The sequence below is a fragment of the Giraffa tippelskirchi genome, chromosome 10 (assembly GCF_054371585.1).
Source record: "Giraffa tippelskirchi isolate mGirTip1 chromosome 10, T2T-mGirTip1v1.2.pri, whole genome shotgun sequence".
Classification (NCBI taxonomy): domain Eukaryota; kingdom Metazoa; phylum Chordata; class Mammalia; order Artiodactyla; family Giraffidae; genus Giraffa; species Giraffa tippelskirchi.
The window spans coordinates 132,659,540-132,937,234 of NC_137284.1; the positions used below are offsets into that span (position 1 = coordinate 132,659,540).

Genomic DNA, 277,695 nt, shown 5'->3' on the forward strand with positions numbered 1-277,695 from the left:
ATTAAGTGAGAAAACACCCATACTCTTCTCTTTTCCCGAAATATTATTACACATCTTAAGTCAAAGGAGATGCATCTATATACAATTTCAAGGTTTGCATCTTGAGAATGTATTTATACTCAAGTTGTCTTTCCTCAGTAAAAGAACAGATAGTCTTCTGTAAGAGTGCTGTGAAAGTACACTACCCACATGCTCTTTTAAAAGGTTTTTGAAGGTTTGTTCCAGTCATATCACACCAAAATGCAGATCTTAAAATGTAGACAATGTAACTAGAAAAAGACTTTGCACTGAGACTATTGCTGGCAAAAATAATAGCATAACTATTCAGGCAGCTAGATGGATAATACACAGAGAGCAATAAACAGACAGTAATAAGAAATCATAGAGAATGTAAAGCATTGACAGAATGACAGAAGTGACATCAGATATCACTTTTATGGCCCTTTCACTCTATTTCTTACTGACCTCAAAAGGTCTGCATAGGAAACCCAGACAATACATTGTTATTCCTATCAATACACCCCTTCTCAATACTACCAGGCTCACCATTGCAAACTCACTGAAAGACCAACCTGGTAAGTCTAATTCATACTTTTATCCATGTGCCCCATAGATATCACCAGGATTAACTATACCATGTCTTATTTTCCGATACACTTTAGCTACCACATGAAACCCACGCTTCCCAGATTATCATATTATTAGAAAAGGAATACATGAGCAGACAAACACTGACCTTAGAAGTTCCAAGGGAAGTTCAACCCCGCCATTCCCATCCTACCTAGTGGTTCTCAACTCCATCAGATCCAAAGTCCTGCTCCTATAACAAATATTTTGTAGTGCTTGCTTTACTCTCCTGAAATGAAATTTATAGGCGATATAAGCTACATGCACACATAATTAAAAACAATCATACTGGGGTAATATAAGGGGAAAAAAAGGCCAATTATTTGCAATATAGTATACGTGTGCTGTTAGTGTTCAGGCACAGTAATGCTAGAGGACATGATGAAGGGTTAGAAGCTCACCATGATGAATAGAATCATCAGAATGTGATGACTGCAAGAGAAGACTGAGACTGAAGTGTCTTACTGCAGCTCATAAATAGAGCAGCAGTGTGGTTAGTGATGTGATTTTTCTGAAATGTTGAATAATGGCTGCTAAACTTCCAAACAAAAGATACTACAATCTTCCTTCAATTTAAATGGTAGTTTCCAATCCTAGAAAATTTACCATTAATTACATTTCTACTTTAAATACAAAGGTAGAAAACCTTTGTATTTATATTCAAAATAGAGATAATGGGTACAAGTATAGGTATGACTGAGTCTCTGCACTGTTCATCTGAAGTTATCAAAACATTATTAATTGGCTCTAATCCAATACAAAATAAAAACTTTTTTTTAAATGGAGATAAACTAGGTGGTCACAATTAAGAGAAGGTTTTTCCTCTATATTAAACTTCAGTAGGATATTACAAGTTTGTATGTTGGTGTGTGATAAAGAAGTTTTTTGTGGGACTGTACTCTTCATTGAAAGTACAAAAAAGTTCTTCATGACCCAGACAATCATGATGGTGTGATCACTCACCTAGAGCCAGACATCCTGGAATGTGAAGTCAAGTGGGCCTCAGGAAGCATCACTACGAACAAAGCTAGTGGAGGTGATGGAATTCCAGTTGAGCTATTTCAAATCCTGAAAGATGATGCTATGGAAGTGCTGCACTCAATATGCCAGCAAATTTGGAAAACTCAGCAGTGGCCACAGGACTGGAAAATGTCGGTTTTCATCCCAATCCCAAAGAAAGGCAATGCCAAAGAATGCTCAAACTACCACACAATTGCACTCATCTCACACACTAGTAAAGTAATGCTCAAAATTCTCCAAGCCAGGCTTCAGCAATATGTGAACCATGAACTTCCAGATGTTCAAGCTGGTTTTAGAAAAGGCAGAGGAACCAGAAATCAAACTGCCAACATCTGATGGATCATCGAAAAAGCAAGAGAGTGCCAGAAAAATATCTATTTCTGCTTTATTAATTATGCCAAAGCCTTTGACTGTGTGGATCACAATAAACTGTGGAAAATCCTGAAAGAGATGGGCATACCAGACCACCTGACCTGCCTCTTGAGAAACCTGTGTGCAGGTCAGGAAGCAACAGTTAGAACTGGACATGGAACAACAGACTGGTTCCAAATAGGAAAAGGAGTACGTCAAGGCTGTATATTGTCACCCTGCTTATTTAACTTCTATGCAGAGTACATCATGAGAAACGCTGGACTGGATGAAGAACAAGCTGGAATGAAGATTGCCGGGAGAAATATCAATAACCTCAGATATGCAGATGACACCACCCTTATGGCAGAAAGTGAAGAAGAACTAAAGAGCCTCTTGATGAAAGTGAGAGAGGAGAGTGAAAAAGTTGGCTTAAAGCTCAACATTCAGAAAACTAAGATCATGGCATCTGGTCCCATCACTTCATGGCAGGTAGAAGACTCTTGAGAGTCCCTTGGACTGCAAGGAGATCCAACTCCATCCTAAAGGAGATCAGTCCTGGGTGTTCATTGAAAGGACTGATGTTTAAGCTGAAACTCCAATAGTTTGGCCACCTCATGCGAAGAGCTGACTCATTGGAAAAGACCCTGATGCTGTGAAAGATTGAGGGCAGGAGGAGAAGGGGATGACAGAGGATGAGATGGCTGGATGGCATCACCGACTCAATGGACATGGGTTTGGGTAGACTCAGGGAGTTGGTGATGGACAGGGAGGCCTGGCGTGCTGCGGTTCATGGGGTCGCAAAGAGTCGGACACCACTGAGTGACTGAACTGAACTGATCTGAACTTAACACTTCTTTGCAGGATATCAAGCGATTTTAGCACTCTTCCATTAATTGGCTTCCCCTGTGGCTCAGCTGGTAAAGAATCTGCCCGCAAATCGGGAGTCCTGGGTTCTATCCCTGGGTTGGGAAGATTCCCTGGAGAAGGAAAAGGCTACCCACTCCCGTATTCTGGCCTGGAGAATTCCATGGACTATATAGTCCAGGGGGTCGCAAAGAGTCGGAGACGACTGAGCAACTTTCACTTTCACATTAATTGTAAGTGGTACCACTCCAGTCATGGTGACAATTAAAAATAATACCCACAAATTTCCGAATATCCCCTAGGGGGCGGTACTGCCCTTGCTGAGAAACTGTTCAACTAAGATTAGTCTGAGTACTGAGCGACTAACATATACACCTAGCAAAGACTATTGGACGCTTTTGTTGCTCTTCTTTAGGGCTTCCCTTTTTGTTTAATGTAAACTCTAACTCTGTCTTTATCTGCAAGTACATGCAAACGTATCAATGCTAATGGAAAGCAGTTTGAGATATTCCCAGAAAAAAACAAAAAAAATCTGAAATATTTGTGCTCCAAATTTTATTAAGTTTAAACTCAATTTTCAGAATTAATTCTGTGTTTTGAAGTTGAAAAAGACTTCTACATTAAAAATGATTACCCTTAAATTCGCTAAAAGCTGAGTATCATCAAAAATTTCAACTGTTAGAATAGAATTTGTTTTTAACATTTTAAAGGGAAAGAAACATTATTTTTCTGGTAAATATGGTATCTTTAGTTTATAATACTAAATCATTATGAGTATATGAATTTTAAATTATATAAAATAATAGAACAATTCTTTGATAATACAAAAGATGCCCTAATTCTACGAGCAGGTAAAAAAATGTTAGTGTTTGTAACATAATATGGAAAGTAAGTGCTAAATGAAGTGAGTAATCAGAATGGGATAAAATTCATTGGAGAGACATTTTTGTGTAAGACATTCTAAAACTAAACTAGTAAATATAAATGTTAGAAAAGATAGGATTGTATTTGAAAATAGCTCATGGAATGTGAAAAGACATAAAAGCAGAAAATCGCTAATGAGGTAACAAGTTGTAGAATGAAACAATTCTTTGATTACTAACAATCTAAAAGGTGGAATTCAATTATATCTTCTTTTAAAAAGGTTGATTTTTCCTTTACTTGATATTTTTCTTTTTTTTTTACCTGGGCATCAAAAAAGTAGTCTTGACCATATCAACTAGACATTTTTTTTAGCAATTTGACTGCTCAACTGAAGGCATTTACCATCACTTCATGGCAAATAGATGGGGAAACAATGGAAACAGTGAGAGACTTTCTTTTCTTGGGCTCCAAAATCACTGCAGATGTTGACTGCAGCCATGAAATTAAAAGACGCTTGCCTCTTGGAAGAAAGGCTATGACCAACTTAGACCGTATATTAAAAAGCAGAGACATTACTTTGCCAACAAAGATCCATCTATTTGAAGCTACGGTTTTTTCAGTAGTCATGTATGGATGTGAGAGATGGACTATAAAAAAAGCTGAACACCGAAGAATTGATGCTTTTGAACTGTGGTGTTAGAGAAGACTCTTGAGAGTCCCTTGGACTGCAAGGAGATCAAACCAGTCAATCCTAAAGGAAATCAGTCCTGAATATTCATTGGAAGGACTGATCCTGAAGGTGAAACTCCAATACTTTGGCCACCTGATGTGAAGAACTGACTTATTGGAAAAGACCTTGATGCTGGGAAAAATTGAAGGCAGGAGGAGGAGATGACAGAGGATGAGATGATTGTATGGCGTCACTGACTCAATGGACATGAGTTTGAGCAGGCTCCGAGAGTTGGTGATGAACAGGGAAGCTTGGTGTGCTGCAGTCCATGGGGTCGCAAAGCTGGACACGACTGAGTGACTGAACTGAACTGACTGGACTGTAGCCTGCCAGGCTCCTCTGTCCATGGGGATTCTCTATGCAAGAATACTGGAGTGGGTTGCCATGCCCTCCTCCAGGGGATCTTCACAACCAAGGCTTTGAACCCAGGTCTTCTGCACTGCAGGTGAATTCTTTACTGTCTGAGCTGCCAGGGAAGCCCAAGAATGCTGGAGTACATAGCCTATCCCTTCTCCAGGGAATTTCCCAACCCAGGAATTGAACCAAGGTCTCTTGTATTACAGGTGGATTCTTTACACCTGAGCTACCAGGAAAGCCCGTGGCAACATTTCAAACATGTTTATCCCTCTAGGGATTTTTTGAGGAATAACAGAGATTATCTGATTACTGAAGGACAATTCAGGACACTATTCTGGACCACAGTAAAACTGTGTTTGCCTCCAGAAACATCAATGATTCAATTTTGAAGTCTTGAACAAATAACAAACACTTTAACAATTACAATTACTGGAATTCAGATTATGGGCTTTGCATATTTATGTTTCTACTAATTTAATTTTAATGTCCAGTTATTCACTCTCTGTATTTCAGTTCTCAAATAAAGCAAATGTTTGGTTATACTAATACATATATATATATCAGTTCAGTTCAGTCGCTCAGTTGTGTCCGACTCTTTGCGACTCCATGAATTGCAGCACACCAGGCCTCTCTGTCCATCACCAACTCCTGTATATATGTGTGGTGTATGTGTATGTATATATGTACATATCCGTATGTGTACATACATGTGTATGACACTCATATATACACATTATATATGTGTATGTATCACATATAATAAATGTGTGTCAAATTTAGTACAAAAATAATTATACCTATATATTGGGTTAATAAAGCATCTGCTTCTCAAATTGTAAACTTTCTTTTAAAATACTTCTAATTGCTCACTAGTGTGGAATAGTGTAAATCAAAGGAATACAAAGGAAGAAGCTACTTTATTAAAACACTAGTAATGCCCCAACTTCAAATAAATTATACCAATTCATGCAAAGCATGGAAAAGCTTTCTAGAATTATAAGCAAAATAAAAAAGGTGGCAAAATGTCAAATTTAAAATAACCTTGTCAATCCAAGGACAAAATGAATTATCTCAATTATCCCAGCATGTTTGGTGGTCTGGTCTTTGTCTGGGCCCCCTGCTTTCCCCATCCTTGTCACCTGGGCTTCTCACATTCATACCCATAACCCTGTCATTGACTATGTTATTGTTTAAGAGCACTGTGATTTCTAAAAGGATGTGTGTGGAGGTCATGTTTAAACCTTTGTCAGTTGCTATTATAATTACAGTGATTGTTATCTAGTGAAAGCTTTTTTGGCAGATTTCCACCAGAAGGCTAAAACTTGCATCCAAGTTTATTTTCATTAAGCTATTGGGGTTTGCCATTCTATTTTAAAAGAGATTTAAAAAACTAATGTTAGCATTATTGAATTCCAACACTATCAAAAAGGGTTTCTGAATTTATTTAAAAATCAGTTAACTGATTATTTTAAAATTGTCACAAACCAGGACATGTCAGGATACATTTAATAGGAGGCTTCCTGTGTGCTGTTTTCAGTCTTGCATGAATTCTATGTTCCTTAACAGCACCTGAATACAGGTGCCAGAGAGCTGGCAAGCCGGCTTTCGGGGATAATAGAAATTCATGTATCTCATTCATATGGAAATTCCATATGGTGAACAGCAGCCATTTACAAGTCTCCTCCTTTCTGATATGTAAAGTAACGTTACAACCCCCTCTCTAGAGAATAATTCTAACCTCCGGCTTTCTAAATGACTTGTGAGACTTTTGATTCCTATCTCTGCTAAAAAGGGCTATCTGGTAAGAGAGTATATATATATGCCCACAATATGTTGAATAAAGGCCTTTGTTCCACCGAACACTGGTCCTCGTGTCTTTCCTCATTTTCTCTCTCTCTCTCTCTCTGTCTCTCTCTCTCTTGCTCACTCTCTTCTTTTCAGGCTGCTTCCATGGAGCACAGGTGTCCACCGTGTCTACTTATTTGCCTGGGCTTTCAAGACCTCTTCGAGAGGGCGCCCTGAGCCTACGTAGACGGTGCTAGCTCTTTGTCCTAGAGTTATATTGGCATACTGTGTAAACCAGGGAATATCAGCCTCTTTTTTTCCTTCTTTTCTTATCGCTCGACTCTGTACCCCCAAGTTCTGGTCCATTAAAGGACCACAACAAGGACATTAAACCATATATGGTGTATGTTTATGATGTTGGTTAATAAAGGTATATATGTAAAAATATAGTATTTTTATGATTTAAACTTTTTATGAAAAAAGAAATTTATAAAATAATGAACTAAAAAATTATGAGCTATTAGTTTTTTTCAAAATCATTTTGTACCTTGCGATTAGTAAGTATTATGCCTATGGTTATGCCTCCATGCACTGTTGTTCACTTGCTCAGTCATGTCCGACTCTTTGCGACCCCATGGACTGCAGCATGCCAGCCTTCCCTGTCCTTCACCATCTCTAGGAGTTTACTCAAACTCATGTCCATTGAGTCAGCGATGGCATTGGACCATCTCATCCTCTGTTGTCCCCTTCTCCTCCTGCCTTCAATCTTTCTGAGCATTAAGGTCTTTTCCAATGAGTCAACTCTTCGCATCAAGTAGCCAAAGTATTGGAGCTTCAGCTCCAGCATCAGTCCTTCCAGTGAACATTCAGGGTTGATTTCCTTTAGAATTGACTGGTTTGATCTCCTTGCTGTCCAAGGAACTCTCAAGAGTCTTCTCCAACACTACAGTTTGAAGGCATCAGTTCTTCGACCCTCAGCCATTTTTATTGTCCAGCTCTCACATTCGTACATGACTACTGGAAAAACCATAGCTTTGACTATATGGACTTTGGTCGGCAAAGCAATGTCTCTGCTTTTTAATGTGCTGTCTAGGTTTCTCATTGCTTTTCTTCCAAGGAGCAAGCACCTTTTAATTTCATGGCTGCAGTCACTGTCCACAGTGATTTTGGAGTCCAATAAAATAAAATCTGTCACTCCATTCATAGGTAGTTCCAATAGGAGAATAATTCCTTTGGTAAATTTTGCTTTTGTTTACTATTAACTATATATAAGAGAAAGTTAATGGATTTATAAGACAGCTATTTAGTAATCAGAATTTTAAATGGTATGCTATCATATTTTGAAAATATAGAAAAGTGGCTCATTATCTGAGAATTTTGGTTAGTCCATTTTATTCTGTATTTGCTTATATATACTGAAAGGAGAGAGAAAGGAGATTAAAATAGCACCACCATTATGAAAATTAAAGTCCTGCCCACTCTTATTCTTCATGGTTTCCCAGCTGGCTCAGTGGTAAAGAATCTGCCTGCTAATGCAGGAGACACAAGTTCAATTCCTGGGTCCTGAAGATCACCTTGGAGAAGGAAATGGCAACCCACTCCAGTATTCTTGCCTGAAAAATCCCATGGACAGAGGAGCCTGGTGGGTGACGGTCCACAAGATCAAAGAGTTGGATAAGGCTGAGCATGCATGCACAAGATCATTCAAAGATAAGCTTTTATCAGAATCATCTGCTAAGTAAAAGCTCAACACTTAACTTCTTTTAGATAAAGAAATGCATGAAAGTAAAACACAGATAAAGATCCCAGACTGAAGGCTACCCCATGACAAGATAATACTTGGAAATTAAAAATGCAAAGTTCTTCTTTTTGCATTTCTGAGTTCATGTATGCTTTCCAAATTGCTTGTTTGTGTGACTTTTAGCCTTTTAAAATATAGCCATCCCTTGGTATCCTCTGGGATTATATCCAGGAAAACCAAGAATACCAAAGTTTGCAGATACACAAGTCCCTAATATTAGAAGGGGTAGTACAGCCCATCCTCTGTGTCTGCAGGTTCTGATTCCCCAACCAACCAGGATCAAAATGCAGAACCCACAAATATAGACAGCCAATTTTAGAAAAATATTTTATATTCACTAGCACTTGACAAGTTATAATGCATATTCACAAACATTTCCATTCAAATACAAGACAATCTTTATATCATGCATTTCTTAAAATGTTATCTAATTTAAATTCAACCCAATGGCATCAATTGAAAAAAAAAGATGTTTGTTTTTCCTTCATATCTTTTCATCATTGAACAAGAACTAGCTCTTTACTACTGAGCAAATATTTAAGATTCACTGAAGTGGGAACACCTGAACATGAAGATATTAATCATCTATAAATGTATCTGTTAATGCCAGTTTATTTATCTATTAAAAGATAATTGCAGCATAATAAATATTTTAAGAATTTATTTTAGCAAAAAAATCCATTACAAAAGGACAATATAAAACAAGAAATTGAAAGGGGCACACTTTGCCCAGAGGATCCAGTGGAAAGTTATATGGCCCCCCCTCAATATCCCATGGGCGTTGATTCCAGGATCTCCACAGAAACCAGAATCCAGGGATGATCATGTTCCTTATTTGAGGTGATCATCAGTATATGTGGGTTCTGCATCCACGGATATGAAGAGATGAATTTATATTAGTTTTCAAGTCATGGTCTTAAGAAAAAGATCCTTTGAAACAATGCATTTGGGGGAAGAATTTTAATCATCCTTTAAATTAGCTCTTCTAAAAAATTTGTGGCAACTTCTTCATAATTTTTTAGAAAATCTTCTAAGTGTGATTTTTTTCATAGATAAATATTGATTGGAATAGTCTAAAACACAGATTCCATATCACTTCATTTATTTTTTAAAATGTTAGTTTTGTCTACCTCCTTTTCCCAGTGTCAGACAATTTGATCAAATTTACACCTATTTTGCCATTAAAAAGAGGATTTGATATGTATTTGATAAACTAGTTAAATGCCAAATCATTTTGACATGATTGTCATCACATCCTAGAATCTTTATGCTTTAAATGTACACTGATAAATAGATTGACAAATAGAAAATAACATTGGAAGAATCATAAGTTAATTCTTTGCTTGTAATAATGTAAGCAAAGATAAAGGAAAGAAATGCTAATACTATAGGTCAAAGAAGCAGAGAGAATGGAAGGGAAAGGGGAGAAAAATCTGCTGTGTTTCAGTATGCCATTGTTTCTTAAAAAAGAACAATGGAACACTGACCTCAAATGGCTTAATTAATCTCCAGTCACAGCTTCTACTATTGCCCTGGGTTAAAGCTGACATTTGATGACAATGTAGGATATTTGTCTCCTGGGAATCTATTGTTTGGCTTGGCCTTACGTTTGTTGTTATAGTTACAAACCTTAAGGAATGCTGGTTCTCAGAGAATCTCAAATTGGAGTAAGAATGGAACTATATGTTCTAGACCACAGAGCATTTCTATATGTATGTAATCCTAATATAACGTTAATAATCCTCATATAATTTTTTTATGTAGGAAAGACACCTCATTTCAGACAAAGATGATCATACCATCAATATTAAATATCAAGAGAAAAACAGCCATAGTTTTTAAAGTAAAATTTATGTAACAGATGGATGATTCTAACTCCAAACTAATGGAGATATATATATATTTTTAAATGAACTAGTACCTATTATGCTGGCTTATATAGTAAAGAATCTGCCTGCAATGCAGGAGACATGGGTTTGATCCCTAGGTTGGGAAAATCCTCCAGAGAAAGGAATGGTTACCCACTCCAGTATTCTTGCCTGGATAATTTCATGGACAGAGGAGTCTAATGGGCTAGAGCTCATGGGGTTGCAAAGAGTCAGACATGACTGAGCAGCTAACACTTTTCCACCTATTTTAGGTTTGTATTTTGCTCTAAAACTTTAGGTATAATATCTAAATGCTTGCTCTTGCTGAATGAATATGGTTCAGTAAAATCAACCAGTTGCTGGTGATAGAGATGGAAAAGAAATTTAAGTTTTGCCAATTAAAGAAAAGGAAAAGAATTTGAACCAAAATAGGATCCTATAAATAGTAAACTTGGCATGTTTTGTGTTTCTATAACATGGAATGACCATAAAGTTAAATGCCTTGAAAACTTGAACTGAGAACAGTAGCATTTACATTTTTTCACAGAAGGGGCATAAAAAATTTTCCACATTGTATATATGCATGTATAAATCTCAGTGCAAAAACACATCTTCCATTGATATTAAAATAAGATGAAGACAAATCAAAATAATTTGTCAATTAGGAATGTTGCTTAAGTGTTTAACAATTTTCCTTTCTAACTATAAGTCATGTCATTGAATACAAGCTATGCCAACTACGTTGTGGACAAAGGATATTAAAAGATATTTCTATTCATATAGTCAGCACCTGTTGGTACCTAGAAAATGATAGACATGTAGTAAATACTTAAAATTGTTTATTGATGGATGAACATGAATTTATAAGGAAACTGCTCAATAACAAATGACCTGAAATTTAAAAAAAACTATTTTCACTAGAGATATTCTTACAAATATACAACTTTAAGAGACAATTGAATAATATTCAGTGTTAAGACATAATAATAAAATTGTAAGTGAAGACTTATAAGGGGAAGAGAATAAATATTCGCCTTTTTCATTTTACCTAATCATTATTTTTTAATGTACATACAAAGGTATCAATTCTAGAAAGTGAGTCAGTAGGAATTGTGAGCTTAAGGGTACAAGGGGCTAATGGTGCCCATGCCACCCTAGGAAGTATAATTCTAACAAAAATTGCTGAAGACAAAAGAAGCATGCATTTCCAAGTGAAGGATGGAGAGCTGAACTGGAAATTGTGCACATCAGCTCCTAAGTAGAGAATGTGATCAAGACCTAATGAAAAGAGACACACACTACAGACAGCCCGCAATTTTGTTTGTTGAAAATATTCCTCTGTTGATATGAGGTGTAAGGAACTGCATTCATTGAACAAGGAAAAGAAAATGACCTCTTAGAGAGTCAGAGGTTTTGTATTGGACCCCACGACACTGATGAGAGAGAGTATGAGTGTCAGACTGCTGAGTGCGGGGGGGGAGGGGACTTCCCTAGCACTGCGGTGAGGGTATCTAGACCACCATAACCTCTTGGGTGAGTGGCAGCCTCTCTGACAACAGGGTGGTTGGTTCAAGAGAAGGACAAACCTCCCCAGTGCTGGCTACAACTCCATCGGTAATCTCAAATTCTTGGTCTCTCTGAGTAGATAAGAAAAATAGCAAAATATGAACTTTTTCTTAAAGAGAAAATTTAAGGATTTTCTTATAAGCAAAATGGGGGAAAAAAGAAATGAAAAAGCTCACTTTATGATTTCATTAGTGTTATGGGCTGAATGGTGTCCCCTCCCTGCCAAATTCATATGCTAAAACTCTAAAGCTGCAGTTCCTCAGGATATGACTGTTTTGGAGATGAATTCTTTCAGAGGTGATTAAGTAAAATGAGGTCCTAAGAGTGGATCCTAATCCAATCTGACTGGTGTCCTTTATAAGAAAAGGAAATTTGGACTCAGAGAGACATGAAGCACACTCATACACAGAAGAAAGATCATGTGAGAACACAAAAGGTGCCGTCTGCACAGCAAGGAGAGAGGCCTGAGAAGAAAGCAAAGCTGCTGACACCTTGATCTTGAACTTCCAGCCTCCAGAATTGTGAGAAAATGAATTTCTGTCATTTAAGCCAATTGATGTGTGGCATTTTCTTACCAAAGAAAACTAATCAAACTAATCACATGGACCACAGCCTTGTCTAACTCAATGAAACTATGAGCCATGCCATGTAGGGCCACCCAAGACGGAGAGGTCATGGTGGAGAGTTCTGACAAAACATGGTCCACTGGAGAAGGGAATGGCAAACCACTTCAGTATTATCACCCGGAGAACCCCGTGAACAGTATGAAAAGGCAAAAAGATAGGACACTGAAAGATGAACTCCCCAGGTCGGTAGGTGCCCAATATGCTACTAGAGAAGAGTAGAGAAATAACTCTAGAAAGAATGGAGAGACGGAGCCAAAGAGAAAACAACGCCCAGTAGTGGATGTGATTGGTGATAGAAGTAAAGTCCAGTGTTGTAAAGAACAATACTGCCTAGGAACTTGGAACGTTAGGTCCATGAATCAAGGTAAACTGGAAGTTGTCAAACGAGATGGCAAGAGTGAACATCGACACTTAAGGAATCAGTGAACTAAAATGGACTAGAATGGATGAATTTAACTCAGATGACCATTATATCTATTACTGTGGGCAAGAATCCCTTAGAATAAATGGGATAGCCCTCATAGTCAACAAAAGAGTCCAAAATGCAATACTTGGGTGCAGTCTCAAAAGGACAGAATGATCTCTGTTTGTTTCCAAGGCAACCCATTCAATATCACAGTAATCCAAGTCTATTCCCCAACCAGAAATGCTGAAGAAGCTGAAGTTGAACAGTTCTATGAAGGCCTACAAGACCTTCTAGAAGTAACACCCCAGATAGATGTCCTTTTCATTGTAGGGGACTGGAATGCAAAAGCAGGAACTCAAGAGAAAACTGGAGTAACAGGCAAATTTGGCCTTGGAGTACAAAATGAATCAGGAGAAAGGCTAACAGAGTTTTGCCAAGAGAACGCACTGGTCATAGCAAACAGCCTCTTCCAACAACACAAGAGAAAACTCTACACATGGACATCACCAGATGGTCAATACTGAAATCAGATTGATTATAGTCTTTGCAGCTATATGGAGAAGCTCTATATAGTCAGCAAAAACAAGACTGGGACCTGACTGTAGCTCAGATCCTGAACTTCTTATTGCCAAATTCAGACTTAAACTGAAGAAAGTACGGAAAATAACTAGACCATCCAGGTATGACCTAAATCAAATCCCTTATGATTATACAGTGGAAGTGACAAATATATTCAAGGGATTAGATGTGATAAACAGAGTGCCTGAAGAACTATGGACGGAGGTTTGTGACATTGTACAGGAGGCAGTGATCGAGACCATTCCCAAGAAAAAGAAATGCAGAAAGGCAAAATTGTTGTCTGAGGATGCCTTACAAATAGCTGAGAAAAGAAGAGAAGTGAAAGGCAAAGGAGAAATGGAAAGATATACCCATCTGAATGTAGAGTTCTGAAGAATAGCAAGGAGAAATAAGAAAGCCTTCCTCAGTGATCAATGCAAAGAAATAGAAAATAATCGAATGGGAAAGACTAGAGATCTCTTCAAGACAATCAGGGATACCAAGGGAACGTTTCATGCAAAGATGGGCACAATAAAGGACAGAAATAGTGTGGACTTAACAGAAGCAGAAGATAATAAGAAGAGGTGGCGGCAAGAATACACAGAAGAACTGTACAAAAAAGATCTTCATGACCCAGATAATCACGATTGTGTGATCACTCACCTAGAGTCAGGCAGTCTGGTCAAGTGGGCCTTAGAAAGCATCACTACGAACAAAGCTAGTGAAGGTGACGGAATGCCAGTTGAGCTATTTCAAATCTTAAAAGACAATGCTATAAATGTGCTGCACTCAATATGTCAGCAAATTTGGAAAACTCAGCAGTGGCTATAGGACTGGAAAAGGTCAGTTTTCATTCCAGTCTCAAAGAAAGGCAATGCCAAATAATGTTCAAACTACCGCAAAATTGCACTCATCTCACTTGCTAGCAAAGTAATGCCCAAAATTTTACAAGCCAGGCTTCAACTGAAAATGAACCGTGAACTTCCAGATGTTCAAACTGGATTTAGAAAAGGCAGAGGAGCCAGAGATCAAATTGCCAACATCCGTTGGAACATAGAAAAAGCAAGAGAGTTCCAGAAAAATATCTACCTCTGCTTCATTGGCTATGTCCAACTTTTGACTAGTGGATCACAACAAACTGTGGAAAATTCTTAAAGAGATGGGAATAGCAGACCACCTTATCTGCCTCCTGAGAAATCTGTATGCAGGTCAAGAAGCAACAGTTAGAATTGGACATGGAACAAAGACTGGTTCCAAATCAGGAAAGGAGTACATCAAGGCTGTATATTGCCACTCTGTTTATTTAACTTCTATGCAGAATACATCATGCTAAATGCTGGATTGCATGAAGCACAGGCTGGAATTACAATTGCCAGGAGAAATACCAATAACCTCGGATACACAGTTGACACCACCCTTATGGCAAAAAGTGAAGAGGAACTTTCTTGATGAAAGTAAAAGAGGAGAGTGGAAAAAGTTGGCTTAAAGCTCAACATTCAGAAAAGTAATCTCATGGGATCCAGTGCCATCATTTCATGGCAAATAGACAGGGAAACAATGGAAACAGTGGCAAACTTTATTTTGGGGGGTTCCAAAATCACTGCAGATGGTGACTGCAGCCATGAAATTAAAAGACACTTGTTCTTTGGAAGAACAGCTATGACCAACCTAGACAGCATATTAAAAAGTAGAGACATTACTTTGCTGACAAAGGTCCATCTAGTCAAAGCTATGGTTTTTCTAGTAGTCATGTATGGATGGGGAGTTGGACTATAAAGAAAGCTGAGGTCCAAACAATTGATGCTTTTGAACTGTGGTGTTGGGGAAGACTCTTGAGAGTCCCTTGGACTCCAAGGAAATCAGACAAGTCCATCCTAAAGGAAATCATTCCCGAATATTCATTGGAAGGACTGATGCTGAAGCTGAAACTCCAATACTTTGGCCACCTGCTGGGAAGAACTGACTCATTGGAAAAGACCCTGATGCTGGGAAAGATTGAAGGCAGAAAGAGAAGGGGACAACAGAGGATGAGATGGTTGGATGTCATCACCGACTCGACGGACATGAGTTTGAGCAAGGTCCGAGAACTGGTGATGGACATGGAAGCCTGGCGTGCTGCAGTCCATGGAGTTGCAGAGTCAGACACAACTGAGCGAATGAACTGAACTAAGCTTAATCTGTTTTCCATCTCTACAACAGTAGTGCTTTAAGAATGGCATATAAATATAATAGAATCAAATATCATCTAAGCTTTTCAGATCTTCTCTTCCTCCAATATAATTCTCTTGAAATCCATCCAAGTTCTTATGTGCCGTAATAGACCATTCCTTTTTACTGTTGAGTAATATGCCACGATATGGATGCATCACATTTTATTTAACCCTTCACTACCGAAGGGCACTTGAGTTGTTTCCAGTTTGGAGCTATTTTGAATAAGCTGCTACTAACATTAATGTACGTGTTTCCATGCAGATATGTAAGTTTTCATTTCTCTGGGAAAAATGCCCAAGGGTGTGATTGCTGAATCATATGGTAAATATTTTAACATTCTTAAGTGCTATACTGTTTTCCAGAGTGACTGCACCACTTTATGTGCCCGCCAGCAATATGTGAGAAGTCCAGTTTATCTACAATAGAAAGCAGCTAATGTACATGCCATATAAAAATTTCCAGAACACCAAAATATAGTTATCTGCTTTTATTTTATGAGGTTCACATACCTTGTACACCCAAACTCAATAGAGTGCTGGTAAGCTAGCTCTTTGGAATTTAAGAGAAAAGAAAGTTCTCAATTTATAGCAATTTCTTCTTTGCAAATGATCTATTCCTGGTTGCTTTTAAACAACATGTGACTTCACTGAGAGCAAAGTCTGGAAGACCTGCATACAAGTGGTCCTCATAAGTTGGCACAACCCATTCCAGCATACTTCTACACAGAAACACATGAGCACACACACACACAGGCGCACACACACACACACATGCGCGCACACACACACACACACACACACACCAGACTTACTCCTTCGTGAACATAGATAGAAAATTAAATAAAATGGTGGTATGAGTTTAATAACATGATGACATAATCAAATGCAAAGACAGATATAAAATTAAAAGTATGTTAGAGTACAGTTTTAGGAAAAAAGCATATATCAATTTATAAATATATTTATAGAATCAAACGAGTTGAAAACTAAACTGCAAAATGTTAATAGTTTTATCTCTGCATAGTTGAATAATGAATGATTTTAGAGATTTCATGATTGCATTTTCTCAGTATTCCAATTTTTCTTAATGAACTTGTTTTCTTAATCAGAAATAAATAATGTATTTTATTATATTTAAAAGTCTAGAATCTGAGGGGTCAAAATTATCAATGAACATAGAACAAAGCAAAACACAGATAAGTGACAATGTCACATAATAGAGAACAAAATGAGCTCAGAAAAGGTGATGTTGATTTTAAATGGAAACTAAACAAGATTATGGAGTGAATCAGATGCCTCTGGGAGAAAATAAATTTGAGCATGACTTTCCCTTTCTTCCTATCTGAGGAAAATTCTCAAAGAGATTCCACATGTGCCTATGTTTTTGTCTATGTCAGAGAAGGGAAGAGAGATGGGTTTTGAGAGACAGTGGTTAAAAAAAAAAACTAAGCCAGATAATTCTGAATTTGAATACTCTTCTTTACTATCTATGCTATTTGGGGCAAATCACCCTCTTGAAGCCTCAGTTTCTTCCTCTACCATCAGGTTAATATTCCTGCTTCATTAAATAGTCAAATAACAAAATTATTTTTCAAAGAAGACTTCCCTTCTGTTATCTCATTTTAGTTGAAATTATAAGCCACCAAAATTCCAACACAAGTTTTTATAACCATAACATTGAAAATTATTGGGCTAGGAAATGCTTCACTTTGAAGAGATAGATAGGATTTCAATTTTATGACTCACATTGTAGGAAAAGAGATTATATAATGTTTAAAAGTTGTGTATTATAGGAAAAGAGATTATATAATGTTTAAAAGTTGTGTATTATATTTTTAAAAACCAGTAACAAAAGGTAAATTTTTACTTTGTATGTAATCTGCTCATTTGTTCACTCACTCAACAGTTATCTATAAAGTACAGGCTTAGTGAAAATCAGCCATTAGAAAGTCACTAGAAAATATAAGATTAATGACACCTGGGGACAAAAAGTTTTCAATAACTTCAACAGATGGCATCATGCACATTTCCGAGCAGTGCAGGTGGCAATGGCTGGCCCTGCTCTCTCTGTGTCGATTCCCTCTGTGATAATGTGATATCTGCAGGCCCAACCAGCAAGTGCCTGAAGTTAAGACAAGTGCTTATTCAGTCTGATAATAAAACAGAATGTGTAAAGTGTACAATGAATATTCAAATTTATACTCATCTATTTCAGAACTACTCAATCTCTGAGTTAACATGGTAAGGGCCATACTCATCATGTCTTCCTTCCTGATTCTCTTTTCTCTAAAAGAGATAAGTGGTATTTTGTTTTCTTGCAATACTTTCCCCACCAGTTACCCATGACCACTGTATGAGTCAGCTCAGGCTGCTGTAACAAAATACTATAGATCAGGTGCCTCAAACCAGGCATTTATTAATATGTTGCACTGTTCTGGATCCATAGAAGTCCAAGAGTCGAAATCTCCAGGGAATGAAGAGGAATTGCCCACTGGCATCTAAACAGTTGCGGTGAGGAGGGTAAGGATAATATAGTAAGAAGTATGAGTTTTAAATATGATGGCATTTCCAGGAAGAGGGAGTCACTGTCTCTAGATGGAAATGAAAAGCGAGAAAGCCCGGTAAAATGTGTGAGAGAGATAGACAGCCATGATTCGAAAAGTCTCTAGAGGAATGCATTATCATCAGGGGAGGGCCAGATTCCAATTCAGGAAAGAGGATGAAAGCTAACTTGTAAAGAGTTGATAGAGGTTATAAAGAACTTTTCTCATGATTGAGTGTGGCTTCCAGAGGTTACCCTCCAGAATGGATTTCAAGAGTTGGGATGGAATGGGCGATGGGTTCAGAATAAGGGCTATCCTGGGCTGAATGAACATGGATTTCTGGGTCTTAAGAGACAAGTCAGAAAGTCTCAGCCTTCTCTCTTAGGCTTGTAAAGGTAACACAAGTAAACAGAGATAAGCAGTGTCATGAGATCCTCTTGATGATCAAGGAGCTAGACAGGAATATAAAGACTACCAATGCAGGGGAAGGATAAGAATCTTGCCATGAGTATGTGGAGCCATCAAAAAAGATGAGTAGGTCGGAAGTGTGGCAAAATTACTAGGAAATTGTAGAAATCAGAGGAAATGCATTTCGGCTGGAAATTATTGGCATTGACTTAAAAACGTGATCAGTAAAGGGATAGTTCTGCTGTAACCTTTTAAAAACAGTAATATGATACCAACATTAATACTACTAAAATATAGGTGATTATAATTGTGAGTGTAATACACTGTAAGTGTAAAGTGCTCAGCCACTTCAGTTGTATCCAACTCTTTGCGACTCAATGAACTGTAGCCCACCAGACTCCTCTGTCCGTGGGATTATCCAGGTAAGAATACTGGAGTGGGTTGCCATGTTCTCCTCCAGAGAATCTTCCAACCCAGGGATTGAACCCGATTCCTGCCTCTCCTGCGTTGCAGGTGGATTCTTTACCCACTGACTCTGAAATTAATACGTATAGTAAAATCATCTAACTATAATTTCCCTATTGGAAAATATATAGAGAAATATGACAAACTTACATATACTACCACTGAAATTAATAAATGTTAACAGTATACATCATTTATTTCAGGTCATTTTTAAGAAAGAAAACTCAATGATACTCCAATGTACATTTTGCCAGACTCATTCCTCTTCCTTCTTGTCTAAGGTGAACACCATCATCAATTTTATTTATTCTTTATACGTATGTTCTGTTTACATTTTAACATAGATATATGCCCATGAAAGCATGTAATATTTTATGAGTTCTAAAAGTTAACATAAATTTTTTTGTATAATTAACAAATCGTGTTATCTTTACCTGCCAGTTTGGAACTAGTTCCCTTTCATTTAGTATTAATATTATACTGATCTATTCCCTCACATAAATATACCACAATTTATTTATCTATTCATCTGTTGATAACATTTTGGTTGCTCTAATTTTTAAAATTTTAACAGTATCACAATGAATATTTGTGAATATGTTTCCTTGAATACATGTGGGAAAGTTTCTCAAGGGTGTATACTTTAAAAAGGTCTTCCCTAGTGGCTCAGTGGTAAAGAATCTGCCTGTCAATGCAGGAGACATGGATTTGATACATGGGTTGGGAAGATCCCCTGGAGAAGGAAATGGCAACCCATCCCAGTATTCTTGTCTGGGAAATTCCATGGACAGAGGAGACTGGGGGCTATAGTCCATGAGGTCGCAGAGTTGGACACGACTTAGTGAGTGAACAACAACAACATACTTAGAAAAGGAATTGATGAGTTGAGGCTCTGGGTATTTTCAACCTTTCTACCTATTACAAAATAATTCTTCAAACAAAGATTATACCAATTTCCACTCTAACCAGCAGGGCTGAAGAATATCAATTTATACATATCTTTTCTTACCTTTAGAATTGTCAGACTAACATATTTCTTAATTTTATAGGTGACATAATATATCTCACTTTTATAATCTGAATTTCCCAGACAATCAGTGAAGTTGGACATCTGATCATCTTCTTTTTGACCATTCTTGGGTCCTTCTTTGTCAATTTCTTGTCACACACAATATATTAATACATAAACAATATACATATATATATGTGTGTGTGTCAAGTTTTTAGTATCTAGTTTTATCCTTTATGGTGTCATTTGGAAGATTTTCAATGTGATATAATTGAATTGATCAAAGTTTTGACTTAAAATCTTTGCTTTTCCATCTGATTTGCTTAAAGTTACTAGTCAAATATCTTAATATTTAATATCATCCATGGAAATAGCTCACACTATTATTTCATGAGAAGAGCTTGCTCAGTAAGGAACATAGAGTCATCAAAGTTGTATGAGCAGACTTGGTATGAACATTTTCTAGATAGAATACTATAAACCCTATGAAAAATATGTTACTGCTTACAAAATCCTGAAAAGCAGACAGGCCTGTAAATGCTGAAAGGAATAAGTATTTCCTATTGCTTTGCCTTGCACATGTTTTATGTATAGGATAAGTTGGATTTATGAGCTTTAAAGTCATTAAAGGAAATGTTTGGAGCAGATACAGACAACAAAATCAATAGCGTCTAGATAGACTGGGATGATATGAACAGATTTATTGTCTTGACCTTTCACTCCAAATGCCCTGTCTTATTTTGTTGTAATAAAAGTTAAACACATATATAAAACAACAGAGAATGTATAATTCTGATGTGACAGCATTACTGAAATCTCAGGGTTTGTATATAATCTGTGATCTCAGTACTATTTTTAGCTTTTTAAAAAATATTTCTGTTCCTAGATTAAGGTCATTTCATGATTTCCACTGCCCCATTGACTTGAGGACTCAGTACAACCATCTGCTCTATTTTTACAGTATCAGTGAAATTATTTTTTAACTTAGGAGCAGGTTAAGTTGAATTTGGGTGTCTTAGAACTAGTTGAACTTGTCTGAGGTCTATGTATGGAGGGATTTGTTAAAAGGCAGGCCAATGCTAAAAAGAAGTTTTCCAATGCCTATGATTTGTTTTCAATGAACACACATAACTCTGTTCTTTCCAAAATTATTTCTGCTAAATACACAACATATCAATGGCCTACCAACATCTCTACTTGCGTTTTGAATAAGATTCTCAAAGTACATGTTTCTAAAACTGAGTCCTGACTCTTCCTTCCACACCTAACACCTGCAACTCCCAGAATCTTTCCTGTTGCAGGTATAATAACTCCATTCTCTTAGTTGTCCAGGCCAAATGTGGCATCATTCTTTACCTTATTTCTTTGTTATGCCACTCCATTTACAAGAAAAATTCCATCAGGTCCACCATTCAATATTTAGAACCAAATACTTTTCACCACCTTTGCTGGTACCATCCCAGTCCAAGAAACCATCAGATAACTAATAAATGACTGTCATTTCCTAACTACACTTGGAGTCAGCAATGTTTTTGGAGGTGAGAACTTGGACCAATACTGAACGGGATTGCTACAGTGTTTGGATGTCATGTCTGTTTCACAGTCAGAAGAGTTCACCGATCAAGGAAGCAACATAAGTGTGATGGTTAGTTTTATGTGTCAGCCAGATGGAGGTTTTTGGTTAAACATTATTCTGGATGTGTTTCTGAGAGTTTTTTGGATGAGATTAACATTTGAATCAGTAGACTGAATTAAGCAGAGTACTCTCTCTAAGGTGGATGGCCCTTGCCCAATCAGTTGAAGGCCTGAATAAAGCAAAAAGTTGAAAGAGGGAGAATTTGCTTTCTCTGCCTGACTGGAACATTGCTTTTCTCCTTCCTTTGGACTTGGATTCAAAGTAGAACTTTTATCATTGACTCTCCAGGTTCCCAGTCCTTTAGACTTGGGCTGGAATTATACCATTGGCTCTCTTACATCTCCAGCCTGCTGACTGCAGATCTTGGGACTTCTCAGCCTCCATAACTACATGATCCAATTCTTCATAATAAATCACTCCCTCTCTCATTCTCTCTCTCATATTTCTGTTCAATGGTTCAACATAAGAAAAAGATTCCTTAGAATTAGAATATTTCCAAAAAGGGGGATATTTAACGAGGTCATGAGCAACTTGTAACTGAAAGTTTTCAACTTAAAACAGGCTGCCCCTCTGTTTTAGAGGGATGTGATATGGCATCACCGACTCAATGGACATGAGTTTGAGTAAGCTCTGGGAATTGGTGATGGACAGGGAAGCCTAGCACGCTGCAGTCCATGGGATCGCAAAGAGTCGGACATGACTGGGTGACTGAACTGAGCTGAAATGGTATGGTAAATGGGAGCATGTATACATCTAATGGGTAGGTGAAAAGAAGGAGATAATAAATTTACCCTTTCTTTCTTCTGAAAAAGTACTGAAAATAAAACACCCAAATAAGAAAAAGAAACAGCATAGTATCAAGCACAGAGCAGATGGGCAATAAATCTTTGTAAAATTAATAAATTAACAATTGTAATATGTTATAATGCTCAAAGGATCATGGAGACGTTGTTTTCTCCAACATCGATGAAGGATTTAGTTATTCAGGCTTACATGATTCTTTATTTGGAGATTACAAATTCTTCCCATACATTTTGGGAACTAAATTATTTTAACTTTTTGCTATACTTCATGCAAATAATAGCCTGATGAGTCCCAAAATTCTAGCACTGTATTGACGGTGTCACTGTGTGATCTATAAAGTAGACATTAATATACTTAAACAAAATACACTAGAATAGCAATGTATTTTTGCGCAATAAAATACCCCATGGAACTCACTACTTTGTTTTTGACATTTTCTAGAGAATTTCACATAACAGCTGATGGAATCCAATAAGCTAGACACATTAGGGATTGTCCATTGTTCCTTCAAAATAGATGTAGTATAAATAATCATTTTGTTTTTGCATACCTCTGTCTATATAGTGTTTCAAAGTCTTAAAATAATACAGTTGAAACTTATTCTCTGAACACTTTTTATTAAAAAGGGTTAAAAAATTCCTTGAGATTATATATTATTTAATATTAAGTTTCAGGAACTTCTCTATAGCTCAGATGGTAAAGAATCTGCCTGCAATGCAGGAGACCCAGATTTGATCCCAGGGTCAGGAAGGTCCCTTGGAGAAGGAAATGGCAATCCACTCCAGCATTCTTGCCTGGGGAATTCCATGGACAGAGGAGCTTAACAGACTACAGTCCATGGGATCTCAAAGAGTAGGACACCACTAAGTGACTAACACACACAATATTAAGTGTCAGTACAGAGGTGGGTGGGACAGAGGTCCAAGAGGGAGGGGACGTGTGTTTACATATAGCTGATTCACTTCTTTGTAGAACAGAAACTAGCACTTTGTAAAGCAACTATAACCTAATAAAAATGATAAAAATCAGTTTCTTCTTTGTATTAGTCTTTATATATAAGTAGGTCGAATGATCATTTGGAATACAAAAATGGGTTCGAACTATCTGCTATAAACTACCTCTATGGCTTCACAACCAAATGTTTGAGCCTTTCCAAGCCCTGTTTAACTTAATGCCATAGAGACAGTCCAATAATTCATTTTATCCAAAGTACTGCTGATGCCTTTCTATGACTATTCTCTTGTAATGAACAAGTGATGTTGCATCTTTTTTGAACTGCAGCTAGCTTTGCCTCTTTTCACATCTTTAGTTTCCATAAATTTCAGAATACCATATAGCTTTTCAGTTGAAACAAATTAAAATCAACCTTATTTGAAAAATTTTACACTTGTTGAAAGAATTATAGTAGCATGCAGTATTGTTAATAATTAGCAGTGATTCCTATCAACTGGCAATTTTGTTTTATGGTTAGATAGCACTCTCACATCCATCTATCCTTTTCAAATTTATCCAATTCAACTCAACAAGCCCCCTGAACGAACTTTTTGCCGAGTTTCTCCCAAGAGCATATACAAGACTGAGAGTACTAGAAACTTCATTGGACATTAAAAGATTGTCAAGGATCATCTTTACTTTTAGACTTTGACAATCTTAATCAAGTCTAAAGAAACACATTGAAGATGCACAGTGTCTTAGGGCTAGCTCATCTCACTTGAAATTTTATTGATAAAGAAATTAAGGACAGTCTTAAGTCATTCCAGTTACCATTAATCTTTTTCAGAGAAGCATCCCGGTTAGTAACTGAGCTATCAAGAATTAAAAAAAAAAAAAAAAGAAAGACCTTCCTGCTACCTTTTCCTTTGCTATCTTGTACTGTGTTTCTAGGGAAATAGGAAAAAAATCCAAAAATTAGTGAAGTGGAACAGACACACAGTAATGTCATGTCAACATTTATTTATGGCCTGCCAGTTACGATGGATAAAATAAAAAGTCTAGAGGATTTTAAAAGCAGTACTTGCAAGGAATTCCAGGGCAGCTGGTACATCTCACTTGTCACACTGGAAATGGAGAAAGTGCAATATATATCTGTAATTATTTGCTTGGGTTCACCACCCATTTTCCCAGATCCTACATTAATCATTTTATTTCTACTCGTCTGACATGGCATTCCAACTTCAGTACAGAAAACTCTCTATTTTTATTAATCTCTTATATTTCATGATTTCTACAACCTTATTTGTTTTAAGAGATGCTATTCACTTTAAGTATAACAAGCTCTACTTAATGACTGACATATGTTGTAAAGGTCTATGGTACTATTTAGCTATTTGGAATTTGGAATGAATTTACCCATAAGGCTGTGCTATGAATGCATGTTAAATGTTTATGGCTAATGGTGAAATTGCATCTATTGTTCATGCACCAAAACTGTAGTTCCAGAGGTAACATTTCTTTGTGTAAATAATCATTTATAATTTTGCTCCCATAGAGAGAGGACATTCCCAGGCAGCTATCCAACTATCTATTCATTGATTCATTTAAAAAATATTGTACCAGTGATGGTAAGTGTCAGATGCTGGAGATTTAATAGTGTAAGAAATACTATTTCTGTTCTTCAAAAGCACAGGTGACACAGAGTACTAGGCAAAAGAGGACATTGGGTTAACACCCCCTTCACTGCAGTTTGATGCAGGTCAACAGACAGAAAGTTCAGTGCAGGGGATATTCCAATCAGTAATTCAGGAGAAATATGATGTTGACAGAGGAGATAAAAATCAGTGAAAATGGTTTCAAGAGATATTAAGGGTGGAAAGAGTCCAAGATGAAACCCAAGATGTTGCAACTCTAGTCCAGTTACATTTTCACAAGAGAAATAACCCTTTTATAAGAGTAAGTACCTGAGTCCAAGACAGCCAATTCTCTTGTCAGAGTGACCATTGAAAGTGAATTTTTCCTTGGTGCTACTAAATTTTTACTAAAGATTTACTAATCCCTTAATTACTAGTTCTATTAATTTATGTAACCAAATAGTAAAATGATGATGAGATGTATCCCTCATGGAACTGAGTTATCAGGTTGCGATCACTGAATTAGTTATAATGTATTATCTTTTCTCTGATGTAAGACAACTTATATTCTTCATCTGCCCAAGGTGTTCAAAATCATCTGTAGTTATTAACTGTTCACACAATGAGGTAGCACAGCTCAGCCAATGTTGCAATAAGCATCTTCCCCGCCCCCACCCGAACTTCAGAAAACCAAATTTTTCAGTATTTTGTGCAATGAAAGAACTTGATACTTAGGAAGATCTCACTGCCATGTGTTTTTATACACTGTTTCCTCCTAATAGTTTACTACAAGAAACTAAACTGTACATGTGACGTTTCATACTAAATTATATTAGCCTATTTAGTTAATAAGTTTTCAAATAAATGGTTCATGATTGTCCTGGTTACAAAATTCACTTATCTTTTGAGAATTTTTGGCAGACTAGAGTAGCTTGGGAAATAAATACCTATCCATTTTATTATATTCACATTTACAGAGATTCACTAGCAAAAGCAAACTTTCATATAAGATTGAGTTTTACTTTTTTTTTTTTAACTATTGCTTTACTTTCATGTAAGATGCGGCATGTGCTATATGTTGGGCATTTATCCAACATTCTTTCCAGTAAAGCTGAATCTCAGGGCAAATTCCATAGCTTCATGGAATGGAATGGGATTTTTATTTAATATTCCAAATGCCTCAATCAGTTTCACTCTGAGTGTTACTCTTTTGGCAGTATATTTCTATCTTTATTTTCAGAATCTGAATTATTTTCAGTCTCCTGCATAGTTGACACATAATTTGATCAAACACACAATTCCTTTACTTCCTAGTACATTTCATCTCTCCAATGTCAATCCAATCTTAGTAGCTCTTTGGAATATGTTTTTGTTTATTTTCACACTTTTCCTTTGGTTAAGTGCTTTGTCAGTCAGAAAATGATTCACTGAAATTGTTTATCCAATGCAGTGTAATTTGACATAGTACTGTATGTTTCTAACACTTATCTTTTTATTAATATTGTTCCCTTGTTACTTTATCATTCACATTTCCATGACAGTTCTCTAAAAGAAAACCACTTTTCCTGCGTTTAGTATCGTTTTTTACAACCATTGTCAATTTTAATTAGTGCATAAGATTCTGAGGGAGAAACTTATCTTTGTTAAGAATGATAAAAACCAAATGAACTGATTTTCTTGAATTCTAGGGATTAAAAAAGAGAAGTTTGGAAAAATTACTGTTCATCTTCTTTTTTAAAGAAAAGATGTATTTTGAATAATGAAACTTTTTATGTAGTGGGTCCATTAAAAGCACTTATAGCTATTGCTTTTTAACAGCAATACAACAACAATAACAACAACAAACATTTTAATTGTCTGAAATTCCTGAGTTTAGAAGGAGGGATGGTTTAAATCTGGTTAGGAACTTATATGACAATTAGGAAGTGAGCCATCAATGTTAACAGAGCTTTCCCCTGACCCCTGGTGCTGTTTACTGCCTAAATTTAAATAAGCATGCCTGTCTATTGTGATCTCATATAATACAGAGAAAAAAACACCAAGTCTAAATAAGGATTTAATTTATGTACAATTACATTTGTCAATCCATGTTTACCATATCTCACATCAAAGATATTATCTTCCTAGTACTAAAGGTAACTTGATCAGGGAGTCCATCACGGTCATTATTAGGTCAAGGAGCACAATTTTTTTTTTTACTTTTTATCTTTTACTTTTTAAATTTTAATGTTATATTGAACTCTAGTTGATTTACAATATTGTGTTAGTTTCCAGTGTACAACAAAGTGATTCAGTTATACATATATCTATTCTTTTTCAAATTGTTTACCCATTTAGGTTATTAGAGAATTTTGTTCAGAGTTCCTTGTGCTATATATTAATAGTAGGTTTTTTATTGGGGTATAGTTGATTTGCAATGTTGTGTTAGTTTCTGCTATACAACAAAGTGAATCAGCTGTATGTGTACATATATCTCCTCCCTCTTGGACCTCTTTTCTACCCCCTTCCCACCCACCTAGGTCACCACAGAGAACCCAGCTGAAGGAAAGGCAATTTTTATGATCTGTATAGTTTGCGAGCACGTTGTTTCCTTCAGTCGTGTCCGACTCTTTGTGGCCCCATTGACTTTAGTTCATCAGACTCCTCCATCCCTGGGATTCTCCAGGCAAGAGTACTGGAGTGGGTCGCCATATTCTCCTCCAGGGGATCTTCCCAACCCAGGGACCAAATCTGTGGCTCCTGAGCCTCCTGCATTGCGGGCAGATTCTTTACTACTGAGCCACCAGGAAAGCACCTTGTAGAGCTTACATGACTACCTAAAACTAGTAAGAAGCCCATTTTATATTAAAGGCTGTTTTCCTCTTTATAAAGGAAAGCCAGTAACAATTTAATTACAGAGATCAATCAGATCTTCTGCACCTAGGATGGTATGCAAGTATAATGATGACATGAAGCTAGCACTAAACCTAGAATAAGAGGTTTTGAATTTGAATCTCTGCTTCACCATGTAGTAACTATATGACATGAGACAATATAACTAACTTTTGAAATCATTGTTTTTCATCAATCAAGAAAAATGATAGCCCTTTCAATTACAAAGAATGTGAAAAATATAAGACAATGTTTATGAAAAGTCTATACACTTCCACAATAATATTATATTTATTCTACTAACCTCCCTCAAGATCATCCCTCAAGCAGATTTTTCCTAGTATGTTTACCTCATACAATTCAAACACTAGTCTTGGTTTCCCTGGTCTCTTTGAAACTGGAGAATGGTTATTCACCAATATTAATAAGTTGGAACCCTCAAAGATCTGCCTTGATCGGCAGATCAAGTATCATCTACATACTTACAAACTGTATGTATACTCCATATTCATAGGCAATTCCATTCCAACCACCCCATTCCCACCTTGTTCCTATGCAGACTAAATACTTCAGGCTGACAATGTAGTGGAATCTACCACTGGGTTTAGAGACAGGTATTCCTTTTCAATGACATAAACATGATATCCCCAGTATATATTTTTTAAACAGCAGCTAGTTCTGAAGTGTTTAACCCTTATGATAAATCAAAGTCTCTGCTATTTGGAGAAAATAGTCTGCTACTGGAATAGTGAACTTGATTTTGACCAGATGAGATTTCCCCCAAGGGACTGATGTGAGCTCTAATCTGAAATCTAATTTTTAACTTTTATCTCTACTTCACCTCCTTCTTCTTAATTTTTCTTATTGCCCATTGCATCAGCATATCTATAAGTAGAAAAAAAGTTTATTAAATTTATTTATCACATGGTCCATAGCAGCAGTGATTATATTAAACTATTTAGCAACTGCTTTAGCGTGAGCATTGTCCAATCAAATAGGACACTGACAACAAGTTCCTGTATATAGAAATAATACAACTAAATGGCAGCAATGCTTACCAGTAACCCTAACAAAAGTGTGTCAGTGGAAGAAGTTGTAAGAAATACATACAACTATAAAAACAATTACACCAATTACTTTTTTCAGTATAGGCATAAGCCACTTAAAAACTGCTACTGGTCTTATCTCAAATTATATGAACAGGAATTCTCAGAGGTGTATGTTTTAGACAAGGTTTTCATATATTTTCTAACAGGATTTTACATTATGTAAAACAGATAAAAGTGCAGCTGCTGTGGTTAAAGCAGAAGTAGGAACTTCCGGTACTTTCTCAGAGATAGCTCCAGGGAATACCAAGATTGTACCTAATATAACAATTTGAAAGTCTCAAAACCTGGGGACACTTTCAACCCCTAAAATCTCAAATCTGTATTTATTTCTTTCAATAGAAAAATAAGCAACAACATTTGTGAAAAATGTTTTTCGATACTTGAAGCAGAAATTTTAACATGTAAATGTGTTGATTAAAGTGGCCTTTCTGGTACAATTCTTCAAAATCCAAAAATCATGAAATTTTAATACATTACAATTTGCTATGTATATATAAATGAAATGAAATATTAGTGGCTCAGTCATGTCCAACTTGTTGAGAGCCCATGGATTGTATGTAGCCCACCAGGCTCTGCAGTCCATGGGATTCTCCAGGCAAGAATACTGGAGTAAGGTGCCATTCCCCTCTCCAGGGGATTTTCCCAACCCAGGGATCAAAGCTGGGTCTCCCACATTGCAGTTAGGTTGTTTACCATCTGAGCCACCAGGGAAGCTCAGATATATAAATATATATATGACACAATCAAATAAAGCATTCTATTTTGGTCTCCAGCAGATCCAAAGTTAAAGAAACATAAGCCTTGAACTCAAGGAACTTAATTATTCTAGTAGATTAAAGGAAATCAATAACTAATCAAGGCATACTATCTTCCTTGATTTCTTAGTTAGAGTACCCCATTATTGTCGTCTTCTGCCAATATTTATATGAATTTTGTTCTTCACTGAGATAATTATGCCAAGGAAAAGGCTATACGTGCCTCTATAACTTTAGGGAAAAAAATCTTTCTGAAGGTGCCCATCCGATCATAAGCCTCCCTCACAGCAGGTACCACTTGAGTTGTTTGTGCCTGAGCTCTTATCATGGATTCCATAGAGAAAGAAAACCCACTCATTAGCACAGGAGAGAGAATAAGAGACCTTAGCATATCACCCACAGATGTCAGCTCTTAAGAACCTCTCTGAAATTTTTATGCTTTATGTTAAATTTATAATCGCACTGAAAAACAAAGTTTCTGTCAGTTTTTGTTGGCAAGACCGTTCTTAGAAAGCCATTTTGTGACTTTTTATTGTTGTTGTTAAATTCTACCTTACAGATGCTTGTCTCTGGGGAGACTGTAGCAATGTTAGTGTATGAAAACTGTGTTTTTTTTTCTCTTTGCTTCAGTCTATATGGATCTAGTCACAGCACACAAGCGTTTAACTGGGAACATTTTCCACGCAATTTAACCATAGGCCTTTACTGTTTAGTTTCTTAGCATATTAATATAGGTTTGCTGTCAGACTATATAAGGAATAGTTTTTTTTGCATATGTCCATAGGTAATGGAGTAAGGTGGGCTTATACTTGGCAAAGACTGAAATAGGACAGGATGATAAATCTGTCTGCAGCTGGCCCATCTTTTATAGCAAGGTGTTACAGTTCAGTCTACCCTCTAATTCCCCTGGCTATGGGCAATTTGCAAGTATTAAATGGTCCTTATCATTTCCTATAATTAGGGTGTTGCCACATGATTGAGGAAATATTTTTTGAAGTAACATATGGCTAATTAATGCCTTATTGGTAAGTTTCACCTAGATAATAAAGAACTGAAAGACTTGAATTATGTGTCATTGGTTGAATTTACTCCATTTTGACTATACTTTGTAAGTTTAAGTTCTTGCACGTCTTAATTTTTCAGCTTATATGTCTATACTGCATATAAGTATGATCTAAATGGAATGAATGTCCAAACATATATCTGACTATAGAAATTCCAGAGGGATAATAATCCTATAACATTATTCAAAGAAATAGAATAACCTTCCCTAGATATCAAATAAAAGCTATAAAATATTAAGAATCAATATGTACATCTTGCTTATTAAAATGAACATAAATCTTAGAAAGGCAATTTTGTATTTTTTACATGAAATTGGTAACATGTCAATGTGAATGCTGGAGAAAATAAATCACACCATAACTAATATGATGAATGTGCACAAGATCTCATTTTTTCCAAACAGATACCATGAGTTGTCCTACAAGTCTTCCAGAGTATTAATGAAGTAAATTGTAGACATGGGCAATAGACTTTGCTCAGTGAATGGAATATGGTCTTCGAGTCACCACTGATGATCACACAAAGCAGAACTCGAACCCATGGTACCATCATGGAAAGAGGAAAACAGTTTGTTTCTAAATGTGGTATGTGGGAGACTTTTGAGAATGCTTTTGCATGACCACCACTACATGTGGATATAACAACGTTCATCAAACCCAAAATTTGCTGGATTGTCCAAGAAAGTTCATTTCAGTTTGGTCACCATTTTACCAAAAAAATGTCAGCAGATCACACTATAGTCAATTCCTATGTATATATCTACTATCCTTATAATTATTCAAATAGTTGCCTGTGTCTATATAATGCAATAAAATAATAGATGTGAAAACTTTTCAGTCACTCACTAAGAGTCAATTCAACCAGCAAAGCCAAACCCCTTTAAAACAATAATTTATCTTATCACAGAACAGAAAATTCATCTCAAAGATTTATAGTTTTTTCCAAAAGGTTTTTTTTTTTTTTTTGACTAGTATAACTTTCCTCTATGTGGAAAGTACAGTTTATTCATTCAAGGACATTACTTACTATGCAGAGAATATTTTCTATAACATGGGAACACAATAGCCTTTATAAAGAACACAGAGAAGCAAGGCTTTAAGAATAATACCCCCAGAGCTTTGACAAATATGCTTTTCATAATAAATATCCTACCTGTAATATAAAAAAGGAAAAATTTGAGGGTTTTATATATATCTGTTTTTTTTTTTAAGAGCGAGACTTGGCTTAAAGTCTCACTTGCTTTCATTTTTACACACAAAAAGATCTCTAAAAGGAAGTAAAGTGGGGCTCTGGGACCAGGCAGGCTGCCCCATGTAGACCCTGGTGCTACAACCTTGACCTCAGCCCTGCAGTGGCTTCCTCCCTTCCTGCCTCGTAGGTTCAATGAGCTCAACAGCTGTTTCAGACTCTTTTGGAAACCATCCATCTGGCCTCTGTCATTCGACAGGAGCTGATACACTTCACGTATCCAGTAGATCTGCTATATAAAGAAAATCAAGTGCACCAGGAACAAGAGTTCCAAAATCAGCAAAACTCAACTCCCAGATGAGCAACTCTTAGACAGTTCCTGAATTGTTTCCTTTATTTCACTTCTCCATTGTGGACCTTCAATTCCTACTTTTACACTTGGGCAATTTTAATATCAGTTTTTCAGGTCAACTTAGCATTCTACACAAGTCTTCCACTGTGAGATTTTAAATATCTGTATACATAATTCAAATACTCAAATCTGTTCAATCATTTCTCTTCTCTCTTCCATCTTAAGACTGAAGCTAAGAATTCATCAAACACATACCCTTGAGACATTGCCCATTGTTGATGCCTGTTCATCCTCTGTACTCATCCTATGCTACATCCAACAATCTTAGCACCAAAATATTTTAGAAACTGTAAGAGCAGAATTCTAATCCTTTCATTCTAGGCATTTAGACTCCTAATAAGCTATTCTTTCACAAAAAAAGCAGTTCTTGCTTATATATATATATATATATATTTTTTTTTTTTTTTTCTGGAGTCACTCATTTTCTTTTCAGCATTCTCAGGATTCCTAGGTCTGAGGAACCTGTAACTTGGTGCTTCTGGTTTCTATCATTATTTGGATCTCGTTTTTAAAAACAGTTTTATTTTTAAAAATTTTAGTGGATCTTCTTCAGTACAAGCTTCTCTCTGCTTTTCAATTAACCCACAGCCCTCATAATCCCAACAGCTTCTCCTGTCTTACACTCCCTAGACTGTTGGGTATTACTCAGAAAACTTTGGATCTAAGTTATTGTCTATTTTCACTTGTTTTAATTTTATTAATCCCTTTTAAATTTGATTAATTAAATTTCTTCTTATTAGGCTACTTTTCAGAACTGGGGAAGGACTTGGGATTAAAATGTATGCCAGAGCTGGATATAGCACTGGGGAGTGACTCGGGGCAAGGATGACTGCCTTCTGCACCATCCAGGTGTTGGATTAGTGAGATTGAAGTATCTCTTAATTAAAATTAGGCGCATTTCCACATCTGAGAGCTTCCTTGATGTCTCAGTGGTAAAGAATCTGCCTGCAATGCAGGAGACTTGTGAGACATGGGTTTGATCCCTGGGTCGAGAAGATAGCCTGGAAAAGGAAATGGCAACCCATTCCAGTATCCTTGCCTGGGAAATCCCACGGACAGAGGAGCCTGGTGGGATACAGACCATGAGGTTGCAAGAGTTGGACACGACTTAACGACTAAACCACCCCCACCACATCTTAGAACAGTCTCACCCACCCATGGAATTCAAATGACCCTACCTGGAAACAAAAGAAAGGGCAAGGGTCAGGAAATGGAGACAAGCCTGACCTATATAATACTAAGTATGTCAAGGGTTTGGGTAAATATGACTTATTATACCTAAAATATTATCAAGTGTGACTATACAAAAGAATCTTGATGAATCAAAGAAATATTCTTAAACAAAACAATCTTAAAACTGTTTTGAAAAAAATCTTTGTCATTCTTCCATTTCCCAAATGGAAAGGAGAAAACAGTAGAGGCCTCATTTGGAATAATGAGTCTTACCCTCCTTCACAAAGGAGGACATAGGGAAGAGAGCTTTCTTTGAAATCACTGTTCTAGAATGTGGATTTTACATTTATTTACTTTTGGTGATGCAAACAGATCAGAATACAATTGCCATTGAAAAGGTAGTTTGTTATACTCACAGATCCCAACAGAAGGGGATGCTGACCTAAAACAAATAGACCGTCAGGTCTTTCCCCAGAAAAAAATGGGTTTATTTGGGATCAGCAGAGAACTGCAGTTCAGGGCCTGCAACTACAGCAAGCCATGTGCAAATCTCTACACAGCAAGGAGAATGCTTTATAGGAAGGAAAAGGGAGTTGGGAGGGCTCTAGTAAACAGAGTCCATGGTATTTCTTTGCTTTTTTTTAAAATTGGAGTATGGTTGCTTTACAATGTTGTGTTAGTTTCTGCTGTACAAAGATGTGAATCAGCCACATACATATGCATATATCCCCTCCTCCTTGGGCCTCCCCTGCACCATCCCACCCCTCTAGGTCACCACAGAGCACTGAGCTGAGTTCCCTGCGCTATGCACCAGGTTCCCACTAGCTATGTTTTACACGTGGCAGTGCACGTTTGTCAGCACCGGTCTCTCAGTTCATCCTCCGCGCTTCCCCACCCCAGTGTTCACAAGTCCATTCTCTCCATCTGTGTCTCTATTCCTGCCCTACAAATACGTTCATCTGTACCAGTTGTCTGTATTCCACATATATGTGTTAATATACTTTGTTTTCTTTGGCTGAGTCATTTCCAGAAAAGCAGTCTTTGTTCTTGCTGTCTTTGTAGGGCATGAGGGCTCCCCCTTCTGGTCTCCCAACTCCACTTAATTGAGTTTTCTGTTTATTAATTGTTGTACAGAGGCATGGTGCTCCATGGAGGCGGGGGAGAGTGGCACATGAGGAAACATCAAGGTTAATCAAGAGGCAGAGAAAGTGAGCAGAAAATGTGGACAAGAGCCTTCACCGTGGTTTTTGTGGGAAAGTGTGGCAAGGCAAGGTGATAAGGTTTAGGATTGGCTAACTTGAAGCATTTCAATAGGTTTGGGGACACAGAGCTATTCCTAGTGGTCTGGAACCTGGTCCAAGAGTCAATAGGGAAGGGGGACAGTGGTCCAAAGTGTAAGAGGTAGATGAAGGAGGTTGTTTGGGGTACTGGCACAGAATTGGTTGGTTTGCATCTTAACCGCACAGTAGCAGGCAAGTCTTTTTCTATCTGTAGGAATAGCTAGTCCTTGCAGGGGTGGTCTCTCCAGAGTCAGCGAGGCTCCAAGATGACAAAGCATCAAAAATACAGAATGAAAAGACATGATGAATACAATCAGCCATGGATCCCACTCACCCATATTTTCCTGAAATCACTTCTGAGCCAGGAGCTTGCTCTGCTAATACAATCTTGAGTAGAAGATCTCCTCCTGTTTCTTCTTGTTTTGATTAAAATTTCTTCAAACTGGACCTTGAGCTTGTGGTATTGAGGGGTGGGATCCTGTTTACCATTTTTTGCATCCTTCTCCATTCTCTAAGCAAGCAAACAGACAGATTTTCTATTATAAAACATGTTGTTATTTTTTGAACAGTGGGAATAGAAGGAAACAAAATAATAAATAAAGCCAAGTTACAAGTTCACCAGAAACCTTTACAACATTTTTTATAATCATCATTGCTGGACTCTATTGGGTTAAGGCAAGAAATAGACTTGACCTTTCTCAGCAGCTTTTCCTGAGAAACATTTCTTGATGTTTTTTTCCACGTATTAGCCCTGTTTAATTCTCTAAATTTCATTTTATCCCAGGGTGATCATTCCAGATTTTCTCCTTCATATCCACCTTGTTGGGTCTATCGAAGTCTCTTTAGGAAGTGAGATAAAGGCAAGCTTTCACTACTTGGGGATAGAATTGCCTTCATAAACAACTCACAGATGTGTATTTGTAGTCCAGAAGTATCAGTGAATTCATCTCCCACCTCAGTGTCTTACATGCCACAGGGAAATTCTTAGAACTTGAGAACCCATGCCTTGTCTTTCAATGTAGATGAATATGACTTATTTCCAAGTCAGAGAACTTTTTATGAACCATTTCTGGCAAGAGCTGTGGCTTCAAAGGACCAACCAGAGCTCCTGAAATCATTCTATGAACTGTAGATAGGGTCTGGAGATATTCCTGAGGGTAATGCAAGAACATGATCCCCCTGGCAGGGAAGCAGAAAAGCCTTCTTAGGGCTAACACATGAATTAGAGTTCAGGGATGTTTCTAGTAGGTAATGGAAGTTAACCAACTGTCGAATAGACTGGGAGCTCTAAGTCCTAAGGAATGGTCAAAAGGACATTGTCTGAAAGCTTAAGATCAAGAAGACATTAATTCAGCAGACATTAATTAAACATGTCTTATTTATCTTCATATCCTCAGTATTCAGACAATGGCTGATGTGTCCTGACATGACCAGGTTTAATGAAAATACATTGGAATCACAGGGGAGAGTGCTAAGCAAACTGAAGTATTTCAAAAACATTAAATCCCAGCCAGGCTCTTGCTGGTAATTTTTCTTGCTGTACTTATATGAAGCTTCAAAATGAAGCTTTTAGTGACATGACCAAAACAGAAGGGTCATGACTAGGGATCTGGGACTAAGGTTAGATATTGAATAACCTGAAGAAACGACTCAACAGAATATTTCTCCTGAAGAGGGCAAGGCCATTGCTAGGGACAGGACTGTTGTCCCCACAGAATCCTTTTCCTAAAGTTTTCTTGATTAGACATTTCAAAATATATCACTTGTATAATTAACAGACGCCTAAGAACGGAGAAGGAAATGTCAACCCACTCCAGTATTCTTGCCTGGAAAATTCCATGGGCAGAGGAGCCTGGTGGGCTACAGTCCATAGAGTTACAAAGAGTTGGGCACCACTTAGTGACTAAATACTTCCCTGGTAGCTCAGCTGGTAAAGAATCTGCCTTCAATGCAGCAGACCTGGTTCAATTTCCAGGTTGGGAAATTCCCCTGGAGAGGGGAGAGGCTACCCACACCAGTATTCTTGGGCTTCCATGGTGGGTCAGCTGGTAAAGAATCTGCCTGAAATGCAGGAGACCTGGGTTTGATCCTTGGGTTGGGAAGATATTCTGGAGAAGAGAACGGCTACCCACTCCAGTATTCTGGCCTGGAGAATTCCATGGACTGTACGGTCCACGGGGTCGCAAAGAGTCGGACACGACTGATCGACTTTCACTTAGTGACTAAACAAGAGTCAGTAAAGGAGCCACAAGTGGTTGACTATTTTAAGTAAACCGTCGTTTCCCTGTGTTAGAGAATCATGAATATTTTTTCATTCCACTGTGTCATTTGTTGTGTAGATGTTTGAAAAGGGAGGAGTGAGAGAGCTGTGAAAGTGTTGGGATGGGGTTTAGAAATACAGAACTCATACAAAACAACAATAATCCTTCAGACCTCAGCTCAAACCCTATAGTTTCTAGGTTTACTTCTTAAATTCTTAGGACATTCTGTATGCTCTGAAATACAAGAGAATATGTTCTACTTGTAAAACATTGTTCATTTCGTAATTATCTATTTGGGTCCATGACAGAGTTCTGTTCTGTTTGGCACAAGGGTCTCTCCTCTTCCCACATCCACTCCCCACACAAACACATGCACAGTCCCGCCATCACAAAACATACTGCTGCTTTGCTATCATCTGCTCTCCTCCCCTGCCCCCAACACACCCTACATTCTTCCCACAACTCCCTGAATTGTAGGCAATCACCTAGTGGAGAAAGCAATGCTGACCGATTGTTACGACTGCCTAGACTTTCTATGAAAGATGCAATTTTCTGCCACTTTTTGTTGCGAAATTAATCATTTGGCTAACTCAAATGATTTTTTTTTAAACAACAATTAATTAGGCATATCCTGCACTTCCCTGCTGGACTCAACTCTATCTCATTCTTATTTTGTATTCTCTTGGTGAAAAAGAAGAAAAACTTGTGCTGCCTTTATGCAGAAATAGCTTTTTTTTAAGATTACATCATCAAGTCTGCCTTGTGTGTTTTTTTAACTAATTTTATTGGAGTACAGTTGATTTGCAGTGTTGTGTTAGCTTCTACTGTACAACAAGTGAATCAGTTATACACACACATAAATCCACTCTTTTTTAGTTTCTATTCCCATAGAGGTCATTACAGAGTACTGAATAGAGTTCCCTGTGCTCTAGAGTAGGCCTTACTTTTTTAGTTTTAAGGTTAGAACTCAAATTGCTAACACTAATATGGCAAGACAGAAATAATCTCCTGACTTTTACTAACTGCATGTAGAAAGCAAAACCAAGGTGAGATTCCACAGCAAGGTGACTCTAGGCAGTCAGAGGTCAGTATCTGTGAATATGTATGTAGGAGAGAGACAGTGGAAACAGTATTAATTCTTCTCTGGAATGTTTGTCTGGTTAGACATATGGACTCTGAAACCAGCTTGACTGGGTTTAAATAGCAGTTCGGTCATTTCCTATGGGACTTTGTGTTGCTGCTGCTGCTGCTGCTGCTAAGTCGCTTCAGTCGTGTCTGACTCTGTGCGACCCCATAGACGGCAGCCCACCAGGCTCCCCCGTCCCTAGGATTCTCCAGGCAAGAACACTGGAGTGGGTTGCCATTTCCTTCTCCAATGCATGAAAGTGAAAAGTGAAAGTGAAGTCGCTCAGTCGTGTCCGATTCCTAGCGACCCCATGGACTGCAGCCCACCAGGCTCCTCCGTCCATGGGATTTTCCAGGCAAGAGCACTGGAGTGGGGTGCCATTGCCTTCTCCGGGACTTTGTGTTAAACAAGGACAAAACGGTAACTGCCTCCTAAGGCTGGTTAGGACTAAATGAGTTAGGACCTGGAAAGCACTTAGAGCAGTGCCTGACAAATGGCAAGCATTCAATAAATGGTAAACATTGTCACCAGTACACTCATCAGAGGAATGCTACATTGAACTGAAAGTACACCCATCAGAGGAATGCTACATTGAACTGAAACTGCATCTTTTTCAAAGGTAGTTACTGGTAGGTGTTCAGTCACTCAGTCGTGTCTGACTCTTAGCAACTCTGTGGACTGTAGCCCACCAGGCACTTCGTGGGGATTATCCTGGCGAGAATACTGGAGTGGGCTGCCATTTCCTCCGCCAGTTTTCAAAGGTAAACTGACATTCCCCCATAGTTTGCAGTGTGTGAATTATAAAGAATGAAGAAACTGAGATTAAAACTAAGAGTTACTAAAGGGAGTGTTTCTCTAAACTATTGGAAAGGTCTGGCAATGGAGGGCAGGTTTTTTAGATGGGCTCAGCAAATTCCTCAACCACCCAAACTTCAGCTTATCTGAGTTTACACATCACTAGATGGCAGTGTAAAATGTCTAATAATCTCTAAATAAATTAAATCTGTCAGGCATCCAAATATCTGAAGAATCACATGAAAAATGCTGAAACATTTTATCATTAATGTCTCCAAGTGATTAATAGTAAATCCATTTAGAGAAAGAGAAGTAGTAACTATTTAAAGACAAAATATATTTACAAGTTTTAAATATACATATACACACATATATATGCATATTAGAAAGTACAAATGTGATTAGGAAAAATGATTTTAGTGTTTAAATTCAGTCTGTGGTTTACTATATTTGGATAATAGAATTCCACTAGCATTACACATGACTTATGAATTCAAAAATAACTTTTTAGTTGCAGCCCTTGAAATGTGTGGGTGGGGTGAGGCTGATGAAAGGATCCTATGAGGAGACTAATGACAAGTCTCACACTCTTCATAAAGAATATCACAAATTAATTATATAAAGTAGGCTCCTGCAAACATGACAACAATCCAGGAGGAGGAAGAATGCAAGCTTTATTCCCAGCAATGTACAGCATGAAAATAGAAAGCATTCAGACTTAGGAGAACATATACACTGTGACCAAATTGATATTGATCAAGTCTTGAGGGAAAATGACTCCTGAGGTTTTACTAAGATATTTCCACACTCAAATATAGCCATATAACTAGGATAATTTGGCATCATGTGCTCAGCCGTAGGGCTCCAGACTTAAATAGAAAATGATTATTTTGATATTGATAAACTTCCTCTGGGAGTTTGGATCTCTTTCGCTTGCTGATGGTCAGCTCTCCTGTTACTTTATCCCAAACCGGAAAGTAAGGTTACAGCAGGAGCTGGAAACTCTTATTGCCTGTCTCCACCACCACCAGAAATGTTTATAACAGGGGAATCCAACATCATGACATGACATGACTTGCATCCTTCACTTTTTAATTACCAAAGAGAGATGAGGATAGGGTTTTAGCATTACTTTCTTCTCTGAGTTTCTAGGTGCTGATGGGGAAAAACAGAGCTGTGAAAGTTGTTAGCAGTGGAAAAGGATCTGTGGTAGAATGTCCTCCTCTGGGATTTCTCTGATGTTTTTTCTTAATCAGACTGGGCCATGGGTTGGGGGGAGGAAGGCCACAAAATAAACTGTCACATTCATCACATCATATCAAATGCATAAACTGCCAACACACTTTATCATTGTTGAATCAACAAACCTTGATTTGTTGTTCAGTCACTCAGTCGTGTCCAACTCTTTGTGACCCCATAGACTATAGCATACCATGCTTCCCTGTACTTCACCATCTCCTGGAGTTTGCTCAAATTCACGTCCATTGAGTTGATGATATCATCTAGCCGTCTCAACCTCTGCTCTTCTCCTGCCCTCAATATTTCCCAGCATCAGGGTCTTTTCCAATGAGTTGACTCTTCCCATCAGGTGGCCAAATTATTGGAGCTTCAGCTTCAGCATCAGTCCTTCCAACGAATATCCAGGGTTGACTTCCTTTAGGATTGACTGGTTTGATCTCCTTCCAGTCCAAGGGACTCTCAAGAGTCTTCTCCAACACTATAGTTCAAAAGCATCAATTCTTTGGTGCTCAGCCTTCTTAAGGGTCCAATTCTCACATCTCTACACGACTACCAGAAAAACCACAGCTTTGACTATATAGACATTTGTTGGAAAAGTGATGTCTCTGCTTTTTAATACGTGGTCAAGCTTTGTCATAGCTTTTCTTCTAAGGTGCACATGTCTTTTACTTTCATGGCTCCAGTCACTGTCTGGAGTGATTTTGGAGCCCAAGAAAATAAAATCTGTCACTGCTTCCACTATTTCTCCTTCTATTTGCCATGAAATGATGGGACCAGGTGCTATGATCTTAGTTTTTTGAATGTTGAATTTTAACTCAGTTTCTTCACTCTCCTCTTTCACTTTCATCAAGAAGCTCTTTATTTCTTTTTCACTATCTGCCATAGGGTGGTGCCATCTGCATATCTGAAGTTGTTGATATATTTCTCTCGGCAATCTTGATTCCAGTTTGTGATTCATTCAGCCTGGCATTTCACTTGATGTACTCTGCATGTAAGTTAAATAATCAGGGTGACAATATATAGCCTTGACATACTCCTTTCCCAAGTTTGAACCAGTCTGTTATTCCGTGTCCAATGGGAACGTTGGGATATTCTAATTCCAAGGTCAAATGTGCTCTGACAGTGCCTGGAAAGCTTGCCAATACCACACAAGGTAGATTTGTGTGGAGGAAAACCTATGGAGTTTTCTGCAGTAATTACCCCCATGTATAGTGTTACTGCCTTCCTGGTAGACGCAGTGGTAAAAACTCCACCTGCCAATGCAGGAGACCTGTGTTCATATTGTGGGTCAGGAAGATCCCCTCTGGAAGGAAATGGCAACCCACTCCAGTATTCTTGCCTGGGAAATCCTATGCACAGAGTAGCATTGCAGGCTACAGTCCATGAGATCGCAAAAGAGTCAGATGTGACTTAGTGACTAAATAACAACACAAGTTCACTTGTAACCCATAAACATATATTTAAACACACGCGCGCACACACTGTGTATATCTGCATTACAAATCAAAAAATAATGCAAACTGAATTACCGAGCCAGAGTTTACTGACTGGATAACACTCATCTGACAAGTTCATAGCTAATCTAAAACCCTAAAACCAACTGTTAATAATTCAATTGATTGTTTTTAATTATGCTCTTTATTTCAATTTAAAAAATTCTAATTGTCAACTGGGAAACACTTTCACAGATAAACCCCTTAGAATGTTAAGACTTCTAAGCAACTATTTCAGATCTCAAATTCTGTACTTGGAAACAAGATACCCTCAGCTTCTCAGTCTGCAAACAATGGATAGCTCTAATCCATCAGAGCTCATGTCTCCACTTTCTTAGGCCTAATCAGTCACAGTGCTATGTGTCTATGGCCTAGCACTGTTTTTCAAATTGTGTTTTTTAGCTTTGCTATCATAACTTTGGTGCTATACAAGTGCTTTTCAAGAAGTCATTATCCTCTTTTCCAGATCTGATTGTTTATAACATCTGACTATCATTGATGTAGCAAACATTCCATTAGCTTGCATGCTACTTGAAAGGGGGATCAGATCTTATTCAGCTTTGAATGTTTTACAACAATACATCAGTTCTTTGCAGATAATAGGTTATTTAGTGGCTGCTATTATTGAATAGATCATTTTGATAAAGCATGGAAACATTGCTTTTATTGCAGTTCTATCCATTGCCGTAAACCCCAAATGAGCATAAGAAGCAACAATTCTGGTCTCTGCCAACAGGAGAAGAGACTAAAATATTTAACTGAATTAGGATTTTTTAAGACTTTTAAACTATTAACCATTCTTTACATCTTTCTTCTTACTCTCTTTGGATCAGTGGTTCTTAACATTAGTTGCATATTATAATTATTTGGGGAAAATTTGAGGGGTTTTAATACCCAGGTGATTCAAATTAATTAAATAAGAATTTTGGAGAATGGTACTCAATTATCAGTAATTTTTAAAACGCTTTAAGTGATTCTAATACATATATTACAATACTCAGTTGATGTCAAGGTCATCGGTTTAGACAAAAGTGAAGAGTAACTTGACAGTCATTCTTCCCCTATCTTTCTTCCTTATATCTTGAAACAAACATCAACCCTTCCATAACTTGAGAGGGTTAGAATAGTATTTGTTTTGATTGACGCTGAACATAAGCCTCTAAGTTTCCTAAAATTAAAATGTGGTCTTGGCCACTGGTGGCCATTGCCCAAATATGGAGAACACTTAGTACCATAATTTCACACAAAAACTTTACAATTTTTCAGCAGATTGTGTTTCAAATTAATTAAACCTTTATCAGCATATGGAAGTTACAAGTTACAGATGCCTTTTCCTTTTGGCTCCTTTTTTTATTCATTCTGTTCACACATATTCTTGATGTGAGAGGTATTAATTTACAATGGTTCTTCATAATTCATCATTATTCAGTTATCATTATCTTGGGCTTTAATTACAGCATTCACATGTTTATTTGAATTTAACAATATAATACAAAATAGTTCTTTCAAACAGGATAAAAGATGTTGCTAAAAATGATAACAGTATCTCCTCTAGGTCAAATGAATTCCCTTGCTGCTGGTACATGTTTCAAACGAGAAATCAGTGTACATTAGAGATACAAATTATTCATCCTGTGGTTGTTCTTACTCTGTTTTCATCTAAATCAGCACATTTATGACATTCTTCTTCACTGGAAACCTCGACATTAGTCAGAATGTTGCAAATCATTTTTTTTTTTTAAGAAGCTAAAATGCTTCTGACTCCATGACAAAGCAATTTTTTAAAAATTATAAGCTAACTTGTAGTACATGTTTATGCTACCCCTCTCTCCTAGTTTCTCTTGGGTGCTATTTTTGTGTATCTCTTGGAAATGAGAATTGATTAAAGACAAAAAATGATTTTGCTTGGCTGTGATCTGATTGAGGGAGTCAGTTCTGAGTAATCCAGTATAGTATCACCTGAAAATACAACTAAGAATAGTTGTTTTTAATTTCAGGATAAATACCTTAATGACATTCTTCTAATAGAGGCATTGCTTATAACTTGTAATAGGGCATTAATTTTAGAGCAAAGGTGCTAAATACAGGCAGACAGCAGACAGTATACTTAGATACTTATTCACTTATTTATTTCATGAGTATTTGTTAAGCAGCTACATTATTCCAGGTACTTTCTCCTAAAGTTACAAGCTTGAAAATTATAGTCTCTGCTCCAAGTTTATGAAACACTACAAGATACTATGTCCTGGTGAAAGCTCACCAAACTGAGATATGGGAAAGGATTTCTTTGGTAAAAGTGTCTGTATACAATCATTTTTGTTACTTTGATCTTATGCATATACAATGCTTGGAAACAGAGTGGAGGCCTCATGTATCATTGCTTTACATGTATAGGGAAATGTTATCATCAGATTGTTTTGAATGTGATAAAGATATTGCTTTAAAAAAACATAAAAAAGGCTTTTGCGTGACTCTGATGATAGAGTCTTCATATAGTTCCTTTCTGGAATTTCATCAGTGTCAACAACACTGTTTTAATATAAGAAAAAATTGTATTTTTTTCTATACAGCACATCAGTGGTTATAGTGAAAATATAGAATATTACTTTCTAAAGTAGTCTGGGAACATAATTCAGAGCAATGATTCAGAAGAAACTTCAAAACAACTACTGTAGACACGGTTTGTAGGGATAACAACACTGATGTAGATGCTTCATGGAGAAAGTCATGCTTGTTATCATAGAGAAGAAATGAAGATCTAGGGGATATAGAGACAGTCAATAAATGTTTACCGATAATACAGTTTTACTTGATTCTGCATAGCTCAGGAAAGCTCATCTTCTAAACTAGAAGCCAAATTTGGATGTTACTCACTTGAAAGAGTTAAGTCATGTGGTCTCTGTATCTGCTCCCCCACAGGAACGATGAGACCTTCCATTTCTCTGTGATTGAAGGAGCCCCTGCAGGCTTTAGTGACACCTTGTACATCATATAATGTTGGCCCACTATGTCCAGATGCAAAATCAACAAGGGGTCTTCAGATGAGCCAAGACCACACACATGCCATTGGTTGCCAAAGAATCTATGTGTCAAGTTGTCAAACTTTTCTGGGTTAGAATCTGGTAGGACATCATTCTGTGAATGACTTGAAGATGCAAGTTGAACATTGAACTTCTGATCCACTCCTAACCATTTAGCGAGATGATGGACCAGGGGAATAAAAACAATCACACTAACACAGTGAAGAACATATGCCAGGCCCTCCTCCAAGCACTTTCTATATCTTAACTCATTTAATCTTTAACACAATCCGGTGATGTTGGTACTATTATTATATTTATTTTATAGATTAGGACATTGAGACAAGGAAAGCCCTCACTTATGGAAGACTTGCCTATGTTTCCTAGCTAGTAAGTGGGGAAACAAGGAAGTAAACCTAGGCGGTCTGCCTCCAGGGCGTGTGTGGTTGACCACGACACAACAAAATACTGCGAACAGCATCTGCTTCAAGCTTAAAAATAAACTGTTTACAATGGTGGTTTCAGAGAGTAAGGAACAAACTTAGTCGAACAAAAGTATTGGGAAGAGGTGAGAAAAAGACAACGAATTAACAAATAAATTCTCAAGCCTGGGGGCGGGAAATAATTTAAACTCTAAAATAAAGATGATAGAATCCTAGTAAAAAGATGATACATAATTTCTTTTAAAAGGTTCGTTGACCTTTTTTAAGAATTTTAAGATACAGAGTATCACAAAAATCAATGATATGGCATTATACCTTCATAAATTTAGGAATTACTTTATATTTGGGAAATACATATTAATTTCCTCACTATTTCTTTAAAAGTTAGTACATCTTAAAGTGGATGAGGAGACAAGTTTGGAGCAAAGAGTGAGAGCTTGACTCATGGAACTTCACTCAGGATTTGTGTGCACATACGCCTGTGGAAATTTCCTGCTCTCTTTACTACTGCCTGAACTTTATAAACCAGAGGAAGAAATCAGACTCGCAAATTGTCTTTCTTCATTTGGTGACCTTTTGTTGTGGCTAGATAATAGCATTTAACTTCTTTATAATTCAGACTCTCCCTATGTTAAGTAAGGTCAAAGGATCATTTTGCACCTTCTTACAGACAAATGCACACACACACACACACAAAACTGATGTTCTGAAATATATATTTTGAGATTTTTGAAAGAAAGATAGGAAACCCATGAGAGCATCATGATTACTGAGAGATCTTAGAATAATTTAGATTTGGGGAATTATTTAAATAATTTTAATCTCTAAGTTTGATTTGCTATATGTTGACATTATTCAATGTATGGCATAATAGAAACTGACATTACAAAATACGATGATTTCCAACCCTTCTGCATGAATTAACCTTTGGGGACTATTACCACTCTTGGTGATCTGGTTCTGATTCTCCAGGGCATTTGTCCTCTATTCATGCAGCAGAACCTTTCAACAGAAACACAAGCCATTTCCTTCAAAGTGGACCTATTTCTAATACCTTGCTTAGTCCAGATGTGCTAGTGAGGACTTTTAAGAAAGCCATGATGTGACTTTTAATCCATCCTCCTCAAAAGGAAAGCTCCTGACAAAACTCCTGCTACATATTGTACACCAGGCCTGAGTGAAACAAAACGAACTTCACCCAACTTGCATCCCTTCAGGTGATAAATGGAGGTGAAAGCCATGGCTAGGCAGGAAGACAGTCTTTCTCCCCAGATGGGGATCACAGCCCTGCAAGTCCTGTCAGGGTGATTGGGACTCTACTCCTTGAGTAAAGGGAGAGAGAACTAAGATCAGAATATTCTAGGATGGAAGCTATTGATTTAGGAGATACTGTGAGGTATGGGGAGAATGGATTTATTTAGAACATTCAGACTTGGATAAAGTCAGTAAGCAAGGCAAGTCTTCTAGGAACTTTCCTAGGTGTCCAGTGATTATGACTCTGTGCTTGCACTGCATGGGGCACAGTTTTGATCCCTGGTCAGGGAACTAAGATCTCCTCCATATGCAGTAAAAAAAAAAAAAAAAAGTCTTATAGTGATTTTATTTACTCTGTATTCCTCTTTCTAACTCTTTCTGTTTAACCTCCCATCCTGGCCAGTATTTTATACTGAACCCATTCATACCCAAAGGCATGAGCTACTGCAAAGTCCCATGCAGGCTTGTTTGTTTTTTAATCTGCTATGATCTGAGTTTAATTTTTTTCCTGAAGCTTTTGGTTGCAATTATCTTCATCTTATACTATTTTGCTATTTTATGCAGTCATTTAATCAACTCATGAAGTTTATACTTTTTTAGTAGATCTCTTCCTCTCCCTCCTTCTCTTCTTTTCCCTTTTCTCCTTCCCCCTTCCCTCTCTCCCTCTCTTCCTTCCACTTCCTTCTCCTCTTCCTCCTCCTTTGTTTTCTGAATCAAATGCCCTTTTGAACAAGTGAATTAAACTAAATATCCTTATCTGTCTGAATGCTTTTCTGAAACTTTTGCATCATACACATCACACACGTTATAACTTCAACATAAAAAACAAAGAGTGTTTCTAAGAAGTTAAGACTCAATACTTTTTTGTGGACCATATAAGTCACTATAATTTCATAACCTTAGCTAAATAACATTCTTGAAAAGGACAGCTTTGATTATTTTTAATTTTGTGTATTCTTTTAAAACACTGCTTGACTGGAGTTGGAGAAGACACAATCAGGGCTGAGATAGCATAGTACAGGCAGTGAAAGCAAGGGTTTTGAAGTAGAAAGCCCCAAGTGTGGATCCCTACTTCTTCATGGAGAGCTTATGTGACCTTTGGTGGATTACCTAACTTCTCTAATCATCTGGTTCCTTATCTGCAAGCTGTGGATAACAGTTTCTACTCGATGGGATTATTATGCTGGTTAAATAATGCGGGTAATTTTTTTTTGCAAATTGTCCAGCATGTAGCAATAAATTTTAGTTCCTGTTTGTTGCATTCCCTTTTTTGTCTTTTCTTCTATTTTAGTTACCAAAAACAACAAAAATTAAAATAGTTCTTGGGTTCCTGTATATTGGAGTAGAGACAATAGGAATAAACTACCAAGCTTATTGAAAGATTTAAAACTTGATGAGTCCCTTGATGATATTTAAACGCTGGATGAAGACAGAAGAGGTGCTAGTGGTAAAGAACAGGCCTGCCAATGAGACATAAGAGACTTGGGTTGGATCCCTGGGTCAGGAATATCTCCTGGTGAGGGGCATGGCAACCCACTCCAGTATTCTTGCCATGGAGAATTCCATGGGCAGAGGAGCCTGGCGGGCTACAGTCCATGGGTCCCAAAGAGTTGGACACGACTGAGCGACAAACATTTTCACTTTCACAAGTATAGAAAAGAAATGTAAGGACAAACTCTACTGCTGCTAAGTCACTTCAGTCGTGTCCGACTCTGTGCGACCCCATAGACGGCAGCCCACCAGGCTCCCCCGTCCCTGGGATTCTCCAGGCAAGAACACTGGAGTGGGTTGCCATTTCCTTCTCCAATGCACGAAAGTGAAAAGTGAAAGGAAAGTCGCTCAGTCGTGTCTGACTCCTAGCGACCCCATGGATTGCAGCCAACCAGGCTCCTCCGTCCATGGGATTTTCCAGGCAAGAGTACTGGAGTGGGGTGCCATCGCCCTCTCTAGACTCTACAGGGGTCTAGAAATCATTAACTATTATAAGAATAAATGCATAAAAAAAAGAATAGGGAGTAAAATGCACAATCATTTTATAAGAAATATTATAAAGAAGGCAAATTAAAAATATAAAAGATTGAAAAAATATGACCATGTAAGAGTGTGTATAAACACATAATTTTAAGGAAGAGCAGAAATGATATAAGTAGAGAGGGAGAGGATTAAGAAAATGAAGGAATGACTACTTAACAATGCTATATGAACTATTCGTTTTTCATTTATAAGTATAGCCTAGATAACCTTATACACTGAAAAATAGTGCATTTTTTCATGTGGATTTCCGTTTCAAAAGTTCATCACACCTTCATATCATCTGTTAGTTTATATATATTACAGGCTTCTCCCTGATGTTCTCACTACAGCTGAGTAACTAGTGCTGCCACAGACCCTCACTTTCACTCTTCTGGCTTCCTTGCCGTTCTGTGAATCTGTTGTACTTGACAGAACACGTATGCCTTTGCTAAAGGTACTTTCACACAGAATTCCTTCCTTCCATTTAATATTTATATCTAGGTCAACTATATCTTCTCTGGGACGTCCTTTTTAAAAAAGTATAATTATGTACTTTACTGGTTAGAATATGTTATATTCCTGATATCTATTTTTATGCTTATCTACTTTCTTTAATTGAATTTTAGGCTTTTAAGGAAAAGATCTTATTTGCTGCTTCAGTTGTATCTTTTACAGTAATTAAATGAGAAACGGCTCCATAAATTGTTGCTTGACCAGTATTTCCAAGTTCCTAACATCTCCAATTTAGCACTAGCTTTTTCATCATGTACACAGGTAATTCTACTCAGATAGCATTTACAAACACAAAATATAACCAATACTATGAAATATAACCAATATTATTCAGCCTGGCATGCTGCAGTCCATGGGGTTGCAAAGAGTCAGACATGACTGAGTGACTGAACTGAACTGAACAACATATTTTTGTTTGCATTAAAAAATAATTTCTTTTAGAAAGCTTTTCGTTTAATTTTGGCATTCTCCCTCATATGTCTTATGTTAATGCAAAATATAATGTTTCCTTTCCAAACATAAAGATATCCTTTTGCTCAGCTAATTAGGTCCTCTCAATAATCCTTTGAGACTTATGATCCATGTCAAGAGTTAAAGAATATTTTGTTCTCATTTATTCTACCAGGATCTCCTTCATTAGTTTAATTTTGGATGCACTCTTGTAGTGAAGCTGTTTGATCTTTGGTCATGATTCATTACACAGCTCTTCTGAAATCCACCCTGCTTCATCTTATGAGGGCTATCCCAAACCTTACATATTTTTCAAGATTCATTTCAAATGCTACTTACTTCATGATACCATAAACAATTCATTTTTCTCTCTTAAATGCTTCATTACTCTGATTTCTCCTGCACCATTGGGCATCACCAGAGAAGGAAATGACAACCCACTCCAATACTGTTGCCTGGAAAATTCCATGGGTGGAGGAGCCTGGTAGGCTGCAGTCCATGGGGTTGCAAAGACTAGGATATGACTGAGCGACTTCACTTTCTTTCTTTCTATAGTTCCTTTTGGAGAGGGAAATGGCAACCCACTCCAGTGTTCTTGCCTGGAGAATCCCATGAATGGAGGGGCCTGGTGGGTTACAGTCTATGGGGTTGCAAAGAGTCAGACATGACTAAGCAACTAACACACACACACACACACACACACACACACACACACACACACACACAGACATTGGACCTTACATATTGCTTTTTATTCATTCAAAGTCATTCAGCACCTTTCACTTCCTGGGAATTCTATTCTGCCAGAGAGACACAGAGAAGAATAAGACAGGACCTCTGGCCTCCAGGATGTTACAAACGAGTAGGGGAAACAAAAAAGTATGTGGAAGGTTTGGTAAGGATGCATGTGTGTGCTCAGTTCCTAAATCTAGAATGGATTGCCATTTCCTTTTCCAGGAAATCTTGCTGACCCAGGGATTGAATCTGTGTCTCATGAATTGGCAGGTAGGTTCTTTACAGTTGAGCCACCAGGGAGGAACTTGGTAATGATACTAATTACAAAATAGTAAAGGAAACCAGCAGAGGGAAACTTTTTCAGCACTTGGGCCCTAGAAGTCTACCCAACAAGTTGACATTTAAGCCATCTTTAAAAATGATTGTGGAGTTGGAGAAGGTGAGTACCAGTACTTCAGAAAACATGGAATGCTGAGTGTTAACTGGATAGAACATAAAGTACAGAGAATTGCATACACTTTGAAGGATTTTTTGTTGTTTTCAATTTTAGAGTATGTGCTGATAATAGAAAGAAATATGACTGAAACAGACAGAACCATTTAGAGGGTTTTGTGTGCCAGCAACAGAGTTGAACATTCTCTGTGGGTATGTGTGTGCTCAGTCACTTCAGTTGTGTCCACCTCTTTGGGATCCCATGGACCACCAGGCTCCTCTGTCTATGAGATTTTCCTGACAAGAATACTGGAGTGGGTTGCCATGGTCTCCTCCAGGGGATCTTCCTGACCCAAAGATCAAACCTGCACGTCCTGAATTTGCTGCATTGCAGGTGGATTCTTTACCACTGAGCCATCAGGGAAGCCCCACTCTCTGTGGGTAGTGAGGATTATTGAGTTGTTTTATTTTTTCAGCAGAGAAATGATCTGGTCAGAATTGAATTCTGAATAAATTGCGACTGATATTTTGCAGAGAGTGGTCTGAGGACACAGTACTGTAGACAGAAAGACTGATGAGGAGGTGGCTGCAGGAGCCCTGTGAGGGAGCAGTGTTGTCCAGATTATGGCTTTGGTAGCTGTAAGGGAGGGAACGAGTCAAGAGATATGGAGGACTTAGAGTCTGAAGGACATGTTGATTTACCATACTAGAGGCAGAAAGTGAGGAGGAAATCAAGGATGACTTCCAGGTTTTAAGATTTATCGTAGGTCTTCAATTTGCTAGACAAACACACATGATGGCAGGGGGTGAGGAGGAATGGCAGAAGAGAGAGAGGATGAAACAGAGACTGTCAACCACAGGATGCTCAGGAGAGTGAATGACAGAAGTGCAGAAGAGTAATGCAGAGGTCAGTTCACCAATGAGAGACTTCCTGTTCCCAGACTTTGGAGAAAGGCCCTTGATGTGATCACATGGTCAAAAGTTTGGTTTGCAAAAGTGAAATATTCTAACTGTAGTGGAGAAGGCAATGGCAACACACTCCAGTACTCTTGCCTGGAAAATCCCATGGATGGAGGAGCCTGGTGGGCTACAGTCCATGGGGTCGCTAAGAGTCAGACACAACTGAGCGACTTCACTTTCACTTTTCACTTTCATGCATTGGAGAAGGAAATGGCAACCCACTCCAGTGTTCTTGCCTGGAGAATCCCAGGGAAGGGGGAGCCTGGTGGGCTGCCATCTATGGGGTCGCACAGAGTCAGACACGACTGAAGCGACTTAGCCGCTGCAGCAGCAGTGGATTTAAATTATAGCTACTTTCAACTCTCACTTTCCCTTCATCATATGTCTGCTTTGGTTGAGTGATATTGAAGTAATAGGTACAGAAATGTGAAGTTCATGTAGGAATACGTTTAATGTGAGTTTACTGGGATGTATTTGTACAGGTTATAGTTATTGCTGTGGATAATGGAGTTATAGGCTTCCTGGTGCAGTGATGGGTTCCAGGAACACTCCCTTCACACACAGTAGACCCATGTATCCTCCTGACATAATGACATTGGCAATAAATTACCTTGCTAAGTCAGGGTCTTCAGTTTACAATGTATTTCAGATGAGTCATTGTGCAAGAAGACTAACAGCCTATGCACAAAAGAAAATTGACAGAGGTTTTCCCAAAATGGAAAACAAGCCTGCATTATGCATATATTAACAACATGGATTATGAAGCTGGAAGAAACTTTCCTAAATTATCAGAATTAAAGAAAACAAATTTGTACCGAATTTGTCACAGGAAACACTATTCTATTATATTTACAGAAAACGCAGTTACAAAATCACTGAATTAGGAACAAATAATCAGAATATGCAGCTGTAAATGTAGAAAAGATAAATATCAAAAATTTATTAAGCATTTAGTTATTAAAAGTTTCTTTAATGTATTTTGTGATGTAGTTTTAGATAGCTTTTTAAACCTGGTAACTTGTTGTGATTTCTCATCTAAAGAATACTAAATCTGGATCTGCTTTTAAGATTATTAAAATTGATCAAGGGTCTCTGAAATGAAGGTGATAGACTAGTGTCAACAGGAAATTGAAGAAGCTCAGAGGTTTGGTTACATTTATGGTAAAGAGGAAGTCTGACATCCAGACTTTCAAATCTTAATTGGACATTGGCCATCAGAAAAAGGTATTTTATAGAAATTATGAGAAGATAGAACGGAATTGCTGAAGCCCTGGGCCACAAAGAATTACATATCTGTTTGCTTGTGTACGTTTTCATGGCTGGTCTGTATATTTCCAAGAAGAGGATATTATCTCTTTTCGTCTGTTTACTGTACCTCAGTTCAGTTGCTCAGTCATGTTTGGCTCTTTGCAAACCCATGGACTGCAGCACACCAGGCTTCCCTGTCCATCACCAACCAATCTCATCCTCTGTTGTCCCCATCTCCTCCTGCCTTAAATCTTTCCCAGCATCAGAGTCTTCCGATGAGTCAGTTCTTCATATCAAGTGGCCAAAGTATTGGAGCTTTAGCTTCAGCATCAGTACTTCCAATGAATACTAGGGATTGATTTCCTTTAGGATGGACTGGTTGGATCTCCTTGCAGCCCAAGGGACTCTCAAGAGTCCTCTCCAACACTGCAGTTCAAAAACATCAGTTCATCGACACTCAGATTTCTTTATGGTCCAACTCTCACGTCCATTCTTGACTACGGAAAAACCATAGCTTTGACTAGATGGACTTTTGTTGGCAAAGTAATGTCTCTGCTTTTTAATATGCTATCTAGGTTGGTCATAGCTTTTCTTCCAAGGAACAAGCATCTTTTATTTCATGGCTGTAGTCACTATTCACTGTACCTAACCCAGAGCAATATGCAAAGTAACATGTTTCTGTTTCAAAGACGTTTTATTTCATAGTTAGAATTTCATTGCCTCCATGTAAACATTTCATTGTGCCATTTTTCTTTGTATATCATTTAACGATTGACACATTTTCCTTCTGAGCACAAAATTCATGTTTGATCTTTCTTCCTGCTTTTTTATTTACTGCTTTTAATTGCTATTTTATAATGTTACTTTTCATTTTTTAATAGTTACTTTGTTTTCCTGAATTTGACCTCATACTGTATTTAACATGGCAGCACCATTACACGTGGAGTTTCTTATTTTAATTTTTTGAGCCATAACTGAGAACTTGGCACAGAAGAAACTAGAGAGAGAGGTCTAGGTCCTGTTCTTGGGGCTTTAGCCCTCATCACACTGTGTTTACTGTGCTGAAGTGTAGTCTGGGCCTCTTGCCAGGAATTGTCACCTGTGCTGCCTAATACCAGGCCAGGTATGGTTTCCTTCATCCCCAAGAGCAGATGGAGCTCTGTCTATCTTGTAACCTCACTGCAAATAACACTTTCCTCTTTCTTCAACTTTTATTTTCTCACTAGCAGTTCATTATGGGAGGGTCCATATAATTAAATAGGTAAAGGTCAGAAAAAAAATCACACTGAACTAGAAGGGATTAGAGAGGCACTTCTGAATGAAAACAGGCCTGAGATGTTTTCTGGAGTAAGTACAGGAAAGGTTATTTGGATTTTGGCCTAAGAATGGTGAAGTCTGCTTACTCAGAATGATAGCAAGGCTGAAGGTAGAAAAGGACCCCATTACAGTGTACAATTAGCTTGAAATTTAATTTTTGTCTTTAAATGAAGAACCCCTAAGATTTGGGGGAGGACTTGCATTCATTTTTATAGTATAACATAACATGCTTAGAATTACTATATGATAGAACAAAGCTTAGGGAGCATTTAATAATAATTTAGTAAGAGCCAGATCTCTGTTATTATGCTGTGTTTGCACATACTGTTTAATTGAATTGATTAATCACTATTTGGGGTGGAGCCAATAAAAGATTAATTGCCCATTTCCCTCGTTTTTTAAACTCTTGGTAAGTATTTGATTGGCTCAATGGGTAAAGAATCTGCCTGTAATGCTGGAGACACAGGAGATGTGTCAATCCTTGGGTTGGGAAGATAACATGAAGGAGGAAATGACAACAAACTCCAGTATTTTTGCCTGGAAAACCCCATGAGCAGAGGAGTCTGGGGGGCTACAGTCCAAAGGGTCACTAAGAGCTGGACACGACTGAGCACGAGCACAGAAGTATTTCATTGTATCAGATGCTTTGCAAATAGTAAAACTGTGAGAAACACTCTCAAATACCCTGATGCTTTATCTCACTGGTAAGTGGGCTTTCATAAATTGAGAGGGATAATTTCTTTCTCTTATTACACTCGTCTGTGAGGATCATATATCATCAATTTTCTAATGGAAATAATTTATCTAAGGAAGAAGCATAAATACTACAGTCTGAAAAGTAAATAACATTGGACTATCTTTGAAAGCCCAAGTTCACTGCAAATAGCCATTGCTAGTTTTTTAATAAACTCTGCTTTGTCCTCTTTGTATAGAAAATTCTGCCTCAAAAACAAAAATTTAATAGGGAGAAAAACTGAAATTCTTATGATGTCAGTTAAGTCCATGGGCTGAAATATTAATAGGATTATAAGATTTTAAAAACTGCAGTAAGTAAAATCTTAAAATTGTCATTATTATCTGACTTACATACTCAAATTTTGTAAGTGACACTATTTCCTAATAAACCTCTGAGTCTATCCCATTGATCCATTCAATTATTTTGATTTGAATTATTACTGAATAAGTACATATTTTAAAACTCATTATTCCATGTGTCCTACTGAATCTTTTGTAAAGTAAACTATGTATAAAAAAACCTGACAAATGTATCTCAGTATAAGAATATTTTGTAGTCTATCTGTCTTCAGATTTCGATCTAAAGGAATACTCAAAATTTTTTAACTTCAAGCCCTTTGTATAGCTCAATAGTTATCAGATCAACTTCAATATTTTGTTTAATACATTGTGAAAATTATTTATTAATATGAGTATCACACCTATGTCTGAATAAGTCTTAAAGGAATAAATATAGTAGATGAAAACAAATCAAGAAGATGATATTTAAGATAACTATGGATGCCTAAGTCAGGGTTAAAAATATCATACTCAGATATTGTACTTAGGGAAGATCTGCTCTGATAGAAGTGATTGTAAAGAAGACTTTAGTTGTCTGTAAGTGCAACATGAACAAAAAATTGTGACTGGATGCTAAAACAAGGTATGTTAGTCGTTCACTCTTGTCTGACTCTGTGACTCCATGGACTGTAGCTCAGCTGGCTCCTCTGTCCATGGAATTCTCTAGGCAAGAATACTTGAGTTGGTAGCCCTTCCTTTCTCCAGAGGAACCTCCCTGACCCAGGGAATGAACCCAGGGCTCCTGCATCGCAGGCGGAATTCTTACTGTCTAAGCCACCAGGGATGCCCCCACTAAAACAATGTAATAAACATCAACTTGTTATTAAGTCACAATGGTAGGAGAGCAATATTTGGAGCAAAGAAGGTAATAGTCACAATTTCCCATTATTCACTGCCATTGTGAACTTATGGACTATTATACTCAGATGGAGAAGGCTCATCTTCCTTTTAAAAAATGGATAAAAAAAAAGAAGACTAGAATTATGAAACATGAGGAATGTTTGAGGGAATTTTGGATTTTCAACCTGGAAAAATTAATAGAAACATGATAGAAATTTTTAAAGAGGAATCATTTGTATCACTTGTTATTTAGAGACAAATAGATACGATACACATTTAAGATACATACAATACATACGATACACAAGGATACACATTTCAGTTTCAGGGATAGGTTTTTCTAAAATTAGGGTAAGGAGTGTGTCTTATAGAGATCTTAGTTCTCAATCACTAAAAAGTTTTAAAGAATCTAGATGAAGGCCTAATAAAGATTTCTTTGTGATGAGATTGGACTAGATGACCAGTAACTTTGCCATCAGTGTTCAGGCTTGGGGACTGACACTTCTGTAAAGCAAATAAGATGTATTCCTTATGATCTAATGTAAACTTTCTGAGGTTGTGCCCCTGGATTGGTCCTCACCTCAAAGTCTGAGCAATACAATACAATATCAGAAGCAGTGAAAGGTGACAGACTTTGTAATAAGAACATTAATTACATTGAACTCATATTTTAATTTTACTACTTCTTATTAAATATTTATGATATACCCAAAGAAATGTGCCATACACCTTCTTAGTATTATAATTAATCCAAACAACATCTCCACAAGGTCCAAATTATTAGCTTCACCTAAGATAAGGGAAAATTGCCTTAAAGAAGTCTAGGTAACTTGCCTAAAATCACATAGCTAGTTAGTAACACAGAGATGATATTCCGTACAAATCAGTAAAGGAATCAGCTTGTAAGTGGTATACTGTCATGATTCAAGTTTAGTGTGGCTGGGGTTCATCACTGCTTTGAAGACTCCAAAGACTTCCACTTTTAGAACTCAGAGGTGGCCACATCAGATTTGCATTTCCTTGAGGCTAACTCTAGAAAGTCAAATTATTAGTAAACAGTTATTAGTAAATAATTAGTAGTAAACAATCAGGTGTATGATTGTATATACATTTTGAAAATATTCACAATAATACTCTCTTCTCTTAAGCCCTTTGGAAAAAGTTCATTGGTAGCCGTTTTATTTATTTACCAAGAAAAATCAGTCCTGAAGTGTGGAAATCCAGGAGAATCAGTATATTCTCTCTTGCTAGGTTGTTAGTTCTATATGTTGAATGAAAAGATTAAGAACTGACAGATAAACTTGGAAATCATGGCTGTGCTTGGAGATCATGGAATCTGAAGAGGAAGCAATAGATGAATCAAAGTTTTAATGATATTATTGCAACATAGCTGTGCTTCCATTCTTGTTAGCAAACTATCTTATATGTATTAACATACTTAGCTTACTTATCAGAAACTTTTGTGGCTAGGCCTCCAGTCTTTTTCATTTTCAGTTATTTACAACATATATTCTAACCCATAGTGTTGATACTCGCAGAGAACAAATGTATAACCTTAATCGTCTAGTTAGTTACTCTTCCATAAACTTATCAGAGAATCAAAGTGTGTCGGCTTCAAAGTCCAATGAAAGCTATGTAAGTTAGAAATATGTCATTGTAAACTATTTGTAATGATTTAAAGAATATTTGCTTTGGGTACAACTATCAGTTATCAAACTGACAATTTCAAGGGGAAAATAGAAACCTCTAAATCGCTAATGTGGCAGTAAGAATAAACTTGGATGATCAGTCCAGGGATTAAAAAAAAAAGCAGGTCTTTTGGAAGCACCATAAATTATGCTGTTAAATTGTGGCTGGATTCTAATGCAAATCCAGGTTACCCAGGCATAAAAGACAGTGGCAGTTGGCAAACACTGTGGTATTTATATTCTGGATAAGCCATCTATCAAACTCTTCTCTCCTCCCTGAAATGCGCTCACACACCATGGAGAACAAGAAATTGGTAGTGATGGAGTGTAGCCCTGGGAATTTCTTTTCTGAACTTTAGTAGAATCAAGCGAAAATCAAAGTCTTCTGTAAATTAACAGTTTGCTGCTTGTCTAAACCAAACAAGAGAGAGATATTCATCCAGTTGCTAAGCAGAGAAAGTGGTTACTGAACTATTTCTGGCCTTGTTTGACGAGCCTGTCAGGTGCCTTCTCTGAATCCATGCCATAAAGCACACCAACTTGAACCTTGAAGTTACAGAAATGGAAACTCATCATGAAAATCACCAATTCTTCCAAATTTCAAAAAGGAAAAAAGGTGGATGGAGAAACAATATTTTACAAGTGCATGAGCCAAATAGTCAGTAGTAGGGATTTTTCCAAGAGCAGGAACAGAGGGATTTAGAAATATTATCATTTCAAGTTAAAGAACTTGTGCTTTGCATTTTACTCCAAAAAAGAAGTAGGTATTTCTTCATTATGGTTTTGTTAAATAATTAATAGAAGATTTAGGAGAAGTAGTGAATATAAATCATAATCCACAATCTTGAAGATGCAAGAAATATCCTATTATTTTCTTTAAATCAAATTAAACTGGATTCAAACTTCTGTCCAGCCATTTGATGGGGATTTAAGTGAATTGGGGGTTATTTCCCTCTCCTTATCCACCTCATAACATAGGGATCTAGAATTATCTGGTACCAGGAGAATAAGCAAATGCCTGTCACAAATGTTTTCTACCAGTTTGGTAATCGCCCAAGTCCACGGGGTCACCAGGAGGTTATAACTGCTCAAGGTTCTTATCGCATTGCCAAGCCTGAACTCCAGGATCTTAGTTGGAGTTGACAATTCCAGTGCTGAGTGTTCGCCTTGAGAAAAGGGTGCAGAGTCACTCCTTGTAAAGAATGCAGATACTGAAGAGAAACACCATTTGATAGGTCAAAAAACAGCAAACAAACACATAAATGTATCAGTACATTTTTCTTACAACAGAAGTCTTGCCTAAAATGTTTGCTTGAGGCCAGAATTTTTAAAACTTTTTTAGCTTTCATTTTGAAATAATTTTAGATATCAGAAAAGTTGCAAAATAGTAATTTCCATATAGCCTTCACCTAGTGCCCCCAAACGTTAACATCTGACATAACCAAAGTAAAAAGATCAAAACAAGGAAATTAACGGTGGTGTATGTGTGTGCATGTGTGTGCTCAGTCATATCTGACTCTTCGTGACCTCATGGACTGTGGCCTGCCAGGCTCCTCTGCCTGTGGAATTTTCCAGGTAAGAATTCTGGAGTTGGTTGCCATACATTACTATTAGCTAAAATACAGACCTTATTCAAATATCACCAGGTTTTCTACTAATGACCTTTTTCTTTTCCAGATCTGATCCAAGATTCTACATCACATTTAGTTGTCTTCCTGTCTCCTTAGTCTCCTCCAATCTGTGACCATTCTTCAGTCTTTGTTTTTCAGGATCTTGCACTTTTGGAGAATATCAGTCATTAATTTCTAGAGTATCTCTCATTTGTTTTTCTCTGATGTTATTTCATGGGGTTAGACATTTAGAAAGATCACAGAAGTGGTTTTGTGCCCTTCAGAGGACACAAAATAATGTCAGTGCCTTATTACTAGTGATGTGACTAGTGATTATCTTGAATGAAAAATCTGTAGGTCTCGAGTCTTTCCCTGTAAGTAAGTTACTCTTTGCTCACTTGTAATTAATAAATATCTTGGGGAAAATATTTGAGGCTACTCAAATATTCAGTTATCCCTCAAAATTTCATGCGTAATACATCCATTGGTGGATCATGCCTGCAGCAACTATTTTTATTTTGCTGTTTGCCTAATGGCAATTTTGTTTCTCTTTTATTCTTTCAGCATTTATTAATTGGAATTCTTCAGTAGGGAAAAGGATGTCCCTTCTCACTGATTTGTTTATTCAGTTTATGTCAGCATGGTCTTGCAGATATTTACATTATTCCATGGATTATAATAAAATGACATCAGAGGTTCAGAATTTTAAACCGTAATAATACTCTATTTCTTTTTTGTTCACAGATTTTCTTTTCTACCAAGACTATTTGTCTCCAGTTCATTGTAACATGTCTCTTTATTCCATTCTTCTTTTACTGTTTCTGTTGATTTTTCTTCTCAGTCTTTCCATGATTCCTTCATTTAAAAATTATAATATTGTCACCTTTTATTAAAAATTTGTTATCTCTTCTCTCTTCCTCTCTCCCAATTTATCATTTCGCCCCATTCTCCATCCTTGTTTCTATTTACTTTATGTATTACTGCTGATGGGCAAAGATATTTTGTCCAGTGTGAACAAAGATAAATTGCCTCTTTCCATCTTTTGAAAATAGTCCATTCGTTCTTTTGACTTTCAAGATGAATGTGAGCAAATTAAAGGAGTCGTTCTCTATTTTGCCATCAATTCTCAGCTGGCACTGAGTAAGATGACTCCTAATGACACAGTAATAATGGGTTATACTTCTTTTTGGTGTGTGATTGTGTTTGACTTCGGAGAAAGATTGACTATTTTTTGAACAATTATTGATTCCATCAGGCTTTGAACTAAAAATAATTTTTAAAATACATATCTTTTCACAAGAAAATAAAGGCAAACATTTGTCTTTTGTTATTTCTGTATGACAGTTGCTTAATTCACCCTTATAGTCTTATCACTAGATCCACATCAAATATATACATTTTCACTATTCTAACCAGAAGCTATAAATCTGACTTTCTTTTTCAGATACATCAAAATATATGCCCATGACACATATTTTATTGTGGTTGTATAAGAGGAATCTTTTAAGGTAAAGTAAATAACCATAAAATCTTTCTATATTCCTTAGAATTTTCTAATGGAATCTTATTCAGAATACTTTTACTTACTTGAATTGCTGAAAATATCTTTATAAGGATGAACAAAGGAATTATATTTCAGTGAGCGAGTAATGAGCCACATACCTAATTGTATCTATATACTTTATTTAGAGAATGGGCTTAGATCTTTGAAATTCTGAGTGGGTCATTATAACCAATGACAAGTAGAAAGCAGAGACCTTTCAAACTAAAGATTTTGCAAATTCAGGAGTGGAAAACTTTAAAAGTTTGAATGTCATTTAAAAGTACCTAAATTATTAAATAAAGATAAAACTTATATATGCATCTCAAAAGTATAAATTAATATTTACTTTATTAAACATTAATTAAAATTCCCTAAATGGAAAAATCCTGAGGCCATCTAGTTCAACTAATAACCCAGAAAATGTGTTCTGGGATTCTTTCCTATTGAAAAAGGAGAATCAGTAATTATAATTAAAAATAATTTTCATTCCCATGAGCAGAAATAAGAATATCAAATAATAACCTAAGAAAAAAATGTGAAGAAGACAAGTTTTAGTTTATGAATATTAATGACTTTTTAATAAATAGGCATGCAAATGTCATAATCCTGTGTAGGAAAACAATATGGCAAAGTTGTGATAGCTACTTCAAGGTAATCTATGCGTTTATTTCTTCATAGTCAAGGCTATGGTTTTTCCAGTAGTCATGTATGGATGTGAGAGTTGGACTGTGAAGAAAGCTGAGCACCGAAGAATTGATGCTTTTGAACTGTGGTGTTGGAGAAGATTCTTGAGAGTCCCTTGGACTGCAAGGAGATCAAACCAGTCCATCCTAAAGGAAATCAGTCCTGAATATTCAATGGAAGGACTGATGCTGAAGCTGAAACTCCAATACTTTGGCCACCTGATGCGAAGAGCTGATTCATCTGAAAAGACCCCGATGCTGGGAAAGATTGAAGGCGGGAGGAGAAGGGGACGACAGAGGATGAGATGGTTGGATGGCATCACCAACTCAATGGACATGAGTTTGAGTAAACTCCTGGAGTTGGTGATGGACAGGGAGGCCTGGCGTGCTGCAGTCCATGGGGTTGCAAAGAGTCGGACACGACTGAGCCACTGAACTGAACTGATGCATTTAAACTCATTACAAGCCAAATCTTAAAAGATGTTGCTTTAACTTGACAAAATTATTCCAAACTCATCAAAAAAGCACAAAGAATTAATTTGAGTAAAGAAATGTAAAATATAAGAGGTGGAGACCGGTCTGGTAACTTTTAAAACACATTTTAAAGTTGTAGTACACCCAGTCTATTCTGACCTTACATGTGTTTCTGTAAGAAATGGGTTATTTTCAGCCAAGTTGTAATGTTTGAAATTCAGATATATGATAGACTGAAGATAATTATTTAAGAAGTTGTTTCTTATTCTCTCACCAACTTCAAAGGATGCATCACCACCGAGAAAGAAAGTGACAAGAGCAAAGTGGCCATCAGTAAGAAATAAGTACCAAACCAGCAGATATTCAAATGTAAGCAATTCTTTTTCCCCACTCTTTTGAAATATCAACCCTAAGACATGTTATCTAGTTGGAAAGAAAATAACTTTTGAATAGTCTAAGTAGTATAGATGAGTGATGTTTATTCCCTCAGCTGTAGCTGGAAGCCTTTTTCTTTCACATCACCCAACTTTTTCAATCTATCTTGGTCAAAATCCAGAGGCAAAATTTCAACATAATATTTCAAACTTGGCACACCTTACTCAATAAGATATCTTATTCAATAAGATATTCTCAATAAGTAGAAATTTATACCAATTAATGATCATCCTAATTTTATTTTATGTTATAAAAAGAAAACTACGCACCAATTGCCCAAATGATTAGATTTTGCACTATAGGGTTTCCTCTTTTTCCTTTTTTCAACATACAGGAAATGTTAGATCATGGTAGCTAATGAAGACAATTGAATTACGTCTGGTATCGATATTTGATTCACATTTAATTATTTCCAAAAGCTGAAGTCTGAAGTTCATTACCCAGGCAGTGGTATACTGAATTAGACTGAATGGCGTCAGTTCTCCATTCCTTCCTGTGTCTGTGTCCTTAACTACACAGCTATATCATGTTCTCTCCAGAGGACCCAGCGTGATTTTCCACTCCAAGGTGTGTCTTGTGACCTGTTTTGGCCAACAAAATGAGAAATAATATGCTAACTTTTAGCCTAAGCCACAAGAGGCTCACATGTTTGGAAATACTTGTCTTTTTTGTTTCTGCCATTGCCTTATGAAAGACATGCTCATCTTAGAAAACCACCAAGACAGCTATGCAAAAAAGCTGACCCACCGCCACTCTGAACCCAGTCTAGATCAGCTAACTCCCAGGCAAATTAGGAAATCCAGTCCAAGCCAACCTAGATCAACTGACACTAGAAATAAATGTGAGAACTACTTATAAATGTTTATTATCCTAGGACACTGATGTTATTATGTGCTTGGTTGCTTTGCAATGGTAGTATATCATTAGCTAACGGATCAACCCTTACATGTATTGAAGGATCACCAAGTTTTATATTACCCCTCCTGCTTTATAAAGAACTTATAGTTTATAACTGAACATTTCACTAAACTGTGACAAATTAAGTAAGAAGAAATAGCTTATTGGTTTATTATTTTTATAATATATTAATTATTTGTGATTGACATCATTTTAATCCTAAAAACTGCTCTTGGCAATCTCTTTATATATAATTTATTTCATAAAGTCATTTATAATAATGCTTAAAAAGCCTATTAATACATTTGTCTGAATTGAAATATGAAGGCAAAATTTTTCTGACAAAATGTAAGTCTGATTAGCTTGGGGATGCTTTGCTGATTAAGTTGAAGGGCAGACATTCTCCATAAATTTAACAAATTATTTCTGCAATCCAAAGTATTGATAAAACTAAATTTAAAGCACACAATAAGATAAAAAAGAATTTAACACAAAAATATTGTATTAGAAAGAGACTAATGAAATAACATTTTGATTTTTTTTAACCCTTTTGGGCTTATTGGGTTAAATAATACACCTCTAAATAAAAGAATAGTAGGTATAATTTATAGCCATTTGGTATGTGTTTGTAAAGTGTTTTGGTTTAATTCCCAGATATTGAGAAAGCTTGGACAATAATGCCTGGGCAATAAATCATTTTTCAAATCAAGTACTTTTTAGTTCTTTGCTATTGCCAATTTGAAATGGAACTTAACTTAAAATGGTTAAAAATAGATTTTGGTGACATATTACTGGGATTTTGGCCTTCAAATATGTGTCAACCAGATTATAATTAAAAATGATTTTTGATGATAGATCACTGTGACTTTTGGTATTTAAGGAATTGAGTGACACAGCTATGAAAAAGAAATAAAATTTCTTCCCATTCTTCTCTACTGATTTCTTTGAAAATAACTTCTGTGTCCATATCTATAAAATCAAAACAAATCAAAATACAATTTGTGTAGGACTCTGTCCCACTCTAACAATTTCTTACACATTCACAGAGGTAAGAACTAACTGAAAAAATATCACTAATCTCAATAAGAAATGCATTTCTAATAAAATTCTACTTTTGATATTCAATAATTATATAAAAATATCAATACTATACTTATGAAATACAGTAATAATAGTAATAACTCAAGCCAGGAAAAATATTTAATATTTATAACACTTTAAATAATTTTCCACTTTTCCTTGGTATATTTTCTTTGCAATGAGTAAAGGGAAGTTTATCAATAAAAGTCTTTCAAGAATGAAAAATAAATTATATTAAGTATTATGGTTAAAAATGGAATGGAAATATGAATTCAAGGCGTAAATAAACAAAAGATGTAAAATTCCTAAATGTCAAAGAACAAAGGAATTGTTGATTCATTTTTTTAAATTGTGATATTTAAATTTCACTAGATATTTAGAAGATTACTATAACCCTATTTTTAAATAAAATACCATTAATCATATCTATTTAAACTCATTATGGAAAATCTTAGATGTCTAAAATGTACAAGAGGACACAAAATAAATAGTTCTTATCTTAGGAAGTACTAGATGACCACTGATTTAGGTTCTGGGAGGTTCTGCCACTCTATAAGCAAGCATAAGTGTGGATAACACATATAAGCTGAACAAGCCAATACTTAAAACCCTGACATATTACATTTGTGGGTAGTGGCTAATTCTTCCTGATCATTCATCATGTTGTAAGTTCTATTCCATCTACAGTCAACAACTCATTTAATCTTCACATGGCATCATGAGGTAGACACAACTGTTAGCCCATTTTACAAAGTAAAACTGGGACTCAGAGGCACAAAAACAGAGACAGGCTGATTTAATATCCCACTAAGTTTGGAAACTGTCCCCCCTGGTAACCCTGCCCCTCTTCCCACGAAACTTTCATCAATGCCTTCCACGACTCACTCTACTCTGTGCTTGTAAATAAAAGACAGGACGGATATATGCTAACGATTAACACTGATGATCTTTTTTATGATGGGTTATATCCAGAGGTTTTTATTTTATTTCTTTGTTAATTACTGACATTTTCTAAATTATGAGGAAAGCAAGATTTGTCAGATTAGCCCATCTTTCAGCAAATTGCCATTTTCTTTCCCCCAACTCCATGGAGAAGCAAACATCCTTATCCCATCAGAACTGGGCTTGGCCAGGGAACTTGCTTAGGCCAGAGGAAGGTGGGAAAAAGTGATTGAGTGCCAGTTCTAACCCAAGAAGCATCTGTCATGAGTACGCATCCATCAAGGGTCTTCTGACCTCTGCCAGGAAAAGATGGCTCAGGTACCTGTACCCTCCAGCGTGGGTCCACCCACTGACTATAGCCAGAAGCAGAGATATCCTGGTCTACCTGTAAAAATGAGAGAAAGAAAGACATGCCAGCTGTATTTGGAAGCTGGATTTTGCACCACAAAACAGACAGATATATGCCTACTGCATTCAAATGCTCTAATTATCATACATCATATATATTTCTTTTCCTCTAAAAATAACAAACTTATGAACTGTCCCTTATAATATTAGTACTTTGGAGTTCTCAATCATCGGTATTTTGCTCATGAATCTCCAGTTTTTGTTCTGTGAGCATCTAATTCATTCAGAGGCATTTGTTTACCATGTAAATTAGATGTTCATACAACAAGGAAGAACTAGAGCTGGAAGTCACTTCCTAAAGCACTCACATTCTGTACTCCACCTCTATGTTGCCTTGCCTTATCCCAGAAAGGTGGCTGTTACGTCTATCCTGTTTGCACTTAAAATAGCCCTGGATCATCAGGAGAAACCCTGCTGGCAGAAGTGAGGTGTGGTTAAACTTTCTGGCAATTACATGCATTTGGTTAATGACTCTGCACATCAGGGTTCTGTTTTTTAGTGTGCCTTCAGTAGGGGGAAAATCCAGGCTTTTTTGTTTTTTTTAATTTTGACTTATGATTATAAAACTTTGTAGATTTATCACTTCTCTAATTAGCATCGAGTGGTCACTTTCCTAAGTGAGGCACAGTCAGCTGTTTCTTTTGAAAGATCAGCCTGTCTTTTGAAAGAGTAAGGCATGGCTATATGTATGGAAATGAGAATCAACTATAACTGGAGGTTGGTTGGTTGTGGGTTTACTCACTGTCCTGGTCCGTTTATACATGGAGTTTCATCAGGACTCAGCTGGTTGAGACCAAGGGTGGGGATGATGCAAGATTGCTAAAAGATGCCTTCCGAACAGAGAACTGGCAGGTTGGGCTCTGTTCAAGCTTAAGCTCTTATTTGGTTAGTCTCAGGATGTCTCAGTTTGCTTGGTGAAATACTATTGGAGACTGCCAGTAACTGAGACAATCTAGGATAAAGCTTCTAGGAAGTTGCCTTCTGCTCTTCAAAGAGAAGACACTTACCACTGATTATTGATTAGAAGGCAATTCAGTGGAAAATACTCCTTCTTCAAAGGGAGTCTATACCTCTAATTTTCTCACTTAGTAGGCAGTCTTTACAGTTAAACAGTGTGTATACATATATATATATACACACACACATATAACTGCAGCCTTTAGAGTGAAAAGGTATATATATATTCAGTTCAGTTCAGTTCAGTCGCTCAGTCTTGTCCGACTCTTTGTGACCTCACGGACTGCAGCACACCAGGCCTCCCTGTCCATCACCAACTCCCGGAGTTTACCCAAACTCATGTCCATTGAGTCGGTGATGCCATCCAACTCTCTCATCCTCTGTTGTCTCCTTCTCCTCCTGCCCTCAATCTTTCCCAGCATCAGGGTCTTTTCAAATGAGTCAGCTCTTCGCATCAGCTGAGTTTTCCAAATTTGCTGACGTATTGAGTGCAGCACTTTCACAGCATCATCTTTTAGGATTTGAAATAGCTCAACTGGAATTCCATCACCTCCACTACCTTTGTTTGTAGTGGTGCTTCCTAAGGCCCACTTGACTTCACATTCCAGGATGTCTGGCTCTAGATGGGTGATCACACCATTGTGATTATCTGGGTCGTGAAGATCTTTTTTGTACAGTTCTTCTGTGTATTCTCACCACCTCTTCTTTATATATATATTATATATATGTATAATACCTTCCCAAGTGGCGCAGTGGTAAAGAATCTGCCTACCAATACAGCAGATGCAAGAGACCCAGGTTTGATCCCTGGGTCAGGAAGATCCCCTGGAGTAAGAAATGGCAACCCAATCCAATATTCTTGCCTGGAAAATTCTATGGACAAAGGAACCTGGCAGGCTATAGTCAGACACGACTTAGCAACTAAACAACAACTATATACATATATATTTATCATTAGTGGGGCAAAAGTCTAAAGAGATTAAAAATAATGAATACAGATTAAAAGAGTAGTTAATGATCATTTTTGACTTATGTGACTTACTATTTTTGATAGAAACAACTTCTTTGGAAGGAAATAACATTAATAAAGCCTTTCATAGTTGACCTTTTAATGGCAGTAAAATTGAGTTATATAAATTCTATTTGTGGTAATGGATGTTTTCCAGCTAAATTGTTCTCTGATATTATGGAAAACTGCTCATTTCCAGAATCATTTTCTGTAAAGGAATTGTTGAAAATGGTTTAACTCAGTGAAGTCAGTTAACCAAGATTATCTGTTTTTAATCTACAGCAAAATAAGTAGAAAAATTGTGATACCAGTCCTATATTTATGATGTAAAAGAATTTTTGAGCAAGGTAATTAATTTCCAAAGGCAAAGGTATTTTTTTTTTCTTTTGCAATTCATGTACAGCACAGTGCCTGACAAAATAGGCATTGAACAAAGTTTTCTTAAACTAAGTTGACTAGACTTCACTAATTTTTCTGTTTATTAGAGAAGTGATTAATTTGACATCTGATCTCATCCTATTCTTTGTTCTATAATTTTTTCTTGGATTTCTAATTTAGGAAGGGAAGAGTATCAATTTAAAAAAGAGTTTCTAACGTTTAGTGAGGAGCAGTCAAATGTAAATATCAGACAGAATTTAATTGAGTTCACTAGCTACCCTGATCTAACATTCCCTATTATGTTGAAAAAAAAAGACAAAAGAGAAAAATCATATACTGCTAAAATCTCATCAGCCTGGCAACTGGCAAGTAGTTTTATTTTTTGCTAGTAGCAGATTGTTGCTGTTGTTCAGTTGCTGAGTTGAGTCCGACTCTTTGCGACCCCATGAACTACAGCATGCCAGGCTCCTCTGTCCTCCACTGTCTCCCAGAATTTCTCAAATTCATATCCATTGAGTTGCTGATGCCCGCCAACCATCTCACCCTCCATCACCCACTTCCCCTCCTGCCCTCAATCTTTCCCGGCACCAGAATATTTTCCAATGAGTCGGCTCATTGGAGATAGAAAACATTAAACGTTTTTTAACATGAAATAACATTAGAATCACCATTAACTGGTATAAATATCTCCTTTTACTTTACAAAATGGTTCCGAATATCTTACAAAATAAGACGTGTCAAAGTTGAAATGAATTATGTTGAAATTTTGCCTCTCAGATGTGAGCCCTCAGCCTCCAACACCCTCATCCTCTGTGGGATGACAGTCTTGAATCCGAAGGTGAATAGATAAACACCAGAGGTGATGAGGCAACACCTTTCAACAGGAGACACATTTCAACATGAGATAAAGGCTTAGACTTGGCTTATGAAGGCAAACCTTGTGATGGCCTTGGAATCCAAGTGACTAGAATGTCATGTTCTGAATCTTTTTCCATTTATGAAGCTGCTGCTCTCAGAACTATTTCTAAAATGCAGGAGAGAAAGCATTAAATTAACCTTTGCAGCTAAAGAAGATAAACTAGAAGTGTCAAACGACTTGTACTTTAGTCTTCTGACAGAAATAAACATTGGCTTCATAGAGAAGAAAAATCGAGAGACAGCTGTGAGGCTGAGAGGAATGGCATTCAACTGCTAAAGAATTTTGTAACTACACAAATAAATTTGAAGAGGTAAAGTCTCTGGGGCCATGAGTTAAATGTGAGTCTATTTTTCCCCTCGCCTACAATCCATTTGAATCTTTGCCTTTCTTCCGTGACATGAAGATCACTTCACAGGAAAAAGGTGATGACTTCTACCAGTTTCCACAGCCTTCTGTTATAAACAAAACCTTTTTACAGTTCAGAGAAAAATTTGATCCATAAATTATTTTCAAATTTCTTTTTTTTGTAATTGAAACTGAGCTTTTCACAGATGGCAATAAAATAATCCATTAAAAATCTCTTCCTCTAAAAGGGAATACTGGAACACTGTTACCAGTGAAATGGTTTCTGTTTATTTTATTCTGGTTTCATCTCCTTCTGCTTCTCAACTGTCAATCTGGCCTTTGGACAGGGAATAGAAGAGGCATAATATAATTCAAGAAGCACAAATAGTGTTAACTTTTCATTATGATTAAAACAGAAAAATAAATCAAGCACTTAAGTTTGTTTTAGTTGAAAGATAATTTTCAATAGACTTCAACAGATTGCAAAATAGATTTATATGTTCAAAATTATTACACTGACTTAAACACCAGCAATATGTCACAGAGATTAAATGTCTTACAAGACTTGCTTAAATCCTAGCTTTGTTACTTAGTAATTTTGTGATTTTGGGCAAATACTTAATAATCTTTCTTGAAGTCTTCATCTGTAGAAGAGAAAATGATTGTATTTTTAACACGTTGCAGGAATAAATTTGGTACTATACATAGAAATAAAGTGTAAACTATCGAGAACTATTCACATATAAAGGACCCTGGGGGGAGTCTTATTCTCTTTGGTGTTCAGTGAGTAAGTCATGTCCAACTCTTTGTGACTCCACGAACTGCAGCACACCAGGCTCCCCTGTCCTTCACTATCTCCTGGAGTTTGCTCAAACTCCATTGTCCATTAAGTCAGTGATGACATCCAACCATCTCATCCCCTGTCATCCCCTTCTCCTCCTGCCTTCAATCTTTTCCAGCATCAGGGTCTTTTCCAATGAGTCAGCTCCTTGCACCAGGTGGCCAAAGTATTCTCTAGATCAGTTACAATCACTCATATCATTAAAACAAAATGTTATAGTATATTTTGTGTGCAAGCATACATGCTAAGTCACCTGTAGCCTGCCAGTCTCCTCTGTCCACCGGGTTCTGCAGGCAAGAATAATGGAGTGGATTGGCATGCCCTCCTCCAAGGGATCTTCCCGACCCAGGGATCAAACCAATGTCTCTTACATCTTCTATATTGGCAGGAGGGTTCTTTACCACTAGCACCACCTGGGAAGCCCATAATTTGCATACTTAAAGTTATAAATCCAATTAAAGTATTATAGATCAATAACGTATAAAAATTATGTTTTTCCAAGTACTGGCAAGGACACGCCCATTAAAAAGATTTATTACTCAGTATGATTACCCTCAGACCTAGCAATAAAGTGTTAACATGGGCTCTGTGAATAGACCCTCAATGTAGTTAACCAAATGTGTGTTTGTGAGGGGTACACTGTAATTGCTATTCAGGAGTTCTTAACCAGGAGAAGGTATTAGAATCATCTCTTGGGTTATGTGCTGCTGCTGCTGCTAAGCCGCTTCAGTCGTGTCCGACTCTGTGCGACCTCATAGACAGCAGCCCACCAGGCTCCCCCATCCCTGGGATTCTCCAGGCAAGAATACTGGAGTAGGTTGCCATTTCCTTCTCCAATGCATGAAAGTGAAGTCGCTCAGTCGTGTTCAACTCCTAGTGACTCCATGGACTGCAGCCTACTAGGCTCCTCCATCCATGGGATTTTCCAGGCAAGAGTACTGGAGTGGGTTGCCATTGCCTTCTCCGCTTGGGCTATGTAAGCATATATAAACCTGGGTCTCCACACCAAGATGCTGTTCAGTGGTTTTTCTGGGTCATATAAATTTGTCTCCTTAAAAATTTGCCAGTTTTTTTTTTTTCCTTATGATGACCATTCTGACTGGTGTGAGATGATATCTCATTGTAGTTTTGATTTGCATTTCTCTAATAATTAGTGATACTGAGCATCTTTTCATGTGTCTCTTGGCTATCTGTATATATTCTTTGGAGAAGTGACTATTTAGGTCTTCTGCTCATTTTTTTGATTAGGTTGTTTGCTGTTTTGATCTTAAGTTGCATGAGACATTTGTGTATTTTGGACATTATTTCCTTATCAGTTTCTTCATTTGCAAATATTTTCTCCCATTCTGAGGGTTGTTTTTTAACAAACTGGGAGAGTAGCATTGACATATATGCACCACCATGTGTAAAAAGATAGCTAGTGGGGCAACTGGAGAAGGCAATGGCACCCCACTCCAGTACTCTTGCCTGAGAAATCCCATGGATGGAGGAGCCGGGTAGGCTGCAGTCCATGGGGTCGAAAAGAGTCGGACACGACTGAGCGACTTCACTTTCACTTTTCACTTTCAAGCATTGGAGAAGGAAATAGAAACCCACTCCAGTGTTCTTGCCTGGAGAATCCCAGGGACGGAGGAGCCTGGTGGGCTACTGTCTATGGGGTCGCACAGAGTTGGACACGACTGAAGCGACTTAGCAGAAGCAGCAGGGGGGCAACCTGTTGTATAACACAGGGAGCTCAGCTCCCTGCTCTAGATAGGTGGGGTTTGTCTGAGTGGAGGGTGAGAGGTACATCTAAGAGGGAGGGGATATATGTATACATACAGATGATTCACTGCCTTATACAGCAGAAATTAACACAACATTGTAAAGTGATTCTTTCCAATAAAAGATACTTCCACCACCTATTCAGATGAGAAATCCTTTGAGGAAGCATGTGTATTAAATTGCTTCAGTCGTGTCCAACTCTTTGTGACCCTATGGACTGCAGCCCACCAGGCTCCTCTGTCCATGGGATTCTCCAGACAAGAACACTGGAGTGGGTTGCCATACCCTCCTCCAGGGGATCTTCCCAACCTAGGGATTGAACCTGTGTCTCTTACATCTCCTGCATTGGCAGGTGGGTTCTTTACTGCTATTGCCACCTGGGAAGCCCCTATGTAGGAAGATCACAAGGGAATCATACCTCTTTTTTTGCTTTTTACTTCAACTCCTGAACTGGAGTTGAGATATTTGTCAAAACCCAGAATGCCAGGTGGCCATGGGACTCAGGAGAAGTTGGCCTCTCCCATGTCTGTGTGGTGGGTTCTCTTGGAATATCAGTTGGGACTCCCTGTTTGAAGGATTCCTTCCACTTTTCCTCCCACCCCCCATTTGGTTAATGTAGTCTAAAGCACTTTCCTCACTTGACCTTAAATCTTGATGCTCAGACTGAGGGTCATTGGCATCAACTGTGTTCTTGTTGGAAATGCAGAATTTCAGCCCCACTTGAGGGAGAACTCAAATAGATATCTAAATTTTAATAAGATCCTCAGTTTATCCATGTGTACATTAAAGCTTGAGAGAGCACTGTGATACAATGCCAAGTAGAACCCAGGAGAAAGGTCATGGTGTGTATGTTAGTGTTCTTTTGATTCTTTTCCTTGAGTTCTCTCCTACTCCAAGGTTCGTTTGTTTAATTGATTGGTTTATTGATTTGGCATCAGAACTAAAAATAGAAGAAAGGGGTGAGGCCTTAGGCCAGAGGAGGTAAAGAGCCATGGTCTTGAAGAAGATGAGTTTGAATTGGACACCACTTAGTGATCCACGTACTCTTACCTGGAAAATCCCATGGACCGAGGAGCCTGGTAGGCCGCAGTCCATGGGGTCGCTAAAGAGTCGGACATGACTGAGTGACTTCACTTTCACTTTTCACTTTCATGCATTGGAGAAGGAAATGGCAACCCACTCCATTGTTCTTGCCTGGAGAATCCCAGGGACGGTGGAGCCTGATGGGCTGCCGTCTATGGGGTCGCACAGAGTCGGACACGACTGAAGCGACTTAGCAACAGCAGCAGCAGTAGTGATCCACAGTGGGCCATTGGCTTTGTCCTCTGTACAGACACCTCTGGGAGCCCTGGTGGGGAGGTGTCAGCTGGTGGATGACCTAGTAACTCACAGTTCCAGCCATTAGAGGTAGTTGTTGTTCAGTTGCTAAGTCATATCCAACTCATTGTGACCCCATGGACTCCATGCAGCATGCCAGGTTTCCCTGTCCTTCATGATGTCCCAGAGTTTGCTCAAATTTTATTATTAAGAATATATTAAATAATACGTATGTTGCTGTTTTTAATGACAAGCATTATCACTATTATCATTAATAAAATATGCTCTGATATTAGGGTATTTCATGGTTATTCCTATAATATCAGGGGGAAAGAAGAAAAAAGAGTGTGTCACAGAATCCTGGTTGTTTCTAAACTCTCTTTTTATTTCATTACTTTTAATTCTCATTTCCTTTGCTGTTTAAGGAAATGGAGCAATCCAGTACAACCCTCCTACAGCATCATTATTCGGGTGGAATTGTATATAATTTACCACATGAAAGTTCCCAACTAGCCTAAATAAAACCAGATTCTGAAGAGAGAATGAGATGAATCCAACTTGGGTCAGGTGTCTAGTTCCTAACTAATCAACTACAGGCTGAAGGTATGGGACATACAGTACAGATAAAGATGAGAAGGGTAGTTCCAAAGAAGAGGGGCTGGAAGGTAATCAATGGGTATCACATCCCATCCATCCATCAATATAGATCATTCTAACTAGACTTGGCATCAACAACCATACCAAGTAAGGGAAGGATAAAGATGAGTTCATACTGTGAATCCTATAACAAGCATGATGAACCCCATCAAAGTTAGATTCTATTCACATGCTTTATATGGCTTCTATGAAAGTATTTCTGCTTTTTGACTATTTCTGCTTTGTAGCAAAGCAAGCAAAGAAGCTTTATTGTTTGTAGGTAATCATTACACTTTTTGGCTGTCTCACATCCTTCTGTAGCTTACTAGTTGCTATGTGAACATTTCTGCTGCTCAAGAATCACAGTTGCAAAGAATTCCAATAGTATCCTGCTATGATGGCTCAGGGTTGCATCAGATCCTTTTAAATGTCTGTAGCTGTTCCTTTTCCAAGTGACTACTTTGGAAAAAAAAAAAATACCACATTTGTCCCATATTGGGACATTTTAACAGAATAGACTGCCTTTTTAGAAAGCCTTTTTTTACCAGATTGCTGACATTCTTACAAAAAAATGATCATTTTTCTAAATACTTTAGAAATTGACATGTCTACTTTTTAATACCTTTAACCCTGTTCTCCATGATCATTCCTACAAAATAGATGCTACCCTGTGTGCAATCAAATGGCTCTTTGAGAAGGGCACGTACTTTAAGTTTTGCTCCATCCACCTCAATGTTGGAAAAACGGTTTATACCAGTGATCCACATCTTTCATCCTCACTTTCTGACTAGTAGCAAAGATTGGCTAAAAATCTGGCTGGATTTAGAAGCTGAGACTTTCAACCATGGAGCCAGTAAAATGACTGACATCAGCAGGAATTAGAGATGAAACTTCCTTGGGCAGTAATGTCAGGTGGTTATGCCAAGGGCCTCTCTGGGTCTTGCAGAGTCAACAGCCCACTTGCAAATTTTGCCAACACAGCTGCAACAGTGCTGCAGCCATCTTCTCATCTGAATCCAGAGTTTCCAAGGCTCAGAGTAATTCATAAAGGCACTCAAATCTAGCCTCTTTTCAAGATCCCTGCTCCTACTGAGAGAGCACCATCATTATTCATCCATCCATTTACTTATTTACCATATTGGGAAAAACATGTAGAAAGACAGCAATGATAGTAACAGATGAGGAAGTAGGGAGAGAAAATAATCCCAAATAACCCCCAGTGTAGATGGTTCTCAACTTCCATGCTTACCCCACAGGCTTCAGAGCTAGTTCTCTGAAGTTATACCACTGTTTCATAGACTTACTTATATTAGAAGGATTGATCAAATAATCTCTGTTAAATCATCAAGGCAATCACAGCAACAGATCCCGAGGAAGCTACCAAAATCTCTATTATCTTTGTTGAAATGCAGATTCCTGAGTCAGGAGCTTCTGAATCTGAAGTATCAGGAATGAGCCCAAGAATCTGTATTTATTGGAAAATTTCTGAGATGATTCTAATGCAGCCAGACCTATAAATGTCCTTTGACTGAAGTTTGAGAATGAGACTATCTATTGAATAAAATTAATCTGGTTAATTCAGGGCAGCAGAGGGGAAATCAATCAAACCAGTATTCAACTGAAGTTTGTCCTTCAGGAGATACACAGATTGAGTAAATTTCACTTTTTAAAAAATGATCTTTTTTTTTTTTTGGTGGCACCATGTAAACAAAAAGGAGGACTTTTTTTAAAAAAATCACCTTAAATAAAAATTAGTGAAATGGCAAATTTGATCAATTGAATTACAAATGTCAGTAACATTTGAAGAAACCCAAAGAAGTGTGTCAGGCAAAAACAGTGACTCTTGCTATTTTTTTCTTTTTCACCCATTATCTCTAAATAGAAATAAGATTTACTTTATGTCTACCTTGCTGGAACATACTGATTACCTTCCTGGTTAAGCAGCAGAATATACGATCAGTGGCCCAGTGAGATTAATCTTTACAGCAAACTGTCTTCCCCACCAACCTCGTAGGATGTTGAAAGAGCCATGTCCACAATTTTGCAGACTCCAGGGCTTGAGTCATCAGGGAGTGAGTGGGTGACTGAGGCAGCCAACTGCCTGCGAGTCTGGAGCACTCCTTCACTCTTTCAGTACCTTCCAAATTTAAAATGCTTAGGTTTTCTCCAGGGAGACATTTCACTTGACAGTATTCCCCAGGGAATCAAGACACAGGGGGGTAAAGAAGGCAACCGTGAGAGAGTAGACTTACTCCTTCTTGTCGCCCCTAAGGGCTTGCATGTGGTCCTCCCCACCTATGAGAGCTCCTCCCCTAGGGCTGCAATGGAAGGGGTCCTTGAAGAAAGTCACAATGACAATTATGAGTCTTTTGGAGCCATATATGGGTTGCTTAGGATAGATGAGGTGTCAGGAAATAAATTTGGTTTCAGTAGAGCTTCTCAGGAAGATCTTACTCTATTTTTTATCTGGACTAGGAGCTAAAATTCTGTATGTGCCTGCTAAGTCACTTCAATCGTGTCCAATTCTTAGTGACCCTGTGGACTGTAGCCTGCCAGGTTCCTCTGTCCGTGGGATTCTCCAGGCAATAAGACCAGAGTGGGATGCCATGCCCTCCTCCAGAGGATCTTCCTGATCCAGGGATTGAACCTGAGTCTCTTATGTCTCCTGTATTGGCAAGCAGGTTCTTTACCACTAGTGCCATCTGGGAAGCCCCCCAAATACCATATAAAGAAAATAAATTATAAAAATTTTATCAAATAAAGATCCTCACTGGTTCACTCTGAGTACTGCTTCTACTTCCATCACTACTACTATGAGCTACCACTTACTAAGTGACAGCCATCTGCCAAGCTAGCGGGAGGAGCCAAGAATTTCCCCTTATACCCTCCGGCACTATAAAAATCAGGAAATTAAATCTCTTTCAGGATAAACCCATCAATGGTTATTCATATAGCCAGTGGAGGAGTCTGAATTTGAACCCAGATCCATCTTAAATCTAAAGGTTGAACTCTTTGCCTGCCACATACTACTATTTTCCCAAGTATAATTATGTGGGTGCATGCTCAGTCACTCGGTTATGTCTGACTCTTCGTGACTCCATGGACTATAGCCCACTAGTCTCCTCTTTCCATGGGATTATCCCAGCAAGAATACTGGAATGGTTGCCATTTCCTCCTTCAGGGCATCTTCCCAACCCAAGAATCGAACCTGGGTCTCTTGCATCTTCTGCATTGGCAGGCAGATTCTTTACCGCTGAGCCACCTGTAAAGCCCTTCTAAATATAATGATTTAGTATGTGTTATCATTTCCTGAATTCTCACCAAGGGCCACGTACTTCGCATATATTATGTTATCCTCATCACAAGGAGGAAATTAAAACATAAATAACTGGCTCAAGGTCACACAGGTTGTTATTTGCAGAGATGGAATTTCAATATCCATCTATCTGCCTGTTTTTCTTTTGTCCTTGTGTGTCTGAATTGTTTGCTTTGGAAAACATGCTTCAGCAAAACAGTTTCTTAAAAGAAAAAAGAAAAACACTGGTTGTTCTATCCTTTCCTTTGCATCCCTTCTATGATCATATCAAAAAATATTCTGATTCTTTCCAATTAACTCTTCTATTTATGTTAGGATATGAAGGCAAGCTAGTAATGGAAGAGAAATATAAGAGATTTTTTGTTTAACTACAGAAAGGCCAATTTTGTCTTTAAGACATTTAAGCCACCGAACCCCTCCCTTCATGAGCTGAAAATATTACTTTGGATTACTGCCGAGAAAAAACGAATAGTTTTTGCCTATGGGGAGAATATGGTGTTTCTTGGAATATGTCAGCCCTTTCATTAATTTAATGGAAACCCAAAGTGAGGAAAACATCTGGAAGATCCATTCTATGGTAGTTATTATAAATCTAAGAAAAACCAAAGCCTAAATTGGATACCAGCACAAGTTAACGTTAGAGTAGAGTCATTATTATCAAGAAAGTATGAATTTTGCCTCTTGTTTTGTAGAGCTAATTCCAAACTCTGCCTCCTTTAACAAACCAGCAGAGCGTGGGTCCATCAACAGTGTGAAAGTGGAAGTTTTAGTCACTCATTCATGTCCGACTCTTTGTGATCTCATGGACTGTAGACCACCAGGCTCCTCTGTCCATGGAATTCTCCAGGCAAGAATACTGGAGTAGGTAGCCATTCCCTTCTCCAAGTGGGTTGCAAATTGGTATGTAAATTAACTATATGCTCTTTCTACATCCAGTGGATTAAAGAAGAAATCTGTGGGAAGAATTTTAAAACTTGTTCAGAAAGTTAAGTGTTGGTTAATTCCAACAGTTTAGAGATTTCTGCCATTGGAAAAGTATGACAACCATCTGCAGCTTAGTATATGTGTGGTGGGTGAATTCCGGAGTGATTCTGGGTGAGATTGGCAGGCTGTTCTGTACAGATCACCAGTCACAGCTGTAATAGTATTTTTTTTTTTCCTGTTGTAGCAATTCCTTTTTTTTTTTTTTTTGATACTCACAGGGTTTATGTCAAGAGAGAAAATGTTCTTTCTTCCTATGGCTTCGATTAACCTATCTTGTCAGCACATCCTGCTTTCCTGAGATTAAAAAAAAAAAGTAATCTAGCAAATTTTTAAAATGCTAATTTTTGTTTTCCATCCCAGTGAAAGAAGAGGAATACAAATTCTTGCTTTGCTAGGTTTGTTGCCCTGATTATCAAACCACACTTCACATTCCTGTTAACAAAATGACAAACTTGGTAAGGGGAGCGCCTAGCAGCTTCTATTTTGTCCTTGAAATGTCTAAACTCCTAGAAAAGAAAAAAACCTGTAGCTCCAAATTCAATTAGGGTTGGCTTGGCTTTACATTCAGTAAATAATTTCATTTCTACGTTTGTGTTCTCTCCTCTGTCTTCCTCTCTATCCACCCATCCCTCTACTATCTATCTGCAGATGTGTGTGCTTATATGTAGATGTGCATGTGCATGGAGGAAGAGGCCAATAATTTAAAAAAGTTCAAAACTCTTCCTGCTGTCTCCAATGAGCATTCAAGAAGCAATAGTTCATTTTATCACTTGGTAAAAATATATCAGTATATCATATAGAGCACTATATTGAAATAAAGTAGAATTTCCCATTTTAAAATATGGAGCACATAGTCATTACTCCAGTTTTGAAATAAACCTATTGTGTGCCCTGAAACATGTCACATACACACAACACCCACATGTTTGCAGTTGCCATCTTCCTCTCTGTAAAACAAGGAGGTCGGATTTCTGTCTACAGCTTGAGTAGAATCACTTATTGTTCAGCTGGAGTCACTCCCCCACCCACTTCTGTAGGAGGAACATGGTTCTTCTCTGTGACCTGCTCCAGCCAATGGAACATGAGAGAAATAACCATGTTTAGGGTCCAGCAGGAGAGCCTACACATGAAGAAACCTTACAGGCTCTTTCTCTTGTATCTAGGATCTTCTAAACCGTCATTGGAAGACCATCCCGAGGTAGCCTCAGACCCAGAATGAGACTCATAAAGAAGACCTGGATGGACCCACAGCATGGGGCAGCGACTTAGAAGGCCCACTGCCAGCAAACTGAAACAAAGCCATGCCAGGTGACCTGTCCACAGGAGAACAAATGATTGTCATTTTATGCCACCGAATTTTGGGGTGTTTTGTTACACAGCATTTAAAGTGGCAGTATAGGAGTGATGTACCAGCATAGTTTATAGCATTAATATACTGTGATTCTAATTCTAAGCTTTATTCTGAACTATGCCTATCAACTACTTGTGTGTGTGTGTGTTAAGTTGCTTCAGTCATGTCCGACTCTTTGCGACCCCATGGACTGTAGCCCACCAGGCTCCTCTGTCCATGGGATTCTCCAGGCATGAAGACTGGAGTGGGTTGCCATGTCCTCCTTCAGGGGATCTTCCAGACCCAGGGATTGGACCTGGGTCTCTTCTGTCTCCTGCATCAGCAAGCAGGTTCTTGACCACTAGCGCCACCTATCAACTACTTACTCATTTTTAAAAGGTATATGGTTTGCATATGAATAATACTATGATTTCTTGGTAACTTTCAGAGGTTTTATTTTCCATGTATTTTTCTGTGTATACTTATGTAGTCTAGGCTTATTTCAGTGATTTGATATGAATAAACCATCTTCTCTGACAAGTACGTATTAGGGAGTCAGATGAGAAGTTATTTTCAGGGGCGGTGTCCTCAATTCAAAAACTCTTTCCATCATGTTCTGACCAAATTACTTCACTTCTTTAAAAAACTGGAACAAATCCTATTTAAATATCTCCTTTTATCCCCCTCTGACCAAGCAGAGGCATGAAGGACTTGGAAATTTTAACAAAAACACTAAGGGCCTCTGAAAAGTCATGGTGGTGATTAGAATGGACATATCAACATTGCATCTTTTGCCAGTGTATTCTGTGCATTCAGATGGTTGATGCAGCACATGATTTTGATATGAGTGGCTCTCTACATGGCACTCTTGGGGGTACTGACATCTTCTGATTTGTGTGGCTGGAAGAGGACCTGTGTGCTTGTACTCAGTCATGTCCGACTCTTTGTGACCCCATGAACTGCAGCCTGCCAGGCAGTGGATCTGCAAGGTAGTAAATTTCATATTAGCACAAGTGAGACTAATTGAGTGGTAATCCCTCAATAATGCTGAGAAACTCTTAAAGTCTTGCCTTCCAGGGTTAACCCCTCCTGTTTACAGGTCACTTCTTGCACTGCACCAAAAAGTGGCTCTTAGAGGCATATATTTGTACCTGCCTCAAGGAATTAACTTAGCTACTCCCTTTATTGGCATACTTTGTACACTTCATTACTTCAGAGACCTTGCTGAAAATGTGACCCTTGTGTAGCTGTTGTTGCCTTCCTTGTGAGTTGAAAGCTAACCAAGCTTAGAGCTAGATTAAGTGGCATGGAAATTTAAGAAGACAGCTGGTGCCCTGCTCACAAATGGAAATACCACACTTAGATCTAATGTTTCATTCTCATGCAGTAGAGATATATTAGGGCCCAAGGGGAACAAAACAACAGAATTCTTTCAGGCATCAATAATCTCTTTCTCTTACTATTTAGTCATTGGAAACCTGGCCACAGATTGCCAGTTGGCCATTATGATAGGTAGGACAAGAAGGAAAATTATCTAATTATCTATATCTATCCATCTATCTATCTATCTTCTATCTATCATGTACCTATCTACCTCTTTCCTTCCCTCCTGATCTTCCTATCTAGAAATGGAGAGGGGGTAGCTTGTCAATTTTCTGAGATTAGGAAACCCTAATTTAAAAATCAGTCTGGGCTATTATGAATTGAAGATCAGATTTTTCTCTTATTAGTGCTGCTTAGTACCAAAATGCTTTATAGGCTTTTTTTCTTTTCAAACTGATTATGTTGTGCAGGAAAATAAATTCTTTAAAATTCATCCTCAATGAGCCAAAGCCACAGATGACTTTTAAAATAACAAAAATTAGCACAAATGGAAGTGGGTTTTCATACTGGCTATTTTAAATATTCATGAAGAAGACTGTTAATTTACTTTTGACTGCTCTCCACATTTTCTGACATGAATATTTTCTGTCTGAATGCATATTTTACCTCTCAAGAAAGAGAATGCACAGTGGAAATAAAACTGTCAACTACACATACCAAGAATTTTTCTATGAAAGTGATGTAAAATTTTTTCATTTAATAATTTAAAAAACTAACATTGTTATCCATCAGGATGATAATTATATGTTATCATTATCATACAACCTTCAAATAGAGAATCTGGATACCTTTTAATCATCTATATTATATCACTACTAAATAGACTCAAATGGTGTCATTATTTATTATTTCAAGAAAGAACGTATACAATTTTATGAATTGTATCCAAGTGGCACAGTGGTAAAGAATCCGCCTGCCAATGCAAGAGATGCCAGAGATGCCAGAGACATGGGTTTGATCCCTGGGTTGGAAAGATTCCTGGAGTAGGAAATGGCACCTACTCCAGTATTCTTGCCCAGAAAATTCCATGGACAGAGGAGACTGGAGGGCTACTGTCTATGGTGTCACAAACAGTTGGACGTGACTAAGCCACATTCACTCTCTCTCTAATGCATTATATGCAAGGCCATATAATATTCAGTGTTAAGACAGGCTTAATATGGTGATAGATGTCCAAAGCCATGCTTGGTATAGGTATCCAAAGAGCTGACTTACTTCCCTATATTGCTGTTGTTGTTCAGTTACTAAGTCGTTGTCTGACTCTTTGCGATTCTGTGCACTGCAGCATGCCAGGCATCCCTGTTCCTGATTATCTCTTTGAGTTTGCTGAAGTTCATGTTCATTGAATCAGTGATGCTATCCAACCATCTCATCCTCTGCCACCCTCTTCTCCTTTTGCCTTCAATCTTTCCCAGCATCAGGGTCTTTTCCAATGAGTCAGCTGTTTGCATCAAGTGGCCAAAGTATTAGAGCTTCAGTATCAGTTCTTCCAATGAGTATTTAGGGTTGATTTCCTTTAGGATTGACTGCTTTGATCTCCTAGTAGTCCACGGGACTCTCAAGAGTCTTCTCCAGCACCACATTTCAAAAGCATCAATCCTTCAGCAATCAGCCTTCTTTATGATCCAACACTCACATTCGAATGTGACTACTGGAAAGACCGTAGCTTCGACTATATGAACTTTTGTCAGCAAAGTGATGTCTTTGCTTTTTAATATACTGTCTAGGTTTGTCATAACTTTCCTTCCAAGAAGCAAGTATCTTCTAATTTTATGGCTGCAGTCACCATCCGCAGTGATTTTGGAGCCCAAGAAGAGAAAATCTGTCACTGCTTCCACTTTTTTCCCTTCTATTTGCCATGAAGTGATAAGACCAGATGCCATGATCTTAGTTTTCTGAATAATGAGTTTTAAGCCAGCTTTCCCATTTTCTTCACCCTCATCAAGAGGCTCTTTAGTTCCTCTTCGTTTTCTGCCATTAGACTGGCATCATCCACATATCTGAAGTTGTTGATATTTCTCCTGGCAATCCTGATTCCAGCTTGTGATTCATCCAGGCTGGCATTGTGCATGATGTACTCTGCATATAAGTTAAATAAGCAAGGTGACAATATACAACCATGTTGTACTCCTTTCCCAATTTTCAACCAGTTATTTGTTCCAAGTAAGATTCTTTTTCCCTATGTAGGAAGATACTTAATTTTCTGACAACTTTCACCTATCATAGATCTCAGCAGCAATCAGAGTTAAAACTCCAATATTTCTTGTAATAAAACTAGTTGCTGGGAACTTCCTTGGTGGTCCATTGGCTAAGACTCTTGGCTCCCAATGCAGGAGGCTCAAGTTTAATCCCTGGACTGGGAACTAGATCCCACAGGCTGCAACTAAGATCAAAGACCCAGTACAGCCAAATAATTATTCAGCCAAATAAAGAAATATTAAAAAACCTAATGGTCATCTCCTTTCCAGTGTAACAAAAGTTCTTAGAGTAAAAACAGTAACAATAATTTAGGTCAGCTTTATTCTTCAGGCAAGTTTAAATTTGATTGCCAAAAAATATTTCCTTCAACTCCACTGAAACCATTAACTAGGTCACCATTATTCTTATGTTTTGTAACACATGCATTACTTTTTCATGACTGTGTTTGTATATCTAATCAGTGTTTATCTTCTCTACTGGAAATACAATGAGGTCAGGTATTGTCCATCTTAAATAATAATAAATCCAATGCACAGCAAAATTTTGTATATATAAAATGTCTTTAATAAATCTCATCTTTTGCTAATCCTGGGCCTCTTGTTATTTGTATATTAGCTTAACAAAACCAGCTGGTCATGTAGCAATGTTCACAATGCCAAATATAACCCAAATTGAAATGATGAAAGTCTTTGGGTTTGATGTATTTTTTCTGTAAATCCGAACAGAGCTGGTGTTTAATTCCATTTATGGAGTATTGAATGACCATTAAGTCTCTACTACATCTATATGGGGAAATGCATCATATAGCCATTATTACATTTTCCTTCTTGCTTTTGCAAACTTATGACACTTACATTCACTTGGTTTTCTTGGGAAAGACCAAGTCCAAGTCATTACTGCCTTATCTCATGCATCTGTAAAAATGTACATGTATATGCAATAAGAATAGCTCTTGCCCAAGCCTAGAAAAATGCTTCTGATGACTGGGATTTATCTAGCTAACCCCCAAGACCTTAACTTACTCTGTCTGTAAAATAGTCTCTTTTGCCAATCAAACAGCAATTTCCTGATGGAATCATTGATACTGACATGAACTAACTTGCCTAACATCAGACATTTAGAAAGTTAATGAGTGACGATCAAAATTAGGTTTATCTTATTCCACAGACTTAGCACTAGCTCATTATTTATGTGGCAAAGGTAATAATGGTGCTTGATTCAGAGTATGGCCACGAGGATTATATTCATACAGATCAAGCTCTGAGTACAATGCCTTGTTAACTGTATATTAAATAAAAAAGATTTTAGCTATACACAACTTTATGAGTCATGTGCAGTGACTGAACTTGAAATGGGACAGCAACACAGGGGAAAGAAAAGGAGGTTCACTCTATTTTGTCGGCAAAGAAACAGTTACTCTAGAAAATGCAATATACTTCCCTCCTTGGCACATGATTGCCCTCACTGACTACAAAAGATAACTCTGTAAGTAGTTTTACTGTAACTCAGAGAAAGCTTTGAAAATTTTATTTCTAGAGAACACCGTAGTGTATACCACTTCCAAATAATCAAAGCAATCTTATCTTGGGTCCTCATTTTATTCTCATAATAATTCTGAGATAAATGAGGAAGATTTTATCATTTGTCCTTTGTTGAAACTTTTTTAAGATAAAAATTGCTAAATGTTAACTGACCCATCAATTATTTAGAAGTCTGTTGTTTATTTCCAGATTTATGGAAGGTTTTCCTAGACATCTGACTTTGATTAATTCCTAATTTTATTCTGTTATGTTCAGAGAATATGCATCCTGTGATTTTGATCATTTTAAATTTATTAAGATGTGTTATGATCTAACTTGTGAATGTATCGGGTGAAACTGAAAATAATATGTGTTCTTTAGTTATGAATCTAATGTTCTACACAAATTAATGAGATTTAAGCAACGTACTGGTTTATGTCTAGATGTTTTATCAACTGTCAACAAACAACTATTAAAATCTCTTACTGTTAATCTAAAAAATTCCCTAGTTTTTTAATTCTATGCATTTTTCTGTCATGTATTTCAAAACTCTATTAATAGGGCCATATATACTTACAGGGCTTACCAGGTGGCACTTCAGTTCAGTTCAGTTCAGTCACTCAGTCATGTCCGACTCTTTGCGACCCCATGAACCACAGCAGATGTTTACTCCTTGGAAGGAAGGTTATGACCAACCGAGATAGCATATTTAAAAGCAGAGACATTACTTTGCCAACAAAGGTCCATCTAGTTAAGGCTATGGTTTTTCCAGTGGTCATGTATGGATGTGAGAGTTGGACTGTGAAGAAAGCTGAGTGCTGAAGAATTGATGCTTTTGAACTGTGGTGTTGGAGAAGACTCTTGAGAGTCCCTTGGACTGCAAGGGGATCCAACCAGTCCATACTAAAGGAGATCAGTCCTGGGTGTTCACTGGAGAGACTGATGTTGAAGCTGAAACTCCAATACTTTGGCCATCTCATGCGAAGAGTTGACTCATTGGAAAGACCCTAATGCTGGGAAGGATTGGGGGCAGGAGGAGAAGGGGACGACGGAGGATGAGATGGCTGGATGGCATTACTGACTCGATGGACATGGGTTTGTGTAAACTCCGGGAGTTGGTGATGGACAAGGAGGCCTGGCGTGCTGCGGTTCATGGGGTCTCAAAGAATCAGACACGACTGAGCGACTGAACTGAACTGAACCGCAGCACGCCAGGCCTCCCGGTCCATCACCAACTCCCAGAGTCCACCCAAATTCATCTCCATTGAGTCGGCGATGCCATCCAGCCATCTGATCCTCCGTCGTCCCCTTCTCCTCCTGCCCCCAATCCTTCCCAGCATCAGGGTCTTTTCAAATGAGTCAGCTCTTCTCATCAGGTGGCCAAAGTATTGATTGGAGCTTCAGCTTCAACATCAGTCCTTCCAATGAACACTCAGGACTGATCTCCTTTAGGATGGACTGGTTGGATGTCCTTGCAGTCCAAGGGACTCTCAAGAGTCCTCTCCAACATCACAGTTCAAAGGCATCAATTCTTCGGCACTCAGCTTTCTTTTTAATCCAACTATCACATCCACACATGACCACTGGAAAAACCATAGCCTTGACTAGACGGACCTTTGTTGACAGGTGGCACTAGTGGTAAAGAATTTGCCTGCCTGCCAATGCAGGAGATACAAGAGACACAGGCTTGATTCCCGGGTTGGGAAGATCCTCGGAGGAGGAAATGGCAACTCCCTTCAGTATTCTTGCCTGAAAAATTCCATGGACAAGAAGAGCTTGGTGGGCTACAGACCATGGGGTCGCAAAGAGTCATGACTGAGCGACTGAGCACACATACACTTACAATTGTCATCTTCTTGATACATTGTTCCTTTTATCATTATGAAAGGCCCCTCTTTATCTCTAATAATACCATTTGTCTTGAAAACCATTTTATCACATGTTAAAATATTTACTTCAGTCTTCTTGGGAGAAGGCAATGGCACCCCACTCCAGTATTCTTTTGCCTGGAGAATCCCATGGACGGAGGGGCCTTGTAGGCTTCAGTCCATGGGGTCGCTAAGAGTTGGACGCGACTGAGCAACTTCACTTTCACTTTTCCCTTTCATGCACTGGAGAAGGAAATGGCAACCCACTCCAGTATTCTTGCCTGGAGAATCCCAGGGACGGTGGTGCCTGGTGGGCTGCTGTCTGTCTATGGGGTCGCACAGAGTCGGACACGACTGAAGTGACTTAGCAGCAGTCTTCTTGTGTTTTGTGTTTGCATGGCGTATCTTTTCCCATCTATTATATTTTCATCCTCTCTGTCTTCAGATTTAAAGTGTATCTTTCTAGCCAGTATATTGTCTTGCTTTTCTTTTTAAATCAGTCAATCGTGGCTTTTGAATTACAATATTTAAGTGAGTGCTATCCAATTTTATCAAAATTTTATCATTTCGAAAAGTACCACTAAGGAAATCAAAAGGCAAGTCCAAGTCTGGGAGAAAAGCTTTGCAATGCATTTATCTCACAAAGGAATTATCCCGAGAATATGTTAATATCTCGATGATAAGACAAACATTCCAATCAGAAAAGAGGCAAACAATTTTAATAAGCATTTATCAGAGTAGATATAGGGGATGGCAAGGAACTACACCAAAAGTTGCTCAACATCATTTATCATTAGAGAAATGCAAATTAAAACCATAACAAGATTATCAGTATACACCCACTAAAACGGCTATAATTAGAAAGATTGACAATACCTGGTGTTGGTAAATATGTGGAACAATTGGAACCCTCATACTGCTGATGGGAATGTAAAATATGACAACCACTTTCGAAAATACTTTTTTAGTTATTTGTATAGTTAAATATACATTTGCCTACCATATGACCCTGTCATTCCACTCATAGGTATTTAGGCAAGAGAAATGAAATTTTATGCCTATACAAGTACTTGTACATATATGTTCATAGCAGCATTATTTATAATAGTTTAAAACTGCAAATAATGCAAATTTCCATGATATGTGATTAGGAAAAACCACTTTTCACATATATAAATATAAAATGGAACACTACACATAAAACAGAATGTAATAGTGAGGTCTATCTATCTGTCTATCTATATAAAATTATGTTACAACATGAAAGAATCTCAAAAATATTATGCTCAGCAGAAGCCTGACTCAAAAACATACAAATACTAAAATATTCTTGTTACAGAAAAGCCAGAGCTAATGTACCTGTGACACAAGGTACATTATTGATTCCGGAGGTGAGGGTGGGGCCTGGGGTTAAAAGAAAGAAATTGAAAGCAGAGGACAGGATAATACTTTTGAGATGATGGAAATAGTCTCTCTTTTTTAACATTTATTTATTTTTTTTGGTTGTGCCTGGTCTTAGTTGCAGCACTCAAGATATTTAGTTGTGGAATATAGGATCTAGTTCCCCTGACCAGGGATCCAACCTGGCCCCCTGTATTGGGAGCTTGGGATTCTTAGCCACTGGGTCACCAGGGAAGTCCTGGAAATAGTCTATATCTTGATTGTGGTAATAGTTGCACAGTGTGTACAGTATTCCGAATGCACTTAACTGTACGTTTGAAATTGGTACATTTTATTCAGTTCAGTTCAGTTCAGTCACTCAATCGTGTCCGACTCTTTGCGACCTGATGGACTGCAGCATGCCAGGTCTCCCTGTCCATCACCAACTCCCGGAGTTTACCTAAACTCATGTCCCTTGAGTCAGTGATGCCATCCAACCATCTCATCCTCAGTCGTCCCCTTCTCCTCCCACCTTCAATTTTTCCCAGCATCAGGGTCTTTTCAAATGAGTCAGGTCTTCACATCAGGTGGCCAAAGTATTGGAGTTTCAGCTTCAGCATCAGTCCTTCCAATGAATATTCAGGACTGATTTCCTTTAGGATGGACTGGTTGGATCTCCTTGCAGTCCAAGGGACTCTCAAGAGTCTTCCCCGACACCACAGTTCAAAAGCATCTATTCTTCGGCACTCAGTTTTCTTTATAGTCCAACCCTCACAGTAAAACTGATCTTTAAAAATAGTGCTACAACAGGAGAAACAAGGACAAATGACCCCACCCATTAAATCCATTCTCTACATGAATCAGAGAGATCTTTGAAAAACATAATTGTTTTATGCTTAAAATCTATCAAACTACTCTTCATTGTTCTCAAGATAGAGTCCAAACATTGGTATCTGGCTTTCCAAAAGCTGCTGATTTCACCCTAATTCTCCAGATCAATTTCAGCTCCCTAGGCACATGTGTGCATGCTGAGTCGCTTCAGTTTGTGTCCAATTCTATGTGACCCCATGGACTGTAGCCTGCCAGGCTCCTCTATCCATAGGATTCTCCATGCAAGAATACTGGAGTGAGTTGCCATACCCTCTTCCAGGGGATCTTCCTGACCCGGGGACTGAACCCACATCTCTTATGTCTCCTGCATTGACAGGAATGTTCTTTACCAGTAGCGCCACCTGTGAAGGCTCCCTAGAAAACTAAGCTCTGATTTATACCTGTGTCATTGCACATGCTATTCCATCCACTCAGAGCTCCTTTACCCTTCTCAGGCCGAGGCTGAATAGTACTTTCTTCCTTATCTGATCACTGAGCTACGAGGTACCTGAGTGCCTGACCCATAGTAGCTCCTCAAAAATGCTGAATAAATAAAAACCCAGATACAGGAGTTTGGAGGTCATTGAATACAAACAAGTTGATTTTATTTTTTACCAGAAAATTTTATGAGACACTTTATAATTCCCGGCACGATTTTTAGCATTTCAACTTTGGGTTCAACTGAAAATATAGTATTCTGTAAAGTAAAACCAGCAATACTATAATCTCTTGTTTTATCCAAGGTTTAGTTGCATTTACAAGTATAATCCTATTTAGTAGGAATAAGAGTCAGAGTCCCAGCTTTTATGAATTTCCTTTATTTAGGCAGCAAGCAATGCCTTTAGATACAGACTTGAAATGTTCTTCTACCCGGGGTGCAGGACAGAAGAGCAAGGAGAATCTGGGTTATTTTCAAGGCAATTTAAGACTTATGGAGAACTTCCATGGAATTATCTAAATCAATAGCTACAAAACCATCGTGATGCAGGTAGCCAAGTACTAACCCATTTTTCTCTAAGAGAACTCAAAGACCCAAGGAGATTCAGTGATTTTCCTATACACATATTGAAAGACATAGCAATGGATTTTTTGACTTTGCACAATTCCATTTTTCCAACAATCACAGAAAAGCTAGTAATTTAGTAATATTAGTAATTTAGGGAGAACTCATGTGCAGTTAATGAAACTTTGAACCATTTAGCAGATGGTTTCTTTGGTGGATATTGCCCAATCTCCTTCTGGAAAAGACAGGAACGTTGGAGCAATATGTTCCAAGGTAGCTTCTAGCTGAGTTGCTTTGGACAAGTTGCTTACACTTGCTAAACATCAGTTCAGTTGCTCAGTCATGTCCAACTCTTTGCGACCCCATGGACTGTAGCATGCCAGGCCTCCCTGTCCATCACCAATTCCAGGAGTTTACTCAAACTCATGTCTATCAAGTCAGTGATGCCATCCAACCATCTCATCCTCTATCATCCCCTTCTCCTCCTGCCCTCAATATTTCCCAGCATCAGGGTCTTCTCAAATAAGTCAGCTCTTCACATCAGGTGGCCAAAGTATTGGAGTTTCAGCTTCAACATCAGTCCTTCCAATGAACACCCAGGACTGATATCCATTAGGATGGATTGGTTGGATTTCCTTACAGTCCAAGGGACTCTCAAGAGTCTTCTCCAACACCACAGTTCAAAAGCATCAATTCTTCAGTGCTCAGCTTTCTTTATAGTCCAACTCTCACATCCATACTGGAAAAACCATAGCCTTTACTAGACAGACCTTTGTTGGCAAAGTAATGTCTCTGCTTTTTAATATGCTAAACGTCAGCTTTCTCCTAAGCAAAATAGGGACTATAATAGCAGAGATGCCATAGAATCATTGTGAGAATTCCCATAGGTAATGCACATAAATATACTATTAAAATACACATCACATAGTAGCTGCTCAATTAAAGTGGGTTATAATTGCCTGGGGAGGGGAGTCAGTTACAGTGACCTCTGTAGAATATTGGGCAGAAGAAGAAGCTGTAGAAAATCAGGATCATTTTTTTTTTCTTGTGAGAGCATTAAGTAGTCACTAGATGGACATTAAATGTGATCAGTAGATCTACAAGTGATGAAATCTCAGTCAGATCAGGGAGCTGTAATGGAATAAGATTCATGGCAGGACACTTTACCCTGAATACAGAAATGGAGCTCGAAGAGCTATTCTAAAGAAATAATTATGATCCCAAACAATCAGCTTTTGACAATTGGCTTTTGCAGTCTCTTCACATATGGCTCCTGTTCTCACTACCTAAATGTCACCAAAGACTGTTGACATTTCACTGTTGTTTTCTTTGTTACTCAGAATTGCATGGTCATTATGGAAAAAATATACAGAACAGTCTCGTAATCTCTCTGTCTGTGTAACAAATTAATATTTTTGGATCTATTCTTTCTCTCTTTTGCTCATATATTTCAAAAATGGAGATTCACCAGTGACTTCTTAGTCATTAAATTTAAAGACATTTCTTTGTTTCTTCAATCTCTCTAAATCATTAACCCTCCCTTCATTCTTCATAATTACTCTTCCTCTGATTCTATACCTAATAGTAAATGTACCTACTTCCCCAAACCTAAAATTCAGTATGTCTTGAAATATTCAGCATCTGTTCCAAACACTTATTTCCTCTCCTGCATTTTCCTCTCCTACTAACTCTTTTTTTCTGTTAGTAGCATCACCTGGACCTTTTTCCCTTCCCATTGCCTGCATCCAGTTACTGTACAAAGTTCTCCACATCCCTCTCCCACTCTGACTTTCATCTTTATTTCAGTGGCATTATCTTAGTTGAGGCCCTTGTTACCAAATCTCTTGACCTTTGTAAGAAGATTCCCCTTTTACTATTTCTAGTTTCCCCTCATTTCAATCCAGCCTGAGCATCTCAGTCAGATTCACTCTGTACAACACAATTCTGATCATTTAATCTCTGCTTAAAACCTGCAGTGACCAAGAAAAGCCCTAGCTTGTTGGCATGGGCACACCAGGCTGCTTCTCTGGTATCAGCTTGCTGCTTCACTGCTTTCCATATGTCCGCTTCACTTACTTTATTCCCCATAAAGACCAGATTCCTAGATATTTCCTGCACAATCTCTATATGGTCCCATTCCAGGCTTTCTTCCCACAGTTTTTCTTTTCACGTTCAAAACTTGGTTTACCTCATATCAACATGTTGAAATACCCACCTTTCATGGCTCAGACTTCATCACATCTCTACAAAGGACTTTATGGTGTTTTCATTTGGAAAATATTCTCATCTTTCTTTGTCTTCCCATGGTGTGTTCTTGCTAAAAGTCTATAGAACTTGTTTCTTTCTATTTTTCACCACAAATAATTAAGTGCATAACTTATCCACCTGGATACACTGAGGAAAGTTTTTTCTTTATATGCAAATTCTCTATAATGTAGAGTAACTTGTTTATGGTCAGGATTCATTAAACACTCACTGAATGAATGAATGAATACCTGACTTGAACTGATGTGGAGTTCATAATTAGACTGTATCTATGATTTTCATAATCAGAACATCTTAATTTCAACATGCTTTGTAATAAAGAAAAAAGAGAAGTGTGTATTTCATTGTTGATGTTGTCTGCTCTATTGTAGTAGATCTGATAAGGAAATGCATAAAAGATAGTTGGATGGCCTATTAATACCAAGAGTCTTTGGAGAAGAGTTTTCTACTTTGTTTCACTGGGGATGTCAGTGAGAAATTAGGCAACGGATAGATTGCCAAGGATTTTCATCTCCACAGGGTTATCCCAGAAGCACTTTACATCACAATAAGGCAGAGACTGTATACAGAGTGTATCAGTTCTATAACAAAAAATGAGTCTCTGTTAAAGAAACCACTCTCCACAAAGCATAAGCTGCCATATATTACCAGGGCATTAGACGAAAGCTTCACTCAGAAGGATTTTGCGGCCACTGTGTTTTCAGGTGTGAAAGCTCTGTATTCCTAACATGTTTTACCCTACTTCTAGGCAAGGTTTTGCCTCAATAGATGAGCTCCCAAAAACATAACCTGAACTTTGGAGTATAGAAGCATTTACTATAATGATTATGCAAGCAGTAATTAATAACCTGGTTTAATACTGAAAAATACAAAAAACATGAAGTCTTTCCATTTTTTCAAATTCCCAAAGCAGTGAGCTGAGAATATAGGGCAACAGAGGGTTCTAATATCTGACAATTCCACTACCACTCCTGTTCCTTCGTTACAATAGACGGATGAAATGACACATGCTCTGACTCTTACTTCTCTCTTATCTCTCCACATATCTGCAGGCTTTCTATATTGATGAAGGATGCTATGGAATCAGCAGGAGTTCTCTGGCTTCAAGTCTATATCCGGGATAGAAGTCGGAGAACTGTCTGAATATCTATCACACTAAATAAAAAGTGTTTTTACTGGCAAACTCCTCTAGGAACCCAACAGAAAAAAATCATCATAGGCTAAAGATAATTTTAACAGGAAGTGACTTCTCAGTCCTTTAGTTTATTTTTCCCATATAAATTAACCTAGGATTACATGGGCCTTGATTTTTTTCTTAATAAATACCCCTTGGCTATATTGGCTGACATTTTCTAAATCTTCACGAACTGGCATTTTATTCTAACAAGGATATAATAAACATTTAAATTTCTTTAAGGTCACAGAAAAGAATTTAGGCATTTGGATTAAAATTATGTTGCTAAAATCTTGCATGTCACAAAAAATTTTAAAAGCCAAAGCAATGTTCTAAAGTAATCCAGTGTTGAATAATTCTGTGTCAATTTAGTTTCACTTCTAGCAGCTTTAGAGATTTGATTTTAATCAAGATGATGTTTATGAATACTTGGAAAAGAAATACAATGACAACATTATGATATAATCATGATCATTTATATATCCCAAATAGCCCATCTGGCCAGAGAGAAAATAATAGAATCTGTAAGGCCAGTGTGTAGGGCTGCTTCATGCTAAGCTTAGCACTGGTTGAATCTATCACAGGTCATAAGCCAAATAAATACAAAAGCTGATTGAAGCCTCTTTTGTCTAAAACTGGGCAGGATTAATCTTGTTAATATGCCAGCTTCTGAATGAATATCAAATAAAAGTTTGAAGGTCCAATACTCACTTATAATCAGGGAAATTTAATGTAAAATAATGTTTTATTCACCAAAAGATGAAAATGAATGAGAAAAGAATGAAGATATCAAATTTTGGCAAGAGTATAGAAAAATTATATTCCTAGGAATCTTTGGTGGTAGACTAAATTGAAATGGCCTATTGGCAATTTTTAAAAAATGCATCAAAATTGAAAATGTATTCCCTGTAACCAAGAAATTCCATATCTGTAATTTTACCCTGTTGAAATATATGTTAAAACAGTAGGATTAATAACATTGATTGAGTGCTGCATGTGCCAGCATTACTCTAAATGCTTTGCAAACATCAGGTCATTTTATTATCACCATAATTTCGTGGGGTAGGTACTATTATTATCAAGAAACTGAAGCCCAGAACAATGAACTGTTGTGTTCAAGGGCACAGACTAGTGGAGCCAAGACTCCAGTACTGGACCCAGCATTCTTAATCATTACATCTCATTGCTTCTCTCAGTAGAGCTGTGTGTGTTGCACACGGCAGAGAACACTACTCATTGCAGCACTATTTGTAATAGAAGAAACTGAAACGAAATCGAACTAACAGCTATCAACATGAAAATTATTAAATGAATTACAGATACTTCCAACACTTAAACTAAAACTTGTTCCAAGCTTCCATCTGCAGCAAACCTGTAGAAATCCTTGAAATATGTATATATATTTCTTTGGTGCCAACAGTTCAGTTCAGTTCAGTCACTCAGTCATGTCCGACTCTTTGTGACCCTATGAATTGCAGCACGCCAGGCCTCCCTGTCCATCACCAACTCCCGGAGTTTACCCAAACCCATGTCCATCGAGTCAGTGATACCATCCAACCATCTCATCCTCTGTCGTCCCCTTCTCCTCCTGCCCCCAATCCTTCCCAGCATTAGGGTCTTTTCCAATGAGTCAGCTCTTCGCATGAGATGGCCAAAGTATTGGAGTTTCAGCTTCAACATCAGTCCTTCCAATGAACACCCAGGACTAATCTCCTTTAGGATGGATTGATTGGATCTCCTTGCAGTTCAAGGGACTCTCAAGAGTCTTCTCCAACACCACAGTTCAAAAGCATCAATTCTTCAGCACTCAGCTTTCTTCACCATCCAACTGTCACATCCATACATGACCACTGGAAAAACCATAGCCTTGACTAGACGTACTTTTGTTGGCAAAGTAATGTCTCTGCTTTTAAATATGCTATCTAGGTTGGCCATAGCCTTCCTTCCAAGGAGTAAGCATCTTTTAATTTCATGGCTGCAATCACCATCAGCAGTGATTCTGGAGCCCAAAAAATAAAGTCTGACACTGTTTCCACTGTTTCCCTATCTATTTGCCATGAAGTGATGGGACCAGATGCCATGATCTTAGTTTTCTGAACGTTGAGCTTTAAGCCAACTTTTTCACTCTCCTCTTTCACTTTCATCAAGAGGCTCTTTAGTTCTTCACTTTCTGCCAACAGTTAGTTTTATCTTATTTGTCAGTACTTGGTGTATTACAATTAGTGGTCTCCACAAGGCACGGTTCTTGTTTTGTTCATTTGTTTTCTTTTGTTCTTTCCTGTTTCCTCTGTTTCCTCTTCCCTGTCAACACATTTGCTGTATAGACTGCAGTCGGTGTGTTCTTACAGAAGATGAATTGCTGTTTGCATGCATATTTTAATATACACAAAAGAATTGTTATATATCTTGCTGTGATTTCTACTCTATTCATCTAGCAATACATTTTTAAGATCTATCCAAGTTGCTGTGTATATCATTAGTCTGTTACTTGTGCTGATGTATGTACTATGAGGTGAGTAATGAATGACACATCTTACCATCTACTTCTCTCATGGTCAATACCTGCATTGGTGCAATTTCCTACCAGCAAAAATAGCACTATGCTGGGCTTTCTCATTCATATCTTCTTACAGATCCACTGAACATGTCTTTGTAATATATATTAATATACAGGAACAAAATTGTAGGGTCTCATAGAGTAAGTGAAAACTTACTGTCACTAAGTACTGCCAGACTGTTCTGCAGACAACTTCCACCAATATTCACCTTTAGCAGTTTAACACATGAATATTCCCAAGGCCCCCCTACCCCACCCACTCCTGGATTATCCAATGTTCTCATTTCTGTCAGTGCAATAGAAACGACCTGATACTTCATTGTTTGAGTTTCATTCTGAAAATGAAATTAAACATACCCAAACTTTAAAAAGTTGAAACAGTGCAAAAAATAAAAGAGAAACCCAAAGTCAATGTTGACTTTCTGTTGCTCCATCATAAATTATATGTCTAGATAGGTCCATTCCCATATGGAGATATGACTTTGAGTTTCAAGAGCTGGAACAGAGGTTCTTGCATCCAGAGGAGATCTTAATTTGAGTTCTTCCAGAAGCAAGATGTGAGACAAAAATTTTAGGACAAGTGAAGTGAAAGTCACTGTCGTTTCTGACTCTTTGTGACCCCATAGACTATACAGTCCTTGGAATTCTCCAGGCCAGAATACTGGAGTGGGTAGCTGTTCCTTCTCCAAGGGATCTTCCCAACCCAGGGATCAAACCCAGGTTTCCTGCATTGCAGGTGGATTCTTTACCAGCTGAGCCACAGGGCAAGTAGTGTACATAATATAGAAGCAGCAGGTATGCATTATAGAACATATGAATTGGCCATCCTTTATGGTGGACAGCTGGGGATGAAATCTTCAGGGAAACACCTTCATTAGAATAACACCACCCAAAGAGCCATGGAACTGGGAGATACACACACAAATGCCAGAGAATTACTAGTTGAGAGCTGCTCCTTCTGTGAGTGTTAATTCTTCTATACTTCAGGGCTGCCTGTGTAAGAGGCATGGAGATGCAGATACAGTCATTGAAGTCAGCAAGAATGAGATGCACAGGACGCTGATATAATCTCCTTGCATCTTTCTGATTCATTTGACCCAACATTAAGCTTACTCCATTCTCTCATTTCTTCTTCCAAGAGCCATCCAGTTACAATTTCTCAAAAGAAATTTACCACAGGTTTGATGAAAAGAGTTGGTCCTAAGACCATGACTGATATACATCATCTGCCTTTTGTTTCATTGATTCAAGATTTTCCTCCCCCTTGGCTAGTACGTGTGCTGATGAACATTACCAGCCCCATGGAGTAACCCAGGTCTTCTTGCCTGAGTGGTTGAGGACCCAGTTACGTGCTCTTGTCAGGCTAGAGTTGCTGCAGATGTCCCTTTAGGATTGTTACTGGAAAGGGAAGCACCAGAGAGAATCTTCTGGGTACCAGATCCACTTATGGCTTTCTGTCCCTATTATATTATAAGTAGCAATCCTGTCTCCTCATGATAATCTGAGTGGATTACCTTTGCCAGGAGAGCAGTCCCTCTCTTTTTTGTTTGTGTCTGCTGTGTTGAAGGGCTCAGGCAGAAGTTATAGTTAGGTTTAATGAAACCTTTACTATGTTTTCTGGTAGAATCATTCCTCCTCTGGGAACAAAGACCCCAGTAGAGTCTGAACCTATCGGGGAGGGGATAGGAAGCAAAAGTTCCCCAGGTGATCAGGGCCACTCCTATACCCATCTCTGGGGCCTGGATCTATGTATTAGTGTGGCAAATACTATATAATTACCTTTGGTTAAAAGTGTAAATTGTACCTTGATAAATTGAAGCTATGTACATCCTACGACCAGTAATTCTGGATGATGTGGTATTACAAACACTGGGATATGTGTACAAGGAGATACAAGATCTTCATTGCAGTGTGGCTTATGTTAGTGAAAGACTAGAAATAATGTGAAAGAAAGGTGATAACAGAAGTATCATCAAAGTCCTTATTTCCAATCTTGGTTTTTAACTTCTTCTGTTATTACCAATTTCTGACAGAAAAGATTTATATTAAGAATATGATTCTTTGATTGTAAAATGTCTAGCATATAGGGCTTAGAGAATAGCAAGCACTCAATAAATAGCAGTCTTGGGGGGGATTAGTTATTACCTAGAATAAGAGTATACTCTGTGACCAAAATGAACAAAACAAAAAACAGAAGTGAATTTAAAATGAAAGAAACAGAGATCTTATGTTCTTCGTGAGAATCTCTGTCTTCCTCCAAGAACTCTTTCATTTTTCATACATTCAGCTTCAAGAATTAGATATGGGGAAAGCCTTAGATGGGACTTCCCAAGTGGCACTAGTGGTAAGGAACCTGCCTGCCAATGCAGGAAATGTAAGAGGCCAGGGTTCAGTCCCTGAGTTGGGAAGCTCCACCGGAGGAGGACATGGCAACCCACTCCAGCATTCTTGTCTGGAGACTCCCGTGGACAGAGGAGCCTAGCAGGCAACAGTCCATATGGTGGCAAAGAGTCAGATGCTACCCATGTGACTTAGCACGCCTGCAGGCAAAGCCTCAGGTGATCAGATGTCCCCTATTCATTAGGGCTCAGTGTAGTTTTAACTTGTATAGCCTGTAAAATTTGCAGAGTTGAAGCTTCTGTTATTGGGTGTGAACTTGGTGGATTAGAGGGCTGATGGAGGTTGCTTTCTTTTAATACAAAGCAGAGAGGCTCCAGGGTTTCTTTTGCCTGTGGAGGCTTGGGTCTTGGCAGAAAGAACAGTACAATACAAATGAGGTTTCCAGCTGGTGCCTGAAAAACCATCCCTCAAGCAGCTTTCTGGGGGAGGCTTCCCTGACAACTGAGTAGGGTGTACCTGAGACAGTGGAACAAGGCTTAGGAAGCAGAAATTTGGGAAGCCTCACTATAATCGACTGAAGCTGTAACGTGATCAGCAAAAATCTGAAAGCCTCTGATCACAGACACAACCTTCCTGAGGTGACTGAAACTGCCTTTTAAAGACCACTGATTCCTTTTTTTTTTTAATTTATTTTTAATTGGAGGATAATTGCTTTACAATGTTGCGTTGGTTTCTGCCAACACAATGTGAATCAGCCATAATTACACATATATCCCCTCCCTCTTGAAATCCCCAAACAATTCCTTTTGTTTCCCTAATGTCCACCCCAGTATTGCTGTTTGTAATGCCCGACTTCCTAACATTGCTTTTCCGATGACCCCCACCCTCATTTATATTTTACATCAGACTATATTCAGAATTATTCCTAAGCAGTTACTGGTTTTAGCTGGTTAATGGACTTCACAGTAAATCTGTGGCTAAAAATAGCTCTCCCCTGGAATGCTGGAGGAAGCAAAATGTGAATCTTTCTTCATGGTGACCAGTCTTATAGAGACATTTATTTTTATTATCTCAAAATTGGTCTGTCCTCTTCTGCTCTCTTATGACAGTTCTTTAACCACCGACACTGGCAAGATATAGAAGATGCTTCTCCTGAAGACAGACAAAATGCTCGTGCTATTAAACCAATAGGCCAGCATTGTAAGATAGGAAGAAATACTTTTCCTTGTTTGTTTATCTGTATTTCATTGGTTGTTTCACAATACTTGCACAAATATTACAAAAAGAAAAAAAATAGCATTTTGAAAATATTTAAAAGATAAATTTCTTGGTTCCTTCACAATTCAGTTTTTCATACAACAAAAAGCAACCTCATATTTTAAAATTGCTCTGCTGTTTTCAGCTCTTGATTGGTTATATTTCAAAACAACCAAAGATGGAATTTCCTTCTTCAGACATAATTTCCAAATAATTAAATTATCCTCACTTCTGGCTGTTTTGATATGATGTTGATAAACATCGACTACATATTAATATTTCAGCATTGTCCACAATACAACAAAAACCTGAGAGTTGCAAAGTTTTTGCATTAAAAAAAATCAAATCATCTCTGCACAATTACTAAAAAAAAAAAAACCTCAATAGTTGCTAGGATTTTTTTACTATTTAGTAATGATTTTGACATTGTAAATAGAGATCTCTTTCTCTGCTTTAGGGGAAGAAGTGGCACGTGGCAATCCAAATACTGAAAAATGAATTACAAGTATTTTAATTTTTGGAAGTGCCAATTAATACCGTAGTTTTTGTCAAAAGAATGTGATAAAGTCTTTTATATACAATAAAAATAATTTATGGTATTTTTCTCATCAAAGAGCATTTCTATATCTTACTGTGATTATTATCTAAGTCTATATTTAAGTACCTAATAATTAAAATAAAAATTATTAAGATGGTAATTTATACTTTTCTCTATTTATTTTTATAATTTATAATTATAATAGTATAAATTACTATTTATGATATTTAGTATAAATTACTATTTATTTATAATAGTGTAAATTACTATAGTAATTTATAATAGTATAAATTACTGTTAAGATAGTACTTTATACTTTTATCTATTTTCTTTTTACCTCTTGTTTATTTCCAAATAACCCTATCATTATGAAAGAAAAAATGAAGAGATTTATTATGTTTCAAGGTCCCCAGAAGAGAAAAGCCTTCAAATGAAGCCAGAGAATTCATAGCAAATATACTGTAAATTACAAGAGAAGGTACACCTAACACAAAGGGCTGCAAGCGCTCAGAAATCTTGAGTCTCCTTGAGGGCCTATCTCCTTGTCTCGAAAGAATTAAGATCTTAGCCAATTTCACCAGCTGCACGACAGAACCTAGTCATGCACTTTAAATTGGGAGCCTTTAAATCTACTGAGCCTATAAAGCATTCACCACAGTGCTGTGTGTACAGACATTCCTTTAAAAAATACATTTTGATGGTGACAGTTAACATTATTTTTAGCTTTGCATAACAGCTGCAGACTATAATTAAGACAACTAAAATTTGTAGATGACATTAGCCTTCGATAATATAATATTTTGTCAGTCACACAAACTGTTGTTCAGAGTCCAGAGCCTGCACCCAGGACTCTTCATGTATTAGTGGGATTTGAGTTAAGACTATTTCTAGGAATTATTCCTAGCAGCACATGAAAGCTGTAATATCCAGGAATCAACATCTACAGCTTTAGAGGTCCCTCTGCAGAGATTCCCTCTCTGGCTACTTCCTGCCTTACTTTATTTCCCACGTGATTAATTTCACACTCTTCCAAGAGCCGCTGTTGCTATAATCGCTTCAGATCTATTTTTGATCATCACTTCATTGACTTTAACTGGGATGTTTTAAATCCCCATGACAGGTACCATAACATCTTTTACTTAATCCTGCCAATTTCTCATACAATTTTAAAAAATCTGCCACTGGTGGATATGTCAGAATCATTGAAAATGGAAAGAGGATAGAATACAGTTGACTCAAAAAGAAAGTACAGTTTTTAGTAAAATGATGTGAATTGTTGGAATTGGAGTTCTGTTAAAAAATAATAATCAGAAAATGGATAGGGAGGGGAGAAAGAAAGACAAAAATCAAAGGAAAAATGGAGGGGAAAAGCCCTGAAAGTGGCTTTGGGAAATGCTTAAAAGAGAAAAAAAAACAACGAAGGCTATTTAGACCTGGAGTAGGACGTCCTCGTTCCAGGTACATCTTCTAATCTCAATCAATGGGTCTAAATCCACGGGCATCTATTCACCTCTCCTAATACTCAGGCTCCTCTAATCTAAAGTAAATTGAGTCTTCTGGGAAAAATAATCTTCAAGGATTTTTCCCAACTTCAATATTTTTGTGGAAAAGGTAAATGATTAAACACCAAAATAGACTATGTCTTGCAGACAAGACTTGCCTCCTTGGTAACAGCACAAAATTCATCTTTGCCTTCTATACAGGCAGGTCACAAAACATTGCATGTCAAATGCAAATCCACCTAACACCCTAGGGACATTTTCTCTCCATTCTCAGTTTATTGATTTGACCACTGGAATTAGGATTCTTTTTTTCCTTTTAATCCACTTTTCTTTGAACTCAGACTCTAGATTTCATGTTTTTGTACTTTGCCAGAATAACAGAACTGCAGGGAAGTTGATGTAGAGAAACAGAAAGAATCTAAAGCTTTAGAGGCCCCCCCGGCAGAACACTATCCCTGATACTTCTTGCTTAACTTTATTTTTTCTGGAAGACTAAGACCTCAAAGTCTATTCACCACTGACTATTCTTTCTAAAAACTAGGCTCATGCTAAAGACATGACACCTCAATTACAGTTTTTAACCGCAAGTACTTGATTCTGAAAAAAGGTAATTTTCTCTATCATTTTTGTGAACCTTTTCTTCACACTCAAATGAGCATTCTCAATAAAACATCTTGTTCTTCCAATTTTCTGCTAAATCCTTCACTTTTTCTGATTGCTGTGGATTTTTGACAGGTTTGCCACTATGAAGTGATACATCAGTAAAAAAAGAAGAAGAAGAAGAATATAAAAGTCATCATTCCCCAACCCCTCTGAATAACTTAACTTCCTGCTACTAGGCAGTCTTCTGAGATGGATAAACTTTGAGAAGTACAAAAATATAGTCTTCATTCATGCTTACAGGGCCTTGTAGAAGTCTTTATTTGGGATGGTATGGCTGGTTTTGTATAGTAGGTGCAGGATGGATTCCTTGGGTTTATCTGTTGTTATTCAGTCACTAAGTCATGTCTGACTCTTTGCAATCCCATGGAATGAAGCATGCCAGGCTCTTCTGTCCTTCACTATCTCCAGGAGTTTGCTCAAATTCATGTCCATTGAGCCGGTGATGTTATCTAACCTCCCCATCCTCTGATACCCCGTTCTCCTTCTGCCCTCAATCTTTCCCAGCATCAGGGGCTTTTCCAGTGAGTCAGCTTTTCATATCAGGTGACCAAAGTAGAGGAGCTTCAGCATCAGTCCTTCCAAGGAGCTTATCTAAGCATCTCCAATGTGCCACTGCATGCAGCACTTTACATAAACAGGTTAGATAGACAGTTTAGCACTTTAGATAGACAGTTTTGCCAAGAGAATGCACTGGTCAAAGCAAACACCCTCTTCCAACAACACAAGAGAAGACTCTACACACGGACATCACCAGATGGTCAATACCGAAATCAGATTGATTATATTCTTTGCAGCCAAAGATGGAGAAGCTCTATGCAGTCAGCAAAAGCAAGACTGGGAGCTGACTGTGGCTCAGATCATGAGCTCCTTATTGCCAAATTCAGACTTAAATTGAAGAAAGTAGGGAAAACCACTAGACCATTCAGGTATGACCTAAATCAAATCCCTTACAACTATACAGTGGAAGTGACAAGTATATTCAAGGGATTAGGTCTGATAGACAAAGTGCCTGAAGAACTATGGACGGAGGTTTGTGAAATTCTACAGGAGGCAGTGATCAAGACCATCCCCAAGAAAAAGGAACACAAAAAGGCAAAATGGTTGTCCAAGGAGGCCTTACACACAGCTATGAAAAGAAGAGAGGAGAAAGCCAAAGGAGAAAAGGAAAGATACACCCATTTGAGTGCAAAGTTTCAAAGGATAGCAAGGAGAGATAAGAAAGCCTTCCTCAGTGATCAGTGCAAAGAAATAGGGGAAAACAATAGAATGGAAAAGACTAGAAAATTCTTCAAGAAAATTAAAGATACCAAGGGAACTTTTCATGCAAAGATGGGCACAATAAAGGACAGAAATGGTATGGACCTAACAGAAACAGAAGATATTAAGAAGAGGTGGCAAGAACACACAGAAGAACTATACAAGAAAGATCTTCATGACCCAGATAATCACGATGGTGTGATCACTCACCTAGAGCCAGACATCGTGGAATGTGAAGTCAAGTGGGCTTAGGAAGCATCACTACAAACAAAGCTAGTGGAGGTGATGGAATTCCAGTTGAGCTATTCCAAATCCTAAAAGATGATGCTGTGAAATGGCTGCACTCATTATGCCAGCAAATCTGGAAAACTCAGCAGTGGCCACAGGACTGGAAAAGGTCAAGGTCAGTTTTCATTCCAGTCCCAAAGAATGCTCAAACTACCACACAGTCACACTCATCTCACATGATAGCAAAGTAATGCTCAAAATTCTCCAAGCCAGGCTTCAACAGTATGTGAACCGTGAACTTCCAGATGTTCAAGCTGGTTTTAGAAAAGGCAGAGGAACCAGAGATCAAATTGCCAACATCCTTTGGATCATCAAAAAAGCAAGAGAGTTTCAGAAAAACATCTACTTCTGCTTTATTGTTTATGCCAAATCCTTTGACTGAGTGGATCACAACAAACTCTGGAAAATTCTTAAAGAGATGGGAATACCAGACCACCTGACCTGCCTCCTGAGAAATCTGTATGGAGGTAAAGAAGCAACAGTTAGAACTGGACATGGAAAAACAGATTGGTTCTAAATCAGGAAAGGAGTATGTCAAGGCTGTGTATTGTCACCCTGCTTATTTAATTTATATGCAGAGTACATCATGAGAAATGCTGGACTGGATGAAGCACAAGTTGGAATCAAGATTGCTGAGAGAAATATCAATAACCTCAGATATGCAGATGACACCACCCTTATGGCAGAAAGTGAAGAAGAACTAAAAAGAATCTCTTGATGAAAGTGAAAGAGGAGAGTGAAAAAGTTGGCTTAAAACTCAACATTCAAAAAACTGAGATTGTGGCATCTAATCCCATTATTTCATGGCGATAAGATGGGAAAAATTGGAAACAGTGGCAGATTTTATTTTGGGGGGCTCCAAAACCGCTGCAGATGGTGACTACAGCCATGAAATTAAAAGACACTTGCTTCTTGGAAGAAAAGTTATGACCAACTTAGACAGCATATTAAAAAGCAGAGATATTACTTTGCCAACAAAGGTCCATCTAGTCAAAGCTATGGTTTTTCCAGGAGTCATGTATGGATGTGAGATTTGGACTATAAAGAAAGCTGAGCGCTGAAGTGTTGATGCTTTTGAACTGTGGTATTGGAGAAGACTCTTGAGAGTCCCTTGGACTGCAAGAAGATCCAACCAGTCCAACCTAAATGAAATTAGTCCTGAATATTCATTTGAAGGACTGATGTTGAAGATGAAATTCCAATACTTTGGCCGCCTGATGCAAAGAACTGACTCATTTGAAAAGGCCCTGATGCTGGGAAAGATTGAAGGAGGGAGGAGAAAGAGACAACAGAGGATGAAATGGTTGGATGGCATCACCGACTCAATGGACATAAGTTTGAGTAAACTCCGGGAGTTGGCGATGGAAAGGGAGGCCTGGCGTGCTGCAGTCCATAGGGTTGCAAAGAGTCGGACATGACTGAGCCACTGAACTGAACTGAACTGAGATAGACAGTAGTGCCAGGGTGCCTGTGCTCCCATCCAGATCTGCTACCTTCAAGTCTCTGGATGTGTAAGCCCCACTTTGAGTCAGTTTTCCACTTGGAATCTTCTGCATGATTCTCTTGGTTTGGAGACTCTCCCATCGCATCTGACTCTGCCCTTGAGCCTGCATCCTGAAATACTTCTGCTGTTTGACAGCTTTGATCCCTAGTTCAAATATAGAAAACTTAAAATTGAATACAAAGAAGAGACTACATAATCATAAAATGTTAGAACTGAAAAGGACCCTAGGGAGCATCAGATTCATATAATTCCATTTTAGAAATGAGAAACTAGCTTCCAAGAGAATAAGTAACTATCCTCCTGGTAAGCAAAGCTGGTAAATGGCCAAGATGAGACTTTCTACATGTGGCTTCTGATTCCAAACTCAGGCCCATTGCCACTTCACTGTGGTGAAGTGGATAGGCATTTCTGAAACTTTACGTAGTCAATGAATAAGAAATCTGGGACTGAAAAGGCTCCTAAAATGCCCTTGTGTGCATATGTGTGCATACATACCAGTGGTATCTGCCTCTCCCAGATGCAATATGTGAAAGTGGCTTATAAATGACAAAATCCATGAAAATTCAAGATAAGAGTTTTCAACATCATCTTCCTTCATAGGAGACTGGAGCCCCAGGAGGCAGAGTCATTTTTCTCCAACTTTGATAAGCTGTAACTTGGTTTTCCCCTTTTGGAAGATGATTTCCAGAGTTCTGCTACATGTATCGCAAAAATCCCCTGGAATAGAAAACTTAAACAGGAATTTATTCTTTGTGGACTGGGGTGCACATGAGTAGAGTTAAGATAACATAAAATGGCAAAATCAATGCAGCTTTGAGGGTAAATCTCATACAGTAAAGAATCTGCTCACAATGCAGGAGAACTGGGTTCGATCCATGGGTTGGGAAGATACCCTGGAGAAGGGAATGGCTACCCATTCCAGTATTCTCGCCTGGAGAATACCATGGACAGAAGAGCCTGAAGTGCTACAGTCCATGGGGTCACAAAGAGTTGGACACAACTGAACGACTAACACTCACTTTTCACTGATAGTAATAGAGCGCCTTGGTTCTGAACTGGCATTTGGTCTGATCTGTCTACACTTCTAATCCTGAGCACACGATTGACAAATGAATATTTTAAGTCAAGAAGATAGACTGACTTAGAAACATTGGAAACAGAAATACTGGAAGTGCTTTTTTTTTTCTCCTTCTTTGAAAGCATGGCAGTTCATAGTATCAGCAGGTTGATTGTCTCATTCTGGTATACACAGGACTCTATTTGTTTCCTTATCCTGGGAAGTTACTGCTATTATAAATGATTCCTTTTTTGTTCTGACAGCTTGAATGCTACTGTACCCATTTAAAGAGTTATGAGTCTTTCGAAGCTGAATTCTAGGGTGATTATGATGCTGCAGCTGTCATTGCCTGATGTAAATCATGTGGTCATAAATGAAAGCCTACCCTGGCCTTCATCTGGGCAGCATCGCCTCTGCCTTTGGGAACTGCTACCACTTGAGACAGTTTGCAAGGAGGTTTATGTGATGTAGTACAGATGCTTTCCAAAAGCAGAGATCGTGCTGTTATGAAATGCTGTTGTCCTCTGGCACCTATTGGTGTGTGCCTTGAACACCAGGCAGGTCTCACAGGCACAAGAAGAGGGAAAGAAATCAGCATCCATCTTTATTTAAGGACAAATGGAGAATAATAGAAAAATTACCTGCAGCTGCCCTATGCTTAGGCCTAGAGTAGTGGCCATATGCAAGCACATCTGAAGTCAGAAAAATAGTTTCCCAGAAATCTCACACCCCTATTCTTTTTTATTTATTTATTTTAATTGGAGGATTATTACTTTACAATATTGTGATGGATTTTGCCATACATCAGTATGAATCGGTCATAGGTATACATTGCCCCTCCATCCTGAACCCTCCTCCCACTGCCTTCCCCACACCATCCCTCTAGGGATAGAGTCCAGGAGTCACAACAAGAGAAGCCGTCACAATGAGAAGGCCAAGGACCACAGCTAGACAGTAGCCCCTGCTTGCAGTGACGAAGACCTGGCATGGCCAAAAATAAACAAATCAATACTTTGAAAAACAAGAAAGACAGGCTGTTTGGCCCCAGGCAGTCTGAATTTTGAGTTTCAGACATTTGCCAGTATGTTCTGGGATTACCAACCTCCTGATATGCATTGTAGTGCCCTGCTTGGGATGAAATCTTCAATTTCATAGTAAGCTGACATAGGGCACTGCCACTCTGCTTGGGAAAGGGGGAGTGACCCCGTACACAGCTAGTGTGAGGCCCAGGCAACCCAGAGTGAGCACCTAGAGCAGTTTTCATATGATCCTAGCCCAAACATGCTACCCGAAATATGGGCAATTATCATATGTCCTCTCCTCTGCAAAGCTCAGACTCCGTGATGAGTAATAACTGCTGTATTGCTTTTGAAAGCTGTTTTCTGATCATTTATTATCATGGTGTTAATGACAGAAAGTCATCAAAGAGTTGAATATGGGTATCTGTAAAATTTCTATTCTCTTTTAAGGGATTAAATTGCTTTAAAAATGTTGGCTTTTGCTCCTCTTCTCTCTCTTACCACCCAGGCAAGGGAAGTGAGGCAGCAGCACAGTGCATCCTTGCCCTGGGGCTTCTGTATCCAGTTGGTAGGTGATGCCAAGCTGAGAACTAGACTAGGCTTCTCTCTTTTTCCATCCTGGTGCTTATCCTCCTGCCAGGAATGTGACTAGAGTGTTAAATTTAGAAGCACTAACTTAGGGAGGAATTTAAACAGAAGTTCAAACATATCTGTGGCAGTTCTAATTTACAGTTTGTTGTTGGCAGTATGCGGATTTGGGGAATTAAGGGATTTGGCAAGATATTCACTTTGCCTGCTTATGCCTCTTCTCACTATACTTCAACTCAGTGCAACAAATATTTCTTAAGCACCTACAAACAGGGCACTGTGCTGAGTACACTGGGAAATAGATGAGTATGACAATTCTTACCATCCAAAAATTGTATACCTGGATGCATACATCTCATTGTGTACCTTGGGCAGTATTGACTGCAAGAGTACCCAACCAGATGTGTGCTGTTGTTTGTAAGCTGCACAGAAAAGGGTTCTGAGCGATTGGTAATGCATGCATGCTTCTTTTTTCATGGTGGTGATGGTTTAGACAATGAAGACATTAAACAGGAAAGCAAACTACGATGCCTTCTTTAGTCAACGAGTGTGAGCGTTGCATTTTCTCAAGAAGAGACTCTGGAGTTGCCTGGAAGGCCATGGGCACTTGGAGGTTAATGTCTCAAGTTTACTAATGGCTTCAGTATTCTTGTCATGAAATCTTACAGAAAGATTCCTCTTGAGAAATGAGAACTTCCTTATTCAGAAGTTTTTCTGGTGGCAAATCTACCTGATTTTCTTTTTTTCTTTTTCTTTTAATTGAAGTACAGATGATTCACAATATTGTGTTAGTTTCAGTACATGGAGTTTTCCAGGCAAGGATACTGGTATAGGTAGCCATTCCTTTCTCCAGGGGATCATCCTGATCCAGGGATTAAACCTGGGTTTCCAGCATTGCAGGCAGATTCTTTACCATCTGAGCCACCAGGGAAGCCTCAGTTACAGGTGTACAACAAAGTGATTCAGCTATACATACTTTTTTAAAGATTATTTTCCATTATAGGTTATTGAAGCACAATGAATAAATTTCCCTATGTTATATAGTAAATTCTTACTGTTTATTTATATATTAGTTTATATCTGCTAATTCCATATTCATAATTTACCCCTTTCCTGCCCTTTCACCTTTGGTAGCCATAAGTGTATTTTTTTTTTGTGAGTCTGTTTCTGTTTTGTATATAGATTCATTCATATTGTTTGTAGATTCCACATATATGTGATATCATATGATATTTGTCTCTCTCTGTAAATCTACCCTGACTTTCTGAACTAAATACTAACTCATACATACTTGGAAAAAAAATGTATATTTTGGAAAAAAAAGAAGCAATTATTTTATCATCATAATAATTGTGCATATCTGCTCCTAAGTCTCAAATGCATATTTTAAGGGCACTTTTAATCATACCTTAACTATGACTTTGATTTTCAATCACTTATAAAACAGAAAATGTCAGAGTTATTTTGAGTCTTCGGCATTTTAAAGCAGTAAATTATTTATTTCTTCTCAACACAAACCAAGGATTTTCAAAGAGGAAAGTGAATGTAGAAAGGGAAAAGCTATAAATCCAGAACAAAAAGGGACCCAGAAATAGAGCTCAATGCATAGAGACACAAATCAGAAGTAAGACATTTAGTGAGACAGGAAAAAAAATCTTGTTATTCTTCAGTGCTTAAAAAAACCTGAAGGGTGAGCTGGGCAGCCTAATTGACTATCACTGAAGGATGTGACATCGCTATCAAAAGGGTCATTGTAATTTGGGGCTGGCTATGCAGAGTCATCACTTCCCAAGGTAGAAAGATAATGCTCTGTGTCTATGGACTGGGCTTCACCCAGAAAATATTTAAGTGGCTATCAAGGTGAATCTGAGAATAGACACTAAGCCACCTTTGGACTTGAGCACAGGTAATTAACGATATGCAAGGCGACACTACCCTTGGCTTTCACAGCAATGGGACAGCCGTCCCTTGGTCAAGTGGCATTAGATCTCCTGAGAGTGCATGCATACCCAGGGGTGCTAATTTAACTTGTCAGGTGCCTGTCTGCAGACAAGTTTCAGGTCACTGTTACTGAGTTAACTTGGTAATAAGCACAAAGGGTTCCTCTGAGAGGCTTGAAAATCAATTTAGAAGAGAAGATCTTGAATATTTCAGATTATGGTGAGAACCAAGCAGCTCTTTATGTCTCTGCACAGGCAGGAGTGCTGCTCAAATCATACTTTCTTGACTCCTTTAAAATTCTGCTAGATGGAAGCTAAAAGCATTGTAGTTTCCTCTTCACATTGTGTTGAGTTGGCCAAAAAGTTCATTTGGGTTTTTCCAGAATATCTTGTGGAAAAATCCGAATGAATTTTGTGGCCAACCCAATATTTGAGTATAGATTTAAATTTGCAAAATAGCTTGCAAAGAATCCCCATATATTCCACAGCCAGTATCTCTATTACGTGGGAAGAAACATTACAAGACATTTGTTTTATTAATATACAATTTTCTCAGTATGTGTAAAAGTAAATACTGTAATTATATTAAACAACCAGTAAGAATTATAACAATGTATATCCTACTGTAGCCTAGTTCTTCATAACCAGTGTGATGATAGCTACACAACCCTGAGAAAACCTATGGCATATACAGAAAATGAAAACCTGGCTGTTGAAATACTGGCATTGTGCCTTTAATATAGACAGCTATTTTATGTTTCTACATGTATTTTTAAAAAAACAATTTCACTTAAAAAAAAAATATTTCTTTTTCATTCATTCTGTCCAGAGAGAGAACAGGAGGTCCTATGTTTTGACATTTGGTATAATCTCAATGAAAAATTGAGGCATATTCTCAAATAGCATATAGGTTAGTTGCATTTTCAATCAGAAATAAGAAATCATAAATTCTCAGTTGAATTATTCAGTAAGTTAATGAAAGTCATACGGAACAATAGTTGCCATGACTGGAAGTGGAAATAATAACTGCTGTTATGAAACAGAAGGTCTGGGATGTTGTTTTTCTTTTCTCTTCAGGAACTTTATATCGATCTTTGGTGTTATTCTGTTTCCATAATATAAAATAGAGAGAAAGGGCGATAGAGAAAGAGAAACAAAGTCACTGGCTCTTTCCAGTTATGCTCTCTGAATTAGTCTAGCTCAGGTTTTTTCAATTTTGTTTACCTTTTCAAATCCCCATCTCTTAGTTTTATTAATCCTTCCTATTTTTCTCTTCTGGGTTTCCCAGGTGGCACAGTGATAAAGAATCCATCTGTCAACACAGGAGATGTGGCTTTGATCCTTGGGTCACGAAGATCCCCTGGAGAAAGAAATGGCAACCCACTCCAGTATCCTTGCCTGGAATTTTCCATGGGCAGAGTAAGAGGAGCCTGGTGGGCTACAGTCCTTGGGGTGGCAAAGAGTCAGACACAACTGAGCATGGCATGGTAGCATTTTTCTCTTTTAGTCTCTACTTCATTTATTTCCATTCTGATCTTTGTTATTACCTTTCTTCTAGGATAATCTATTTTTTTAGTGACATTTTAATTACATAAATTTTTCAAAGCAAAAAATTGTAATTTTTTGTCTTGGAAATGTTATAACATTTTTAATAGCAAAACATAGGAATAAAACAGATTCAATCATTTACATTACAAATAAGAAATCTGCAGTTTGTTGTTGTAGCCTGACAAAAGAAAATTACCCATTAATAATCTATGTGCAATGTAATTACAAATATGTACAGTGTTTTAAAAAAGCCTACAAGGAGGACTTTACAGAAGGACAGTTGGCTAGATTCTTTATTAGACTACTCAGATGATCAAAATAGTAAAACTCTGTGGACTAGTCATAAAGTATTGGTCACTCAGTAGTGTCTGACTCTTTTTTATCCTTTGTTTCTTGTTTATTTTTTCTTAACATATACATTTTATTGAAGTATAGTTGACTTACAATTTCAGGTGCACAGCAAGATGATTCAGTTATACATAAACACATGTATTATTTTCCGGATTGTTTTCCATTATAGGTTATTACAAGACATTGAAGATAGTTCCCTGTGCTATACAGTAAACATTTGTTGCTTGTTACATGTCTATTTCTTTTAAATTAGAAATCTAGCATTCTGTTCACACTAAGTCAAACAAGTGGAATCAAAATGTCATAAATTTTTTAGTTAGGCAAAAATTCATGTTTCCTAAAATAAATGTATCATACGTATTATATACATATATATATATGTATACAAAAACTTTCTACTACATTTGATACAGGTTTGAGGAAGAACACTTGATAAAGGTTTGAGGAAGATCTTATTATCGATAGGATAATCGATTTTTTGATTACCTCAAACTCAACTGATTTATGACCTTAATTATATTTTCAAACAATTTTAACTTTTATCAACCTAATCATGGAGTAGTAACTCTTCCATCACATTCATGGATTCTGCCACATCCAGGGGAACAGATTATAGTGAGGTATATAGTATATGACATGATGAAAAACTTGGAGATCATTTTAGAGTGCCATCTACCACATAGATTGGGGCTTCCCTGGTGACTCAGCTGGTAAAGAATCTGCCTGAAATGCGGGCGACCTGGATTCAATCCCTGGGTTGGGAAGATCCCCTGGAGAAGGGAAAGGCTATTGACTCCAGTGTTCTGGCGTGGAGAATATCATGGGCTGTATAGTCCATAGGGTTGAAAAGAGTAGGACATGGCTGAGTGACTTTCACTTCACTACCACATAGACATTCTGCTTTTATTAATGGGCTGATTTTGACCTCTGTAATGTCTTCCTTCTCCGAAGATTTATTTAAGAGACCTAAAATATTCATATTTTTTCTCCTCAATCCTTTTCCACACTTTTTTATTTTTGGCCACTCCATGTGGCCCGAGGGATTTTAGTTCCCTGATCAGGGATCAAACCTATGTAACCTGAAATGGAAGCATGGAATCTTAACCACTGGATTACCAGGGAAATCCTACCACACATTAGTATTATATCAAATATCAGAAGATGATTGCTTCTTGGCAGGAAAGCTATGCAAACCTAGACAGTGTGTTGAAAAGCTGACATTACTCAGCCAACAAAGGTCCATATAGTCAAGGCTATGGTCTTCCCAGTGGTCGCATACGGTTGTGAGAGCTGAACTATAAAGAAGGTGGAGTGCCAAAGAATTGATGCCTTTGAACTGTGGTGCTGGAGAAGACTCCTCAAAGTGCCCTGGACAGCGAGGAGATCAAACCAGTCAATCTTAAGGGAAATCAACCTTGAATACTTATTGAAAGGACTGATGCTGAAGCTCCAGTATTTTGGTCACCTGGGGGGAATAGCCAGCTCATTGGAAAAATCCCTGATGCTGGGAAAGATTGAGGGCAGCAGGAGAAGTGGCGACAGGGGATAAGCTGGCTGGATGGCATCACCGATGCAATGGACATGAACATGGGCAAACTTTAGGAGATGGTGAGGGACAGGGAGGCCTGGCATGCTACAGTCCATAGGGTCGCAAAGACTTGACACAACTGGGCGACTGAGCAACAACATGCTGACTTGACTTCACAGTAAGTTTTACTTTATTTTTTTAATAAGGGACTAGCTATTTAAGCCTAGGTACCTATTATTGAAGTCATTTTCTAGTCGTTTCAGGCATGGACTGATATATATGTTTAAAATGATCTGTTAATTTAAAACAAAGTTAAAACAAAACTGAAAAATAAAAATTACGAAATTTACTTACAAAGTTCCTAATATATTTAATGGATCAAATAGCTTTTAATTCCACTATTAGGTGGTTTGTCATTTGTACATGAATTCATAAACATGAATTTTCACAGGACTGGGGGATAACTCAGTAAAACATGCCTAAGATTCATAAGCTGAGGCTGTTCAGAAAGTTGTTTGAATATTTGGTGAACTCTTTTCTTGGCCAGATGTAAACCTAAGAACACAGGGTAGACCAGGGCTAACCTCTATTGTCCTGCTATCAACAAGAATCTGGTGGAGACGGTTTTACCCAAAGGCAATGGAACAAAATAAAAAGAATCAACTTCCTTGAGTCACTCTCTGTGTCTTGTTGTTGTTGAAGAGATTTATGATGTAGGGGCAATCAAGTGTTCCAAAGGAACACAAAGAATTGGAATAGGCCTCGGTGATGTGAGAGAACTTTACCGAAATGTATTGGCAGGGTGTTGTGTAGTTTCTAATAGCAGAGTTTCTAATAGCTTGCCCTCAGAAAACCGAAATGAGAGAACAGAGAAAAGAAAAAAATCACCCATTATGGATCACTTTCATGAGGAGAGAACAAGTTTGGGGTTGCAAATATGTTTTATGTTTCCTCCATTGGAGGTGGGGCTGTTCTTCCCCAATAGCCATCCCTGATGGTTGCTACATTTGCACATTTTTCCTTAAGTGAATAAGTTATGCAGACATTTTTCCCTGGTTGTGTTTGCTTAGATTTTATATTAGACAATCTGCCTTGAAAAAATAGAAAATTGTAGTTTGTAAATTACATATCTAGGTATAGGCTTTTTTGCTTTATTTTAGTTTTTCTTTTTTCTTTTTTTTTTTTTTTTGGCATTTATCCTTCTTGGTATTCTCTAAGCTCCTTGAAGTTTTGGTGTCTGACTTTAGTTTGAGGAAATTCATTTCTCTCTTTATTCTCCTAGTATTTCCATTACAGGAACTTCCCTGGTGGCTCTTTAGTAAAGAATCTGCCTGCCAATTCAGGAGATGTGGGTTTGATCCCTGGATGGGGATGATTTCCTGGAGAAGGAGATGGCTCCCCACTCCAGTATTCTTGCCTGGAGAATTCCATGGACAGTTCCATGGGCAGAGAAGCCTGACAGGCTACAGTCCATGGGGTCGCAAAGAGCTGGACATGACTTATCAACTAAACAACAACAAATTTCCATTACATGGTATACTATACCTTTTGTAGTCATCTCATAGTTCTTGGATATTATGTTTTGAATTTTCAGTCTTTTTCCCCCTCAGTTTTGAGATTTCTATTGAGATATCCTCAAGCTTACAGATTCATTCTGCAGCCAAGTCTAGTTTGTATGAGTCCAACAGAGGCATTCTTCATTTCTATTACAGTGTTTTTGATCTCTAGCACTTAAGAAAAAAATTCTTTCTTAAGATTTCCATCTTTATTTACATAAGTCAATTGTTCCTGCATGTTATCTACTTTTTTCATTAATGCCCTTCAGTATATTAATCATAATCTTTTACATTTCTTGTCTCGTAACTCCAGTATTCCTTCTATATCAAACTCTGGCTCTAATCTTTGTTCTTCCTCTTCAAATTGATTTTTGCCTCTGAGGATGTCCTGTAATTTTTTGTTAAAAGATAAGCATTATTGGGTAAAAGGATTTGTAGTAAACAGGCCTTTTTTAATGTAATGTTAAATTTGAGAAGAGAGGAAAAGTGTTCTATATAGACCTATGATTAAGTTTCAGTCTTTTTTAAAATTTATTTTATTAAAGTATAGTCGATTTGTGTTGCTGTGTTAAAGTCTCAGTATTTTTTTAAGCTGTCCCCTTGGACTGGGAATTTCATCAGTGCTTCTCAGATTTTTTTTTCCCTCTTTTATCTGGGACAGACTGATTAGATGGGGCTGGGGCTGGAGTTGGGTATTTCTTTTCCTCCGGGTAAGTTAGGTTTTGATAAAACCATAGAATGTTAGTCTCTGGGGAAATATGTTTTTCTGACGGCAGAAGCATGAAGGGATTTTTCTCTGATACTTGCTGTGAGGATCGTGAAGCTAAAACTCAGAAAAGTGCGGGGTCTCCCCAATGACTGGTTACTGCTGGAGTTCTTAACTCTCAGACTTGTCCACACTGAAACTCGAGCAACTTATCAATTACAGTTCAACCTCTTTTTTCTTGATTTCCAAAGTTTCTTATAAATGTTACATGATGCCTGCAAAAAATTTAACAACTTTGGTTCAAATGTTTTTAAAGTTCATAGACTGATTTATATATAAATTTTTATTTTATATGTATCATACTCTGGCCAAAATACTGCATAATATGTTAGCTTTTCTTCTCAAGAATACGAATGCTAGGCACCTGCTTTTATTAATGAGACTGCTAATGTATGTCACATCAAAATCATTGTTATTGTTCAGTCACTAAGTCGTGTCTGACTGTTTGCAACCCCATGGAATGGAGTACGCCATGCTTCCCTGTCTTTCACTATCTTCCGAAGTTTGTTCAAACTCATGTCCATTGAGTTGTGATGCTATCTAACTATCTCATCCTCTGCCACCCACTTCTCCTTTTGCCTTCATCTTTCCCAGCATCAGGATCTTTTCCAAAGAGTTGGCTCTTCATATCAGGTGTTCAAAATATTGGAGCTTCAGCTTTAGCATCATTCCTTCCAATGAATATTCAAGGTTGATTTCGTTTAGGATTGACTAGTTTGATCTCCTTGCTGTCCAAGGGACTCTCAAGAGTCTTCTCCAGAACCACAATTCAAAAGCATCAGTTCTTCAGTGTGCAGCCTTCTTTATGATCCAACTCTCAGATCTATACATGACTACTGGAAAAATCATAGCTTTGACTATATGGAAACTTTGTCAGCAAAGTGGTGTCTTTGCTTTTTAATACGTTATCTAGGTTTGTCATATCAGAATACTTCTTAGCTTTTAATCTACATTTTCAGAGAGCAATTCGTATTCTTCCACCTTCTCTCTTAGAAGGAGAAAAACTTGCCAAACAATATATCATACTGCTCTTCAACTGGAGCCATTTTTCCATCTTAAATACATTTTCTGAAATGTGTCATTTATGGTTAAAATATTCTAATTATCATTTTTCTGTTCTTATAGAAACTGCCAATTTTATCCAGACTCTATTATTTAGTCATGCAAAATTTACAGAGCAAAAAAAGAAAAAAATGTGTTTTCAACTACAGACTCTGAAAGATAAATTATAAATATGGCCCAGGAATGAAATTCTATTTCCTGGCATAAATACAGCAGTGTTGTATGTAAATACATAACTTTTAAAGATGATCAAATCTTTATAAGTTTCAAATCTAGGTACTTAAATTGAACTTGGAGGACGTCTAGTGCAACCTCTCAGGCAATTAAGAACCCTCTCAACAATACCTCTGGAAAACAACCATATTATCCTTTCCTAGTAAGACCCTAAAAAGCCCTTTCACATACACAATGGATTTTATCCCATGACTTTCAAATGTGTCACTAACAGACTGTGATGGTTAAACAATGTATACCGAGTGAAAGATGGTAGGTGGAAGAAGGGAGGGAGAGAAAGAACTGAGACTACAATTCTCATCTTCAGACTCCTTGCCAGGTTTTCTTACCATGAATCCAGAATGATGCCATCCAGACTGTCTAGAGAAAGCAGACTCCTGGCTCAGCGAACACAACAGGGGGTATTTTTGGTATCAGTTCATCATTCTCTTGGGGAAAAAAATGTGTTTCTCCTAATAATAGGTTACTTAAAATATATATCTAGACTTACAGACAAGTCTGCCTAGAAAATGGTCTCAATTAAGGCAGCATGATGGAAAATCATGTTTCAGACACAGTGTGTACATTAAGGTACCACTGGCTTATATGAGGGATTTAAGTCCATGAGACCAGATTAACTTGTAAAATGGAAATATATATAGAGAGAAGAGGTTCAGGAAAATCATCCTCAGAATGTCATTTCGGTACCACTTAGAATTTTCCAGATGTCTCCACACAAAGCTCTTTAACAATTCTATTTTATTGCCTGATGGAGGGGAATCCTACAAATTTTGTATTTATTGTCTCACCTATTAAGTCCATTATTGAAGTATTATTCATGTGATACATTTTTTAAATTCTTAACTTTGTTCACATCTCTTAGTATTTCCCTTCACTCCCATTTATATGCACACAAAGATTTTATTAATCCAAGACATTTTTAAGGAGGTTTTATTTTGTGTTAGGTAATAGAAGTACAGTGTAATAAGCCTATATACCGTAACAGTATATGCAAAGCATTTTAGAAGAATAAGTCTACTATCCAAAATAACGTAATTCACTCTTAAGTTTAAAAGCATGACGTCAGTAACAGTATTTCCGCATTCATTAATAAATTCTACAGATATTTATCACATGCCCAGTATATATCAAACATTATTTTAGGTTCTGCTGACACAGTTCTGAACAAGAGTTAAGATTCAAACTTACAGTCTTGCTTGGGGAAACATAGGCAATAACAAGTTAAATTTTAAAAATATATAGTATGTAAAATGGTTCAGTTCAATTCAGCTCAGTCGCTCAGTTGTGTCCGACTCTTTGTGACCCCGTGAATCACAGCACACCAGGCCTCCCTGTCCATCACCAACTCCCAGAGTTTACCCCAACTCATGTCCATCAAGTCAGTGATGCCATCCAGCCATCTCGTCCTCTGTCATCCCCTTCTCCTCCTGCCCCCAATCCTTAAAATGGTTAGGACTGCTCAAAAGGACGATGAAACAGAAAAATGGGGTAACAGGCATGTAGAGGTGCAATTCTAAACAGAGATCCAAGGAAAGTGTCAGGAAAAACATGACATGTAAATAAAGACTTGAAGGAGGTAAGAGAGCACGTTTTGTGGATTCTTGGGAAAAGAGTATTCCAGACAAAGGAAAAAGTAAGTGCAGAGAGAAGCGAGAAAGGAGTACACCTGTAACATTCTAGGAAAATCCTGGAGGCCGGGGTAGCTGAAGCAGAGTGAAAGATAGTAGAGTGAAAGAGTTCAGAGAAACCAGGGCAGCCAAATCCAAGGCCTTTGGGGTCATAATAAAAAACCGTGAGAGAGTTCTGGAAGGGTGACATGATTTTACTTACATATTTTAACAAGTCCCCTGAAGGCACTGTGGAAAATAATGGGGCACGGGAAGGAAAGCAGAACGACTAGAAGGTTATCATACAGTGATCTAGCTGAAAGAGATTGGCAGTGTGGGTCATGTCATTAGCACTAGATGTGTCTGGTGGGGATAGGTTTTACAGAATATACTCTTGAAGTGGATGTGAACTATGAGAGCATGCTTTTTGACCTCGAGCTTTTTTAGCCTTGTCAACTGCAAGAACGGAGTGACCATTAATGGAGATGAGAAACACCATAGGAAGAGCAAACTTAGACATTATGTGTGAGTTGCCTATTAGAAGTCCAAGAGAGATTTAGATGAGGCAGTAGGTTATATATGTCTGGCATTTCGAGGCGTTTCAGACACAATGTGTACATTAAGGTACCACTGGCTTATACGAGGTATTTAAGTCCATGAGGCCAGATTAACTTGTAAAATGGAAATATATATAGAGAGAAGAGGTTCAGAAATTGAGTGGGAGTCATTCCATTATTTAGTGGTTGGAGACATGAGGAGCAACCAATAAAAGGAACTGAAAGGAGTAAAATTCCTGGAAACCAAAAAAGTTTCTTAAGAAGAGAAGGATCAGTTGTGTCAAAAGGTGCTGATAAGTCAACCGTGTTGAAGATTGAGAGACGACATTGGATTTAACTATGTAGAGGTCAGTGGTGACCTTGACAAAAGTAGTTTTAGTGAAGTGGTGGAGATGAAAGCTAGTTGGAATGATTCAAGAAATAATAAATGGACAAAAATCATAGGCTGTGAGTAGAAAAACTTCTTAAAGAGTTTTGATGTAAAAGAAAACAAAGGCAAATGAAGACTGGAAAGTTTTCTTTTTCTCTTCTTTTTTTAAAATGGGCAAAATAAGATGGATTTTCTTCTGTTTATGGGTGTTTGAGAGTTGGGCAAAAAAAAAAAGAAAAGAAATATTTTAAAGAATCCATCCATGTGCCAAAGAGAAACAAGAAAATAAGATAATATAATCTTGGAACAATTATTTTGAGGGCAGGGAAAGCATTAATATTTGAGGGTAATGGTTGGTATAATTGCAAGAGCAATGGTTTATATTGTACTTTATAAACACCATATGATCTTTCAAACACACTAAGCTTCTTCTTCCTATGTTTGCAAAACCCACATCCTTGAATGAATCTTAAGAGACAAAAAGGTGAAGACTAGAAGCAGTGGTTTTTCCTTTTTCTTTTTTTAGTTATACGTGCTGCTGAAGTGAGCACAGAAGCAGAGTTTTTAATTGCAGAAGAATATCCAAGGATATTAAAATTCTTTCACTTTTACTTATGTTTTATATAAGTCAGTCTTGGAAAAATGCAAGTCAAATGTCAGTTAAACAAATATTTTCATTTCCAGAAGCTTACAAAACTTAAAAGGATAATCTATTTTTGGCATATTTTTATAAAATAAAATTATCTTTGGGAAAAATCTGAGCAATCTTATGGTATTGTTATGTAAATTAAATAATAATTTTAATAACCAGCAAAGGAGAAAAAAACTAATACCATCTACAGTTGTTATTAAGTCCTAGTGCCAAAAGTTGTTAACTAGAAGAATTCTCATTCCATGCTAGGAATTTCAAAGCATTGACACTGTCAGGGAATACAGAACAACTTAACGTTACAGATTACAGAACAAATCTTTTAAAAATGTTGATTTCTCACTCTATTGGAAATACTAAAATAATTAAATATAACAACCGCTTTTGGTTTGAATTCTTTGGTTCTCTCTCTCACACACATTCACACATATACACACACAGAGAAACCTAAAACAAAATCCCTAAAAAGCAATAATTAGCTAAGAATGTAGAATAAACAAAGGAAAGAAAGCATATTAATTCCAATACTAAAGAGAGTATTTTTATTGTGAAGAAAAGATTAAGAATAAGAAAAAGAAACTGCCAAGTGTTTAATGAACTGCAGGCTGTAGTAAAATAGTATTCATTTTCCTAAGGAGAAAAAGTCTCTTATAACACAACATGAACAATTACAATCCATCTCTTGTTTTTATCTCCTTTGAAATAAAGTATACTCTGTATGTTCTCAACATGTGGAGAATGATACTAATGTCAATAGAGAATAACACAAAAATGGAATCAACATAATTATGCATGAAGGAAAATGGTAGTATTCAAATCATGATATATCTTGCACAGCCAGATTTCCCTCACTACATTTTTCAGAATGTAAAAGCCATTGAAGTAGAGTAAAAATTTAAAATTAAGTAGCATAGAAAAGGAGAAGGCAATGGCAACCCACTCCAGTACTCTTACCTGGAAAATCCCATGGATGGAGGAGCCTGGTAGGCTGCAGTCCATGGGGTCGCTAAGAGTGGGACACGACTGAGCGACTTCACTTTCACTTTTCACTTTCAAACATTGGAGAAGGAAATGGCAACCCACTCCAGTGTTCTTGCCTGGAGAATCCCACAGACGGCAGAGCCTGGTGGGCTGCAGTCTATGGGGTCGCACAGAGTCGGACACTACTGAAGCGACTTAGCAGCAGCAGCAGCAGCATGGAAAAGTTCAGTTCCTTTAGCAGTGACATGGTGCAGAATAAATCTGGATGATGAAAGAGAAAGTCTATATCACTGAAATCTCAGTCAACTTTACTTATTTCACAAATCAAATGAAAAATTCCTAGGCCCAAGTGATCATTTTAAGTACCCACACATATGACTTTGACACTTTTCATTTTCACTTTCATGATAACAAAAAGTCACCCCCATCATTATGGGAAAAAGAAACTCATCTCTGGTTATTTTTAGAGGAAAAACACAATTGCATCAGGAGTTAAGGTCTTAGGGTCCTTGATGTGGCTGTTGTTGTTCAGTCCCCAAGTCATGTCTAACTCTGTGACTCCATGGACTGTAGCACACCATGCTTCCCTGTCCTCCACGATCTCCCAGAGTTTACTCAAGTTCATGTCCACTGAGTTAGCAATGCTATCTAATCCCCTTCCCTCTTCTCCTTTTGCCTCCAATCTTTCCCAGCGTCAGGGTCTTTCCCAATGAGTCGGCTGTTTCCATCAAGTGGCCAAAGTACTGGAGCTTCAGCTTCAGTATCAGTCCTTCCAATGAACATTCAGGGTTAATATCCTTTAGGATTGACTGATTGATCTCCTTGCAGTCCAAGGGACTCTCAAGAGTCTTCTCCAGCACCACAATTTGAAAGCATCAGTTCAGGGCCCAGACTTTGTTAATGGTGCAACTCTCACATCTGTACATGACTACTGAAAAAGTCATAGCTTTGACTATATGAACCTTTGTCAACAAAGTGATGTCTCTGCTTTTTTAATACACTGCCTAGGTTTGTCATAGCTCTCCTTCCAAGGAGCAAGTGTTTTTCAGTTTCATGGCTGCAGTCACCATTTGCAGTGGCTCTGGAGCCCAAGAAAACCTGTCACTGCTTCCACTTTCCCCCTTGTATTTGCCATGAAGTGATAGGACCAGATGCCATAATCTTAGTTTTTTTTAACGTTGAGCTTTAATCCAGCTTTTTCACTCTCCTCTTTCACCCACATCAAGAGACTCCTTAAGGTCCTTAGTAGTCTAATTATGTATGGGTGGGACTAGGAATACCAGTATGTCTACAAAATATATTGTAAGATTAACAACAGTAAGCTGAAAACTAAAAGATGATTTAAAATAGTGTGTGTTTCTATTAATAAAGAGGATAGTCATTGTAGAATGCATGAAGACTATAAACCAAGACAAAATATAAATGGCTTCTAATCAATAATTACGAATAACAGTTAACGTCGATGCATTTTACTTGAAGACATTTTCTATTCATATGATATCAACTAAGATATCAACTGGATTCATGGTATCAAATTAAGATCATATTGTAATAGAATTTTGCATCCTATTATTTTAATGATGTTACATCATAAACATTTACCCATATAATATTATTTGAAGAAATCATATATATAAATGAAAATACATTTAACTATTTATTTACTGTTACATATTAAGATGTGTCCTTTTTTGGTATCTTAAATGAGCTAAGATTGATATACAAATATGTAAGTTTTACTTTTTTTTTTTTGATAGTTTACTTAGATATATAATCTCTCTGTTTGGATTCAGGTTTCTCACAGTTTTCATAGTACAAGACACAGTAAAAAAAAATAAACATTACATAGATACCAAAGTATAAAATCGACCCTCCCCTTGCCACAAGAACAAAATTTAGTATTTCCTTTTCTACTGTTAAAATGCAACTTGCAGTTAGCTATTCACTAAACATGTTTCACAGCCTACTAATTGGCTCAGAATGGCAGATTCAACAAATTTTTTTTCATTGAATATTTTCTTTATGCAAAAATACCATAATGAATATTAGGCCTTATCCTCCTATATTTATTCTCTTACATATCCTTCTATCAGTTCAGTTAAGTCACCCAGTTGTGTCCGAATCTTTGTGATCCTATGGACTGCAGCATGACAGTCTTCTCTGCCCATCAGCAACTCCCAGAGCTTGCTCACATTCATGTCCATTGAGTCGGTGATACCACTCAACCATTTTATCCTCTGTTGTCCCCTTCTCCTCCTGCCTTCAATCTTTCCCAGCATCAGGGTCTTTTCTAAGGAGTCAGTTCTTCATATCAGGTGGCCAAAGTATGTAAGTTTTACTTTGAGTAGTGACTTTATAATTCTATTCATTCTGTTAATGAAAACTTAAATATAGTGCATCAGTGATCAGATGAATGGTTCAATATTTAATTTATTTATTATGTGAAAGTGAAAGTGTTAGTCTCTCAGCTGTGTCATACTCCTTGCAACTCCATAGACTGTAGCCAGCTAGGCTCCTCTGTCCATGGAATTCTCCACATAAGAATACTGGAGTGGGTAGCCATTCCCTTTTCCAGGGGATCGTCCCAGCCCAGGAACCGAACCCAGGTCTCCTGCATTGCAGATAGATTCTTCACCATCTGAGCTACCAGGAATATAATGTAACTTAAAATAAAATATTGAAGGCAGAAGAAGGGATGACGAAGGACAAGGTGGTTGGATAGCATCACCGACTCCATGGACATGAGTTTGAGCTCCAGCAGATGGTGAAGGACAGGGAAACCTGGTGTGCTGCAGCCCATGGGGGTTCAAAGAATCAGATACGACTGAGTGACTAAACAACAACAATTAATACTTTCGAATGAAAAAATAAATAAGCAAATTACAGCAGGAAAAATGAGAATTAGGAAAGGAAATGCAGTCAAAGGAACACAGATACTCAAAATACACAACTTAGGAACCCATACGTTTAATAAAATTAAGTCACAATGTTTTCTGGAGTTTCTGAATAGCCAAACCAGAAAGGGAAACATACTCTGAGTCCCAATAACTGAGTCTCAATTCTTAGGATTAAAATAATGCTATTCTCAGGGGTAGCTACACTTTCTCCAGAAGCAATGACTTGACAAAATTTCTTCCTTGGATTTTCATGAAGACAAATTAGGTTAACGATGAATTTCATCTCCAGTGACATCCTTCTAATTAATTTTAACAGAGCTATTTCTTATACCATCTCTCCATGCAGACCAAGGGCGTGATGGCAAGATCAAAACCTTAAAATACACGTAAATTGGTCTCCATTTGTCAGCCATATTTCTATTTGAAAGGTTCTATAACATAGTGGCCACTTGAATGAATAAAAACTAAGAGTGTGTGCATTTTTAATTTTTTACTTAATCATTTTTTGATCGTTAAAGCCACAGAGTTAAAATAACTTGAGTCCCTTTATGATGGTGTAGAAAAATATCATTACAGCATAGAAGCTATTGTTATAATAGGGATTTAAAGTATATTGTCTTCTCTCCAAGAACTGACTTTATTTTTAAATTACATATTTTACCTAACTCCAAACAGAATTTTAGTTGGCCTATAATCAAAAGCAAAAGTGCATAGAACCACTGATAAAATGACAAGAGTCATGCAATCATATTATACGAGTTGGGAGTAGATGCTTATACTAAAAAATATCAGACTGAGGAGAGCTACTGCATTAAATTTCTTGGCAACAAAGGTAACACAAATCTAATTAAATTATAATGGGAAATATTTCAGTTCAAAAGGAATAGACAGTTTGTTACCACAGAATCCATACTTAACCCTTAATTAATTAATTAAAAATTAGCACCAGACTTCCAGATAAAAATAATAGACTTCTCCCTCCTTCAAAATTCAATAAAATGAATAAAAAGTAATAACCAGAAGAAAAAAATATTCGCCAATCCACAAGTAAGTAAAGAAGTGTTAGTCACTTGGTTATGCCTGACTCTTTGCCATCCCATGGACTATAGCCCACCAGGCTCCTCTGTCTATGGAATTATCCAAGATACTGGAGTGGGATTTCCCCGACCCAGGGATCGAACTCAAGTCTCCTGCACTGCATGCAGATTCTTTCATGAACCACCATCTGAGCCACCAGGAAAGCCCAAGTAAAGAAGGGCACAGTGCAATATGGACCTTAGCCACAACCCCACCTTATATAAACAGTACTGAGAGTCGATTAAAATATTGACAATTCTCACAAATACCATCAATTTTGATTTCTTTTTAAATTTTGAATGAAAGAACATGGTGACGTGGACTGGAGTGAGAAAGTGGAAATTGCTCTTACTGAACAAAACGGAGACTCCAAGCATCTTCCTAAAAAAATGATCCAAATTTCTGGGGTAAATATACTCCCTTCTTCAAACTTCTACCACCACCTCTGTGGACGTAGAACTTCTGGTCTTTACCAGGTAAAGAAAACATGTGGGCTTTCCCTGGTGGTAGAGTGGATAAGAATCTGCCTACCAATGCAAGAGACATGTGTTCAGTCCCTGGTCCAGGAAGATCCCACATGCTACAGGTAACTAAAGCCAATGCAAGACAATTACTGAGCCTGTGCTCTAAAGCCTGCCAGACGCAACTACTGAGCTCACGAGTTGCAACTACTGAAGCCTGTGTGCCGAGAGCCTGTGCCCCAAAACAAGAGAAGCCACTTCCATGAGAAGGCCACACACCTCAACTAGAGAAAGCGCATGCAGCAACAAAGACCCGACACAGCTACAGGAGTAACAAAATTCTCAAAAGAGCCCTTCCTCTCAGTTAGAAACACTCATCGGTCAGAGGTGGAAAGGGAGTCAAGGAGAACTCATTCACATTCATATATTAGGAGAAATGAACTCTCCACATCCTGTAAGTGTCCAAGAAATTGTCTCGCATGCATGCAAAAATACTGAACAACCTTTCCAAAAATTTATATATTAAAAAAAGAACAGTTTTGAAAAAACTGTTAGCCAAAAGCCAGAGGAAATGTTCCTGTTAGTGTTTTGCAGTAAGAGAGAAATAAATGTGAAAAAGGACTTAATACATAAAAAAACTCAAACACAAGATGATAAAACAAAAGTGAGATGAAGTGATGCCACTAGAGCCAATGAAATGAATTTAGGGTCAAATAATACTATTACAGAAGTAAAAAATACTAGAAATAAAGTACATAATAGATATGCTTTAACATTGAGATAATAGTATAGGAGAATGACTTGAGATAATTGCAGTGAATGCAGACAAAAGACTAGCAATCAAAGCAATTTGAGAGAAAATAATAGACATTGAGGCAAGACAAAAACTAACCATCATAAAGATAATTGAGACTCTTACAGAGAGAATCCAACCAATTAAGCAGAAAAAGAATTTGAATATATGGCATTAAAAAATTCCCTGAAATGAAGAAATATCTAAATTAATTAACCCACCTGCATCACACTTTTCTGATTCCTAAGAATTGATATAGTTTGATGACCTAAGATGCAAAACTAAAGAGGAAGAAGATAGCAAAATTCTAAATTGCAGTACTATGAAGATATTTTAATAGGTGGATAAAGAATGACTGCCCCTGAACCATACTATATGTAAGATTTGGACTGAGATTCCATAAGCCTGATTTAGTCCAAAAGGCAATGAGCACTTAAACAGTGGCCATCTAAAAGACAGTGTTTGCTTGGATTTCTTTAAAATTTTTTTTAATTGGATGATAGTTTCTTTACTATATATATATATATACACACACATATACATATATAAACATGTATATATGTCTCCTCTCTCTTGAGCCTCCATCCCACCCACCCCCAATCACGCCCTTCTGTGTCATCACAGAGTGCAGGGATGGACTCCCTGTGTTATACAGCAGCTTCCCACTTCAGTTCAGTTGCTCAGTTGTCTCTGACTCTTTGCGATGCCATGGACTGAAGCACGCCAGGCCTCTCTGTCCATCACCAATGCCCGGAGTTTACTCAAACGTATGTCTATTGAGTCGGTTATGACATCCAAACATCTCATCCTCTGTTGTCCCCTTCTCCTCCTGCCTTCAATCTTTCCCAGCATCAGGGTCTTTTCAAATGAGTCAGTTCTTTGCATCAGGTGGCCAAATATTGGAGTTTCAATTTCAGCATCAGTCTTTCCAGTGAATATTCGGGACTGCTTTCTGTTAGGATTGACTGGTTTGATCTTGCAGTCCTAGGGACTCTCAAGAGCCTTCTCTCAACCACAGTTGAAAAGCATCAATTCTTCGGCACTCAGCTTTATAGTACAACTATCACATCCATACACAACTGCTGGAAAAATGATAGCTTTGACTAGACAGAACTTTGTTAGCAAAGTGATCTCTCTGCTTTTTAATATGCTGTCTAGGTTGGTCATAACTTTCCTTCCAAGGAGCAAGCATCTTTTAATTTCCTGGCTGCAGTCACCATCTGCAGCGATTTTGGAGCCCAAAGAAATAAAGTCTGTCGCTGTTTCCACTGTTTCCCCATCTATTTGCCATGGGACCAGATACCATGATCTTAGTTTTCTGAACATTGAGTTTTAAGCCAACTTTTTCACTCTCCTCTTTCACTTTCATCAAGAGGCTCTTTAGCTCTTCTTCACTTTCTGCCATAAGGATGGTGTCATCTGCATATCTGAGGTTATTGATATTTCTCCCAGCAATCTTGATTCCAGCTTGTGCTTCCTCCAGCCCAGAGTTTCTCATGATGTACTCTGCATATAAGTTAAATAAGCAGGGTGACAATATACAGCCTTGATGTACTCCTTTTCCTATTTGGAACCAGCCTGTTGTTTCATGTCCAGTGCTAACTATTGCTTCCTGACCTGCATAAAGATTTCTCAGGAAGCAGGTCAGGTGGTCTGATATTCCCATCTCTTGAAGAATTTTCCACAGTTTATTGTGATCCACACAGTCAAAGGCTTTGGCATAGTCAATAAAGCAGAAGTACATGTTTTTTCTGGAACTCTCTTGCTTTTTTGATGATACAGCGGATATTGGCAATTTGATCTCTGGTTCCTCTGCCTTTTCTAAATCCAGCTTGAACATCTGGAAGTTCATGGTTCACATACTATTGAAGCCTGGCTTGGAGAATTTTGAGCATTACTTTGTTAGCATGTGAGATGAGTGCAATTGTGTGGTAGTTTGAGCATTCTTTGGCATTACTTTTATTTGGGATTGGAATGAAAACTGACCTTTTCCAGTACTGTGGCCACTGCTGAGTTTTCCAAATTTGCTGGCATATTGAGAGCAGCACTTTTATAGCATCATTTTTCAGGATTTGAAATAGCTCAACTGGAATTCCATCACCTCTGCTAGCTTTGTTCATAGTGATGCTTCCTAAGGCCCACTTGACTTCACATTCCAGGATGTCTGACTCTAGGTGAGTGATCACACAATCATGATTATCCGGGTCATGAAGATCTTTTCTGTATAGTTCTTCTGTGTGTTCTTGCCACCTCTTCTTAATATCTTCTGTTTCTGTTAGGTCCATACCATTTCCATCCTTTATTGTGTCCATCTTTGCATGAAAATTTCCCTTGGTATCTCTAATTTTCTTGAAGAGATTCCCAGTAGCTAGCTATTTTACACAGGGTGGTGTATATATGTCAGTTCTACTCTCTCAGTTTGTCCCACTCTCTCCTTATTAATTGTGTTGTATAGTTTTGTGAAATGACCAGTGAAGGTATTTGCTTAGCAAAGAGCCTAACACAAAAAATTCATACTACATCTTAAAAATAAACTGTGTGATCCTGAAGAAAACCTAGCTGCTGGGAGTCACAACTTGTAACTGAAATACCAGAGTAAGGCCCTTGTGGAAGATCTGTGCGTGAACACCCTTTGGAGATGCCATTCCTTTTAATTAGCCCAAGAAAGGGAGGGAAGATATTTTTCATATTACTCTCAGGTGTTTGACAATGTTTCATGGACTGAAGAACCTAATCATATGAAAACTTTCATCTTCTAGGTTAGATCATTATCCTTCACAAATTGGTTGCTCGAGAGCAATAATTCAACCTATAATTGAGTTTCCATTATTCCTCCTAAGAGATAAATCTGGAAAACTCTGAATTGCATTGTTGTTGAAGTTTCAGTAGACCTTAACATCAGAATAATGTTCCCAAATGACATCTTTCCTATTATTAGTCAATGGTAGGAGCTCTGAATATTTGAGTGCAACATTTGTGGAACATGGTGCCATAAGGTAGTACAGCTTTAAGCCTGCCTCCCCAATGAGGTTTCATAAGTTTTGAAGTAGTTCTGTTCTCCAGCAGCAGCAAAGCAGATAGTATACATATTGTACGATACAATCCTAGGACAGCCACTGTGGTAGACTGCCAAACGGCTCTCACGCTCTACTTTGTCCTGTATTCATGCTCTTTGCCCAGCCTGGTAGGGCCCTCCCATTCTGACTCTAGGGTCAGCCATGCGACTTGCTCAAGCACAAGCTTGAAAATCACTGGCACAATTGGGCTTCTCTCCTGCTCCCTGTCATCCATGAGAAAGACAGGCTGTCCTTAGTTTGCTGGAAGATGAAACAGAAGGAAAAGAGATGAGATGGCTCAGTCAAGACCATTCAAGATGACCCCAAAGCCAACCTGCCCAAGACATCTGGGAGAGCCTAATTAAGAGCAGAAAAGTATCCCCAACCCAGCTAACCTACAAATTTATGAGCTATATAAATACTTTTTTTCTTATGCCACTGGGTTTTGGAAAGTATGGATATCCCATATTTATGATGACTAACTCCCATCAAAACCAATCTCTGTAACTTGAATTAAATGAAAAATGCAAGTCAGTTTCTTGGGGTCATTTTCATCTTCAGAAACTAAATTCCTACAGGCTAGGCTGATTATAACTCAGGTAATGTGCAACCAATGATTTGGTAGAACAAATACTTACCTTCTTTTCTGCGTATCTCCCAACTTGATTTTAAAATGTTTCTATTGGCATAAGGAAATCTTTTCAAACGGGGTTAAAAATAAGCTGGATTACATTTGGAGAGAGCTGGGTAAATTAAAGCTGAGAGATCTCAACAACTAATCATCAAAAGACTGTAAAGAGTAAGCCGATGTCAAAACAATTATGTGGGTTTTGGCACTAACTGAAAAATTTTAGTTTCCAAGAAAGAAGCCTTCTTCATTCATGAAACAAAGTCAACTCTCCATTTTCAAAAATCTTGGGTAATTAATGAATGTGCCTAAGTAACCTATAGAAATTTTGTGAGTTTAAAAAAATAGTATCTCAAAATTTAATGCTGCAGTTAAACCATGCTGTGTGTGCACTGGCTCACAGCTTATACAATTTTAATACTTGATTTTACAGTGTTTGTAGCTAATTTTTTAATATATTTGAGCATTTATCTTTCAAAGATAAGTATAGGTGATATGTTCAGTATTAAAGCTACCACACATATATTTAGCAAGTACAAAACATAAGAATATTCCTTAGAATTTGCATCCATGTCCTGTGCATAAAAGTTAATCCTACTCACTTTAATAGGCAATTATGTTTCTCAAATTGAAGTCTTATTAATTTTCATTCCTTTATAACTACTTAATTTGATTTCTAAATGAAAGTACCAGAATTTTGCAATTTTGGTTTATAAACCACATGATGATACAACCAAAGTATGTCCAGTGTCACTGAAAACTCTTAAAGAAAGTGCTTTTCCTTGGATGTCTGTTCAAAAATTAATAAAATTATGTGCTGAAACTCATAATCTTATGTTGCAGCCCTTCAAGTTTCTTTATTCTTTATTTTATTTTGCTTATTTATTTGGTTGTGTTGGCTCTTAGTTGCATTATGTGGGATCTTTCGTTGTGGGGCATGGACTCTATAGTTGCAGCAGGCAGGTTTACTTGTCCTGCAGCCTGTGGGATCTTGTTCCCTTGTGAGGGATGGAACCCACATCCCCTGCATGGCAAGGTGGATTCTTAACTACTAGACCACCAGGGAAGTCCCCTATTTCTTAGTAATATTTATCATTCATTTGTCCTCTTTTGTTGGTTAAAAAAAAAAAAATCCCAATATATGTTTCATGTAGTGAAAGTGGAAGTCGCTCATGTAGTTACTCAGTCATGTCCCACTCTTTGTAATCCCATGGACTGTAGCCTGCCAGGTTCCTCTGTCCATGGAATTTTCCAGGCAAGAATACTGGAATAGGCAGCCATTCCTTTCTTTAGGGAATCGTCCCAATCCAGGGATCAAATCCAGGTCTCCTGCACTGCAGGTAGATTCTTTACCACCTGAGCAACCAGGGAAGCCACATATATATACATATGTATGTCTATATATATATATTTTTTTTTCAAATACTACAGAAAATTTGTGTATTATAAATTTGATACTTCAAGTTACTGCGAGGGGTGGGGAAAGGAGAGAAGAATGAATTATTCAATAAGAGATGCTGAGACAGCTAGGTTCCAATGGAATCTAATTTGAAAAAAACAAAGTTGGATCCAAACTTCCTATACTACAATAAGAAATATCCTAAGTATACCTTTAAATTTAGTAAGTGAAATCTAAAAAACCTAGAAGAAATCATGCCTTAAAAAAACTTAATCCCTTTGTTTTCAAGGTTTTTCTATGATAAAAATCCCAGGAAACATTTAAAAATGATTGATACAACTGCATATAATCTGCATGGCAAAATCAACAAGTACAAAGTAAAATTTAAAAAAAAATGACAAACATTAAAAAAACATGTATAGAAACATTATGAAAGTCGCTCATTCGTGTCCAACTCTTTGCTACCACATGGACTAAACAGTCTATGAAATTCTTCAGGCCATAATACTGGAGAGGGTAGCCATTTCCTTCTCCAGGGGATCTTCCCAACCCAGGGATTGAATTCAGGTCTCCTGCATTGCAGGTGGATTCTTTACCAGCTGAGCTCTCAGGAAAACCCCAGCAACATTATGACTGCTCTCTCAATACAAAATTCTCACACACCAATAGCAATGGCCATATAAGTATGAGCAATAAACAAACAGAAGAGTCCCATAAGTTAAAAAAAAAAGTAGGTCTTTAGTTCATTAAAAGATACTCACCTTCATTAATATTTGAAGAAATGCAAATAAAAACTGTGGCTTCCCTGGTGGCTCAGATGGTAAAGAGTCTACCTGCAATGCAGGAGACCCAGATTCAATCCCTGGGTTGGAAAGATCCCCTAGAGAAGGAAATGGCAACCCCTTCCAGTATTCTTACCTGGAAATCCCATGGATGGAGGAGCCTGAGAGGCTAGAGTCCATGGGGTCACAAAGAGTTAGACAAATAAAAACTATACTGCATCAAACTGGAAAAGATGAAAAAAAATGATGACGCACTATGTTAGAAAGCTTATAGTAAATCTTGAATTCCTGTAACTGTTAGTAAATGGGTAAACTGGTAACAGTCATATATAACATAATTTGGTAATATTCTTGAATTTACAACTAACTGCACATATCCACTGACACACCAATGTCAGAATTTATCATATAGAAATGTATAAGCAGAGGGATGAAATAACTTATTCTCATTACAAGCCACTCGTCATAGCAAAAGGTTGTCAATAAGCTAGATGTATAGCAATAGGAGAGCCATTAAATCTTTAGAGTAGAACTACACAATAGAACTTTTCTTCCAAGGAGCAAGCATCTTTTAATTTCATGGCTGCAGTCACCATCTGCAGTGATTTTGGAGCCCAAAAAAAAGTCTGTCACTGTTTCCACTGTTCTCCATCTATTTGCCATGAATTGATGAGACCAGATGCCATGATCTTAGTTTTCTGAATGTTGAGTTTTAAGCCAGCTTTTTCACTCTCCTCTTTCACTATCATCAAGAGTTTCTTTATTTCTTCTTTGTTTTCTGCCATAAGGGTGGTGTCATCTGCATATCTGAGGTTATTGATATTTCTCCTAGCAATCTCGATTCCAGCTTGTGCTTCATCCAACCAGTCCATCCTAAACAAAATCAGTCCTGAATATCCATTGGAAGGAATGATGCTGAAGCTGAAACTCCAATACTTTGACCACCTGATGTGAAGAACTGACTCATTGGAAAAGACCCTGATGCTGGGAAAGATTGAAGGCTGGAGAAGAAGGGGACAATAGAGGATGAGATGGTTGGATGGCATTACCGACCCAATGGACATGAGTTTGAGTAAACTCCAGGAGTTGGTGATGGACAGGGAGGCCTGGTGTGCTGCAGTCCATGGGGTCACAAAGTCGGACATGACTGAGCGACTGAACTGAACACAATAGAACACTATAATGATATAAAAAGAATGAAAAAGCTTTTATGTGTTTCTGTGGGATTGTGCTCACACATGCCTTTTAAGCAAAAAATGTAAGTTGAGAGTAACATCAGTGAAAATGGCAGAGCGAGGACCTCTGGGGAATTACCATGCTTCAGAAACACTAAAAACTATGGCAAAAAAACCATGCAGAATCAACTTTATCAGAACTCTAGAATCATATCCAGTATGAGGTTTATAGCAGCCATGTGACTGCTTAATCTGAAGAACTGGGACTGAAATCGAATGGGAGACCTTTGTGACGCTTTGACTTGCCTTTGCCCCATCTCCCCTCCACAGCTTGCCAGTCCCCATTCTGGACATTGGTTCTGGTTCCAGAGAGAGCAGAGAGAACCTTGTTCTCAAAAATTGGTATCTGTCTCTTCTGACCTCTCTGAGAGCTCTGGGGAGGAGTCATGCAGAGGGGCTGCATTTATTTTACCTAACTCAGAACTCTCTCAGGGGAGTGAGGAGACTATGCAATGAAATTCCTCAAAAACATTGGGAAGGGAATAGAAACCAGCTACTGAGACCTGAGGCAAAGGGCACCATTTGAGGCAAACAATAGATACGCTGAATATTCCTGCAAGTAAAACTCTGGAAGAAGGTATTTTGGGGAATAAGTTCTTTGAAAGAGTCCCACATAAACTGGGGAATTTACAAGAGCGTGCAACAAAAAGGCATCCCAAACTGATCAGAACTTCTGTGTGGTGGGCAACGATTTTGGGTCATTAAGCTGTTTCATTACAGATTAGGAAAATGTCAGTGTCAGAAAGGTCTTTTTTTTTTTCTTGCTTATCCATTTCTTCACAGAAGCACTCTACATTACTGTACTTAATATCGGCGTTCTCTGTTAGAGTACTCTCTGTTGGACTGCCCTATTTCAGCTGTAGAGCCGGTGTCTGGCATAGTAGTTAACTCAGAGTTCACACACATGTTTACATGAAAAAGACAAAATTAGAAAGATTGGAGTTAAAATGAATAAAATAAAGAATGCAGGTCTTTTTCCTAGGTAAACTACCTCCTGGAGTAGACCTGAGCGAGAAGATAGGTGAAGGGAGAGGGTCTCACTTGTTACCTGACTCCTAGCTCTTCAATAAAGACCCAATGATATTCAACTACCTTTCAAGCAAGTATAGGATGTATAAAATTACAAATACAGAGAAATTAAATTGGACCACAGAGACTCTTGAGAGTCCCGTGGACTGCAAGGAGATCCACCCAGTCCATCCTAAAGGAGATCAGTCCTGGGTGTTCATTGGAAGGACTGATGGTGATGCTGAAACTCCAATACTTTGGCCACCTGATTCGAAGAGCTGACTCATTTGAAAAGACCCGGATGCTGGGAAAGATCGAAGGTGGGAGGAGAAGGGGACGACAGAGGATGAGATGTTTGGATGGCATCACCGATTCAACGGACATGAGTTTGGGTAAACTCTGGGAGTTGGTGATGGACAGGAGGCCTGGAGTGCTGCGGTTCATGGGGTTGCAAAGAGCCGGACACGACTGAGCTACTGAACTGACCGACTGACAAAAAACACATAAACCTGAGCAAGAACTTGAAAAGGACTTGTGATTAAAAAGAGAAAGGGGCTTCCCTGGTGGTCCAGTGGCTAAGACTCCGTGCTCCCAATGCATGGGGCCTGGGTTCCATTCTTAGTCAGGGAACTAGATGCTTGCATGCCTCAACTAAGACTTGCTACAGTCAAATAAGTAAAAATAAATCTTTTTAAAGGGAAAAACTGTGTATTTTCTAATCAAATAAAAACAAAACTTCACATCTAAATATTAAACAAAATAGTAAAAAAGGCATATAGGAATTTAAGTATTTTCCCCAAATACTGATATATTGAAAATAAATCTAAAGCTGAAACTATTACTTTTGTGTGTGGGTGTCATACAAAGTGAAATAAGCCAGGAAGTGAAATTATGGCTTTTTAATGCAATTATAATTAAGACATTCAAGAAAGGGAAAGAATTAAGAAGGATTTGGGGGAAGTGTATGTTGAGAAGTATAATTTTTAATATAATCAATCAGTTCAGTGTCTCCAAGAAACAGGTTATGAGGGGAGAAGAGTATCAGAAATGGGGAAATGGACTAGAGTATATTTTTTCCCAAGTTCTTGCCATGGAACTGAGGAAGGGATTCAAGCATCCAGCTCAAGAAGATAAGACTGCAGAGCTAAGCGACTGTGGGAAAATTCTGCACAGGACTGAAAAAAGAGAAAAGTAAAACAACAGGAGGCTAAGAAAACTCACTGCAGACACACAGAAAGCAAGCACTATCCTGTAGGCTCAGAGGAAATGAAAAGACAGACGGCACTCAAGAAATTTTTAAAAATTCATGTAGTCCTTAACAGGTGAACTAAGAGGGAGACATTCACAGACATAAAAGATTTCAGAAAATAAACTGCTTACATGTTCTTTTTGGGAAACAGTCATTAAACCTGTATCCCAAATAACTGATAAGGGAAGATGTCAAAACTTCAGCAAGCTTTGAATCTAGTTAGAAAGTATAAAACGTTTAAAATATTAGAAGCTTTGTCCAGTGACCAGAATGATAACACAGTCTTTGGAGGAGAAGGGAAGTGAAAAGGAAGATACAGAAACAGCTGACTTTGCTTCAGCAGGAGGCAGAACTTTCAGAATGAGAGATCAGGACAATCCTGAATCCTCCTCTACCTCCACAGTAATTCCTTACGCCCTCAGCTACCAGAAGAGCTTCTGTTGTGGCTCAGATGGTAAAGAGTCTGCCCGCAACGCGGGAGACGCTTGTTCAATCCCTGGGTCAGGAAGATCCCCTGGAGAAGGAAATGGCAACCCCTCCGGTATTCTTGCCTGGAAAATCCCAAGGATGGAGGAGTCTGGTGGGCTACAGTCCACAGGGTTGCAAAGAGTCGGGCACAGTTGAGCGACTTCACTTCACTTTCAGCTACCAGATGCTGCACTCACAATGACGTGGGTGATAAGGACCAACTAAAGGGATTACGCCTCTTACATCTGGAAAAACAACCATCAGAAGATGATTAGTCCATTTCAACTTTTAAAAGATGTGTTCATAAAATCTCAAAACAATAGGGCCTCACCTATGAACTTCTAAATGTAAAAATAAAAAGTGATAGTGTTAAAAGAAAGCATTTGCTGGAACAATTCTAAAGGCTTTACCTAAGTTGTCTTATTTACTTCTCACCATAACTCAATGTGCTAAAAAATTATTTCCATTTGATAGACTAGAATAATAAAACTGGGAAACGTTAAAAATTTATTTTAAGTTATCCTTGGTCACAAAGCTAAGAAGAGGATTTCATTCAGTACTCATGTTCTTCTTATTTCAACATTGTATCTTGATGGCAAGGAGGAGGTGGAATTAGAGAATATATTACTGGCATTAGCAAAAATTTGAATATCATATTTGAAAGAAGATAATGATATCTAGACAACAGATTAGTGATTTATTCTTTGCAAGAAGTTTCTAGACTTCAAGAAAGTGACCTTGAGACTTTTACTTCTGTTATTTTCTCAGAAACAGCATATATAATTCTATTTATGTCACTTTATATTAACATACTTTTTTTTACCTTTAAACATAAAGTATATTGCTCAGAGATTCTGAACTATGTTAACTGACACTTCTGCATATTTACCATAATATGTCATGCTGCCCCTGAGCTTTCTGTGCAATGTTGAATTGCCTTCTGAGATATCCAAGTCAGTTTAGTCAATTCAGTTGCTCAGTCGTGTCCAGTCTTTGTGACCCCACAGACTGCAGCACGCCAGGGCTCTCTGTCCATCACCAACTCTTGGAGCTTGCTCAAACTCATGTCCATTGAGTTAGTGATGTCATCCAACCATCTCATCCTCTGTTGTCCCCTTCTCCGCTTGCCTTCATTCTTTCCCAGCATCAGGGTCTTTTCCAATGAGTCAGTACTTCCCATCAAGTGGCCAAGTATTAGAGCTTCAGCATCAGCATCAGTCCTTCCAATGAACAGTCAAGACTGATTTCCTTTAGGATGGACTGGTTGGCTCTCCTTGCAGTCCAAGGGACTCTCAAGAGTCTTCGCCAACACCACAGTTCAAAAGCATCAATACTTCTGCACTCAGCTTTCTTTATAGTCCAACTGTCACATCCATACATGACTACTGGAAAAAACATAGCTTTGACTAGATGGACATTTGTCAGCAAAGTAATATTTCTGCTTTTTAATATGCTGTCTAGGTTGGTCATAGCTTTTCCTCCAAGGAGCAAGTGTCTTTTAATTTCATGGCTGCAATCACTATCTGCATTGATTCTGGAGCCCAAGAAAGTAAAGTCTGTCACTGTTTGCATTGCTTCTCCATCTATTTTCCATGAAGTGATGGGACCGGATTCCATGATCTTCGTTTTCTGAATGTTGAGTTTCATGCCAGCTTTTTCGCTCTCCTCTATCACTTTCATCAAGAGGCTCTCTAGTTTCTCTTCATTTTCTGCCATAAGGGTGGTGTCATCTGCATATCTGAGGTTATTGATATATCTCCTGGCAATCTTGATTCCACCTTGTGCTTCGTCTAGTCGGCACTCTGCATGATGTACTCTGCATGTGAGTTAAATAAGCAGGGTGACAAGACACAGCCTTGACATCCTCCTTTCCCAATTTGGAACCAGTCCAATATTCCATGTCCAGTTCTAACTGTTGTTTCTTGACCTGCATACAAATATCTCAGAAAGCAGGTAAGGTGGTCTGGTAATCCCATCACTTTTAAGAATCTTCCACAGTGTGTTGTGATCTACAAAGACAAAGTTTTGGTGTAGTCAATAAAGCAGAAGTAGATGTTTTTCTGGAACTCTCTTGTTTCTCAATGATCCAACGGATGTTGGCAATCTGATCTCTGGCTCCTCTGTCTTTTTTAAATCCAGCTTGAACATCTGGAAGTTTTAGGTGATGTACTGATGAAGTCTCATTTGGAGAATTTTGACCATTACTTTGCTAGTGTGTGAGATGAGTGCAATTTTGCAGTAGTTTGAGCATTCTTTGGCAATGCCTTTCTTTGGTATTGGAATAAAAACTGACTTTTTCCACTCCTGTGATGACTGCTGAGTTTTCCAAATTTGCTAGCACATTGAGTACAACACTTTCATACCATCATCTTTTAGGATTTGAAATAACTCAACTGGAATTCCATCACCTCCACTAGCTTTGTTTGTAGTGATGCTTCCTAAGGCCCACTTGACTTCACATTCCAGGATGTCTGGCTCTAGGTGAGTGATCACACTATCATTGTTATCTGAGTCATTAATATCTTTTCTGTATAGCTCTTTTTGTATTCTCACTACCTTTTCTTAATATCTTCTGCTTCTGTTAGGTCCATACAATTTCTGTCCTATGTTGTGCCCATCTTTGCATGAAATTTCCCCTTGGTATCTCTAATTTTCTTGAAAAAATCTCTAGTCTTTCCCATTCTGTTGTTTTCCCCTGTTTGTCTGCACTGATCACTTAGGAAGGCTTTCTTATCTCTCCTTGCTATTCTTTGGAATTCTGCATTCAAATGGGTATATCTTTCCTTTTCTCCTTTGTCTTGTGTTTCTCTTCTTTTCACAGCTATTGTAAGGCCTCCTCAGACACCATTTTGCCTTTTTGCATTTCTTTTTCTTGGGGATGGTCTTGATCACTGCCTCCTGTACAATGTCACAAACCTCCATCCATAGTTCTTCAGGCACTCTGTCTATCAGATCTAATCCCTTGAATCTGTTCATTACTTCCACTGTATAATCATAAGGAATTTGATGTAGGTCATACCTGAATGGTCTAGAGGTTTTCCCTTTCTTCAATAAGTCTGAATTTTTCAATAAGGAGTTCAGGATCTGAGCCACAGTCAGCTCCTGGTCTTGTTTTTGCTGATGGTATAGAGCTTTTCCATCTTCAGCTGCAAAGAATATAATCAATCTGATTTCAGTATTGACCATCTGGTGATGTCCATGTGTAGAGTCGTCTCTTGTGTTGTTGGAAGAGGATGTTTACTATGACCAGGGCATTCTGTTAGCAAAACTCTGTTAGCTTTTCTCTGCTTCATTTTGTATTCCAAGGCCAAACTTGCCTGTTACTCCAGGTATCTCTTGATTTCCTACTTTCTCATTCCAGTACCCTATGATGAAAAGGACATCTTTTTTTGGTTGGTTGTAGGTCTTGTAGGTCATCATAGAACTGTTCAGCTTCTTCAGCATTAGTGGTTGGCCATAGACTTGGATTACTGTGATATTGAATGGTCTTAGAGCAGGATTATTTTTAGGTATAGTCTACTATAGCTTTGGGCTTCCCTGGTGGCTCAGTCAGTAAAGAATCTGCCTACAGTGTGGGAGACCCTTGTTCAATCCCTGGGTCCAGAAGATCCCTTGTAGAAGGGAATGCCAACCCACTACATATTCTTGCCTGGACAATCCCATGGACAAAGGAGTCTGGTGGGTTACAGTCCATGGGGTCACAAAGAGTTGGGTAAGGCTGGGCAACTAATACATATACACACTACACTTTTATTTCTTGAAAGTTTGTAGCTTGACTTTTTTTTTTCTTCTGGTAATCAGAATACTTCATTACTCAATTATGCAAAATGACACAAAATTCCTTGTAGTACTTTCCTCAGCAGGAAGCAAACATACTAGCCTCTTCATTTCAAGAGATAACAGAAGTAGAAAATAAATTACAAAGGGACAAAAAAAATCACAGTTAAGTGTAAAATTATATGTATAAATATATATAATATATATATAAAATTATTCTTTTTCATATTCTTTTCCACTATGGTTTGTTAGAGAATATTGAATATAATTGCCTGTGCTATATAGCAGGACCGTGTTATTTATCTGTTTTATATATAGTACTGTGTATCTGTTAATCCCAACTTCCTAATTTATCCCTGCCCCCTTGCCCCTCTGCTAACCATAAGTTTGTCTTCTAGGTCTATGAGTATGTTTCTGCTTCACAGAATAAGTTCACCAAATGGTTTATTTTTATGCTCTTACTTTTATAGCTACTCTGATACTTAAAGATCCAGTCAAATGTCAGGTGCTTACTATGGACAGATTTCAAGATCATAGGAATACGTCTGTGAAGCTCTCACCCTGTGGCTTCTAAAAACAACACAACAAACAACTATTTTCAAGAATTCTTGTAGATTTTGAGAATTCTTGTAGCCATAAATACACATAAACTCTTTTGACTATCTCCTTCCGGATAATAGATTTTCCCACTTGAACAGAAGACTTGACATAAGGAAGGTTATCTTTTTTAATTAAGGCCATCAGTTGCAGGAAACATGGGACAGTTCGTTAACTATAATCAGGGAGTTTCATAGAGTAGAATACAGAGGTCAGGACCAGAAGGCAATGCCAAGAGAAGTAGCATTAGGATTGATGAGCAGTGAAGTGAATAAAGTGAAAATGTTAGTTTCTCAGCCATGTCTGACTCTCTGCGATCCCAGGGACTGTAGCCTGCCAGGCTCCTCTGTTCATGGAATTCTCCAGATAAGAATACTGGAGTGGGCAGTCATTCCCTTCTCCAGAGGATCTTTCTGACCCAGGGATCAAACCCGGGTATCCTGCACTGCAGGCAGATTCTTTATCGTCAGAGTCACTAGGGAAGCATTAGGACTGATCAGGAGCAGGAGGTCTAAAAGAATCTGAGGTGAGTCTGCTGAAAAGAGTAGATGACTGTGGAGTCTATATACTGGGTGGTGACTAGAGATAATGAGTCCTGGTGGATTAGATTTACCACAGGGTTGCCAAGTGATTTATTCCTGGCAGTTTGTTGATGGGTGGAGTGTAGGTGTAGGGAATACCAAGGTCTTTCCAGCATCAGCTGTGGCCTTGCTCACAAGAGGGAATCCTGGTTGTGGTGGACAGAGAGACTCAAGTTTCTTTAGAAGGAGCCAACAATGATCTCTACTGACTTGACTATTAGTACACATATCTCCATTTTTTAAGAGCTTTTTAAAAAATTGCTTTGTTGTGGACCATTTTTAAAGTCTTTATTGAATTCGTTAACAGTATTGCTTCTGCTTTATGTGGGAATTTTTGTTTTTTATTTTTCTGGCCTCAAGGCAGGTGGGATTTTAGCTTCATGACCAGGGATCAAATCCCTAGCCCCTGCATTGTAAGGTGAAGGCTTAACCACTGGACCACCAGGGAAATCCCCTCATCTGTGAGATTTCAAAAACACATCGATATCTCTCTCAATCAAAGGTGAAGTTGAAGAACATTCTGCATTCATCTTTGTGCCTCTAGTAGACTGTAGGAGCTCAAAAGTATTCATGGAATACACCACTGAAGGTGAAAGACAAGAAAGATGCAAAGAATTCAGAGAACCACAGTTACTCACACCACAGCCCACAATGCCAGAAAATAATGACATTCAAAAACAGGAACAACTGTGAAAGTCCCAATGAAGATTCAAAAACAATGGTAGAAAGCAGAGGTCAAAAAGCTAAGAATAATGATATTTTAAGGCATTGGTAATTAACAATATGACATGATTTTGAAGTGAAAGTTGTTTGCTCTGGGAGACCCTTGCAGTCCTGATGGGATCAGACCCTTCCAGTCTCTGATGTCAGGGCATGGTAACAAATTCCAGGGCAAGCTCAAAAGTCTCACTAACAAACTGGTTCATGATGTGGTTGTGGCAGTGTCTACAAAAAATTAATCAACAGTCTATCTAAGAAGGAAATGGAAACTTTTATTCAAGTCATTTTGAGGACTATAACCTGGCAAACAGGGTTTCAGAAAGCTCTGAGGACTGCTCTGAAAGAGATGAAGGAGGAGGCCAGCATACGTGTCATTTTGAAGAAAAGGGAGCATACAACCAAGCATACATCTCAGTAGATGGTTGCTGCTAGATATGAGGAATAGACATCTTATTTAATGGTTTTAGTGATCTTCTAAGTATGAGAAGATTGAAGAATCCAGGATCAGGAAAAAAAATTCTCCTGAAAATATCTATTTGAAGGCCTGCTCTGTCAGTTTCCCCAGAATACTTCATCCTGATCTTCATCCTGAATTCCTTTCAAGGTATACAGTAGGTCAGTGACTGTAGTAGCTAATGACTTGATTATTTTAGAGCTAGATGGTGGGCAATCTCTTTATTTTATAATCCCTTTCTTTTTGGTCTTAATTTACACCAAGGTTTAGGAGGTATTTCATGACCAATTTGTCCCACAGTATAGGAATGCTCACTCCCAGGTTAAGCAAGGATTTCATTGATTGGCCATGCAATGTGCAATTACTGGACTGACCCTGTTAACAGCAGTCAAAAGCCTCTGGACTCCCTGTCTATTATGGCTCAAGAAATGGCTCCTTCTGGTTTCTTCTTCCCATATCTAGAGTTACATTATTACAGTCAATGATCTTATAGGACTGTATATTTTATCAATCAATTCAAGTTGTCTAATCATCATTAGTTTTATCTGAGGCTCACTCATACATTTGGGATGCAAGAAACAACAATCTTGTAAAAAAAGCTATAGTTTTTCCAGTAGTCATGTATGCATGTGAGAGCTGCCCATAAAGAAAGCTGAGCACCGAAGAACAGATGCTTTTTAACTGTGGTGTTGGAGAAGACTCTTGAGAGTTCCTTGGACTGAAAGGAGATCAAACCAGTCAATCCTAAAGGAAATCAGTCCTGAATATTCATTGTAAAGACTGATGCTGAAGATGAAGCTCCAATACTTTGGCCACCTGATGCGAAGAATTGACTTCTTAGAAAAGACCCTGATGCTGGGAAAGATTAAAGGCAGGAAGAGAAAGGGATGACAGAGGATGAGATGGTTGGATGGCATCACTGACTTGATGGATATGATTTTGAGCAAGCTCCAGGAGTTGGTGATGGACAAGGAAGCCCATAGTCCATGGGGTCGCAAAGAGTTGGTCACAACTAAGCAACTCAACTGCAAATAGCAGAATACAAGTAACATAACTACTGTGATTAATAAGGTCATAAGCAATTTTTTAAGCTATAAACTTCCATTAGGTATGGCTCAGTATCTCCCCAGGTCATTTGACCAGTCTGTTCGTGCACCAATCACTGTGTCTAAGGCAAATGATATATTGACATAAATTTCACAAAGTCGTCTGCTTTATCTTCTTCAAGTAACAACAGTCTAGACAAACCTCCTCACTTTACAGCAACAGTCCCCAACCTTTCGGGCACGAGGGATGGGTTTCATGAAGACAATTTTTCCACAAACCTGGATGGGGTTGGAAGGGATGCTTTCAGGATTATTCAAGCACAGAATCTAATACTGCCTCTGATCTGACAGGAGGCCGAGCTCATGTGGGAATGTGGGAATGAAAGTGATGGGTAGCAGCTGTAAATACAGAATAAGCTTTACTTATTCACCCACTGTTCACCTTCTGCTATGCAACACGGTTCCTAACAGTCCATGGACCGGTAGTGGTTCCAGGTGTTGGGGACCCCTGCTCTATGGGACACACTTCCCTAAATGTACATTCTTAAATTTGCCTTGAGTGAAACACATCTGCCACATCACTTATCCCCTCAATGGTAATGTTTCTTGCCTCTTCAATTTTTAAATCCATTAAAAAAATCAGTCTCCAAGATGATTTGGAGATGAGAAGGGAAAGGGTATGTAATTCACCATAAGTCACCTTAACAATGGCACCCCTAGAAAGTGAATTTGAGCAATTAACTGTTACTTGATTATCCTAAGTTTTCCTCAAGTGTAAAAGAAGGTTAAGAAAAATACCTCCCCTCCCCAAATGAGATAATATATGGGAAACAGCCCAAATGAGATCATATATGGGAATCACAGTGTAAATTATCAAGAGTTTAAATACATGAACTACTAGTATCTTGCTGGATCCACTTTACCACCTACAGAAACGCCTGTTAAATCCTCTCATCCTATCTGCTAAGGATTCCAGATACTGACCATAGACCCAGACTCTCAACCAAAGGTTTGAAGTGGAAAGCCATTCAGGAAAAAAAAGAAAAACATATGAATCTTCAGTTTTTATGGAACTGCAGGGGACAATAAAAATTTTGTTCCCAATTACATGAAGTTTGCCATCTTTGCCTCTGGCAAGCAGGCAAATATTTAAAAAGTATCTAATGAGAGCAAGTGACTGCACAGACCCTGCACACTGCTCAATTGCTCCCTGATGCGCCCTAAATGTGCTGACAACAGCTTTCCTTCATCCCTGCCCCTCCAGGCCAGGAACCTCGGCTGGCTCCATCAATAGGAAGGGCTTTGTGCTTATTCTAATTTAGTAAAGATGGACAAAGACCACAATCTTGGAAGTAGTAAAAAGTACCTCTCAAATGGCACGAAGAACATGGCAGTGGAAATATAAAAGACCAAAGATAAGCTTTTGATGGTTTCTTTTGTACTAAAATAATATCAACTGAACATATTTGAAGGCAGAAAAATGGATACATCTGAAGTGCTGCTTATTTATTATACTTGAAGTCTCCTGAAATTATCATTGACCTGGAGCATTTTCTCTCCTCCTTAGATTCAATTTCACTCATCCTGTTCATTCACTCATTCATTTTTTATTCATTTAAAAATTTCATTACCATTTCATTTAATTCTAGGCATTGCATCAGTTGTAGTATCAACATTCATGCAGCAATTACTGTGTCCCAAGCATCATAGTAAGGATTTTTCATTAATTACCTTATTTAACCCTCCTAACAAATCTGTGAGATTGGCCCTTTATTCTGCCCATCTTACAGCTGAGTAAACTAAGACCTGGGGAGGTCACATTGTTTATCCAAGCTCATCCAAATAAGCTAGTAATTGATGGACCAGAAATTCAAACCAGGTTTGTGTAGCTTCAAAGTATGAGCTCTTAAGATTTATTTTAAACTGCTTTGGGGCTGGGGATCTACACGCTGAGAGACCATGGTCTTCTTTGGCAGTTTCAGAGGAAGAATATAGAGGAGGAGCTCAGGCACTTGGGGAAGATTGCTGAACCTTGCCTGAGAAGTGTCAGGAAAAGAGATGAGAGAGATAGGGAGGGTGGGAAGAAAGAGAAAGTGAAAGTCGTGTTCGACTATAAGTCCACAGAATTCTCCAGGCCATAATACTGGAGTGGGTAGCTGTTCCCTTCTCCAGGTGATATTTCCAACCCAAGGATCGAACCCAGGTCTTCAGCATTGCAGGTGGATTCTTTACCAACTGAGCCACTAGGGAAGCCCAAGGAGAAGTGTCAGGACAAGAGGGGAGAGAGAGAGGGAGGGAGGGAAGAAGAAGCCTTAAAAATTATGACAGAGTTTAAATTTTGCACTGAAAATTATGGAGGAAAGCAGAAAGATGAACCATTTTCTAAGATTACTGCACCAGATTTACTCTGGTAGAATTGGAGTAGGGCATGGTGAGAAATACAGAGAGATAAGAAGGCTATTGTGATAATTTAGACAGAAAGTAATAAACACTTAGGGAATGACTATGAGAATTGAGGGAAAAAAACGGTGTGAAAGACACAAAAGGAGCAAAAACAACAGATTTGGGGGACTGGGTGCACATGGTGAAAAAGAAGGAGTAATCTAGAATTCCACAGTTGTTGCTTGGGGAGATTTAGTGGTGCATTTACCTGTAAGAGGATCAGAGACATTGCAAATTTGGGAGAAATGTGATGTTACCTGAGGAGTCTCTGGCTCAGCGGAGATGCTCATTAGAACAGTCAGGGTCCTGAAATCCAGTTGGGAGCCACTGCCATATGCCTGTGGTGATGCAGAGGATTATTCTCAGATCAGTTGATGCAACTGATGCAGAAATATTCACTCCCATACCAATTTTAGAGGAGTGATAAGCAGCAATTCCTAATGAGACAGTTGTGGCGTTAGTGGTGTGAACTGTGTGGAGGAAAATGCCAGGCATGGCATGTGTCTTAGCAAAGTAGTAGATAGATGAGTCTGGAGCAAGTGTGAGTAGTGGCTTGAGCCAACGATGGGGCATTGAAGCTGCCAGACTACACATATTCAAAGATGGTGTGATGTTATAGGCAATAGGATGTGACACTGGCTGGAAAAAAAATCAGTGCTGAGACAAGATCTGGGGACCTTGTGTTCTACCATGGTAATAGTCACTGTTTGCTGATCAATTGATGCAAAGGCCACAAGGAGCACTGTGTCATTTGGAGCCAAGAGAAGTGAGATTTGAGAAAAGCATTCCAGGATGGGGGACAAGATGTAAAGGTATGCAGGCCTGACTGAGCACATAGGCTTCTGTTTTGGAACAAAAAATATCAATCTGTCTAGAAATGGAAAAATATGGAGAATAGTGTGAAATCAGCAATGTTGATAAATAATAAATGCAGTGCTATTGTTAAGAAAGTGAGTCCCAGAGTCAGACTGTCTGGGCTTGAAACTCAGTTCCCCATTTACTGTTAATGGGACTCTAGGTTAGCAACTGAATCTCACTATGTCTCCAAGTTTTTACCTGGAAAATGAGCATAATTATAATAATACTTCAGAGAATGCTATGAAGAATTAACAGTCCATGGAAAGTACTTAACCATGTGAAAAATCAATGTTTTTCATTTCATAAAAAATACATAAGCACTAAAGATATGTAAATATAGATATATGTATATAGATATATATAGGAGGATCTTAAGTACCAGACAGCAATTCAAAAGATGTGATAGAAAAAGGAGGCATTAAAGCATTAACAGGAAAACTGTGAAAACATCCATCTTTCAAAATGGCATTTTTCCTCATAAGAAATAATACAGAATGAGTATGAATTAGAGGTTGTTCAATCAATTTTGTTTTCTTTAGACAATATATTTGAAATCTAGAGATGTTCAATAACATAACCAAGGTCACCCAATCAAGCCAGAGTCAAAAGCAGCACTGTTTCCTAATCTCCAATATGATTAATTTTTCACTACATGATGCTAAATAATAATCGTAAGAAAGACTACCAGTTGAATAAAAATCATTAGGACATTCATGCCTCATTTTTAAAAATTATCCAGCAAGTTATTCTTAATATGTAAACTCTCTGATGCAGAGATAGTGTACCTTTTCAGAATTAACTTTTCCTGATACTGAACAACATATTCTTATGCAGTAGAAAACTTAAAATATATCAGTAATAATGAGCATTTTGTTTATCTGATTGAAAGAGATTGAAAGGGTATTTGTCCTCTAATGAAAATCACAAACTGGTAAATTTCAATCTTTTTGTTGCCTGCCTCTAGAAAGTCTGCATTTCCTATAAGGCACTTCTCTGAAATTATTTTAGATGATTTGGAAAGATAGAATCAAAGAAGATAGAGAACTAAAAATGAATAGGGAAAATGGTAGAGTTGTGAAAACCAGTTCTCTCATATAACTACCACCCTTCCCTTTCCTTTTCTCACTGGGATATTTCTACAATTTGTGATTAAAACAGGTGAGAGTGTCTACTAAATATAGAATACGAATTTCACTTTGATCAAGCTAAAAGTCCAAACACTCATACTTCTTATGCAAAGATTTAACTATGTCTAATCACTCCAAGCTCAAAGAAAGGCAAAGCCAAAGAATGTTCAAATATCACACAATTGCACTCATTTCCCATGCTAGCAAGGTTATGCTTAAAATACTTCAAGCTAGGCTTCTTCAGTACGTGAGCCGAGAACTCCCAGATGGACTACCTGGGTTTAGAAAAGGCAGAGGAACAGAGATCAGATTGCCATCATTGGCTAGATCATGGATAAAGCAAGGGAATTATAGAAAAAATATCTACTTCTGCTTCACTGACTATGCTAATGCCTTTGACTGTGTGGATCACAACAAACTGGAAAATTCTTAAACAGAAAGGAATACCTGACCACCTTACCAGTCTTCTGAGAAACCTGTATGCAGGTCAAGAAGCAACAGATAGAACTGGACCTAGAACAACTGACTGGTTCAAACTTGGGAAAGGAGTATGACAAGGCTGTATAATGTCACCTTACTTGTTTAACTTATATGCAGAGTCCATCAGTGAAGCACAGGGCTGGATGAATCACAAGCTAGAATCAAGGCTGCTGGGAGAAATATCAACAACCTCAGATATGCAAATGACACCATTCTAATGGCAGAAAGCAAAGAGGAAGTAAAGAATCTCTTGATGAGGGTGAAAGAAGAGAGTGAAAAAGCTGGCTTGAAACTCAATATTCAAAAAACTGAGATCATGGCATCTGATCCCATCACTTCATGGCAAATAGAAGGGGAAAAAGTAGAAGCACGACAGACTTTATTTTCTTGGGCTCCAAAATCATTGTGGATGGTACTGCGGCCATGAAATTGAAAGACGCTTGCTCCCTGAAAGGATATCTATGACAAACCTAGACAGTGTATTAAAAAGCAGATACATCACAATGCCTGCTGACAAACGTCCATATAGTCAAAGCTACAGTTTTTCCAGTAGTCATGTACGGATGTGAGAGCTGGACCATAAAGAAGGGTACATGCTGAAGAACTGATGTTTTTGAATTGTGGTGCTGGAGAAGACTCTTGAGAGTCCCTTGAGCATCAAGGAGATCCAGCCAGTCAATCCTAAGGGAAATCCACCCTGAATATTCATTGGAAGAACTTACGTGGAAGCTGAAGCTCCGATACTTTGGCCACCTGATTCGAAGAGCCAACTCATTGGAAAAGACCGTAACTGGGAAAGATTTAAGGCAATAGGAGAAGGAGGCAAAAGGGGATGAGATGGTTAGATAGCATTGCCAACTCAATGGACATGAATTTGAGCAAACTCCAGGAGATAGTGAAGGACAAGGGAGCCTGGTATGCTACGTTCCATGGGGCGGCAAAAAGTCAAACAGGACTAAGTGACTGAGCAACAGCAAAATCAACTGCCATGAGCTCTGGAGGTAGTCTCACTTTCTCCAGGATAAAAGGCAAGCTTTTTTTTAATGAATATGAAAAATGGAAAATACCATGTTGCAAAATGTTTTTCCAGGCCTCAGTATGTATTGATTCTTACTATATTTTTCAGTATTTCATATGTCCCCAATGAGGCTTGCTCTTTTTATTTTTCACACATTAGGTTTGTGTAGTTCTTTATAGGTTAAAAAAATTCACAAATGTAGGTACACAAGTATTGATTGGCAGTTTAAAAACATAATATTATATATCCTTCCCTTGTTCAACAAAGAATTTCAGACATTCTAATGGGGAAAGAAAATGTAACCTGGAAACCTAGGACAATCATTTCCAAGAAATTCTAACAGTCACTGTTAAGGAAAGACCTCTTAACACTTAGTGCTTTTTATATGCTTCAAGCAATTATTAAAAGAAAATGAGAAATAATCCAATTATGAGGTAATTCAAAATAAATGGTAATGAATAAACAGAACCTAGGAAAATGGTTCTTAAATGTATGCTTAAATAACAAAGTATTTACATTTATGGGAAAGGGTAGATGACTTCCATAAAATTGTTATTACACAGCATTTATGTGGTACTTTCCATTTTATAAGTGTACTACTGTTATTGAATTAACAAAAAGATTCCAACACTTCATGTGAATTACTCTCACCCATAGATTATGCATAACTATGAAGTATATGAGAAACTTGAAAAAGAATGCTATTGATAAGTTTTATTTCTTTGCTAAGCAAAAAAAAAAGACTGTGAATGTAAGGAACTGAATGTTGACTTTAGAGAACTGTGGAATGGGGACCAGAAGCAAAAACAGATCTTTCAATCAGATTACAAATAATGACACAAGAACCCATCTGCCTGTGTTTTAAGGTGAAGAATGCTGTGATTATTTGATGAGTAGGAGGGAAAGTTTGGTGGGATGAAAAGATGGAATAAAACCAGGGAAGCTGGCTGCCTCAAGTTCAACATGAAAATGTCAAATTAAATGTGTGTTCTCTTCCTGAAAAATACCCACCCTCATTATGCATCCATGTGTTGATGACTGATGCAAATGAATTTTTCAAGTGCTGCACAAATGAGTTGCCTACTGATATTAGCATAGTGAGAGCCAATCCCTAGTAATGTACAGAATTCTCATTTTTAGCCTTAACCATACAGACATTACATGTTTGCAGGCTCAGTTTTCCTCTCCTCTTTACTATATTCCAATTTAATCACTGAACTACTAGAATTGGGGCAGTTGTGGCTCTGGATTGGAAATAATTTGAATTCTGGCTATCGCCTTTATGGGGAAAACTAGGCTACTGCTACTTCCCTAAGGCAAACACATCTGTGGTTTGAGCTAATCAGTCTCTGCATGTCACCACTGCTTCATACAAATAGGGTGAAAATAGCATGTCTGCAATGAGGAGCTGTAGTCTTAAAGACAAATCATATATTCTGAGTAAAGCTCACCTTAATGGATGGAAGATTTGCATATCAATTAGTGATTTTCCAACTGAATAAGTGTTTTAATCAATGAACATATGTGGACATTTTGATATATTGTCCCCCAGATATAATGTCTGATTATTAATTGAACATTTTTTAATGTTTGATAAACATAATGTTTTATAAAATGGCATTTTATAAAACTGAAGATGACTCTTCAAGGCAAAACTGAGAAAAGCTTCAATTTTATTGTTTTAGTGGCTCAAATCACAAATTAACTTTTATCAAAAAGTAATTGTTATTTTAATGAATAAATGTAAACATTGGAATACTAGCAAAGTATAGTCCTATAAATGTAAATACCAATAAAATAGTATCTCATTGTTCTTCATGTAAATTAGCGATGCGTAATAATACATGTCATTACTGGTAGTGAAAACCATTGGTGAAATCATTATTGCATTTTAATGAATGAGTTAAATGCCTGGGATTGTCAGCTATGCTAAAGGAATAATTATTTGAGAAAAATTAATTCTGACATTTGGTAATTACTAGTAGAAAAAATGTAAATTTCACTGAAAGAACGTTTTGTCTAAAATATTTTATACTATCTCAAATGCCATAGCCACAACTTGCATTGTATACAGAAAATACCTTACTATACAATCATAGACTATTCTGGATCAAGGGAATATTTTAAAAGACCTAAAAATTATCCTTATCCAAATAATGATAGCACAAATAATAACTATATTTTCTATTGGAGTAAATATTCATAACTATGACAAGATTACTTGGATAATTATTTGTTTATTTTGTCATGTTTTGTTTTAATGTGTAAATGAGAATTAACATAAGACATAAAAAAATGTCAAAGAGCAGTTTTGACCTGTACTATAAAGCTGTTGGACAATTATTTTTATTGTATATAGTTTAAATGATATATGTGTTAAAATACAAATTAAATCCTTGTTGACAGGTTTTCTGAAGTTATGTGGGCAATAAAATGGCATTTAATTTTTGTATTCTTTTTTCAGGTTTACATTTTAGATCTATGATCCATTTTGAGTTAATCTCTGTATACAATGCAAGGTATGACCAGTTGTTGTTGCTGTTTTTCTTTTTTCTTGCATAGAGATATTCAAGCTTTCTAGTGCCATTTGTTGTTCTGCACCCAGCAGCATGCGGGATCTTAGCTCCCCCTCGAGTATCAAACTGGCGCCCACTGGAAGACAAAGTCTTAACCACTGGACCACCAGGAAGTCCCTAAAATGACATTTTTATTCCTAACAGATTTTTCTTTTTTTATACCAGACTTGATTTTACTAAATACATGCAGAAAAATGTTTACTTTTTTACTGTGTTGACAATTGTAGTGATAATGCAATTTCAGTGATGGGCAAAACTGCTGTAGACTTAGCAGGAATCAAGGCAGTGGGTCATTGTGTTCGCACACACATTTGTAAAATAAATAAATTTTTAAAAAGTTAATTTCTCTAAAGAAGTTTTGATAAAGTAGAAAAATGTGTTAATTATATTAAATCTTAGCCCTTGAGTACATATCCTTCAATATCGTATATGAAAAAAGAGAAGCATAGAGCACTTCTGTTACACATATAAAGTCCAGTGGTTGTCTTGAGCAAAAGCACTTGTGAGCTTGAGAGTGGAACTAGCCACTATTACCATAGTATGTAATTTTTACTTGAAAGGACCAACAAACAAACTATGTTTATTCAGAAGTGGATATCTGAAGAACTGAAACAATTTTGAAAAAAGACAAAGTTGGAGGTCTCATCCTACTTGATTTTATTTATTTATTTATTTTCCTACTTGATTTTAAACTCACTGCAAAGTTAGAGTAGTCAAGCCAGTGTGGTAGTCATAAGGATAGTCATATCGGTCAAAGAAATAGAACTGAGAAGCTAGAGATAACCCATGGAGATAAAAGAATCTTTTCAAGAAGTGGTGCTAGGAGAAATGAGCATCCATATATAAAAGCATGCATTTGGAACCCTTCCTCACGACATACAAAAAAAAATTAGCCTGAAATGGCTCATATGCTTAAATGTAAAAGCTTGAACTGAAATATCCATACAATAAAACATAACAGTAAATCTTTGTGACCAATAGGTTGGGAAAGGGTTCTTAGATCTGACATGAAGAACACAAAAGGAAAAAAGATATGAAAGAAGGAAAAAAGTGATAAGTTGAGCTTCCTTAAAAGTCAAAACTGTTGTGCTTCAAAAGATACCATCAAAAAAGTGAAAGGACAATTCACAGAATGGAAGAAATATTTGCAAATCATATGTCTAGTCAGAGTCTAATATTCAGGACAGAACTAAAAACTAAAAAGATCAATATCCCATTTCAAAATGGGCAAAGGTTCTGATTAGACATATCTCAAAAGAATATATATGTAAGTGACCAATACTGCACAAAAAGATGTTGAACTGCATTAGCTATTAGGAAAATGCAGAACAAACTGGATGCCACTTCATATGCACCAAAATGGCTATAATTAAAGAAAACAGGCAATAACAAGCACTGGCAAGGAAATAGAGAAATTGAACCCTTATTTATTGCTTTTGTGAATGGAATATAAAATGGCACAGACATAGAAAACAGGCAGTTTCTCAAAATTTTAAATATAGAATTACCACATGATCCAGCATTCCATTCCTAGTTATATACCCAAGAACACTGAATATATGTATCCACACAAAAATATACACACAAATGTTCAAAGTAGCATTATCCACAATAGCCCAAAGTGGAAGCATAATAACCCAAACAGAGGGGCCTGGCAGGCTACAGTCCACAGGGTTGCAAAGAGTTGGACACAACTGGGCAGCTAACACACGCAAATGTTCTAAATTTTATGGTGCAGGTAGTCGCTCACTGCTGTAAATATATGCTAATCACTGAATTTTAAGATTTAAATTGGTGAATTCTATAGTATGTGAATTATCTTAAACTGCTTTTAGAAAAAGAAGCATGTATTTGGCAGATGTTTTCTCAAAAACAAATGAAGTCAGCCTGTCACTCCAAAGAAAACGACTGATAGTGCTGCCAGGGATATAATACAAACTTTTAAGCAAAAATTAAAGTTTTTAAAACTTTTACCGGCCACTATGTGCTTCCCAGCTTCCCAGTCGTGGCTTTTCTAAGGAGATTAGTGGGGATATTAACAAATGTGTTTTTTGATATTTATGGAATGTGCAGAAGATCTGTGAAACTCAGTGAGCCAAGATTTTTCAAATGGCCAATGAATGATGATACAAAGCCACGTGCTGTACTTGGTTGGTCATATCCAACTCTTTGCAACCCCATGGACTGTAGCCCACCAGGCTCCTCTGTCCATGGGAATTCTCCAGGCAAGAATACTGGAGTGGGTTGCCATGCCCTCCTCCAGGGGATCTTCCCAGCCCAGGGATTGAACCCAGGTTTCCCTCATTGCAGGCAGATTCTTTACCATCTGAGCCACCAGGGAAGCCCCCAAAGTTAGGTATGCATAGGTAAAAGATACATTCAAAGTGAGAAAGAAGCCAATGAATTTAAAAGTAATAGAGTGCAATGTTTTGATAGAATATTAAAAGTTTATGAAAAGATATGGCTGCAATTAATCTTTAAGAAATTACCTCTTACTAAGTTTCGGTATAGTTTTAAAGATAAATTATCTGAAAATGAAATTCATGACTCCTTTTTTCATGTACTGCATGAGGCCAGATTTCTTTTATACTTCAACCAAAATAGCACATTTTAATGGGTTGACTGCAGACCAGATATGAGAATCTAATTGGCATCTGTATAATAAGATATACATTAAGAAGATTAACATTAAAAGAATCCAATTCTCATTAACATGTTTATTATTGGTAAATAGTTTTTTTTTCACTAAAGAATGTTATTTATGTTAATATGTTAATTGTTGTTGTTCAGTCTCTCAGTCGTGTCCAACTCTTGTGACCCCATGGACTATAGCACACCAGGCTTCCCTGTCAATCACCAACTCTCAGAGCTTGCTCAAACTCATGTCCATTGAGTCAGTGATGCCATCCAACCATCTCATCCTCTGTTGTCCCCTTCTCCTCCCGTGTTCAAGCTTTCCCAACATCAGAGTCTTTTCCAGTGAGTTGGCTTTTAGCATCAGGTGGCCAAAGTATTGGAACTTCAGTGTCAGGATCAGTCCTTCCAATGAATATTCAGGGTTGATTTCTTTTAGGATTGACTGGTTTGATCTCCTTGCTGTCCAAGGGACTCTCAAGAGTCTTCTCCAGCACCACAGTTTGAAAGCATCTATTCTTCAGCACTCAGTCTTCTTTACGGTCCATATGTTACTATGATGGATTTAATATTATTATTTTTAATGATTAATAAATATTTAAATTTTCGTCCATTTAATTTCCAGTGTGGTAACTAGTGATAGCTGTAACAAACATAAACAGATCTCCTTGAGATACTCAGTAATGTGTTAGAGGGAAAAGAGGCCCTGAAACTAAAGAGTTTGAGAACTGCTGCTCTAAAGCCTCCCTTCACTTTCTAGAGGGGAAGTTACACCAGGGGTTGCTCTGAGGGGCTTCATATGGAGGTAATGTGTGGATACACAGGTCAGAGAGTGGCATATCTGGAGAATGGAGTCCCCCAAAAGTTTTTAAGTCTAGTTTCTATATAAGTAATCCACATGCCTTCAGTGATAATGAAAATCAAGAGAAGAAAAAACTTTCTCTGTTGTTGCTGAGAGCTGAATGTGTGGTTATAAAAGCCCAGCCTAGACTATAACGATAGATGTATGATATATGAAGAGAGTACTTATGATGAAGCAAATAGAACAAAATATTTACAAATTTTTGAATCAAGATAAATAATATAGGGAGTTATTTGTACTAACATTGTGATATTTTGGCATGCTAGAAATTATTTCCAAATAAAGTTCAGTTCAGTTCAGTTCAGTTCAGTCGCTCAGTCATGTCCGACTCTTTGCGACCCCATGAACTTCAGCACGCCAGGCCTCTCTGTCCATCACCAACTCCCGGAGTCCACTCAAACCTGTGTCCATTGAGTCAGTGATGCCATCCAACCATCTCATCCTCTGTCATCCCCTTCTCCTCCTGCCCCCAATCCTACCCAGCATTAGGGTCTTTTCCAATGAGTCAACTCTTCGCATGAGGTGGCCAAAGTATTGGAGTTTCAGCTTCAACATCAGTCCTTCCAATGAACACCCAGGATTGATCTCCTTTAGGATGGATCGATTGGATCTCCTTGCAGTCCAAGGGACTCTCAAGAGTCTTCTCCAATACCACAGTTCAAAAGCATCAATTCTGCAGCGCTCAGCTTTCTTCACCATACAACTCTCACATTCATACATGACCACTGGAAAAACCATAGCCTTGACTAGATGGACTTTTGTTGGCAAAGTAATGTCTCTGCTTTTAAATATGCTATCTAGGTTGGCCATAACCTTCCTTCCAAGGAGTAAGCGTCTTTTAATTTCATGGCTGAAATCACCATCAGCAGTGATTTTGGAGCCCAAATAAAAGATTTAACAAATAAGATGCATGCATGCTAAATCACTTCAGTCATGTCCAACTCTGTGCAACCCTCTGGACTGTAGCCCACCAGGCTCCTCTGTCCATGGGATTCTTCAGGCAAGAATACTGAAATGGGTTTCCATGCCTTTCTCCGGGGGATCTTCCCAACCAAGGGAAAAAACCCCCTCTCATATCTCCTGCATTGGCAGGTGGATTCTTTACCACTAGTGCCACCTGGGAAGCCCCCAAAATAGGATACTCAGGGTTATATGGAGCCATTATAAACAGCCCAGTCAAAGTTGGAACTGTTCTTTAATAATTTATAGTGTTTATCTTAGTACAAACCATATAGAGAAGGTAGTTAAATGTACTGAGTGTCAATCATGTGCCAGAAACTATGCGAAGTGCTTTATTTGCTTAATGTAAATTGAATTCATATTTAACCATATTCTTGAGAAGTAGGAATTATCATTATTTTATATTTTATTTTGTAAATGAAGAAACTTAAGTAACTTGTGGGAGCCTGTAAAGTTTACGTGTCCCAGCTCGTGTTCGAACCCAGAAGGAGCTGACTGACACTCATAGATAAGAAAATTAATTATTTAGTGAGTAAACAGCAAACTAGGATTCAAAGCCAGATGATTTACATCTTCTTCTAAAGCATGTCAGTCACTGGTCACTTGCTAAGAGTAGGTTAGAAGTTAGTTCCAGTGATTTTGCAGATAAAAACAATTCTATTCCTTAGAAATATTTTTGAGTCAAGAATTTGGTCATTTAAACATAATCACCAATATTTTAGTAGAATTTTGTGTCTTTGAGGGAAATCTTTAAAATTCTCTACTGTAGAGTTTTGAAAGCATTTGATTTCAACTGTTGTGGAAAATCAGCCTAAATAACCCAAAGGTTAGTGGCCAAAAGCAGAGAACAAAGAATTCTCTCTAATGTGGAGAAGGACAGCTTTCCTTGAAATCTGTTCTCTTCCCTTTTTACCCACATATCTTTATAATTCCTTTGAAACCCAGGGCCAAAAAAAATAAGTCATTCAACCCTGGTGCTGCCAAGGGTGGGTCCTGGCATGGGAACACAGTGGAGGGCAAGAGGGCAGGAAACCACATGCTTCCCTCTGTGTGGGGCTGCTTTTACCAGAGAATAGCTTTCAGGATGACCTGCTGTTGGTCCTGCCCTGGGGCTACATTTTAAGTCTTCTCACTTGATACTTTGCCCCAAACTCTACCCTTAGTGATGGAGAAAAAGGTGAATGTAGATCAACAATTGTTCCCTCTGCTGTGAGAGAGAACAAGCTTCTTTCATCAGCCTTGGTCTTGGAGAATAAGGTATCTGCTAATCAAGTGCTTCTTTCAATAAGAGAAGATGGCCTTTTGTTTGTGGATCAACAGTAACTATGATGATCTGCCTGTGAAAATTCTGAACTCACACCTTTAGCATTTATGAATTAGCTAGAATTTGCTGTGTCCCTGTTATGTGCCTCGGCATGATGCTCATCAGTTACACAGTTAGTAGTTCAAGGACGTACTAAGGTGCTTCAGTTGTGTCCTACTTTTCGTGACCCCTATGGACTGTAGTCCACCAGGCTCCTCTGTTCATGGGATTATCTAGGCAAGAATATTGGAGTGGGTTGCCATTCCCTTCTCCAGGGGATCTTCCTGACCCAAGGATCAATCCTTGGGTCTCCTGAGGCTCCTGCATTGGAGGCAGATTCTTTACTGCTGAACCACCAGGGAAGCCCAGTAGTTCAAGTAACTGGGATTTAAATCCAATGCTACTGACTTTTGCTTAATGATTAATTTATATGTCTTTGTGAAAAGAGCCAGGAAGGATATAAAATTAAATCAGACATAGACAACAGTCTCAGGATGATTATAATACAATCAAGTAGCAGACTTAATGTATACACATATTAATAAATAGTTAAGATATGCAGTAAAATGTACTAAGTGTCATAGGAAAGCACTGGGATTTCATGAGCATGAGAGATATCAATGGATATGAATGAGATAAGATCTTATAAAGGATGAGGAAATTGAGCTATTTCAAATCAGATATAATTAAATAAATGAACAAAATTCTTTTTTAAAGAAACATAGGGAAAGTATGGCTCCTGGAAAACAGAAGATAGATTTGAGAAGAGCAAATATTTTACTTTGAATAAAATATTGATTGCACAAAAAGCAATGTTTGAAAACAGTTTATGGAATTTCTTGAATACTTATGATACTTTAATAGTACATTTTAGACCTGGCGTCTCAGCAGTAAAGAATCCGCCTGCAATGCAAGAGACATGGATTTGATCCCTGGGTCAGGAATTTCCCCTGGAGAAAGAAATGGCAACCCACTTCAGTCTTGCATGTGTAATCCCATGGACAGAGAAGCCTGGCGGGCTACACTCCTTGGGTCACATAGATTGGACATGACTTAGTGACTGAACCACCAACACAACACCACATTTTGGGCAGAACAAAGCTCCATAATGTTTTGAGTCGAAGAGGGACATGGTCAAGACTGTGCTTAAGAATGGAAATGTTCAGTGTAGATGCCACCAACATGTGTAGTTGCCTAAGTTTAAATTTAAATTAATCAAGATTAAATAAAATGAAAAATTCAGCTCCTCAGTTGCATTTGCCATATTTCAGATGCTCAATAATGTCCAACAGCTAGTAGCTTCTGTATACAGGACAGGAGCAATATAGGACATTTCTATCATCACAGAATGTTCTATTGAACAGAGCTGCTTTAAAAGATTAATCCAGTAGCTCTCTATAAATGGATTGGAAGGGACATGAAACCATAAACAGGAAGCTCATATGAACAATCAAGGTTAGAAGTCCTGAGTAGCTGTCACAGGGGATAAAATTTCATTTATAAAATGCACAATATTACCTTGTACTCTTCTGAGTTTTCTACAGATATTCATGATAAGAACTATTTTTATTGCATACTCCAGGGACACCACTTGGAATTTAGATTTCTTATATTCCTCTGGAGAAATTTTCTTTGGCACGCATGAGAAAAGAGAGAAGGTGAAATGACTCACCGGAATATGACTATCTGGAGATCCTCACTTCCATGTGGAAACGGGGGGAATTCAAGCAGATGGGCTTCCTGCGAATCAGCTCGGGTGGGGGTTTGTGGGTAACAACCATCTGGCTCCCAATTGGGCTTGAATTTCAAGGGAAGTCCAAAACCATCCAGTTGCTCTCTAAAGTTTGTTTATACTTGGAAAAACATCATCAGGAATTTACACTTTGGTTTTTTTTTTTCTATTTTTAGTCCTCAAATTTTTCTGTAATCATTACTGTCTAGAAAAGAAGACTTTCTCATTTTACATTTAGGGAAACTGAGGCCAAAATCAAGTGATTTGGCCAAGATCACACAGCTCGGTATTTGCAAAGCTAAGCAATAACAAGTGTTCCAGGTTCTTTCACCTGCACCATGGCATTTTCAGAGTAACTTACAACAATAAGCTCTAATTTCTTTTTCATATACTTATGAATTAGGGCAGTGGTTATGATTCTGTAATTTAACTTATGAGCCGAACACTGTCACATTTAATTATACGTTTAATAAATATTTTGTTGAGCATTTGTTTGACTCTGGAACATCAGGACCTAAATCTTGCCAACTGCCAAATGAGTCCAGAGGAAAAAAATGGTTTAAAGACCTGTGTTCTAGGCAAACATGACTACTTTTCCTCTGTCACTTTCTTAGAGTCTCTACAGTATGTGGCGGCCCTTATTTGCTTTCCTGTCCATCATCCTCCACTAGAGGATGTTCAGAACACAGTCCACATCATACTTGTCCCTGTTCTCCCGTGCTCATCCTGGTTCTCAGCACATAGTAGACGAGTTGATGAATAATGCATGAATGATATATGGGTAAAGAGGTAATTTGGAAACTCTGCTTATGTCTCCCCTTATTAATCTCACTTCTGACCTTTGGAAGTACACAGACTTGCCAGGGGCACAGAGGAAAATCAGGCTAGTCTGTCTCCTAGCACTCATCAGCAGGCAATTCAAAACTGCAGAGTGCAGCAGGGAGAGTATCTAACAGAACCCATTTTTTCACCCAGCAAAACAGTTTAACAAAGCAGTCTTTTGGTATTCCTGGATCCCTTTAATACAGAACTCATTTTTTGGGGGGGAGGGGATCCTTCTAATTGACTCTCTTTTTCTTGGGAATAAAAGCCAGCCTGCCAACAGCTGGCAATGGTGAGTCTGCCAGGCTCTGTGGGATCCTGGGGACTCCTGGGATCTGCCTCCCCTGCAGGGGAGGGAGGCTGGCTGTGTCCTCCCACAGCTGTATGGCTCTGATCCTCTTGTATCGGCCAGGATTGAAAGAGATGAGTCAGGAAGCATGACGTAGTCCTACCATTCCTCTCTGTGTCCCAAAACAGCAGGTAGAGACTTCAAGTTGAATCAAATGGTTTGAAATTTAAAATGTTTTCTAGGAACACCAAGATCTGAGTCAAAGGAGATAAATATCATGGCTGGATCCACACCAGGCATCAGGTGACAATGCCTAATTTCATGGCAACACTTCACTTTGTGCACCAGCAGGGCAAAGAGTTCATTCACATTGCGGATTCTCTCGTGACCCAAAGAACAGTGATCCAGATACTCAGAGACAATGTTATCCTTTGTTTTAGGCACTGTCGTCACATCACCTCCCACCCGCTCCCTCCCTCCCTCCAACATAATAAGACTTCTGGTGACAACTCAGTAATTAGATGCACAAACTGTCAAACACTAGAACTCCCCAAGCTCTTTTTGAACTTTGTGTCTTGTTATTATTGTTGTTCATGTTACAATAAGGAATTTGGGATGCAGTCTTTATGTTTTTTACAAGACAGCCCTTTTGTGGCAATCAATGTTATATAAAGCTTGTTCTAAAAATGATCTTTCTCATCATATTCCCATCAGATGACATTAAACAGTTCATATCACAGAGAACGTACTCTTTATGAATGAGAGCATTTCTCAAATACCTCATTAAAAACATATCTACCCATCCCAAAGCAATCAAATTTTGCACCACTGCCTTAAAACTACCATTTTGTTCCAGTGAGAGTATATTCTTTATTTGTATTCCTGCATTCTAGGCAGTTCTGAATCCCACATGACCAACATCCATGTTAATACACTTCAGTGCAGACTGTGACATGCGCCATCACCAAAGGCAGGAAGGAAGCTCTTGTTAGAAGTGGTGTGAATTGACTAGTTTAAGCTCCATGCCTGTAACACAATTCATTGTCTACTGCATAAATATGTAGAAAGTCCATAATTTTTTAAATCTTTATGTTTTCTGCAAAGAGCAGTGCTACACAATGGTGAAAGTGTATTCTGAGAGGAAAGGAATTCCGAAACATATGTGAATATGGGGACAGAGTCATACACATAATAATTTGTTTTATTTCAAATATGAGTCCAAAGTCATACTTTGTTTTGGCCACCTTGAGATGAATTTTATGCACAAAAACTCTGATTGACTTTTAGTGAATTTTGTGGACAGTCAGTTTTGCTATTATATATGGATATAGACATAGATCCCTGAGAATCACTCTGCTGGGCAAAAATCTCACAATAAAAATTAAAAAAAGCAGAGCTTATGGGGACAATGGGTTAGGGGCACAATGCTAGCAAACTTCATCAGTGACACATATACAAAAAAATAGGAGTCTGGTAAAAGTGGTAACAGTTTTATATATGTTCAATGGTTCAGAAATTCACAAGGAGCATAAAAACTATTACGACGCTTCACTTTGAAAGTGATCTAAAGCTGTTTGTGAGCATTGGAGGGGACCAACTTGTAAACCTTGTGAAGTGGTATAAGAAAAGTGAAAGTGAAAATGCAAGTCGCTCAATGGTATCCAACTCCAGGCCAGAATACTGGAGTGGGTAGCCTTTCCGTTCTCCAGGGGATTTTCCCAACCCAGGGATGGAACCCAGGTCTCCTGCATTTCAGGTGGATTCTTTACCAGCTGAGCCACAGTTCAGTTCAGTTCAGTCGCTCAGTCGTGTCCGACTCTTTGTGACCCCATGAACCGCAGCACACCAGGCCTTCCTGTCCATCACCAACTCCCTGAGTCTACCCAAACCCATGTCCATCTAGTCAGTGATGCCATCCAGCCATTTCATCCTCTGTCGTCCCCTTCTCCTTCTGCCTTCAATCTTTCCCAGCATTAGGGTCTTTTCAAATGAGTCAGCTCTTCGCATGAGGTGGCCAAAGTATTGGAGTTTCAGCTTCTACATCAGTCCTTCCAATGAACACCCAGGACTGATCTCCTTTAGGATGGACTGGTTGAATCTCCTTGCAGTCCAAGGGACTCTCAAGAGTCTTCTCCAATACCACAGTTCAAAAGCATCAGTTCTTCGGTGTCCAGCTGTCTTTATAGTCCAACTCTCACATCCATACATGACCACTGGAAAAACCATAGCTTTGGCTAGACGGATCTTTGCTGGCAAAGTAACGTCTCTGCTTTTTAATATGCTGTCTAGGTTGGTCATAACTTTCCTTCCAAGGAGTAAGCGTCTTTTAATTTCATGGCTGCAGTCACCATCTGCAGTGATCTTGGAGCCCAGAAAAATAAAGTCAGCCACTGTTTCCACTGTTTCCCCATCTATCTGCCATGAAGTGATGGGACCAGATGCCATAATCTTAGTTTTCTGAATGTTGAGCTTTAAGCCAACATTTTCACTCTCCTCTTTCACTTTCATCAAGAGGCTCTTTAGTTCTTCTTCACTTTCTGCCATAAGAGTCGTGTCATCTGCATATCTGAGGTTATTGATATTTCTCCCGGCAATCTTGATTCCAGCTTGTGCTTACTCCAGCTCAGTGTTTCTCATGATGTACTCTGCATATAAGTTAAATAAGCAGGGTGACAATATACAGCCTTGATATACTCCTTTTCCTATTTGGAACCAGTCTGTAGTTCCATGTCCAGTTCCAACTGCTGCTTCCTGACCTGCATACAGGTTTCTCAAGAGGCAAGTCAGGTGGTCTGGTATTCCCACCTCTTGAAGAATTTTCCACAGTTTATTGTGATCCACACAGTCAAAGGCTTTGGCATAGTCAATAAAGAAGAAATAGATGTTTTTCTGGTACTCTCTTGCTTTTTCGATGATCCAGCGGATGTTGGCAATTTGATCTCTGGTTTCTCTGCCTTTTCTAAAACTGGCTTGAACATCTGGAAGTTCACGGTTCACATATTGCTGAAGCCTGGCTTGGAGAATTTTAAGCATTACTTTATTAGCGTGTGAGATGAGTGCAATCGTGTGGTAGTTTGAACATTCTTTGGCATTGCCTTTCTTTGGGATTGGAATGAAAACTGATCTTTTCCAGCTGCCCCTTACCTTGGACATGCGGTAGCTCCTCCCAGCCACCGCCCCTGCTGAGCCTCAAGGGAAGCCCAAGAACTCTGGAGTGGGTAGCCTATCCCTTCTCCAAGGGATCTTCCCAACCCAGGAATCAAACCAGGGTCTCCTCCATTGCAGGTGGATTCTTAACCAACTGAGCTATTAGGGAATGTTTCCTGAAGTTGGAAAACTGTAGCACTAGATGTGGATGGGCAGGTCTCAGAGTTCAGAGAGAACAGAGAAGACTGCTAGGTAGTTGATGTGTGTTTTCTTATTTTATTGCATTGAATAAAACCCCCACTACAATGCTAAATGGGCTTCCCAGGAGGCGCTAGTGGTAAAGACTTTACCTGCCAATGCAGGAGACGCAAGAGACAGGGGTTAGATTCGCTGGAGCTAGAAATGGCAACTCACTCCAGTATTCTTGCCTGGAAGAGTCAATGGACAGAGGAGCCTGGTGGGCAACAGTCTATGGGGTCACAAAGAGTTAGACATGACTGAGCATGGGTGGTCACACACCCACACACAGACAGTGCTAAATAAAAACAGGTTTACTTTTTCACTCGGATCTTAAGAGGAACTTTTTCAAGATCTTACCATTGAGTATAACATTTGCTGTAGGTATTTTCTTGATCAGATTAAGGAAGTTCCCTTCTACAACTCATTAACTAAAAGTTTTACCAAAAACAGATATTGAGTCAAAAGCCAGATATGCATCTATTGAGAAAGCCATATATTTTTCCCCTTTTCTCTTTTGATAATGTGAATTACATTCATTTTGAAATGTGAAGTCAGCCTTTCACAGGTATAGTAAACTCCACTCTGTTGTATTGTACTTTCCCTTTTGAACATCACTTGATTTAACTTAAATGTTTTGTTAATGAATTTTACATCTGTTTATGTAAAGGAGATTGTTCTCTAATTTTCCTTTTTCATAATGTCTTTGTCAGGTTTTGGATTATGCTGATAACACTTAAAAAACAGTTTCCTCCAGTTTTATAATCTGGGAGAGACTGCATAAACTGGGTGACTGGGTGCTAATTTCCTCTTTAAATATTGGAAACATTTCAAGTACTTTCTTTGTGGGAAGGTTTTGGCAACGGATTTCAAATTTCTAGTAATGGTAATCTATGTTTTCCTTTATTTTTGTAAAGGAAATCCCTGGTAGCTCAGCTGGTAAACAATTCGCCTGCAATGCAGGAGACACAGGTTCAATTCCTGGGTCAGGCAGATTGGCTGGAGAAGGGATAGGCTACCCACTCCAGTATTCTGGCCTAGAGAATATCATGGACTGTAGAGCCGATGGGGGTCACAAAGAGTCGGACATGACTGAGTGACTTTCACTTATTTTTGTTAAACATTCTCCTAGAGTTTTGGTAATTTTATTAATAGTTTTTTAAAAAAATATTGGCTTAGTTGATTTTCTCATCTATTCCATGTTTCTGCTCTTTATTTTTCTTCTCTTTTGCAGAGGACTGATATGTTGTTATTTTTCCCGCTTCTTGAGATTAAATTTTATATTAATTTTTAATCTTTTAAATATGTATGTTTACAAGTATACATATCCTTATAAATACTGATTTTACTATGCTTTAATTGCAAACTATATGCTTAAATATGTTGAATCTTCATTATGATTCAGTTCAAACTAATTGTCATTGACTTCTTAATTATTAATATATGAGATATTTTATTTAATTTCCAGACAGTGAGGCTTTTCTTGTTATTGTATTATTGACCTCAACATTAATTGTATTGTGATATAAGCTATTCCAATCTTTTTAAATTTCTGGAGATTCTTTATGGCCGATTAGGTAGTTGATTTGGTAAGTATTTCATGTGAACTTAAATTCTGTCACTGATGATTGCAAAAGTTTGTGGTTCCTCAAGATTCCAATTTGTAACTCCAGACACACACAATACAAATGGTCTTCCTACTTCTCTGCAGTAGAGACTCTGCACAGGGGCCCACCCTGACCCTCAGCTCAAAACAGAACTGGCAATTCCTCCACAAGAAAAAAATATCCAGTGATCCAAAGCTGCAATACTTTGGCCACCTGATGCAAAGAGCTGACTCACTGGAAAAGACTCTGATGCTGGGAAAGATTGAACGCAAGAGGAAAAAGTGGAGGTGACAGAAGATGAGATGGTTGGATGGCTTCACTGACTCAGTGGACATGAGCTTTGGCAAACTCCAGGAGATAGTGAAGGACAGGGAAGCTTGGCATGCTGCAGTTAGTGGGGTCGCAAAGAGTCGGACATGACAGCGACTGAACAACAACAGCGAAAGCTCATTTGTATATAGTTTCCCTCTCTATAATTTTATTTCACCTAGTCCTTGTTGATTCCCTATGTTTCTGAAAGCTTTCAACACTACAGTTTTTGCAACTTATCCATCTTCTTCACATTGCTACAGTGGGAGTATTTGCTTACTATAACCTACTATATTAGGTTAGAACAGAAAATCACCTAGAACAGAAAATCAAGACTCAAAAAACTTATTAAAAACGTAAACACTTTTTTTAAAGAATCAATCTGAGAAATGTTTGTAATTCAAGGAATAGAGCTGTTGGAGCATTAATTTAGTTTGACAAACATTTATTGATTTTCTGCTGGTCGCAAACACCATATCATGTGCTGTGGAATTAACAATGAGTTAGATAGTCCTGGTACCAAATGGAGTTATAGTTTACAGAGAAGTCAGATACGGAAACAGATCCATTGCACTGCAATGTAGCACATGTTATAATAGGGAGACAAGACTATCTCCTAAAACTCAGAGGGAGCAAAGACTCCTTGCCCACAGGACTCAACTGAGAGTTCACAAATAAAGTTACACTTAATACTGAAGCCTGAGCAGAATTTGTCAGGCACAAAAGGAGGAATGATGTTCTGGGCAAAGGGACAGCATTTGCAGACATTTAGTCTCATGAAAGGATATAGAATATTTATTGAAGAATGAGGCATAAATACACCAGAATAGAGTCACATGAGTGGGTCTATAGTGTTGAGAGGCATGTGTGAAAATAAGGTCAGTGAAGTCATTTCAGGCCACATGAGGAGGTGTATTGAGTGCCAAACCAGAGGCTTTAATGTATTTCCTGAAGGCCTTCCAGAGCTAATAGAAACATTCAAATAAAAGGAAACAAATAATTAGATAAGTTGTTCAAGAAATAGATTCTGACAGAGTGAAGAGAGCAGAATCAAAAGCAAAAGAAGTAGGTTTACAGAGAAAGCAATATGAAAGTTTTCTAGAATGCTATTTATAGACTAGTTATGGATACACTAAATCATGAAAATGACTAATAAGGTCACTCTAAAATTTATTAATAGAGGCTACAATAGTCAACACACAAAACTTACCTTGTTCTCTTTTCATTAATGTGTGATTTGATGCCACTAAATGAATAGGTTTCCCTCCAAAGGGAGTTTGTTTTTACAGTGTGACTCTGATTTTCTCCGAGGTTCTGAGAGACATCTGAAATGCATCCTTTTAGACCTTTGTTTTATATGCAATGTTTTTTAGTATCCTTTTACCTTATTTAGGCAAAATTCTTTCACTTACCCTTTAGATATAAGAGATAGTGAGAGAGCGAGAGAGAAAGACAGAGAAGGAGATTAGTACGGAGACAGAAACAAATGAGAGGATCATGATGTAACACAGTGAAGCCTCATTTCTTGTAACTAGCTCTGTCACTTATCCTATCCTTTCATCTTATACATTAGAAATGTCTTGCCAGCAAGAAGACCTGAGTAGACATTTCTCCAAAGAGGACATACAGATGACCAACAGGAACATGAAAAAATGCTCAACACTGCTAATCATCAGAGAAATGCAAATCAAAACTACAATGAGGTATCACCTTACACCTGTCAGAATGGTCACCATCAAAAAGTCTACAAATAATAAATGTCAGAGAGGGTGCAAACAAAAGGGAATCTTCCTAATCTTTGGTGGGAATGTAGATTGATGCAGCCACAATGGAAAACAGTATGGAGGTTCCCTTAAAAACTAAAAATAGAATTACCATATGATCTCGGAATCCTACTCCTAGGCATATATCCAGAAAAGATGAAAACTCTAATTCAAAAGGATACATGCTCTCCAACATTTATAGCAAGCCTATTTACAATATTCAACTCAAATACCCATCAATATATGTATATATTTGCTGTTTTTGTTGTTCAGTCACTGAATTGTGTCTGATTCTTTTGCGATTCCATGGACTGTAGCCCCACTTGACTCCTCTGTCCATGGGATTTCCCAGGCAAGAATACTGGTGCATGTTAAGTCTCTTCAATCATGTCCAACTCTTTGTGACCCTGTGGACTGTAGCCCACCCACCATGCTCCTCTGTACATGGGATTATTCAGGCAAGAATACTGAAGTGGGTTGCCATTTCCTTCTCCAGGGGATCTTCCCAATCCAGGGACCAAATCCACAGGTCTTCTGCATTGACAGGCAGATCACTTACCACTGAGTCACCTGGAAGCTGATGGAATATTACTGAGACATAACAAAGAATGAAATGTTACCATTTGCAGCAGCACTGATGGTCCTAGAGAACATCATACTAAGTGAAGGAAGTAAGAAAGAGAAAAATAAACATTATATCACTTGTATGTGGAATCCAAAAAATAATACAAGTGAACCTCTCCATGAAACAGAAACAGACTCACAGATGCAGAAAACAAACTTAGGCTTACCAGAAGGGAAAGAGAATGGGGACAGAGATAAATTAGGAGTATGAGATTTACAGATATAAACTACTATACGTAATATCAATAAGCAATAAGGATTTGCTGTATAACACAGGGAACAATATTCAATATCTTGTAATAACCTATAATGGAAAATAATCTTATATATATATATAATTCAAGAACTTTGCTGTATACCTAAAACTGACACAATACTGTAAATCACGTGTATTTCAATTTTAAAAATATCTTGCCAGCAAAGCTCCTGTAAGAAAGCTCCATCTTTGACAGAATTGGAATAACATCTACCCCCTAACTTTGAAGTTCTATTCAATGCAAAATCTTAGTACACAAAAGGAATAAGTAGAGATCTTTGCCTGAAGCTTAGATTCCTTGTTATTTCATTTACAGTTTTTTCATGTAGAACAATGTTTAAGCTAAGTAATTGCCTAAAAAGAGGTACCTTTTTGTGACTGAAAGAGTTTGGATGAATTGAGAATATATATGAATGGAGACTCTTTAGAGGCTCCAGTTACATCTGACAAATTCTCCTTTTCTTTGCTACAAACCTGTTATCACATCCCACACTGTGCTTTGACTGCCTCTTCCTATGAAGTCAACACTTGGATAGTACCTAGCTTAGAATCATTAGAAAATAATAATTCAAGTTATTATGGTAACATAATTTGCAACCCCCTTGAACATTCACTACCCATCCTGGATGCTGTCCCCATTTTACTGAAGAGAAAATTAAAGTCTTAAAATGTCAAATCACTCACCCAATGCCACACAAGACACAAACAGGGTTGGAAGAAAGAACTTCTGGTTCTAAATCTGTTCTTGTCACATACTGCTTCTCCTGTCATCTCTCTTAGCCATATCCCTAGTATTCAACCAACCTGAAGACCAAACACCAAAATGTTTCCTAATTTGTATAGATTGAATGCTTCCTGTATGATTTCAGTCCTCTCACAAAGAGAAGGAATCATAAGCTGACTTTGTGGAAATTTATATTCGGCAGGTGTTGAATGTTGTAAATAGCATTACTATTTCACATCTTCTAATCTCTGAATCAAACTCATATAAATGCATGTCATTTCTTTTGTACTTGAGCCCTGAGGTGATTTTTATTATGAAAAGTGCAATTTTGAAAATCTAATAAACTGCCATCTATCTGAAGGGCAGCATTTTGCTGACACAGGTAATATCTGGAATTGTGACACCAGGTTATGAAGGCCATATGACAGCAAGCACTTGCTAATACAATAAAAACATTTCCGAGTTTTTCTTTCCAAAAGCTTTAGTATTTGTTTGTCTGTTTTATGACCCTGAAGTTTACTTGTTTGCCCTCATTTCAGAATGAACCATATTCTCCTGGCCTATCCTGATGTAGGTTTGGCTATATATTCTAAGCCAATTTCTAATTATCGTTCTCCTCTCAGACAGAAACATATGTAATCCATAAATTAAATTGTTAAATGTTCTCAAGACTTCCCATTTGCTGTGATCATCTTGTTCGCTAATATATAAGAAAAATGGACTTAAATCCTGACCACATATATGATGGAAAACCAGCAGTATACACAATATAACCAAAGAGTCATGATTATCTATATTTGTGGCTTTTGTTTAATCGCTAAGTCATGTCCGATCCTTTTGCAACCCTGTGGGCTGTAGCCTGCCAGGCTCCTCTGTCTGTGGAATTTTCCAGGCAAGAATACTGGAGTAGGTTGCCATTTCCTCCTCCAGGGTATTTTCTGGACCCAAGGATTGAACCCACATCACCTACATTGGCAGGCAAGTCTTAACCACTGAGACATCAGGGAAGCCCACTTATCTATATTATCAATTATCAGTTCTCAGTCTCTATGACTAATCCACATGTAACAAGCTTTTCTGAGTTTCTGGGATACTGTAGAGGTTTATACTCCAAAAACATTATAGCGAAGAATTTTGTTATATTATTTCAGGCATACAGTATATTGATTTGATATCTGTATATATTACAAGATGACCTCCACAGTAAGTCTAGTTAATATCCATCACTATTTTTGTTGTTTTCAGTCCCTAAGTCATATCCAATTCTTTGTGACCCCGTGGACTGCAACAAGCCAGACTTTGCTAACCTTCACCATCTCCTGGAGTTTGCTCAAACTCATGTTCATTGAGTCAGTGATGCCATCCAGCCATCTCATCCTCTGTCACCCCATTCTCCTGTTGCCTTCAATCTTTCCCAGCATCAGGGTCCTTTCCAAAGAGTCAGCTCTTTGCATCAGGTGGCCAAAATATTGGAGCTTCAGCTTCAACATCAGTTCTTCCAAAGAATATTCAGAGTTAATTTCCTTTAGGATTGACTGGTTTGATCTTGCTGTCCAAGGGACTCTCAAGACATAACCACAAGTTTTTAAGGCTGGTTTATTTGGAGTCCCCAGTGGTGAAGCAGAATCAATAAAAATCAATCAACTTGAATATAAAATGAAACAAAGGTGAGCATACCTGAGGAATAAAAACAATCAGCCAGTGTGCAGAAAATTTTATAACCATTTCATTATGAGAATTTTTAAGCACTGAAGAGTGGTTAGAACATTGATCTTCATCTAAAGAAATTAATAGTTGGCATCTTTCATTGAAACACAAATATACACATGCTGAAACAGCTAGATTTTCCCTTATCATGACATAATCCTAAAATAAAAAGAAAAAAAACTGAAGCTGCAATAATGTCATCTGGATGTTTAAGAAGTTTCTTAATAATGTTTATTCAGTCACACTCACCTACTTAGTCCCATTATATGACTAATCATAGTTACCTACAAGCTGAGAAGCCAGTGTTAATTTCTAGCCTCAAAACAGAAGGAAATAAATAAACCTACTTTTGGCAAGTAAGAGAATTTAGTCTGTTTAGAGCCACAGAAAACTGAATTAATTCACAGACTTTTGTTACTCAGGTAGATGATTATCTCACAGATATGAAATCTGCCCTATAGACATATGGGATACCCATTCTTAATTTTAATTATATATTAAGGTTGCCAGATTTAAATTTGAACTTCATGAGCAACACATATTTTGGTAGTACAAGTTAGTATTAGTGTATTCCATACTGTGGAATTCAAGATTATGTATTCTTTGTAAGTATCCTGGGTGATTCTTTGGAACTTCAGCATCTGAGAACAAACATACTTTATATTAGATCTTGTGCTCAGCTCTGAGTATGCAGAAATAATCTAAGTCTCTTCCCTGGAGCTTCTCATTGACAAGCACTGGGTGTAGGAAAATACAAAAATAATTGCCTGATATTCTTTCCTCCTTTTATTGCCCTGTAAAATAGCACTAATTTTCAATTTCATCAGTTTTACAATCTGACTTTCTCAGGATGGTATTGTTAGCCTATGATCTTGCTCAAATTTTACAATACAATTGATGCTTTTTAAATACTCAGAGTTTCAGAGTGCCAAGCAGTTAGCAATGAAGCTTCTATTTCTTTGTTGTTTTCAAAACATCCTAGTTGCTCTGTCCTACTTTCTCTAAGTTGGTTATTATTAAAGATGAAAATGTCCCCAAGAAAGGAACATGCTCAAAGTGTTCTTAACAAGAGATTTTGAAATATCTGACCTGTCAGAAACAAGGATCTCAAAGGGTGACAGTTAAGTTCACCCAATTCCCACACCACTGCTGTGCCTCAGAATTCAGTACTACAGCTTTTAGACTATAAGCAATCAACACTGTATGTAAGATATAAGAAACTTCTTTCTGCTGATTTGGAAGTCATTCTCTGCTTTAAAAATATTCATGTCCTTGTTAGGAATGTAAGCATAAAAGACAGGATTTGTAACTACTATTAATTCCCCAGATTTTCAACCCCCTTTACCCTAGTGTACTTTTCCATAGCACCTATTAGCTTGTAACATACCATAAAATTTACTTGTCAATTATCTTTCTTGCGTATTATCTATCTATTGTCATTAGATTATAACTTCCACAAAAATGTAGAGGGTTTTTTTTTTTTTTTTTAGAGTTTTGTGCACTGATTACCTTTCAGTGGTGAAGAGCTAAGTATTATATAGCAGGGGCTCATTCAATTTGTTAAATGAATGAACCTAAATAAGAGTAACTAATACTCCATCACTCTTAGTCCTACTTTATCTCCAAAGGATGAAACCATTCAAGCACGGCTGTGCTGGTTTTTGTCCAGTATGGTAAAAAGCACTTTTGGGAAAAGAGTAGTGTTTGCCTCTTGCATGGAAAAGAGGGCAGACAGAATGGAAACCACAATTACAGAAAACTAACCAAATTAAATTACAACTGGTCTAACTCAATGAAACTATGAGCCATGCCAGGTAGGGCCACCCAAGATGGATGGGTCATGGTGGAGAGTTCTGACAAAACGTGGTCCACTGGAGAAGACAATGACAAACCACTTCAGTATTCTTGCCTGGAGAACCTCATGAACAGAATGAAAAGACAAAAAGATAGGACACATATAGGTGCCCAATATGCTACTGGAGAAGAGTGGAGAAGTAACTTCAAAAAGAATGAAGAGACAGAGCCAGAGCAAAAACAACACCCAGTTGTGGATGTGATGGATGTGACTGGTGATGAAAGTAAAGTCCAATGTTGTAAATAACAATATTTCATAGGAATCTGGAATATTAGGTCCATGAATCAAGGGAACTTGGGCGTGATCAAACAGGAGATGGCAAGAGTGAACGCGAACATTTTAGGTATCACTGAACTAAAATGGACCAGAATTGGCAAATCTAATTCAGATGACCATCAAATCTAGTATAGTGGGCAAGAATTCCTAAGAAGAAATAGAGTAGCCCCCATAGTCAACAAAAGAGTCTGAAATTCAGTACTTGGATGCAATCTCAAAAATGACAGAACTATCTCTGTTTGCTTCCAAGGAAAACCATTCAATATCATAGTAACCCAAGTCTACGCCCCAGCTACTAATGCCAAAGGAGCTGAAATTGAACTGTTCTATGAAGACCTACAAGACCTTCTAGAACTAAAACTAAAATAAAGATTTTTTTTTTTCATCATAGGGTACTGGAATGCAAAAGTAGGAAGCCAAGAGATACATAGATAAATAGATAAATTATGGCCTTGGATAACAAAACGAAGCAGGGCAAAAGGTAAGAGTTTTGCCAAGAGGATGCATGGGTTATAACAAACACCCTCTTCCAACAACACAAAAGACAACTCCACACATGGACATCACTAGAAGTTCAACACTGAAATCAGATTGAATATATTCTTTGCAGCCGAAGATGGAGAAGCTCTATACAGTCAGCAAAAAAAAAAAAAAAAAAGACTGTGAGCTGACTGTGGCTCAGATCATGAACTCCTTATTGCCAAATTCAGACTTAAATTGAAGAAAGTAGGGAAAACCACTAGACCATTCAAGTATGACCTAAATCAAATCCCTTATGATTATACAGTGGAAGTGACAAATAGATTCAAGGGATTAGATCTGATAGGCAGAGTAGCTGAAGAACTATGGACAGAGGTTCGTTACATTGTACAGATGGTGAAGGTCACTCAGTCATGTCTAACTCTTTGCAATGCTATGAACTGTCCATGGAATTCTCCAGGCAAGAATACTGAACTGGGTAGCCTTTCACTTTTCCAGGGGATATTCCGAAAGCAGGGATCGAATTCAGATCTCCCACATTGCAGGCAGATTCTTTACAAGTTGAGCCAAAAGGGAAGCCCTATACAGGTGATACTTGGTTCCTAAGTCACTTCAGTCATGTCTGACACTTTGCAACCCCATGTACTGTAGCCCACCAGGCTCCTCTGTTCATGGGATTTCCCAAACAAGAATACTGGAGTGGATTGCCAATTCCTTCTCCAGAAGATCTTCCCAACCCGGGGACTGAACCTGTGTCTCATGTCTCCTGCATTGGAAGGTGGGTTCTTTACCAATAGTACCACAAGGCAGTGATCAAAACCATCCCCAAGAATAAGAAATGCAAAAAGGCAAAATGATTGTCTGAGGAAGCCTTATAAACAGCTGAGAAAATAAGAGAAGTGAAAGGCAAAGAGAAAAGGAAAGATATATCCATCTGAATGCAGAGTTCCAAAGAATAGCAAGGAGACGTAAGAAAGCCTTCCTCAGTGATCAATGCAAATAAATAGAGGAAAAAAACAGAAAAGACTAGAAAGTCTAGAGATTTGGGAAAGATGAGAGATCTCTTCAAGAAAATTAGAGATACCAAGGGAACATTTCATGCAAAGATGGGCACAATAAAGGACAGAAATGTTATAGACCTAACAGAAGCAGAATATTAAGAAGAGGTGGCAAGAATATACAGAATAACTGTACAAAAAAGGCCTTAACCATCCAGATAACTACAATGCTATTATCACTCACCTAGAGCCAGACATCCTGGAGTGCGAAGTCAAATGGACCTTAGGAAGCATCATTATGAACAAAGCTAGTGGAGGTGATGGAATTCCAGTTGAGCTATTTCAAATCCTAAAAGATGATGCTGTGAAAGTGCTGCATTCAATATGCCAGCAAATTTGGAAAACTCAGCAGTGGCCACAGGACTGGAAAAAGTCAGTTTTCATTCCAATCCCAAAGAAAGACAATGCCAAAGAATGTTCAAACTATCACACAATTGCACTGATTTAACACAGCAAAGTAATGTTCAAAATTCTCCAAGCCAGGCTTCAACAGTACGTGAACGATGAACTTCCAGATGTTCAAGCTGGATTTAGAAAAGGCAGAGGAACCAGCGATCAAATTGCCAACATCCTTTGGATCATAGATAAAGAAAGAATTTCGAAGAACATCTACTTCTGCTTCATTGAGTACACTAAAGCCTTTGACTGTGTGGATCACAACAAACTATGGAAAATTCTTCAAGAGATGGGAACACCAGACCACCTTGCCTGCCTCCTGAGAAATCTGTATGCAGGTCAAGAAGCGACAGTTAGAACTGGACATGGAACACCTGGTTCCAAATTGGGAAAGGAGTACGTCAAGGCTGTATATTGTCACCCTGCTTATTTAACATATGCAGAGTACATCATGCGAAATGCTGGGCTGGATGACACTCAAGCTGGAACCAAGATTGCCGGGAGAAATATCAATAACCTCAGGTATGCAGATGAAACCACCCTTATGGCAGAAATTGATGAAGAACTAAAGAGCCTCTTGATGAAAGTGAAAGAGGAGAGTGAAAAAGTTGGCTTAAAACTCAACATTCAAAAAGCTAAGATCATGGCATCCAGTCCCATCACTTCATGGAAATAGATGGGAAACAATGGAAACAGTGAGAGACTTTCTTTTCTTGGGTAAGAAAATAATTACAGATGGTGACTACAACATTAAAAGACGCTTACTCCTTGGAGGAAAAGCTATGACCAACCTAGACAGCGTATTAAAAAGCAGAGAGATTACTTTGCTGACAAAGTTCTGTCTAGTCAAAGCTATGGTTTTCCCAGTAGTCGTGTATGGATGTGAGAGTTAGACTATAAAGCTGAGTGCCGAAGAATTGATGCTTTTCAACTGTGGTTGAGAGAAGGCTCTTGAGAGTCCCTAGGACTGCAAGATCAAACCAGTCAATCCTAACCGAAAGCAGTCCCAAATATTCACTGGAAAGACTGATGCTGAAACTGAAACTCCAATACTTTGGTCACCTGATACGAAGAACTGACTCACTGGAAAAGACCCTGATGTTGGAAAAGATACAAGGCAGGAGGAAAAGGGGATGACAGAGATGAGATGGTTAGATGACATCACCAACTCGACAGACATGAGTTTGAGCAAGCTCTGGGAGTTGGTGATGGACAAGAAAGCCTGGTGTGCAGCAGTCCATGGGGTCACAAGGAGTTGGACACTACTGAGGGACTGAAATGAAGTGAATTTTGTATGGAAAGGAACTGCTATAAGAAGTTTGTCTGGTGTTTCCAACTTAACCTTTCAAAAGTAAGTTTCTAATCTGCACAAATCTGTTCTCCCATCAAACTTCCCTCTCAATAGCAATCCAGTCCTTCTGGTTGCTAGTTTAAAACCTTGATATTATGCTTGATTCTTTTCCATCAAAAAGCCAAATACTGACTTTAATTCCAAATATGTACAGATACTAACCACCTCTCATTACCTTTACTGCTACCACCCTAGTCCTACTCACCATCATTTCCTGCCCACTGGTCTGTCTCCCTACTTCCACCTTGAGTGTCTACAGTCCATCCTCAACATCACAGCAAAGTGATCCCATTTAGGATGCAGTTCAGATCATGACATTTCTTGGCTCAAATCCTCCAATTCTTCCCCTCACATTCAAAGTAAAAGTCAAAATTCTTACAATGACCTCCAAGACCTTACATGATTGAGTTTGTCATGATCTGTCTGACTTCACGTGCTACTCTCACACTAGCTGACTCACTCTAGCTACAACTGCCTCCTTGCTATTCTGGGAAGACTCAGGACACTTTCCTGCCTCAGGACCTTTACGCTTCTTGTCCCCTCAGCCTGGCATGCTCTCCTCTCAGATTCTCATGTGGCTCACCCTCACTCTCTTGTAGTCTTTGTTCAAATGTCTCTATCTCCGTGATCCCTTCCCTGGCTCAGCTATTTGAAATTATAAACCCCAATGCCTGGTACCACCTCTCTCATTTCCCTGCTTATTTTTCCATAAAATGTATTCATTCTTAACATATTATTTAATTTACTTATTTTTTTATTGTTTCATAAATTTGTTTTCTGTCCGTAAGAGTAAAGCCTTCATGTGAGCTAGCGTTTCACTTTCTTTTATGTATATATATATACACAAAATTTTTACTTTACATTGGAGTATAGTTGATTAACAATGTTGTGTTAGTTTTATATATACTTATTTTCTGATATATCTTCAGTACACAGAATAGTGTCTGACACATAGTAAGTGCTTAATAAATGTTAAAAGAACATTAAAAATTAAGAAAAAGTTTTTATTAAATAGACAGACAATGGTATATTCACCTACACAATTCAGTCTTGCTTATAATTTGAATAGGTAAAATGTATACATTCTTACAGTTTTATTTACACATTTATTCAGTAAATAGTGAAAGTAAAACACTGAAGAGTATATTGTACATAATTTTTGAATCACTGTGTTGTACACCTAATATAACTAATATAATATGGAAAATCACCTATGCCTCAATAAAGTAAATAAATAATAGTTTTTAAAAGTGTTGTTGTTCAGTCACCCAGTTATGTCCAACTCTTTGCGTCCACAAGGACTGCAGCATGCCAGGCCTCTCTGTCCCTGACCATTTCCTGAAGTTTGTCTAAGTTCATGTCCATTGCAAAAGTACTATGCCTTAAAAAGGGGCTTCTCTGGTGACTCAGATGGTAAAGAAGCTGCTTGCAATGCTGGAGACCTGGGTTTGATCCCTGGATTGGGAAGATCCCCTGGAGAAGGGAATGGCTATCCACTTCAGTATTCTTGCCTAGAGAATTCCATGAACAGAGGAGTCTGGTGGGCTAAAGTCCATGAGTTTACAGAGTCAGACGTGACCGAGCAACGAACACACACACATGGGTGCCTAAAAAGAAAACAAACAAGCAAATAAATAGGAAAGAGAGTTCCAACTGAATGAGTTTATAATTTAGAAGAGTAAAGATACATGCACAAATAATGATAATAAAATATTATATACTAAAATATACTATAGAGTAGATAATAATGTGAGATATTTGATATTTAATTAATTGAGATATATTATTAATTAATTTTGGAGAGGGCAATGGCAACCCACTCCAGTACTCTTGCCTGGAAAATCCCATGGATGGAGGAGCCTGGTAGGCTGCAGTCCATGGGGTCGCTAAGAGTCAGACACGACTGAGTGATTTCACTTTCCCTTTTCACTTTCATACATTGGAGAAGAAAATGGCAACCCACTCCAGTATTCTTGCCTGGAGAATCCCAGGGACAACGGAGCCTGATGGGCTGCCGTCTATGGGGTCGCACAGAGTCGGACACGACTGAAGCGACTTAGCAGAAGCAGCAGCATTAATTAATTTTAAGGTGCTTTTGTATAATTGTATGATTGAAAAAGTAGTTTAATTATAAAACTCTGCTTTTTTGCAAGCTCATAAAGACTGTTTTTAAAACAAGATAGTTGTTCGAAAAATAAGACCAAAACTGATAAACAACTGACTGGTTTTTTTTTTCTCATTTTAGTTAGAAAACTTTGTTTTAGAGCCATTATGTGTCATTGTATCCTATAAGGAAAATGAGCAACAATAAAGGAAAATACTCTGAACTCTTCTCTGGCAGACGAGATCACTAAGATCATCGCTAGATTACTAAAACCTGGCTATTTTTCTCTAATCTCTGTATTTTGCCTACTTAAATTTCTGCTTTGCCTTTTTGGAACAGCTTGAAAATCCAATATAATATGAAGCAACTAAGTTATTGAAGTTATTGACATCACCTTGCTGACAAAGGTCTATATAGTCAAGGCTATGGTTTTTCCCAGTAGTCATGTTACAGTTGTGACAGATGGACCATAAAGAAGGCTGAGAGCCGCTGAAGAATTTATGCTTTCAAACTATGGTGCTGGAGAAGACTCTTGAGAGTCCCTTGGACTGCAAGGAGATCAAATCAGCCAATCTCAAAGGAAAGCAACCCTGAATACTCATTGAAAGGAATGATGCTGAAACTGAAGCTTCAATACTTTGGCCACCTGATGTGAAGAGTCTATTCATTGGAAAAGACCCTGATGCTGGGAAAGATTAAAGGCAGAAGGAGAAGAGGGTGACAGAGGATGAGATGGTTGGATGGCATCACCAATGCAATGGACATGAAAGTGAAAGTCGCTTGGTCATGTCTGACTCTGTGACCCCATGGACTATACAGTCTATGGAATTCTCCAGGCCAGAATACTGGAGTGGGTAGCTATTCCCTTCTTCAAGGGATCTTCCCAACCCAGGGATTGAACCCAGGTCTCCTGCATTGCAGGCGGATCCATTACCAGCTAAGCCACCAGGGAAGCAATGGACATGAATTTGGGCAAACTCTGGAAGATGGTGAGGGACAGGGAAGCCCGGCGTGCTGCAGTGCATGGGGTCATGAAGGATCAGACACGACTTGGGGACTGAACGATGACAATAACAAGTTATTGAAGTAACTTAATAAGTAACTCAATAGCTGTGATAACTTTCATTGTAGGGTATTTCATGTGAATGTTTAATAGTTTTCAGAAGCTAAAAAAATGTGATGTCCATATTAAATATCATAAACTGGAAATACTTCAATATTTTTCCTTTTATAAAGGAGTTTGAACCTACTTCATGAGTTAACTTCAAAGTTGTATGAAATATATATGCCCACTTAAGACATGTTCTAGAAAACTTCCATATTAGTGTCATTTATAATTAGAAAATATGGAGCCTTTTAAACAGACTTTATTTTTTGGCACAGTTTTAGATTCACAGCAAAACTGAGTGAAAGATACAAAGATTCTGTAACCCCATGCCTCCATACATACATAGCTTCCTCATTATCACCATTCCCACCAGAATGGTATAATTGTTACAATCAATAGACCTACATCAGTGAATCACCATCCAAAGTTCATAGTTTACATTACAGATCACTCTCGGTGTGGTATAGTCTATGAGTTTGGAAAACAATGCCACATACCCACAATCCACAAATTATGCCATAGTATATCCAGATTATAGTATCATACAAACTAGTTTCACTGACCCCAAAATCTTCTGTGTTCTAACTGTTCATCCCTACTTTCTCTTTAATGATCAGAAACCACTTATCCCTTACCTGCTCCAGGTTTGTTTTATTCAGAATGTTATATATTGGAATCAAACAGTATGTAACTTTTCAGATTGGTGTCTTTCACTTTGTAATATACATTTAAGTTTTCCCCTTGTCTTTTCCTGACTTGATTGATAGCTTATTTCTTTTTTAGCACTGAAGAATATTCCTTAGTGTGCCTGCTGAAGGACATTACTGGTTGTTTCTTAGTTTTAGTAATTATTAATAAAGCTGCTATAAAATCTGTGTGCAAGTTTTTGTGTGGACTTAAGTTTTCAACTCACTTGGGTGAATACCAAGGAGCCTGATCACTAGATCATCCAGAAGAGTAAGTTTAATTTTCTAAGAAAACTGCCAAACTGAGTTAAGAAGTATTCTCTCAGCTCCTGTTCTTTGTAAGAGGTTATAGAAAATTCACGTAATTTTTTTTTCTCAAGTGTATGTTAGAATTCACCACTTTAATCCATTTGGGCCTGGTATTTTCTTTTTTGGAATGTTATTAATTATTGATTCAATTGTTTAAATTAATAAAGGCCTATTCAGATTATCTGTTTCTTCTTGTATCAGTTTTAGAAGATTGTGTCTTTCAAGGAGTTCATTCATTTCATTTAGGTTATCAAATTTATGAACATAAAGTTGTTCATAGTATTCATTTTCTATCTTTTTAATGTCAATGGGATCTATAGTAATGTCTCCTCTTTCATTTCAACACAATATTTAGTTTTACCCTTTTTTTTTTCTAGTTAAGTTTGGGTAGATGCTCATCATTTTTGTTTCAAAGAATCAGCTTTTAATTTTCTTTCTCTATTAACTTCCTTTTTAGAAGTTCATTGATTACTGTTCTACTTATTATCACTTATCTTCCACTTACTTTGGATTTTGCTTTTCTTTTTTTTAAGTTTCCTTCAGTAAAAGCTTAAATTATTGATTTTTACATCTTTGTTCTTTTCTTTTAAAAAAATACATTCAGTGCTATAAATTTTCCCTAAGTACTGCTTTCACTGCATTCCACAAGTTTTGATGATTGGTATTTTTAGTATCATTTAATTCAAAATATTCTTTTTCTCTTGAGATTACTTCTTTGCCTCAAATGTCATTTGGAAGTGTTGTTTAATCTCCAAGTATCTTTGGATTTTCCAGCTGTCTGTTATTGATTTCTAGTTTAATTTAGTTGCACTACGAAATCAGACTTTGTATTATTTTTGTTCTTGGTAAATGTTCCATATGAGCTTGAGAAAAATGTGTATTCTGCTGTTGTTAAATGAACAGTGTATAAATGTTCGTTATATCCAGTTGATTGATGGTGTTATCAAGTTCAGCTATGTGTTTGCTGATTTTCTGCCTGCTGGATCTGTCCATTTTTGATAGAGAGGTATTGAAGTTTCCAATTATTATAGTGGATTCATCTATCTCACCTTTAGGTTCTATCAGTTTTTGCCGTACGTAGTTTGGCTCCATTGTTAGGGATATGTGTGTGCATTTGCGCTCAGTTGCATTCAACTCTTTGTGACCCCACGGACTACTATAGCCCACCGGGCTCCTCTGTCCATGGAATTTCCCAGGCAAGAATACTGGAGTGGGTTGCCATTTCCTACTCCATATACACATCAAGAATTATTATGACTTCTTGGAGTACTGAACCCTTTGTTGTTATGTAATGCCCCTCATTATTTCTGATAACCTTTCTTACTCGGAAATCTATTTGACTTGAAATTAATATAGCTACTCTTTCCTTTTTTGATTAGTGTTAGCATGGTGTTTCTTTCTCCATTCATTTACTTGTATATGTGTCTTTATATTTAATGTGGGTTTCTTATAGACAACATGTAGTTAGATTTCATTTTTTTGATTCACTCTACCTTTGTCTTTTAATTGGTAAATTTAGACCATTGATATTCAAAGTGATTATTGATATACTTGAATTAATAGCTATCATATTTGTTACTATTTTCTATTTGTTGCTCTTGTTGTTCATTCCCATCTTTTTCATCTACTCTTTTTCTACCTTTTGTGTTTTTAGCTGAGCATTTTATATAGTTCTCTCTTCTCTCCATTCTTAGCATGTCTGTTGTACTTTGCTTTTTCACTTTCAGTTTTTTAGTGGTTTCCCTAGAGCTTGGAATACTTGGAGTATTCAATAAAAATACTTCATGTCCACTTTCAAATAACACTATACTGATTCTTGGATAGTTTGAGTGCCTTGAAATAACACAATAATCCTAACTCCTCTCTTTTGTCCCTTCTATTATAATTGTCATTCATTTCACTTATACATGTGTATATAAGCATAGACAAGTGTGGGTGTATATATATGTGTGTGTGTGTGTGTGTGTACATAATCAAATGCATTGTTGCTGTTATTATTTTGAAAAATCTATTATCTATTAGGGCAATTAAAAATAAGAAAAATCAAAGTTTGATTTACTGTCACTTATTTCTTCTCTGATTCTCTTCTTTTTATTATGTAGATCTGAATTTCTGACCTACATCATTTTCCTTGTTTCTGAAGAACTCCCTTTAACATTTCTTACAAGACAGACTACTGGCAATAAATTCTTTTTCTGGGAAAGTCATTATTTCTCCTTCACTATTAAATGATTATTTCTCAGAGTACAGAATTCTAGGTTGGTGAGTTGTTTTCTCTCAAATTTTAACTATGTCACTCCTTTCTTCTTGCTTGCATGGTTTCCGAGGAAAGTTAGATGCAATTTTTACCTTTCGTTCTCTCTAGGTAAGATGTTTATTTCCTCTAGCTTCTTTAAGAAAATTTTTGTATACCTTTGATTTTCTACAGTTGATAAATGACATAACTAGGTGTGGCTTTTTTGCCATGTATCCTTTTTGGTTCTTCTGATAAAGTTGAATAAAAATGCAAAGGGAACAACAATTCTAATCTATACCTATTGAGTACTTAGTTATTGACTGATATTACTGACACCAGGGATCTCAAGTTTAGTCCATTAAAAATTTTTATACTCTTCATGTCTTGTTGAAGAGAGGTCTGAGTCCTTCCAAGCAAGCCAGGGCTGACTGTTTGGAATTTTAATGCTCCTTAGTTGACATGGTCTATGGACTCAAAGCACCATTGGTTTTAAACATTGTTAATGCCAAGAGCAGTAAACAGTTTCCCTGGAGTTTTCACTGCTGCTCTTGAACAAATCTGTTTGTTTTTCTTTAACCACTATTCAAACTTTTATAGCACCCAATGTCCAGCTTATTATCCTCTTCCAAATGTGAAAGCTTGTTCCCAGAGATGACTTGGCATAGTTTTGATTAAAGACTGTTTTCACACGTTCAAGAATATAGCACAGTTAACAAAGGAGACAAAGAGTGTGTGGCCCAAAGGATTAATAAAGACCAATGAATACAGCCAAATGAAGCATATTTGTTATTTTTCTGTTATTCACTGTTATTCTTCAGGCTGAGGGGCTGCCTAGCATCAGCAGAAGATGAAGTCTAGTGGGATTTAAGCGTTAACCAGACATTGCAGCAAAGAAGTAAGAAATAAAAAAAGAAAGTAGAAATAAAATTGTTGTAAAGGGTGAATGCAACTTTTACAAAGAATTAAAAATGGACACTTTACCAATGGAGATTTCGCATATATCCGCTTAATTCAGCATGATAAAATTTCTAATGCAAACATACTATATTTATTTACTTAAAAATGTGTAGATCTGTCATTAATAATTACATTGTCTTTTCTTGTCATCATTTATAACCACTTAAAGCCTCTTATAATGTATGCTTCTATCAGGAATGTGTAGTTCTCAATAATTCATTCTAATTTTTTTAATTTTTTGCTTTCTGTGAAATTAATACAGTATTTTATTTGAAAATTGTTAACAATCCTTGCAAAATTATTTAGATTGCTCCCTTATCACAATTCTCTCATTCAGAGATTTTCAAGCTCGGGTATAAAGATAAGCTTCAGGAGATTTCTAAACACATTTTAGGCAACTGAGCATTTTTCTCAGGAGTATTCATACCATTTTCTAGGTCCTCAAAGGTGCCAAATGCCAAAACAAACAAAAGCATTAAGAACATGTTTAAAACATTTAAATTGACTTGCATTTATTTAAACACCTGGTCCGATGCTCAAGGCAGTGAAATAGAATGATCCTGTTTGAGAAAAGAAAATGTTCATAATAACAAAAATACGCAGTTATTGTAAGTTTAAAATTATCATTGCTGATTTTAAAGTAAAATAAACCATATTCAACTCATTTATTTTTTTCAATATTTGGAAATGTCCCTGAATAACAGAGTTAGAATGGGAGTGTGTGAAAAGTAAAAGCTGTAGGTTTCTCTGGGGTCAGCTTCAAACAGTGCAAAATACCATGATCCTTCCTTGGGCCAGTTACCTGACCAGACCAACCTTTTACCTTCCTAATTTGAAAAAGTGTCTATCATAAGACAGATGTGGTATCTCACACTTGCTAACTGTCCAATACATAGTAGCTTCAGTTTCTTGTGTTCTTTCAATTGCCATAAAAGTGTATAAATAATATCATATTCTCATTTTTATTTATACCCTCAGAAATGACTTTTTAGTTATTGGTTACAGGGTAGAGTGACTGGCTCTATTTTTCTCGGTCTTTAAAAAGCACAAGTGACAGGGATAAAGGTGAGTGCTTCAGGAATTCACCAAACCAATTTGTATCTTGGCCAAAGTAGTCTTTAAGAATACTAAAAGCAAATCAATTGGGGCTTGCCTGAATTTTATTGATATCGAAGATTTGACAACACTTTAAGTGTAGAAGTTTGATTTAGAGGTGATCCTGAAGGTGTGGCTTAAGCACCTTTGGTAAAGGAACTGAATCTGTGGTGATTCTGCAAATTGGGATGCCTTCTAGGGACATAGGGTTAGGCACACCAGAGAAAAAGAGAAAGTTGGATGGCAAAGACAAACCTCCAATTTCTCACTATTATCCAGGACATTTTCACTCAAGTCGAGTCCTGTGGAGGGCTATGGAGAAGACTAATTTTGATTCTCATGAAGTTCTGGGAGTACTGTTCATGCTGAAACCTTAAGACTGTATGATTTTTTTTTAAGACTATGATTTTTTAAATTAATTTTTGTTACAATATAGTTGCTTTGTGTTAGTTTCTACTGTACAGCAAAGTGAATCAGCTATATTTATACATGGTGGTGGTGGTGGTTTAGTCACTAAGTTGTGTCTGGCTCTTGCGATCCCGTGGACTGTAGCCTGTCAGGCTCCTCTGTCCATAGGATTCTCCAGGCAAGAATACTGGAGTGGGTTACCATTTCCTTCTCCAGGGGAATCTTCCTGACTCAGGAGTTGAGCCCGGGTCTCCTGCATTGCAGGCAGATGATTTACCAACTGAGCTATGAGGGAAGTCTACCATATGTATATCCCCTGTTTTTAGATTTCCTTCACATTTAGGTTGCCACGAGGTACTGGTTAGAGTTCCCTGAGCTATATGGTAGGTTCTCATTAGTTATTTATTTTATACATAGTATCAATGGTGTATATATGTCAATCCCAATCTCCCAATTCATCCCTCTCCCCTACCCTATGATTCTTTTACCATAATGATATCCCCAAATTCTCATCAAGATTCAGTAACATGATGGAATTACCTGGTAATATTAAAGATAATTTCTTGAAAATAGAAGTGAGCACTAATGGTAAGTTTTTAAAAGGGAGTATATGACATGCTGAGACCATATGTAAGGTTATAATCATTTATACTTCTCCCAATTACCCCACCACCATTCACAATATATGGGTCCTAACTATAGTTAGAATGCAATTCAATAATGAATTTAATCTTAAGTATTTTCTATTACATATGAATTCACTGTAACCTTTTGAATAATAATTACTCTGAATTTTTTCTCCTAATTTTCATTTACATTTCTTGACATGGAGGTTATAATGTTCAAACAATATAAATATTTTATTATAGAGAAATTTTTACAAGGATAAAACTTTCTTCAGGACAATGCCCTCTAAACATCAAGTATTTAATGTCATTTTTGAAATACATTTGTATTTTGTAATATGAAATTCTTTTAAAACATGAAATTTTTGTTCCATTGCTAAAGAACACATAAAGTACAAAAAGTCAATTATACATAAAGTGAAATACAGTGTCTGTAACACCACACAGGAGTAAAAGTGAAATTATCCTTTGTCTTAAATATTTCCAGCAGAAGATCTACTATAATTATTATACTGACCTTGATCAGCAACAGTTCAACTTATGAGGGTTATTAGACCAGCAGCAAATTAATTCAGAATTGAAGACTTTTAGAACTGCAAAAATCTACCACTTACTCAAGTGGGATAGGAGTTTCTATAATATTAACATATGCTTAAAACTTGACTATGATATCTAAGAATCACTTTACCAATATTTTTAATTTAGGAAAAAAAAAACCAGCCTCATAACAAGAACTAGCCTCAGAATAAGAAAAAGCAGAGAGACAGAGAGGACCGGTTGAGGAATAGAGAGGTAAGAAGGCCTTCCTTCTCTCTTTTCTTTTTTTTTTAATTGAATACAGAGGAAAGGATGAGAAGAAGGGAAAAGCCCTAGCAGATTTTCAAAGTAAAGAAACCTTTGTAGGATGACACTGCCAATGGGAAAAAAAAAAAAAAAAGCCCCAAAGATGGAGTGAATGAAATAATTTTTAAGACAAAGGATGTTCAATTTTAAAATATTTGGTATTGGCTATATAAATTGCCACTATCAGGCCAACCTCTCCTCCACTTTATCTGATCTTTGGTAAAGGGTCCTGTACCCAAAAGCTTAGTGAGACTGACATTCTTATTTTATTTTATCTATCACCCTGCACTCCACCCTCAATGCCAGAAATCACATTTCCCATTTTGTCTGGCATGGTACAAAACAGTAACAGAAAGACTGGGATTGCGAAGTATTTCTGTAGGAATATAGCTCAGCACTAGGGATAACAATAAAAATGTAAGTTCTACAAAAATTTGCAGAGATTTTAAGAGAGTACATTAAAATATCCACATGCCATAGAATCATATTTTTATTCAATCTTACAAGATCTCAAAGAATAGAGTGATTTCAGTTAGTAGTCCTGTTATGGATGTGAGAGTTGGACCACAAACAAAGCTGAGAGCCAAAGAATTGATGATTTTGAACTGTGGTGTTAGAGAAGACTCTTGAGAGTCCCTTGGACTGCAAGGAGATCCAGCCAGTCAATCGTAAAGGAAATCAGTCCTGAATATTCATTGGAAAAGACCCTGTTGCTAGGAAAGATTGAAGGCAGGAGGAAAAGGGGATGACAGAGGATGAGATGGTTGGATGGCATCACCAACTGTATGGGCATGAGTTTGAGCAAGCTCTGGGAGTTGGTGATGGACAGGGAAGCCTGGTGTGCTGCAGTCCATGGGGTCCCATGCAGAGTCGGACAAGACTGAGCGACTGAACTGAGTCATGTTATGACATTGAGGTAGGCAAAATATGGGTCCCCAAAAAGGTCGACATCCTAATCACTAGAACCTGTGAACATGTTACCTTACACGGCAAAAGAAAATTAAGGTTGAAGATGTAATTACATTTGATTACCAGTTGATTCGGAGATGTGGGGATTACTCTGTGTTACATAGTCTCTGGACAAGCTCCCTCTGAACCAGGTACCTTTCTCTGAACAATTAGCTGAGGCCAGAAAAAGGTCAAATTACATCTTCTAAGCATGACTACTGGGGTAAATTTACTATAAGCTCAGAAATGCATGGTAAGATCTGGTCAGATAGTGAGAACTGTGTCTGTTATGTAACAGAATTTAATAATCGTTAACATTAACTCTCATTTCCTCCTTCATATGCTTGTATTTCTGTTATTCTTAAAATCCTTATCCACAGGAATCCCCACCACCAATAGCATTTCCATGCTTATTCCCAGGCTGTGAATCCTGCTAAAAATGGCCACACAGTCATATAGACTGGTGCTGTTCAGTTGTTAAGTCACGTCTGACTCTTTTTGACCCCATGGACTATAGTACACCAGGCTCCTCTGTCCTTCACTATCTCCCAAAGTTTGTTAAAATTCATGTCCATTGAGTTGATGATGCTATCTAACCATCTCATCCTCTGCCACCCCCTTCTCCTTTTGCTTTCAATCTTTCTCAGCATCAGAGTCTTTTCCAGTGAGCTGGCTTTTAGCATCAGGCGGCCAGAGTATTGGAGCTTCAGCTTCAGCACCAGTCCTTCCAATGAATATTCAAGGTTGATTTCCTTTAAGATGACTAGTTTGATCTCCTTGCAGTCTGAGGGACTCTCAAGAGTATTCTCCAACACCACATTAGAAAGCATCAATTCTTTGGCGCTCATTAGCAAATGTGTCGTCTTTAAATTCTACTTGGCTTGCCCTCCTACCACTTTTCAAAGCACTATTCAAGCATCTAACCATCTCCCATGCCTCAGGATGTCTGTGTCCCATCATCTCTCATCCACGACAAACAGAAAGTAGAAATTGTAAGTTAGGAACAATCTTAAGGCCCTTACTTCTCTCCCGACTAAACATACATGTGTATCTACCCCTCTCAAACTCTTTACAACCTCAGAAGGAAGTGGTGTCCTTTTCTCTAGTGAAATATTATCCATCCATCTGGGCTCTCAAATTGGGCTTTAAAAGGCTGTCCTTCTCTCTACTCTGTTATCTACTCTTTCTACCCTGAACCTTGTTCTGTCAAAGTTCTCATGCTTCTGAATGCAATATGCATAAGAAAGTTCCACGTTGAAAATATACAAAATATATAATGTATCATCCATTAGCTCATTTTTTTATCTTCCATAATTAGTGACTCATGAATCTTTATCTTTTGTTCAGATTAGACTAACTGAACTATAATTTATTTGATGATCAATTTATGAGATAGCTTTAAGAGATTTCTCTCTCATCTTTCACTTTTAAATAGGCGTGAAGTCCCATCCATACTGCTTTTCAAGTATCCTCTGAACCTATATAGTTCTGTCTCCATGCAGTGACTTGATCTGGACCATTATTTCTCATTTGTTTTGCAACCGTCCAACTATACCAATTGGAGAAGGAAATGGCAACCCACTTCAGTATTCTTGCCTGGAGAATCCCATGGACAGAGGAACCTGGTGGGTTACAGTCCATGGGGTCGCAAGAGTTGGACACGACTTAGTGACTAAACCATCACCACCACCAAGTATACCAATACACTTGCATCTGCACCTATATACATCTTCCCTTTTGTCACAATGGATAAATTTGTCCAAGCTCCTTTCTAACACTAAATTCCATTTTACAATGGATTCCATATCCTCAAGGTCTTTTGATTAAAGACTTTTTTTAAAAAATTAATTTTTAATAAAAATTAAAATTTTTTATCTCTGGCATTATCAAGTTTGCACTCTTGTCAAGATCATTTTCACTAACATACAAACAAGCTCTATTATTTTCCATCTTATAAACTAAAAACTCTTCTTTGCCCCCATATAACCCTCATTTCACTCTCCCTATTCGCTCTTTTCTTTAGAAAACAAATTCCTAATCTCCACTTTTTCTTTTCTCATTCTCTCTCCTTCCACTTTTCCCAACTTTCTTTTGAACCTGTTTCAATCATGCTTTTGTCGCCACCATGTAATCGAACTAGTCAAGGTCACAAAAAATCTGCAAGTTTAAACTCAAATGGTTTCTTCTCATTTCTTCACTTCCTCTGTCGATCAATAACATTTAATACAATAGTTTCATTCTTTCCTTTCTGAAACATTTTTTTTTTCATTTGATTTGTGGAACATGTGGTTCTCCTCCTGCCAGCAACACTAGCTACTTCTTCTCAAACTCCTTTGCCAGATCCTCTTTTTATTTCCAAGCACTGCATGGTGGAGTGCCACAGCACTCAGTTCTCTGACTCATCTGCTCAATATACACTCACTCCACAGGAAAATGATCCATCGCCATGGTTTAAAATAAATTTATATGCTGACAATTCCCAAGTCTATATTTCCAACCCAGATTCCTCCTCCAAATACAGTCTCATAAATATAATTCCTTACTTATAATTTCCACTTGGATGCTTATAGGCAGCTCAGTTTAGCAAAGTTATAGAAGAACATATGACATCACCCTATTTTCTCCTGAAAGGGTCTCTTCAGCCTCCCCAGGACTAGCAGCTCATTCTTCCCAATTGCTTGGGACAAAAACCTTGAATTTTTACTTTCTGTCATGTTAAAGACAGTAGAAAATGCTCTCAGCTCTGTATTCTAAGTATATCCTATAAAACAAACACTCCTCACACCTCCACCACCACTACAACAATTATTCAAGCCACCAACCCCTCTGGGCTGGATAGATGCTTTAGTCCCCTACCTGGTAGTACCGACTTCCTTACCCACAGTTTACTCTCTACAAGGAGATAGAACTCTCCTTTGAATACGATATAGTTGATGTCATTCCTCTACTCAGAATCTTCATCTCAGAATAAAAGCTAAAGCACTCACAGTGGCTGAAAGGACACTGTGAAATCCAGCTCCCAACCGCTTCTCTTGTTTCTGCACACCTGCTTGAGTGAGCTCCCTGAATGAAAATCCACGGGTGTCACTTCACTGTTTTGGGACCATCTCCAGGGACCATCTCCCCTCCCTCATCTTCCGAATAAGCCTGGATCCCTTAGAAAAACATTCAATTCTCGTTAACAAGTCCCTGCTTACATCTCTAGTCTTAGCTCTTGCCATTTCCTTTTCCAAGAGCACTCTGCATTCCATCCAACTTGAACTTCTTGTTTCCTCCTCATTAAATTGTGTACTCACACCTCCATTTTGTGTTATAAGTTGTTCCTTCAGCTTCAGATAACTCCCATCTAGAACACCCCTTTACCATCCACCCAGGAGGCCTCTTATTTTGGTGAATAACCATTTTTCTTGGATTTCCTTTAAATTTCTAAAGCAGAAGAACTTTCTTTCCTTCTTCTAGAGTGTGCTCCAGTAGAATGTTGCGTACAGAGTTCACTTCTCACGTTGCATTAAAATTGTTAGTCTATTCATCTGTCTTTCTCTCTCTGAACAATTCAGATGCTCACTGGTGGTGACGGGGCATATCTTATTTATCCTTAAGTCCTTAGCATTTAGCACAGTGCCTGGCACATGAAAACTTTTCAAAAACACTGAACAATACTCATCAACCAATACCAAAAGTATGACTATATAAAATGAGTGGCATTCTTTGAAATTTTAAGCATTTAACTATTTAATCATTTATCTATTTAATTTTTTAACCATTTAGTAATCCAATTTAATAAAATTGAAATAAAAAGTGGTAGTCTGTAGAAAATAAAGCGTAAGAGAGCAATTTATATTTTGTTTTAAATTGATTTTTAATTCAGAAGAACCACAAGACAACGTTTTATAAACTGGATTATTCTGATATTTATAAAAGTAATCCATTAAGAAATTAAAGAGCTAAAATGCCTAAATAAAATAGGGAGGTTATACAATTCTCCTTGCTCTCTTTTTTCAAGAGTTTGTGCTCACCAAACTGCCACACAATTTTCAACTTCACTTTTCTTTAGTACAATTCTAAAGCTCTCTAGTACACACAATAAAAATCAAATGAAAAAACACCAGCACCCAATGATAGTTTACTAGCCTGTTTTACAATTCTTCTTAGCAAAAGAAGGATTTGCCTGACTTCAACCATTATGAAGACATCCCAGATCCTCTTGCCATGGTGCTTCTCTTTTTACTGTGATAGACATTAGATTAATCATGAAAGAGAAAAATGAGGAGATTACAAGGAAAGGCCATCTGCTGATAGCATGGCATGCGCTGCCTTTGCATTGGTATAACAATGCTTTGAACCACCACTGTTGCTAGTTTGGACATTACTGGGGCTATAATGTGTGTTAAGATTGTTAAACTGTGTGGATTATGCAAACTATTATCAAAGAAGCAGGTGTCAGAATTTTCTTCTCCATTCTGACTAAATGATGGTACCATCCATGTTATGCTTGCTGTATTTTATTTTTCTCTAGCTCACCTCTCTGATGTACTGCACCCATCACAATGTTTTCTTTCATTTGTTTGACACTTCCCTGTGTATAAAATACTTTCACACAAGTTATCTTATATGAGTTCCATGAAAATCCTGGGTGGTAAGCAGAGCTAGAATTATTGCATAAATTTAATAAAACACAAAACATATCATAATAAGTACCATTCATTAATTGAAAATTTTCCTGATCCCAGACAGTTTAATAAGTACTTTCCATCTTTCTTAGTCTCATAAACACAAGTTTTATAGTTGAAGATATAGAAGCTAAGCAACATAGTCAAGATCAGAAAATAAAATAGTATCAAATCAGGATTTTCTAAGGCAATATAAAATATATATGAAGGTACACACACACACACACACACACACACACACATATATTATGTATGCATGTGTGTACGTGTTTGTGTGACTATATACGTACTTCAAGGTCCACATAAACCAAAAATGTATTTCCCTTTCAGGAGGTCATAAGTTAGGAAAAGGTTTTATGTGGAAGAAATTTTTTTTTAAGTTTTTCATCTGAGATATCATTCATGTTAATTCAAGAAAGTGACTCAATTCTTAGGTGGGAAAACCTTGGCTTCTTCACGCAAGAGTAAGACAGCCAAAACTCAGGAATAGATTTGCTAAATTTACTAGAAAGCTTCCAGAGTCTTTGAAGATATATCCATTTACTCTGCCCAGTCTTTTCCTGCAGTAATGCTAGTAGGCAGGATGACTGAGAAGAATGAGCCAGGGTGCCAGAGAACACAGAGGAATCAAGAGTGAACACAGGTCTCTTCTGACTGGGACATGAGAAATTAACAAGTGATATAAAACACTCTTCCCATGGATGCAACCTACATGTCCATCCAGAGATGAATGGATAAAGAAGATGTGGTATACATACAAAATGGAAAACTACTCAACTATAAAAAATAAGAAAGCAATTTGCATTCAATTAAGAAAGCATTATTTCTTATTCAAATAAGAAAGCATTTGCAGCAACACTGGGTGGACCTAGAGATTATCATCCTAGATTATCAGACAAAGGCAAATATCATACATTATCATTTATATGTGGAATCAAATCTTTTAAAAAGATGATACAAATGAACTTATTTACAAAACAAAAACAGACTCACAGACATAGAAAATAAACTTACAGTTACCAAAGGGGGAAGGTAGGGGGGATAAATTAAGAATTTGGGACTAGCAGATACAAACTACAAGGTTTAGAGTAGACAGGCAACAAGGTACTACTGTATAGTACAGGGGACTATATTCAATCTCCTGTAATAAGCCATAATAGAGAAGAATATGTATATATACATGTATATATGTATATCTTCAAATCACTTTTCTCTACACAAACATAACATTGTAAATCAACTACAATTCAATAAAAAAAATAAAACTTAAAGTCTTCCATTCCTTTGCAACTTAGAAGATATCCACAATGTCTCGTGAATTTAAGAGAAATTAGTGCTGAGGGGCTATAGATACTTGTGGAAAGAGGAAGAGAGATTATTCTGACATAGTTAACGATAATCATGGTGAAACTCGTATGTCCACCAAAGCATGACTTCAGGTGACTGTGTTGTCCCTGTAAAAGAATAAGCATCTCCCAGAGCTCTTCTCCCAGCAAGACAAGATGAAAAATCCACTAGAAACCCAGGTTTAGTTAATCTCATGGAAAAACCCATCCACCCTAGACATTTTCAACAGCTACATCTATACAAAAATATTTTGAAAGTTAGGAAAATTAGCTCACATTATTATTGTATTCAACATTCACTTCTATATTAATTAGTATTAGTATTGCCTGCCATCTGCTTACTATAATCCACAGTTATTTAGGCTGTACAGTATTAGACATTCTATGGAAAAAAATTCAGAACTCTTCTGGTACTTGAGACTAGTATTTAAAACATCATATGTAACATATTAAAAATAATTTTATCTCATTACAATTTTCCATTCTGATTTCCCCCCAAGGTTTTGGTATGTTGAAACACTAGATTTCCACAATTGCAGATGTAGGTGAATTTAAAATTAAATAAAAGGGATAAATATTTAATAAATTGGCATTTCTTATAATCAAATCTAATCTAACAGCAAACTTGCAATGCCTAAGAAAAATGATATAATTTTGCAACTTCTGTTTTTTTATTTAAAAAAATTATTTATTCTTTTAAACATTTAGTAGTTATTCTCAGTTCTGCATAAACCCTGTATCATAGGGTTCTGACAAAACCCACTTATGTTAAAGACAATCTGCCTTTTAAATAGTTCAAATAGGGATGCTAAACTTATTCCACAAGTGGCTTTAATATGTTCTGAAAATATGCTGATTGCATTGAGCAATAGTTTTTGTCTTTTAGGAGAAACAATTAAGATGAAATAAATATATAATCATTTAATCACCAACAAAAATAAGTTCCAACATTCTGAGTCAATTTCCACCTCCCTCCCCAATACCCAAGTGAATTAGCAAGTAAAATAACACCAGAAACTTGTTTTAAAGCAGTTTTCGAAATACCACACATGAACAAAGTTTTAGGTAAAATGACCAGGCCTACAGACATCAGGTAAATTGTAATGCTTTTGTAGCTTCCCCACTCCAGAGATTAGCTCTACTGACAAATGATTATTCCCATTATTTATTTCAATATAATGGAATTTTCCCATCAAATACCTTTAAAAACACAAGTACTATATTACTTCAGTGAGAAACTACATCACAATTAACACCAAATCCATTGTCAAATTATGGTTTATCAACTATAGTTTTAAAGGCATGTGTTAAGGCAGACCATGTTTAGGAGAAACTTACCATCTAGAGGAAAACAGAACTAGAGGCATGGAGGAGGAACAGAAAAATAAAGGCAAACCTATATTTAACAATACAGACTGGAAAGCTAAGAGCTCAGAATATAAGCCAATAATTGACTCTGGAACATGAGGAGAAAAAAGAACAGAGGCAGGGGTGAAGGTAAAGGGGGTGAATGGCAATCAGCAATTCAATTAGTCAATGAAATATTTATTAAGGGTCTATCAATATAGCACACTGGGTCTTGGATATGTATAAAATTTGAACAAATATGAGTCTATATCCACAGAGTTGGGTTTATGATATAGCCTTAGGCTAGTGACATATAGATGAGACAAGGTTGTAATGAGTTCCTAGTGATACACTGGATAATAAAATCATTTTAATAGAATCCAAGGAAGATTTGCCCTTGTTGAATCACAGTTTCTCATTTGTCAGTGAGATGTTCAGTGTTTTGAAAATGCACTGCTTAGTCACTCAAAATTTAAACAAAAAGTACTGACAAATCCATGAGTCACTAAACTTGAACATGAATTTTAACATCAGCATTGTCTTACATTAATGTCAAAAATGTATTTTGTAGAGCCTTTTTTTTTTTTTACCAAAATGCAATTTTATATTTTGCAGTCAGTTTTCACAATGCAAACAAGAAACTAATACTTGATATTTGCTAACATATTTATTTTTTAGAGCTCTTAATGTTCTACACTATAGCACATTTCATTTATGAGAATTCATAGGAAAAATGTTTTTCAGTATTATCCAGAATAAAGCATTGGTCCTATTTTATTAACATTCTGAAACATGTTATCAATTTTGTTTCTTTCTTTACTCTCATCATTAGGAGGTAATTCAGAAACAAATTTTCTTCATACTTGTTGTTGTATAGGACTATATGACATGCATTTTTGTCCATTCATCTTGTCCATAACTTTGTCTCTTACCCTGTTTTTTTTTCTTTATATCACAGTTGTTCTCTTTTTCATTTTTTCCTGATATATATATATATTTCACGTAAAAAACATATGCATATGATGTACACATTATGTATATAACTGTTGACATTAACAAGAAAAATATAAGTACTAAGATTCACATTCATGATCAATGACTTGTAAATTTGTTAATAACTATCAGTTTAGCTTTTGAGTAACTAAAGCTAAAGTGTACCTATGTATACATATATATTATACATATATATTATAAACATGATAGATATCTATATATTATATGTGTACACACGTGATAGATAAGATATGTATTACTTCTTATCTTTTTGAGAGCAAGACAAGTAGTTCTTAATCTCCTTTTGCATTTTCTCACAAGTAACAACAGAGTCAAAATTATATGATTGCTAGGTAAAATACTGGAATATAAAGGTGATTCTCATTAATTTAGTCCTATGAATTTTTGTTAAGCAAGTTGTACACGTGGCAAACAATAATGCTAAAGGAGCTTTCCCTTTCACATTGGAGGGTAAGGTTGGGGTTTTATTGTCATCATTTCTTATGAAAGAATAAAAGTACTTTTTCCCCACTGATTTTACTTAATTTCCTTAGCACATTTCACACTTGTTAATGTTTCATGGACTGTAATAGTAACTGCTATCATATAGCAAGATTCATTTTAAGGAAGGAAATTTCCAAACACAAAAGTTTTTTTTAATTGATTATAATTTTTATCCCCCTTACCCTAATCTGAAGATAATTCCTCACATAATAAAAACAATCCCCCTGAAAAACAAGATTTTGTATTTAAAGTCTTTATTGACTGTTTCTTCACCTATTCAATGCTTATGATATAAAATTTGAAATATATAGAAATACATATTTCAGTGTTATTAAAACACTTTTTATACATGTATGTTGTATTAATTAGGACAAATGGGCTTCTCTGGTGGTTCAGACAGTAAAGAATCCGCCTGCAATGTGGAAGACCTGAGTTAAATCCCTGGGTTGGGAAGATCCCCTGGAGGAGGGCATAGCAACCCACTCCAGCATTCTTGCCTGGAGAATCCCCATGGATAGAGGAGCCTGGCGGGCTACAGTCCCTAGGGTCACAAAGAGTTGGACACAACTGAGCGCCTAAGCACAGTGTAGCAATTAGGACCAACAAGACTATGCTATGCTACAAAGAACATCAGAATCTTAATGATTTCAACCAATCACAGCTTATTTTTCATGTTTCATGTTCAATTCAGACCAATTTTGGTCTCAGTTCATCACCATTATTAAGAACCCATTTTGACTGAAGTTTCATCTAGATCTGTGCTGTGTAATACAGAAGCCACAGCCATAAAGAACTACTCAACACCTGAAATGTGGCTGGTTTGAACTGAGATGTGTTATAAATGTGAAATATATACCAGATATGGATGAGCTAATACTAGAAAATACACATATAAATATCTCATTAATAATTATTACATTGATTACATGTTGAAATGGTATTTGAAAATATTAGTTAAGTAAGATATATTATTAAAATTAATGTCACTTTTTTTTTTCCTTTTATAATATGGCTGCTAAAGAACATTGGATATTTCTATTTAATCATCTAGGGATGAGGACTAGGTTTCTAGATCTGATATTTGTTCAGAGACAAGCATATGAGTTTCTTCTCTCTCTTTTTTTTTTTCAATTTGCTTGTTTATTCTCCTCTCAGACTTACAATGATATGGAAAATAGGATATAATAGGACAGTTGTGTTGTTGTTTAGTGGTTCAGTTGTGTCTGAGTCTTTTGCAAACCCACAGCTTGCAGCCTACAGGTTCCTTGGTCCATGGGATTCTCCAGGCAAGAATAGTGGAATGGGTTGCCATTTCCTCCTCCAGGGGATCTTCCCAACCCAGGGATCCAACTCGTGTCTTCTGTGTCTCCTACACTGGCAGGCAGATTCTTTATCACTGAGCCACCTGGGAAGCCCCATCAATATTAGGACAGTACCTAACCCAGTTTCCAGTGTGTAAAACATGCAATTCATTTGGTATGCTCTAATGAAATTTGTTAGTGTATCTTTTTAATTTCACTATCTAATCACCAGTGTTCAAACACAATGAAGTACACAGTTTCTCACATATGGAAATTCTTCTGGTTCTACTCCTCTGGAGAATAATTAACATTGGAACTAAACTTCCCAGAGTATCGTGTGTCCTTTTGCTTCACCTCTCCACCTCTATATTTCTACTGCCTGCTTTGCTATTTTCCAGGAGCTGGTGTCCTAAGGGCTTCTGAGTCCTTTGGATATGACCCTAGTAGTTATTCTTGCCTTCTGACGTGACAAGTTGTTCAAAATTCATAATGGATATGTCTTGCCTCAGTCTTAGAATTACTAATTCTCCAAGGAGCCCTGATTTATTTTAACAGGAAATGATATTTGGAATGCTCACTGCTGTTGCCCTCAGTCCGTTCAGAGGACAGAGCTGGAAACAATGACTTGTTGGCTTTATTCCATATTACATACACAATAGCCATCACAACCACCAATACTGCCATCCACAACACAGCTATTAAAATACTGGGGGGAGATGTTCTTTTAGACCTCAAGATATCATACAAGGACTGAATAGTCACATTACTCCATTTTAAAGTCACTTGAAACAGCCCTTATGTTTATGTTACCTACCACTGGGTACAAATCTAGATTAATGTGCTTCTTTTTGTTTTCCATTTTTAGTTATTTAAAATTTTGATTTTATTTTAGAATTATGTAAAACATAACACATAAAGAAAAACAGAAATCTGTATGTCCACATGAAGATCAATCAATAGATGAATAAATAAAAAGGAAGAAAAATCCCTACCTTACAGTAGAATGCCAACTAATAATATAGAAATAATGATGAAACCAGAAAATTGCCATTTGTAATCACTATCACAGCAATAATTAACTCATGCATAAAATAGCTATGCATGTTAAAACTGGTGGGTGAAAAGAGGATGAGAAACAGGACTCTCATGTATTTCAAAATATCTTCTCCACGCAAAATCTTCATAATTGCATGGTGGAAAAGAAGCATCTTCACAGCAGAAAAACCTGGAAGATAAATCACCTTAATCAAGTGATAAAAATATAACCACCAGGAGTGACAACCAACATTGTATGCTACCTATAAAGATGCAATGGAAAGAAAGCAGCATCACTTCTGTGACACACCAACGAAAATATGTAATCTGTGTCCAACCATGAGGAAACATTAGACAAGCCCAAAGTGAAGGATGATAAAGATTTATAATCTTTATCATTTATAATCTTTATCACTGATTTATAATCTTAAAATTTATGTCAAGATCATGAAAACAAGGGGAACAGTTGTTTTTCAAGAAAAGAGACTAAAAAGGCATAATCAGGTGGAACACAAAATCCTAGACTGGATTCTCTGGCTAAAAAGGATATAACTGAAACAGTTGAAGAAAGCTGAATTGGGTCTCTGGACAAAGGGAGTTGGGGATTGACATGTACACACAGCTATATTTAAAGCAGATAACCAACAAGGACCTATTGTATAGCAAAAGGAACTCTGCTCAATATTCTGTAATAAGTGGGAAAATAATTTGAAAAAGAATAGATACATGTACAAATATAACTGAAGCACTTTGCTGTACACTTGAAACTAACACAAAATTGTTAATCAACTATACTACAATATAAAATAAAAACTAAAAAAAAGAGAAAGTGTAAAAGGCAAACCAAAGACAAGGAGAAAATATTAACAATATAGGTATCTGTCAAAGAACTTATTTACATTATATAAAGAACTTCTAAAAATATATTAATAAAAAACTAAAATATTTTTAATGGAACAAAGATTTAAGCAGTGACTTTAGAAGATAATCAAGTGGACAATAAGCAATGGAAAGTTGCCTAAAGCTTACTTATTAGCAAAATGCAAATTAAAACCACAATAAGCTACAATTTAAAAGGCTGACAATACCTAATGCCAGTAAAAATGTGGCACAAATAAAACACACATATTGCTAGTGTGGATGTAAAATGGTACAACCATTTGTAAAGCTGACAGTATATAATAAAGTGAAACACACAACTAATTTTTTAAAAAAGGATATATGAGTGTTCTTTTTAATACTTTTACAGCACTCTTGTAAGTTTTAGACTATTGGTTTGTTTGTGTATTCTTTAACTACATGACCAAAGTCAAATCTACAAAACTTTATTTTCTTTTAACTTCTTTGATTTCATATTTTGATGGAAATGCAAGAATATGTCAGCCAAGAAGCAATTTTAAGCCAGAACTGAGTTTACATACATTCTTTCAAGAATTTGTCTTTTGCATCAAGAAAGGTATAGCTCTACTTTGCAAACATGTTTCTGATGTTTCTTTAAAATAGGTATCTCATTTAAGAACTAGGGAACTGTGGCAAAAAAAAAAAAAAATAGCAATTAGGAAAACCATCCTTTAGCTGTTATGCATAAGACACAAAAATTAAAATGATATTGCAGAAGTCTCTACAACTTACTGAAAATTAAATTGAAGTACATATAGTGTGAGAATTTTTTTCAAAAGCAGAATGAAGATTTTTCCATCCATTGACTGAGTGACTTGAGTTTCTGGCAATATCTTTTATTTTGAATAATTTGAAAAAGCAAAACTATATTTCCAGATGCCCAGACTCTCCCAAAGTATTATTTCCAAGCAGATGAACATAATTTGAATTAGTAATGTTCCCCAGCAAGTCAATTAAGCCACTCTCCTGCATTATAGGATTGATGTCATCAGTATTAACCCATCCATCAGCCTGATTTCAAGGATTTTACATTATAAGATTCCCTCCTCTTCTCTAAAAGCTTATTCTGTCACTCAACCATTCTTAAAACGATGAGGCTTTCGTATCAAAACTTGAATAAATTATTTTTCTGTCAAGAATTTTAAGTTGATTAATACCTTATTTTAAGATGAGTACTCATAAAATTGACCCCATGTTCTCCCTAGGATCTACCTTTATTTATTCATAGATACTTGGTATTAGTCTTTTCTGTTGTCTTCAAGTCTAACTCCTTTTCCTCATTTATTCATCATAAAACTTCTATTAATCTATATTTATTTTCTTCTAATTGCCTCCCCAGATTTAATGTAATTTATTAGCGGTTTAATTTAATACTTAAAAAATCAAAGACACATCCAGGAAATAATATAATAATTTAACCATGCGTGTTGAACTAAATTCCCAAACTCCTGGAGGGATTTATTATATGGGCTTATGCTTCCTTAGCTAGAGACCTCCAGGTAAAGTAATTGAGCTGATTTTACTTCATTTTTCATTTTAACAGATTTGAAATACAGAGTTTCTAGTTTATAGATTTGCTTATATTGAACTAAGTCCAATTACAGAATATTAAAATGTCAGAAATGTTTAAAATTGGAGGTAATTCTTTTAAGATTTAGACATAACTTCAAAAATTTATTACTACAATAAAATTACACAATTTGGAGGAAATGTAGGCCGAAGTTGAATTCACATTTCCTGAGCTGGGTCTCAGGTATGCAAGTATCAGGTAAATAACCTTAGGAAGATCATAATCTCTCAGTGAAGTTCCTTGTCTATAAATAAAGACAATAAAAATTTCATACATAAATTTTTGTTCAGGAGCCATCATGGAAGGAATATCTGATTATGTCCAGTCTCTGTCCTGAAGATTTTCATTTGCAAAGACTGTTCTAACTCCTGGATAGCAGGATGTTCCCTTAAAGCCGGTGATAAATAGTGGACAAACATCTCACTCAAGATGACACTTAAAAAGGGATACAGAATCATCTCCCTCATATTTATCCCCCACTGGATAAATAATCCCCAGAGTTCTTGAAAAGAGCATAGGAGTTCACTAAACACCCACAAGACACAGGTATCATCTAAGACATTGTAATCATCCAAGGGAAGGTTACCATTTGGGGCGTAAAAGAGCTAGCCTCACACAGAAACCAATTCACTAGTGTTGACTGAATCGGGGTGTTACATTTTAAGGAGGAATATTCCCCTTTGAGTGAAAAAACTACTCTTTAAGCAGAACATCGGTATGAAAGGCAACAAGATAAAACCATCACCGCTAGCATAACAGGAGACAATGGTGGATTGGGTATGGCATCCACACAAAAGAACATGCCTGACTTTTCCATTTTTGTTGTATCAACACCCCCATAGGAGGAAAGTCAAAATACAGTGACCAAGATAAGACAGGAGCTGAAACTCAAGTAAAGACAGGGAGTCAACGGCAACTCTTTCAAGGTTGGTAGCAATCTTTTATCAAGTGAAATATTATATTAGAAATATTATATTATGTATAACTACTACATAAAGTGAATGAAATAACAAATAAGGTCCTCAAAGCATTTAGATATTCACTTTGGTTAGGAAGTGCTTTCTTATTTGTGATCCTGAGATGTCTTGACCCAACTACTAAAATTAACAAATAAGAGGGGAGAAAAGAACAAGCCAGAATTATCTGTTGCTTGCTCCTACTTCCATTGTAAAATGCAGCACATATTTATACTAGAACTGGTCATAGAGAACTAGGAGAGGATGGTGTTAGGACATACAGGAAGCATAGAATTTCAAGGAGAAAATGATCCCTAGGTCAAATGTAATCGAGAAGTCCAGTATATGACTGCAGATCATAATGACTCTGAGAGCCGTTTCTAAGTATCTGTAAAGTAACAGGCACAAAGCCAGATTCTAGTGGGTTGAATAGGAAATGGGAAGTGAGAAAGTGGAAGAGGGTATCTGAACCACTCTATCTTGATATTGAGGAGGAACTGGAGAGAACCAAGGACAAGAGTCTTAAGTCTTTTTTTGGAAAAAATCATCTCACATATTTTTCATGAAAACATCATTTGTGGAACTTACATGTTTAACACTTACTCATGCACAAACTTTTAATAAATTCCTTCCAAATTAGTTTCACTTAGGACTTTCCTGGTGGCTCAGATGGTAAAGCAACTGCCTACAATGCAGGGAGACCCAGGTTCAATCCCTGGGTCGGGAAGATCCTCTGGAGAAGGAAATGGCAACCCACTCCAGTACTCTTGCCTGGAAAACCCCAAGGACGGAGGAGTGTAGTAGGCTATAGTCCATGGAGTCACAAAGAGTCAGACACAACTGAGCAGCTTCACTTTCACTTTCCTTCACTTTACTAATCAGTTTTCAACTTCTAATTACAGAAATGATCACAATAAACCACATTAATGGAATTTCTAAACATCCAAGTAATCAAGTGACTCCCACATGCCTCTGCTGCCAGGGTCTCCACACAAAGGCCCCATTCAGTTGAATAAGTTTACAGATGCTCATGAGAAAGGTCTTAACATCCCCTAGAACACGACACCACACTGAATAATAAAATGAGAAGTGATAAATTTATTTCAATTTTCAAATGCAAATCCCCATGAATATTTTATTTGCCTATTTACCTTTAAGCCTAAAGAAATCTCCTTTTTCAAGATCCAATTCTAACCATTTTTGGCATTAATAGCCCTTGAATAAAAAATATCTTACATAAAATAAAGGGCCCCACTCTAATATTAACTTTACCATTCCTTATTCATCTCAATTAAGGATTCATTTATCACCTGCGCTACATTTTATGTGACCCTAAGATTCCATTAAACCTTTAAAAATTACCAGGCTTGTCAGCATCTCTTTATATCAAAGAGTTCTAGGTCAAGACAAGACATAGGAGGGTTATGGTTTCACCTCCTTCCACAGCACACGGAATCCGCAACTAAATATGAAACAACTCCCTCTGAAATAAACCTAATAACCGAAGGGCTGCTTTGCATCAGCTGAATGAGCGAACTAAGTCCCATGCAGAAGTTGGTCGGGGAGACTGGGACACATCACCCCATAAACCCCACCTAGGGCAGAGCGATGCCCAACAAGAAGGAAACTCAACCCCCAGAGCTTTCCCCTGAGGAGTGCAGGGTTTGAAGTACAGCTTACATGGGGAACCCCAAGTTTTAAGGCCTGCCCCTGACAGACAAGCCCTCGAAGCATCGATCTTTGAAAACTTCCTGGATTCAGTCCACAAGACCCACAAGGTTTAGACCGTTTTAACCGTCTAAAGGGCTCCAGCTCTCTGACTCAGCTGCCTCCCGGCTCAGCTCAAAGGCAGCGGACGAAGTCCCAAGTTTTCTGTGAATGAAACTCATTTGCTTACCTTGAAGCTGTTGCCAGGAGGGGCAGGTATCTAATTCAGCTCATATCTGGGACCTGATGGCTGGTGGCACAGTCCCCTGAGCCTCGTTCTAGCCCCGGGCACCATCTTTAAAAGAAAAAAAAAAACTAAACTCTTTTCTTTTTTCCTTTGTCCCCCCTTCCCCACCCTTTCCCTTGCACGTGTCATCTATACACTCTCCCTCTCCCCAGCTCCTGCTGGCAGGCGGCATCTTGCCGAGTTTTCCTCGGGCACCATTGTTTTCTCTCTCCTTCCTGGCAGCTCAGGTCTGTAGCCTCCGCCTGGCCTCAACCTGGCCGATGCGTCCCATCTCCATACTCTCCCTCTGCGTGTTCCTGATCACCAGTATCTCCCAGAGGGGAGTTTTTAAGTACATCTTCTGCCCTGGTTTCTGCAGCTGACACTCGGAAGACACCTCTAGATCTGACTCTGGTGGCCTGTGGGGCTTAAGGTTGGGGTACCACAGGACTGTATACATTTGCATATTTTCAAAACTGCTGCCTGAGGGTCAGGCTGCAATCTGCCTGAGTCTCCCTCCTGCCAGAGATCCTTCCCTTTGGGACACAGGATGGTTCTAGGAAAACCCTCAACTACAGGGAGCTACTAAAAATCGGCTTGAACGATTGCAAAAGTTTGAGAGAACCAGAACAAGGTTGAAGGATGCGGCTCATCTCCAACATGGGGCCCCTTCTTCAAGACAGGGAGAGGGGGCTGTCTATCTAATGTGTGGACACCAACACAGAGTCAAGCAAAACGGAGAAATAGAAGACTATGTTCCAAACGAAAGAAAATATTTGAACTTCAGGGGAAAACAGTCCAATGAAGTGGAGGTAAGTAATTTAACTTCATATCAATTTTCTTAAACTTATCCTCATAGTCTTTGGATCTCTGATGTTCTGAACACTTAAGAACCAAATTTATCTATTTTAAAAAAAACTTCTCCAGGAATATATCTCATCCCTTTCTAGAATGATCAAACAAACAAATCTTTTCCTACATGGGTTTCAACAGACTTTGTAAGTAAAATAGTAATCATGTAATCCAAAAAGCATTAAAGCCCTCCTGTTTGTCCTTCACTAGAATGACCATAAACTTTGTCATCCATCTTTTCCTACATGGGTTTCAACAGACTTTGTAAGTAAAATAGTAATCATGTAATCCAAAAAGCATTAAAGCCCTCCTGTTTGTCCTTCACTAGAATGACCATAAACTTTGTCATCCAAACTGAGAAACTGTGGAGAGTAAAAGGGGATGTTATTCTAACTATACATAAAGGTAGCCATTGACTACGACAGAGTCAGGGATACCTGGTGTTTTAGCAAGCCTGACACTCAAATTTTTAGCTATACTATACAAAAATAACATAAAATAAATAGTGAAGGGGCTACAACAATTATGGGTAAGGAGTGGAGATAGTGGAGGTTTGTGTCTTGCTTTTACAGTTCCCCTGAATCCTCATTCTTACTTTGCTGTGCACCATTGCTGCAGAATAATGCTGGCACTGTCGGAAAATGGTTGACCTTAATCATAAACCTCTGTAGGGGACTAATTCCTTAGTATGAAGTCACTCAGTCGTGTCCAACTCTGTGCGGCCCCATGGACTGTAGCCCACCAGGCTCCTCCATCCATGGGATTTTCCAGACAAGAGTACTGGAGTGGGTTGCCATTTCCTTCTCCAGGGAATCTTCCCAACACAGGGATCAAACCTGGGTCTCCCACCTTGTAGGCAGAAACTTTACTGTCTGAGCCACCAGGGAGTCATAAACCTCTGTACTGGACTAATTCCTTAAGCTACATTCTAACTTTCTTTTTCTCCAGCTTTCTGACTTCACTTCTTGCCACCCCAACCCTCTATTCTTGAGCTTGCCTCATTCTTTAGACTTGCCGTTTGTAGTACTGCTTTTCAACTACAAACCTGGTTTCCTTTCAGCTGTGATTTGGATTCTCCCCAGGCTAAACTAGGTTCATTTCCAGCATGAGACAACATAAAATGCTAAAATTACTTACCCAATTTTTCCATCACTCTTTTATCATGGAAAGAGATATGGGAGCCAGAAATTAATTCATTCTCAATAACTTTGAATGCCATAATTCTGGATCAAAAAATAATCTTCTCTCAGAATATGACCAAAGCCAAGTGTATGCTGAATATTAACATATTTTTTATCATTTCTGATTTTAATAATCTCAACCAAAAACAGATGCATACAGATCATTTTTATAAGCAGTCATAAAACTCATGGAGCTGACATTGGGTGCTACTTTAGAAAACAAGTAATTAAACCTTCTTACATTATTATCTAAATAGCTCTATAAATAAATGTGTCATTTGCAGTCTGAAAGAGTTGGTTGGCAAAGCTGAGTGACATCCAAGTTTATTTTAAATCAGGGCTTCCAGCTTTGGAGTTTTCTTGTAAAGAATTCATTTCTGACTACTCTTCCCATTGGCTTAGTGCCAGTGAGAATGCAAAGAAGTTTAGTGTGTATCTTTGTGTTTTAATGCATCTGGGTGACATACTACACATTAAGATGACAGATGGGAAGAACCACCATTGACTTTGGGTAATTCAAAGGTTTCCAAGAACCCATTAATTTTGTGTTCCAGAAGTTTAGGCACTAGTTTGAAAATAATAGATTAACTATGCTAATGTAGTGAAAAAACTTTGCTTTTATATAACGAGGAAAAACACAAATAATATACATCATCTTATTAACATCCAACCTAGTGGTTAGTCCTTTTTTATTCCCTAAAAGTTTATAAATTATGATACCTCCACTCTAAAGTGGAAATTTGTGACATTTTGGAATTCTAGAGGACACTTTTGAGGCTGGGATTGTTCCAGTTTTCATCATAATATAATGTTTCTCAAATCTGAGAGAAGGAAAATAACGTTTTTTTGTGTGTTAAACACCTGCTCCGTAGATTCAGCCAACTGCTTGCAGGACCATTCGTCACTTAGGGTGGGTTAAATATAGTGGACAATCAAGGAATGGTGAATAGGGTGAGAGATCCTGTGCTTAGTCACCCAGGCATGTCCCACTCTTTGTGACTCCATGGACTGTAGCCTGCCAGGCTCCTCTGTCGATGGGGATTCTCCAGGCAAGAAGACTAGAGTGGGTTGCCATGCCCTCCTCCAGAGGATCCTCCCAACTCAGGGATCGAACCCAGGTCTCCCACATTGCAGGCGGATTCTTTACCCTCTGAGCCACAAGAGAAGCCCAGGAATACTGGAGTCAGTAGCCTACCCCTTCTCCAGGGGATCTTCCTGACCCAGGAACCAACCCGGGGTCTTCTGCATTGCAGAAGGAGTCTTTAACAGCAGAGCTACCAACTGCATTTTAATATAATTTTTATTTTCTTAGTGTTTATTTATTTGGCTGCTTTGGGTCTTAGTGCAGCACATGGGATTTCGTTTTGTCATGCAGGATCTTTCGTTATGGTGCACAGACTGTCTAGTTGTGGCACGCGGGCTTCAGTAGTTGTGGCACATCGGCTTAGCTTCCCCGTGGCATGTACGCTCTGAGTTCCCTGATCAGGGATTGAACCCACATCCTCTACATTGCAAGGTGTATTCTTAACCACTGGACCACCAAGGAAGTACCTAATGTAATTTTTAGAGGTTAATTTCCATTTACAGTTATTACAAAATATCAGTTGTATTCCCTGTGTTACATAATACATCCTTGTAGCCTATCTTACACCCAACAGTTTGGATCTCCCATTTCCTCACCCTTATATTGCACCTTCCTCACCCTCTGGTAACCACTGGCCTATTTCTTTATCAATTAGTCTGCTGCAATTCTGTTATATTCACTAGTGGTTTTGTGTGTGTGAATTTTTGGGGATTCACATATAAGTGACATCAGACAGTGAAAACTGAAAGTTAGTCACTCAGTCATATCCGACTCTTTTTGATCCCATGAACTGTAGCCTGCCAGGCTTCTCTGTCCATGGAATTCTCCAGGCAAGAGTACTGGAATGGGTTGCCAATTCCTTCTCCAGGGGATATTCCTGACCCAGGGATTGAACCCAGGTCTCCTGCACTGCAGGCAGATTCTTTACCGTTTGAGCCACCAAGGAAGATCTATCATATAGTATTTGTCTTTGACTTATTTTGCTTACTATAGCATAAAACATTTAATATAAACAATGCCTTGTATAAATAATCAGTAACTTCTCAAATATCATTCATTTCATTCTCAAAAATATATTTATTTTAAAATTCATAGTTACATGAACTTATTATCGAGGAATTTGATCTGTGGGTTTTAAATGTTTTACTTTAAATCTGAATCATACCCCATAGACAAATGAATGTTTCATATCGTTTATACTGAATACATATTAGACCTTATTTCTGAAATCTGAAAAAAAGTCAGTTACACTTAACAAAAGGGAAATATTTATCAGTGTTGCTTACTGAAATTTTATCATACAATTTCTTGCTTTAAGACGAAAAGACTCAAAATTACCAGATAAGCATTTACTTTTTTTTTCCTCCAAAACAAAGCTTGTGAAGAAATCAAGTACACAAAAAGCTCTCCTGAGCTATGTTCAACTCTAGGCCCCCTAGAGGGATAGATGTAAAGAATGAAAGACTCCAGTTCACCTTTGAAGAGAAAATGGGAGGTTAACGCTGATTAGGCAGCAATAGGACATTTCAAAATAAAAGTGCCAGTGTTCAGCTCCCTGGGAATCTCAACCAACATCCAAACTTAGACAGTCCGTCCATATTATTTAAGAATGTATGTTCTCATACACAACAAAACCAAATATAATTTGTGTTATCACTCCCTGTGTGTGTGTGTGTGTGTGTGAGAGAGAGAGAGAGAGAGAGATCTTAGAAAAAGAGCAGTTTTAAAAAGTGAAATGTTCGGAGAGTTCTCTGAGATCTCCCAAGAAGGCTGGTCAAAAGGACAATGAGAGGAAAACAAAACCAACTTCAGTTTGTGTAAGGCAAAAGTAAAGAAATGTTTGACTCTTTTCAACAATTGTGGTCATCTGCTCAAAATCTAAAGAGAAGCCTCACTTGGATTATGCCTTTAGCCATACCTTGACTCGAAGGCTTCTCTCATGCCTGAGTGCCCTCAGTCAAGACTGCTCATTGAATTTGGTTAAAGCAGAGCACAGCCATACTTTCAAAACCGTTAAGTTCCAGTAATCAAAAACCTAGATGGCACTCTGGTCATAATTAAACCTCCCTTCCTAAAGTGCATGTTCTTTGACAAAATGTCAATAGAAGCAACCAGAAATGAAAATGACTTCAATTTCCATGCACTCATTCTACCATTTACTACCATTTCATTCCTACCTCTAGTTCAGGCCATCATTACCACTCATCTAGGCAAGCTACACACTTCTATAAATCTTTTTACTGAGCCTTTACTCATCCTGTTGTTTCTCTTTCCATTCTCCGCAAATATTAAGAAGTGCATCAAATCATATCACTTCTCTGTTTGAAATACCCTAATGTCTTCCCAGTTAGATTTAGAACAAAATTCAAAGTCCTTACCATGGCCAGGAAGCTCTGCATAATCTGGCCTCTATCTCTTTGACTTCACCCTTACATCTTTCTCTAGTTCGCTCTTCTATCTACATTTTTTAAAAAATTTTTATGTGAGCCATTTTTTAAGTCTTCATTGAATTTGTTACTATATTGCTTCTGTTTTGGTTTTTTGGCTGTGAGGTGTGTGGGATCTTAGCTCCCCAACCAGGGATTGAACCCACACCCCCTACGTTGGAAGGTGACATCTTAACCCCTGAACCACCAGGGAAGTCCCTCTGCGTTGGTCTTGATGCTGATCCAGTGTTCTCATGACAGAACATTTGCCCTTGCCAATCTCTCTGCCTACACGCTTATTCCCCAAAGGTCCACATGCCTCACTTCATTTAGGTATCTTCAATATCTTCTCAGAGAGCACTTCTTTTCTGACCAAGTGGTCTGAAAACCTTTAAATTTTCAATTCTATACATGATTCCCTGTTCAAATCAGATGACCTTTTGGGGACTCAGTTTCTTCACGAATTCAGTTCAGTTCAGTCGCTCCGTCGTGTCCAACTCTTTGCGACCCCATGGACTGCAGCAGGCCAGGCTTCCCTGTCCATCACCAACTCCCAGAGTTTACTCAAACTCATGTCCATCAAGTCGGTGATGCCATCCAACCATCTCATCCTCTATTGTTCCCTTCTCCTCCTGCCCTCAATCTTTCCCAGCATCAGAGTCTTTTCAAATGAGTTGGATCTTCGCATCAGGTGGCCAAAGTATTGGAGTTTCAGCTTCAGCATCAGTACTTCCAATGAACATTCAGGACCGATTTCCTTTAGGATGGACTGGCTGGATCTCCTTGCAGTCCAAGGGACTCTCAAGAGTCTTCTGCAACACCACAGTTCAAAAGCATCAATTCTTCAGCGCTCATGCATTATTAGTTATCTATTGCTGTATAACAAGTGCTATATCCTAAATTGTTTGTGTCTTTCCAAACTCATATGTTGAAGTCCTAAAGCCCAAAGGTGACAATATGAGGAAGCGAGGTCTTTGGGAAGTGATTGGGTTGTAAGGGCTGAGCCCTCATGAGTGGGATTAGTGCCCTAATGATGGAGACCCCAGAGAGCTCTCTTGTCCCTTTCACCATGTGAGGACACAATAAGAAGATGCCTTATTGACCAGGAAATGATTCTCATCATATACCAGATCTTCTGGCACCTAGATCTTGGAGCCTACTGGCCTCCAAAACTGAAAAATAAAGTTTTGTTGTTTATAATCTACCCAATTTGTGGTACTAAGTTATTGCAGCCTGAACAGACTAAGACAATAATTTACCCCCAAAATATAGCAGCTTACAAAATGAATATTCATTATCTATTTTTCTCTGGGTCAGGAATTCAAATGCAGCTTTGTTGGTCTGGCTCAGGTTATCTCTTAAGGCTATAATCAAAGTGTGCCTGTGTGCATGCTAAGTTGCTTCAGTTGTGTCCAACTCTTTGCAACCCCATGGACTGTAGCCTGCCAGGGTCCTCCATCCATGGGATTCTCCAGGCGAGAATACTGGAGTGGGTTGCCATGCCCTCCTCCAGGGGATCTTTATGACCCAGGGATCAAACCCGTGTTTCTTACATCTCCTGCACTGGCAGGCAGGTTCTTTACTACTAGCACCACCTGGGAAGCCCAGTCAAAGTGTAGGTTTAGTTAAATCAAGGTTTTGCTTAGGGTACTTTCAAATCACCTATACGGCCATGGGCAGACCTTAGGTCCTCATTGGCCATTGACTGGAGATGTTAGCTCCTTATCACATGACCCTTGCCACAGGGTGCCTCACAACACAGCAGCTGCTTTCCTTCAGAGACAACCTATGAGACAGGAAGAAAGGAAAGGAAAATGGCAGCTACCTCTTCTTTGTAACCTAATCTTGAAAGTGATATCCCATCACTTTTGCCATATTCTATTGTTTAGAAATGAGTCACTAGGTCCAGCCCACACTCAAATAATCAAGAGAGAATCATGATTCATCAGAGGCAAGCCTAAAGGCTGTCTGCCACACTTGTGTATTAAATGGAAATGATATTCCCTGCCATGCAAAATGGTTGGTTATAAAAGCACAAGATAAATATATTCTCACTAACTTATATGTTTATACAGTTGGTCCTTGGTGTCCACTGTTTCCACATCCTTCAGTTCAACCAAATATAGATCAATAATATTCAGGAAAAAAAAATCCAGAAATTTCAAAAAAAGCAAAACTTGAATTTGCTGCATGCTCAGCAACTATTTACATAGCATTTACATTATATTTACAATTATTTACATAGCATTTACATTGAATTATGTAGTATAAGTAGTCTAGAGATGATAAAATTATGTAGGAGGATGTGCATGGGTTATACAGAGACACTGTGCCATTTTCTATAAGGAACTTGAGCATCTGCTGATTATAACATCTTTAAGGGTCCAAGGATCAATCTATTGGGGATGCAGAGGAATGCAACTTATTTCAAGTGCTTGTTGTAAAGACATATACCAATATATATAAGGTCAACACAAAAACTTCCTTGTAGATGAAAAAGATTTAAAGGGAATTTATCACTGCACAGAAATTACTGTTAGAGTTATGACCAGAATTCAAAAGATAAAATACCATTCTGTACTTTACCCACTTGTTTGTGCTTTGATTTTTTTTTTTTACCCATAAGAAGTGCCAAGTAGTAAGTAGTATTTTTTAATGCCTTCTCCAACAAAATTCTAGATGCCAAGTAAAATTATTCTAAATATTTAGAATCCTCATAGGAAAATAAATGTATTTCCAGCATTAAAAATGTAATGAGCTTAGCCACAAATTTTTAAGTCACAAAGTTAAAATAATCATAAGGCTTCAGAGCACATATAAGATCTGAAATACTTGCTTGGAAATTAAACTAACTTCAGGAAATTAAACTATCATATATTTTCATAGAGAAAAGTAGTTTATAGATGTTATTTTCAAGAAATGGCATTCCATTCCACTGAAATAGTAAATATTAAATAACTCAGACATTCTAGAAATAAAGGCATAGACAAGTTATTTTCTAAAAGTGTCTGTAAGACTTAAGGGCCCAGAACTTAAAAGGTCCACAAGGGAATAAAGGAAAGATCTTAAATCTAGGACACTTTTTATTCACAATCCACTACATTTTTCACTCTATAGCACAAAACACTTCAATAAATATGTAGCAGCCTATAGTGTGTAAAATATAGCATGCAGAAAAGTGATTAATAATTAAAAAAAGACAAGAATACTCTAACTAGAAACTCAAAATCTAGTCAAAAAGATAAGGCATAACCACATAAAATGGGAACCTAACCATAATGGCAAATGTTCACTGGGTCATCCTGCTCTTCAAGATCCTATATAAGATCAGCTTGAGCCTCAAACTGCTCGTTCAGTGGGAATACAGTTGTCTTCCTCTGCATTTCTGAAAATTTCCTGCCCTTTCTCGAAGCTCTCTGGCTGTGATCTCTCCCTTCTTAAACCTCCCTCTTCTTCCCAGCTCCTGGTGGTTGGGTGTTCCTTCATCTTCACTGCTCCTCTTTAACCTCAACGCAGACCTCCACTGACTTAATTTGTTTCCCACAAAAACCACTCACATCAGGCTTTTGTGTGTGTTAACAGCCATAACTGAGTATTTGAAAAGAAAAAAAGAGTTATCACAACCACACAAATGCCTAAAATTTGTTTTAGACATCTGCTAGGCCATTTCCACCAGTCGCCAGCCTTCCCCCGAGATGTATGGTTCTCTGTTCCTATCTTCAGTCTCCCCTCTCCAATCTTGTTTCAATTTTGTTTTCTCTTTGTGCCTCGGTGACATTTATTCTGCTTGGCTTATGTTCTCTCTCCAAGCAGAATCAAAGTTTTCCTTAACAAGAAACAGTCTTCTCCCCAGGAGAAATTCTGGTGCCAGTTGTTTCTGAAGGACAACTTCTATTGCCCTTTCACACCGCGTTAAATACCACAAGGTCAATCCTTTTCCTACAATTGCGTGTGGTCATTTTCTAATTTAAGATTCACTTTCTTCAGCTCTTTGTCTAAATTAGTACTTAAATTTAGTTGTCAGCATGTGTAGGGATCACTTAGACTGCTTCTTTAAAATGCAGATTTCTGATCCTCACCCTGATATCCTGAATCAGGAGCTATGAGGTGGGTCTCAGGGACTGTGACCACCACCTAAAAGGGATTCTGACAGCATTGGTCCAAAGGACAGTTTAAGAAACACTGACCTTTTTCATTGATAAAAACAGTAAATAACGTTGATTTAGTTCTCAGCTCCAAAGAGTGCCAGGGACACTGTATCCTCAGATTGAAAGTAATTCATAGTCATTTCTTCCAAAAGTTTACAATCTTTAAAATTGTAAGATTGGTGAAAAGCTTGGGAATTTTTATTGAAGCTTGGTGGGGGTGGGGGCGCTGGAAAAGATAAACTTAAGTATAAACACATATACAGAAATGAAAGGCCCATATAGGCAGAGATTTTTATTTGTATTTCACTGATGGAATTTTTGGGAGCTTCCCAAGTGGCTCAATGGGTAAAGAATCTGCCTGCAATGCGGGAGACTCAGGAGATGCTGGTTCAATCCTTGGGTTCAGAAGATCCACCGGAGGAGGGCATGGCAACCCACTCCAGTGTTCTTGCCTGGAGAATCCCATGGACAGAGGAGCCTGTCGGGCTGTAGTCCACAGGATAGCAAAGAGTCAGACACGACTGAAGTGACCAAGCATACACGCACTGGTGAGTTGCTAGCACCTGGACAAGTGCCTGGACTATGGTATTTCTTAATCCTTGTAGGAATATTAAATGCTATAGCGATCAGTTATGGACACAAAAAGGAAAGTTCTGAGCTTACTTCATTATAATTTTTGAGATATTCAAGAGCCAAAGAAAATAATAGCTAAAATATAGAATGTGGAATGGAGAGGAAATGGCAACCCACTCCAGTGTTCTTGCCTGGAGAATCCCAGGGACAGGGGAGCCTGGTGGGCTGCCGTCTACGAGGTCGCACAAAGTCGGACACGACTGAAGCGACTTAGCAGCAGCAGCAGCAGAATGTGGAAAACCAAGTAGCAAGCTATTCTGTCCTCTTAATATGTTAGAGAAAAGGCTAAATTCAAATTAAAGGAACACTCCCACTGATTCCTCCATAGGATATCATCACATTCACATGAAAATAATCTCCTTATTACTGGCAGAAACAAATTACTGAAATGTACCTGAGAAAATTGAATTTCAAGCTAGGGCAGACTCTTCTGGGAAAACTGAGTTTTAAGTTAGTTTGTATTCTTTGTCAAAATCTGATGTCATCCTTCACAGGGCAACTTTCCAGGGGCCAAAGTTATCGCATTCTCTCCTCCCCTCATGAAATTTTTAAAGTATGTGTTAGAGCAGAAGTCTTATAAAAAATGTCTGTCTCTTAAGAAAGTAAAAACCTGTCCACTATGGGGATAGTCATCTCACTTTATGGGAAAAATATCTGATTCCAACATCACCCTCTGTTCAGAAATTAATTTATGAAACAAACATTTGGCAATCTGAAATGTTTCTCCACTAGTAACAACACTGCAGACATTTGGTTGAATAAATGTAACCATTTAGACATATCAGCTAACCACAAAAACAGGACTCTATTATACAAATACCCTGGAAGAAAACCGCATCACATATGTAGCTGATTTCTACATTTTGATTGTGCTGTATGTATTGTAAATGAATGTATTTTGCTTCAGTCTTTACTCCTTTGACCTTTTAGAGTCTTAATGAGACTCCCAAAGCAACAATCAAAGCACAGTGTTCCATTTTGGAAGCATTCAGAAAGCAATGCACTTTGGCTAAATTTAGTTGTAGCATTCAGAATTGAAAAACACATCCAGCCATCTTTCTAGGAGACACATAGTCACTCGTTTTCTATTTAAGTAAATTGGTCAAATAATAGTTGCTTCTTCTTAGCTCACTCATGCTAAAAAATAAAGTTGGGTTGGAGGGAAGAGGGGAGACAGTAACAAAAACTGACCCATGTAAGGCTCTTAATGACTGCAACTCAGGCATATTCATTTTGTAGGACACTAAACAATGGAAACTTTTGTGCTCCTTTTAAACTATTCTGGCTCAGAAAACACAAATTGCAATTAAAATTGAGACAACAAAATTATAAGCTGAAGACATTAAGAATTGCTCATGTTGAAGAAATATTTTCTGCTTTTATCAAGAATTATATGTGGCAATTGAAAATAATTGAAAGTTAGGGGCAGAAAATTCAAGTAGTAATTCATCTCCTAAATGATAACTTGGGAAATATTATATCGTTAAGCATTCAAAAGTTTATTCATTTAAGCAATAGTCCTGATTTTAAGATGTGTTTTGCTTATGGTACTTAGTCAGAAATTTTTTCTGGGCAACATAATTTAAAAGAGCTCACCAAGCACTATAAAGTCAGCTCTTCAGCTCCACACAGTTAAATTACTTTCTGGGTGTGAAAAATTGCTAGATTAGAGAGACCAGATGCATTTGGAAACTTTAAGCACCACTCAAATGCAGTCTAGCCTTCTGCACTGGAAATCTAGATTTTAAAAAGCAGCTATTTTTTGTTGTTGTTGTTGTTTAATTTTCTTTATTGTGGCAAGAACACAACATGAAATCTAGCCTCTCAGCAAATTTATGAGTGTGTTGTTATTATTGTTTAGTTGCTAAATCGTGTCCAACTCTTTCGTGACCTCATGGACAGTAGCCCTCCAGGTTCTTCTGTCCATGGGATTTCCCAGGCAAGAATGCTGGAGTGAGTTGCCATTCCTTCTCCAGGGGATCTTCCCAACCCAGGGATTGAACCTGTGTCTCCTGCATTGCAGACAGATTCTTTGCCGCTGAGCCACCAGGGAAGCCCTTTTGAATGTATAACACAGCATTGTTGACTACAGATGCAACGCTGTACAGCAAAGCTCTAGAACTCATTCATTTTGCATTGCTGAAACTTTTTTGCAGTAACTCCCCATTTTCTCCTCCCTCCAGTCCCACCATTCTACTGTTTGGTTCTATGAATTTGACTTACTTTATTTTTTAATTTATGTAGTTTTAATCGGAAGATAGTTGCTTTAAAATATTGTGTTGGTTTCTGATTTACTTTATGCAAGTGGATTTATGCAGTATTTGCCTTTCTGTGATTGGCTTATTTCACTTAGCATCATGTCCACAAGATTCATCCATGTGGTTGCATATTGCAGAATTTCCTTCTTTCTTAAAGCCAAATCATACTTTACAAAATGTATGTGCCACATTTTATTAAATAAATAAAAAACAGTTCTCTCAGAATTTACAAAATTGTAAACGAAGAGAAAAGCCGGCCTGGCTTCGTAAACAGTAAAGTTGTCTGAGGGGGCCTCCGTGTTAAGACATGTTTTCCAACAGCACAGAACCCAGTGTGAAAAGAGGGGAGTAAAAAGAAAGGGATTAGGAAAGCCATTCTTCCATCCTCCTGCCCACCTGCCCACATGCATTTAATCCGAACTGCGAGGTATTGTATCTGGATGGTCAGGTTCTGCTGGGGGAGAAAGCTCAGGGAAGAAAAGAGGAGTGTGGAAAAGAAAGAAGCAGGAGGGAACATGAAACTCACCCAGGTCCGCTTATTTTGTCACTTACATTTGTTGGCATAAGATTAAATTCCCCTAGGAACTTCCCTGTTGGTCCACTGGTTAAGATTTTGCCTTCCGATGAAGGGGGTGCAGATTCAATCCCTGGTCAGAGAGCCAAGATCGCACATGCCTTGCAGCCAAAAACCAAAACGTAAAACAGAAGCAATATTGTAACAAATTCAATCAAGACTTTAAAAATAGTCCACAACAAAAAATATCTTAAAAAAAAAAGATTAAAGCCCTTTACCAATCTCCTCTACCCCTCCCCCAACAAACATGAAGCATTTCTCAACTGTATAAATCTCTACTGGATCGCAGGTAAATCTAAAATTATGTCTGTACTGTTAGAAATTGAAAAAAAAAGTTGAACATAATTGCGCATTAAGTGCAAAAAGTGAAGGAATCAACATCAAACCTGGGACAGGGATGGCTTCCAAAAGCCGTGCCCTTGCCACAGCAGAGAATTCCTGGTAGGTAACAGGAGTGGGAGCGCTGGGTGAGGAGAGCCCACAGAGTCTAAACAAAACAAGCGGAAACCTCACCAACAGCTGACAAACATTTAAGGGCTTCCTGAATTAGATAGTGAACGAAAGCCCCATTAGGGCCAGTTCTGGATGGCACCCCACTGGAAAATCCCATGGACAGAGAAGCCTGGTGGCTACAGTCCACAGGGTCGAAAAGAGTCAGACGCAACCGAGCATGCATGCATGCAGGCAAGCATTTAGCGCATAACAAGGGTTAGGATCAGATTGTAGATGCAGGAATGTTTGTACATCAGAGCTGAAATGGAATTCTATGTGATGTCTTCTGGCACAGCAGCTTTATTTCAAGAGATGTTCTCATTTCAAACCATCGTTCCAGAAGTCAGCAAATTGTAAGCCTGAATACACAGAAACTGCACCAAAGAATATTGACGAAATCTTTCCCCATCCTCCCAAACCACAAATCTTGACTGTAGCTATCAAGAAAATGTTTGCTTGCAAACATTTAGAAATAATTGTGAGAGTTCAACACAAAACTTGGATGAGGTAGGTAGCATTGTTCAGCACATAAATGTTTGCGCAAGCAAAAAGAATGCGTTCATAAGAACAGGATATGTTCACAGAACAGGGTGTGTTTGGGGAGACTGTCTGAGGCCATAAACTGAAAAAACTGGGGGCAGATGTGGTCACCTTTAGACAACAGATCACAGAGATTAAGAGCAAGCTAACCCAGAGCCGTATTTTTCACCCACATCTTACTGGTTGTGAGACCATGTGTAGTTAATTATACTACCATTTCTGAATCTTAATCTTACTGTCTTTAAAATGAAAATAAGACATTTTCTTTTTGAAGTAAGCTGGAAATGCATTGTGCATGATTTAGCATAGTGTCTGGCATATAGTAAGAACTCAACCTAGATTTGAGTCATTTTTCTGTTGTTTCCTTTTTAACTAGATAAATCAGGAGAATACAGCAATGATCATTTTGGATCAAATAATCTATCCCTATATTCCATCCCTGTGTGTAGAATCAGAAGGTATTTTAGTCACTTTCCATGTGTCAATACTCTGAGAGGGAGCATTATAGAATTAATCAAAGCCCTTAGTTTTACAATCATCATTAAATGAATCTTGCTTGTCTTTCAGAGTCACCATCTCTATACTTTTTACTCCTTTATGTAAATAAGTGTTTTCATTAAAATGTGTGTCAGTGCTCACTGCAGCAGTGCATATACTAATATTGGAACAATACAGAGAAGATTAGCGTGACACCTGCTCAGCCATACAAATTCAGGAAACATTCCATATTTTATGAAAAGAGTTCTGGATGTGGATGGTGTTGAGAGTTACACAACAATATGAATATATTTAATACCACTTAAGTGCTCATTTAAAATTGGTTAGCATTATAAATTTTATGTTCTATGTATTTTACTGTGATACAAAAATTAGAAAAAAATATATTGATACCGCTTCATTAAGAGGACATCAAGCTCTTAAAATACTGGTCCTTTGTCAACGGTTTTATATATTTGAATGGGCATAGAATAGCTCAGTTGTTAGTTCACTGTTACTCAGCAAAGCAGAGGCAAACACAACATTAAAATTCTGAATATGGCAATCTGAAGAGACTGACTAGAGCAAGCTGGATTTTGTTTATTTATTTATGCTTACTGCATAACAGTTCAGAAGAATAATCATTTGTATAATCATCTGTTATCACTGAATGTTCCACTGTTGTATTTTTTATGCTTCTTGAGAGACCTGTGGGACAGAAGATAGTAATCAAAGAATAATTATATTTCATGTTGATGCTAAACAGCAATTTAAAACATTTTAAATGTTGTTGTATTATTTACTTTTCTACATAGAATTGACTAGAAAGCTTTCCTAAAAACTAAGATGATTGGTTTTAAACAACTGGTGTATAAACATGAAACATGAAAACAAATTTACACCAAGTGAGTATTCAGAAGTCCCATTGCAGCTATCATTCTTCTTCGATCTAACTTTTCATCAAGCAACAAGTATGGGGATGGATGCTTTTGAAAAAAAAAGAACACTTGCTTTCTATTTTTTCTTGTAATATGAAAAAATAACAACTTCTTGTTTTCAAAACCGTCAGCCCCTACCTGCATCCTTACCTTTCAATTCTACCTTCCCTCCTGTCAGAATGGATGAATTTTCCCTATTTCTGCCCACTGCCTTCTTTATAACTAAAATCTGTTGAGACAAGCGTTTCCGCTTCCTCACTTCTTACTGTCTGCTCAACGCACTGCAGTCAGCTTATCAGAACCTCCATCTTGCCCTACCCAGGGGTCACCTCTCCCTCTCCATCTTTCTCAACCTGTGAGCAGCATTGGATATATTTTTGTTTTTGACATTTACCATCCCAATTTTCTTCTTCAGCCTCTCCTTCTCAGGCTTATTTGCTTACTCATTTTCTTCCTCCTACCTCCAAATATTAGCATGTCCCACGACTAAGTCCAGGGTTCCATCCTCTCTTCTATCAACATTCTTTCCTGTGACCTCATCCAGACCCCACATGCTAATACCATCTCTTTGCTAATGATTATCAAGTGTATATATCCAGCCCTGACCACCCCCTGAGTCCCAGGCTCATATATCTGATAGCTTACTCATCATCTCCCTTGACTGTCTATTAAGCATCTTCCTGAAGCAGCAGCCTTCATCACCCTCTAGAGCCTGCTTCTTCAAGGCTTTTTTGAGCTGACTCACATGCTAAGTCTGAAAACCCAGAAGTCATCTTTGAATTCTCTCTCTGTCTCCCCTGCAATAAATCTACAGCACATCTTGTCAACTTATACACATCAAAATATTTCCTCACTCCAGTCATGTTTGCTGCCTCCCCTGCTACCATCCTGGCATGTTATCATTAACTCTCACCTCAAGAAGTGCAATAGTTTCCCCGCTAGTCGGCTTGCTTCTCTACCTGCCCTCCCAAATTGCATTTTCCATGGAGCAGGCAGACAAAGCTTGTGAAAACTAAATCAGGTTATGTCACTCCTCTGCTCAAAATCTTCCAAGGTCCAGGCATCACAGTTAGGATAAAACCCAACTGTTTACCAGCTCCTGATCTGGCCTTGGTCAACTGTCACATCTTATCTCCTACTATCTTCTCCCATTTTTCATTGCTCTAAGACAAATCTCCCTTAATATTCCCCAAATATAGCAATGTGTTTCCCACCATAGGACTATTTATTGACACATAGTTGGTTTTTGATGAATATTTACTGAACAAATGATTATAAGCTGGGCTTCTTCCCTTCTCTTCTCTCACTATAATTATCTGTCAATTTGTACAACTTCCTTTACCCATTCTGCAGTATTACGTCCAGAGAAAAAGAACACTATGCATCTTATTTTAGGGTTCAGTTCAGTTCAGTTGCTCAGTCGTGTCCGACTGTTTGTGACCCCATGGACTGCAGCACACCAGGCCTCCCTGTCCATCACCAACTCCCGGAGTTTACTCAAACTCACGTCCATTGAGTTGGTGATGCCATCCAACCATCTCATCCTCTGTCGTCTGCTTCTCCTCCTGCCTTCAGTCTTTCCCAGCATCAGAGTCTTTTCTAAGGAGTTAGTTCTTCACATTAGGTGGCCAAAGTATTGGAGTTTCAGCTTCAACATCAGTCCTTACAATGAATATTCAGGACTGATTTCCTTTAGGATTGATTGGTTGGATCTCCTTGCTGTCCAAGGGACTCTCAAGAGTCTTCTCCAACACCATAGTTCAAAAACATCAATTCTTCTGTGCTCAGCTTTCTTTATAGTCCAACTCTCACATCCATACATGACTACTGGAAAAACCATAGCTTTGACTAGATGGACATTTGTTGGCAAAGTAATGTCTCTGCTTTTTAATATGCTGTCTAGGTTGGTCATAACTTTTCTTCCAAAGAGCAGCATCTCTTAATTTCATGGCTGCAGTCACCATCTGCGGTGATTTTGGAGCCCAAAAAAATAAAGTCTCTCACTCTTTCCACTGTTTCCCCATCTATTTGCCATGAAGTGATGGGACGAAATGCCATGATCTTAGTTTTCTATTTTATTTTATTTATTTATTTTATTTATTTAGCTTATTTTAGAGTTAGCCACTGTGAATTACTCAGAGTGTTTCTTTTTCAAGTGAGAGACCTCATAGAGGGAATGGCTATCTTGAGTTAAGGCAGCCTGGGAGCATGTCTTTAAAAGAAGTTATATAAGATGATTAAGTTCCATGTATATGCTGTAAAACACGGTGGCTATAATTAGCAACACTGTATTGCACACTTGTTGTTGTTATTGTTTAGTTGCTCAGTTCAGTCGTGTTCGACTCTTTGCAATCTCATGGACTATAGCCTGCCAGGCTTCTATGTTTCTGGGATTTCCCAAGCAAACATAATGGAGTGGGTTGCCACTTACTTCTCCAGGGGATCTTCCCAGGGATCAAACCCAGGTCTCCTGCATTGGCAGGCAGGTTCTTTACCACTAAGCCACCAGAAAAACCCAATTGTACTCTTAAACATTTATTAAGAGGATAGGTCTCATTTTAAGTGTTCATATCACTATAAAAAGCTCCCACTATCAGATGTGTTAGATTACAGCATATCTAAAACTCAAGTTTCAAGAAGGTGGGTGCTGCTGCTTCTGTAACTCAGCAGTTTACAGCCAGAGGCTAATAAATTGCATTTGTTCCTGGGTTAGGAAGATCCCCTGGAGAAGGAAATGGCAACCCACTCCAGTATTCTTGCCTGGAGAATTCCATGGACAGAGGAGCCTTGTGGGCTACAATCTATGAGATCACAAACAGTCGAACACGACTGAGTGACTAACACTTTCACTTTTTTTTAACATCCTACCTGTCTTTTCACCAGGAAGATTCATAATCTGATTAGCTGTCACCACTGTTTTCCACGCCTCTCCTCCATATCTCTTCCTTAAATTGAGTAAGGCTAAAATCTAAAAATGAGCCTTGGTTTTCTCTATCATCCTTTTGTAATCCAGTGGTCTTCTTTAATCAGCCCTCTTTCTTCCGAAGCTCCAAGTACATCACATTTTATAATCACATCCTATAAATAGCTAAATTCTTATTTGATTTCAGGCTTTATGTTGTTTCTGGTGATATAAAATTTATAGCAATAGATTAACCTGTGCTTATATTACTGAAATTCCTTAAAGTTCTCCAAAAGCAAACTAGTATGTAAATCTAAATATTTTACCATCTTTAACTTATTCTAAACGTGCCCTATCTCAAATTCCTCCCCTATTCTCTACTTGCTTTTCTTATAAATTCCTACTCTGTTTTCATGACATTCTGTAAGATCCCATTAAATAATATTGACTGGCATCTCCTTTTAAGTCCCTTTGCCTACATTCTTCAGCTTTGCATTTTCCAAAACACTTTCCATCTCAAATTCAAAGCCAACCCCAGTTCTGATTCATGTAGGAAGACTAAGTGGTAGAGTCAGGTATTAGAAGGCTTCAGGGAAAGAGAAAAACCTCAAAGCACTCTGTTGTCAGCATCCTGTGTGAAGTGCTGAGGGAGACTGCAAAATGAGCAAGGCCAAGCATTGTCCTCAGGACCTTATGATCTCAGGCGCAGACAGACTCACTCTGAGTTTAGAACTATGACCTAAGGAAAACCATGAACTGTCAAAAACTCCATGCAGTTGAGAGATCTGCAAGACTTCCTGAAGGCAGCAGGTACCTTAGGTGGTTAAGAGTGAGCAGGATTTCCACAAACACAAATAGTTGATCATTCCAGACAGCGAGGCTGATCCTATGGAAGAGCAACCTGACAGGGAAGAATCCTAAAAACGATTTATTCCATCCTATGGTAGCAAATGTCAGGAGCAACTGGGCTTTCTGAAATCTCATCCCATGTGCAGACCAGATTATCTGCCAGACCATGTTTCATGTTTGTTTGAATTCGATACTGACAGCTGAAAAACACAGACTCACTCCTGTGAGTCAATACGTGAGGGGCACTGGTGACATCAAGACAAGGTCTCTCTTCCTCAAAGCGAATGACAGAGAGAAATCATACAAACTCAAGCAAAAGGCATCCTTCAAGGATAACACAGAGCTGCAGTGAGGGCAGTTCTATCTGTGGCTAGAAAACGACAGCAGGAGACAGACTGAGTTTCACAGAGTTTCACCACAAGAACAGAAAGATGCCTTATTTGAGCAGGAGGAGGAAGCCAGCCTCTAGACAGCAAGACACAGCTACAAACACACACACAGCGGGATGTAGGCAGGTGGTTCTTACATTTCTCTTCTTAAAGCCTTTCAGCCTCGTGCGCACAGAACACACTCAGTGAGATCCAGAATATGCACAAACACTCACAGTGCCAAGCAGAGTGTGAAGGAAGCAGAGTGAGTTTTTGGCTCCCTCTCACATCCTCTGCAAGAGCCTGTCTCTCCTTTCAGGAACCACTTTCTTAGTCGCTTTGGTTTTTACCCCACAGCCCCGCCCCACCCCCCCAATTATATTTGGATTTTAAATAGAAATAGTCCCTCAGAGACCAAGTTCTTTCCCTAAAGCATGCCAAAACAGCAAGAGCTTCCTCTACCTAATTCTCTACTAGACCTATAAACTACGGAGAAGATTGTTTTAATTTAAACCGAAGAAGAGGATATAGAAAAGCAGCTGTATGTTTTAGCGGGCGACCATGGTAAGGCTCCCAGCATTTCTAACCTGAATACTCTGATGTGAGTCACAGCTCCACGGGACCAGCTCCTAAGAGCAGTATTGCCTTCTGCTGCTGTTAAGATGCTGTCAGAGAGTCAACAGTGGTTCTTTTTTTTTTTCATTGGTTTTTTTTTTTTCTTTTCAACATTTTTATTGTTGATTTTATTTTTTTTAATTTGTTTTCTATTTTTTAACTTTACAATATTGTGTAAATTATCATATGTGAAACAGTGGTTCTTTTAATGGGAAGTGCTGAGTGGTCGGGTGAGATCACAGGGGCTCTAGGACGAAGGTTTTCAGTCTGACCTGCGGTGAGGGTGGGATCTGTAGATGGACTGCAGAAGTCTGTGAACTCTTGCGATTGTATGCAAAATTGTGGCTATTTGCATTTTTTTGAGAGAAGGCTCTCATTGTTCCATTTATACTTTCAAAAGGATACATAACCTTCCAGATTACAAAGGTCTGTGCTCCAGGGAAAGTGTATCAGTTTGCCAGGGCTGCCAGAACAGCAGAGTGCCACATGCTGCATAGCTTAAACAACAGAAATTAGGTTCTACTCAACTCCACTCTGACTTCATCTTGGTAACGCTAGTGGTAAAGAATCCACTTCCTAATGGAGGAAACGCAAGAGATGCAGGTTCCATCCCTGGGTTGGGAAGATCCCCTGGAGAACGAAACAGCAACTCCCTCCAGTATTCTTACCGGGAAAATCCCATGGACACAGGAACCTGGTGGGCTACAGTCCATGGGGTCACAAGGAGTCAGACACAACCATACACGTACTGTCACTGTTGCAACTCCACTCTGACTTCATCTTAACTAATTACATCTACAACAACCCTATTTTCTTTCTTTTAGTTTTTGTAGAAATAGTGTGGTGCATTTTAATCTTTGGAGGTTTAAAAAACTTTGACTTCTTGAGATTTATTGTTATAATACATTTACATGGTTCAGGATCCTAAAAACAGAAAATACATTGTGCTTCTCACCACCTTCCCTCTTTGCCCAGGATCCCATCACTCTAGAGTTAGCTTTTATGGTTGTTTTCCCAGGTATTCATTCAAAGTATCTTTATGTATGTACATACAAGCAAATATGAATATATATTTCTCCCTCACCAGCTATTTTCAAATAAGGTCACATTCTAAGGTCCTGGGGATTAAGACTTCAGCATGTAAATTTGGGGGGACAATTCTACCTATAACAGAAAGCACAGCAGTGGAGTGTAAAATATCTTTTTTCCCCATTCCAAACACCATCTCCCAACTTCCAACCTGGCAAGAGAGATAGTATTAACAAACCTACAAGATTGTTGTAACTTCAGCATCCCGAGACGACTATCATGATAAGAATACCAGTCATAATAGATTGAATGATTTAATTCATGTAAAGCTCATAGAACAGTGCCAAGCACATAGTATGTCATCAATACATACTTACCACCATTTATACACATCTACTAGTGGTCTCCTGTCTATGCATTTTCCCATTTTTCACTCACATCTGCACAGAGATGTTCTGGATTTCTTTGTGACTCTTCTCTTCCTTTCTTACAACCGTAAATTACAGCTTTCTTGGGAGATGGAACCAACTGCTGTGCTGTGTATATCACGCTGTCCAAAATTCAATGGGCACCCTTAACTGCAAAGATAACCCCTTTACAGTCACCCTGTGGGCAGTGCTGCAAGCCCAGGGCACAGACCAGAACTGCTGAAGAAAAGGTCAGCCGAAGGCTTTGAACTCTTTTTCTTTCTCTTTCTCTTGTTCTCTCCCATGACCAATGTCAAGTATGTGTTTCAAAGTCCATTTTTCCTTGTTCCCTTTTCCTGACTTTAAGAGATAAAATTGATTCCATTTGTCAAAAATTTCTTTTATCTACTTTTTCAGAGGACTTTTTGGCCTCTAAACACAGTTCACGTTCTTTTTATGTTTCCAAATGGACTTGTTCTTGTAACTCCCTGTGGCAATTATTATAGAATAAACATTTGTACAGTTTCCTTGAATTTTATTTACTATTTTCAACCTGCTGCAATTCTATTTCAAAGGTGAATCATTGGCCAAACAGCTTTTCACCTATAAATTAAACTCTTTGCTCTATAAATTTTGATTCTGTTTATTTACATTTTCCTAGATGTATAATGCTAATCAGAAACTTCATATAAGTCCTATAAAGTAATAATAAGTGTATCAATTTAATTCCATTCAATAATTATTGAATTTCCATTATGTCCTGGGCACTGTGCCTGTCAACAAACATAGAAAAAAAGTAAAACAAACACAAAAAGTAAGGCTGCAGTTTCCTAGGAAAGAGAGAAAGAAGAAAAAGAATAGCTATTGGAAATTGTCACCCGATGAACTGAATGAAGAACTTTCCATGTTACATCAGTTAATATCAACATGCGAGAAAATATTAAGGACAAAAAAACTTATAAAGATTACACTTCTAGTAAAGTGGCAAAATCTAACTGCAGAACTAAAGCCCTTTCTACTTTCTTGCACTACCTTATTCATTCTACAAAGATTATTGAGAATCTCCTGTTAATGCCATACATACTACCAGATACTGTCAATAAAACAATAACTAAAACTCAGTCATAATCATGACATATATGACTCAGAGTCCAATTAAGGCAATTAATCAAATACTCAAATTTATTTAAGACTTCAATTATAAACACATGCTAAGATGAGAAATGAACACTTCTATGAGAGCCTCTAATAGTCAAACAACGTAGGTCCTAAGGAAAATGACAGAATGGTTCACAGATGAAGGAATGTTAGACTAAAGTCTAAAGAACAAAGGAAGGGCTTTCCTGGTGGTCCAGTGGTTAAGATTCACCTTCCAATGCAGGGGTGCAGGTTCAATACCTGGTCAGGGAGCTAAGACCTCACATGCCTTATAGCCAAAAATCCAAAAACCATAAAACAGAAGCAATATTGTAAAAATTTAAATAAATACTTTTAAAATGGTCCACATAAAAAAAACTTTAAAAAAGTAATAATAAACAAAGGATATTTTAGAAAGTCAAGTGTCACTACCACTTCTGGGAAAATGGACTAGACATATTTTCACCTATTATTCATGCCTAAGTATAACTAAAATCCTAGATATTATATACTAAACAAACATCACAAGGCTCCGAAAGGTATAGAAAAGAAGGCAGTAAGACTGGAGACCACAGAATTTAAGGAATAACAATAAGTTCCCTGGGTTTTCTTCTCCTTTGTATATACTAGACTTGGAGACAAGAACCTGGTAACCCAGGGACACCAATACCTGCAGACAGAAGTCCCCAACAGAGCCTGATCTCTAGCCAAAAAAAAAGGAAAAGGAAATAGAAAAATTTTAGACAATAATTACTCTACTTGAGGCATGTACCACAGAAAATCTGTAGCCATCCATGCTAATGAAGGCTAAGAGAGGAGTCTAGACTTACACCCTCAAGAGTCTGTAACAAGTGCCCCCAAACACCTGCCAGGTTGTTGTCAGAAAAAGTCAAATGGGGAGATAAGACTTTCATTCCCCTGGTTCAGTAATAAGTATCCATTCCCCACCCTCTCCCACTCCCAATGGCATCAGTAGAAATCACATTATGGGCTGAGTGGACGGTCAGAAATTTCACCGAAACTCAGAGATAATTAGTTCACATCTGCTGTGATATCAGTGGAGACAACTCATATCACCAAACTCTCAGCCCTGCCCAGCAGTAACAAGGAGCCACTCCCGCACACACACATACACATATCTCACCTATGAAGGTTGTGTGGGAACCTGAATTTCTACCTCTACTTGGCAGTAATGCGGTACTGCCTCTCCTTTCCTTTTTCTGGGGTGGGGTCTGAGGGAAAAATATTTGCAGAAGGTCCAGAGTCTCAGAAAATAATGGAGGAGACTGTCCAGAATTCAATTTGAAATTGCTATTCATGCCAATAACCAGGGAGCTCTCAAATAGGATAAAAAAGACAATCAGTAGATGCCAACAAGAATATAACAGAGATGTTAGAATTAGCTAATAAAAATTGTCAAACATCCATGATAAAAATGCTTCAACTTGCAATTACCAACATGCTTGAAACAAATGAGAAAAAAACCCAACAAAATTTTATCAAAGAATTAGAAATATTAAACAAAGAAATAGAACATATAAAGTAGGACCAAATGGCAAATTGAGAACTGAAAAAATATACTAACAGAAATTAAAAGCTTAGTAATTGGCTCAGCAGCAGATTAGATGGAACAAAGAAAAGATTAATGAAATGAAAGTTAGAATATTATACAATACAAAATAAAGGAGAAATATATACTGAAAAAGTAAACCAAGCCTTGGAAACCCATAACAAAATAGCTAATTTTCATGACTTGAGAGTTCAAGAAGGAGAAGGACAAGAGGTCAGGCCTGAAAACAACTGAGTGAAAGCTTCCAAATTTGTAAAAAGACATAAACCTCTAGATTCAAGAAGCTGAGTGAACCCAAAACAGGAAAAAATAAAAAACAAACTCATGCCAAGAAACATCTTAACTGGACTTCTTAAAACAAAAGACAAAGAAAATTCTTGACTGTAACCAGAAAAATATGACATTTTACCTACAGAGAAAAAACAATTCAAATAATAGCATATTCCTCATCAGCTCCCATCAAAATTTCTCAGGTGCTGAAAGAAAGGATATGACCACCCAGAATTCTATGTCCAGTGAAAGTAAGAATGAATGAAGAGAAACTCAACATATTCTCATATGAAAGAAAAAGGAGAGAATTTGCTGCTAAAAGAATGTAGGAGGGCAGTTGTATAGCTATATGCTAGTGATTGAACAGGTGGACAACAAAACTAAACATACTTCTTAAAATTGTTTTTTAATGAAATATTTTATTCATGAAAGTTTTTCTTGATTTCAAATTTTTGTACACACCACTTAACATGCGGGATCTTTGTTCCCTGACCAGGGATTGAACCTGCTTTCCCTGCATTGGAAGCATGAAGTCTTAACTACTGAACCACCAGGGAAGTCCCTAAAAATGAAACATTTTAGATGTAAATCTAGCAAAACATTATGAGACTTACACACTTAACCTAGACACTCTGATTAGAGAGATAAAAAGTCTAAATAAATGAAGACATATATGTTCATGGATTTGAAGGCTCAACTAATAAATACATCAGTTTTCAAATTGATATACAGGTATAATGCAATTCCTATTAAAACATAAGCAAGATTTTTTTTATAGATCTAGACAAGATTGCTCTAAAATATGTATGAAAAGGCAAAGAAGCTAAAATAGCTGAAACAATTTTGAAAAAGAACAATAAAATAAGAGGAGTCTACCTCCCAGTTTCATGACTTATTATATAGCTGCAGTAATCAAGATTGAGTGGCATTGCTAGATAAACAGACACACTGATCAATAGAGAACAGAGGACACAGAAATAGATGCACATAAATATTCCCAACTGATGTTTTGACAAAAGTTCAAAAGAATTCAAGGGAGGATAGACTGTCTTTCAACTTACTGCTGAAGCAATAAGACATATCTAGGCAATAAAATAAACCTTGATCTCAGTCTTACTGCTAACACAAAATTAACTCAGAATGTATCAAAAACTTAAAGGTAAGCCGTGAAACTACTAACCTTTTAGGGGAAAAAAATGAGGGAATCTTCAGTTTCTTGGACTAGGCAGAGTTGTTGGACTTAATACCAAAAACAATCCATAAAAGGAAAAATTAATAAGTTGGACTTCATTAAAAATAAAAATGTTTACTGTGTGCAAGACCCTGTTAAGATGAAAAGACAAGCTACAAAGTGGGAGAATCAAGCCACATATCCAGCAAAGTATCTAGACTATATAACAACTTTCAAAACTCACCAATACAAAGTCAAATAATCCAATAAACATAGTCAAAAGACATGAAGAAACATTTCACCGAAGAGGTACAGATGGCAACTAAGCACATGAAAGGTTACTTAATATCATTGGTCACCAGGTTCCTCTGTCCATGGGATTATCCCAGCAAGAATACTGGAGTGGGTTACCATTTCCTCCACCAGGGGATCTTCCCAGCCAGGGATCGAACCTGCATCTCGTCTCCTGCATTGGCAGGTGGGTTTCCCTGGTGGCTCAGTCGGTAAAGAATATGCTTGCAATTCAGGAGACTGCCTGCAGGAGACCGAGGTTTGATCCCTGGTTCAGGAAGATCTGCTGGAGAAGGAAATGGCAACCCAATATTCTTGCTTGGGAAATCCCATTGACAAAGGAACCTGGCAGGCTACAGTCCCTGGGGTGGCAAGAGTTAGATATGACTTAGTGACTAAACCACCACCACCTCCAAAGCCACATTGGCTATTAGGAAATGTAATTAAAACCACAGTGAGGTATTACTACACATTAACAGAATGACCGAAACAAAAATTAGTGACAAGACCAAATGCTGGTGAGGACACAGAGAAATTGGATCATGTTATATTACTGGTGATAATGAAGAAAAATGCAGCCACTCCGGTACAGTTTAGTAGTTTACAAACAACAATAACAACAAAAGAAAACGCCTGAACGTGGAACTACCTACCATGTGACTTAGCAATTATACTTCTGAACAGTTATCCCAGAGAAGTAAAGATTTATGTTCATACAAAAACAGCTACACAGATGTTTATAGCAGCTCTACTCTTGCCTGGGAAATCCAATGGAGAAAGGAGGCTGGTGGACTACAGCCCAAGGAGTGACAAAGAGTCACACACAACCTAGCCAGTAAACAGCAGCAGCAGCAGCATTCATGATAGTTAAAAAAGTGGAAACATCTCGATGTCCATCAGTGGATGAAGGTTAACAAACAGGTACATCACAATAAAAAGTATTAAACTATTGACACATTATAACAATCTGGATGAATCTCTAAAGACTTAGGCTGAGTTTAAAAAAAGGCCAACCCCAATAGATTACATGTTTGATGTTTCCATTTATTTAAATGCTTAAAATCAAAAATTATAGAAATGGAGAACAGATATTGGCTGCTGCAGGTTAGTAGGGGCTGGGGATACTAGAAGGAGGACAATGTGGTAAGAGCAACATTCAAAATCTTTATGGTGATGAAAGTGTTCTGAATCTTGATTGTATCAATGTCAATATCCTGGTTGTGATACTCAAGATGTTACCTTTGGAGAAGACTTTCCAGCTGGCTCAGTAGTAAAGAATCCTGCCAATGCAGGAGATGTGGGTTCGATCCCTGGGTCCAGAAGATCCCCTAGGTGAGTAAATGGCAACCCACTCCAGTATTCTTGCCTGGAAAATCCCATGAACAGAGGAGCCTGGCAGGCTACAGTTCATGGGGTCACAGAGTCAGACATGACTGAGTACACAGATACCTTTCAGGAACTGAATAAAGGATTCACAGAATATGTTCTGTATTATTTCTTAAAACTGCATGTGAAACTATAGAATTATTGCAAAATGAAAAATTTAATTTAATAAAAGGTAAAGGATGATGAATAGAAACAGATTATTCCCAACATAGGAAATCACTTATGAAGGGGCATTGGCAGGAGAAACTAATGTATTACTGATGAACCACAGAAGGCTACTCTGGATGAAATGCCAAAGACAAGAAGTGTAGGATGAGGGGCAGGAAGAAGGAGTGGGTATGTTAGGAACACAGTACAAGAGAAATCTAAAGAGGTGGCTGTACTGTGCAGAGCCATGCGGGCCACCTTAGAGACTATGGTCTTAATCTAAAAGCATGAGGAGTCATTGCCATGTATTACGCAGAGAAATGACTTAATCAGAATAGTATTTTGAAAAACTCACCACCTGCAACATGGAAAATGGATTAGAAGGACAAAAGTAGGGATCTTCCTAACATGCAGCTCAAAGTTCAGTTGTGCTGCTCCAGCTACAGAAATTCAGTCTGTGATAGAGAAGCTGCCTAGAGAATCATGTGATTGATTAATCAAGTTACCTTGAGGAAAATTCTCCACTGATGTGTCCTTGGGAAAATTCCCATAGAGTTAAAAAAGGAGAAAGGATTTGAAAATTGGTTTGATATGTTAACTATTTGAATTCATCAGCCATGTAGGTGTGATCAAAAGTAATCTGAGCATTTTTTGTAACCTCTGTCAAAAGAAAGGAGAATCTTTTAGTTTCTAGAATCATTCCACAGAAAAATCACCAGTATCAATGATAACAGGATTTCCTTTAGTGTTGCTAGAGATGTGATGCATTGACACAATTAAAAGAGTTGTCCATGAAAACTTACAGAACATGAAAAATAATGTTATGTCACAATTTATTTTGCCCCAGGAAGTCACCTTATTCTGAAACAAAACTAGTAATGTCTTCAAACATATTTTTTGGATTCACCACCCTATTTGTTTATTGCCTACCACCTACCTAAGGGTACAATCCATGCCAATGATTGCAAATTAGGATTTATTTGTAGTAAGCAATCGATTGCTTCTGTTTTCCATCTTCGTACAAAAATAAACACTTCTATTTTTCCACAGTGAGTTGAATAAACTGCCCCTTATTTTAGCATAATAAAGACAATGTCTAGATGGACAGCTACTAGTTTTTCATATTAAACAATCCTCTAAAACATTAGAACTTTGCCAACTACCATATTCTAGAAGCCAATATTTCTATTATCTACAATAAAGATATTCAGCTTAAACAAAGGCAAACTTAAATAGAGTTACAGAAATAAAATGGAAATAGCACAGAGCTGCTTGTCTGCGTGTGTTCTAAGTCGCTTCACTCATGTTGGACTCTTTGCAGCTCAATGGGCTGAAGCCTGCCAGGCTCCTCGGTCCGTGGGATTCTCCAGGCAAGAATACTTTGGATTGTCCCAACCCAGGGATGGAACCTGTGTTTCCTACGCCTCCTGCACTGGCAGGCAGGTTTTTTTTACCACTAGAATCACCCGGGAAGCCCAGCTGCTTGTTTACTAACACTAATTTGGAGTAACAAATCCATTTTGATTTCTGATTCACAAAACTTGGTCTTTATGATTTACATGTGACGGTGTCTTTTAGTTTCCTATCTGCTTTGTATAAGAAATAATAAGAAAGCTAAGGAAACTTGAAACAACTTGAGTTGTTTTTTAATGCCTCAATCTATAAGTGAGTGACAAAGTTTTTGCTGTTTAGAAATATCTAATGGTTAAAAAAAAAACTAGGTAGGAGGTAAGTGGTTGTACACGTTAACTTAAAATCTTTAATAAAAATAGTATCTTTCATTTTCATTTATTTTAAAAATATTTATTGAGAATGAACTATCTGCTGGAGAGAGGCAGAACACTGTAGTTTAATTGTACCTCTTTACATAAAGGTTCAAATATCACTGGAGAGTATGTTGACAATGATTAAAAAGTACACAAAGAGTTATCATATCAGTACTTCATAAAGGGCTTTTGATAGAAAATAATTTCTGTGGAGTGTAATATAGATATTATTTGGGGGTAAAAGTTACAGCTCCACAGTCAGACAGAACTGGGGAATTCTAAGATAAAATTAGGAGGTCCATGCTCTAATCCTTGGAACCTGTAAATCTGTTATCCTGTGTGGCAAGGGCCTTCTCATATGTGAATTAAGAACAACTGAAATGAGGAAACTGTTCTGGATTCTCCGAGTGGGCCCAATTAATTACAAAGTTCCTTGAATATGTCAGAGAGAAGCAGCAGAAGAAACTCAGGGGGAAATGTGACTGTGAGAGAATGGTCAGGGAGACACTGATGGCTTTGAAGATGACAGAAGAGAATGAATCAAAGAATGGGGGAAAGGGTAGGGGACGAGGGCTGCTGCTGCTGCTGTTGCTTCAGTCGTGTCCGACTCGGTGCGACCTCATAGACAGCAGCCCACCAGGCTCCTCCGTCCACAGGATTCTCTAGGCAAGAACACTGGAGTGGGTGGGGAGGAGGGCAATAGAAACTAAAAGCCAGGAAAATATATGGATCCTCTAGAAAGAAACACAGTGTTGCTAACACATGGTTTTAGCCCAGTGACATTTGTGCTGGATTTCTCATCTAAGGAACCATGAGATGATAGTTTTGTAGTTTATAATAATAAAATTTTGCAAGATAAAAACAGTGTGGTTTTAAGACACTGCATTTGTGAATAATTTGTTGCAGCTGCAATAGAAAATGAATGCATTTTCCTAAGAAGCTCAGGCCATAGCTGATGCTGTTTGGTGACATTTCTACAGGCAAACAAACAGCATATAAAGAATCAGGAGCCGGCATTCTACTTGATATCAAATAAGGGGGACCAGGATAAAAGATGAGTTACAATCCCTGGAAATTCATTGCTCTATGACAAAGATATTTCAAAGTTTCATCTGGTGGCCAAATTATTTTTATAAAATCTCACTAAACACAAATGCAGTAAAACTGAGGATTTTTGATAAATAGTAAGTCAAGTTATAGTAGAGGACATGGATTTGAGGACCATCAGAAAACTTTCCTGTATCCCCACCTAAAACTCTGTCGCAGGATTTGATAAATACTCTATTCTCTCACAGCATGTTTAAATAGTCAGCTCAGGTGGAAGAAGCCAACACCCTTTTCCCCCATAATAATTCCATATTCTTCCTAAAATACTTTCTATCCTTAAAAATGTTCTCATGGATGTCTTCTGAAATCATTTACCTCAAAAGGATGATTTGATGATGATGTGTAAAACAATGTTCGGGGAAGCCAAAATCAGCCTTACTCTGTAACGGGTTCACTTTGAAAGTGTCTCTCTTAAATGCCCAGTTGAATGCTGTTCATTCGCTGTGAAACAGTGCGTGGTTTCTCATTCATCTCGTTAGGAAGTAGAACAGTTCTAAAACATTGATTAGGAAACAGAGCTATCTACAGAATTGTCACCAATGGTGTAACCTCAGTAACTTCTTTACCCATTCAAGATCTTTATTTCCATTTTCCTCTAATTCTTTTGATTTTCTACTAAGAGGTCAAACAGGTTTTTACACCTTCAGCAGCACACACTCTGGTGAACTAGGGAAATGCATGATTTCAATACAGTTTCCTCAATTACTGCTTCTTACCAAACTAATCCCGAAGCCTATACATTAAAACACCATTTCAAAATATTTGTTCTTATGAAACAGGAACTCAGAACTAATGTTCAGGATAGGCTTTGAAGTGTGTGGTAAAGCTTTATTTATCCTGCAGATAAGCATGCACTTATTAACAAAAATCCAGATTCTTATGACTACAATTTAAGCAAAGAAGAGATTAAAGACTGAGTCCCTGTGGTCAGCAGAATGTATTGCCTATAATAAAAAACCACTAAGATGAAAGTGAAAGTGTTAGTTGCTCAGTTCAGTTCAGTTCAGTCACTCAGTCGTGTCCGACTCTTTGCGACCCCATGAATTGCAGCACGCCAGGCCTCTCTATCCATCACCAACTCCCGGAGTCTACCCAAACCCATGTCCATCGAGTCGGTGATGCCATCCAGCCATCTCATCCTCTGTCATCCCCTTCTCCTCCTGCCCCCAATCCTTCCCAGCATTAGGGTCTTTTCCAATGAGTCAACTCTTCACATGAGGTGGCCAAAGTATTGGAGTCTCAGCTTCAACATCAGTCCTTCCAATGAACACCCAGGATTGATCTCCTTTAGGATGGATTGATTGGATCTCCTTGCAGTCCAAGGGACTCTCAAGAGTCTTCTCCAACACCACAGTTCAAAATCATCAGCTCAGTCCTGTTAAATTCTTTGTGACCCCATGGACTGTAACCCACCAGGCTCCTCTGTTCATGGAATTCTCCAAGCAAGAATACTGGAGTGGGTTGCCATTCCCTTCTCCAGGGGAGCCTCCCAATCCAGGGATTGAACCTGGGTCTCCTGCATTGCAGGCAAATTCTTTACTGTCTGAGTCACCAGGAAAGCCACTGAATAAGATGAAACTAATTAAATTATAAATTACAGTATTATTTAGAGGAAGCAATATTAACAACAGATTGCTTTAGCAATACTTTTCCTCAGGTAAAGTTTCCCCCTTTTTTGGTTTCAAACGATATCTTTCTATCCCTAATAATATTACTATCATTCTTTCCAAGCAAGTTCCCAAGTTCAGAATGAAAGTGGGGTCATATTGCTGTTTTTATCTTTTACTTCAAGGAAACCTACATTTTATTTTGTTTGATATGGTTTTTTTTTGTATCACAAGTTTCCTCCATAATATAATTGTCTACCATAAAGAAAGAAAGTGAAAGCAAAGTCGCTCAGTTGTGTCTGACGCTTTGCGATCCCATGAACTGTAGCCCACCAGGCTTCTTCACTCATGGAATTTTCTAGGCAGGAGTACTGGAGTGGTTGCCTTTTCCTTCTCCAGGGGATCTTCGCAACCCAGGGATCAAACCCGGGTCTCCCGCATTGCGGGCAGACGATTTACCGTCTGAGCCACCAGGGAATCCCAAAAGATCCCCCACCTCCAAACGTATGCCAGGTGTTTCTCAAATGAGTAACACAATACATAAAAGAAAAAGGAGAAAAACTTAATAATTTTGTGTCACTGAGACCTATTCCAATTACCTGAGCTATGGAAGAAATTTTAAGGAAAATAAAGATTAAGGCGGAAAATCATCAATTTACTTAATTCTTACTGTTTCTAATGTTAACAAGTATGGACCATTTGAAAAAGTAATATATTTTTAATGTACATTTTTTCTAATGTACAACCTGTCATGTTAATTAATATTATTAGAGATACTTGCTTCCTGTGCTCATTCAAAAAGCATCTGTTCACTTCCTGCTCTCCTCCGGAAGCGGTGATAAGAATTATCCTCATAACGGACCAGGGTTTATTCTTCTAGGGGATACAGGTAAGAAGGGCATTTTTGAACCTGGTCAGCTTTTTGAAATTTGCATCTATCAAAGACATCAAGGAACTTTGACAGAATTCTCCACAGAGAATTAGAAATCATTAAAACAAGTAACTATATGAAACACTAGATGGTTAACCTCGTTTGTTCCTTAAAATGGCAAAAATAATCAGAGACTGAATTGTCTTTTGATCATAGGCAGTACGATTAACTGCTGCACTGGTGCCAGCTGAAAGGTAGTCCATTTGAAGAACCGTAAAAAGAAACAATTTCCTGTATCACTTATTTAAAAAATACTTTAAACTGACTGTTAAGGTAAACCTTTAGCTAACCATTGGGTTTCACTTGATGTAATTTAAGTCAATGAGAAGGGGGAAAAGTTATTGGCATGTAAGAAAAACAGAAAAACAGGGTGATGTGAGTCATCTATTTTAGGCAAAGAAGAAAATTTTGCTCCTTAGTCATTTAGTCAGTAATATTAGTTTGTATTTCTTATTATTTACTGGAATAACTTGATGTTAGTTCACAGAATTTAATGGATTAGGTCATATAGTTTAGCTCTTAAGAGTTCCTTGGCAGAACATAAATACATTTCATCCTGACAGCTGCTCTGATATCTTGTAAAATTGATATTAAAACACTTCTATATTGAGACTCATCACCATCAGGATAATTAGAACATAGTTGGCTCTGCTGAGAATTTCACATGCCAAACATGTTTAATGCAATGAAATATTTGATTTTTTCATGCCAGTAAAAGTATTTTTAAAGGTAGCAAGCAGTCATTACTTAAAAGAAAATCTTTGCAGGTGATAACTGGAAAACAAATTACCTGAAATGGATTTTAACTTATTTAAGAGAATTCTAAAGTTCAAAGTGTCAGAATTATCACTGATCATCAGTTACATAAGTTCTTAAATTATTAGTTTAAAAAAAACCCATTAGTTTCTTTTTTCCAACAAAATTTTCTCACACAACTGCCATGATAAAAGGCAAACCAATAACTTCATGAATCCTCTTTTAAGAAACCACTCAATCACATCCTCTCTCAACTGCAAGTATCCTAAGAGCACCATTTTAAAATGACTATGAAGTCTGAATATTTCTACAGTTTATTCTCATGATTTGCGGGAGTTTTGTAAAGTTCATTCTTGATTTCCCTGACCATTTTTTAAACTCAAGCTCAAGAGTTCCTTCTAGAAGCTTCTCTGGGCTCCCCCAGCCTCCTGTCTAGTTTAAGTCTTCCCTGCTCTATGCTCTCATAAATTACAAATGAATAAGAATGAAGGCAAAGATGCTATTTCAAAACCTTGAGAAACTTGAATGATCAACTATAAAGGCCAGAACCAAGAAACTGGCAGCATTTGGGGAGAAAAGAAAGGAGATGGGCTGTAAGATTGGCTGTGCAAAGGAGATTGCCAAATTTACCATGAACAAGACACTAAAATCCTCTGAGGTTTGAGTCCCCACTGATAAAAGGAGTTGGTAAAGTCATATTCCTTAAGACATTTTCTAGTCTGCAAATTCTATACCAAGTACAAGGCAAATTAAAAATACATATATTATGAGTCATTTTGCGATGACATGTAATGCCTTATCCTTGACTGTCAAGTTTTATTTCTGCTGGGAAAATCCAAAATCAGTTTAGAAATTAATACTTTAAGCAGATTTCCAACTGATTGGAAAGCATACTTTTGAACAATTTTTTAAGTACTTTAATTTTTGAGCAAACAATAATTAAACAGAAGAAATTCTGAAATTTACTCTGGAATTGTCTACATCTACATTACTAGCATTATTTATAATAGCCATCAGTATAATAATACTTGCTTAAGAAGTATGAGAACAAGACAATAAGGTGGCTTTCAAGAACACGGAAAGAAGAAAAATCAAGTTGTCCTTTGAACTTTTAACTAGCTAAAATGCAAACAACAGATGTGACTATCCTGAGAATTAACTAAGTAACTGTCTTTGTAACTTAAGAGTCTGGAAACAACTAAGATGCCAGTGAATTTGATTTGAATGTAATTACAGAAAGACATTTACTTCTGCTTGATTGACTACACTAAAGTCTTTGACTGTGTGGATCACAACAAACTGTGGAAAATTCTTCAAGAGATGGGAATACTAGACCACCTTACCCCTCTCCTGAGAAATCTATATGCAGGTCAAGAAGCAACAGTTATAACTGGACATGGAACAACAGACTGGTTCCAAATTGGGACAGGAGTAAGTCAAGGCTATATATTGTCACCCTGCTTATTTAACTTATATGCAGAGTAAATCATGAGAAATGCCAGTCTGGATGAAACACAAACTGGAATCAAGATTGCTGGGAGAAATATCAATAAACTCAGATATGCAGATGACACTACCATTATGGCAGAAAGCAAAGAGGAACTGAAGAGATTCTTGACGAAAGTGAAAGAAGAGAGTGAAAAAGTTGGCTTAAAACTCAACGTTCAGAAAACTAAGATCATGGCATCCGGTCCCATCACTTCATGGCAAATAGATGGGGAAACAATTCAAACAGTGACAGACTTTATTTTCTTGGGCTCCAAAATCACTGTAGATGGTGACTGCAGCCATGAAATTAAAAGACGCTTGCTTGCTGCTTGGAAGAAAAGCTATGACCAACCTAGATAGCATATTAAAAAGCAGAGACATTACTTAGCTGACAAAGGTCCATCTAGTCAAAGCTATGGTTTTTCCAGTGGTCATGTATGGATGTGAGAGTTGGACCATAAAGAAAGCTGAGCACCGAAGAATTGATGCTTTTGAACTGTGGTGTTGGAGAAGACTCTTGAGAGTCCCTTGGACTGCAAGGAGATGCAACCAGTCAATCCTAAAGGAAATCAGTCCTGAATATTCATTGGAAAGACTGATGCTGAAGCTGAAACTCCAATACTTTGGCCACCTGACTCATTGGAGAAGACCCTGATGCTGAGAAAGATTGAAGGCAGGAGGAAAAAAGGAAGACAGAGGATGAGATGGTTGGATGGCAACACAGACTTGATGGACATGAGCTTGAGCAAGCTCCGGGAGTTGGTGATGGACAGGGAAGCCTGGCATGCTGCAGTCCATGGGGTCACAAAGAGTCAGACACAACTGAGCGACTGAACTGACTGACTGACTGACTGACAGAAAGACAGGTCTGAAATGTGTTTGCAGTTAATCATCTAAAAAAGAAAGAAAGTGAACTTTACCCTGTCTGGAGAAAGATTGAACAGAAAGAGGGATGGCTATCCCAGAGCATGGAAAAGGGAAGCTGAAAGAGATAGCAGGCAGCAATGTTCATCCAGTGCTATACTAGGGAAAGAAAGTGAAAGTGAAGTCACTCAGTCGTGTCCGACTCTTTGTGACCCCGTGGACTGTAGTCTACCAGGCTCCTCCATCCATGGGATTTTCCAGGCAAGAATACTGGAGTGGGTGGCCATATCCTTCTCCAGGAGATCTTCCCCACCCAGGGATTGAATCCGGGTCTCCGGCATTGTAGGCAGACACTTTACTGTCTGAGCCACTAGGGAAGTCTTACTAGGGAAGGTGTCACCAAATCTTTGCCTACTGTTAGGGAGGTGAAAAGGATTCACTGGGACTATCAGAGTCTAGATAAAATATCTCTTAAAGAGCCACTGCACTGTTTAAGCAACTGTTTAAAATTACCATCACGGCAACATGAACACCAATCAGGCAAGAATCATCTGTCAGTTCAGTTCAGTCGCTCAGTTGTGTCCGACTCTTTGCGACTCCATGAATTGCAGCATGCCAGGCCTCCCTGTCCATCACTGACTCCCGGAGTTTACTCAAACTCATGTCCATTGAGTCGGTGATGCCATCCAACCATCCCATCCTCTGTTGTCCCCTTCACCTCCTGCCCAGCATCAGGGTCTTTTCAAATGAGTCAGCTCTTTGCATCAGGTGGCCAGAATATTGGAGTTTCAGCTTCAGCATCAGTCCTTCCAATGAATATTCAGGACTGATTTCCTTTAGGATGGACTGGTTGCATCTCCTTGCAGTCCAAGGGACTCTCAAGAGTCTTCTCCAACACCACAGTTCAAAAGCAGCAATTCTTTGGTGCTCAGCTTTCTTTATGGTCCAACTCTCACATCTATACATGACTACTGGAAAAACCATAGCCTTGACTAGACGGACCTTTGTCAGCAAAGTAATGTCTCTGCTTTTTAATATGCTGTCAGGTTGGTCGCAGCTTTTCCTCCAGTGTCTATAACCTAATCTCAAATGGTTTAGAAAAAATTTTTTACGTACATATGTGTATGTGTCTATCAGAGAGAAAGAGAACAATAAAAACAAGTAGAAAAGAGTAAAAAAGTTTTTAAAAGACCCACTGCATTCTAATGTATTTGTAAAGGAAGAAACTCATTTTTATATTTAGAAAGTTCCCTTGTCTCTATCCTGTCTGACATCAGGGAGGTGTTGTTCAAGAATAGAAGCATGAGCATTCTCGTCTTTAAAATTTAGGAATTTTCTTGCTGGTTTGTAATAGGTTTTGAGTTTAGTTTTTGTCAGTCCATTCACCTGAGTTTAAATCAGTCTGGGTTTCTGCCTATGCAAAAGCTGGGAACTAAACCCTACTTCATGGTTAATTTACCCATGTACTGACTCCTGAAGCCTCTAGAAAACTGACCAAATATCCTCCCTTGGATACAACCCTACTTGTCACTATATCTTTCATCAAGTCTCCCAATGTCACTATGAAACTAATATTCTTTAATTTAAAGAACCTTTTCACATAGGTCATATCCTTGGATATTCATAAATCTTGCAAAGAAAGCAAAACATATATGATCTCCATTTTAGTTGTAAACTGAGAAGCAGAAACCCTAAGTTGGCCAACTTAGTTGCATGGAATTCAGATACAAATCTTTAAGTCAGCATTTGTTTATCTTCTATAATAATGCATGTTCATTATCCACTGTCAGTTACACTTAAGATGAATCAGAAGCAGTTAAGATCATGCAACAAACAAAGGGTTAAATTGCAACTCATTATTAGAATAGAAAAGCAAATTAATATATATTAAATGGTTTTTTAACTTCAGAAGATAAATCTCTGCATAACTATGAAGTCATTAGGAAATGTTCATAAATATGTTTCTAGAGTGTTGGCTTTACAGGATTTCTGCTTGACTAAGGAAATATATTTTATGTTTCCTGCATTTCTAGAGCTCACCCTGTTTGAATGGAAGGCAGCAGGGAATGGAGCCTAGAGGTCTGGGTATTGGAGCACACTTTGTCTCTAATCACCTGGGCTACTTGTATAGAAGACAATCCATCTTCTATGTACTCAGTCCACAAATTAATACTAAAAGATTGAACTAGATGATTTTATGTTATTTTTGGGTACACTGTTCTCCAACCAAACAGACATACTCTTTTCCACTTTGATTCTGGTCCTCGTGGTGATGTGGGATTTCACTTAAGTGATAACAAAAGAAAAGTTATGAAAACTTCTAGTGGTAAATTGTGCCCATATTGTAGGTACATCAAAAGATACAATGATTTTTTAATAAAAAGAAACCAAATGGAGAAATTGTGGAGATAAGAAAACACAATTTGGCCTGCAGACTAGGAAAATGAGCAAAAAATAAACTTTCAAATAGTACCACTTAAAAGGTTAAGGGTCTTCTATAAAAGTCAATTTGGTTCATTACTACTTATTGAAAATAAATTTTTAAGATAACTGAGAGAGAAGAATTTCCAAGCAGTTGTCTCCACACTAAACTTATTTGATACTTTATTAAAATTATGTGGCCCCAGAGAGCTGTCCCTAATGAGATTTTATAATTTCCTCTTGAAATGCTAAAACTAGCACATGAATTCATGGCCCAGGAGATCTTGAGAGTATGGAGAAGGAAATCTGCAGGTAAAAACAACACTGGGGAGTCTGAAATCTTTTTATAATTTCTTAGTATCATAATATTAGCTCACAAAACACCCACTCAGGCTTATTGTATGCAACAGAAAATTTATATGGTAGTATTTTTTACAATGAAAGAATATTAAACCTGTTTCTCAAGCCACTAAGCACCCTCCTGCCACAGCTATTCCCAAAGCTTGTGCAGATATTTTTTTGTATTTAATTTTTTTTTTCTACTGTTAATCCCTTTGTCAAAGTTTTATCCTAAAGAGGAAGAAGGTGGTATAGAGATCATAGCTTCCAATGAAGAACAGGATGTCTAGAGAGTAGTATTGTCTTCCTCATCTTCTTTGCCCTTCTACGTGTGTTAACTATGTGTTACTTTTTCACATATAGCCTAATTTGATCCTCACAATCACCCTAACAACTGAGTATAATCATTACCCCCACTTCACATTGAATGTATGAGAGCAAGAATACATGATGGTGGACCTAGGAGATGAAAGAGGAGAAGTCTGGGTGTCAGTTGCCATCGGAGGAGGGGTGCCTTTTTCCCTGTAACACAAGGATAGAAAAGAGAATATGCTGATGTGGTGAGTCATGGAGGTCAAAGAACAAGATTCAAGGAGTTCCTCTCTAATCACTCTTTAAAATAAGAGGCAATTTCATCTGCTTAGAGTGAGAGGGTAGGAGGGAGGGCAGGTTGTTTGAGAGCAAAGAGTGAGCTGAGTGAATTGAACAGTGAAACGTTGTAGGATTGGCAGCAGTGCTAAAGGTCTGTTTGCCTTTGATTACTCTACCATGCGTGTTCTTAATGGATTAGGTTTCTTGGGTAGATGAGTGAAGTTGATTCAGTATTGGGGTATGTAAGGCTTTGACGTCTGCTAATAGTAAGGTCTTGGACAAGTTATTTACTCTCTCGTTTCCTTATGCATAAAATTGGGGGGAAAAAGTCCTACCCCATAAGATTATTTTGAGAGTAAAATGAGATTATATTTTTAAAAACCACTGAAGGTCTCAGTATGCACTAAGTTTCAAAAAGTATAATAGCTATTATTATTGACATATTATACACTGATTGATGTATATTACATATTGATATATATAGTTGTATGTTGTTGTTTAATTTCTAAGTCGTGTCCGACTCTTTTGTGACCCCATGGACTGTGGCCCGTCAGGCTCCTATGTTCATGGGACTTAGCAGGCAAGAATACTGGAGTGGGTTGCTGTGCCCTCCTCCAGGGGATCTTCCCGATCCAGGAATTGAACCCTCATCTCCCATATTGGCAGGCAAATTCTTTACCACTGAGTCACCAGGGAAGCATAGTTTTACATACATAGTATTATATATAATACTATTACTATTATTGTTACACTATTATTATTTCTAGGCTTGAGGCTAAACCATACCTGGCATCTAGTAGGTATCTGAAAATATTGTTCTATTGAAAGTTGCTTGGAATAAATGACCAAAAAAGCCACAATTTCTTATGATAAAAATATCTCTAGAGAATCACCAGAAAAACCACACCCGGGGATCTTTAAAAGGACGCCTATCAAGATCAATCTCAAGAAGTCAGAAATTATAGGCACTCAAATCCTGATGAAAATAGAGCTACATTATATTTTTCTTTGAATTCCAAAGTTGCTATTGGAACAGATTTGTTGAGTATTTGAGCATACAAGTTTTCAAAGAGATAGCTTCAAAGAAAAAAAAAACCTGACAGTATTTTATGTTGGTGTATTTGATTTCTTGTATTTATAATTAATGTTGTTATCACTTCCTTTTTGTTGTTGAACAGTCGAGATGAGTTTATCATGTACAAACATGAAAGTCTTTGCCCCAGGGGCATTCAGTGTAAGCTGACCCCCTGTGATCCTGGGTACCGTCTACTGCACAGACTTCCCGTCAGTGATTTTCTTTGTTTCTTTGTCCAAGTAGTATATCTTGTGGCACTTTCCGCTGGAGCCAAATATGTCTCCTTTTCTCTCGACAAAACAGAATACTGAATTTCAATGAGGTAACCTTTATCATTCAATTAATTGGTCCATTTTCCCAACTATTACTATAAAAAACATTTCAGAGTTACACAATTCATGGCCATCTGGAAAGGGAAAGAGCAACTAGTAAATTCCTACATTATCCTCAGTTTAAGTGTCACATAAATATATTAATCGTTTACTTGGGTATCAAAATATGCCTTAGCGACAGGTAAAAAAATCATAAAACTAGGTTTTAATCTCAGGAGCATATTTGCATTTTGTGGTGTTGCACTTAACTCCCTCCCAGCCCTGCTTATCCAACTTGAAAATAGCTGAAGATAATATTATGATATGCGATTTTTTTTTAATTAGCATGTATTCATTGAAATTGAAATATGTCCATAGTCCTACACTTCTCTCTGCCTTTGGCAAAATTACAAAACCCATGATTGCAGAAAAGGGCATCCATGTTCTCCACTTAGGTTATTTTCCTCCTCTCTCCATCCTTCTGTGTAGGCTACAACAGTGGACCCCAACCATTTTGGCACCAAGGACCAGTTTGGAGGAAGACAATTTTTCCATGGACTGGATGGGGGATGGTATCAGGACGATTCAAGTACATACATTTATTGTGTACTTTATTGTACACCAGGGCTTCCCTAGTGGCTCAGATGGTAAAGAATCTGCCTGCAATGTGGGAGATCTGGGTTCAGTCCCTGGGTTGGGAAGATCCCCTGGAGAAGGAAATGGCTACCCACTCCAGTATTCTTGCCTGGAAAATCCCGTGGACAGAGGAGCCTGGCAAGCTACAGTCCATGGGGTCGCAGAGTGTCAGACACAAACTAAGCAACTTTCACTTATTTCTGTTATTATTACATCAGCTCCACCTCAGATCATCAGGTATTAGATCCCAGTGGTTGGGGACACCTGGGCTACAAAACAGTTTCTACAAGAGATAGGAATCTAACCATCAAATATTACTCATCTTTTCATTTTGTACGTTTTCATCACAGCTTACTCCCAGTTCAAGCAGAGAATATCTAAAATGTAGCCAACAGCTAATTGTGTGTGTGTGTGTGTGTATGTGTGTGTGTGTGTGTGTGTGTTAGTTGCTCAGTCATGTCTGACTCTTTGTGACCCCATGGACTATATCCTGCCAGGTTCCTCTGTTCATGGAATTCTCCAGGCAAGAATACTGGAGTGGGTTGCCATTTCCTTCTCCAAGCCGACAGCTATAATATTAAAGAAAAACTTAAGAGATGCTCAAGGTTGCATTTTAAGTCCTGAGAAGGTAAGCACTATCATTCTATGGGTAGAGTCCCATCATGGACTTTTGAAAGTTGTGTGTCCTACCTCCTGCCTCTTTCCTTGTACCTTTCTATTTTCCAGCATCTGTTAAGTAGGAAACAGAAGTTAGGAAAGGTGCTCACTGCAAGGCTCAGAATCATCCCATGACCCATGGCAACCCTGTCTGAAGCAAGAGATAATCATGGGATATGCCCTTGCTACCCTTTTTCTAAAAACATGAGCATCACAGTGTATAATTACCAAACAAAACAGTGATTGTCCCTGTCTCAGGTCTAATCATGGTTAAAATTAACATCATTATAATTAATCAGACCAGTTTTACCTGCTGCCAAGCTTATATATTCAGTCACAGTTCCCAGTTTAAATCTTAATTCTCTTCCCCAAACTCCTACACCAACTCTAGCTTGGTGGTTGGGGGTATTGGAGATTTGCTTTCTTTTTACAGATCTGGACCTGAAACCAACAAGTTAATAGACGTACCTTAAGGATAGTGGTGTGCTAGCTGACTCTTTGAGTATCAGCCATTATTTTGCTCCACCTGTCTGACTGGAAGGAAGAACTGAACATACATGAAAGCCTGAGTCTCAAGGCTGTACTTCTACAGTTGGCCTCTGTTGCTGGTCAGTTCCATCAACACTGGTACTCATACCTCAGTCCAGGAATCACATGGTGCCCTTTCTTTCCTGCTTCACAAGTCCTGCCTTAGCTACAAGGCAAGTGAAGCAGCTACAATAGGTTTCCATGGAGCCTAGAAAAAATCATTATTTCTTCTCTGTATAAATCTTGAGACAATTTCCTCAAAATGGACCAAACAATGAAACCATTATATGTGTGTGTTTATATATGCATATGCATACATATACATATACATATACATATACATATACATATACATATACATATACATATACATATACATATACATATACATATACATATACAGGGCTTCTCTGGTGGCTAAGATGGTAAAAAACCTGCCTGCAATGCAGGAGACCTGGGTTCAATCCCTGGGTCAGGAAGATCCCCTGGAGAAGGGCACTACAACCCACTTCAGAATTCTTGCCTGGAGAATCCCAAGGACAGAGTAGCCTGGCAGGCTACAGTCCATGGAGTCGCAAAGAGTTGACACGATTGAATGATTTTCACTCACTCACTCATATATATATAAATGTTATAAATTTGAAACATAGAAAACATACTATTAAGATTATAACTTTTTAACCTTTGGAGGTTTTTATGAGAATGAAGGTAAAACTTTCTAATCATAGTTTATAGCCAACTACTATGATTAAATTGATAAAACTTACAACTGTTGTCATTATTAGCTTTATAAGCAACATCTTGTAGACAGACTGAAATTGAATTAAAAACGACTATTTCTCTCATGATTCCCAAATATTAATGAACACAGGAAAATAAGAGGGAAAGTTCAACTATTACACTGAAAAATTTTTAACCTGAATTTCCGAGATGAAAATGTCTTCTTTAACCATATTGTGATGAGCAAATTACAATTTTAGCACTATGGAAGCCATCGAAGAGAATTTTTGCTTTCATATCCTTTTTAACGAGAAGGTCATCATTGTAAGAGGCTCCCTGCAGAGGCATAAGATTAGGACTCTTTGGTTTTGAATAATCATCTAGAGATGTTGGAATAAACTTCCCTGCAGTTTTCAAACTGAGGTTTTGAAAGCCTACTCAAAATGTGGGATGTTTCTCCCTGTTTTCCTGGTTCTTAGTGATTTCTTTCTTAATGCCCTTTCATGAAATTTTAACCTAACAAAAGCCTTTAACAACTTACCAATAGCCCAAAGGCAAGAAGAATTAATTATCCCTCCCAATACCTCAATTTGCATCCAGTAAGGAATCTGCCAATGAAATATAAGAAATATTTATTGGAAAATCCTGACATTTCTGAGAGCTGGTAAAGGAAGATAACTTGGACTGTTATAATCTTATTGGAGTCTACTGTCATTTGGATACATGTATGTAATGAAGTGTTCTCACAGCTGACACTGTGTTCCCACAGCCAGTCATAGCTATACCTTTTTCATAAAATTTTTTCTGTGTGTACCAAATGAGTTGTTCACTCCTGTCCAAGATGTAATGGACAGAGATCAAGACTTTAAGAACTGCCATTGAATTTGCAATGAAATCAAAGCCTATACGACTAAATAGACAACATGTTAAAAGTTCATAGGTCTAGGGTGACTGGCCTCCTTCATAAGACCTGGGAAAGGTTTACTAGTGGTAAGAAGTATGAAAGCCCAACTAGTTTTTATATTTAAGAAAAAATTACTTTTAAAGAAAATGAAATTAATCAGATAATGGATACCTAGTTCTTAGTTGCTTTTTTTTTGAAAGTCACTCAATTGTGTCTGACTCGTTGCAACCCCATGGACTACAGTCCATGGACTTCTCCAGACCAGAATACTGGAGTGGGTAGCTGTTCCCTTCTCCAGGGGATCTTCCCAACCCAAGGATCAAACCCAGGTCTCCCACATTGCAGGCAGATTCTTTACCAGCTGAGCCACCAGGGAAGCCCAAGAATACTGGAGTTAGTAGCCTATCTCTTCTCCAGCGGATCTTCCTGATGTTTAGTATAGTATCTAATATAAATGGACATGGCATAACTGCTAATTAACTTTTCACACCCTAAATTGCTTTTAAGTGATGGTGAATTGTCCTGTTTACTATCTATATGATCAAATAACTAACCTAAACAGGGATTAAAATTGGAGCTTCATTAGTAGATTTTGTATGAATGGACACAAGAATTTCAGATTTCTAAGAATCCACATTTTTTCTTAATGGGAAGATAGATAATCTATCTCTTTGAGCAGAATAGAAGAAAACTAGATATACTTATTTTAATAAATAAGGCCTCAAACACAGAGTCCGATGACATCACATTTAATAAAGGAAAAACACTTTCTTATGACTCAGTAAATGGGAATAATACCAGGTATGTCTATTGCTCTTCTAACTGCTCTCCTTAGGGGCTAACAATGTGAGGAATGACTTTCTAGTGGCCTTAGAAGTAAGAAACCATGAGCAATAATAAATGACCACAGTGGGAGAAACCAATTGTTCCCTGGTCATTCACTGTGACTATTGCTGTCCTGGGAGATGACAGGATGACTTCCTTATTGCTCACATATGCAAGTGCTAATAGAAGACATTAAAGCCAGACAGGCAAGCTTGAGCATCCATAATGCTTTCAGTACTTTATCTCCTAATAGAAAATTTAAGACCTTTTCAGCTAACAGACAAATCCTAGGGAAGGATTATTTAAATTACTAAAGATTTTTTCTCTTTTCCTGGTGTTTTTAAAGAAAGCTTTACTTGGTGGATTGAATGAACTGGGAGTTGTATTCACTCCTACTATTTCTATTACTTCAATTATGAAAAGTAGCGGTTTTCTCTCTACCTACTATATGAAAGTGTCTGAGACTTTTTCATAGGGCTTCTCATTTAATAAACTAAGAATTTTGAAATTCAATGAAAAAAATATATATATATATATGTGTGGGACTATGTTTTTCAGTGGTCTCAGTCTTTACATATTAGTTTTGTACCAGCCAATGGTTTTACACATTGGTTTTGTACACTGACAGCTTAAATTATAATAGTTAATTGTGAACAGATCTCACTAATTGATTAACAGAGTAAAATGGCAAGTGATCATTTAGTACCTTCATATATATAATAAAAATAATTGCTTGTACAATAAGAAGATACACCTTGTTGGCCAATAAATTATCTTGCTTCCCAGAAAGAAACAGTATATATGAAATAGAATATAGATGTTGAATTACAATCCACTTAATGTCTTCATATCACAAAGAGAAAAATGCCATCATAAAAGTTATTGAAGTATTACTCTATTCTTAGCACTGTCCAATGCTCATTAGATGTATTAACTTACTTCATCCTCACAACACTCTATTATTATCAAATCAAGTTTAAGCATAAGAAATAATTTGTATGTGGTCACACAGCCAGGAAATTTTGACACCAAGATTCAAATCTAGACTTTCTGAATTCAGAAGCTGTATTTTTTATCCACTCATTCATCCATCACTCCATTTATTTATGCATGGATGTAGGTCTTTGTATCACATTATAATTTACATACAGTGGAATACATGGATATTACATATTCAGTTAAATGAGTATTGAAAAATGTGTACACCTGGAACCATCTGCCCAATCAAGATAAAAATATTTCCATTACCCCTAAAAAGTTCCTTTATATCCATTGCTTCTCCTTTCCATACCACTACTTGCCCCAACCAGAGGCAATTATTATTCTAATTCGTAACACCATAGATTACCCTTGAGTATTTGTAATCTTCTTGTAAATGGAATGTTGTAGTATATGCTATTTTTTTCCAATTTCTGTAACTCAACAAAATCTCTTTGAAAGCGAGTCATATAGTAGTTGTCTGTTCTTTGCATTGCTGTATAGTATTCTATTGTATGGTTATGTCTCAGTTTGTATATTTGCTTGTTTCTTTTTAATGCTGACTCTATTATATAGTTCAGTTCAGTTCAGTTCAGTCGCTCAGTTGTGTCCAACTCTTTGCGACACCATGAACTGCAGCACACCAGGCCTCCCTGTCCATCACCAGCTCCTGGAGTTTACCCAAACTCATGTCCATCGAGTCGGTGATGCTATCCAACCATCTCATCCTCTGTCATCCACTTCTCCTCCTGCCTTCAATCTTGCCCAGCATCAGGGTCTTTTCAAATGAATCAGCTCTTCCCATCAGGTGGCCAAAGTATTGGAGTTTCAGCTTCAACATCAGTCCTTCCAATGAACACCCAGGACTGATCTCCTTTAGGATGGACTGGTTGGATCTTCTTGCAGTCCAAGGGACTCTCAAGAGTCTTCTCCAACACTACAGTTCAAAAGCATCAATTCTTCTGTGCTCAACTTTCTTTATAGTCCAACTCTCACATTCATACATAACCACTGGAAAAGCCATAGCCTTGACTAGACGGACCTTCGTCAGCAAAGTAATGTCTCTGCTTTTTAATATGCTATCTAGGTTGGTCATAACTTTCCTTCCAAGGAGTAAGCATCTTTTAATTTCACGGCTGCAATCACCATCTGCAGTGATTTTTGGAGCCCCCAAAAATAAAGTCAGCCACTGTTTCCCAATCTACTTGCCACGAAGTGATGGGACCAGATGCCATGATCTTAGTTTTCTGAATGTTGAGCTTTAAGCCAACTTTTTCACTCTCCTCCTTCACCTTCATCAAGAGGCTCTTTAGTTCTTCTTCACTTTCTGCCATAAGGGTGGTGTCATCTGCATATCTGAGGTTATTGCTATTTCTCTCAGCAATCTTGATTCCAGCTTGTGCTTCATCCAGCTCAGCGTTTCTCATGATGTACTCTGCATATAAGTTAAATAACCAGGGTGACAATATACAACCTTGATGTATTCCTTTTCCTATTTGGAACAAGTCTGTTGTTCCATGTCCAATTCTAACTGTTGCTTCCTGACCTGCATACAGGTTTCTCAAGAGTCAGGTCATGTGGTCTGGTATTCCCAACTCTTTCAGAATTTTCCACAGTTTATTATGATCCACACAGTCAAAGGCTTTATATAGACATACCTCAGTTTGTTTGTTGATGAAAATTTGTATTGCTTTCAGGTTTTATTGGTATAAATAAAGTTCTCTTAACATTCTTGCAAAATTTTTGACATTTTTTCTTGTATGTTAAGTAAATTTTTGTATGTGGGGTAGAATTGCTGGTGGTATATTTTTAACATCGTGAAGCTATTGATCAGATGCCATGATCTTAGTTTTTTGAATGTTGAGTTTTAAGCCAGCTTTTTCACTCTCCTCTTTCAATTTCATCAAGAGGCTCTTTAGTTCTTCTTTGCTTTCTGCCATAAGGGTGGTGTTATCTGTGCATCTGAGGTTATTGATATTTCCCCCGGTAATCTTGATTCCAGCTTGTGCTTCCTCCAGCCTGGCATTTCACATAATGTACTCTGCATAGAAGTTAAATCAGCAGGGTGACAATAGACAGCTTTAACGTATGCCTTTCCCAATTTGGAACCAATCTGTAGCTCCATGTCTGGTTCTAACTGTTGCTTCTTGACATGCACATAGATTTCTCAGGAGGAAGATAAGGTGTTTTGATATTTCCATTTCTTGAAGACTTTTCCACAGTTTGTTGTGATCCACACAGTCAAAGTCTTCAGTGTAGTCAATAAAGCAGAAGTAGATGTTTTCCTGGAACTGTCTTGCTTTTTCAATGATCCAGCAGATTTTGGCAATTTGATCTCTGGTTCCTCTGCCTTTTCTCAATCCGGTTTGAACATCTGGAAGTTCTCCTCAGTTCACATACTGCTGAAGCCTGGCTTGGAGAATTTTGAGCATTACTTTGCTAGCATGTGAGATGAGTGCAATCATGCAGTAGTTTGAACATTCTTTGGCATTACCTTTCTTGTGATTGGAATGAAAACTGACCTTTTCCAGTCCTGTGGCCACTGCTGAGTTTTTCAGATTTGCTGGCATATTGAGTGCAGCACTTTCACAGCATCATCTTTCAGGATTTGAAATAGCTCAACTGGAATTCCATCACCTCCACTAGCTTTGTTCATCGTGATGCTTCCTAAGGCCCACTTGACTTCACATTCCAGGATGTCTGGCTCTAGGTGAGTGATCACACCATCGTGGTTATCTGGGTCATGAAGATCATTTTCATATAGATCTTCTATGTATTCTTGCCCCCTCTTCTTAATATCTTTTGCTTCTGTTAGGTCCATACCATTTCTGTCCTTTATTGTGCCCATCTTTGCATGAAATGTTCCCTTGGTATCTCAAATTTTCTTTTCTTTCTAATTATCCCTAATATCTAATTAGAGATTAGAGAATTAGAGATGACATTATGCATGAACATACAAAAATTATGCCAGGGAATAATCATTAGGTGAAAACAGCTGTAGCCACTTAAGCTTTATCTAATATCCTGATTCCAGACCTTTGTTTGACATCTACTGCTTTGTTGTTGTTTAGTTGCTGAGTCGTGTCCAACACTTTCATGATCCCTTGAATTGTAGCCTGCCAGGTTCCTCTGTCCATGGGATTTCCCAGGCAAGAATACTGGAGTGGGTTGCCATGTCTCCTGCATTGGCAGGGGGATTCTTTATCACTGAGCTACCTGGGAAGCCCAATCTACTGCTTAGTCACCCACAAATTAATTCTTTGTTTCCCTTTATCATAAAAAACAACTCTGGACAAAGAATAGAAAAAGAATAAAACTTTAGACTAAATTATGGAGCACAGTTTAGGAGTTATTTCAAAGCTACTGACTTGAAGCTTTACAGGCAGCGTTTCTACCTCTATAGTTTTTGTACAATGATAAAATGAAGCTCAAATCAGCTCATTCTACTAAGTTCTGGAGTATATAATCAACCAAAAGAGAATAAAGATATAGGGAGTAAAAATACACAGTTGAAAACTTTTGCTTCAGAGGGAGACAGCTTATGAATACTGATTATGTAAGAAGTTTGCCTGGTGAATATACTTGACATAAGGACAAAACTATGTAGCTGTTCAGATTCCCATGAGGCTTTTGGTCATAGTGTTTGATATGAATACACCTAGATAAACTTGGCTAAAATATATACTTTTGCAATTATTTCAGAAAGGAAATAACTCATAAATGAAATTTTTTTCCTTAAGTCAACAAATTCTACCCTGTAAGAATGATATATAGTTTGATATAAAAGGTTTTCTAATTATGTCAGAAAACCACTATGGTTTTTCTTTCCAAGGTTCAAAAGAACATAATTCAGTCTGGCATCTAAAATTTTAAAGTCAATTTGCAAAAGGCACTTAACTAGCAGTTAATAATCAGTGGCAGTCTCTTTGAATCTTCATAATATCAGTAATAAAAGCTTTTCTCTCTTAATTGACAATATTGTAGCATCTTTCTTTTTTTAGAAAATAGTAACATTTTAGCAATCTTATTAAAAATGTTTTAATTTTACACCAAAACTTCCATAAGAAATTAACAAGTTTTAATGCATTATATATTCTCTCCCTGTCATTTGCTGCAAATCCTTGGGTACTAAAGGAATAATAGACAGTTCCTTATCATTTAATTTTCTAGAATATGTAAATTTATATGGTCATGCAGATAGCTTTCAGTACTTATTAATGGTGTTTTAACAATCAACAGTTTAATTAGCAAAATAATGTTTCTGATCAACCAAAGAAATAATCCTATTTTAAATATCTAACTTTCCTTTTAAATTAGAAAACCTTATTATATTTTCAGTATCCTGGGGCACACTGCATCATTGGTACCCTATGGACATTGCTAATTAGCCCCCAAAGGTTATAGCGATTGACTCCACAACTGCTTCCTCAGATGGAACTCCCATTCATCATCTTTCTCATTTTCTTTCAACTATTCTTGCTCTTCTGTGGCCTTATTGACATTTATGGCTTCTACACAGCCCATGTTTAGCATATATCATGACATGAATGCAGAAAGCTTTTCTTTTTTAGAATAATCACATCCTATACATGTTTGTGTGAACAAAGTATGTATTGTGAAAGGATGATGACACAGACATTAACCTATCTTTGTGTTACTTTTCAGTTAAATTGGTCATCCTTACAGAGTGTTGCTGCTAAGTGGTTTGGTTATATTTCTATTTAACTGCTGAAGAGTCCTTAAGGATGTGCTTTCCTGGTGGCTCAGTGGTAAAGAATTTGCCTGCCAGTGCAGGAGATGTGGGTTCAATCCCTGGGTGGGAAGATTTCCTGGAGAAGGAAGTGACAACCCTCTCCACTATTGTTGCCTGGAAAATCCCTCAGACAGAGGGGCCTGGCAAGCTCCAGTCCATGGGGTCTCTAAAGAGTCAGACATAACTGAGCAACTAAACAATAACAACCTAAAGGATACCGCCACTTTGAGCATTGGACTTTCCTTGTGGCTCAGCTGGTAAAGAATCCACCTGCAATGAGGGAGACCTGGGTTCGATCCCTGGGTTGGGAAGATTCCTGAAGAACGGAAAGACTACCCACTTCAGTATTCCGGCCTGGAGAATTCCATGGACTACAGTCCTTGGGGTTGCAAAGAGTCAGACATAACTGAGCGACTTTCACTTTCACTTCACTTTGAGCATTAATGGAGAGTTAAAAAAATAAGACCTATACATGTTTAACCTGTCTTTCTCATACTTAAAATTCTACATTTTATATTGAAACAAGTGAGGGTTTTGATGGTTTGCTTACTGGTGTATAAACACCAGGGATGGATGACTGACAGAGAATTGCTTTGGCAATCGTAGACAATAAATGGAATGAGCCTCATGTCCTGTCTATGCCAGGATATAAGTAGTGGTTCTCTGATCAAATTAGCCACCTGTGGGTTTTATGTAAAATTTCTGAAGTCCACATCCCGTGATTCTGATTCTGAATGACTGAAGTGAGATCCAGGAATCTGCATTTTTAACAGTCTCCCAGGGCTTCCCTTGTGGCTCAGATGGTAAAGAATCCACCTACAGTGCAGGAGACCTGGGCTCTATCCCTAGGTCAGGAAGATCCCCTGGAAAGGGAAATGTCTACCCACCCCCATATTCCTGCCTGGAGAATCCCATGGAGAGAGGGAGCCTGGCAGACTACAGTCCCTGGTGTCGCAAAGAGTCAGACACAACTGAAGCGACCAACGCTTTCAGGCATCTATAATCAGGGTGGTTTACAATCATATTTGAAAACACTGATTTTATCTGTAGGATTGGCACATGCAAGACAGAGTAACCACATGAAACTTGCTAGGGATAGATACAAGAGGCAGGCTTGGAGAGGTCACTCTGATGCAGGACATCATTCTGGATTCTTCCAGCCCTCTCTTTGTTTCTGGCTCACTTTCCCTTTGTCATGCTAAACTTAACCCTTCTCTTGTATATTAAGTAAGAGTGTAAGTGGTAAACATCTCAGGACAGGTACTAAATGGTGAAGTTAGGAAATAGACAAAAGGAAGCACCCATTTTGTGATTGTGTGCTGTGCTTAGGCGCTCAATCACATCCAACTCTTTGTGACCCCATGGACTGTAGCCTGCCAGGCTCCTCTGTCCATGGGATTCTCCAGGGAAGAATACTGGAACAGGTTGCCATACTCTCCTCCAGGGGATCTCCCCAACCCAGGGATTGAACCCAAGTTTCCCACATTGCAGGCAAATTCTTTACTGTCTGAGCCACCAGGGAAGCCCATGAATACTGGAGTGGGTAGTCAATCACTTCTCCAGGGGATCTTCCCGACCCAGGAATGGAACTAGGGTCCCCAGCATTGCAGGTGCATTCTTTACGAGCTGAGCTACCAGGAAAGCCCCATTTTGTGATTAGGAAGTGGTTATGGCTCCTGGTGGATACACAGATACATGTGCTGGTTGGGGGAGCAGTGCTGAAGATGAGACAGGGGGCAGCAAACATCCCTACCTGGACTGGTCTGAATGGACAGGCAAGTAGGCAGGGGTATCGGCAAGGACAATCCAGTAGTAGTGACTCTTCAAACTGGGTCCCTATTCTGCACAAGTAAACACAAAAATGCCATCGAAAAGAAATGAGTTATAGTTCTACTTCTTAACCACGCTTAGCATTTGAGCACAATTTCATTTCTCCCACATCTCACCTGAATTTCAGATCTCATGATTACAGAAGAATGTAAATATATACCTTAAGAAATGGACTGGTGAACTCTTAAAGTGACCCTTTGGCCTTCTAGCCAAGTGTGTAACCACCACCCCTTGATTTTCTGACTCTTAAGTTAGTGCATCTGCCATCCAATTAACACCTTATTTAACTATACACCTGAGGCTTTTGCTTCAGAACTCTATTTTGAAACAATTAGCCCTCTACTGAATAGGGTAGTGTGATTATAATTAGGTGGGAGACACAAAGAACAGTGTGATTAAGCCTTTGTGAAAACTCCCTTAGTGGAAGTGGGGGTCACAGTATAGATAACCACATGAAGTTAGAATAAAGGCAACTTGCTTTAAAAACTGTGGGATGTTCTGTACACCATATTACTTACCTTACTTATTTTATCAAAGCATAGAAAAACAAATTTCCTTATATAGTGCCTCCCAAGCATGAGGACTTTCAGTGTTTTGCTTGAAATTATCATCACATATTTTGGTCAAATGAAAACCTGTAAATAGTGCTACCTCTGGATTTCAATTTTCTGCGGAGACAGTTGGGATTATTTGTAATGAAAATACTGTGTGTGTGTTTTATTTTTTTAAACTGTGTGCTCTTTATGTATGTAAAGTCAAAGTGAAGTCACTCAGTTGTGTCCGACTCTTTGCAACCCCATGGACTGTAGCCCACCAGGCTCCTCCACCCATGGAATTTTCCAGGCAAGAGTACTGGAGAGGGTTGCCATTTTTTTCTCCAGGGGATCTTCCCAACTCAGGGATCGAACCTAGGTCTCCCGCATTGCAGGCAGACACTTTAACATAAGTCTAATTTCCCTGGAAGTTTGGGAAATCAACCAATGAAACACACGTATTTATATTTTCATACCTATACAGGTATTTTATTCTAGTCTTTTTTTCATATTAATCCTTTCTATAGCAATGTTTCTCAAACATTGGTGTGCATAAGAATTGTTTAGGGATATTTTTAAAATGTAGAATCTGATTTATTAGTCTTTAACTTTTCATTTCTGATAAGCTCTTGAATAATGCATATGTTCAAGGGCCATGCTGAGCAACAAGGCTTTGTCCACAATGTACCTCTTAAGTGCCAAGACAGGTTTCCACCAAAGAAAAATATTCTTTTTTAGTTTGAATTTTATATTTATGAGTTATGAATTATCATTGGAACAGAATTGAGGCTATGTTAACATAGCAGAAACAGATACATTCTAGTCTTAGTAAAGTGTCTAAACTTTACAAACATGGTATTTTCAACTGATTCAAATTTTTCTCACACTGAATATGAAAAAGATGATTACTCTTGCTATTTCAGATGAGATGTTTAATTAGAATTCATTAAAGAAATACAAGGAACTTGACCATTAAGCCTCTCAATTCTAAGCTGTAATCATCTTAATAGCAAAATCCATAAAATATGTAGAAATGAGTGAGTATAGGCCCTTTTTATGCCCTTAATTTTGCTAGTGGTCATTACACAAATATGTCTTCTACAGAGAAGAAGCTACTGAAATGTGCTAATTTGTAAAAGGGTAAGACACTTGACTTGGTTAACTGGCTGATACAGAAAATGAATAGCAAGAGAGAGAGAAGAGAGCCATACCCCACACACGGTCATAGGAAGGTAGGGAAAAAACGAGGAATCATGGACAAAAGAAGCCAACAATCAGAGTCAGTAAAATAAAAAAACAAACTGGGGTTTTCTAGCTTTATGGGGTCCATGTAGTTGTGCATGTAAGAAATGTAGGGATTTAAGAACTTGTTTATTCTACTTTCTCCATCTTACAGAAATAAAAAAAAAAACAATGGGAAGAAGGCTGATCTGTTCAGTGACCAGGAAGAGCTTAAATTTGATTTGAAGATAAAACAGAGAGGATCTGAGAAAACATAGTTCAAAGAAAACATGGGAGACGTCCCTGGTGGCCCAGGGAATCTTACTGCCCACACAGGGAATACAAGCTCGATCCCAGGTGCGGAAAGATCGCACGTGCCACAGGGCAACGAGGCCCACGCGCCACAATTACTGAAGCCCTAGAGCCCATGATCCACAAGAGAAGCCACCACAATGAGAAGCCCACGTACCACCACTAGAGAGTAGCCCCCGTTCATTGCAGCTAGAGAAAGCCTGAGCACAGCAACAACCCAGCACGGCCAAAATTTCAAAAAAAAGAAAGAAAACATGGGTTTCAGCTGGGGAGAGGTAAGACTTCAGTGTCTGGGCAGAGGCTTTCCAAGCCTAAGAATGCAGAGTAGAAATGGCCCTGTGCTGGCCATCCCTGGACAGTGTCAATCTGCGTTACATCATCAATTCCTAGAAAATTTTGTTGCTGTTTATTTATTACTTTTATAATATGGACACTTTGTGCAGGAAGATACATTCAGAATCACCCAGTCCAGTTTTTCCAGGTTGTAATTTAGCAAATTAATTCCCCCAAAGGCTCCATGATTGGTCCTTGTTGGTGTTTAGTCTCAGAGTCATATCCAACTCTTTTGCAATCCCATGGACTGTAGCTCGCCAGGCTCCTTTGTCCATGGGCTTTTCCAGGCAAGAATAGTGGAGTGGGTTGCCATTTCCTTCTCCCAGGGATCTTCCCAACCTAGTGATCAAACCCACATCTCCTGAATTGGCAGGCGGGTTCTTTACCACTGAGCCACCTGGGAAGCCCATGTGATTGGCCCCGTGCTTAGTTCCTCTGTTGTGTATGACTCATTGTGACCCCCTGGACTGCAGTCTGCCAGGCTCCTCTGTCCATGGGCATTTCTCAGGCAAGAATACTGGATTGGGTTGCCATGCCCTCCTCCAGGGGATCTTCCTAACCCAGGGTTCAAACCCAGGTATCCCGCATTGCAGGCAGATTCTTTACCATCTGAGCCACCAGGGAAGCCCACATGATTGGCCCTAGGTCATATTTAAGGCAGAGCTGAGTCTGAAATCTAGTTTTCCACACTCTTAGTCCCAGCTGGTGCTACAATATCAAAAACCTCTGAATTGTGCTCCACTCAAGCATGGAATGAGGCAGAGGAAAGAAGAGAGAACCACACTTACAGGAAACCCCTAAAAGTACCCTGACCCATCCTGTGTCTTAGAAATGAACCAGACAAGATGGCGTAAGCTGGTGTGTCATCTCAGTATGGCCTTTTTGCTTAAAAGGAAACTAATCGAAAAGATAGTATGTTGCACTCAGTCACTCAGTTGTGTCCAACTCTTGGCAACCCCATGAACTGTAGCCCTCCGGGCTCTTCTGTCCATTGACTTTTCCAGGCAAGAATATTGGAGCAGGTTACCATTTCCTCCTCCAGGGGATCTAGCCTGCGTCTTTTGCATCTCCTGCATTGGCAGATAGATTTTTTACCACTGAGCCACCTGGGAAGCCGAATTAAAAAGATAGAAATAAAACAGTTAAGAAGCTTCAGTCATCCTCTTTTTCACCAAGATCTCAGTCATATTTTAAATCACTTTACATACTTGCAAGAGTTAGATGTGAATCTGTACGTGTAAACACCTTTGCTGTTATTAAGGGTACAAAGACTTTTTATTCACAGTATGATCAACATGTTCAGTACTAAAGATATATGTTTCACTTCACAGAAAATTCTTATTTTCAGAACACATCTTAATATATGTACAACTTAGGAGAGTTCTAGTTAACAATTCATAAAGCAAAGATTTGTTCCAGTATGATATGACATTGTGTATTAATGAAGGACATATTTGCTGGTTCTAGTACTTGTTGTTGTTATTCAGTTGCTAAGTCATGTCCAACTCTTTGTGACCCCATGGACTGCAGCACACCAGCCTTCACTGTCCTTCACTATCTCCCCCAGTTTGCTGAAACTCATGTCCAGTGAGTCAATGATGCCATCCAACCACCTCACCCTCTGTCAACCCCTTCTCTTCCTGCCCTCAATCTTTCCCAGCCTCGGGGTCTTTTCCAATACTTGCTTCCTCCAAATGATAAAAAGCTGTATTTATTTTGAACATGATTATCATAAATTAGAAAGCCTGAATTGCAGATGAAGGAAAACTGTGGCAAATTTTTCCCCAAAAGACAAACGTAATTGTCCTACCAACAGCAGTTAATTGAAAGCATACAAATTCAGATATTAAACTTTACATTGTAAGCTACGATTTCTATTCAATTTATGGGATAACTGACAAGACTTAAAGAAATTGCAAACTTTAAAACTATTATTTACCATATTCAGGGTTTAACAGACAAGCAATAGGATGTCTTTCCATATCTGTACTAAATATGTACACCTCTTATTCTTATGCTCTCACTATCTATGTGACCGTAAACAAGTTCAGTTCAGTTCAGTCGCCCAGTCGTGTCTGACTTTTTGAGACCCCATGAACCGCAGCACGCCAGGCCTCCCTGTCTATCATCAACTCCAGGAGTTTACTCAAACTCATGTCCATTGAGTCAGTGAGGCCATCCAACCATCTCATCCTCTGTCGTCCCCTTTTCCTTCTGCCCTCAATCTTTCCCAGCATCAGGGTCTTTTCAAATGAGTCAGCTCTTCACATCAGGTGGCCAAAATGTTGGAGTTTCAGCTTTAACATCAGTCCTTCCAATGAACACCCAGGACTGATCTTTAGGATGGACTGGTTGCATCTCCTTGCAGTCCAAGGGACTCTCAAGAGTCTTCAACACCACAGTTCAAAAGCATCAATTCTTCTGTGCTCAGCTTTCTTTATAGTCCAACTCTCACATCCATACATGACTACTGGAAAAGCCATATCCTTGACTAGACGGACCTTTGTTGACAAAGTAATGTCTCTGCTTCTTCACTTTCTGCCATAAGGGTGATGTCATCTGCATATCTGAGGTTGTTGATATTACTTTGCAGAAAATAATAGCACATACCTTGATGGAAGTATAATTTCTCCCTAGAAGAGGGGAAGATGTGAAGACAGAAGCCCAAGTCAGAGTGATGGAGGTTCCTGAGCCTTGAAATGTGTCTTCTGAACTAAAAATGCCAAGCCTCCAGACAGAAAGGAAGCAAGAAAGTAGATTCTCCCCTAGGGCTTCTAAAAGATACACAGCACTATTGACACCTTGATTTTTGCTTAGATTCAATAAGCCACGTTGTTTTAAGCCACTAAGTTTATGGCAATTTGTTATAGCAGCAATAAGAAAATAATACATTACCTCATAGAGTTATGGGGCTTCCATGGTGGCTCAAATGAAAAAATCTGCCTGCAATGTGGGAGACCAGGGTTTGATCCCTGGGTCGGGAGGATCCCTTGGAGAAGGGAATTGCTACACAGTCCAGTATTCTTGCCTGGAGAATTCCATGGGCAGAGGAACCTGGAGGGCTACAGTCCATTAGATCGCAAAGAGTTAGAAACGACTGAGACACTGACACTTTCATGAAAATAACAGATATATGTACAAATAAAGCACTTTGAATGGTGCCTACAATATGCTAGGTGCTGTGTAGCATCCACTATTATTTTAACAAAAAATCAGTTTCTTTAACTTCTCTGCTTAAAAATCTATATGCTGATAACTAATTTGCTGAATTATGTCCTCTGAAGTGTTTGCAATTCTTTCCTTCTTGCTCTTCTCTCTAAACCTTTCACTGCCACCTTTTGCCTCACTCACTACTGGCCAGTCACACTAACCTTCTTTAAGTTCCTCCAAAAGTCAAGTGCCTTTGAACGTCAGGATCTTTGGAACAGCTGTGCTCCCAGCATGAAGAATTTTTTCTGTCATCCTCATTCCGGCTGAATCCTACTTATATTCATATTTATTAAAATAACTTGTTCTCAGAAAGATCTTCCCTGAAAACAGATTTTCTCAGAATATACCATTCTTAATAACCAATGAGCAAACAAAAAGATGCTCAATATTTTTAGTCATCAGAAAAATGCAAATCATAACCACAATTATACACCATTGTATACTCAATGGGAAGGTGAAAATGAAAAACAGACAATAACAAATATCAGCAAGGGTGTAGAGAAGTTGGAACCCTTATATATTGTTGGTGGAATTGAAAATGATGCAGCCACTTTGGAAAACAGTTTGACAGTTTTTCAAAATGTTAAACTTAGAGTTACCGCATGATGCAGCAATTCCACTGTTAGGTATAAACACAAAAAATGGAAAATTTATGTCCACACAAAAACCTGTATATGAATGTTCACAGCAGCCAAAAATTGTTAACAATCCAAATGTGTAACAACTGATGAACAGTTAAAACACAAACAAACACATTTTGAAGTATATATTTCAGTGTTTTTGTCACAAAGACAACATATAGTCTGATTCCATTTATATGAAATGTTTACAGTAGACAAATCCACAGAACCACAAAGAAGGTTAGTGGTTTCCTGGGGATAAGGCGAGTAGAGATTGAAGAGTGTCTGGGTGCTGGAGTTTTGGGGGAATGTCAAAACAGTCTCAAATTCTGGAAGTGGTTGTATAACTCTGTGACTGTACTAAAAAAAAAAAAAAATGGTGAGCGTCATAGTATGGGAATTATATCTCAAAACAGCTTTTTTCTTTAATTTAAAAAACATCCCATTCTGTATCATAGTAGCAATTCATAATCACTGTAAAGTCTAAAAGGCCAGAGTAGCAAATGTTCAATATTTGCTAAAGAAATTGAAAAGCTTCTGATTGGTATGTTTAAATGACAGTGACGATGATTATGATGTTAGGAAATCAGCCATTTGCGGTTGTGACCAAGTAAGGAAACTAAAGGTAGCATTGAAAACTAATTCTGTTTCTACTTATTTTAAAATCTAATTCATTTGGGGACATCTGATTCCTAGGGCAACTGAGATTATCCACAATGTTCATTTCTGAACTAGTTTCAGAGAAGTATAGAATTGTTCTTTACTATCAGAGAGTAATTTGAGGCATTATCATCCTCATAACGCTATTGAAAAGGATGTTAGAGCCTCGATCTTCAGGTAGGGTTTTGGCTTACAGAACACAGAAAGAGCTAGGTCTTTGCTGTCCACCAAAGTATCCTTTGACATATTGACTCATTCAAAAAATGTTTATTGTATACACCCTTTCTCCAGGTGATAAAAACATAAAACTTAAAATCACCGTATGTGCCTTCATGAAACCAAACCATTCCTAGGAAGACAGATAAATGATTGACAAAACTGACAAATCAGTTTTGTAACAGAGTTTCCTATTGGAGTGTGCCTTAGTCATTTTGTCATATCTGCCATGTAATTCCAACCAAGCATAGTGTGAAGTACCATTCATCTATGATTTAAGACATTTTATTAAAGGCCTACCCTGTGCCAGGCACTGGCTGGCTGGACTACAGTAACAAAGGCAAATGACCGGAATTCCTGCCCTCCTTGAGCTAACACTGCAGTAGTGGAACATGAATCCAAATGTTAATAAGGTAAAATACACAGTATTCCAGATCATGATAAATGTTGAGAAAATTAGGCCAGAGAGGGAGGTGGGGAGAATGGCAGGGGGTGGGGGCAAATTTAAACAATGGTCAAGAAAGACTCTAACAAGAAGGAGATATTTAACTCAAGACTTGAAGAAAGCGAGCTAGTGAGCCTGGTGAACTACATAGGGGCATGCATTCCAGGCAAAAAGAAAGAAAAAAAGGGCATTAGAAATCTAGCATTCTATTCCTACTAAATCAAACAAGTGGAATCAAAATATCATACATAAGCTTAGCAAAAATTCATGTTTTTGAGAATATATGTATTATACACAGTATTTATATATATATATATATTTCTAATTTAAAAATAGATATGCAGCAAGTAACAAAGGTTTACTGTATAGCACAAGGAACTATAGTTAATATATTATAATAGAAAATAATCTGAAAAATAATATATGTGTATATGTATAACTGAATCACCTTGCTGCCCACCTGAAACCTTGTAAAGCAACTATACTTCAATAAAATATATATGTTGAGAAAATTCAAAAAGAAAACAAGGGCAAAAACTGAGAGGCATAAGTGCTCTGGAATGTTCAAGGAACATCCAAGAGGCTGGTGTAAAATGAACAAAGGAGAGGTTAGTAGAAGAAAGGGGTCGAGGAGGGGAATCCAATCCCACCAGTTATTATATGGACACAGACTTTTACTTTGAAGAAGACAGGAAACACTGAAACATTTTAAACAGTGCTGAGCTGACCTTACTTTCTAATGGATCATGTCGTTGTGCTGAAAGCAGTTGTTATAAGTGACAGGCTGTCATGGGGGGTTGAAGCAGGGAGACATGTTGGGAGACTATTACAGTAATCCAGGTGGTTTACAGTCCAGGTGACCTGACCACGGTGATAGCAATAGAAGTTATATCAAGCAATGAAATTTTGGGTATACTGTGAGGCTAGACCCAACGAGATCTGCTGATTGAGTGGATGGGGAGGCTGTTGGTGACCATAACAAGAAAATTTTAGTAACATGAAAGGAAAAAATGCCTATTTATAGTGCGTTTAAGAGAGTTGGAGAAGAAATGGATTAGATTATAGATGACACTTCTGAAAAGCTTTGCTTTAAAAAGACAGTCATTGGAGAGGAAGTAGGGTTAAGAGATGGTTGTTTCTTTTAACAAGGAGAAATAACAACATATTTTATATTTAAAATGTAATGACATAGCAGAGAGGGAAAATGGATGGGAGAGAGAGGACATGACAGCCAAAGCAACTAACTAGGTGAGAGAGGATGGGAGGTAGTGCTCAACAGAAATAGCTGTTCAATTAGGAGCTGGAATGATGGATCCACAGTGATGATGGGGATGATGGATCCATAGTGATGATGGGAAGACAGAGGAGGTAGGCTGTGATGATGCACATGAGTAGAAGGAGTCATGTAGTTTTGGGAAGGTGTCTTTTTTTTGTTTGTTTCTGTAATTCATAAAATAAGAACCAAAATTTTTATTGTAAAGTGAGGGTAGTGGAAACAGAGTTGGCCATGTGAAAAAGAGGTGAGAGTAAGAAGTAATCATCCAGGAGAGAGAGAGAGTGAATTCAATATCCAGGTGTAAATATGGGAGTAAGTGACTGAGATTGTATGAAGGACATTATTGAGAGTCAAGGAAATGAGAGGCCAGAATATCATATGTGCTTATATTGAAATTAGCCAACAAGCATCATAATACAAAGAGTATTGTAAAAGATAGCAAGCCAGAACTAAAATCTTCAAGTTTTACTAAACGGTTTGGTTTAATTTTAAACTTCTGTTTTTATTTTTATTGAACACTCAATTCCAATGTTGAAAATGTTCTTTTCCTCATTGTTGTCTTGTTTTCTTTTATATTCCTTCAGATGATTAAGAATGAACTTTATGACTAGCCTATGACTAGTATGTTGTACAAATTTGTTAAATTGTAAAATATAAGCTATAGTGAATTGAAACTTGAAGCAGCCAACAATTTGTACCTACAAAAGAATAATTTCCATTGGCTAGATGAGGGGAAAAAATTATTTCTTTAATTCACAGTTTTAGGGGAAAGAAAGTTTTAAAAAGATATGGCTGGTAAATGTGTGAAAATTTAAACTGTTTTACTGAATGAGTTCAGTAATTCAAGCTGGTGAATCTCCAGCTGAAGAAGAATGTTAAGCAAAATAGTCAAAAAACAGTCATCAGTGAAATCCATCAGAAACCCATCATTTCACATTGTGCCATTAATCTTCAGCAAGATGCCAACTGTGAATCACATGAATATTTGGGTGCGAGAGGGCATCATCTATAACAGCCAGTGTTAATAGAAACTGTCAGGCCTATGCTCAATTGCCCACGTGATGGTCATTGATCTGCTCTAATGGCAAGACAAAGACTTATGAATTCTGGACAACATTTTGAAGCTGGACTCTACTTACTGCCCCTTCAGACACCTGCAAGATATTAATCAATTGATAGCTATTTTTAGTTTCAGATGGGTTAGTCCTTTCCAAATTGGATACTGGGAAAGGGATATATGAGATTAATGAGGGACCTCAGTTCATACTGAAGTGCTGAGAACTAAACAGCAGAATAGAGATACGATTACTGTGGACTCTGTCCTATGTATGACCCCTAAAGTGAGAAATGCAAACTGAATGTAGAAAGACTTACTAACAACTGAGGACCCTACTGACCAAAAGAACTCAAATGTCTTTTTTTGTGAGAGATCTCACAAATTTAAAGCATGGGGAATTGCATATACTGTGAAATTTCCAAAATTAACCTTCAGTCCATACATGGCAATGATTATTTTTAAGTTAGCATTTTCATTGGCTATTCTTAGGAAGAGAAATTTAATGTGAAGGAAACTGAGGACCATTTTACAATGTGTATACATGAAGAGAATCAAACAAAAATTCATCACATTAGAGAAAAACATATGAGATTCGGGGAAAGGAAAGTTTTATGAACACTACAAACATGTATGAGTGGGTAGGAATAGGCATAGAGCAGTTTACAAAGTTTGGAACACATAGCTCACCATCCGTTATTTCCATCTGTACCATCGAAAAGAAAAAACTCCAAAAATAAAATCACCCATTGTTCTAACAAAATCTTACTAAAATTGATGTCGTAAATATAATGACCATCATGAATAGCTTTTCTCCTGTTGTGTGTGAGGAGACTAACGTTATCTCATGAATAGTATATGATGTTATACATTTATGATATGTGTGTGTGCTTAGTCGCTCAGTTATATCTGACTCTTTGTGACCCCATGGACTATAGCCCACCAGGCTCCTCTGTCCATGGAATTCTCCAGGCAAGAATATTGGAGTGGGTTGCATTCCCTTCTCCAGAGGATCTTCCCCATCCAGGGATCGAACCGGAGTCTCTACATCTCCCACATAGGCAGGCAGATTCTTTACCACTGAGCCACCTGGGAGGGGTCAGGGTGTTGATATGCGGTCTGTAACACAACTGTTGATCCATGAGAGAAACAGAGACAAAAATGTTCAAAGAGAAAAGTCAAAGGAAAAATATGAATTACAACAAAGCCACTGGAGCAAAAATGTTGACCTATGTTCCTATATACAGAGGATAAGAAGGAATTGAGTTAGCCAAGAAGGAAATGGAGAGATGCCTTTTAGAGTTGACCATCGGTTGAAGGACAAGGAAAAAACTGATTTGGAATGTTCTTCATGTGGAATTCAGGGTGAGAAGCAATTAGTTCAGTTTTGTTCTGTTTTGCTTTTCATTGAAGCTGGGTTTGTAGGTGTACAAATGATAGTTTTATTTCAAATTAGTTGTTGCACTGGGAACCCAGTCAGAAAAGGGCCTTTGCTTTCTATCAAACACTGGTTACTAAAGGAAGCAGACTAGTGGGATGAGAATGAAATTCACAACAACTAAGAATTCAAAAATCTAGTTTAACCTCTGCAACAGTACCATCAACCTACATGCATATACTTTGAATACCAACAGGTTCCCCACCGATTCACTCTTATTCATGAAAGGCTAAATGTGTGATATTCTGAAGACACTCTTGGGAGTTGGTGAGAGGAAGTTTAGGAAAAATATGGAAAACTACTATTGTGCTGCTTCTCAAAATTTCCTATCTTCATTCTGGATACATGGGCTAAATATACTCCTGAGGAGTGTATTTAGTCTTTCATGAGCTTGATCCCTGGGTCAGGAAGATCCCCTGAAGAAGGGACTGGCTACCCACTCTAGTATTCTTGCCTGGAGAATTCTATGGACAGGAGCCTGGCAGGCTGCAGTCCATACGGTTGCAAAGAGTTGGACCTGACTGAGTAACTAACACTTTCACTTTCATTTTCACCTTAAGGTTAGCAATGGCCATATGACTTATATTTGAAAATAGAATATGAATACGGCTGATGTATTCAAGCCGGGCTTCAACAATATGTGAACCATGAAATTCCAGATGTGCAACCTGGTTTTAGAAAAGGCAGAGGAACCAGAGATCAAATTGCCAGCATCTGCTGGATCATTGAAAAAGCAAGAGAGTTCCACAAAAACATCTATTTCTGCTTTATTGACTATGCCAAAGCCTTTGACTGTGTGGATCACAATCAACTGTGAAAAATTCTGAAAGAGATGACAGTACCAGACCACCTGACCTGCCTCTTGAGAAATCTGTATGCAGGTCAAGAAGCAACAGTTAGAACTGGACATGGAACAACAGACTGGTTCCAAATAGGAAAAGGAATACGTCAAGGCTGTATATTGTCACCCTGCTTATTTAACTTCTATGCAGAGTACATCATGAGAAACATTGGGCTGGAAGAAACACAAGCAGGACTCAAGATTGCCAGGAGAAATATCAATAACCTCAGATATGCAGATGACACCATTCTTATGGCAGAAAGTGAAGAAGAACTAAAAAGAACCTCTTGATGAAAGTGAAAGATGAGAGTGAAAAAGTTGGCTTAGAACTCAACATTCAGAAAACAATGATCATGGCATCCGGTCCCATCACTTGATGGCAAATAGATGGGAAAACAATGAAAACAGTGGAGACTTTATTTTGGGGGCTCCAAAATCACTGCAGATGGTGACTGCAGCCATGAAATTAAAAAGCGCTTACTCCTTGGAAGGAAAGTTATGACCAACCTAGACAGCATATTAAAAAGCAGAGACATCACTTTGCCAAAAAAGGTCCATCTAGTCAAAGCTATGGTTTTTCCAGGAGTCATGTATGGATGTGAGATTTGGACTATAAAGAAAGCTAAGCAACAAAGAATTGATGCTTTTGAACTGTGGTATTGGAGAAGACTCTTGAGAGTCCCTTGGACTGCAAGGAGATCCAATCAGTCCATCCTAAAGGAGATCAGTCCTGAGTGTTCATTGGAAAGACTGATGCTGAAGCTGAAACTCCAATACTTTGGCCACCTGATGTGAAGAGCTGACTCATTTGAAAAGACCCTGATGGTGGGAAAGATTGAAGGTGGGAGGAGAAGGGGATGACAGAGAATGAGATGGTTGGATGGCATCACCAACTCAATGGACATGAATTTGAGTAAACTCCTGGAGTTGGTGACAGACAGGGAGGCCTGGCATGCTGCAGTCCACAGGGTCGCAGAGTCGGACATGACTGAGCAATTGCACTGAACTGACAGGTGATGTGTGTCTTCTTTGGGCAGACACATTTAATTGCCATTGGAGACATTTCAGAACTTTCTTCCTTGGCTGCTGTAATCATGGTAGCATGTGTTGATATGGAGATGGAATGCTGAACCATCACATGGAGGACAAGAACCTGGGTGGGGTCACTAGATGTATAGTGCACTTTGAACAGGATTTAAACCTTTGTTTTAAGACCCCTAACATTTGGAAATAAGTTGTTTATTGCTACACCATAACCTAGTCTACTTCCCTGAAGACTTGGAATAAACAAAACAAATGCCTTAATACTTTGGCATTAAAATCAGTGGACAATTACGTTAGCAGGGAGCTTTATGTTAGAATAAAGGAATTTGCAACTTTATTACCAAAGTTTACAATTTTTATTAGTTTAATATTTTCAGTAAAGTATACCACTCCTTGCAACTACTGACTGAAAGATGAGTGTGTCCAATAAGATTATTTATAAAGCAATGCTCCACTGACTGCATCATTTCATACACTCACCCATTTCTTCTTAGCAGCAGTTTAGCCATGACCTTAGAAAGATTCCTTACTTTCCTTTTAATTTAGATGTAAAATAGGATTGCATCTTTATCTTCTGCCTTGAAGTCATTTCATAGGATTTCTTTTGAAATACTTTTGCCATAGATCTAGAGTTAAGAGGATAAATAGGCGAGATAGTAAATATTTTCAGCTTTGTGGGTCATATGATCTCTGTTGCAACTCCTCAATTCTGTTGTAGCACAAAAGCTTCCACAGAAAATACACACAAACCAATAAGTATGTCTCTTTACAAATACAAGCAGCAGGCTGATTTTGGCCCATGGGCCGTAGTTTGCCAAATCTTGCTTTAGATATTATTTCCAATCCAAGTCAGTTCAGTTCAGTTCAGTCGCTCAGTCGTGTCCGACTCTCTGCGACCCCATGAATTGCAGCACGCCAGGCCTCTCTGTCCATCACCAACTCCCGGAGTCTACCCAAACCCATGTTCATCGAGTTGGTGATGCCATCCAACAATCTCATCCTCTGTTGTCCCCTTCTCCTCCCGCCCCCAATCCTACCCAGCATTAGGGTCTTTTCCAATGAGTCAACCCTTCGCATGAGGTGGCCAAAGTATTGGAGTTTCAGCTTCAACATCAGACCTTCTAATGAACACCCAGGATTGATCTCTTTTAGGATGGATTGACTGGATCTCCTTGCAGTCCAAGGGACTCTCAAGAGTCTTCTCCAACACCACAGTTCAAAAGCATCAATTCTGCAGCGCTCAGCTTTCTTCACCGTCCAACTCTCACATCCATACATGACCACTGGAAAAACCATAGCCTTGACTAGACGGACTTTTGTTGGCAAAGTAATGTCTCTGCTTTTAAATATGCTATCTAGGTTGGCCATAACCTTCCTTCCAAGGAGTAAGCATCTTTTAATTTTATGGCTGCAGTCACCATCAGCAGTGATTCTGGAGCCCAAAAAAATAAAGTCTGACACTGTTTCCACTGTTTCCCCATCTATTTCCCATGAAGTGATGGGACCAGATGCCATGATCTTAGTTTTCTGAACGTTGAGCTTTAAGCCAACTTTTTCACTCTCCTCCTTCACCTTGATCAAGAGGCTCTTTAGCTCTTCTTCACTCTCTGCCATAAGGGTGGTGTCATCCGCATATCTGAGGTTATTGATATTTCTTCCGGCAATCTTGATTCCAGCTTGTGTTTCTTCCAGCCCAATCCAAGTCACATTCATGTAATTCCATATTATCAGCTATCATGATAGCATGAGTATATTAATTTGGGAACTATATTAATGAAATCAACCTTCCATCTGGCAACTTATCTGATGTTCTTACAATCTTGAAATAAAATACATACCCTATTTAGGCTCTTGGCTTAATATCCTTTTAAAAAAAAATAACATTTAGTTTAGTTTCTCATTTCTTTTTTACATCTAGCTCTACAATACTAGTTCTGTAGGGCTAGACGTAAAAACGAAAGGAGAACTAAAATAAACGTTATATCTTTGCAGGATTTTCAAAAGCCTATTATTTCCTCATGTTACAGTTGAAATAATTTTTTTTAATGGAAACATTTATTTTTTGTTCCTTACAAATACCAAGAGATAAAAATCTTAGTGAGATAAAGGATAGAAAATGATGATAGTAGCCACTGCAGAGTAGAAATGGATCTGTAAAGTTGTTTTCAGAAAATGAAATCATGACTGACATGATCTAACATCTCTCCACCGGGGAGACTCTAACCTGTGCCAAATTAGGTCTTTGTTTATTAGTTCAAAATAAAAAATCACTAAAATGCTGCATATACAGAAGACTGTTGGAAAGAAAAGGAAGAGAAAGGAATTATAATACATATATACCTGAATCTCCTAGAAGGAAAAGAAAACAATTTTACTCTTTTTAATTTCAGTCTTAAATTAATTTATTTTAATATCATGCACTTTGAATTACTAGGGCAAAGAAGCAAACAAGGAAGGTGGCTATGGCAAATGAATTCAAACCTATAGTAAAATAAGGAAATGAATGATGATAAGACCCAAGGCTATTTTTGTTCCCTGCTTCAAATACCATGGCGTGGGGGGGAGATATATGTATTGTACAATAGTTCAATGTTTCGGTGAGCACATCTAGAACACTAATTAAAATCAATTTTATTGGCTTATAAAAGATGTATGTATGAGCTCTGTCTTTTAATGAACTCAGTTAGTTTGCTCCTATATATACTCCTTAATATACTGGTCTGTTCGTTTCTAAAGAAAGCGGGGTAAGTTCTCCTCTTGACTGCTTCATTGTTCACTCGGGATGTATAACCAAGGACAAGACCTTATTGAAAGGGAGGAAAATTGATTGATGCCGACTGGAGTGATTCAGGCATGAAATAGATTACAGTGCATCCCTGTGTCCCACCAGGATGTGCTTCTGTGTTCAGGTGGTTTTGACTGCAGTATAACTGCCATGTAACTGGAGCTGTCACGGAGACATGCGACAGGACTGAACGCTGAAAGTCGAATGGCCAGGAGAAGTGCACGTAGCCAAACTGGATCAAAGCTGGCTCTGTCAGTGCAAACTATATGAGCTTGTACAAATCATTTAATCATTCAGAGTTTTGGCTTTCTCAACTCTTAGGCTGAGCTAGATGAAACTGCCAACATTTGACTGTCTTAATCTACGAAATTGACAATTTCATGACTCATGATCTATGGCTACATCATTCTATGGCTGTGATCAAATGAAATGTTTCTATAAACTTCTAGGTATAATATAAATGCATTTATAATTTTTTTATTCTTCTTCTGAGTAAAATTATTGACTATAAGGTATTATTTAATGATAATTACAATTTATCATTTTAATTCATTGATTTATATAGACAATTAATAATTGATCATGTAACATTTGTCATTAAAGAAATACAAATTGCACCAAACAGCAATTTATTCAGTCACGTGTGTATATCTTGGGATCCTAAAGTTTACTTCATCACTCATAGAGCATTTGCCAATAGTCATAACATTGGGTTGGACATGTTCTGTCCAACAATACGCTCGGCTGACATATAGTCTTAGTGCACATAGTTGATACCTGTCTTATTCCAGGCTACCTTTCATTTACAAAGGTAGCATAATGATATTGGCAAATTCCATCAAGATGTTCCAACAGTCTCACTTGTGACCTCCATGTCCATCAACAAGCATCCAGGTGCAGAGCAGAGCTCCACTGTGACTTGGAATAGACTTGTATCTTGTATCTTATACATGCATATGCTCCAGTAAAACCTGATGGTGCAGCCCTGAAATATTCAAAATATGTTTGCTTTAAAAATACACACCCATAGCTCTACCAGTAAGCAGCCTGATACATGTGCTAAGTCACTTCAGCTGTGTTCAACTCTTTGCGAACCCATGGACTGTAGCCCACCAGACTCCTCTGTCCATGGGCTTCTCCAGGCAAGAATACTGGAGTGGGATGCCATACCTTCCTTCAGAGGATCTGCACGACCCAGGAATTGAACCCACATCCCGATGTCTGACGCATTGGCAGGCAGGTTCTTTACCACTAGCGCCACCTGGGAAAGCAGCCCAAGGTGACCTCTAAAAATGGTGCGCTATTCATTTGACCCAAAAAACCCCACAAAATCATGCAATTCAAGAGGTTCAAATCTTCATGCTCACCTGAAGAACACTCGTGAAACCATCCCGGCCATTAAGAGTATGCATATCCAGAAAGCTACCAAGTATCTGAAGGATGTCACTTTAAAGAAGCTATGTGTACCATTTTGTCATTACAGTGGTGCAGTTGGTAGGTAAGCCTAGGCCAAACTGGTGCTGGATGAAGGGCTGGTGGCCCAGAGAGAGTGCTGAATTTTTACTGCACATGCTCAAAAATGCAGACAGTAATGCTGAATTTAAGGGCTTAGATATAAAATCTCTGGGCACTGGGCACATCCTGGTTAACAAAGCCCCGAGATGCACCGCAGGACTTACAGAGCTCGTGGTCGGAACAGCCCCTACATGAGCACTCCCTGTCACATTGAGACTTCCCTTATTGAAAAAGAACACATTGTTCCTAACAAGAAGAGGTTGAAAAGAAGAAAAAGATACCGCAGAAGAAACTGAAGAAACAAAAACTTACGGGCCAGGAAAAAATGCCGCAAAGAATAAATGCAAATTAAAAAGAAAATACACATCCATAAAGTTATTGAACTCTTTAACGAAGTGTGTATGTTTACAGCATTATAAAACCTGAGGGTTTTGGTCAGTTATTCCTTTGATTTGTTCTCACGACTGAATAAACCCAGGGTGAGAGTTGAGTGTTCACACAAGGAGAAGACAGAACCCTCACAGCAGAAAATGGTCACGAAGTCTCTGGGGTTATTAGGGAACTTCAAATGGGTAATTTTAGAACTGGAGAACAAAGCATAATTCACAATGAGATGTGACAGATTTGCTGATAATGTTTACGAGTACTATTAAACCACTTAAGCAATCAGCTTCCACTGCAATGTGACAAGTGTATTTATGTGGCTGCAGTGCACCTCCTACTCAGATTTCTCAAAATGTTCTTTAGATACTCTATTAAATTAAGAACACTCAAGACACCCATTTAAAGTTGGAAGTACACTTGACCCTTCTCTTCTTTTATATGCGGAGTTTACTGAAGGTGAAATCAGTGAAAGAGGCTGAAAACCTCAACAGTTTCAATCCTGCATTGATTACAAACTAGAGGATGCAACATATTTTATTACACTTTCTTTCTCATCTGCCCCGTAGGTTGCAAATTGTTCTCCTTGAAATAATTGGAGATATAACCTGAACCTTGGTAAATTTTCTGAATCTTTGAGATCCACTGGAAACTATGTTGTTGCTGTTCAGTCGCTAAGTCATGTCTGACTGTGACCCCATGGGCTGCAGCATGCCAGGCTTCTCTGTTCTCCGCTATCTCCCAGAGTTTACTCAAACTCATCTCCATTGAGTCGGTTCATGCTATCTAACCATCTAATCCTCTGTCACCCTCTTCTCCTTTTGCCTTCAATCTTTCCCAGCACCAGTCTTTTCCAATGAGTTGGCTCTTTGCATCAGGTGGCCAAAGTATTGGAGCTTCAGCTTCAGCATCAGTCCTCCCTGTGAATATTCAGGGTTGATTTCCTTTAGGACTGACTGGTTTGATGTCCTTGCAGTCCAAGAGACTCTCAAAAGTCTTCTCCAGCACCACAATTGGAAACTGTACTAAGACCAAAAATCTTGACAAACATTCAATAGAAGAAAAATGTTCATCGACATGATTTCCCCCCAGACAACTTCGTCTTGTCTCCTGGTAAACATCACCTACCCTTTAGAGTCCCAGGGTCTTTCTCATGCCTTAAGCTGCCATTGTTCTGAGTGGGTCTTTGGCCTCCATTTTTAATTTTACTCATTATTTTACAATTATTTTATTGTTTAAAAGTAATGGTAACTAATAGAATAAAGCACATTTCTCTTGGTGAGAATTACACTATGTCTTCAGAAGAAAGTCCAAAAGGGTGACTAATGATGTAAATTTCAAGTACCTTAATAATTTGATAAGAGAAGATATTTATAGGTAGATATCTTTATGAATTTTCAAGGTACCCTATTGACATGGTCTTATATTTCTGCTTTATTTAAGGTCACTCCTATTATAAATCAAGAAGCATTTATTCTATGACAGTAGTAAGCTAGGTTCTGTGAAGCAACACAGCATAAGTTAAAGCTCTGCTAAAAAAGATGTCCAATTTTCTTTGACCTTCTAGATACTGCAGTGTCATTTGGGAATGCCCAGCTGCTGGAAGAAAATTGCCCAGAAGCTAAATCTTGCAGCTTGCAAAAATCTAAGCCTTTGGTGTTTATCACTGTATAAAAATCCAGCAGAGATCTTACTCAGAAAGCAAAAGTTCCCCAGAATAGCTTCACAGAAAGAAGCCCAACAAAGAAGAAAGGAAGGAAATGTCATAAAAGAAAAACCAAACATAATAATGTGTCTCTTATCCCAGTTGTCAACTCAACAAGTATTTTGTGGTGTGATCATGTGAAGAGTCTTGGGGAATGGGGAGAGAGTTCTGTTTTTCTCCTTTTTCCAAAAGCCACATGCAGCTACCCTCTTCAGCCTGGGTGTCTGGAGGTAGTTTAGCTTCGTAGTCTAAGCCTGAGGAATAGGTACAATAGTGTGAGTCGTTGCCTGAAGAAAATTCTTCCCAAAGCTCTTCTTGCCATCTCCCCAACACCTCCCCTCTATAATTGAATCCATGCTAATATGAACAGCTATGAATAGCCGCATGAGTGAGAAATTAATGTAGAAATTGCAGCAACCCATGTAGTGCACAACTATGAGCAAAGAGAACTCATTTAACAACCATGAGGTTATAGGCTGATAACCTTTTTGGAATAGAAATGGCAAACAGACCACCACGTGGCAAATTTAATCAACAAATGGGTTTTATTCGACCTGCCCGGTGTTAAATTACAAAGTATTTTTTTAAACCTTTTGTGGCCCTAGTGGTAAAGAACCCACCTGCCATGCAGGTAGACATAAGAGACCCAGGTTTGATCCCTGAATTGGGAAGATCCCTTGGAAATGGAAATGGCAACCACTCCAGTATTGGAGATGATGAAAGACAGGGAAGCCCAGCATGCTGCAGTCCATGGGGTCTCAAAGGGTTGTACACAACTGAGCAAAAGAACAGCAACAACAACAACTCCAATATTCTTGCCTGGAGAATCCCATGGACAGAAAAGCCCGGTGGGCTGCAGTCCATAGGGTTATACAGAGTTGGACACGATTAAAATAACTTAGCACACACACAAACTTTTTGAGTTCTCGGGAAACTAACTTCATCTAAGAATCAGGATTTCTAGTTCTTTCAAAAAGCGCGTGGTCTGATCACCCAAGGCCTGCATTTCCCCTCCTCACTACATTGGCTGGAACAAAGTATCAGGTGCCTTCTGGGGTCAGTCACATTCTCCCCAAATTGCTGCCAGCAATTCTTCTTGTTGGTTTCATGACCATGGGCCACTTTTCTAGCACTTGAAGGTATTTGAGATTAAACTGCCCAATGGGACCCTTATATGCTTTTGAGCATCATCCAGTGAACCAACTACTGT

General features: G+C 37.9%; 3 long non-coding RNA genes, 1 other non-coding gene and 1 pseudogene across 5 annotated transcripts; 3 read left to right on the forward strand and 2 right to left on the reverse strand.

Annotated features, from left to right (window-relative positions):
- The first annotated feature begins 59,252 nt into the window (after positions 1-59,252).
- On the forward strand, positions 59,253-64,388 carry LOC145523588 (uncharacterized). Its single transcript, XR_014066733.1, has 3 exons — positions 59,253-59,394; positions 60,874-60,937; positions 61,651-64,388. It is a non-coding gene; the product is annotated as an uncharacterized LOC145523588 (long non-coding RNA).
- Positions 64,389-102,440: 38,052 nt separating this feature from the next.
- Positions 102,441-106,595, reverse strand: LOC145523136 (uncharacterized). Of its 2 annotated transcripts, none has more exons than XR_014066372.1 (3): positions 106,397-106,594; positions 105,751-105,985; positions 102,441-105,399 (listed from the first exon to the last, which is right to left on the reverse strand). It is a non-coding gene; the product is annotated as an uncharacterized LOC145523136 (long non-coding RNA). The 2 variants fall into 2 exon arrangements; XR_014066371.1 differs by having other exon boundaries at positions 104,582-105,390; positions 106,397-106,595.
- A 2,467-nt stretch (positions 106,596-109,062) lies between these two features.
- On the reverse strand, positions 109,063-225,965 carry LOC145523589 (uncharacterized). Its single transcript, XR_014066734.1, has 8 exons — positions 225,808-225,965; positions 219,348-219,437; positions 217,199-217,321; positions 204,029-204,133; positions 159,229-159,409; positions 121,042-121,329; positions 111,084-111,219; positions 109,063-110,964 (listed from the first exon to the last, which is right to left on the reverse strand). It is a non-coding gene; the product is annotated as an uncharacterized LOC145523589 (long non-coding RNA).
- On the forward strand, positions 218,884-218,985 carry LOC145524916 (U6 spliceosomal RNA). The gene has a single exon (XR_014067948.1). It is a non-coding gene; the product is annotated as a U6 spliceosomal RNA (small nuclear RNA).
- A 48,211-nt stretch (positions 225,966-274,176) lies between the features above and the next one.
- Positions 274,177-274,751, forward strand: LOC145522492 (large ribosomal subunit protein uL22 pseudogene; annotated as a pseudogene).
- The last annotated feature ends 2,944 nt before the right edge of the window (positions 274,752-277,695 follow it).